Source organism: Myotis nattereri (assembly GCF_964212035.1).
Source record: "Myotis nattereri genome assembly, chromosome: Y".
Taxonomy (NCBI): Eukaryota; Metazoa; Chordata; class Mammalia; order Chiroptera; family Vespertilionidae; genus Myotis; species Myotis nattereri.
Window position 1 is genome coordinate 22731931 of NC_138094.1, and position 288358 is coordinate 23020288.

The 288358-nt window shown below is 43.4% G+C and overlaps 1 protein-coding gene across 1 annotated transcript; it reads right to left on the bottom strand.

Annotated features, from left to right (window-relative positions):
* Positions 1-55338: 55338 nt before the first annotated feature.
* On the bottom strand, positions 55339-178408 carry LOC308512380 (cyclin-Q-like; the record flags this gene model as incomplete). Its single annotated transcript, XM_081082148.1, has 2 exons — positions 55339-55546; positions 177651-178408. The coding sequence occupies 2 exons, from the start codon at positions 178406-178408 to the stop codon at positions 55339-55341; spliced, it is 966 nt and encodes a 321-aa protein (XP_080938274.1).
* Positions 178409-288358: the final 109950 nt, after the last annotated feature.

The window sequence follows — 288358 nt, forward strand, 5'->3', positions numbered from 1 at the left end:
TGTGTGTGTGTGTGTGTGTGTGTGTGTGTGTGTGTGTGCGCACACACACTCCTGCACAGCTGAGAGAGGCTGAGTCTACCCTGTCCTGTGAGGGGATGAAATAGCGATGAGGTGAAAGGGGTACATACTTTTGTCTACAATCACCTACAGTAAGCCTAAGGGGGAAAGAAGCTGCATTCTCAAACTAAGCATGCTTGACATGGATAAAACATACAGCCCTTACTGACTTAGGAATACTTAGCCTTTTGAGGTTTTAGCCAGACTCATGCCATGACATTTTGAACTTTAATGCTGTCAGTTGTTTTCAGGTGAAGACACTAAGACGAGGAAGATTAAACAGGGGTCCATAGCAGGGAGTATAAATCAAGAAGGAATTTGGGGCTGATTTGTGCTTCCATGACACCCACTGTACAATAGGCTCCTGATTTAATTACAGGCACCTGCAATGGCCTCTGGATGCCCAGTTCACAGCAGGATTAGCCAATGTGAAAGATCTTGGAGAGAATTCAGGGTGGCCAGAGTGCATTCTCCACAGTGTGTGTCCCAATTTGTGTGAACCACATCTTTTGGTAATTCTTTTGGTGTAGCTCTCGAGGAGCCCAGTGGGAAAGGTAGGAACCTTCATCCCTGGTTGGCATCCCTTCTCCTAGATTCGGGCTCCCCAGACACTGGACTTGAAGAGGGTACAGCCCTCGCCATGTGAGTAACTGCTGGGGGAGAGGTTGGGTGTGTGGAGAGGAACACTCAGCTGAAGGCCAGCTGGTCACTGACAGATGGTGCACTCACAGCTCCAGGGCCTTGGCCCAGCCTCAAAGCAAATTCTTGGGAGGGGATGTAGGCTGCCACACCAGTCCTGGTCCAGTTATGCCTGGACAGGATTTCCACTGGTTGCTCCCCTGGTTGCTAAGTCTCAAGCTTGGAACAAAAGACTTAGAATACTGAGAGCTCAGGAACAATTTGCATCGAGATCCCTCCTCACTTGTGAACCTGGTTGGGTATGAGAGAGTCAGTGGTGAGTGTCCTTTCAAGTGTCAGAGTATCAGGGGGCAGAGCCCTGAGGGGTCTCCCCCATGACTGGGCTCTACTCCACTCTCTCTCCTCAAGACACAGGTGACCTTTCCTAAGGACCACTCGTGTGGGTACCTGCACTGATGCCTCTCCTGCTCCTCCAGGTTCACCTGAGTCATCCCCCTCTGTTTTTCCCCTCTTCTCCAGGTCCTGTGCTCAGGAAGCCTGGACCCAGCCTCTGCCCTGTCCAGCTGTGGTTCAGGAGGTGTCCTGGGTGAGCTGAACTGCAGCCGCTGGAATTTATAAACGTGCCTCCTGGGACCAACAATGTCTGGGAACCGCTCCCACACTCCTGATTGATGGTGTCACGGGGGAGGAGGGAAATCTAGCTAATAGACATCTGCTGAAGCCCTCTTGTTTACCATGTTTCACTCCAATCAGGAAAGGCAACAATCTTCTGAAGAAGGTCTTTCTCTCTGAATCTTTTGGGCAAGAGCGGGTAGGGGTTGCCCAAAGTTTCTCTCTGACTCTTTGGCTTCTAAATAAACAGCTGAAAATCAATTTCCCAAAAGGCAGCTTTAGGGTGGAAGAATCTTGGTTTCCTTTGGTTTCCTTTATTTCTTAATTATTGGCTAAGAGGGTTCAGACTGGTGTCAGTCAGATATATATATATATCATATATATATATATATATATATATATATATATATATATAGATAGATAGATATAGATATAGATATAGATATATAGATACATATATATATATAGATATAGATATAGATATAGATATAGATATATAGATATATAGATATATATAGATATATATAGATATATATAGATATATATAGATATATATAGATATATATATATCGTATATATATCTATCTATATATATATATATATATATATATATCTATATAGATATATATATATCAAACAATCAAACCAACAAACAAAAAACAAACAAAGAAACTTTTAGAGGACTTTAATGGAGAGCCTGAAAACAGGACAGTCATAGCAGCAGACTTTTATCACTCCTCTGACTTCACTGGATAGGTCTTCCATGTGACAAAATAATGATTCAGAGACTCTAAAGGACACACTGCATCAGATGGATTTAATTGACATTTTACAACGTTTCACCCCAACAGAGCAGAATATGCATTCTTCTCAAGTGCACATGGACCATTCAGAAGGTAGACCACATGGTAGGACACATAACAAGTCCCTACAAGTTCAAAAAGATTTAAATCATATCAAGCATCTTCTTGGATCACAATGGAATGAAATGAGAAATCAACGAGTAAAACCACCCAAAAACATTTAAACACTTAGAGGCTAAATGGCATGCCATTAAACAATGAATTTGTTACAATGAGATCAAGAAAATATCAAAGATTTTTTGGAAAAAAAAGGAAAATGAACAAATAACAACACAATATCTCTGGGAAACAGCAAAAGCAGTCCTGAGAGGGAAGTTCATAGCACTATAGACCTATCTCAGAAAATAACAAAAAATCAGCAATAAACTATTTATCCCTACAACTTAAGAATTAGAAAGATACCAACAAGAAGAGCCCAGAGTAAGTAGAAGGAAGGAAAAAATAAAGATTACAGCAGAAAAAATAACAGAGACAAAAAATTCAATGAAACCAAAAGCTGGTTCCATGAAAGAATAAACAAAATTGATAAGCCATTAGCAAGACTCATTAAGAAACAAACACACATGATTCCAATAAGTTAAATCAGAAACAAGAGTGGAGGAGTAAGCACTGGCACCACAGATATTTAAAGTATTGTAAGAAAATACTATGAAAAACTATATTCCAAAATGCTGGACAATGTAGATGAAATAGATGAAGTCAGTAAAAAATGCAAACTACCAAAATTGATTCAGAAAGAATTAAGAAACCTGAATAGGCTCATAACAACTGATGAAATAGAAGCAGTAATCAAAACACTTCCAACCAACAAAAGCTCAGGTCTGGACAGCTTCACAGGGGAGTTCTACCAAACAGTCAGAAAACTACAATCTATATTCCTCAAAGTATTTCAGAAAATCAGAGGAAAGAATACTTCCAAACTCTTTGTATGAGGCCAGGATTATCCTAATTCCAACAAGTACAGACACTACAAAGAAAGAGAATTACAGGCCGATATAGCTGATGATGACAGATACTAAAATCCTGAACCAAGTATTAGCAAATCGCATCCAGCATTATATTAAAAGGACCAAATGCCATGATCAAGTGGTTTATATTCCAGGGATGCAAGGCTGGTATGATATTCGCAAATCAATAAACGTGATACAACTCATAAACAAACCTAGACTTAAAAATCACGTGATCATATTGATAGATGCAGGAAAAGAATTGGAAAAAACCCAACACCCAATTGTGATAAAAACTCTCAGCAACGTGGTAATAGAGGGAGCATACCTCAACATGATAAAGGCCATATATGAGAAACTCACAGCCAACATCATACTCAAGGGGGAAAAACTAAAACCATTTCCCGTAAAAGAACAGGAATAAGACAGTGATGCCAATTTTCACCATTCCTGTTCAACATAGTACGGGAAGTGCTACCATAGTGTTCCTGAAGAAATAAAAGTCACTCCAACCGGAAAAGCACATAATAAATGAATCTGGTCATGTATCAGGATACAAAATTAACACCCAAAAATATGTCTTTTGATACACCAAGAATGAACTCACAAAAAGAGAAACTAAGAAAAGATTCCCACTTACCATTGCAGTAAAAGAATTAAGGAAAAAACTCAATGAAGGAAGTAAAAGAACTGCACTTGGAAAACGACAGAACATTGAAACAGAGATAAAGATATCAACCAATGGACTAATATACCGTGTAGATGGGTTGGTAGAATTAACATAATTAACATGTCCATACTACCCAAAGCGATTTATAGATTCAATGTAATCTCCATTAATATACCAACAGAATATTTCACAGACAAAGAACCAACACTCCAAGAATTCCTATGGAGTAAAAATAACCTCAGCAATCCAGGGAACAGGAAAAAAATATGGAAGGCTCACAATACCAGATATTAAGCTATTTAATAAAGCCACAATTCTCAAAACTGCCTGCTATAGGCACTAGAAAAGACATATACACCACTGAAACAGAACAGAGAACCCAGAAGTGGACCCAAGTCATTATGCTCTATTATTAATTTACAAAGGAGGCAAGAGCTTACAATGGAGTCAAGACAGCATCTTCAATAAATGATGAAAATCAGACAGAAACATGCAAGAAAATGAAACTAGACCACCAACTTACACCTTACACAAAAATAAACTCAAAGAGGATAAAGGACTTAAATATTACTTGGGAATCTATATAAAAAAATCTTAGAAGATTGCATAGGCAGCAAAATATCACACCTATGTCTTAGCATACCTTTACTGACACAGCTCTGAAGGCAATGCACACAAAGGGGAAAATAAACAAATGGACTACATTAAAATAAAAATCTTCCACACGGCAAACTAAATCCTGAACAAAACAACAAGAAAGCCCACTGCATAGGAGAACATATTTGCCAATGGTATCTCTGATAAGTGTTGAATTCCAAAGTTTACAGGGAACTCACACAAGTTAACCATAGAAAGCCGAAACCGGTTTGGCTCAGTGGATAGAGCGTCAGCCTGTGGACTGAAAGGTCCCGGGTTCGATTCCGGACATGGGCATGTACCTGGGTTGCGCGCATATCCCCAGTGGGAGATGTGCAGGAGGCAGCTGATCGATGTTTCTCTCTCATGGATGTTTCTGGCTCTCTATCTCTCTCCCTTCCTCTCTGTAAAAAATCAATAAAATATATTAAAAAAAAAAACAATACGAAGATAAACAATCCAGTCAAAACATGGGCAAAGAACTTAATAGAACAATTTTTGAAAGAGTACCTACATAAGGCCAAGAGACATAGGAAAAAATGCTCAAAGGCACTAACAGTCCAAGAGATGTGAATAAAAACGAGGGAAGTACCAATCCACACCTGTCAGAATTGCTGTCAGAAAAAAATAAAAAATAAAAAACCACAAGTGCTGGAGAGGAAGCAGAGACAAAGCAACCCTTGAGCACTGCTGGTGGGAATGCAGACTGCTGCAACCATTGTGGAAAACAGTATAGAGTTTCTCAAAAAATTGAAAATGGTGCTCCCTTTTGATTAAGTACTCTCTCTTCTAGGCATATATATCCCAAGAAATGAGTAACGTTAATCAGGACAGATATATGCAACTGTATGTTCATACCAGCGCAATTTACAATAGCTAAGATTTGGAAACAGCCTAAGTGCCCATTAGCAGATGCATGGATTAAAAAACTGTGGAACATCTATACAATGGAAAACTCAACTACTGTAACAAAGAATGAACTTTATAATTTGCAATAGCATGGATGGACTTGGAGAGCATTATGCTAAGCAAAATAAGCCAGTAACAGAAAGATAAATATCACATTGTCTCACTCATTTGTAGAATATAATGAACAACATTAACTGATGAGCAACAAGACATCCAGATACAAAGAAGCATCGATCAGACTGTCGAACCTCAGAGTAAGTTGCTGGAGACAAAGAACAATAGTAGTTAATATATATACATACACATATACATATACATATACATACACATACACATACACATACACATATACATATACACAGATATATATATATATATATATATATATATATATATATATATATACATCCTTTCTAATAACAGACAAACATGGTAATTAACCATACCTCTGACACGCTTCTCCTTGATAATCAGGGCGATATTCAAATTAACTGCCAACCAAGATGGCGGCCAGCAGCCAGGCAGCTGAAGCGAACAGGAGGCTAGCTTGCTCCAGTGAAGGAGGATGCCAAGGTTCCCCGCCTGCCACTGCTGGGCTGTGAGCTTGCACTCTAAGCAACTATGTTGCAATTATTGATGCTATACAAACCTCATGCTTTCAGCCAGCTGGCAGAGCTGGAGTTGCAACAGAATTTCGATAATAGAACCCAAACAAGCCCAGATACCTCCTTTCAGCAGCCGATGCCTCAGAGCTGGATCCGAGCCTCAGAGCTAAAACAAGCTCTCAGTTCCAGTGACAGCCATAGAAGATAAATAAATCCCAGAATAAAATAAGAAAAAATGAATAAAAGGAGAGGTTGGGAGCTTTAGCCACCCGCCAGCCTGAAAACGGCCCTCAGCCCCTCACCCAGACTGGCCAGGCACCCCAGTAGAGACCCACACCCTGAAGGGGGTGTGACCAGCTGCAAACAGCCATCATCCCTTCGTCCAGGTTGGCCAGGCACCCAAGCGCGAACCCCACCCTGATCCAGGACACCCTTCAAGGTAAAGCTGCTGGCCCCCACCCATGCACCAGGCCTCTATCCTATATAGTAAGAGAGTAATATCCCTCCCAGCACCGGGATCAGGATAGCCGCGAGGCCTCCCGAACCTGTGATAGGCAGAGCCGCGAGGCTTCCTGGCACCAGGATCAGCAGAGCCTCCCAGCACCGAGTTCTGTGGAGCAGCGGAGCCTCACTGGTCCTGTGTCAAGCGGAGCCATGAGGCCTCCCAGCACCGGGACCAACTGAGCAGTGAGGCCTCACTGCCCGGGTGTCAACGGAGCCGCAAGGCCTTCCAACACTGGGATCAGCGGAGATGCAAGGCCTCCTGGCCCATGGAGCAGCGTGACAGCGGGCAGCGACCCCCCACCCCCCGGTTCACCTGCGACTCTGTGTGAGACATCGTGTGGCACACCAACCCCCTCATGGGCCCTGCTCTGTCTGTGATTGGGTGGAGTCACATCCTCCTTATTGGCCCTGAGTGTGACAAGGGGCGGCGCCTCAACTCCCCTATCAGCCCTACTCTATGCCTAACAGGGGGGAGCTCCCCAACACCCTGATCATTCCTGCTCTGTGTGTGACAGGGTACAGAGCCCCAACCCCCCTGATGGGCACTGATCTGTGAATGACAGCAGGTAGCTCCCCAAACTCCCCATTGACCCGGCCTTGAGTGTTACAGGGGGTGGCACCCCAACCCCCCAATCGGCCCTACCCTGAGCCTGACTCGGGTTGGCATCGCAACTTCCCGATCTGCCTGCTCTGTGCATTGCAAGGGGCGGTTCCCCAACTCCCAAATAAGCCCTGCTCTAAGCCTGACCAGGGGTTGCACCTAGGGATTGGGCTTACCCTCTGCCAAACGGGAGCAGTCCTAAACCAGCAGGTCATTAACTCCCGAGGTGTACTAGACTGTGAGAGAGCACAAGTGGGGCTGAGGGACACCGCCCCACCAGTGAACAAATTTTTGTGCACTAGGCCTCTTTATATATATATATATATATATATATATATATATATATATATATGTGTGTGTGTGTGTGTGTGTGTGTGTGTGTGTGTATGTATATATGTGTATGTATATGTATATGTATATATGCATATATATGTATGTATATATGCATATATGTACGTATATGTATATATGTACATATGTATGTATATGTATACATATGTATATACACACATACAGATGTGCATATATGTATATGTATGTATATGTTTATGTATATGTATATGTTTATGTATATGTTTATGTATATGTATATGTTTATGTATATTTTTATGTATCTATATCTCCCATAGAGGGATAATAAACTTTGATATTCAGCAGGGCTGAAAATCAGCATTATATTACCCTGCTGTTGGCAAAATGGCTGAAGGTATTCTTCTAACCTGATAACCCTTTTAATGTTTAGCAAACTTGACTGCTGATATGCCTGTTTGCTTTGCTAAAGAGCATATATAAGAAACCTAAATCCAAGTCAATAAAAGCTGATGGGTGCTGGGTTTCAGAGAACTTCTCCGCTAGAAAGAAAGGTCTCTGCCTGGCTCCCCCATTTCTTCTAAATTTCTATTTGTTGTCTAGTGTATTCATTTTTGTGCACCTCCTTTCCCATATCCTGAATCCTTACTGCAAAAGGTTGCAGCATTCTGGCGCCCAATGTGGGGCATCTGGAGAAGAAATTTCACCAGAGTGAAAAAGGAAGACATTTCACCAGAAAGCTGAGAAGTGCACTGGAAAGGTGGAGAAAATTCTCTGTGCACAAAGCCCATGCCAGCTTTGTAAATTGTGAAACATAAAGTGGGTGGAAAATCTTTTATTTCTGCCAGGCTATAATGAGGAAAAGTTTGAGAATAAAGCAAGAAAAATAAAAAATAAAAAATAAATGAATAATTGTAAACATTTACTTGTATGCTCAAGGATAAAGAAATTAAAATATCAAATGTACTCTCTAAAATCAGGCTCAAGGAAAAAAAGTAACCTTGTCATCTTGAACTACATGGGCTCTTGTTCACACTGCATTATGCCTAATTCATTTGGGGATCAAAAGTCTGTAATACCTAAGCCCTGGATCCTCCACCTCAATTTTGGGAAGGCTCAGCAGCTAGAGAAATGGGGTTAACACTCATTTTACAAAAGGCCTCTTTAATGCTTTGTCTGAAAATTACAATATGACACCTTGGGGCAGGCAGATATTAGCTAAAATAACTTTAGAGGACAGCCAATGCCACGCAGAGCAGAATAGGATAAGATCTATGAAAATCACTCCGATTTATTAAAAGTTGTCTCTTTGTTATGGGCGCATGTCTGTTGATTATTATTAATCTTTCTTTGTTGTTTATTGTTAGTCTATTAAGCATGCCTTTAATTTAATTTAATTTAATTTAATGTTAATGTAATTTAATTTAATTTAATTTAAATTAATTTAATTTAATTTAATTTAATTTGAAAAGGAACAGTAGATGGACAGGCCATTACTAAATAGGTATAACAAAAAAGAAGAAATAAAAAGTTCAGAAAGAAAACAGCCACATAAAAAGAGAAATGGCTGCAAACAAGTAGCTTTCAATAATAACTTTAAATGTAAACGGACTAAATGCTCCAACCAAAAGACATCGAGTGGCTGAATGAATAAAAAAACATGACCCATACATTTGCTGTCTACAAGAGACCCACCTCGTTAGAAGGGACTCATACAGACTGAAAGTGAAGGGATGGAAAAATATCTTTCAGGCAAATGGAAAGGAAAAGAAAGCTGGGGTAGCAATAATTATATTGGACAAAATAGACCACAAAGTGAAGGGATAAGGAAGAGATAAGGAAGAGATAAGGAAGGTCACTTCATAATACCAAAGGGATCTATAAAACAAGAAAATATAACCCAGGTAAACATATATGCACCCAATGCAGAAGCACCCAAATACATAAAAAATCTCCTGGAAGATATGAAAGGAGAGATCAACAACAATACAATCATAGTAGGGGACTTTAATACACCACTGACATCACTGGATAAATCCTCTAGACAAACAATCAGCAGAGAAAAAGCAATCCTAAATGACTCACTAGATCAGACGGACTTTATTGACATCTTCAGAACACTTCACCCCAAAGCCATGGAATATACACTCTACTCAAGGGCTCATGGGACAGATTCAAAAATATACCACATATTGGCTCTCAAAGTCTCCCAAAATTCAAGAAGATTGAAATCATACCAAGCATCTTCTCAGATCACGATGGCATAATATTAGAAATAAACTACAATAAAAACAACCCAAAATACTCAAACACTTGGAAGCTGTATAGCATGTTATTAAATATTGACTGGGTTACCAATGAAATCAAAGAAGAAATGAAAATCATCCCGGAAACGAAAGACAATGAAAACACAACAACCCGACCTATGGGACTCAATCGAAGCATTCCTGAGAGGGAAGTTTATAGCTCTACAGGCCTATCTCAAAAAAAAAAAAAAAAAAAGAAAAAATGGTATTAATCATCTCACTCTACAATCATCTAAGAATTAGAAAGAAAAAGAAAAGCTCAGCGTGAGCAGAAGGAAGGAGGTAATAATCATTAAAGCAGAACTAAATGACATAGAAACCAAAAAAAAAAAAAAAAAAAAAAAACAATAAAGAAAATCAATGAAAATAAGAGCTGTTTCTTTGAAAGGATAAACAAGATTGACAAACCTCAAGATTGACAGGCTCACCAAGAAGCAAAGAGAGAGGATTCAAATAAACAAAATCAGAAATGATAGAGGCGAAATAACAACAGACCCCACAGAAATACAAATGATTGTTAAAAGATACTATGGACAGCTCTATTCCAACAAACTAGACAACCTGGAGGAAATAGACAAATTCCTAGAAAAATACAACATTCCAAATCTCACTCAGGAAGAATCTAAAAATCTCAATAGGCCAATAACTATGGAAGAAATTGAAGCAGTCATCAAAACAGCCTCCATCAAAGAAAAGCCCAGGACCAGATGGCTTCACAGGGGAGTTTTACCAAACATTCAAGGAAGAACTGAAACCTATCCTCCTCAGACTACAACAAAAAATTGAAGAGGAAGGAACACTTCCAAGCTCATTCTATGAAGTCAACATCACCCTAATACCAAAACCAGGTAAAGACAACACAATGAAAGATCATTACAGGCCAATATTCCTCATGAATATAGATGCCAAAATACTCAACAAGATCTTAACAAATCGGATCCAGCAGTATATCAGAGAGATCATACACCATGACCAAGTAGGATTTATCCCAGGGATCCAAGGATGGTACAATAGCTACAAGTCATTAAACGTGATACATCACATAAACAAATTGAAAGAAAAAAACCACATGGTCATATCAGGTGTTGCAGAAAAAGCATTTGAAAAAATCCAACACCCATTTTTGATAAAAGTTCTCAGCAAGGTGGGAGTAGAAGGATCAAACCTCAACATAATAAAAGCCATATATGACAAACCCACAGCCAACATCATACTCAATGGACAAAATCTACACCATTTCCCCTAAGAGAAGGAACAAGACAGGGATGCCCACTCTCACCACTCCTGTTCAACATAGTTCTGGAAGTATTAGCCATTGCAATTAGACAAGAAGAAATAAAAGGCATCCAAATTGGAAAAGAGGAAGTAAAACTGTCCTTATTTGCAGATGACATGATATTATACATACAAAACCCTAGAGACTCCATCAAAAAACTACTAGACTTAATACATGAATTTGGCAATGTAGCAGGATACAAAATTAACCCCAAGAAATCTGAGGCATTTCTATATATCAATAGTGAACTTTCAGAAAGAGAGATTATAAAAACAATCCCATTTACCATCGCACCAAAAAAATTAAGCTACCTAGGAATAAACTTAACTAAAGAGGTAAAAGACCTCTACTCAGAAAACTACAGGACGTTGAAAAAAGAGATAGAGGAAGACATAAACTGATGGAAGAACATACCGTGTTCATGGATTGGTAGAATCAACAGAATTAAAATGCCCATACTACACAAAGCAATATATAAATTCAACACAGTTCCCATTAAAATACCAAGGGCATACTTCACAGATCTAGAACGAACTCTCCAAAAATTCATCTGAAATAAAAAAAGAACCCGAATTGCTGCAAGGATCCTGGGAAAGCACTAAGTAGATGGGATCTCAATACCATATCTCAAGTTGTATTACGAAGCCTCTGTTCTCAAAACTGCCTGGTACTGGCAGAAGAACAGACATATAGATCAATGGAATAGAATAGAGAGCCCAGAAATCGACCAGAACGAATATGCTCAATTAATATTTGACAAAGGAGGCGAGAACATACAATGGAGCAAAGGTAGTCTCTTCAATAAATGGTGTTGGGAAAATTGGACAGATTTATGTGAGAAAATGAAACTAGACCACCAACTTACACCATACACAAGAATAAACTCAAAATGGGTAAAGAACCTAAATGTCCGACGGGAAACCATAAAAATTCTAGAGGAATCCAAAGGCAACAAAATCTCAGACATATGTTGAAGCCATTTCTTCACTGATACAGCTCCTAGAGCACTTGAAACTAAAGAGAAAATGAACAAATGGGACTACATCAAAATAGAAAGCTTCTGCACAGCAAAAAAACCATCAACAAAACAATAAGAAAGCCCACTGAGTGGGAAAACATATTTACCAACGTCATATCTGATAGAGGCCTAATCTCCAAAATTTATAGGGAACTCATACAACTTAACAAAAAGAAGATAAACAACCCAATCAAAAAATGCGCAAAGGATCTAAATAGACACCTTTCACAAGAGGACATTCAGAAAGCCAAGAGACATATGAAAACATTCTCATAGTCACTAATCATCTGAGAGTTGCAAATCAAAATAACAATGAGGTACCATCTCATACCTGTCAGACTGGCTATATTCAAGAAATCAACAAATGACAAGTGCTGGAGAGGATGTGGAAAAAAAGTACTCTCGTGCACTGCTGGTGGGAATGCAGACTGGTGCAGCCACTATGGAAGACAGTATGGAGTTTCCTCAAAAATAAAAATGGAACTCCCATTTAACCCTGTGATTCCTCTTCAAGGAATATATCCCAGGAAAGCAGAAACACCAATCAGAAAGGATATATGCACCCATTTGTTCATAGCAGCACAATTCACCACAGCTAAGATCTGGAAACAGCCTAAGTGTCCATCAGTAGAAGAATGGATAAGAAAACTGTGGTACATCTACATGATGGAATACTATGCTGCTGTAAAAAAGAAGGAACTCTTACCATTTACAACGGCATGGATGGAAGTGGAGAGCATTATGCTAAGTGAAATCAGCCAGTCAATGAAGGAAAAATACCATTCAAGGATAATAAAGACCATTATAAACTCATGAGCAATAATAGATACAGAGGCAGAGCTGCCTCAAACTGATTGTCAAACTGCAGCGGGAAGGCCAGAGAGGGTTGGGGGGCAGGAGGGAGAAGGGTAAGAGATCAACTGAAGGACTTGTATGCATGCATATAAGCATAACCAATGGACATAAGGCATTGGGGGTAGGGGAGGCCAGGGGATTGTCAAAGGCGGGGGGGGGGAGTACATATATGTGATAAACTTTGTAATATTTTAAGCAATATAACAATTTTAAAAAAATGTTAAATAAATAAATAAATAAATAAATAAATAAATAAATAAATATCTAAAACATGTCCAACTCATTATTTTCTAGTCTTTTGGTGATCCTGTAAAATGTATGCCCACTCTCGAGATTGTTATTAAAAGTATTATTTTTGCCATGTTTTTATTTCCCACTCCATCATTTAAAATTTGGATACATGAGTCATTCCTCACAATTTAAGGAATATTATTGTCTAGCTTAAGAGAAGTCGCACCCCACCCAATTTTGGACTGAGCCTCTTGGACTGAGCCCCATCACTTTACAGATGCGATAGAATAAACCCAAGACTGTTTTTCTTTATAAGATGGTGAAAATGACACAAGGGAAATTGACAGGCTGTATTTAGGAAACAAGATCAGTGTCTCCATAATAATAGGCTGTTCTTAAATAATAATGACCATATTCCAAAGTAAATACTAAAGCCAATGAAAGCCAGTAAGTTTTCTCTACTGCAAAATTTGCCAAAGTAAATGACTTAGATGGTGATAATTGGGTTTGAAATCTCAAAATTGTAAAAACTTAAATAAAAAGTTGTAACTAAATTGAAGGCTTTGTGGTGAAGCTTTTCAGTAATAATTATAAATAAATATATTGATGGTGAGGGTGAAGTCACTGAGGAGAGGGCTGACTGCACTCTCTGTTGGAGGAAAGGGCCAGTGGATCTTCTCCCTGTAAAAGCAGAGAACCTGGAAAAGCAATCTTAGATGTTATCTTTTAAGGAAAAATGTGGTGGTTTTAAAATTCAAATGGCTGCAGACCTGTTACCTTCCTCCCCCTACTTCTTAGGCAAACTCATATGTGTAAGCATACCCTTTCAAAAATAACTTAAAGCTTTGGAGTTTGCTAAATTAAGTAACAAAAATTTTTAAATCCCCAAATATTTTGAAATAAAAATATATTGAAATATTAATCTGAGTTTGCCTTATATGAAAACCTAAAAAAGAGATTTGAACCTATTAATTAAACTAGAGGCCCGATGCACATAAATTTCTGCACTTGGGGGGTTCTTCAGCCTGGCCTGTGCCCTCTCGCAGTCTGGGAGCCCTTGGAGGAGGTCCACTTGCCAGCAGGGAGCAGGGCTAAGCTGCAGTCGGACAACCTTAGTGCTGCTGAGGAGGCAGGAGAGTCTCCCACCACCACCGCTGTGTTGGCAGCCATCAGCCTGTCTTGTGGCTGAGCAGAGCTTGCCCTGAGGTAGTGCACTGTCCACCAGGGCAGGACCTGCATTGAGCGTCTGCCCGCTGGTGGTCAGTGTGTGTCATAGTGACCTTTCATTCCCAGTCGTTCTGCAGTTAGGGTCAATATGCATATCACCCTTTTATTATATAGGATAGGTCTTAAATAATTTTATTTGAAATATATCCTTTTAAATGTGAAGGTATTACTATCCTAAGAAATGCTAAGTATTTAACTTGCCACCTAAAATTTAATGCTTCTAAAAGTTAAAAGTTCAAATTAAATTGGGAGAAATTATATGGTTGTAATGATAAAATGCACAAAGTTTAGAAATTCAATTTTAATAAAAATAATTTTTGCATTTCCTCTGGAAAAATTCAGTAGTTCAACATATATCATAGTCCTTATGTGTGCTACACATCATAAAATTTCAAGCTAGGATATAATATATATTGGCCCAATTAAAAAGCAGGATTAACACTATGGTCTGAACCAAATTGTTAATATAAAAAACAGTTTAAATTTAATTGATATATTTTAGAATAATTATATGTATAATAAATGTATAACATAATCTTTCGATTATACATACATATTTTGATAGTCTTTCCATGTTAAAGTTCAAGACTTTAACCAAGAGATAGCTCTGTAACATTTCAAGGGCCCTGGAATAATGCAATAATTTTCTCTCATTTTAAAAGAAATATTTTTAAACCAGATTAGGCTGATCTAATATACTTGAAATCTCCTGAAGCTTCATCAAATAAAAATAACTGTGTTCTATTTACATACACGTATTTTAAATGTTATAAAAGTTTCAACCTCTAAGGAAGGGCAGGACAAAGTTGCTGAATACTTCTTAGGCAACACTGGATTATTCAGCAGCAGAATTTTAAGATGGGAGCCCTGACAGCCTGATCTTTAGATAGGCCCAGGGGTAGTGCAACATCTGGACTTCATAGGTCAAATGTATAAGTTTACTTACTTTGCTTTATCAATAAAGATGCATACTTTATTCACGTAATAAATTATCTTTTTACAATATAATCAAGGTCTCATATAAACTCAGTTATTTTATGTCCAGATTCAGGATCCCCATGGGACCACATCAGGGAGCCTGCCCTGTCAGATGCAAAAGCATATGAGTCTTTATTCAAACCGGGCTTGGCTCCCATACCCTCCTTACTGACGCAGAAGCAAGTGGCAGAAAGAGCTAGCCTCAATCCTCCCTTCTCAATCAGACCAATAAGCAATGGCATTTAGTTACCACAATTACATAATTTTTCCCAATTTAATCTGAACCTTAAACTTTTAGCTGGCAATTCAAATATTCAGCATTTATCAATCAGTAACATCTTTAAGAATAAGCTTTAAAAATGAAAGACATACTTAACCAACAGATTTCTTCCCTGTAGATTTCTCATGAGGCAAATTAGAGTAAACTTTACTTTTTACTTTCAAGAAGCTCTGGAAAAACACATTTGAGCCTTGCAAAACATGTTCTAGTCTACCTGGTCTTTTCAGATGTAAATTAACCACATTCTTTTAAGATTTTGCTACAGGTGGGAAGTGACAAAACCCTTCCTTCATTAGATATTGCTGTGGGAATCCAGCCTTAACACCCTTCGTTAGCATTTAAAAACTGTTCTTAATTATGGAAATGCCAATCTTTCTGCTTGAATCTAGCTAGCATATTTTTTTTTTCCTTTGGGTAAATAATCTTTCTTGGGCTCCATCCTGCACATTTGCAAAGAGACTCCAGCTCAAAACTCTATCCAAACTCGGATTATGCACGCATTAGTTTTAAGCCAGATTTTCTCCTTACACATGCACAGAAATCCCAGACACGTTTACTTGCGGAGGGGGTCACCTGTTTTCCCAGATCCTCACTCAGATGCCCACCTGACAGAAGTCAAGGAGCCACACAAAGGAGAGGAGAAGGCAGGCCCCCTCCCTCTACACTCACACACATTCACCAGACATTCATTCAGAGCTTATATGATTCATCCAATTCCTAACAATTTCCAATTGCTGAGGGAGCTCTAAAGCCTCCCCAATCTCCGTGAAATGATCAATCACAATACTCAAAGGTGCAGTCTGAGTCCATCCCATAATGTCTGTCCAGCAAGTCCACAAAATAAGACGGAAAAAAAATAAAAAACACAGACAACTAAGGGCCCAATAGTACGGTCTTCCAACTCTGTGGAAGCACAACCAGAAAGTAGATGATGGCCATGCACCAAACGGCGGGAGAGACCCGCCACATGTCAGATTGAAGGGGTTTCCCCATCCCTACAGTTCGAGGATCAGAGCGTCCTCCGACTCCTCCCGCCAGAGGTCCTCCAGTGCGTCCACCTAAACCGTATTGGACTCTACATATTTCAGAAACGAGCTCATACAGAACAGAACAGAGCACACAACGACACAGACACCTATCTCAATCAATCAGACTCTCCTGATCGGGGGTCCCTCAATGGTCTTGGGGATCCCAGACGAGCCCCCAAATGTTATGGGGTTCAGGATCCCCATGAGACCACACCAGGGAGCCAACCGTGTCCGATGCAAAAGCATAAGAGTTTTTATTCGACCCAGGCTTGACTTCCCTACCCTCCTTACTGACGCAGCAGCAAGTGGCAGAGAGAGGTAGTCCTGTGGGAAGAGGGGTTTTATAGGGGGTTGGAGTAAGGGGAGGGGAAAGGACTGTGGGCCCTGCCGATTGGCCAGGCGCAAGTCGGTGTCTTGTTACACAGGATGTGGTCATATCTATGGTGCGCACTTCTATTGATTGTCATTGGTTAGTATAAAGAATTCCTGGGTGTGGCTAGCAGAGGCTTGGGCTTTTGGGAAGAAGCCCTGCTGAGTACATGGCTGCCCCAAAATGGAGGATCCAGGGTAAGATGGGGGGTGTAGCCCTTACACTGGGGCAAGATGGAGGGCATAGTACTCGCCCTTTCAAGTTATGTGAGAAGCAGATATTCTATTATCAATTGGTTCTAACACAGTCCAGAGTAATATTTCTAAACCTATGCAAATGAGTGCCACACAAAAGAATGCTGTTTAAAAGTAAATTTTAAGTCAAGTAAAAAGGAGAAATTTGTAAATCACTTCTACTACTATTTACAACGAAAAAAAAACTTATTTGCCCTAACCGGTTATGCTCAGTGGATAGAGCGTCAGCCTGTGGACTCAAAGATCCCATGTTCCATTCTGGTCAAGGGCATGTACCTTGGTTGTGGGCACATAACCTGCGGGCAGTGTGCAGGAGGCAGCTGATCAATGTTTCTCTCTCATCGATGTTTCTAACTCTCTATCCCTCTCCCTTCCTCTCTGTAAAAAGTCAATAAAAATATATTTAAAAAACACAAAATTACTCATTAAGCATTAAATATCACCATTAATAAGACACCATAAGTAGAAAAGATAGTTAGTTTTACTTAATCTGTATGCATTAGAATATTGGCCACAATACTACTCTCATTGGTATTTCTAAAAAGCAACCAACTTTGTAGCTCTATTTAAAACAAAGAAAAAGACTTTAAAATAAACTCCATAACTGTGGCCTAGAAATAATCTGGAAGAAAAAACAGAAGGAGATTTCCGTAAAATATGTATAAAACTGCAATTACAAACAAATGTATTAGGCCTCAAAAAGAAAACAATTTGCATTTTGTCTCCCTAAAAAAAAAACTTATGTCAATATACTCAAAGACTGATAGCAGAAATCCAATTAGTGTCATTTACTGTCCCATCTCAATGACAAAGGAAGTTAGGAAATAAGCCTTATTTTAGACTGATTTAAATTAGCAAATGAAAATAAAAGAATATTCAGGGGAACTTAGTTGTAATAAGCAGAAACCTATTCCTGGAGCAGTCACTCTTTTTACTGATTGTTCATCTCATGGTAAATCTGCTTATACTGCAATGAATTCAGACCAAGTCATTCAGACCAATCATACTTCTGTGCAAAGAATCGATTTAGAAACTATCAAGGTTGACTTGCAGGATTTCCAAAAGCCTCTTCATATTATCTCTGATCTGCCTATGCTGCCGGCCTGGTAAACCCAACTGCAACTACTCAATTAAAATGGCTCAGTGACCGAAGCCTTTCTATACTATTAAACAAGTCCTGGTCCTTTAACAAAAGGAAAGGCATAGGCCTATCAGTTAGTTATTTTATTAATCAGGTCACAGAATTTCACAAGCTTTTACATCAGCCTCTCAAAATATTGTACAGCAGGCAAAACAGATTATCAATGCCCTCCTTGCATGTTACATCTGCTACAACGGCCTCTAAAATCCCAACTGGAAAAACAAAAGTGGGGGAATAGTGAAGAAATCTCCTGTAAGTAGACCACACCAAGCCTTAATTACTTTAAATTTTTCCCTTGTAATGCTGATGGCAAGGCACCCATGGAATTACACTGGTGTCAGAATAAGTCAAAGCAAAATGGTCTGGTTAATGGAAGGGTCCCTTTATTAACCTTCGGTCGAGGATATGACTGTGTATTTCCAGAAAACTCCTCAAAGCCTGTGTGGATGCTTGCAACATGAATCTGAGAGAGGAACTGAACAGACTACTCCAACCACAGATAACATTGGCCCCAAGCAACATATTGAGGAGTTAGAGGAGAAACAGTCCAGAGATGGGTGATGGTGAAGACGCCTTGCCATGCTAACAGTCATCTGCTGTGCTCTGGTGCCATGGCTCTTGACAAAGCCAAAAGAGGTCAGACCTGCATTGTCATTTCTCACCTTTTGTCCACCATCCAGAACTCGAACATCATTGCTGTCATGTCACAAGGGAACAGTGACTGGAAAGGGACCTATAATGAACTTACAGCCCAAAAAGAAGCCTACTATGTGCTAATTTCTTAAATACCTGAAAACAATATTAAAAAGGACATGAAGGAACTAAATCCTTTTCATTGAATCTCCTTACATTTGCTTTTTATAATAACCAATATTGTCTTTCTTTCTTGTTCTTCTCTGTTTACTTCTAATCTGAAGATATAAAATGAATAGTCTTAAAAGAATATAAGCCCAGCAAATGGCATACAGCTTTCTAAATTAATTAAGAAAACAGAAAGGGGGAAATGTTGGGAAAAGACCAACAGTATCCCACAGAAGGCAAATGGACTTTGATATTCAGCATGGCTGAAAATCAACATTTTGTTACCCTGCTGTGGGAAAAATGGCTGAAGGCAACCTCCTAACATCACAATACTTTTATTGTTTACCAAACTTTACCTTTGATATGCCTCTTTACTTTGCTACAGGGCAAATGTGTATTCAAGTAAATAAAAGCTTTTTGTCCTGGGATTCTGAGAGCCACTCCACTAGAGAGAAAAGCAGTACACAAAAACGAAGAGATAATAAAGATCAGAACAGAAAGAAATGACGTAGGGATGAAAAATATAATTCATAAGTCAATGAAACCAAGAGCTGGTTCTTTGAAAGAATAAACAACATTGATGAACCTCTAGTAAGGCTCAGCAAGAAACTAAGAGAGAGGACCCAAATAAACAAAAACAGAAATGACAGAAGTGAAGTAACAAATGATCCCACAGATATACAAAGGATTGTAAAAAAATTACAATGAACAACTCTACTACAACATACTGGATATGCTCCACAAAATGGACAAATTCCTACAAAAAGACAAGTTTTCAAAACTCAATCAGGAAGAAGCAAAAATCCTGAAAAGACCAATAAATACTGATACAATTGAAACAGTAATCAAAAAGCTTCCAAAAAACAAAAGCTCTGGACCAGATGGCTTCTCAGGGGAATTTACCAAACATTCAAAGAACGAGTAAAACCAACATTTCTCACACTATTTCAAATAATTCAAGAGGATGGCATACTTCCAAGCTCTTTTTATGAAGCCAGCATTACCATAATCCCAAAACCAGAAAAAGACACCACAAAGAAAGTGACTTACAGGCCAGTATTCCAGATAAATATTGATGCTGCAATCCTCAACTAAATTCTAGCACACCAGATTCAGCATTACATTAGAAAGATCATACACCATGACCAAGTGGGATTTATTCAGTGGATGCAAGGATGGTACAATATCCGCAGATCAATGAACGTGAAACATCACATAAACTATTTGAGGGAGAAAAACCACGCAATCATACCAATTGGTGCAGAAAACCCATTTGACCAAGTACAACAGCCTTTTCTGATAAAAACACTCAGCAAAGTAGGAGTAGAAGAATTATCTTCCCACATAAAAAAAGCTTTATATGACAAACCTATAGCCAACATCATACTCAATGGGCAAAAACTAAATCCATTTCCCTCTAGAACAGGAACAAGGCAGGGATGCCCACTTTCACCACTCCTTTTCAACACAGTACTGGAAGTCCTAGTCACAGTGATCTCACAAGAAAAAGAAATAAATGGTTCCCAAATTGGAAAAGAAGAAGTAAAGTGTCACTACTTGCAGATGACATGATACTGTACATAGAAAACAGCAGACACTCCTTCAAAAATTTAGTAAACTTATTAAATGAATTCGGTAATGCAGCAGACTACAAAATTAATGCCAAGAAATATATGGCATTTTTATACAACAATAGTGAACTTACAGAAAGAGAGATTGAAAAAAGAATCACATTTATCATCCCACCAAGAAAATTAAGATACCTATGGATAAACTTAGCTAAGGAGGTAAAAGACCTCCGCTCAGAAAATTAGAAGATGTTGAAAAAAGAGATAGAGGAAGACATAAACAGATGGAAGAACATACCTTGTTCATGGATTGGTAAAAACAACATCATTAAAATGGCAATACTACCCAAAGCAATTTATAGATTCAATGCACTCCGCATTAAAACACCAACAGCATATTTCACAGACCTAGAAGCAACTCTCCAAAAATCCATATGGAATAAAAAAAGACCACGAATAGCGGCAGCAATCCTGAGAAAAAAGAACAAAGTAGGGGGGATCTCAATACCAGATATAAAACTGTATTACAAAGCTACTGTGCTCAAAACTGCTGGACACTCGCACAAGAAGAGACATATAGACCAATGGAATAGAATAGAGAACCCAGAAAACAATCCAAACCAATAAGCTCAAATAATATTTGACAAAGGAGGCAAACTCATACAATGGATATAAGACAGTGTCTTCAATAAATGGTGCTGGGAAATTTGGTCAGACACATGAAAAAAATGAAACTAGGCCACCAACTTACAACATGCACAAAATTAAGCTCAAAATGGATAAATGATTTAACACATAAAGCTGTAAACTATAAAAATATTAGAGGAAGCCACTGGCAGTAGAGTCTCAGATATATGCTGAAGCAATATCTTCACTGACCCAGCTCCTGGGACAATGGAAAATAAAATAAACAAATGGGATGACAACAAAATAAAAAGCTTCTTCATAGCAAAAGAAACCATCAACAAGACAACAACAAAGCCCACTGCACGGGAGAACATATTTGCCAATGTTCTCTCTGATAAGGGTTTCATCTCCAACATTTAAAGGGAACTCATACAACTTAACAAAAGGAAGATAAACAACCCAATCACAAAAATGGGCAACAGACCTAAATAGGTACTTTTCCAGAGAGGACTAAAGAAGGCAAGAGACACATGAAAACAGCCTCAGAGTCACTAGTCATCAGAGAAATGCAAATCAAAACAAGAATGAGGTACCACCTCACATCTGTCAGAATGGCTATTGTCAACAAATCAACAAAGGGAAAGTGCTGGTGAAGATTGGGGGAAAGAGGAACCCTCCTTCACTGATGGTGGAATGCAGACTGGTGCAACCACTATGGAGAAGAGTATGGAGTTTCCTCAAAAAACTAAAAACGGAACTCCCATTTGACCCAGTGATCCCACTTCTGGGAATATATCCCAGGAACCTAGAATTACCAATCAGAAATGATACATGCACCTCTATGTTCACTGCAGCACAATTTCCAATAGCTAAGATTTGGAAACAGCCTAAGTGCTGGTCAGCAGATGAGTGGGTTAAACAACCATGGTACATCTACACAGTGGAATAGTATGCTGTCGCAAAAAGGAAGGAGCACTGACAATTTTGCCAACAGAAGGGTTACATAATGCTGATTTTCAGCCCTGCAGAATATCAAAGTCCATTAGCCTTCTATTGGACTTCTCGCATTGACATGTTCACTACTGTTCGTCTTTACCCCAGCATTCCCCCCCTCTTTGTTTTATTAATTAGTTTAGAAAGGTCTATGCCATTTGCAGGGCTCAGATCCTTTTAAGACTTTTCAATCTGCATCTTCAGACAAGAAGTAAACATAGAAGAACAAGAAAGAGAGGCAATAGTGGTTATTCTGAAAAGGAACTGTAGGAAGATTCAATGAAAATGATCGAGGTCTTTCATGTCCTTTTAAGTATCATTGTCAGGTATTTAAGGAATTAGTTCTTTGTAGACTTCTTTCTGGGATGTCAGTTCTTTATGGGTCCCATTCCCAGTCACTGTCCCCTTGTGACATGCAGCAGTGATGTTCAAGTTCTGGATGGTGGACAACAGTGAGAAATGACATTGACTTTTTTGGCATTGCCCAGGGAAACCTGTACTGATGCACAGATGCTGAGTGCTACCTTGGCAGGGTGTCTTTACCATCCCGCATCTCTGGATGTTTCTCATGTCAGTATAGTGCTAGGGCCACTGCTATCTGTGCTAGGAGTAGTTTGTTCAGTTCCTCTCTCAGATTCATGTTGCAAGAATCCACACAGGCTTGGAGGAGTTTTCTGGAAATACACAAGCATGTCCTCGACCAAAGGTTAATAAAGGGACCCTTCCATAAGCCAGACTCGGTATCTTTCCATTTAACCAGACCATTTTGCTTTGGCTTATTCTTTCACCAGTGTCTTCCCATGGGTGTCTTGCCATCAGCATTGCAAGGGGGAAAAATATTGAAGTAATTAAGGCTTGGTGTAGTCTACTTACAGGAGATTTCTTCACTATTCCCCCACTTTTGTTTTTAAAGTTGGGATTTAGAGGCCGTTGTAACAGATGTAACATGCAAGGGGGACTTTTCTTGATAATCTGTTTTGCCTGCTGTACATTATTTTGGCAGGCTGATATAAATAAAAGCTGATGAGATTCTGTGGCCTGTTTTAATAAAATAAGTAATTCATAGGCATATGCATTTCCCTTTGTTCAAGGACCAGGACTTGTTCAAATAGAACAGCTAGGCTTTGGTCACCTAGCCATTTTAATTGAGTAGCTGAAGTTTTGTTTACCAGGCCGGCAGCATAGGCAGATCAGAGATAATATGAAGAGGCTTTTGGAAATCCTGCAAGTCAGCCTTGTTAGTTTCTAATTCAATTCTTTGCACAGAAGTATGACTGGTCTGAATGACTTGGTCTGAATTCATTGCAGTATAAGCAGATTTACCATGAGATGCACTATCAGTAAAAACAGAGACTGCTCCAGGAATAGGTTTCTGCCTATTACAACTAAGTTCCCCTGAATATTCTTTTATTTTTGTTTGCTAATTTAAATCAGTCTAAAATAAGGCTTATTTCCTAACTTCCTTTGTCCTTGGATGTGGACACTAAATGACACTAATTGGATTTCTGCTATCAGTCTTTGAGTATATTGAAATAAACTTTGTTTAGGGAGGCAAAATGCAAATTGTTTACTTTTTGATGCTTAATATATTTATTTTTAATTACAGTTTTCTAGATATTTGAAGGGAATCTCCTTCTGCTTTTTTCCCCAGAGTTTTTCTAGGCCATATTTGTGGAGTTTCTTTTAAAAGCCTTTTTTTTTTCTTTTAAAGAGAGATACAAACTTAGTTGCTTTTTAGAAATACAAATAGGAGAGATATTCAAACAAGATGCAAGCATTTACCATGTACATAGGTGGGAAGAATTAACATGATTAAAATGTCCGTGTAACCCAAAGAAATCTGTAGATCTCAGGCAATCTCTATTAAAATAACAACGGCATAAATCATAGATCCAAAACAAGTACTGGAAAATGTATAAGCAACCAAAGAAGACTCTGAGTAGGTGGAGAAATCTTGAGAGAAAAAAAAAAAACAATATTGGAGGGCTCACAATACTGGAAATCAAGTTGTACTACAACGCCATTGCTAACTAAAGAGTCTCCTACTGGCACAAAAACTGACATATTGACCAATGGGACAGAATAGGGACCTCAGAAATCACTCAGAGCCATTAAGCTCAATTAATAGTTGACACAGGGTGAATGGGAATATAATGGAATAAAAACAGTGTGTTCAATAAATGGTGTTGCTAAAATTGGACAGGTAAATGCAGAAAAATTAAGCTATATCTCTTACTTACACCTATACTATAGTATAAACCCATAAGGGGGAATAAAGTACTTAAATATGAGTTGTGATACCATAAAAATCCTAAGGTAAGACTTACGCAGCAAAATCTCACTCTTATAGCAGAGTTTTCACAGACACTTTGCCTAGGGCTAGAGAAAGAAATGAAAAACAAAAGAGATGGACTGCATCAAAATAGAAAGCTTCTGCACAGAAAAAGACACAAGCATCAAGTTGAAAAGAGAAACTACTCTATGGGAAAACGTATTTGCCCATAATGAATCTGATAAGGCACATTTTTCCAAAATACATAAAGACCTTACACAAATTCATAAAATGAACACAAACATTTCATGCAAAAATGGGCATAGGACCTGAATAGTCACTTCTTGCACGAGGATGTAAAAAGGGCCAAGGCACATATGAAAAAACGCTCAACATCACTAACCACCTGAGACTTGGAAATGAAAATGACAATGATGCACCACCTGGTCAATGCCAGAACAGTCATCATGAATAAATCAATAAACAGCAAGTTTGGAGGGGACGCAGACTTTTGTAACCACTATAGAACACAGGGTGGAGATTCTTACACGTGTTAAAAATAGAAGCACTGTTTTATCCAGGAACAGAGGTCTAGGAATGATACCCTAAAAATCCCCAAATACCATTCAGAAAGAATATATGCACCCCTATGTTTATGGCAGCATTCTTTACAAAAACTAGGAAGGGGAAACAGCCCTAGTACCCATCAATAGAGGAGTGAATAAAAAAGCTGTGCTATGTTTCCAGGATTGGAACACTATGTAGGTATAAAAAAGAAGGATATCTTTTCCTTTGAGACTGCAGGAATCCTGGGATCGTTATGTAGGTGACCTAAACCAGTCAGAGAAGGACAGATGTCTCATTATTGCATGCACTTATATGTGAAATTCAATGACAAAATCAACTGATGGATAAAATAGAACCAGAGGCATGGAAACGTGGAAAAGACTCATGAACCTCAAAAAGAAGTGGGGTAGCTGTGTTGTGAAGAGATTAACCAAAGGACCTTTATTCATACATATGTCGCCCTTAGACACATGTAACAGGGTGTTGAAAGGCCAGGGTAAGGCTGGCACCTGGCACAGTGGACACTGGGGGCAAAATCGGGCAGGGGATCAGTAATATTTTCAACAATAATAAGGATACAAAATAAAAATACACATTGTTAAAAATAAGCTTGTGTATGTTGCTTCACTTGAATATTTGAAAGGCTGTGCAATAAAAATTATGTTCTTTGGCTTATAACTAATTTTTTGCTATGTGCGTATTTTTTACCATTTATAGAACAATGGTGGAGGTAGAGAGACCTAGGAAGTTGTTTGTATGAAGCCTGGGTATACAGAGCAATGAAAAAACACTTGAAAGAGAGTTTGGAAAATTTGGTCCTTTAAGAGAAGTTATATCTTTGAATGCCTACCTGCTCAGACTAAACATATAGCAAATAGTAACATGGACCACTTAAGTTAAGAGTACTTTGTGTTCTTCAAAGTATTATTATAACTATATTTTTCTCTATTCTGTTGTGAAAGCACTTCTAGAAATGAGTTAATGTGTTTGTTATAGGGCACCCCAAAGCCAGAGATGATGTAATTGGACAGCCCCTTGAATGGAAGGGAGAGCACTTCCTACCCCTCCCCCCTCAGGTCTTTGCATGTACATGAGAAGAAATTTAGCAGAGCGATAGTCAGCAGCATTTTAGTAACACCAAGGACTATGTAAAAGAGCAAAGCTAGCAAATTTATTTTAAAAAGCAATGGAATAACTATGGAAATTCACCTTTGGTAAAGCACAGGTGTGCTCTTAACTACTCTGGCTTCCCCAGTGGGATTCAAGGGAATTTATAAATCTCTCATTCTATAGGATTCAAGGTTCCTCTGCCCAGTATCTTGAGCACAGACTGCATTTCAAGGTCTCCTTTTACTGGTCATAGCTGTCTCAGAGTTGATGAGGATGTCTGACAATTTTTATCTTGGCAAGTCCCAAGGCTGTTGATTCTTTGCTTAGTGAGTGAGATAAAGTCCCCTTTCCCCCCTTTACCCAAGGCAGCAAGCTGGTTTGTTTAGTGGGCAAGACAAAACTGCCCCTTCTGGATAACCTCCTCTCTCACTCCCACCTTAGAAGTTCCAGGGTGATTTTGCTATATAGTCTGTAATGTGGGAAGAGAGGTATTAACCACTTGGGCTCAGGTGTCCCTGGCTGGGGAGGATTAAGGACTTTCCACAAGCTGTACAAACTGGCCAGGCTTGATTTTCTTGTCTCAGTTTCTCTATTCCACTTGCCCAAGAATTAATCTACCTACTTGCAAACATGTTACATATTAATTTGAATGTTACATGTTAATTTGAATGTTTCTCTTTTATTATATAGGATTGGGTGTTGTATTTTGTCAATTGCTTTTTCTGCATCACTTGATATGAATATGTCTCAATTTGATTAAAATAGAGGCCTAATGTTTGAAACTCGTGCACTTGGGGGCAGGAGGTGGGTGTCCCTCAGCCAGGGCTGTGCTCTCTGACAGTTCTGGAGCCCTTGGGGAATGTCTGGCTATGGAAGGGGGCCTAAGGCATCAGTCGGATATCATTAGCACTGCCATGGAAGCCAGAGAGGCTCTTGCCATCACTGCTATGCTTGCGGGTTTTGAGCTGGGCTTTTCCATGAGTGTTGTTCCCTTTTGGGATCTAAGGGATTACCAGGGGGCTGCTCCTGCATTGAGTGTCTGCCCTCTTGTGGTCTGTGTGTGTCATAGCGACTGGTCATTCCACTGTTCTATCAATTTGCATATTAGCCTTTTATTATATAGGATTAAGGGGCTCTGTGAGAATTTCTCAAAACCTTAGAGATATTGAAAAATTTCTAAGAGGATAAATTTTATGTGGCATGTGTCATTTAAATTCTAAATTCCAGAGGGTTTGATAAAGGAGGGAGCAAGAAACAAGTCCAGAAGCTTTGTTTTTATTACCTTTGAGAATCCTGAAGATGCGACAGATGCCGCCAAAGAAATGAACGGAAAAGTAAGTCTTTTAATAAAATTCTAGCACTGTGGTTCAAGTAACAGTATTTCTAGGTTTCATTCTTATTTTCAACGTTCCATAATACAATATGAGCCATGATTATTTAGCCATCACTTTTCTTTTTGTCACAAAAGTACTGGACTTTGGGGTTGGAAGGATGTTGAAATGTCCTTTCTGCATAGCAATATACTACATTAAACTTAGTTACTTCTGTATATGAATACACATGGAATCAGGCTTTAAGCCTTCAGAGACCTTTCTAATTTAGAACAGCCTGAACCCCCACCCCCTAGAAAGATAATGACAGCAGAAATAAGGTCACTGTTGGTAAAAAGTTAATGCAAATGATGCAAACATTTCCATAGCATATAAACATCCACAAAGACAAGTTGGAAAATGTGACTTTCCTGTACTTTTCACAAAACGGTCTTGAAAAGTTGGTATGTGTAGTTCCTTTACCCTCAAGTTGGTATGCATTTTTTTAAACGTATTTGTAGTGATTTCAGAGAGCAAGGGAGAGGGAGAGAGAAATAGAAACATGAATGATGAGAGAGAATCATTGATTGGCTGTAATCTCCTTATTCCCCACTGGTGATTGAGCCAGTGACTTGGGCTTGTCCCCTGACCAGGAATGGAATGGGGACAATCCAAGCTCACAATTGGATGTTCAACCCTCACAGAGTCACAGCAGGTGGGCTAGGTATTTCGTTCTTGAAGGCAGGAAATGATGTGAGTTAGGAGATTGGGTGTGCCATAACTAATTGACTTTCCCGCCCCTAACTTTTCTCTGGTTAATTATTTTTAAAGTGTGCAACAAGACTGATTTTTGTAAAATGTAAATATCCTGATTTATTTTAAAGTAGTTCCTTTTATTGGGTCTTTAATGTGCCAGTGATGGAAATAGTCTTATTTCTCTTTAATCTTAAAGTCTAGCCAATGTAAGTGTATCCTATATCCTTCAAAGTTGCCTGAGGTTGTTGCTCAAGTATTCCTTAATATTATCCTCAAAGTCACTCCATTAGGGCCTCTTTTTGGGAACATATTTTCTTTGGTTCTGTTATATTTCCAGATACAGTGGGGCCTTGACTTATGAGTGTCCCATCTAACTAGTTTTTTGAGATCCCAGCCGTCTCTTGGCCTACTGTTTGCTTTGAGTTGCAAGCTAAAATTTGGGTTACAAGCCAGCTTCAGATGTCCCACCGCTAGTTGGCGCAGGGAACCTCACAGTGAACACCCAACATCAACCCAGCATCATGTGTCTCACTCGTTTGTCTCACTCGTTCACTGTTGATTTGACATACAGGTATGCTTTTGCTACACTTTTGATCTTGTATTTATGTTAATTTGTGTGTATACTCATTGTGCCATATATTAAGTTGTTGATCTTCAATGACTTTTAGTACATAAATCAATTATGTCCCTATCCTTTATTTGGAGAGATTGTTTTATGATATATTGAAGGAGGTCAGTACATATTGATCCCTTTACTTTACTTTACCTTTTAGGGTTTGGTGCCAGCCAAGAGTTGGATTTGTCCCATGATTTTTCTTGAGTTCAGAAGTCCATTCATTTGATTTATGAAGAATAGTTGATGTTGTTTTCCTAGTTTCTAAGCAGAGGAAAATGTAGTTTGTGTAGATATTATTCCTAAGTGCCTTCTTCCATGTGATATTTAATAGCCGACACACTGTGCTGCATAATGATTATGAATAAGACTAACTCCCCATTTATTGGACACTTATTTTCTACCAAAGTCCTGGTGCATGGATTCATGCACAGATGAGGTCTAGTTGCCCCAGCCCCAATGAATCGGATCAGAGCCAGGCCTGTCAGGAGAAGGAGACTGTAGGAGATTGGCCAGCAATCCCCGCCCCACTATTGGTGGTGTCGCTGGCTGTGGTGAAGTGCCAAGTTGATCTGGGTGGTGGGGGTTGACCATGGATGGGGCCGGCCCTCAGAGGGGCACTCTCTGTTCCCAAATAAGATGGGGGGGGGGAGTGGCAATCTGGTCTAGTGGCCTGGTGGAGAGGCCATAGGTGGTTGGCCAGGCAGTCTTGCTCCTGACCTCAGTGGGAGACCAATGGGAAAGGGCTGGCTGGAGGGAGGGGTGGTGGACTAATTTATGTGGTGGGTGTCTATTTGGGGCAGTGCCAGCCAGGGGGAGTGGCCACAGTCAGTTGGCTGGCCTGCCCTGCCCCTGATTAGGGTCAGGCGACAAATTTGGGGTGAGGCTGGGCAGACAGAGGGTCTGCAGAAGGGGTGGCCTAGGCCGGCCTCTCCCTATTGGGGTGGACTGAGATTAGGGTCCGGGATGGTAGTGGAGGAGGGGAGAGTTGGCTGGCCTAGGCCTCCCCCAGTGCAGGCTGGATCCTTGACCATAGTGGGCCTCATAGGACCTGTTGTTCTTGTTGTTAGGGCATTCCAGTCACTGGCTTTTTAAATTTAGATAGATAGATAGATAGATAGAAAAAATAACAAATACGCAATAAAAGTAAGAAAGTATAATCATGGACAAAAAAGACAAGAGGAAAAGTATGGGAGGTAATTGTATTTAGAGGTAGTATGGGCAAGGCATAGTGTTTCTATTCATAAAATTAAGGGGATCAAGGGATGTTTGCTGAATATCAAACATTGGGAAGGAAGCAGTGGTGCACAACTCTGTGTAAAATATTTTGCACCCAGAAAGCTCAAGTGATTATTTTAGGTGGCTGTTTCTAGAACTGTGTCTAGTGGCTGTTTAGTTTGTGTCCCTGCCCATCATTGCGAGACATCTTGGTGGAATATGTGACTTCAGATTTGTTTCCAAAAATTTGTTTCCAGACATCCAAAGAGTTTTATGTGGAGCAATTACAATGACCTGATCTATGTTTACTCAAGTTACATTGATTTAGCTAAAAGATCAACCATCATGATGTTATTGGGAGACTGAGGAATTTTTGTATGTTAGCCAAGTACTATATTTAAAGGTATATTTCTAGGAACTCATCTTTTCATATTCTTTATTCTATCAAGTATTACATATAGTATTATATATGTCTCCTTCTCCCCACATTGTGCCCTCCCTGGCCACTCCCACCCTCATCACATGCCCTCACCTCCCTAGTGTCTGTGTCCCTTGGTAATGCTTATTTGCCTGCATACAAGTCCTTTGGTTGATTTCTTACCTCCCCTAGCCTCCTGCCTTCCCTCTGAATTTTGACAGTCAGTCCCATACTTCTGTGTCTCTGGATTTATTTTTGTTGATCAGTTTCTGTTGTTCATTATATTCCACAAATGATTGAGGTAATGCGGTATTTTTTTCTTTCTCTGCCTAGATTATTCCACTTACCATAATGCTGTCCATGTTCTTCCAGGCTTTTTGGAAAGGGAAAAGTTCGTTCCTTTTTACAGCAGTGTAGTATTCTGTTGTGTAGATGTACCCCACCATTTTTAATCCATTTATCTGCTGATGGGCACTTTGTTTCCAAATCTTAGTTATTGTAAATTGTGCTGCAATGAACACATGGGTGCATATATGCTTTCTGTTTGGTGTTTCTAATTTCTTGGGAAAGACCCATAGTAGTGGGAGTACTGGATCAAATGGCAGTTTCTTTTTAACTTTTTGAGGAAACTCCGTACTGTTCTCCACAGTGGTTTTTCCAGACTGCATTCCCACGAGAAGTGCAAGAGGGTTCCTTTTACTCTACATCCTCCTCAGTCCTTGTGGTTTGTTGATTTGTTGATGATAGCCATTCTTACCAGTGTGAGATGGTATCTCCTTGTCATTTTGATTTGCACCTCTTGGAAGATTAAGGATTTTTAGCATGTTTTCATATGTCTCTTGGCCTTCTGTATGTGCACTTTTTTAAAGTATCTATTTAAGTCCATTTTTTGATTGCATTGTTTACCTTCCTTTTTTTTAGATGGCTGAGTTCCCTATATATTTTGGAGGTTAGGCCCTTATTGAACTTAACATTGGCAAATATGTTCTCCCAACCCATGGGCTTTCTTGTTTTGGTTTGTTTGTTTGTTTGTTTTCTGTGTATGTTGCTGATGGTTTCTTTTTCTCTGCAGAAGATTTTTATTTTGATGTCCCATTTGTTTATTTTCTCCATATTTTCCATTACCCTAGGAGTTATATTGGTAAAGAGCTTCTTGAAATATATCTCATATTTTTCTGCCAATGGATTCTTCCAAGATTTTTATGTTTTCCCTCTTACAATTAAGGACTTTATCCATTTTGTGTTTATTTTCCTCTATGGTGTGAGGTGGTGGTCTAGTTTCATTATTTTGCATGTATCTATCCAATTTCTCCAACATCCTGTAATGAAAAGACTGTCTTGATTCCATTGTATGCTCTTGCCTCCTTTGTCAAATATTAATTGGGCATAAAGGCTCAGTTCTATTTCTATGTTCTCAGGTGTATTCCATTGGTCTACTATACACGTCTGTTCTTGTGCCAGTACCAGCGAGCTTGAGAACAGTGGATTTGAAATATAACTTGACATCCCCAATTGTGAACGGCCAACATTGTTCTTCTTTCTCAAGATTACTGGGACTATTGCGGGTCTTTTTATTTTTTATTGTATGAATTGTATGAATTTCTGGAGACTTTGTTCTAGGTCTGTGAAATATGTCATTGATATTTTAATGGGGATTACAGTAAATCTGTAGAATGCTTTGGGTAGCGTGGCCATTTTAATGAGATTTATTCTACTAATACATGAACATGGTATATTCTGCATTTGTGTATTTCTTCCTCTACCTCTTTTTCAATGTCCTGTAGTTTTCAGAGTAAAGAGCTTTTACTTTTTAGTTAAGGTTACTCCTAGGTATCTTCATTTTTTTGTTGCAATTGTAAATAGGATTGTTGTTTTTGTTTGTTTGTTTCTTTTTCTGTGAATTCTTTATTGGTGTATCAAAGAGCCATAGATTTCTGGGTGTTAATTTTGTATTCTGCTACATTACCAAATTCATTTATCAAATGAAGAACTTGTTTTATGGTACACTGAAGGAGGTCAATACATATAGATCCTTTTACTTTACATTTATCTTTTAGGATTTGTGGAGTTGGAGTTATCTCATGATTTTTCTTGAGTTCAGAAGTCCACTTATTTGATTTATGAAGAATAGTTGATGTTGTTTCTCTAGAGCTAAGCAGTAGAAAATGTAGTTTGTGTAGATATTATTCCTAAGTGTCTTCTTTCAAGTGATATTTAGTAGCCTACACAGTATGCTGCATAATGAGTATGAATAAGACAAAATCCCCATTTACTGGGCAGTTGTTTTCTACCAGAGGCCTAGTGCTTGAATTTGCGCATTGGTGCAGTCTGGCCGGCCCTGCCCCAAACCAGTCCTTTGGTCATCCCTCAATTTGGTCATGCCACAGGCAGCCCGATTGATATGGTAGCACTTCCAGTACTCACTCAAACAGGAGTGGTGACAGCGGGCATCCCCATCTTGTTCCTGTTCTTGGGTGACTTGTTTTCTGTTTTGGCCTTTTGAGTATAGTGTTTGCTGTACATTTGTCATATAAGGCTTTGATTATGTTGAGGTATGATCCCTCTATTCCCAGTTTTCTGAGAGTTTTTACCAAAAAGTGTGTTGGGTTTTGTCAAATTCTTTTTCTTCATCAATTTATATGATTATGTGATTTTTATCTCTCAATTTGTTTATTTTTCTCTCTCAATTTGATGTATCATGTGTATTGATTTGGGGATGTTGCACTGTCATTTGATGCCCAGAATAAATCCATGTGCTCATGGTGTATGATCTTTCTGATGTAATGCTGGTTCTGATTTGCTAGGATTTTGTTGAGGATTTTAGAATCTATGTGCATCAGAGACACATTGGCTTATAATTCTCTTTCTTTGCAGTATCTACATCTGCTTTGGGATTAGGGTCATGCTGGCTTCTAGAAATTGCTTGGAATTGTTCCTTCCTCTTGAAGTTTTTAAAAAAGTGTGAGGAGGATAGGTTTTAGTTTGAATGTTTTGTAAAACCTCCTGTGAAGCTGTATTGCCCAGGGCTTTGGTTGCTGCAAGTTTTTCAATGACTGCTTCAATTACCTTCTGGTTATCGGTCTATTCAGATTTTTTTATTCTTCTTGATTGAGTTTGAGAAGGTTGTACTTTTTGAGGAATACATCCACTTATTCTAGGTTGACCATTTTGTTGGAATAGAGTTGTTCATAGTATTTTTACAACCCTTTTTATTTCTTTGGGGTCAGTTGTTATTTTGCCTCTTTTATTTCTGATTGTTGATTTGGGTCCTCTGTGCTTTCTGGTGAGCCTGGAAGAATTTCATCAATCTTATTTATCCTTTCAAAGAACCAGCTCTTGGTTTTATTGATATTTTGTAGTGATTTTTTTTGTTTGTTTGTTTTCGTGTCCATTTTATTTAATCCTGCTTTGATTTTTACTATTTCCTTCCTTTTGTTCAGTCTGTGCTTTTCTTGTTGCTCTCTTTCTAATTAAGTTGTAGAGTTAGATCATTTATTATGTTATTCCTTGTTTTTTGTGGGTTTTTTTTGTGGCTGTAATGCTATGAACTTCCCACTCAGAAGTGCTTTTAGTGTATACCATTGAATTTGAATTGTTGTGTTTTCATTTTCATTTCTTTCCAGGATATTTTTAATTTCTTTTTTGATGATTTTGATAACACAAACATTGTTTAATAACATACCATTTAGCCTGCCAGTATTTGAATTTTTGTTAATTTTTATTGTAGGTTATATCTAATATTAGAGTCCCGGTGCACAAAATTCTTCCATGAGGGGTGGTGATGTCCCTTCAGACAAGCCTATATCCTCTCCAGTCTGGGACTGCTGGCTCCTAATTGCTGACCTGCCTGTCTGCCTGCCTGGTCACCCCTAACTGCCCCGCCACCCCCACCTATAGCCTGATCGAACCTCAGTGCCTCTACTTGCTGGCCTAATCACTCCTAACTGCCCCACCAGCTGGCCTGGTCTCCCCTAACTTCCTTGTGGTCGGCCAATCACCTCCAACTGCCCCCCAACTGCTAGCCTGGTCATTGTCAACTGCCCCTCCACCAGCCTAGTCACCTTTCACTGCCACCCCCTCACTGCTGGCCTAATCTCCCCCAACTAAGCACCTGCCAGACTGGTCATCCCTAACTCTCCCCCTGCCAGTTTGGTCAACTCTTACTGCCCCATCACCCGCTGGCCTTGGCACCTTCAACTTCTCCCCTACTAGGCTGGTTTCATTCTTCCATCCCCCTTGTCTGCCTGGTTGCCCGTCATAGCACGCTCACAGGCCTGGTTGCCCCACACAACTTGCTGTTCAGTTGTTTGGTTATCCCTCACTAAGCCCCACAGCCTGCTTGGTCAGACATTTGGTCGTCCCTCACTAGAAAACCCCCAGCCAGCAAGGTAATAGGCAGCCATCTTGTCAGGGTGTGAGGAATAATTTGCATATTACCTCTTTATTATACAGTAGTATGCCTTCGTAATCAGAGAAGATGCTTGATATGACTTCCATCTTCTTGAATTTGAAGAGAATTTGTTGTGTCTCAAGTGGTCTATCTTTGAAAATCTCCCATGTACACTTTAGTAGAATGTATATTCTGTATCTTTGGGGTGAACTGTTCTGAAGATGTCGATTAAGTCTGTCTGATCTAGTGAGTTGTCCAGGATTGTTGTCCAGTGTGATGGCCTTCATTTTAAAGTATATTTTGTCAGATATGTTTATTTCTAGTCTAGCTTTTCTTTTCTTTTCCATTTGCATGCAAAATTGTTTCCATCCCTTCAATCTCATTCTGTGTGAGTCTTTTGTTTTGAGGTGGGTCTCTTGTTGACAGCATATAGTTCAGTCATATTTTTGAATCCATTCTGCAACCCTATGCCTTTTGATTGGAGCATTTAGGCCATTTACATTAAGAGTTATTATTAATAGATACTGTTTTTTTGCCATTTAAATTCTGTATGCCTAAGTTTCCCTCTCATTTCTTCTTCTCATTACAGCAGTCCCTTCAGGATTTCTTGTAATTCTGTCCTTGTGGTGTTGTATTCTTTAGCCATTCCTTGTCTGGGAAGCTCTTTTTTTAACCATCTGTTTTGAATGACAGCCTTACTGAATATAGTAATCTTGGTCTCAGATCCTTGCTTTCCATTACCTTAAATACTTCATGTCATTCCCTTCTGGCCTAGAGAGTTTCTGATGAGAAACCAGGTGTCAGCCCTCATTGGAACTTTATTGTAGGAAACACATTTCTTCTCTTGCTGCCTTGACAATTATCTCTTTTTCTTTAATTTTTGACGCTTTAATTATTATGTGTCTGGGAATGGGCCTGTTTGAGTTCTTCTTGTTTGTGTTTCTCTGTGGTTCCTGCACTTGTGTGACATTTTCCTTTAAGAAGTTAGGGAAGTGTTCTGCCATTGTTTCTTCAAACACCTTCTCTATGCCTTTCTCCCTTTACCCCTCTTTGGGCACACCAACTACTCTAATATTGTTACATTTCCGGTAGTCTCACAGTTCCTTTAACCTGTCCTCCTGTTTATTAATTGTTTTTTTTTTTCTTCTGGTTTTTCTAATTGAGTGATATTTTCTCTCTGACTAATAATTCACTGATTTGATCCTTAGCTTCCCTAATATGCTGTATATTTCTTCCAATATGTTCTTTACTAGTGCTATGTCATATTTTTAATCTAGAACTTTTCTTTTTTCATAGCTACTATATTTTTTTTATGCTATTGGGCATTTTTACCATGATTGCTCTGAACTCTGATTGAGATAAATTTCTTATCTCTACTTCATTTTTCTCTTCTGAGAATTCTCTAGTTCTTTCATTTTGGGGTTGTTTCTTCATTTCCTACTTTTGGCTTTATGTTTGAGTTTGTGATGATGAGTTATTATATCCTCTATCAGTGGTTCTTAATCTTCTAGCCCTTTACATACACTTCCTCATGTTGTGACCCATCCACAAAATTATTTTCGATGCTACTTCAGAACTGTAATGTTGCTACTGGTATGAATCGTAATGTAAATATCTGATGTGCAGATTGGTCTTAGGCAACCCCTGTGAAAGGGTCGTTCGACCACCAGAGGGGGTGCGACCCAGAGGTTGAGAACCGCTGCTCTACACCTCTCAGTCTGTCGTGCGGGACATTGTTAAAAGCTGTTTCTGGCTAATTAGGTCAGGCAAAGACTCAGAGCCTCAGGAGACCACCTCTGGCTACACACTTGTAGGCTTCTTACTTGAATAGCCCCTGTAGGCAGTCATCCTCAGGCAATAGATTTTTTTTCAACATGGTGGGGCAGTAGCTTCTACTGGAGACCAATTGTCATTCTTAATCTCTTAAGTGGCCTCCAAGCAAAGTTTTTTACAATTGAGTGTGTCAACTGTCCTATTCTCAGACAGGAAAATGTCTGTGTGGGAAAGATGTCCTTCTCTGAATGAGGGAATGACTCCTCCCATGAGTCTTGGGTGTCTATCTTCTGAGATGTATCCCCTGTGTCCCTAGACCTGGCTTCTTCCCTCACAGCTCCAGTGCACTTCACCCTCCCTTTGCCAGAGCACAGGGAAATTTGTGTGTTGTCCCTTTAGGAGGATCCCAGAGTATCCATTAGTCTCTCCCTGTTCAATAGCTGGAGGCAAGAAGGGCAGCATGGTTGGAAGGTGGGAGGACAGTTGGGGGTGAGCAGACCTGTAGGCAGAGTGATTAGGGGAGATCAGGCAGGCAGGCAGGCAGGCGAGCAGTTAGGAGGCAATGGTGCTGGATTTCAAGAGGGATATGTGACTTCTGGATTAGGCTCAATTCATAAACTGGCAATCGGACATCCCCCAAGGGGTCCCAGATTAGAGACAGTGCAGGCCAGGTTGAGGGATACACCCTCATGTGAACGAATTTCATGCACCGGGCCACTGGTATATCCATAAAGATATATTTTGTGATTCCAACAATCATATGCTTGTTGAGGAAATATGGCAACCAAATTAACGCATCTTAATAAATACAATATAAGTATTTTGTCAACAGGCTGAAAAGTGATATGTGTGGGTTCATAAGGTCTGTTTTTAATAAAAATGAGGGTGGAAAGATACACTTGAAAGAGTCAGGCATTGCAAGTTGCCAAATCATAGAGTGCACATCGTTGTGAAAAAATAAGGCAAACGTGACTCATTCATATCAGTACAGAGATGTCTTAAAGTCTAACATAGAGACTCTCAGTACTAATTATGTTGGAAAGTTGAAACCATTGAGGGAATCAGTGTAGTTAAGAACAATATGCCTCTGCAGTTCAATATACACAAACAGTCTTCCCATTTGAATTTTGGATGTGCTAGTGAGCACCTAAATTAAAGGCTCATTTGTGGACATTTGGGATAAGGATTAGCACTGAAACATAGTAATATTTACGGGAAATGTAATATTTCTAATATTTTGAAGGAGATCTGGGGCTCTTCACATGAGCTGTTAAATGCTCGTAGTACAGCTAAAGGCAGTAAAATTTATATTGCCATCATAACCAAAACTAAAGTTATACATTTAAACTAGTCAGCATTAGGAGAGAGCCATGCTAAATTGGTGATAAATTAAAAAATTATATGTGTAATGAATTTGGCATGTACTGTCCCAATAAAATATTACTATGCACAGGTGATATCTTGTCAGTATTAGAATAGATGCAAGTGCACAACTAGCACATGTGGCTTTTCCTCAGCCCAAAATGTAGTTGAAAGTGTAGTATAAAAGTTCTAAGGTAAGTGAGGCAGTCAATTTTGAAATTAAATGGACATAACTTGCCTCTATATTGTGGGCACCCAGGAGTATTGAAAGTGTTTTAACTGAAATGCTAATAATTCAATACTTACGTACCGAAATAATAATTAGTTCTTAGGGGAATGTGCATGGATAAGTGAGTGTAACGGGAAGGTTAAGAAGTTTTTAGTAATGTTGACAAGAGATTGTGAGCATGAGAGAGCAAAGTAGAGAAGGAGAAAAGTTGATAGACGCTTGTCAAGCTATAGGTAGGCATTGATAAATATGTATGTGGACATCATGGAAATTGATTGCATTTTGCACAGAAGTGGACAGGTTTTTCCCACTGATGGTCATTTAAGAAATTAAGGAAGATACACAGCAGGGATAAGATGTCAGAAGATAATACATTCCAGAGTAACATATCACAGCACCCACAAGCTTGAGCCTAAATAGAGTCTAAGAATAAATTTAAAAATTGTTGTGGAAAGAGGAAATAAAGTTTTGTTTTGAATTATTGTTTTCCCATAAAACATTGCTCTCCAATGTGATATCCTCACATAAGTATTCGTCATTTACAGGAACGCTGTCACGTGGGAGAGAGAGTTATGTAGGCATTCCTTGCAAAGAGACAATCCCTTCCAGGAGAAATTATCATATATCTCCAAGAGATGATGATTGGACTACTAGTTATAGATAATGGGCAATAAGGCATAAGACACCTAAGCTATACTATACATTGTCTGTTGTTGAGGTGAAATTCATCTGTCATAACACTAAATATTTACCATTGACTAACTAAGTAGCATGTAGTATATTCAAAGTCTTATACCACCACCATATCTGAGTAGGTCCAAAACATCTTTGTCACCCATAAAAGCTCTTTAGGTAAAGCTCTTTATCATATATAAAAGCTCTGAAGGTAAAGCAGTCGCTACCATTCTCTTCCTCAGTCCAGCTTCTATGAAAAACCAACCAGCGTTCTGTCTGCATTGATGGACCTGTTTTCCACAGATCGTAGTATCAGAATGATACAGGATAGGACCTTTTGTGCCTGACTTGTTTCCGTTACCATAAATGTGTCCAAGGGTCATCCATGTGGCAGTAATCAGTTCACTGCCACTTTAATGACTGGTTAAATATTCCCTTGCAGCTCTAGTGCACACTGCTAGTTTACCACTTCAACCATTGGGGTTGTTTCCACCAGAGGACTGATGTGAGCATTTTGGACTAGTATTTCATAGAAGTCTCCAGTTATTGTGGGTGCAAAATTTACAGTGGAATTTTGGAGTCATACTGCAATTCAGTGTTAAATGTTTGTTGTAGGAGTTTCCATTATTTTCCACAGCAGCCACGCCTTGTCACCTTTCTGTTCCTTGTGCACAGGATTCCAGTGGCTCTAAATTCCCAACAAGCCCTGGTATTTTCCTCTTCAAACATTGGGACCTACTTAGGAATAAAGTGGTATCTCACTTAGGTTTTGGTTGGCGTTTCCCTAACTACCCATTATTTTGATCCTCTTTCCATGAGCTTGTTAGCTGTTGGTGTATCTTCTTGGAGAAATGACGCTTGAAGCTTTCTGTACATTTGCAGTTTCCTATTTTTACAGAGGTTCATATGAGAGCTGTGGTAAGTGTCCAGATATACTGCATGTAAGTGACAGGATTGGAATTAACAGGCCATCTTGTGTTTAACTCAAATTTTATATTATTTGCCACAGGAGTACTATATACAGTATGAGTTTTGTATTATCTTGGAAGTCTTATATTCTTTTCTTAGTAGCTAATTTGGAACAGTCCATATCTTTCAGGAGTGAAGGATCATACTCATTTATTTTCCTTATTAAAAAAAATGAAGTGCAACATTTTCTTTTTTGTTGTTTCTCACCTGAGGATATATCTCTACTGATCTTGGGAGCGGGGACGGAGGCAGTTGGCTGACAGAGAGCTACATCAATGTGAGACAGATACTTAGATTTCCCCATGCATAATCCCCAACCAGGGCAAGGGATGAACCCTGCAAACCAGGCTCATGCCCTTAACCTGGAATCAAATCCGGGATCCTTCAGTGCCAAGACCAGTGCTCAACCAATTTAGGCACACCTGCCAGGGGGCGTTTTAAAATTTTTTAATCAGAAAGAGCATTTGACAGCGTGAAGCATAAGAATAATACAAAGGTCAGAATTCCAGCCCATTTTCAGAAAAATGAGCCTTCATATGTATTCACAGTCAATTATTTCGGTCAAAACATTATTCTTCAGCTGTATTTTAAATAATTGTAAGCTCCCTTGTCTACCTCAGCTGTACTGATATATGTTTAGCACAAGTGTATATAAGCATAGGTTTGCCAACTATTTAAGACTTTACTAGGGTCATGTCATACTGACATAAAGTTATTCATTAAGATGTTAAAGTATTTTTATTTGGTCACTTTACAGGATGCACAGTTGGTGCACCACCAACCCAAGGGCCCCCTCTGACTTATGGTGGAAGGAGTCGCTGGAATGATTATTACAGCCTCACATGAGATGGGTATGATGGGGGGTGATAACAATTACTGCAACAGCTGATGGGACACCTGGGTAAGGGGCCGTGAGTGTGATGATGGTGGGGATCATAGGATTCACCATCTATGCAAGAGAGAGTGAATCATGCAGTGCAGTAGCTCAACTTATTGGGATTCTCAAGGGTTGCCAGGAGGGAAGTCCCTGTGACAGATGTAGTAGAAACTGAACTTAAAAATAATGATAAGTTATTGACGACATTTTATTTGAAAAGAAATTGTCTTCTGTTATTTAAGAATGAATAGATGCAAATGGTGGTTTTGGGGAAGAAGCAAGAATTTTAGATCCCCTTATGAAATTTCTTCATAGAATGCAAAGTTTGAATTCTTCAAGGTTATTTTATATGTGTTGATTTTAATAACAATATACTTTAATGTTTAAATTGAATATAAATGGGATTTCTTGTCTGATTTTACTACAAATACATAAAAGCAATGTGTTTGGATGGTGAGGTGAATTCTTAGCCCTAAGTTTCCCAAGGTGTCTTTGACCACATGCGCATAAAGTCTTTGAAGTGAACTGCATACAAAATGATGCTTGTGTTACTTCTTCATGGCATGCTGCCCTGTTTCCAGTTGTGGAGGGGGGGTGGGTAATCAAATAGCATATTCTTGAAAACCTAAATGGAAAAAAGGATTGAGGCACCTCCAACAAGGCTGTAAAACAATTGTTCACCTCCTTCCTGTGGCATTTTTTATGGCCTCAATCTTTAAAGGAATAGTATAAGTAGGAAGAAAAATTATATGGAATTATATAAATGTTTGAACAAATCTAAATGTAAGCATCCTTTTGCTTATTGAAATGACATCAGCACCTATCTAAAGTGGGAATAACAAGATTGAAACAGAATTTTCCACTTAACAAGCTTTCCTGACTATACCTCTGAATTAAATAAACAAAAGTGCCCTTTGATTGATATATGTATTTTTCTATAGAACTGCTCATGCACTTCCTCTTCAACTTTTTGATATTTAATATATGCTCTCCAAACATCCAGTTATCTTGAAGCCTCAGTATTTTTATGAGTGAATGTCAACAAACGTCCCAAATGGGAAAATTTTTAAAAACTCACCTGTTGGACTGTTGAGTGTATAGTTATCAACAAGCCTTCCAACTTCAATTTTAAAAATCTCCCCCAAAACGTTTGGTTTCTTAAAGTTATTTTTACTGGAATACTGTATGGGAAATTAATTGAAAATTTTGGAAGCTGGAACCTCAACTGTTTAAGGACTTTAAAGTCTAGCCTGTTAGACTTGGGGATGGTAGGGGGACAAACCCTGGTCTGTTTGGCTCAGTGAGCCCCTTTTTTATTGCCAGCTGGAATGCTCTTGGATTGGTGCAATACCTAATAAAGCCATTTCGACGCCAAATTTACTCAGCTTAATTTTACCACAGTAGGTTTGTATTGATAATGTCTTATGGTGTAGAGAAATACAACAAGACAAACAATACAAAACTTCACATCATGAAATAGATCACTTTATATACAATCCCATGGGGAAGTGGACTAGAATGGAAGATTAAAGGGGAAGAAGGAACAGCATAAAAATCCTGACTATGACAAAAGGCTCCTTCTTGTATTTTTAAACGGATATTCTGGGTATCAAAACCCTAAGCTATGCACATACTATTAGAAATATTTATTTTCATTGATTTCACAGAGGAATGGAAAGGGAGAAAGAGTTAGAACGGGCAGATGGAGTAAGCAGCTGAAATTAATAACACCCACCCTGAATTGGTGAAATTACTCAGCTGGTGAGACAGTTTGCAGCTGGGAAGGGCAGAGCTCACCTGGAAAGGTAAAAGAACCAGGGATCTGGGCAGGAAAGTTTGCCAGACCTCTGAGCCCAGAGGGTCAGAGGGAGACAGCATGTCAGAGAGCCATGTCTCCTGGGACAGGCACAGCCCCTGACTGGGCAAAGGAGATCTGAGGGATTCCTGGCACCTGGGGATTTGAGATCTGGGTTCAGTGATTACAGAGGACTGAGCCTAGAGGGGGCAGCCTTAAGAGCTGACCAGACCATGCAGTGCTGGTAAGAGAGGAGCTTACAGAAATTAAGCCTTCCCCATTTCCGCGGCCTGCGTTTGTTTTTGCTGAACCCTGATCATAGGACATTTCAGATACAGACACTCACCTGTGCTGAAGAGAGGGAGAAGGTGCAGATGAGTGGAATCTGGGGAGAGGCTGAGGAGAGAGGGGGGGGGGGCGGGAGAGGTGCCAGCGAATTGAGTGCTGAGACACCCCTGGGCCAGGACTGGGGCACCCATTCTCTCCAGTGGGTGGGACCCCTCCACCTAACCCCCAGGCAAGGTGCACAGCCACACCCAGATTCCACCCTGAACAAGATGAAGGATTAAAATAACCTGGTGAGTCCCTTGGAGTTAACAGGGTCTGGCCTATAGAGGGACTTTCAGTCCAAGCAATAACACAGAGCATGTTAATGTTTACAGAACCAGCTCTGGGCAGTTGACCTCCCCAAACCAGTTTTAAGTGCAATAGAGAAAATAAACCCTTACTACTGGTTAGAGAAGGTTTATAGCCTCAGAGGCCAACCCAAAAACACTGCCACCCAGAGGCTGAGCCACAAACTGACTCTTAGCTAAACACAAATTAAGGCAGTCTGGGACACAAATATGGCCTGCTTTAAAATCAGGACTGTTTAAAATATTTAGGGAAAAACCAAGATGGCGGCATAGGTTAACGCCGGAGTTTGCTGCCTCAAACAACCACTTCAAAACTACAATTAAAGACGGAATGGACATCATCCAGAACCACAGGAAGGCTGGCTGAGTGGAAGTTCTACAACTAGGAGGAAAGAGAATAGCATACTGAGACTCAGAGGAGGTGCAGTGCTGAAGTCAAATACTAAGGTGTGGAGTGTATGAGGAGAGGGCTGGCGCCTGAGGGCTCGTTTGTCTGTTTCAATTGGGAGGGAGTTTCAGACTCTGAGCTCCAGATCTGGCGAGTCTCTAGGGACTCAGACACATACGGGACTGTCTGACTTCGGTCGGAAGTCGAAGGCAGCTTTCTCTCCGAGGTTTTCAGTGGTTGCTAGGACTCTGAGAGGCAGAGCCCCTGGGGATGGGACTGAGAGCAGCCATAACTGCTCACTCTGCCTACCCTGTAGATCCCCAGGGAGCCTCCCTGCCCAAGCCCTGCACAAAGGCATATGCTGAATAACCTTAGGCAAAGGCTAGATTAGCACCATCCTAGAGATCCAGCACAGAAGTTCTCCCACTACAGACACAGCTGATTCTCATAGCCATTTGGTCTGGAGGCCAAATCACCCCCAGAATTACCAACAAAAATCAAGGCTTAACTACAACAAGACTGCGCACAAAGACCACAAGGGGGTGCACCAAGAAAGCATAAAAAATTCAGAGACAAAGAAACATGACAGAAATGGAGGATATAGAGCTCAAAACCGCACTTTTTAGGTCTTTCAATAATTTTCTAGAAACTGCTGATAAACGTAATGAGATCTACAAGAAATCTAATGAGACCCTCGATGTTGTGATAAAGAACCAACTAGAAATTAAGCATACACTGACTGAAATAAAGAATATTATACAGACACCCAACAGCAGACCAGAGGAGCGCAAGAATCAAATCAAAGATTTGAAATGCGAAGAAGCAAAAAACACCCAAGTGGAAAAGCAAAATGAAAAAAGAATCCGAAAATACGAAGATAGTGTAAGGAGCCTCTGGGACAGCTTCAAGCATACCAACATCAGAATTAAAGGGGTGCCAGAAAATGAGAGAGAGCAAGATATTGAAAACCTATTTGAAGAAATAATGACAGAAAACTTCCCCTACCTGGTGAAAGAAATAGACTTACAAGTCCAGGAAGCACAGAGAACCCCAAACAAAAGGAATCCAGAGGACCACACCAAGATACATCATAATTAAAATGCCAAGAGCAAAAGACAAAGGGAGAATCTTTAATGCAGCAAGAGAAAGAAACTCAGTTACCTACCCATACGACTGTCAGCTGATTTCTCAACAGAAACGTTGCAGGCCAGAAGGGAGTGGCAAGAAATACTCAAAGTGATGAATACCAAGAACCTACAACCAAGATTACTTTATCCAGCAAAGCTATTATTTAGAATTGAAGGTCAGATAAAGAGCTTCACAGATAAGGAAAAGCTAAAGGATTTCAGCACCACCAAACCAGTATTATATGAAATGCTGAAAGGTACCCTTGAAGAAGAGGAAGAAGAAGAAAAAGGTAAAGATAAAAATTATGAACAACAAATATGCATCTATCAACAAGTGAATCTAAGAATCAAGTGAATAAATAATCTGATGAACAGAATGAACTGGTGATTATAATAGAATCAGGGACATAGAAAGGGAATGGACTGACTATTCTTGGGGGGAAAGGGGTGTGGGAGTTGCGGGAAGAGACTGGACAAAAATCATGCACCTATGGATGAGGACAGTGGGTGAGGAGTGAGGTCGGAGGGTGGGGTGGGACTGGGAGGAGGGGAGTTATGGGGGAAAAAAGAGGAACAAATGTAATAATCTGAAAAATATATATTTAATTTAAAAAATTAAAAAAAAAATCAGGACTGTCATTTACAACAAGGAGGAACAGTGTATAGCATGGAAACTCAACACTCTCCTGAGTACCTGGCAAGACCAAGGCGAGCCAGACTGAAGAGTAGAAGAACTGAATGACCTTCACTACTGCAAATATTTTTCTCTCTTTTTTCACCTTTTAACTAGGAAACCAATTATTTTTCTTCTTTTTCCATCACCTGATTTTAACCTTTTAATTACTACATTTTTATTTTTATCCAGTATTATTAGTGCTACCATTTTACCATTTTTTAATGTGCCATTTTATTTTCTCTATATTTTATTTTGGGATTAGTGTTCTCCATTCTATTTTAATCGTTCCTTTAGCATCGATTTTCCCTTCCGCCATTTTACCTCTATGCTAAAACCCTCTTCCTCACTTTTCCCCTTTTGTTGTCCTGTTTCTCTTACCCTATTCATGCTTTAGATTTTCCCTTTTCCTTCTTTTTTTTCCCCTTGTCAAAATTTCACCCATTTTATATATCCTATTTCCACGCCACTGCTCTAAATCCTTATACACCTGCCCCTTATTTTTCTTCACTATCCAAAATTTTTCTCTCTCTTCTTTTAACTTTCTATTGTTTTGTTGCTGTTTGCTTGATTGTTGAGTATATTGTGTGTGTGTGTGTGTGTGTGTGTGTGTTTTAGCACTGGTTGTGAGGTTGTTTTGCTTATTCTTTTCATTTTTTTTTTCTGCTGGTTTTTCCCTCCGTACACCCCCCCCCTCCACCCTGGTTATTTCTGTGCTTCTGTTTTACCTTGCCTCTCTTGATATTATTGGTTATTTGTAGTTTGCATTCAATGCCAGGGATCTATTGCTGCAATTTGATGGGATTAGTGATGGTTCTATTGGAGTTTTCTCCTCATATAAATAGTCTCTTCCCCTCTTCTACTTCATTCTCTCTTTTTGCCCTTATTTTTTTCCATTTCCCCCCCTCCTTTTTTCCAATTTCATTTTTGCACTCCCGTTTATTTTTTTCTTTTCTTTTTTCTATTCTTTCTTCCTTATCCTGCAAACATCTTAATTAAGGTGGTCACCTTTATTTGGGGTTATTAATATCGTGAATATATTTGTGTTCAGTGCCAGGTACATTGTGCCTTGTTGTGTTGTATTATGTGCCCATAAATTAACGCATCAGATCCAAACAACAGCAGCCTCCTGATCACCACACCCTCAGAGAACAGCAGCTGTATCTGAAACATCCCCCCACCAGCCAGAAAAGCCACCAAAGCTGTGAACAACACCCACCACAAGAGCTGCTGCAATATGAGGAGCAGCTGCTACCGCGACCACAGCCTAAGGAGCCACTGATACCCAGGGAGCAGCCACTGAACGCCTCAACATCTAGATATGTCAGTGAGATCAAACATGGGTAGACAATGAAACCCCCAAAGGAAAGAAAAGGAGAACTCGCCTGAAAAGCAGCTAAGTGATGCAGAGACGTGCAACATGAATAAAAAGAATTCAGAATAAGGGTCGTAGAGTGCATAAACCGAATGGAGGAAAAATTCAACAACGTATACAAGAAGCAAGACGAAACAGATGAAAAAATCAACTACTTATGCAAGAAGCAAGAAGAAACAGTTGAAAAACTCAGCAACTTAAGTAAGACCCAATGAGAAATGAAGAGCGCTATAGCTGCAATAAAAAACACAATTGAAAGTATCAACGGTAGACTAGGAGAAGCGGAGGACCGAATTAGTGAATTAGAAGACAAGGAAGCAAAACACACCCAAACTGAACTGCAATTGGAGAAAAAAATTAAAAGACAGGAGGAGAGCCTAAGGGAGCTTTGGGACAACATGAAACGAAACAACATATGAATAATAGGGGTGCCAGAACAACAGAAAATGGAACAAGGATTAGAAAACCTATTTGAAGAAATAATATCAGAAAACTTCCCTGAGGTGGGGAAGAAAAAAGTGACACAACCCCAGAGAGTCCCAAACAAGGTGAACCCGAAAAGACCCACACCAAGACCCATCATAATTACCATGGACAATGTTCAGGACAAAGAGAGAATCTTACAGGCTGCAAGAGAGAGACGAAAAGTTACATACAAGGGATCTCCCATTAGATTATCAAATGATTTCTCAACAGAAACAGATCAGGCCAGAAAAGAATGGACAGAAATTTACAAAGTGATGCAAAGCGAAGGACTGAACCCACGAATACTCTATCCAGCAAGGCTATCATTCAAAATTGAAGGGGAAATAAGAAGCTTCACAGAAAAAAAAAGGTTAAGGGAGTGTATCACCACCAAGACAGAAATGCAAGAAATGCTAAAGGGACTGGTGTAAAAAGAAGAAATAAAGAGCTCAGAAAGAAAACAGCCATACAAAAAAAGAAATGGCTACAAACAAATACTTTTCAATAATAACTTTAAATGTAAATGGATTAAATGCTCCAACCAAAAGACATCGAGTGACTGAATGGATAAAAATACATGACCAATACATCTGCTGTCTAAAAGAGACCTACCTCATTAGAAGGGACTCACACTGACTGAAAGTGAAGGGATGGAAAAATATCTTTCAGGCAAATGGAAAGGAAAAGAAAGCTGGGGTAGCAATACTTATATCGGACAAAATAGACCTCAAAGTGAAGGCCATAATAAGAGATGAGGAAGGCCACTTCATAATACTAAAGGGATCAATACAACAAGAAGATATAACCCTAGTAAACATATATGCACCCAATGAAGGAGCACCCAAATACATAAAAAAAAAAAAAAAAAAACTCCTGGAAGATATCAAAGGAAAGATCAACAACAATACAATCATAGAGGGGGACTTTAATACACCACTGACATCACTGGATAAATCCTCTAGACAAATAATCAGCAGAGAACCAGCAATCCTAAATGACTCACTAGATATGATGGACTTACTTGACATCTTCAGAACACTTCACGCCACAGCCACGGAATATATATTCTACTCAAGTGCTCATGGGACAGATTCAAAATTAGAACACATATTGGGTCCCAAATAAAGTCTCCCCAAATTCAAGAAGATTGAAATTATACCAAATATCTTCTCAGACCACGATGGAATAATATTAGAAATAAACTACAATAAAAACAACTCAAAATACTCAAGCACTGGAAGCTGAATAGCATGTTATTAAATATTGATTGGTTTACCAATGAGATCAAAGAAGAAATGGAAAACATCCTGGAAACTAATGACAATGAAAACACAACAATCCAGAACCTATGGGAAGCAATGAATTCAGTCCAGAGAGGGAAATTTATAGCTCTACAGGCCTATCTCAAAAAAACAAGAAAAAATGGTAGTAAATCATCTAACTCTACAACTCAAAGAATTAGAAAGAGAGCAACAAGAAAAACCCAGAGTGAGCAGAAGGAAGGAAATAATAAAGATTAGATCAAAAATAATTGACATAAAGGCCAAAAAAACAATATTTAAAATCAATGAAACCAAGTGCTGGTTCTTCGAAAGGATAAACAAGATTGACAAATATCTAGCCAGTCTCACCAAGAGGCAAAGAGAGAGGACCCAATAAACAAAATCAGAAATGATAGAGGCGAAATAACAACAGACCCCACAGTAATACAAATGATTGTTAAAAATACTATGGACAGCTGTACTTCAACAAACTAGACAACCTGGAGGAAATGGAGAAATACCTGGAAAAATACAACATTCCAAAACTCAATCAGGAAGAATCTAAAAATCTCAATAGGCCAAGAACTATGGAAGAAATTGAAGCAGTCATCAAAAATTTCCAGCAAACAAAAGCCTAGGATCAGACGGCTTCACAAGGGAGTTTTACCAAACATTCAAGGAAAAACTAAAACCTATCCTCCTCAGACTACTACAAAAAATCCAAGAGGAAGGAACACTTCCAAGCTCATTTTACAAAGCCAACATCACCCTAATACCAAAACCAGGTAAAGACAACACAATGAAAGAGAATTACAGGCCAATATCCCTCATGAACATAGATGCCAAAATCCTCAACAAAATCTTAGTAAATCGGATTCAGCAGTACATCAGAAAGATGATACACCCTGACCAAGTAGGATTTATCCCATGGATGCAAGGATGACACAATATCCGCAAGCCAAAAATCATGATACATCACATAAACAAATTAAAAGGAAAAAAAACACATGATCATATAAATTGATGCAGAAAAAGCATTTGACAAAATCCAACACTGATTTTTGATAAAAACTCTCAGCATGGTGGGAGTAGAAGGACATACCTCAACATAATAAAAGCCATTTATGAAAGGCACACAGTCAACATCATACTCAATGGACAAAATCTAACACCATTTCCCCTAAGAACAGGAACAAGACAGGGATGCCCACTCTCACCAATGCTGTTCAACATAGTACTGGAAGTATTAGCCATTGCAATTAGACAAGAACAAGAAATAAAAGGCATCCAAATTGGAAAAGAGGAAGTAAAACTGTTCTTATTTTCAGAGGACATGATATAGTACCTACAAAACCCTAGAGAATCCATAAAAAACTACTAGACTTAATACATGAATTTGGCAATGTAGCAGGATACAATATTAACCCCAAGAAACCTGAGGCATTTCTATATACCATTAGTGAACTTTCAGAAAGAGAGATTATAAAAAACAATCCCATTTACCATCGCACCAAAAAAATTAAGCTACCTAGAATAAACTTAACTAAAGAGGTAAAAGACCTCTACTAAGAAAACTACAGGACGTTGAAAAAATAGGTAGAGGAAGACATAAACAGATGGAAGAACATACCGTGTTCATGGATTGGTAAAATCAAAATCATTAAAATGTCCATACTACCCAAAGCAATCTATAAATTCAACGCACTTCCAACTAAATACCAATGGCATACTTCACAGATCTAGAACGAACTCTCCAAAAATTCATCTGGAATAAAAAAAGACTCCGAATAGCTGCAGCAATGCTGAGAAAGAACGAAGTAGGTGGGATCTCAATACCAGATATCAAGCTGTATTACAAAGCCTCTGTTCTCAAAACTGCCTGGTACTGGCACAAGAATAGGCATATAGATCAATGGAATAGAATAGAGAGCCCAGAAATCGACCGGAACAAATATGCTCAATTAATATTTGACAAAGGAGGCAAGAACATACAATGGAGTCAATATAGTCTCTTCAATAAATGGTGTTGAGAAAATTGGACAGATATATGCAAGAAAATGAAACTAGACCACCAACTTACACCATACACAAGAATAAATTCAAAATGGATAAAGGACTTAAATGTCCGACGGAAAACCATAAAAATTCTAGAAGAATCCAAAGGCAACAAAATCTCAGACATATGTCGAAGCCATTTCTTCACTGATACAGCTCCTAGGGCACTTGAAACTAAAGAGAAAATGAACAAATGGGACTACATCAAAATAGAAAGCTTCTGCACAGCAAAAGAAACCATCAGCAAAACAACAAGAAAACCCACCACGTGGGAAAACATATTTGCCAATGTCATATCTGATAAGGGCCTAATCTCCAAAATTTATAGGGAACTCATACAACTTAACAAAGGGAAGATAAACAATCCAATCAAAAAATGGGCAAATGATCTAAATAGACACCTTTCACAAGAGGACATCCAGAAAAACAAGAGACATATGAAAACATGCTGAAAGTCACTAATCATCTGAGAAATGCAAATAAAAACAACAATGAGGTATGATCTCACAACTGTCAGAATGGCTATCATCAACCAATCAACAAACGACAAGTGCTGGAGAGATTGTGGAGAAAAAGGAACTCTCCTGCACTGCTGGTGGGAATGCAGACTGGTGCAGCCACTTTGGAAGACAGTATGGAGTTTCCTCAAAAAACTAAAAATGGAACTCCCATTTGAGCCTGTGATCCCTCTTCTAGGAATATATCCCAAGAAACAAGAAACACCAGTCAGAAAGGATATATGCACCCATATGTTCATAGCAGCACAATTCACCATAGCTAAGATCTGGAAACAGCCTAAGTGCCCATCAGTAGATGAATGGATTTAAACACTGTGGTACATCTACACGATGGAATACTATGCTGCTTTAAAAAAGAAGGAACACTTACCATTTGCAACGTCATGGATGGAACTGGGGAGCATTATGCTAAGTGAAATAAGCCAGTCAATGAAGGAAAAATACCACATGATCTCACTCATTCATGGATAATAAAGACCATTATAAATTTATGAACAATAATAGATAGAGAGGCAGAGCTGCCTCAAACAGATTATCAAACTGCAGCGGGAAGGCTGAGGAGGGTTGGGGGGCAGGAAGGAGGGGGGTAAAAGATCAACCGAAGGACTTGTATGCATGCATGTAAGCATAACCAATGGAGATAAGATACTGGGAGATAGGGGATGCCAGGAGATTGTCAAGGGCGGGGGGGTGGGGGAAGGACACATATATAATACCCTTTGTAATACTTTAAGCAATAAAATTTAAAAAAAAGAAAAAAAAGAGTTAGAACAATCAATGGTGAGAGAGAATCCTTGATTGGCTGCTTCCTACCAGACACCTACTGGGCTAACAGCCTACATCGGGGACATGTCCCAGCCTGGGATTTGAACCGACCTGCTGGTTCACCAGTCGAAACTCATTCACTGAGATAAGCAGGCCAGGCTTTGGCTCTTCTTTATTCAGAGTCTTCCCTTTGACATTCGTGTGCTCCAGCTGCCCTTTATCCAGCCTGACTTCCTGCTGTGCAGATTGGTGGACTCTGGGGTACATTCTAGTAGTAAGGAACCTACTATGTGTGCCTTACTCTCCCTGCTTGCTTTCTGATGGCCTAGAGACCCTGCCCATAGTGCTTTCATGTCCAAGATGACTGTGCACCAGCAGTCACCTCCTATCCAGGCCCCTTCTGTGCCCATCTTCACAGATGTGGTCACTGTCTAAGCTTTCTAACCTTCATTGCCTTGATACTATGCTTTTCTGAATATTTTGATGGAAATTTCCAGATTCCAATATTTTGCTAGATTTCTCAGTTGTGGTCTACAGAACAAATAAAGCATCAAGTGCAGGACACTCTGTTTTAGAGGCAACATGCAGCAATGAGTTTCCTTTGTTTTGTCTTAATATGGTGGGTTTTTAAAATTGATTCTTTAGAGAGAGGTAAATAGAGTGAGACAGACACAGAAGCATGCATTCCTGTGAGAGAGAAACAATGTTGGATGCCTGGGGATTGAACCTGCAACCTGAACATGTGCCCTGGCCAGAAATCAAATCGGTGAACTTTCTGGTGCACAGGACAATGCCCAGACACACTGGCCAGGGTGCACTGACTTTTATTTTCTTCCTTATCTAGCATCTGGTGGTTAATAAATACTATCAATGCTAATAACATTGGGAAATTCCAGAGGACATGCTGACAAGAGCTTTACATAAGTTGGCCCCACAGGTGAATCTCCCCACAAGGTAATTGGCACAATCTCTATGTGTGGAGGAATTAACACCCAGACCACAGGATGTTTTGCCTTTGCCCTTCCTCCCTCAGAACCTGCCCATTTGTGTACTTTTCCTCAAATTCCAGAGGTTCTGATTCCCATTATGGACACTATTTCCTGTGAAGGTGGGGATGGGAAGACAAGGTGCATGTCAGACAAAGAGACAGGGAGAGGGAGATGGAATAGGAGAGAGAGAGGAAGAGACAGAGTGCATTTGCTATAAGAGATTTGTATTTTCTGACCCCTTTTCTCTTATTCTCTTTTTTGGTGGGGTTGGGGAGCTCACTGGCTGTTACAGCGACTTCAGCATTTTCTCTTCCCACTAGAAGAAGCAGAGTGTGCCGGGCCAGTGTGGCTCATTAGGCCTATGAAGCAAGAGGACATAGTTCAATTCTCAGTTGGAGCAGGGACCGGAGTTTATGTTTGGATCCCCAGGCGGATGTGCAGGAGAAAGCCAACCAATGATTTTGTCTCATTATTGATGTTTTATCCATCTCTCCCTCTCCCTTCCTCTCTGAAATCAATAAGAAATGTTCTAAGAAACAGAAAAATGAGCTTGTAGGCTGATGGGCCCAAGCCAGAAGAGTGGAAGGTAGAAGAAAAAGAAAGGAATGACAATAAAAAGAGAATGAAGGGCCAGGTGCTGTATGTGACAAGCTAGGAAGTTGCTGACACCCAGCAGAAAGCAGCAAGCACATGAGTGGCTGGCACTGAATGAGAGGCAGAAGGAGAAAAATCACGACTAACTTCCTCACATTTAGGAAGACATACTTGCAAATGGAGCCCTGCCCCTGGGCCTGGATGTGTGGTCTTCTCACTAGGTGCTCCACTGGCAGGCCACTCAGTGAGCAAACTGAGACAGCCTAGGTCCAGAATGCAATGGCAGGTGGGCAGGGAGTCTGTTCCTTGCTGGCCAGCTAACTGTCCATTGAATGTGGGATCCAACAGCACACTAGGGCATCTCCCTTTCACTTGGTTGTATTTCCCCTAAAGGTGGCCCTCCATACCCCCATCTCGCTGGTGTGACCTTCACCTGTGTCCATTTAAGTGCTCTCCGGGAACTGGCTTGGGGCTGTCCACTCTTCAGACCAGGGGCCTGTCACTGGCTCAGAGTTGCTTTACCACCTCCTTGATTGATGGGAAGGAGGATCGTGAGGGGAAAGTCTTCGAACATTAGACCATCCTCTACAAAAGGATGTCCTATTCTTAGGATGGGACACAGAACAAAGCAGAGGTTTATGCCAGCTTAGTACTTTTCTGAAAAGAATGTAAATGTGTTTACAGGCCACAGGAACTTGAATTCAAGAAGGGGCTTGATCCAGTGGAATGACAGGCATGGACTTGTGAGGCCAGGGCTCTGGGTTCCTGGCAGGCTGATGTCCCTTTCAGTATTGGGGGCCTGACTTGTGCACAGGGAAGCCCTACCATGAAGCGGACACAGGGCAGTGAGGGAGGCTCCCAGTGGGGAGGAGTTTTAGTCCAGGGAATGGACTAGTTACCTGTGACTGCCCCAGAGAAGTTGTACCTCAGTGGTGCTTACAGGAAGCCACTTGTTCCAGTCCCTGTGGATGTACCTTGTGTGCGCTGACCCACTGAACAGTCAGAGGTAAGTGAGTAGGTACCAGTGCACCAGAAAGAACCACTAAACCAGAAAGGATAAATGGTGATGTGATCTCCTGTAACCAACCTCAACCAGCCTAGTGTTTGAGCATCACGATGCTCATGCCTTCTTACTTGGCCAGTAACTGCAGGTGGGAGAGTCAGGCTAACATGTCATAGAGGATATCAGACAGTTAACATCCAGTTCTTTTAATTACTGACATTTATTCACAACCATTCAAGCAAAGGTAATCCCCGGATCTACCACCCAAGCCTCAATCCCTCCCCCTGAGAGATTCAGGTGCATATTTCTAACTCCTTAGGACAAATCTCCCCAAAGAAACCATCGAGTCCCCTGTGAGCATTTCCCCCCACCCTGAGTAGTTGTCTGAAACTGGCTGCTGTGTTCCTGTATGGTACACTTATGTCTGGGCTTCAGTGTCCAAGTGCCCAGAGTAAAGCCTATGAGATGTGCACCCAGCTGGACACTCAAGCAACAGGATCACAGAATGGGAGTTGGGTCATGGAAGGTTCTACAGCCACAGTGAGGACAGGGCTAAACCACAGAGCCAGACCATGCTGGGCCGCCCCAACTCCTGCAGCATATGCTTCAGCACGGCATGCATCTGGGCAAGTCAGCCCAGGTTGATGGTGCCACTCGTTTCCTCATAACTCTCCGGGGGGGGGGGGGCGCATAAATCACGCAATTCAGCTTGCTCAGCCCGACAATGTGGCGAAGCAGGTCCTCCGGAAGGTCATGGAGATGGGGTTTTCACAGAAACTTAGGGTTGTGAGCTGGGAGCAGTGGCTCAGGGCTGGCAGGATATCCAGCAATAGGGCTCCATGATCCCACACTAATCCAAGTCCAGGTCCTGAAGAGTAGAGGAGGCTATCTCTAAAAGAAATTGGAGTGACCCAGAACTGATAATGGTCAGGTTGAGCCCACTGAAACTCAGGACTTTCAGCTGGCTGATGTTCAGGTGCTGGGAGAGATGTCGCAAGTCTCTTTCGAAAAGCAGGCAGTTAGTGATGGACAGGGTCTCCAAGGGGGTCCTCAGGCACCTGGGGAGACATAGAGCAGTTACATGTGGGGGATGGACCTCGTGGGCAGAGGCAGGTGAGGATGATGCAAGCCTTCAGGATAAAGAGGCCCATGTCACCAAAGCCTACAGTGTTCCGGATGATGATCAAACACAGGATGTTGCACAGTGAAAAGTGACATTCAAGTACTAGCAAATTTGAGTGGAATCTTTCTCCATCTGTTATCTGCTCCGTGATGGATTCAACTGGATGAAACCTCACACACTCCATTTACTCATCCATCAAGTGGAGCACATCATACACCCCTGGCCGAAACACACAGGTGTTGTGATCATAAAGGTGGGAGGTAAAGATGGGAGGAGCTCAGGAAGGAGCCTGACCCAGGGTCTGAAGCAGGAGGCACCCAGTGCAATTTAGTATTGGAGACATGTCCTGAAATGCCTGCAACTCGGGCTTCCTTCCAGCCACAGCCTCGACCCCTGTCACCATCATCTCTTAGCCCAATGAGGCCTCTGGCAGATGTGCAGAAAGGGCCAACCTCGGCACAGTCAGGCAACATCCAGCGAGGGCTGCCACCCTCCAGGAACTTAGATCACTCTTGTCTCCAAACCACCTATCCCATTTTGTAATGACTCCCTCCGGAATCCTGCATTTACCATGCATTCCGTTTGTGAGAGCCTATGGCAACCCTTGGCAGACAGGTGACCTGAGGCAGGTTTGGAGTGAAAGCCTGCCATGGCCAAATCTCTAAGTGCAGAACTTAACCCCTGAAACCTTACCTCTGATTGGCTTTCCCCTTGTCATTGCAATCCTCACTTGATTCTATTGCATCATCTTCCCTTCGACACCACTTACAAGGATGCCCAAAGCTACCATCCCCTGGCCCGAAGCCTCCATTATGCCAATTCCTAGCAAGGAGTCCGTTTAGTAGCCTCTGTCCTAGTGCATGCGTCCTACCTTTGTCTGGGGGTTTATGTCACAACATGCAAGGTGACAGAGAGGTGAACAAGACACTGACTGTGTGGCCCCTCTAGTGGCTCAGGCACTCTAGCACTGCTGAGGGATGGCACACAGGACAGCCCGTCTCTGTGCACTGAAATGGAAAAGGGCTCGCTCTGGTCTGCAGGGAAAGTTCGCCACCCCTCACCTGAGGATCTCCTCCAGGCGGCCTCTGAGGATGGAGACATCATCCAAATTGAGCTCCTGGAGGTGGGGCAGGCTGAGGACTGAGAGGTGACCAGGCTAACACACTGCTCCTCCTGCTCCAAGGTGGTGTGAGAAGACGTGAAGACATGGGAGAGACGGAACCGGCACAGATTGCCCATCTGGCCCAGGTAAGGAGCGAACTTCCTCAGAGTGGACAGCTTCCAGGTACAGTTTACCTCCAAATCCTGGACAGAGTCCAGCTGCACCATATCCAGGATGTTAGTGTTTTGCTTCGACATCACAAAAACCTGGAGCTTCTTACAGCAAAGGTGGAGCAAACCTCTCCCCTCACTGACTTTCTTAATCAGGTAGATGAGGGACTCATCAAGGACACCTTTCTTGAGGCAAAGGTCTGCTAACACCTCCACGGGGGACAAGGGTGGGTTTGGCCTGGCCGTTAAGCTGTGCACTTTCCCCCTATTCCTCATGGGCTGCAGGGCCTCAGGCTCCAGGAGTGAGCACACATGGGCTCTGTTGCCGGCCCACACAATCCAGAACTCCTGATGAACTCTCTTCTGTAAATTAAGCACCTGCAGTTTCCATCTCCTGTGGAGAAAATAGGAGGTATTCTGGGGTGCATTATGATAACAAGAAATAAGACCATGAGTCTAGGAATGTGGGCAGCAGGGCCAGACACCTGACTCGACTTTTGACTCAATGTCCCAGAATCACCTGCTCCTGGTGTGACTGGGATCCTTCATGGTCCCCATTCCTGGTACCTTTAGGTGGCACCAGGAAGGTGTGGGCTCGTGTCCCTTCGGTCAACCTCGGCATTTTCATCAGCCCTATATATCCAAACCCTGTTCCCAGAATGACCCCAGCGGTGGCTCCAAGGCCTGCCTCAGCTCTCCCTTTGGCCCTTCACACTCCCAGATCCCAGCTGTAACTGCTCAGATCCCCAGGGTGCTACCAGGCTATTGAATCCCCCGTACCTGGGTCGAGTGTCCTGGGCAAGCAGGGCATCGAGTCCCTCGAGCACAGCCTGCAAGATATCCTGGTAAGGCTGCCGATGGTTCATCAGGGCCCCAGGGGGAACGCAGGAGAAGGGCCAAGCCTGCACCATTGCCTTGAGGACTCAGCTGTGCTTCCCACCAAAGACTGCCATGAAAAGAGGTGGGAAGAGCTCCATAGGAAGCCACTCCAGAGCAGCGATGGCCGAGGCTTCATCCCTCAGCAGGCTCTGACATGCCAGTTCCAGGAGCCTGCATGGAGCTGGGAGGCTCATCCCCATGAAGCTGCTATGAAAGAGATCATGGGAGACAGTCAGGAGCAAGGCATCTTGTCAGGCTGAGCATGAGCAAACCCGGCCCTTCTCCCTTCAGAGGGACCAGCTGAGGGCCAAAGGCACTGCTCCAGCAATAACTCGAGCGCGACCAATTTACCCCAACCCCGTTTTCTACTTAGGGTCGCAAAGTCACTCAGCCCTGCCTCTCCTCTGCCACTGGCAGGACATGAACCAGGCACCAAGGAGGGGTGAGATGACCACTGGACACCTCCCGCATCTACCCACTGGCTAGCTGGAATTCTGCTGTGCAGTGAGTACTGGGAAACCAGAGAGATGATCCCACCCGTTCCAGGGAAAACGTTTCTGAGGATCACTGAAGGACTGAAAACAACTGGAGTAGGGAGCAGCCTGTGGCCCAGGACTGCCTCTTGCTAAGTTCCAGGAAATAAAATAGATGGGGAATATTAAGGAACACCCACACAATGGGTACCATTGAGGCCTTAGACACATTTTCAATGAGGAATATAAAAGCAACACAAACGTTTTTTGAAGCATGGGGGAGTTGGAGGTGAGAAAAATAACCATTAATTCCAACATGTACATTTTACTGTGTGTTCCTTCTATGAATATTAGAATGACCACTTTATCCATGACAACAGAGGGCTCACATGTCACAACTAAGGCTCCTCTCAATAAAAGACTGCAAGTCTGGTCAGTGTTGCTAAGTGCCTTGAGCATCCACCCATGCCCCCCAAAGATCACTTGAGGGCTCCATTCTTAACCCCTGTTAGGGGATGGGCAGGAGCCAGCTGATGGATGTTTCTCACATCAATGTTTCTGTCTCTCTCTCCACCCACTCCCTTCCTCTCTTTCTAAACATCAATTGGCTGTTATGAAAGACTTTCATTAAGACCTGTTTTCACACACACAGCCCGTCCGCTAAAAACTACAAAAAGGGTTTTGCTACTTTGGCCTACAATAGGCTCCTTAGCAATACTCGACTTTCAGACACAGGGAAAACTTGCCCTGTGAACCTCTATGAATGGCAAACATCAAAACAGAAATCAAAATGTTTTGGATTAAGGCAGACCTGCATCCAGAGGCAAAGGCAAAGTCTGCTCATTTGTAAGGAAGAAAGGACAAATCTCTGGGTTCTTGCCCTGCAGGTCCTTGGGGGCCACCTTAGGCTCCTGACACACCAGAGCAGCGTGGTGCAGGGAGCCCTGTGCTCAGACCTGGGCATTGACTCTCACGCTCTAGATTCTGTTCCCTCCTTGGCCTCTTCAGAAGCCATTATGCCCTGTGTGACCACACCTTCCTCTTGAGGTCCTAGCTGAAATGGCTACCTCCACCTGAGAGCAAAACCTTAGCCCTGGATCTCCAGGCATTTAACCCTGATGGGGTTTTGCACTCTCCACACCTCCAACTAAACCCTAGCTCTATTCATGAAAGGAAAAGAAAGGAAACCAGCCTGGAAGTAGACTTGATGGGGGTGTTGATGCCACATAAAAATCCCCTAATGTTCCTGTTAACACACCTTTAGGGAGGCAGTGTATCATCTCAAGAGAGAAAGAATTTCAATGAAACAGTATTGAGTAACAAACAGCCCCTGAGACTTGATGTTACCTACAATTGCAAATCCCGTGCCCATTCAAAGAGGAACAGAGGGACAGTTGGTCTTCCAGGTTTTGAGGAGCAAGTCTTCCCCAGAGGAGGTCAGGCCAAAATCACATCTAGGGATTGATCAGGAGAAGGGAGAGGATGCATATTTGGAATGTGACCAAGTGAATTACTCAGGACAAGGTGAACATTGGGGAAACTCAAAGACACTGACTGCATCAACTTGAGAACTTAAAAGGCTAGCGGTGTAGAAGGAAACTGGGTGGATCCCTTAAACCTAAGATGATGGGGAGTATAGGCAGGAGATTCTGTCACCCTCCCTCTGGGGAGGTAAAGGGCATTCCCTCCCATTGAAACAGATCAGCTCAGCACACTGGCTTGAGAATAGTAAATGTGAAAATGTGGGTTGTGGAGAGACCAGAGGAGGGGTGTGGCAGCTGAACCTGGGATGTGACTTATCCAATTCTGAAAGCCACTGAGGGCTGAGAGTCGTGGGCTCTTTGGAATCTTGGAGGCACAGAGAAAAATAAATGTGGGCCAAAAGACCTGTGTATCCTTACCAAGGAGATGCTACAGAGGGCATTCTCTTTAGCTCAGGCATCTTCTTCCACATCCCAACCGTTCACAGGCAGCAGGTTAGTCCCAGCCAAGTTCCAGGGGCCACGGCCCTAAACATGACTGCCAAAGTCTGTATAAATGACTAATATTTGCTCAACCCCAGGTAACAATCCATGCAAATTTGGCTTCAAAAAGCTCCTTCTGGGCCCAGGCCTAAAACTCTCACTCAGATTGTGAGGGAAGATGTCCTCTCTCAGGATTAAGCAGAGTGCACAGATATACCTTCCCCTTCAGAAGATTTGAAGCTGTGCTTGGCATGTAAGGATATGCCATAGTTTGGGATATCCCCATGCTGTACTGAGTCACACACTGGATCTTTTGAAATCAAGGGGACACAGACAGAGATAGAGCCAGAGAGTGGGGTTGGGGAGCAAAGAGAGAGAGAGAGAAAGAGACAGAGTGGAGCAACTTTTCTACTCTAGTCTACCCCCTGCATTGTGATGCCCAAATAACTCTCATATTGCAGGCAGAGGGACCAAGTGACAGATTACCACAGTGGTATTGACCAGAAAATTACAGGCTGGCTGGTGAGGTTTCTAGAAGAGGTTCAAACAGTAATTAGGTCAGCAGTTGAGTCTAGACTTGGTATTATGGGCTTAAAGCCTGAGTGGTGCCACCTGGGGGCTGAGATTTTCTCATTAACATAGATATTACATGCACCAGGCAGAAACTGGAAAATATTAGGAGCCCAAGCTCAGGCAGCCTCTCTGAGATTCCAGTGTCCAGGAGATACAAGGAGGCAGGAGGGACCACATAGAATGACTGAGGAACAAAGTCTGAGCCCAACATGCCTTCTTCATGAGAAAGGAACACTCCTCTATCCACCCCCCCATGCGGAGCCTGCTTTCCCAGGGCATGTGCTGTGGCACTGGGGGAAGAGAACTTCCTGCCCAGTATTGGACAGGCCGGGCCAACTCCCAGCACCCACACATGAATTTGGGGGATGTTTTCACCACAACCTGGTCACCTGCCACCTGCTCTCATCATGGCCCTCACTTATGTACAGGACACAGTAGCCTCTATGCTCATGAGTAGGGCCGTCCTGTGCAACCTCCTTCTCCAGTCACAAAATTCCTAGTGCGATCCCAGGTTATCTGCCCTTGTGACCTTTTCTTGAAGGAAGGGGGTCCTTAGAATGTGCTCCAAGTCTGGGACCCTCTTTATGTATCCCTGGAATGTCAGTCAGCCCATCAGGAATCTCATGCTGGGGACACCCACTGATAACAGAAATCAGGAGTTCTCCCCAATTCTTCTGAGCTGTTTTGGAGAACGTGACAAGCTACAGTGTATAGAAGGAAAATCAACATCCCAGCTGCCTTTCTGGATCCAAAGAGGCACCAGAGAGGCAGTAGGATGCACTTCCTGGGTTCCACAGCAAGCCCTGCCTCTGTGGGCCTTCAGAGGCCCTGGGGAACAGTCCCCATGCATGTGCTTTCCCATCGTCCGCTCTCTTAACCCAGCCTTCGAGCAGACAGCCTTCCACCTGGCTTCTTTCCCTCTGCAGTCAGACCTCTTCCTACCATATTTTGTCCTCTGTGCCTTTTTCAAACTCACAAGTCTCTGCTGGCACTACCTGCCCTGCCTGTGCCCTACAAGACCTGGTTTCACGTCAGACCCAATGACATCTAGACCTAAACAAGGGATTGCCCCTCTTTCTTGCTCCCCAAGGAGAACATGCCTCACATCCAGGACATGCCTGGGTCTAGCCATTGAATGCCAAGGGTGCTGCAGGAGGGCTGGCAGAAGGCAATGGCAGAGTGGACATGTTCTCAGGGATGTCCCCACGTCGGATGATCCTCGCCTGCCAAAGACAGACTCCTCTCCTCTCTCTCTTCAATCCTTGATTTACTCAAGAACAGTCACTGAGTGCCTAAGGTGCATCCACTGCCATCCCGGGTGATCTGCAGGGACACTTCATGAGAATGTCATCGTCTTCCTCAGAGTATCTCTGAGGCAAAAACCCTCACTTGTCTGAGTAGAGAAATGAAAAAACAAAACAACTGTGCTGGAAAATGAGTAAATCACATGCTGGTCTTGCTTTGCACTGTAGAGCACGCCTCACAGAGTGGTACCTCCAGGAATACACTGCCCATCAATCCTAATAACCATAGGAAAAGTTGTTATTTTTCAATAGCCATTACAAATTTTTATCACAATATTAAAAACTCTGTTATAGCCGAACCGGTTTGGCTCAGTGGATAGAGTGTCGGCCTGCGGACTCAAGGGTCCCAGGTTTGATTCCGGTCAAGTGCATGTACCTTGGTTGCGGGAACATCCCCACTGGGGGGTGTGCAGGAGGCAGCTGATCGATCTCTCTCATTGATGTTTCTAACTTTCTATCCCTCTCCCTTCTTCTCTGTAAAAAATCAATAAAATATATTTAAAAAAAGAAAAAACAAAAAAACTCTGTTATAAACATACCATACATGTAAATAAATAAAGTAGTAAAATCACTACTTAGCACCCTGTGATTTTAAATGTTTGAGAATTAAAAACTGACATGCGCCTTTGCAAACTATTTCAAGAGTAGTTGAAACATGGCTTGCGGGTCTTCTGCTCATACAACTTTCCACACAGAGTGAGAGTCTTTTCCATGCCCTGGTCAACTGTCACATTGCTTTCTAGGTTTAGATAAGCTTCCAAGGTCCCATCCTTCCTGCTGCCTACGTGGGCACCCGTCTCTGGAAGAGTTCCTTTAGTGTGAAGCTCTTTGGCCTCATGGCTTGCCCAGGGACCTCTCCATCCTTTTTTTGGTCACAACCATGTTGCTCATTTACACTTGTCTGATAGCTGGCCATTGTGAACCTGAAGCTGGGTTCTGAGTCACAATGATGAGTAGAAGTAATTCCTCAGGTTTGGCAGAATTTAAGAAATTACAGAAGCATTTCACTTTCCAAGTTTCATTACTTCTCTCTCCAGACAAGAGACCTTGGCAAGGGCCATCTATTGACTTCCTTCTCCACGTGCAGTAACTGAGGCCTGAATCAGTCGCCTGCACTTATATCTCTGAGTGAGTCATGGGACAGTGACACAAGAACAAGGCCCTGGTTCCTGATGGAAGGCTACCATGGCCATCACCTGGGCCAGCCTGATGCGAATGTGCATAAGAAGTCACCGGAGAATGGGAGCATGCCACTCTATGTGTGGCAGCGGTGGACACGATCAGGGTCATGGGCAGACAGCAGGAGTGTCCATTTAGGTGACAATCACCCGCCATAATCCAGGTGCTCAGCAGGTCCGTGCTCAGCCATGGTGTAGGGACCCGGTCAGGTCTTCAGGAGGATGGGGAGGTGATGGTGTGATAGTCCCAGGGAGAACTAGGAATGATCTGCAAGTATGTCAATTTACTGATGAGGTGTCACCCACGAGTTCTGGGTAGCAGTTATGAATGGAGGCCCCTCCCACAGCTGAGGTAGAGGAAAAGAAGGGTGGAGAACCCAGCTCAGCGATGGGGCCACAGGAGGCATAGCTCCAGGGTGTCTCCCTCTTGGCCTGAGCTCCGCTATGCCCCACAGCCTCATCCTCTGCACAGGTGGATCATACTAAGGAGGGCACCTTCTGGCAGCCCAGGGCTGACAATTCTCTCTGCCTCAAATTACCCTGCAGTCATGGCCTTGATCTCTCCTCTCAGGGTCCTGGGACCAGTATGTCCATAAATAGCCACTCTCAATGTGGCTGAGACACTAGTAACACGAGGGGTTACCACCCAGGTGATCTTAGTACCAGCAGCATCTGTGTGAGGCCTGACACTCCCAATGCATGAGGTCGAGGTCTCTCCATCCCCATTCTCTATCTCCCAGGCCTCCCTGACCACCTTGGGCTGTAGCCAGGGGACAGGTTGTGCACTAGTTACTTTGTTTCAAGAACCATCCCTTACCCTGAGTGTTGCAAGCTCAGGGGAAGAGACCAAAACTTACCTGACACCAAACACCAGTTAAGTCAGTCTGTGGGCTCTCATGCCAGCCTTGCTGCAAGCAGAGTTGCTGAACATGGGGTCCCTAACACACTACAGCTTCTTATCTCGAGCTTGCGCTCGCTCTCTTTTACCCCATGAAAAGTCAGGAGAACAAATGATTTTGGGGGGACATGACCTGAGAATACAATGGCTGCTCCTGTTTCTGCTCCCCCAGGAGGGGCCTGAGGATGCAGATCCCACCGATTTTCCTGATGATGAGAATGGAAGAGGTGCAGGGCTTCTCTACACACCCTAGGCAGCTCCCTTAACCAGCTCACCTGAAGATGACTTCCATCCATGCTGGTTCAGCTCATAATGGCCTCACACCCTCCAATACTTGGTTGCCCTGGTGGCCCATGGTCCCAGTCACCTGTGTCAACCTAGGTCAGAGTAAGAACCAAATGGTCCCCAAACAAGGAAAGAGCAGTTAATGCACGTACGTTGGAAGCCATGGGCTCCTGTGAAAATCTTTGAGAACACCGTGGAGGAATCTGAAAACTGGAGATGTGCCCTGGCTGGTTGGGCACACTATCCAACCAAGGGCTGAACGACCCAGCAGAGGATAGTCAGACTTCCTTGTTTTCATCTGTAGAGCTCTGGTCACTGCATTGTACCAATCCAGCACTCAAGTCCTCTGAGCCTGCTGCAAGGCTCAACATGCTGGCATCCAGTCCCCACAGTAGCGTCACTCTAGCACAAGGACCTCCTGAGCCCACTGCCCCAGTATATGATACTTGGGCACCTTTGTAAGCAGGCATTGGGCATCCAATTCCAACTATGGTTGCTCATCCCCCAAAGCAGAAAATGGGACTTCTCCCTACACGGGCCAGAGGCACAGCACAATCACTCTGATCCAGTGTGTGGGTCCCACAAGCACACACCCTTTGCAGACAGCTCCTGGGCCCTTCTGTGTGCTATCACTCGGCATGTGCCTTTCCAACCAAGGGTGCATGGCTCCCTCAGTAGGATCCATGGCACTGCCCCACATCCGCCCCGGGTTTCCTACCTCAGGACACTCTGCTGCTGGATCCTAAACTCCTTCATGATTCAGAGAGGGAAATCACTTTGACCAGAATCCCACTGCCTCAACCACAAACTACTAAATACCCTCCTCGCCACACTCATGGGCACTGGGCCCACATAGTGAGTTTCAGAGTAATGCTAATCCAGCGACCATCACACCACACTGGTTAAAGTCACATTTTCTGAGAAGCAGGCCCCATGACTCCTTAAATCCAGGCAATGGTCTTTGGGAACAGTGAGCAAATACAAATGAGACTTCAGACAACCTTTTCCACAAGAGCCGGAACAATAATCACATACAAAACACCTTGCAAAACAATGCTGCGGGTCAGTCACATTGCTAATCCTTGATAACACTTTATCCACAAATAAGAAACTAACAGTCCAGAACCAAGTACCTCCAGAGAATCGAAATAGCTCAAGAAGGGAGCTCCACTAGATTACCTATCCCAGAAGACCTGAGAAATCACACCAGTAAAACACCCCCAAAAGAACCTGGGTAGCAAAGCAGTTGAACCTAGCAAACAGATACAATTCAAATGTTACAACAAAACATAGGGAGACAAAGAGGCATTCCCCAAAGGAATGAATAAAGTGTAATCAACAGAAAAGGAGTTAAATGAAATGGAGGCAACTAACATGTCAGATGAAGAAAGTTTAAAATACAAGAGGAGAGCCTATGCGAGCTTTGGGACAACACCCAAGAAAACAACATCCGCATCATAGGGATTCCAGAAGGAGAAGAAGTGAAGCACAGAATAGAAAACATGTTGGAAGAGATAATGACAGAAAACTTCCCTGATATTGGCCAGAAAATATCTATGCAAGTGCAAGAACCACATAGAGTCCCAAACAAGATGAACCTAAAAAGACCAACACCAAACCCATAATAATTAAACATCAATACCAAAGTAAGTATCATAAAGACTGTCAGAGAGAGACAGAAAGTTACCTACAAGGGACCTCCCATTAGAATATCAACTGATTTCTCAACAGAAACACACCAGGCCAGAAGGGGATGGAATAAAATACACAAAGTAATGTGAAACAAGGGACTGAATACATACCCAGCAAGTCTACCATTCCAAATTGCAGATGGAATCTGGACATTCACAGACAAAAAAGGGCTAAGAGAGTTTATTAACACCAAGCCAGCAATGCAAGAAATGCTAAAAGGACTGCTGTAAAAAGAAGAAACAGAAAGGCAAGATGAAACAAAAATATAAGAATAAAAATGATGACAAACAAGTACATATCAATAACAACATTAAATGTAAATGGATTAAATGCTCTAATCAAAAGGTAGGTGAATGGATAAGAAAACATGACCCATATATTTGCAGTCTGTAAGAGACCCACCTCAGAGCTAAGGATTCACACAGACTGATAGGGAAGGGATGGAAAATAAAAGTGTTTCAGGTAAATGGAAATGAGAAAAAAGCTGGTGTGGCAATACTTATATCTGACAAAATAGAACTTAAAGTGAAGGCCATAACAAGAGATAAGGAAGGCCACTGTATAATACTAACGGGGGCAATTCAACAAGAAGATATAACTCTGGTAAACACATATGAACCCAATACAGGAGCATCCAAATACATAAAATACATACTTCTGGGAGGTATTAAGGGACAGATAGCAATAAATTCATAGTCGGTTACTTTAATCCCCCATTTACACCACTGGATAAATCCTCTAAACAAAAAACCTCCAAAGAAACAGCAATCCTAAATGACTCTCAGTTCAGATAGACTTGACATCTTCAGAACATTTCATCCCAAAGCTACTGGATATACATTCTTCTCCAGTGCTCAGGGGACATTTTCAAACACAGACTATAGATTAGGACATGGGCAACGTCTCTTCAAATTCAAGAGCATAGAAATCATAATAAGCATCTTCTCAGGTCACAATGGCATAAAACTGCAAAACCACTGCAACAAGAACAATGAAAAAAATCAAACACTTGGAGGCTAAATAGCATGCTGTTAAACAATGGTTGGGTTACCAAAGAGATCAAAGAAGAAATGGAAAGCATCCTGGAAACAAATGACAATGAAAACTCACAATCCAAAATCTATGGGACACATGAAAGCAGTCCTGAGAGGGAAGTTCATAGCTCTAAAGGCCTACCTCCAAAAACGAGAAAAAAATGGTAATGAAGTGTCTAACCTAGCAACTTAATCAATTAGAAAGAGAGCAACAAGAAATGCCCAAAGTCCTCAGAAAGAAGTAGATAATAAAGATCAGAGCAGAAAGGAACAACAAAGAGACCAAAAAAATACAAAAGATCAATGAAACCAAGAGCTGGTTCTTTGAAAGGATACACAACAATCATGAACCGCTAGCCAGGCTCACCAAGAAACAAAGAGAGATGACCCAAATAAACAAAATTATAAATGAAAGAGGTGAAATAACAAATGACCCAACAGATATACAAAGGATTGTAAAAAATTACAACAAACAACTCTACTCCAACAAACTGGACAACCTGTGTAGCTTGACATTTGTAAACAAGGATCTGAAGTCCTGCCAAGTGAATGTTCTATTAGGAGCACAGTGAGAATTGCAAGCGAGCCACGCTGGTCAACATTGCACACAATCTTGAGTTCCAAGAACATTTACCTCCCTGAGAACGGCTAAGATTAAATAGTTGTAGGTGTAGAACAGAAAGGGAGGGCACAGCTGCAAGTTGTCTTCAATATGCTATTGTAATAATATAGAACAAAACAAGATTTAATTTATTTTATTTTATTTTTTATTGATTTCTTACAGAGAAGAAGGGAGAGGGATAGAGAGTTAGAAAGATCAATGAGAGAGAAACATCGATTAGCTACCTCCTGCACATTCCCTATTGGGGATGTGCCCGCAACCAAGGCACATGCCCTTGATGGAAATCGAACCTGGGACCCTTGGGTCCACAGGCTGAAGCTCTATCCACTGAGATAAACTGGTCAGGACACAAAACATGATTTAATTGATTAACTGCTGACACACTGACCTTGTACCAAAACCCAATAAAACGATGGTGAGAGTGCAAGGTTTGCTGCATGCCTGAGAGAGCTGTAGCCCTCTGTCCGGCATCAATCATCCTGAGTGCTCCTCTTACCTCTGCGTCTTTGGTTCCTTAAACATCCCTCAACACTTGGCGCCAAAATAGGGACCGTAAGGTAAGTATGGGGAACGCACAGGACTGAAAGGGAAAAAGTCTGCAATGGTGTATGCAAAACTTTCGGTAAGCCAGGCAGCACAATGGGGAACTTACCAATGGCAGAGAGTCAATATATGACTCTGCTCTGTTCAGTGCTTTAAAGCACTGGGGTAAGTGTGTCTCAAGACACTTTTAGAAAATTAGCTAGAGAAATAAAAAGGCATTGTTATTGGTTTGAGCCGACAGGCAGAAATCAGTTAAATCTAAAGGTTTGGAAACAGATTGTTCATGGGCTACAACACGCTCATCACAATGGAGATCCTATAGGACAGGAAGTTTGGTCCTTGTGTACTTTGATTACTATGGCTCTTAAATCTTTGCAGTCAAAATCAGATTATAAGGCTACTCCAGTTAAAGTTACTAGCTCTCGTTCTCACTCTGCTTGTGAAACTGATAAAGACATGCCTAATAGACCACTACCATCTCTGCCTTATGAAAATAATTTAGACCAAAAAAGGAAAGATTTTGAACAGAAGTTGAAGGGATAGGAAGATATAGAAGAGACTGATAAAGAGGGCATCGGGATTTGTCAGAAAGTGAAACTAGTAGCACTGATTCAAGTGGTAGTGAACGGACAAGATTAAAAAAGAAAATCAAAACAAGGGATGACAAAAAAGAGTTATTAAAAGATTTGCTGATTCATATAAAGGCTTTAATATGTGGTATCCCACTGCCTCATGTTAAACCCACAAATAAGTTACAGGAGTTATTCAAAAATGCTTTTCCAGTTCAACAGCCACTGTCAGAGTAGCCTGGAGTAACTCCCTCGGCTCTTCCTCCAGACACACCACATTATTCCACAGGGGCACATAGGCAATTCCAGCTGCCCTTGCCTACTGAAATAAACAAAGTATTATTCGATTCAGAACATGGAGATGAGATTGTTCTTCCCACATGGAGAAGAGATAATAATTTCCTTGCATTTCTGATACAGCAGCAGCAAATGCCACTGGATCTGCAACAATAGCCCAATATCCAAATGGTTATGTTAATGTGGCTCATCATCCTCATGAGTTTAAACTGCTCAAAAGTTTAAAAGAGGCAATTAATTCTTATGTCATGCATTCCCTGTTTGTGATGGGATTACTTACTAGTTATTCCTCAGAATTTTTGCTAATTCCCCTGGATTGGGAAGCTTTGACCAAAACTGTACTGGATCCAGGAATATATTTACAATTTAAAACATGGTGGAGAGAGGAAGCTGACGTTATGGCTAGAGAAAATGCAGCAAAAGAGCCTCCAGGACCAACATTTCAGGAATTAACTGGGTCTGGACATGATGGGCAATTGCAAGCACAGGCAGCTTTTTCAGATTTGCATATCACTCAGATAAAATTATGTTGTTTAAGAGCTTGGAAGAGACTGGATACACCTGGAAAGGCATCTCCTGCTTTTACTAAAATTACTCCACAAACGGGAGAGCCTTATACTGACTTTCTGTCAACATTAACAACACCAATTAAAAAGGCTCTCTCTCAGGAAGAGGCACGAAGATTATTTCTTCACTATTTCTTTACAACCTCAAGACTATGAGAAATTTGCATTTACTGTCCCGGCTTTAAATCAGGCGCAACCCACTCAACGGTATCAATAGAAAGTCTTACCACAAGAAATGTTCAACAGTCCCAGTATATGTAAGGCATATGTGCATCAACCTTTAGAAATAGTTAAATAAATTTCCTAATACTCTAATTTATCATTATATAGATGATATTTTAATAGCTTCTAAAATTCAATCACAATTACAGGAGATTTACCAATACCTCCTTGAAAAATTCTAAGACTAAAAATTAGAAGTAGCCACAGAAAAGAAACACTGGCAGGAGCCATGGAAATATCTTGGGCAAAAATTACCAGATGTCTCCATTATTCCACAGAAGGTTCAAATTAGAAGAGACAGTTTAGAGACTCTAAACGATTTTCAAAAGTTATTAGGAGACATTAATTGGTTGAGACCCAGCCTTGATATACCTACTTATCAATTGACTAATTTATTTCAAATCCTAAAGGGACCATCTGAATTAAATAGCCCACGTGTTTTAATCCCTGCTGCAGAAAAAGAATTAACTTGGATAGAACAGCATATACAACAAACACAATTAAATAGAATTCTCTCCATAGACAATTTTAAATTATTAGTTATCCAAACTGAGCATTCTCCTACAGGGTTACTTGTTCAAGATAGTAATGTTATTGAATAGATTTTCTTGCCTCATAAATCACAGAAATAAATACAGACTTATAATCAAACAATTTGCCAAGTTATTTACAAGGGAAGACTAAGATTAAAACCATTATGTGGTTTATATCCAGAAGAAATTATAGTACCTTTTACTGTCAAAAATATTCAAAAATTGTTTCAAATATGCGATAATTAGCAAACTGCTTGTGCTCATTTTTTAGAGAAAATGCATAATCATTATCCTACAAATAAAAGGTTACAATTTCTTAAGAAAACTCAATGAATATTGCCTCATATTGTAGCTAATGAACCAATTCAAGGCCCTACTATTTATACTAATGATAACAAGCTAGAAATAGCTGGTTTTCATTCTGAACAGCTAACAAAGGTAATTCAATCTCCATACCCTTCAGTACAATGGGCAGAACTATTTGCCATTGTTTTATTACTACAACATTTTCCTCAAGCTGTAAATATTGTCACTGATTCTCAATATGCAGTAATTACTCACTTACTAAAAGCTTTTGCAGTAATGGAAATACCTCAAAATATTAAGACTGATAATGGTTCTGCATATCTATCTACAAAATGTCAAACATTTTTTCAATATCACTCACATCACTGGCATCCCTTGTAACAATACAGGACCAGCTATTATTGAAAGACAAAATCACACCTTAAAGGAAATGCTCAAAAAACAAAAAGGGAGAGAATCCCCTAAATGAAGACTATTAACTGCTCTATTTACTTTAAATTTTTTAAATCAAGATGAGATGACAGCACTGCTGCTCAGCGACATTGGGTAAAGGAGGTTTCACAAGAATTGAATCAACCTGTGTTTTATCATAATGAGTCCTCTCAGTCATGGGATCCTGCATGGGTCCTACGATGGGGGCGAGGTTATGCTTATATTTCCACAAGTAAAGAAAAGTTCTGGGTTCCTGAGAGGCGTCTTAAGCGGAGACATGGGAATCAAAAGGAAGTTCTACTTAAGTGCCCTGACCAAGGATTTCTCAGAGATGACATTGATGGGGCCTCCTATCCGCAAAGCTCTACAGTAAACACAACATTCATCTGTACCAACCTGGGGTCAGGTGAAGAATCTTACGAAAGAGGGAGAACAACTGGTTTGGCATCATGGCAAAGAAGTGATGCCATCAACTTTGTTACTTGCTATGCTTGCACTAATAACCACTCAGGTAAATGCTGAGAATCATACATATTGGGCTTACATTTCTAATCCCCCACTGAATAGAGGTGTTTCTTGGTTGGATTCAAAGGTTCGAATTTATATTAATGACTCAAATTGGTTACCCGGACCTTATGATTATCGAGGTCCATTAAAACCAGAAGAGGAAGGTAGAGTCATAGAAAATTATACCACTGGAACACAGGAAGTGCCAATATGCTTAGGTCAAGGAGACCATTGTTTAACAATACAGGCACAAGCCCTGTTGAACATTTTGAAAACACTACTACTGAAACAAACAAACAAAAAAAAACAACAAAAAAAAAACAGGCGTTTGTTTCTTCTGAGTGCCCATGGTTTTAAAAATGTTAGTTGGGATAACAATAGTACACCTCCATTACTTCAACCATGTCATGTTCCTACGTTTACACACTTGTTCAGTTGGGTCCACTGGGAATCCTGCCGAGGAGAGACAGTTTGGGTTTTATCTAATACTTCCTATGGAAGCGTCATTGATTGGAGCCCTTCAGGTTCTGCCCGTTCCAAAGCCAATGGAGCGGATCTACGATGGCGTGGAGGAGAGAACAAGTCCATATCCATGCAAGCAAATGAAAGCATTGTATGGCATGATGGAGGATTTGCCCCCCCCCCAACACCTCATCAAGAAGGACATCCTGTTCAATCTGACTTATGGAAATTGGGGTCTGCCTTACACTCTTTGAAAGCATAGATTTGCATAAAATAAGCAAATCTATAAAAATAACTCTTGGAATTACACCTTACAATGTAATGCTAACAAAACTGCCTTTGTACAAGCCTGTGTTCGATTACCATTTTTGTTAATGATAGAAGATCAAATTGTAAGTCTGCAAAGACAAATGCATATGAAATACAACTAGAATTATTCATCATTTTGCATTACTCCTGTACCTTATAATGAAAGTTTGTTTCCATGGAAAAAGGTTACAAAACATTTGTTCCATCATAAAAATCTAAAAAAATAAATTCTACATTTACAAACTCATATATAAAAAAAATATTTCAAAAGAAATTGGATAAATTAACTGGGCAAAATGTGTTAAAAATATTGTTAAGGGATTGCAACAATTAAATCCTATACCCCATTTACAAGCCACTTTAGGAGCTTCTGCTGGAATACTATTATTAATACTCCATCTTTGTATCATTTTATATTTAGTCTTCCAAGGACTCAGGAAAACCAAACAACTAATTAAGAGAAAAACAGCTGTGTTATCTCTGATGCTCCATCAAATGAAGCAAGAAGAAAAGGGGGATTTGTAGCTGGACATTTGTAAATGAGGATCTGAAATCCTGCCAAGAAGAAGTGAATGTTCTATCAGGAGCACAGCATGACTTGCAAGCGAGTCGCACTGGGTCAACATTGCACAAAATCTTGAGTTCCAGGAACATTTGCCTCCATGAGAAAGGCTAGGATTAAATAGTCATGGTTGCAGAACAGAGAGGGAGGGCACAGCTGCAAGTTGTCCTCAATAGCTATTGTAATAATATAGAACAAAACAAGATTTAATTGATTAACTGCTGATGCACTGACCTTGTACCAAACCCCAATAAAAACAATGGTGAGAGATAATAGTTTGCTACATGCCTGAGCGAGCTATCACCCTCTGTCCGGCATCAATCATCCTGTGTGCTCGCCTTACCTCTGCGTCTTTGGTTCATTAAACATCTCTCATCAATCTGGACAAAAGAGACATATTCCTAGAAAAATACAAGCTCCCAATAAAAAATCATGAAAAAGCAAAAAACCTGAACAAGCTGAAAACTAGTGATAAAATTGAAACAGTAATCAAAAAGCTTTCAGAAAACAAAAGCCCTGGAGCAGATGGTTTCAGAGGGGAGTTTTACCAAACATTCAAAGAAGAAGTAAAACCAATACTTCTCACACTCTTTCGAAAAATTCAAGAGGAAGGCATGCTTCCAAGCTCTTTTTATGAAGTCAGCATTACCCTAATATGAAAACCAGAAAAAGACACCACAAAGAAAGAGACTTACAAGCCAATATTCCAGTTGAACAGTGATGTTGCAATCCTCAAATAAATTCTAGCAAACTGGATCCAGCATTACATGAGAAAGATCATACACCATGACCAAGTGGGATTTATCCCAGGGATGCAAGGCTGGTACAATATCCTCAAATCAATAAGCATGATACATCACATAAACAAATTGAGAGAGAAAAACCACATAATCATATCAATTGGTGCAGAAAAGGCATTTGACCAAGTGCAACAGACTTTCCTGATAACAATCTTAAAAGTGGGAATAGAAGATTCATCCCTCCCCATATAAAAGCCTTATATGAAAAACCTACAGCCAACATCATACTCAATGGGCAAAAACTAAAGCCATTTCCCTCAAGAAGAGGAACAAGACAAGGATGCTTGCTTTCAACACTTCTGTTCAAAATGGTACTGGAACTGCTAGCCACGGTGATCACACAAGTAAAAGAAATAAATGCCTCCCAAATTGGAAAGTAAGAAGTAAATTGTCATGATTTGCAGATGGCATGATACTGTACATAGAAAACCCCAGACTCTTTCAAAAAATTAGTAAACTTAGTAAGTGAATTCCGCAATGTAGCAGACTACAAAATTAATGCCAAGAATTCTATGGCATTTTATACACCCATAGTGAACTTACAGAAAGAGAGTTTGAAAAAAAAAATCCTATTTATCATCCCACCAAAAAAATTATGATACATAGGAATAAACTTAGCTACGAAGGTAAAAGACCTCTACTCAGAAAACTGCAAGACTTTGAAGAAGAAATAGAGGAAGACAAAACTGATGAAAGAACATACCATCTTAGTGGCTTGGTAGTATCAACATCATGAAAATGGCTATACTACCCAAAGCGAACTATTGATTCAATACCAAGAGCATATTTCACAGACCTAGAATGAACTCTCCAAAAATCCATCTGTAATTAAAAAAAAAAAGACCCTGAGCCCGAACAGGTTTGGCTCAGTAGATAGAGCGTTGGCCTCCGGACTGAAAGGTGACAGGTTCGATTCCGATCAAGGGCATGTACCTTGGTTGGGGGCACATCCACAGTAGGGGGTGTGTAGGAAGCTGGTGATCCATGTTTCTGTCTCATCAATGTTTCTAACTCTCTATCCCTCTCCTTCACTCTCTGTAAAAAAAATCAATAAAATATATTAAAAAAACTAACAAACCCCAAATAGCTGCAACAATCCTGAGAAAGAAGACAAAGTAGGAGGTATCTCAGTACCAGATATCAAGCTGTTTTACAAAACCGCTGTTCTCAAAACTGCCTGACACTGACTCAAGAATAGACCTATAGGCCAATGGAATTGAATAGAGAACCCAGAAACCAATCCAAACCACTAAGCTCAATTAGTATTGACAAAGGAGGCAAAGACACACAATGGAGACAAAAGGGTCTCTTCAATAAATGGTGCTGGGAAATTTGGTCAGATACATATAGGAAATGAAACTAGGCCACCAGCTTACACCATACACAAAAAATAAACTCAAAATGGATAAAGGACTTAAACATAAGACGGGAAACTAAAAATATTAGAGGAAGCCACAGGCAGCAGAGTGTCAGATACATGCTGAAGGAATGTCTTCACCGACCCAGCTCCTGGGGCAATGGAAAATAAAGTTAAAATAAACAAATGGGACGACATCAAAATAAAATGCTTCTTCATAGGAAAAAAAAAAGAAACCATCAACAAAACAACAACAAAGCCCACTGCATGGGAGAACATATTTACCAATATTCTCTCGGATAAGGGTTTCATCTCCAACATTTACAGGGTACTCATACAACTTAAAATAAGGAAGATAAACAACCCAATCACAAAAATGGGCAGTGGACCTAAATAGATACTTTTACAGGGAGGACAAAAGGAAGGCCAATAGATACATGAAAACATGCTCAGAGTCACTAATCTAACTCAAATTAGTAACACAATTTGCGAGAGACGCAAATCAAAAGGACAATGAGGTACTACCTCACAGCTGTCAGAATGGTTATCATCAACAAATCAACAAAGGGCGAGTGCTGGTGAGGATGGGGAGAAAAAGGAACCCTCCTTCACTGCTGGTGTGAATGCAGACTGGTGCAGCCACTATGGAGAAGAGTATGGAGTTTCCTCAAAAAACTAAAAACGGAACTCCCATTTGACCCAGTGATCCCACTTCTAGGAATATATCCCAGGAACCTAGAATTACCAATCTGAAAGGATGCATGCACCTCTATGTTCACTGCAGCACAATTTCCAATAGCTAAGATTTGGAAACAGCCTAAGTGCTGGTCAGCAGATGAGTGGGTTAAAAAGCCGTGGTACATCTACACACTGGCATAGTATGCTGCTGCAAAAAAGGAAGGGGCACTGACCATTTGCAACAGCATGGATGGAGCTGGACAGCATTATGCTAAGCAAAGCTAGTCAGTCAGTCAGTCCGAGAAAGAGAAATATCACATGACCTCACTCATCTGTGGATTATAATGAACAACATAACCAATGAACAAAAACAGATCCAGAGACAGAGAAGCATGGATCAGACCATCACCCTCAGAGGGAAGGTAGGGGAGGGTGGGGCTAAGGGGGAGAGATCAACCAAAGGACTTGTATGCATGCCTATAAGCCTAGCCAATGGACGCAGACACCAGGGGGTGAGCGTGAGGGCATGCTTGCGGGGTGGGGGTGGGGGTGTGGGGGTAGTGGGGGATAAGAACACACATGTAATAACTTAATCAGTAATAGGAATGAAAAGGAACCCAGGAACATATCATCAGGTGAGAATTCACACACTCACACTCACGCACACTCAGGCACCCGCACACTCACACCAGGAGAGGGCTCTGCCGCTCTCAGTGGAAGTCACCTCTTATCTCCCAGCCTGACCACCGCTTTCTCACCAGCTGAACCAGAGGACAATGATGAGTGACGGGCCTGGTGCTCTGCGGAAAGCGACCTCTCCCTCCCGGACACTTCCCACCGTCCAGCAGCCTCTTTTCGGCCCCCTCTCTGTCCCCCACGCCCTGAGCAGGGCTCGGCTGGCCTGAGAGCCCACAGACTTGAGGATCCAGATCCCGGGGGAGTTGGCGCCGGGGCCTGTGGGGGCCCCCTTGGTCAACTGCAAACTCGGCCAGCTGAGGTCACACAATAAAGGCCGATGCCAGAGTTCCATGAATTGTTGCGTGTAAGTCCCCTCAGCGACTCTGGCGCAGCAAGCTGAAGGCCTCACGCCAGCGAGCCAGGTTTGGACCTCAGGCCTTCACTCCAACCAGGTGGGAACTCATTTTCAGATGGAAAACGCCTGCGGGGGAGGGGCTGCGGGGTGCCAGTGACTAGAGCAAGTTCCCCACTGGAGACAGCAAGAACCCAGAGTGTGAGCTTACCTTTTCCCCAGGCCATGCTCCTCACCACATGGTCTCCTGCTCAGCAGGGATGCTGTTGGGAAGGAAACAGTGGGGGGCGCCGCCTGGCAAGCTTCCTGGGGCTGAGCCCTTTTTCCTTTGGGGGCGAAATCTCGCGAGATCAGGAGATCAGGAGCATCCCAAGATCAGGGGACTGCGTGTTTTAGCAGGCCCAGAGAAGGTGGGGACAGGGGCGCCTGTGCCACACCCACTAGGCTGCAAGGGGTGGCAGAGGGTGGGTGGCTGTCAGGGGGATCCTGTTTTTCCAGGCATGAGTGTTGGGGCGGTCACGGATGTGGAGGGAGAAACAGGAGGCCTCGACCCCCAGCTAATCTCCCACTCGCCACCCCTGGTCTGTGTTTCTGGGGACCCCTTTCCCTCTGTGGTAGTGGCTGCCACTTACCTACCTAGTTCCCTGGGCCAGGCTGGGTGACCCACTCCCACCCCACCGCAGCCCTCTGTCTAGAAAAGAGCTCCCTGCCCTGGGCTAGTCCACTGTCCCTACTGTCTGGATGGGGACATTTTAGTAACCCCGGGCAGAGGAGAGCTGGCCAGATGCAATTACTTTTTCTCTCTCCACAGGTGCTCTCCTCAGTCTTCCCCTAGGGTTTGGGTCACCAGAGCTCTTTGACAAGCCGGAATCCAGCCTTTTTCTGCTCACCTCCCCTAAGCCTTCAGGTGATGGCAGCCTCCCTGCCGGGGTCCAACCCCAGCAGGTACAGGGTTTCCCAAAGGCGTAGATGGAGTTGGCGAAGAAGGAAGGACACGGAGACAGTGTTCAGTTGATCAGCAGCCTAGCCAGGATCTCCAGCCAATTTCTGGTCTCCATCTCCAGAGAGGTTCTGCTGTTTATTTTCTTGTTACATCCGTATTTATACCAGTTGATTTTAATCCTGTCAATTTCTATTACAAAGGTTAGGGCTTTTCTTATTTCCATTCCAGGGAGTAAAGATTATGTAGCTTAAGCATGATTGTTTGTAGTTAAAGTGTTTAACTACCCACCTGGCATTTAGTTAAGGAGTTTCATCCCCTCCTTAACTTCACAGAAAAATCCCTACCTGGGGAAACAACCTTTCTCGGAGAGGTGACCTTGGTTAAAACACTCAGCGCTAAGGGGAGCAAACATATTAAGAACAGTATGCTATATATGCCAGGTCCCTTGAAACATATGCTGTGCAGATGTTTCTATCCTGCAGCGACTGTGTCAAGCAGCAAGGATGGACCGGCTTCCGGCAAATTCCCCCTTTTTTTATTTTTTAAATGATAGTGCATGCAAATCAGTGGCCACCTCTCAGATTGGGCCGTTTAAGACTCCGAAGAAGACTGGCAAGCAATGACAATGAGCATAACTATAAACATAGTGGATGGAGGGCACAAGGAGCCCCATTCCTGTAGAAGGTTGCTGGCCTCTTCAGTCAAGGGATTTCAGCTGTCCTCAAGTTGATTGTTTGATTGTCTTTGTTGGTCTGGCTAGCGGGCGGCATCACTGGTGTCGGGCTTCCCGAAGCGTCAGCAAGTTGAAGGGCTGCATCAAAGGGTCCATCAGGGCCGTGGTTGATGGTGGTGTTGGTGTCTGAGGAGGAGTAAGCAGTGCCCTCTGGATCCAGCTGATATGGAAAATGGAGTGTAGTAGAAAAAGAAGAGAAAGCAAAAGAACTACAAGGCATGGAAGTGTTTAGAAAAAAGAGGGAGAAGAAAGGGAAGAAGGCAGCATCCTGACACAGACCTTTCCTTCAGCTGACCCTTTCCCTGTGGTCCCAGGTAGAAATGGGAAACAAGTCTTGTTGCAGTGAGAGGGCAGCTGCTGTCAGCCAGTCTCTGTCTTTACCTGGGTCCCGATCTGAGCTGGGCATGGGAAGCAGGAAGCAGCCATGGGGACAGGAGACCTTCCTCAGAAGGGGCGAGTGTTCAAGCCCCTGCACCATTGGGGAGGGGGGTCTGTGCCCCACCTTTGTTGCACCCCAAGTTTTCTCCTACTGGCCCCCGACTGTGCCTGTCTTAGGTTGCCCCACCCTGTGGAGTCTTACCCGTCGTTGACTACCAGCCATCTCTGGTCCAAGGAGGGTGATGTGAGGTTCAGTTTTGTCTCCTTGATAGCCTATGTCCCTCTGGCCTCCATGCCCAGCAACTGCCTTTGGATTCCCTCGCCTGCTGGCGGGGCTCTGGCATTGATCATAGGGAACTCAGGTTTCTTCTCTAGAGAGGGCCCAGCTTACGCCATTGGGCCAGAGACATATCCATGGTACCAGCCACCATGAGGCTTCAACCTCAGCATGAACAGAGAGCTCAGGCAACAGCTATGGGCAATTGGATTGTAAGAAGAGGGTCCCTCTTGGCACAAGGGTAAGAGGCGCCAATACAGGACAAAGGAGAGTCCTGGAACAGGTCTTTCTCAGTCCAGGCTCTTGGCACAAGACCACTCCGTGTATGGGACATAAACCAAGCATCCCTAGTCACGGCATAAAAGGGAGGTGCCCTTCCTGGAACAGTAGGGTAGGGAGATTCTAGAAGAGGCTGTGTTCAGGAAAGAAGGAGAAAGGCCAAAGAACCAGCAAACAAGTAGTTAGATTTTAAAAAAAAGGAAAAAGGAAAGGAGATGTGGGGCAAAGCCGGGACATGTGGAAAGACAAATAGGAGGCACATGTGATCCTCCCAATGGAGAGATTGTTCCAGCTCAGGGCTGCACATCTGCTGCAGACGGGCACTGGTCAGGTGTGCTATGATGAGGCAGAGATGGAGGGCGGTGAGACATAAGGTCGGACTAGACGGTCTGGAATCCACACAGGTGAGTCTGCATCCTGGGGAAATATACAAGCATATCCTCTCCCCTGGGTTAAAAGTACACCAGGTCCCTTCCAGGCTCCTGTAAGCAAGTCTCTCCATTTGACGAGGGCTTTAGGTTTAGTTAGATCAGGGTTCCAATGCCTGTACATCGGGGAATTTCCCTCAGAATCTACATTTAGTATATTAATTACAAATTGAGCATGTTGTAGAACATGATGAGAAGAGGAATATTTAAACCCATTTTCTTGTAATTTTTTAATTTGTGTTTTTAAAGTTTGGTGAACCCTTTCTACTATTGCTTGGCCTTGAGGATTGTAGGGTATTCCTGTAGTATGTGCGATGCCGAATGTAGAGCATAAGTTTTTAAAAGCTCTAGAGGTATAGGCAGGCCCATTGTCAGTTTTAAGTGCCCTTGGTATTCCTAGGTAGGAAAAGCATTGGAATAGATGTTGACTTACATCTTTAAAGGCTTCTCCTGTACGTGCAGAAGCAAGGATAACATGAGAAAAGGTATCAGTACAAACATGCACATAGCAAAGTTTGCCAAAATATGGGACATGAGTAATATCCATCTGCCATAAGTCACAGGGTCTAAGTCCTCTTGGATTAAATCCAGTAGCAGGGCTAGGAAAATGAGTAGGACAATGGCTGCAGTCACGCACAATACTTCGAGCAGCTTCTCTAGATATGCGATAATATAGACAGAGAGCAGAAGCATTTCGATGGTGAATGGCATGAGACTGCTGGGCTTCTTCTAGAGCTGTACAAACTACTGGGCGAGTTAGTAAATCCGCCTGATAATATCCTTCGCTTAAGGGTCCTGGTAGGCAGGAATGAGCTCTAATATGTCCAATATAGAAAGCCTTTTCTCGTTTGTGAATGCAAGTTTGTAGCTGAGTTAACAAAGAGAAAATGACTGTTCTTCCTTGTGGGAGAGAGGCGGTCTCAATATGAGGAAATAACTTAACTATATATTGAGAGTCAGTGTACAAGTTAAAGGGAACCTGTTGCAATTGTTCAAAAGCATAAATGACTGCCAAAAGCTCTGTTCTCTGAGCTGAAGTCTCTAGAGTTTGTTGAACATGGGTTATTGAGTCAATGATTGTTACTGCCCTACCATTAGAGGAGCCATCTGTGAATACTAAGGAGGCAGGAGGTGATAATGGCTCTTTTGAACATTTAATAGGAAATATAAACGGATGTAGGGAGAGAAATTGCAATATAGGTGATCTTGGCAAATGATGTAAAATTTGTCCTGGGAAGTTACCTATAGCTATTTGCCACTCTTCTTCAAATTGTAATAGTGTGTCTAATTGTTCTCTTTTATAAGGTATTATTATCTCAGTAACTTCTCTTCCAAAGAGTTCGATACTGCGTCGTCTACCTTTGATAATGAGAGTGGCCACTAGGGAGGGATAGGGTGGTACAATCTTCCTAGGTGTAACAGGTAAATGTATCCATTCCAATGGTCCTTCCTGCCACAAGCATCCTGCAGGAGTATATTTAGTGGCTAGAATAATTAAGGCCCAAGATTTGGAATAATCTAGACACTGTTGTTGCTGTTTATTGATGGTCTGTTCTATTTTTGCTATAGCCTTTTCTCCTTATACAGTTAATTGTCGGGGAGACTTAGGGTTAGAATCTCCCTTTAAAATGTCAAATAGAGGTTTTAAGTCGAGTGGTTATTTTTAGATATGGCCTGACCCAGTTGATATCACCTAATAGTTTCTGATAATCATTCAATGTGTTTAAATGATCTTTTCTTAATTGTAGAGGCTGATGGGTGATAGTAGAGGTATGTAATATTCTGCCTAAGTATGAAAAAGAAGGTTCAGTCTGAATCTTTTCTGGGGCTATTTTTAGACCATGTTCTTCTAAAGCAAGGATGGTCTGAGTAAGAATTTCCTGTAAAGTAGTCCGATCTTTATGAGCTAGTAAAATATCATCCATATAATGAATAAGATATAGATCTGAAAATTTCTTTCTAATAACTTGCAATGCCTGATCTACAAACTTTTGACATAATGTAGGACTATTTTTCATCCCTTGTGGGAGAACCTTCCATTGGTATCTCTGATAAGGCTGTTTAAAGTTTTCTGATGGTATGCTGAATGCGAATCTTTGACAATCAGCTGGGTGAAGAGGTATAGTGAAAAAACAATCCTGTAAGTCAATAACAACAACACAATACTCCTGTGGAGTTGCCACAGGGGAGGGCAATCCAGGTTGTAAGGAGCCCATATCTTCCATGGTGGCATGTATGGCTCTTAGATCTTGCAAAAGTCTCCACTTGCCTGATTTCTTTCTTATTACAAATATGGGTGTGTTCCAGGGACTATTAGATGGCTCTATATGTCCCTCTGCTAATTGCTGATCAATTAATTGTCGGGCTGCTGATATTTTCTCAGATGTTAAGGGCCATTGCTCAACCCATACTGGTTGTAACGATTTCCAGACTATGGGATCAGCAGTCCTAAGGGCAATGACCCCAATTACAGATCCTGTGGAGGAGTGTGAGGTATTACTTTACTTTCCTAATCCCTTTCCTGGATTAAATCTCGTGTCTAGCATGTGTGATGTTACTCTATCACTGGGGGTATATAATACAACTCCCATTTGAGACAAAATATCTCTTCCCCATAATGTAAAGGGGATAGTCGTAATTACATAGGGACAGAATGTTCCTGAATGTTGATCTTCATCAGTCCAAGTTAGAATCTGAGAACTCTTTTTTACATTAGATGCCTTGCCTAGTCCTACTAGGGAAGTGGAGGTGGTGTGCGTGGGCCAGAAGAGGGCCAATCCTTCTCTGCTATGCAGGAAACATCTGCTCCTGTATCCAATAGACCTTCAATTGGTTTTCCCTGAATTTGTAAAATTTTTGTAGGTCTAGTAGCATGGATTTCTTGTATCCAAAATGCTGCATCACTAGATCCAAAGCCTCCGGCCCCTCTAGCTTCCTGGGTAACAGCTGTCCCTATTTTATGTATTGGTAACAGGATTTTGGGCAGTTCTCTTGTTGGGCTGAATCTGTATAGTTGTGGTGGGTGGGGAAAGTAAAATCTGTATTTCTCCTGTGTAGTCTGCATCAACAACTCCTGGGATGACTAAGATCCCCTGTAACGAGGTGGAGCTCCGTCCTAATATTAAACCTACAGTTCCCTCAGGCAGCGGCCCAGACACTCCTGTAGGAATGGCTGCTACTGGCGAGTCTGGGGTTAGTACTGCATGGGTGGTTGAGTGGAGGTCCAATCCTGCACTGCGTGGGGTTGCCCTGAAGAGGTCACTGACTGATCGAAATTTGCAGAGGGGTTGAAGGTTGATGCCCCTATTATTGCAGGGGCCTGGGGCTGCCCCTTCTCAAGTTTCCCAGTTGAGGTGATGGGATATAAACTCCTTGGGAGCTATTTGTAGAGTTTAAAGGCTGACCATTTTTATGGTATTTTGATCTACATTCCTTTGCCCAATGGAATCCTTTCTGACATCGGGGACAAACGGTTTTTGGAGGATTAATATTATTCCCTAATGTATTTCCAGGCTGTCGAGGAGCTTGCCACCTGGCCTGAGTATTATTATTATTTTTATTTGGGCATTCTCTGCTAAAGTGCCCAGATAAGCCACAAGAGTAGCAGTTCATATTTTTTTTATTACCTGTATTATTGCTGGCTTGTCCTATACCCTGTATATATTGAGGGTATGTCTCCCCTTTGAGAGCTGCAGCTATAGCTACACCCTGTATAAATGCTGGACTTACATCAGCACACTGTTTTATAAAATCATTTATAGTTCCTGTTCTGCGAATCGGCCTTAATAAAGTCTGACAGGTATTATTAGCATTTTCAAAAGCCAGTTGTTTGATTAGGATATCGGCCGCCTCTTTGTTATTGATTACTCTCTTGACTGCCTGCATGAGGCGAGAAAGGAAATCCTGATATGGTTCTTTGACCTTCTGTTTAACCTCTGTAAGGGTGGTTATTTTTCCTGCTGTATAAGGTAGGGATTTCCAGGCACTTACTGCACAACTGGTTACTTTGGTAAGTGCCTCTGTTGGCATATTCATTTGCTCCTCAGCCGTGTTAAAATCACCTTCTCCTAATATCATGTCTAGGGTTATTCCTTTTTTGGTTTTTTCGCTAGTGACTACAGCTTTCTTAGCAAGATCATCATATTCAGTTTTCCATAATAAGTAATCGCCTCCTGAGAGACAGGCTTTACAAACCTGTGACCAATCATAAGGAGTCATCCATTTACTGGCTAGGGTTTCTACCAAGGTTTGTGTGTAAGGAGCTAGAGGTCCATATTCAGAGCAGGCCAATTTTAATTCTTTAAGTACTTTGTAAGGTATAGGCTCCAAGGTGTGGTTTCTATTCCCACCAGACTCATTCTCATATGTAACTGGGAAGCAGAGTGAGAATTCAAGATCTCCATTAGCTTCAGCTTCTCTTATCGCCCTTTGAAATTTAGACATGGAGCTCATAGGAGCCACAGGACCTGGTTTAGGCTTCCTTTCTAATTTGGGGAGCCTGTTTTGAATGGGAGGGCCACTCTCTACTGACTGGAAAGGACCAATGGTCATGTTTATGATATTTATTCTCCTCCTGATCAGTAGGCATAGCTAAATTGCTTTTAGATTGAGCTGAAGACAATGATGATGTGTCCTCTCTGGGTGGAGCTGAGGGACTATTTAAATTTTGAGAAAGTCCAACCGTTTTTGCCTCTGGGGCCAAGGTGTCACAGATTGAATCCCAGAGGGAAAAGAAACATGGCAGGACGTTCTCAGATCCATGGTGTTTCTTTAATTGCTTTCCTACTTCAACCCAAGTTTTTAAATTAACAGTTCCATCCTCTGGAAGCCATTGACATACTTCTTCTATAAAACTTTCTGTCTGACTGGGAGTAACCTTAACTCCAATTCTGCTAGTAAGCATATGCGTTAAAGTAAGCATAGTAAGCATAAAAGATTAATACAGAGTCTTTTTTCTTATGCTCAGTATGACCCATCTTGTCAATCTAAGTTCTGTACTAACTACTCGCTTACCCTACTTATCCTCTATAGTGGGGGGGGGGGGGGTCTGAAGCACCCTACGGTGCAGTGGTATCCGTCCCAAGTACGGGGGGACTTACCTAAGGGAACCCTGTTCGGGCGCCAGATGCCAGGGTCCAACCCCAGCAGGTCCAGGGGTTCCCAAAGGCGTAGACAGAGTCGGTGAAGAAGGAATGACACGGAGACAGCGTTCAGTTGATCAGCAGCCTAGCCAGGATCTCCAGCCAAGTTCTGGTCTCCATCTCCAGAGAGGTTCTGCTGTTTATTGTCTTGTTACATCCGTATTTATACCAGTTGATTTTAATCCTGTCAATTTCTATTACAAAGGTTAGGGCTTTTCTTATCTCCATTCCAGTGAGTAAAGATTATGTAGCTTAAGCATGATTGTTTGTAGTTAAAGTGTTTAACTACCCACCTGGCATTTAGTTAAGGAGTTCACCCCCTCCTTAACCTCAGGGAAAAAGCCCTACCTGGGGAAACAACCTTTCTCGGAGAGGTGACCTTGGTTAAAACACACAGCGCTAAGGGTAGCAGACATATTAAGAACAGTATGCTGTATATGCCAGGTCCCTTGAAACATATGCTGTGCAGATGTTTCTATCCTGCAGCGACTGTGTCAAGCAGCAAGGATGGACCGGCTTCCGATACGTCCGTGCCTTCCTCCCCCCTCGTGAAGGGGTTCTCCTCTCACCAACAAATCCCTTTGGCAAAGTCACACCTGGGCCTGAAAGAAGAACGAGTGGGCAGGAGGCTCCTGAGGAGCAGCAGGCCAACAAAGCTGAGGAGAGGTGGGGAGGCACCAGCCACAGCCTGGTGCTCAGGCACTGGCAGAGCTGCCCCTTAGCTGAACCTTAACCCAGGGCTCTCCTCTCTGGTGGCGCCTCCAGGGGACACAGGGGGCCTGGCATGCTCATTCTGACAGGTTTTGCTGCCTGCTTTTCCATAGTCTCTTTAGGAGACAAAAGCCAGGCTTGTGAGGAGAGAGGGAGAGGGGAAGAGCAAAGCTGAGGCCCAGCCCTGTCATCCAAGCTGGCCTGAGGCATCTCCTGGGCGTCCTTGGAAATCAGCTTCTCATAGTGAGGAAGGGCTTGTAATAAGAATAGAGCCGCAGTTGTTTAATCACTACTTACAAACTATAAATACGAGGCCCTGGGACACTGGAGGATGAAACAGGCTCTACTGAAAACATAGGCTGCCTCCATGGCCCATTACTCAGAAAAGAATTGCATTTTGGGAAGAGACCATGCACAGGACATGCTTTGATTTGGCAGCTGTGCACACACACTGATCCCCTCCTGTGGTCTCTCTCAGGAAGGCTGACCATTCCAATCAAATCCCAGGAAGGGGCTGAGCTCTTCCTAAAGTCTTGGAAGATTAGCCCCCTAATGGTCAGCCTTTGAGCTCCTGAAGGCCAGACAGCAGGCCCTCCCCTCCCCTTTGCATGTGACACTTGCAGCTGGCAGCCACAGGTAGCTATCTTCTCCCCCAAGAGGCTGAGAGCTGAATTTCCCCATACTGACCACATCCTTGTATAAACACTCATTGTGTGGTTAAACCCTGTCTCTGCTTAACTTGGCTCATGTAGTGACAGGCAGCCTCAGACACATTGTGCTGCCTTTCTCTTCCTCACGCAGACTTGAGGAATATTCAGACTCTGCAAATTGTGAAAACTTTTCTGAGAGGGAGAGTGGGCAGAGGACACTGTGTCCCTGTCCTGCAGGTGACCCTGCATCTCTTCACCATAGGCTGTGGGGAGGTCGTGGGGGCAGAGTGTAACAGCAGGGTGGTGAGGCTGGCTTCTTGTGTGTCCCTAAGCTGCCATTCCTCCAGACTTTCCCAATGCTTATGAACTAGGAGATTTTAAGGTTTCCAACTTCATAGATGGAGAAATGAGGAAAAATGAGGCCACTGCTCTCAGCCCCAGTGGATCTGGGATTGTCACCTAGAGCAGAGCAGATAAAAAACAGAAACAGAAACAACTCACCTGGGAACTAGAGATTCAGCATAGCCCTCCCCCCTCTCTCCTAGATGCAATTGGCAACTATTTTTCCTGGAGTGGCTGCTAATGCCACGCTCAGAGCTACACACAGTCTCTCCTCACAGAGTTTACGATGAAAATAGAAAACACAAACACACACACACACACACACACACACACACACACACACACCCCAAAACCCAACAAGACCATTATCTACAAATGGCTGTTTGTAACTAATTCTGCCATGAAAACAAAGGTGCTGGTATGGAAAGTTACAGAGGCAGGAGACTCCTGCCTGAGGGTTGTACAAGGAGGGGCCATCAGGGGCTTGGAAGGATCCTGTTGAGGGCATGAGGACAGACTGCACAATTTCTGAGAGAGTAAAGTGCTTGGCCAATTTGAGAATGCAAGAGACACTGGGGCACAGGGGAGGTTGATAGAGTGACACAGAGGGCAATGGATGCATCCTGGAAGGTGAAATTCAAAAGGAATCTATTTGAAGTTTGTCCACCCTTATGTTCATGATGATCCGGTTGCTTGTCAGCATTGCAGAGCTTGATGCACTAAAAAGACGTGGTCTGTTATATTAAAAGCAAAATGTAGGCCACCAGACTGATTACATAATGCAACCCAATTCTTGTAAAATTAAATGTGAATATAACATTCATTTATTCCATTGCTTCACCAATTGCCTCATAACGTTCGCCATGTTTCTAGGCGACAGAAAGCCTGCATAAGGAAGAGGGACTAAAGTTCCCGGACACCACTCTCCTGGGAAATCAGCAATTCATATTTATGAACCTCTTAAAGCAGTCCACATGTACACTAAAAATGATAATGCTCATTACTGTAAAATATCTTCCTGTATTTTTTACAAGGTTCTCTATCACAATTGCCTCTCCTGGACAAGCGATGAAGAGCTATTTTAATTTTAGAAACATTAAATGTGTCAGTCAACCAGCACTACATTATAATGATCACCCTTGTGACTTAAAAACCCTTCAGTGATGGAAGACAGGGAAGCTGGATGCTTTTGAAGGAGCTGCTGTGTGTTTGTGTGTGTGTGTGTGTGTGTGTGTGTGTGTGAGTGTGTGTGCGCACACACACTCCTGCACAGCTGAGAGAGGCTGAGTCTTGCAAGCGGTGGGCAAACTGCGGCCCGCGGGCTGGATCCGGCCAGTTCAGGTGTTCTATCTGGCCCACGGAGCCAAAAGAGCGGAGGGTTCTCTTGCTCTCCCCTCTGCTCCTTCACCAGCAGCAGTGTTAACATGTATTAGTTCACACAAACACTCCATCCATGTGTTTTCCCAGCCCTCCGGTCCAGTTTAAGAACCCACTGTGGCCCTCGAGTCAAAAAGTTTGCCCACTCCTGCTAGCCTGTCCTGTGAGGGGATAAAATAGAGATGAGGTGAAAGGTATACATACTTTTTTCTACAATCACGTACAGTAAGCCAAAGGGGGAAAGAAGCTGCAATCTCAAACTAAGCATGCTTGACATGGATAAAACATACAGCCCTTACTGACTAAGGAAAACTTATCTTTTTGATGTTGTAGCCAGACTCATGTCAGGACATTTTGAACTTTAATGCTGTCAGTTGTTTTCAGGTGAAGACACTAAGACAAGGAAGATTAAACAGGGGTCCAAAGCAGGGAGGGCAAATCAAGAAGGCATTTGGAGCTGACTTTTGCTTCCATGAGACCCACTGTTCAACAGGCTACTGATTTCCTTACAGGCACCTGCAATGGCCTCTGGACGCCCAGTTCACTACAGGAATAGCCGATGTGAAAGGTCTGGGAGAGAATTCAGTGTGGCCAGAGTGCATTCGCCACAGTGTGTGGCCCGATTTCTGTGAACCACACCTTTTGAAAATTCTTTTGGCGTAGCTATCCAGGACCCCAGAGGGAAAGGCAGGAACCTTCACCCCTGGGCAGCATCCCTTCTCCCAGATTCAGGCCTCCCAGAGACTGGACTTGAAGAGGATACAGCCCTCCCCATGTGAGTAACTGTTGGGGGAGAGGTTGGGTGTGTGGAGAGGAACACTCAGCTGAAGGCCAGCTGCTCACTGACAGATGGGGCTCTCACAGCTCCAGGGCCTTGGCCCAGCCTCAAAGCAGCTTCTTGGGAAGGAGATGTATGCTGTCCCACCAGTCCTGGTCCAGTCCTACTTGGACAGGTTGTCCACTGGTGGCTCCCCTAGTTGCTAAGTCTCAAGCTTGGAACAAAAGGACTTAGAATTCTCAGAGCTCTGGAACAATTTGCATGCAGATCCCTCCTCACCCGTGAACCTGGTTGGGGAGGGGATGAGAGTGTCAGTGGTGAGTGTCCTTACAAGTGTCAGAGTGTCAGTGGGCAGAGCCCTGAGAGGTCTCCCCCTTGGCTGGTCTCTACTTCCCTCTCTCTCCTCAGGACACAGGTGACCTTTCCAAGGACAGTTCATGTGGGTACCTGGACTGACACCTCTGCCTCCCTTCCAAGTTCACCTGAGTCATCCCCCTCTGCATTTCCCCCTCTTCTCCCGGATCCTGGGCCCAGCCAGCCTGGACCCAGCCTCTGCCCTGTCCAGCTCTGGGCTCAGAAGGTGTGCTGGGTGAGCGGAACTGCCACCAATTCCAGCACTGGACACAGCAGCCACTGGAATTTATAACCCTGCCTCTTGGGACCAAGAATGTCTGGGAACCTCTCCCACACTCCTGATTGATGGTGTCACAGGGGAGGAGGGGAATCTAGCTAATAGACATCTGCTGAAGCCCTCTTGTTTACCAGGTTTCATTCCAATCAGGCAAAGGCAACAACCTTCTGAAGAAGGTCTCATGGTTTCTTAACTTTCCTGACAGGTGTGTTCTGTTGTTCCTCAACTACCTGCAAATCACCCGTTCTCACTACTGAAAAATAATCTCCACCCTTTCTCCTTTGTTCAAAATACGTAGTATATAGTCCAGTCCGCCTGGCTCAGTGGTTGAGCATGGACGTATGAGCCAGGCGTCAGCATTCATTTTCCTGTCAGGGCACATGGTAGGAAAATGAATTCAGGCTGCATCCGCTGGGTGGTGCCCGTGGGGGGCAGAGGATCAATGATTCTCTCTCATTGTTGATGTTGCTACCTCTCTTTCCCACTCCTTCCTCTCTGAATCAATAAAAAACTTGTTGTAAAAACTTTAAAAATGTCATATACCCAATGTTGCCTCAGTGTGTTTGTAATTTTATGGCTACATCAATTCTATGAGAAACCTTCTTGCACATGTACTAACCCCTGATGTTCTCCTGTTAATTTCTGTCTGTTAATTTGGCTATTTGCCCAGCCTAGAAGAAGCAAGCAGCCACAAAAATATTAATTAGATATTTTACCTTCATGTTTTGCACAAAGTCTTCTTAGTTTGATGTCTCTCACAGGCCATCTCACTAAGGATTGAGTGCTAAATTGTATCTTTTTAAATCAGGAATGCTGAGTCTGTATTTACATTTCCTAACATTTGATAAAATAGATTCATTCACACACCCAAGGTGTTCTAAACAATAACCAAAGTATATGTTACCTTGATAGCTAGATTAAAATAAAAACTCAGATCCTCAAGTGCACTGGATATATTTCAAGGGCTTAATCATCACATGAGGCTGGTGGCTACCATACTGGACAGTGAGGCCCTGACCATCTGCTATGTGCAGCACAGCAGGTACTATAAGGCTGGGTATCTTGTTTCCAGGGGTGGGGAGGGACTGCTGTTGGTGAAACTGGTCCCAGGGGAGATGTTGAAAGCACTGGTGAAGGGGAGACACTGCAAAGGGTAGATGCTGCAGCTCTGTTTGCCTGTGTGGCAGCTGCAGCCCCAATTAGGGACACAGTAGGGAACCTTTGTTTGGGCCCCAGTGTCCCCAACCTCAGTCCAGGACTCACTAAGGTTTGTGCTGAGCAGAGGTCTCTGGGCTCTGCAAATCTCCAAGTGGGGTGTGGGTGTGGGGTGTGGGGTGTGGGGTGAGACTCTGGGCGTCCTTAACTGCTCCTAATTGAGATTCCAATTGCACCTATAGATGAGAGAGTGACTTATGCATACGTATTGTGAATGTTTGTTTAGACTAGGAGTGGGCAAACTTTTTGACTTGAGGGCCACAACGGGTTCTTAAACTGGACCGGAGGGCCTGAACAAAAGCATGGGTGGAGTGTTTGTGTGAATTAATATAAATTCAAAGTAAACATCATTACATAAAAGGGTACTCTTTTTTTTTTTTTTTAGTTTTATTCATTTCAAACAGGCCAGATCTGGCCCGCGGGCCGTAGCTTGCCCACGGCTGGTTTAGATGGTTGTGGAACTTTGGAACAAACCTTGGTTCACACTTATGAGGTCCTGCCGTCTCATCTCTTGTCCCTTGAGTAACTCTGCTCAGGGGCCCTGTCTCCATGGGGAGTCCTCTCGGATTTATACTTAAACATACCAGGCACACCCTCTTGGCCAGGACCCAAGGAGGCAGGACACTCTTTGTGGTCCCACCTTAAGGGGTCTGAAGTGAGGGGCAACAGTGAAGACAGTCCAGGCTCAGAGACAGCCTCTGAATGACTAGCATGAAAAACTTCCCACCTCCACCCCCAAAACAGGACAGCCTGCTGAGACCAATAACCCCAGAGGTAGGCTGCCCTGTCCAGCTCTGGGCTCAGGAGGCACTCTGAGAGCCTCTAGCATGGCTGGGACCCTGTGCTCCTCACCACCCTTGATCATTGCACAGGCATAGTTTGTTTCTTGGGTGACCAGTTGTTTTATTGAGGCTCAACTGGAGCCATGGTCCATGACTTGCAATCTGTCTGTGCCTTTGTCTTCATTTTCAAGTTCATGAACTCTCTCTTCATGACTCACCCTCCCTCAACATTCAGGTCGCTGAAGCAGAAGCTCTAGAAGAGCCAGTGACACTGGGTGGGGAGGAGTGCGGGTTATAATGAGGTGGCCTAGTCCCAATAAGGCAAGGGCACTACCTCTCAACTCCTGAAGGATCCTGTCAGTTTGTAGCCTTCAGGGATCTCAGACCATTCCTCTAGCTACCGGTTTGGCACTCCAGCCTCTGTGATCATCTCTAGGCTCCACCCTGGAAGGGAGCTGATGTCATTGTTTTATATCCCATCTGTGGCACTTACCACAGTGCCTCAAGCAACTGGGGAAAATGAGAGCAAACCTGCCTGAGCTCCCAAGATCCCTGCTCACTAAATTCCTGCTTCCCTGTGTGCAGGGACATTTATGTATCCATGGCTGGAGTTCTCTCTGAACTTCTCTCACCTCTCATCATGCACACTGGGAACCTACTCCAGTTTGGTGACCCCTTGAAAAAGAAGCGTACCACAAGAGACACCACAGATGAGAACTTCCTTTAGGTTCTCTGTCTTCTTTGACACAGCAATTATTCAATATTTCATGAGGACTGAGCTGGGGGACAGTTGGAGGGACAAATCCTGTGCTCTGTACAGAATTGACCTCCCCAAGGCTCTAGGCACTGCCCTCGTACCAAGCTTGGCATAGTATCCTTTACATCTTGATGAAATATTTCCCAATTGGCTCCTTTGCCCCACCCATCAAAAGATAGTGTGGGGCTTTCTCTGGTGAGCAACTTCTTCCTAATGGCATTCACCTAACATGCCTAGACGAAAGCATGAAGAAATTCATCCACCCATAGGTGTCATGAATGTGGAGTCTAGTGCAGAACTTCTGAACAAACCTGGGCTTGTGCTTCCAGAGCCTTGTGTACCGAGCTCTTCTCTCTTCTGTATTTTCCCAAACTCAGAGTGTAGCCATCAGTCCACCTTTGAGGAATCTCCTTGCCCCTCCTGGAGCAGAGCCTCACAGGGACCAGGGGGAGCCTCTCCTCTCTCAGGTGGAGTCACACAATGATCACCTGTCCTTCAATTCTGTAATGCCAGGTAGGGGCTGGGCCCGGTGCCTCCTTAGACATCAAGGAAGGAAAGGGCAGAAAGTTGATAGTTGCCAACGGATGTCACCCTGGCTCCAGACGTAAACCTTCTTCCTGCCCGTGATGGAGGGAAGGAATTCCTTAAACAGAACCACGTGGGAACCAGTGTGGGAATTCATAAGTGACGTCCTAAAATGTCTTTGATTGTACAAGGCATATTTCAATGGGACACACTAGTGAGGGCTGCAGAAGCTAGACTGTCAGCAAGGTTATACTGATGGGTATTTCTAGATCTTTCCCTTACTTTGTGTGCAGTCCTAAGCATTGGGAACAGACTCTCAGGTTTCCATTAATATTAAAAGTATTTCAAGAAAAGGACAGCCAGGGGGAGCCTCTCCTCTCTCAGGTGGAGTCACACCCTGATCACCTGTCCTTCAATTCTGTAATGCCAGTTAGGTGCAGGGCCCAGTGCCTCCTTAGACATCAAGGAAGGAAAGGGCAGAAATTTGAGAGGTGCCAATGGATGTCACCCAGGCTCCACACGGAAAGCATCTTCCTGCCTGTGATGGGAGGGAAGGAATTCCTTAAACAAAGAACCACATGGGAACCAGTGTGGGAATTCATAAGCGACGTCCTAAAATGTCTTTGATTGTAGGAGGAAAATGTCCTCTTTGGTTTATGGTAAGGCATATTTCAATGGGAAGCACTAGTGAAGGCTACAGAAGCTAGACTGTGAGAAAGGTTATACTGATGGATATTTCTAGGTCCTTCCCTTACTTTGTGTGCAGTCCTAAGCAGTGGGAACAGACTCTCAGGTTTCCATTAATATTAAAAGTATTTCAAGAAAAGGACAGCCAGGTCAATTTAAAGGCTGTTTGCCAGGGCCAGCCTGACAGGGTTGAGCCGGGCTGAGGCAGAGAGGTGGGAATTGAGAAAAGAAAGAAAGACAGGAAAGCGGGGTCGGGAGGTCCCCAGTTCTCTTGATGAACTGAAGTGAGTTTATTAGCTATACAATCCTATTTATACACAACACACTGAATCGGAGGTCTATCAAGAGGAATGTATTTTTTGTTCCTCTTAATCTCTAAGGGAGAGATACAGCAGAAGGACAAGTTCTCAGTACAGCATATCTCAGTAAATAGTTATAGACTTCTTTGCAAGCTATGAAAGGCTGTTCTCATTCTACAAATGTTACTCCCATTCTACTGATAATCACCATCCAAACAAGTCTGGGAAAACTGTGTGGGTAAGGGTCCCAGCCTTGCTAGCCCCTTCAGGTGCAAGGACCTTGCCAGCTTACATCTGGCCCCCAACAGCTGTTTAAAAGTTGGTTTCGGGTAGCTCCAGTGTCTGCAACACCTCCATGTGCTACAGTGCAAAACATCCTGAGAACAGCCTCTCAGATGGTTTGTGTGTGTGTGTGTGTGTGTGTGTGTGTGTGTGTGTGTGTGTGTGTGTCACTGTGCAGGACTGGAAGGCTGGTTCCAGAGCCTGAGTAATGAGGCCACAGAGATATCCTGGTGTTAAACCCTGGGATCTGGGAATGTTACCTAATAAGGCAAAAGGGAGTTTGCAGATGGGATGAAGGCTTTGAGATGGGGACTGGGATTGTTAATTGTATGCCTTGGTTTCCCGGCCCACAGGACAGCACAGAGCCCAAATAAAAATGAGTTCTGGGTGTGTCTCTGAGCTAGTTTCAAGAGAAGATTAGTATTTGAAGTGGTGGACCCCAAAAGGATATCACCCTCCCTGTGTGCACAACATCAATGCACTGAGAACCAGACTAGAACAAAAGGATGAACTCACCCCTATACTCATGGATCACTGTAGGGCTGGGGCATCACATCTCATCTCACAGGCCTCTGTCCTCACACTGAATCTTAAACCATCAGCTCCTCTGGTTCTCAGGTCCTCAGTCTCAGGCCAAATTAGACCAACAGCTTTCCTGGGCCCCCCAGCTTGCAGATCTTGGGGTTTCTCAGTTTTTGTAATCACACCAGCCAAGTCCTCATATCCTCCTGCTGCTCTGAAGAACCCTGACAAATACAGTGGATTACCAAAGTGTGCAGGCAGAGTCGGGGACAGAAGATGAGCAGGAGATGGGACCACAGAGCAGAGATTGGAGTCACGTAGCTACAGTCAAGGAATGCTGGTGACCTAGCAACTGTAGGAGCCAGGAAACAGACTCTCCCTGGAATCTCCACAAGGAACCAGTACATTTCTCACTTTGACTTCTGCTATTCTAAGCTCCTGGTACTTCTCAATCCCACAGAACCTTTGCTTCTTTGTGCAATATCTTTTCTCCTCACAATTTGACAAATCTGTCTGTCTCACCTGGCACCATGATTCTCATCCAAACTTCATATTCAGTGGTTTTAGGTAATGTGTCCTCAGCCTTGAGCCTAGAGCTGCCTCACAAGCAGCACCCTTGTACCCAGTCCATGGTAGAACATGCTAATAAGCCCTGAGAATAGCATCTGGTCCACCTGGTGTGGGAGGCGACACCTTCCAGTCCAGGGAAGTTGACTGGCAAACGGCAATGGGCTCAGGGGACTTGGTATTGAGCTCGAAGGGACAAAAGATGGGAAGGAAGTAATCTGGAATCAACCCTTTCACCTCAGCTGCCTTCCCTGAGGAATTCACACTCTTGGGCCTCCAGGGGGATGTATAGTCTTAGGACCTTAGGGGCACAAGAGCCTGGATGTGGGGAAGGTACTTGCTGGGCTTTATGCTGTCCTGGGATGAAGTTTGAAGTGCTGCTTCCCTGCGAGCCAATGAGGTCCCCAAACTGTTGTGTCTGATACATCATCTCTTAAAAGAGCTAATACATGCAAGGGCTCAGCTTCTGAATAAAACCACTGCAAAGACAGAGGATGGAACCATGCAGAGGAGCCACCCTCACTAAGGGGAATAAGGGGTGAAGGGCAATATGCAGTCCCCAGCTCTGCCATTGACACCCAGGAAATGCAGTGCCTGAACCTTCCTCAGTCAAGCTGTCTTTACCTTTGCCCACACCACACAAAGGGGAAGTCCTGGGATAGCTCATCCAGGAGACACCAGGAGTCCCCCAAGAGAAAAGGTAGGTATCCCCTGACTGGCTCTATTTCTGTGTGCTTTCCTGGGCTCAGTCTGACCTTACTTAGAGTATATTAAAGAGTTTGACTGTTTTAAAAGCATTTACTGATTGAATTTAGGGAGAGAGAAGAGGAGAGAGAGAAACATGGAATTTTTGTTCTGATTACATAAGCACTCATTGGTGAATTCCTGTATGTGCACTGGACGGGAATAAACAGTCAACCTTGCCATAACAGGATGATACTGTGACCCACTAAGCCACCCAGCCAAGGCAAGAGCTTCATTCTTGGTAAAGCTCTTCTTTCCAGGGTTGCAGGTGTATGTAGACTCCAGGTCAGTGTGGAGTGGAATGTGGTGAGGCAGGTTAAGGAAGCAGATTTGCATGGAGGTCCCTCCCTCCTCTGAGGCAGGGGAGAGGATAAGAGAAGTGTGGGGAGCCAGGCTCAGGCTTGGGGTGTCAGAAGGCAGCATTGTTGGTGTAGCTCCACCATGACCTGGCCCCTGCTTCTGCTTACTCTCCTCACTCAGGGCCCAGGTGAGGCGTCCGTGGAAGGGACCGTGGGTTCACCTTGGCCTGATTCATTGCCTCGTTTTCAGGCTCACCAGGTTCCCAGCACTGCAACCACCAGTGAGTTCTTTAGCTGTTTTCAGGGTCCTGGGCCCAGTCTGCCCTGACTCAGCCTCACTCAGTGTCCAAAGCTCTGGGACAGTCAGTCTCTTCCACCTGTCCCAGACACAGCGATGATTTTAGTGGTTATGATCATGTCTCCTGGTACAAAGAATGACCAGGCATGGCCCTATACTGCTGGTTTATAAAATCCAAAAATGGCCATCAGTGATACCTTATTTATTCTCTTGCTAAAAATGTGGAAAAACAGCTACACTGCCCAGGCCTGGGCTGCCATTGCAGGATGGGGCTGATTAGTACTGTTGTTCATCACATGAGTGGAGGCACTATCCACAGTGGTGCAAGTTTGTGGGAAAGTGAGACCAACACCTGCCCTGGGTTCACAGGCTCCCTCCTTCCTCTGAAGAAGCTTCCCCACCCCGAGCAGGGGCTCATTCAACATGGCCCTGAGGAAAATTCATCCTCTCTCTGTCCTCCCTCCTCTCCCAAAGCATTGAGAGTGCAGCTTGTTTTCTTCAGATAGTGTCCTCTCTCACACACAATCCCAAAGGAAACTCTCTGTTACTGGTTTGTTGTCTTTACTTGTGTTTTGTGCATCCAGAGGACCACTCCTTCAAACCTTTCATTGTAACAGCCACAAGGAGGCCCCTCATGTGCTTATTGTGTCGATTTCCCACAATCCTCTGGGAAATCCTCACTTTAAATCCCTTAGCCTCTCATACCTGTGCAGACCACCTGGATTCAGTTCTCCACAAATGAAGTGGGAATGAGAATAAAGGAAAAATTTTATTTCCTTCTCTTCCTTTCTCCACTCCTTCCTATTTGATTTTCTGTCTTTTTATGCTCCCAATAGTTCCCAGAACCAAGGAAGGTTTGAGGCTGGGGTTTCAGTGAAAGGTTCTGTGAACTCTCAGAATCACCTCTGTGCTCAGGTACCTACAGGATGCTTCTAGAAGCAGCCCATGGCTGTTTGGTTCTTGCAGAATCTGTGGGAGCTTGCCCCATTCCTCAGGAGACCCCAAAGATTTCCGTGATGCTGCCACACTTTTTCAGTGATATCCCAGTTAAAGTGCATCAAACAGTACAAGTACACGTAACTATCAGGCCAAGAAGTTCAGGACTGTTAAAGGAAGCTGGGCCGATGTGCCACAAGCCCTGGTGTGTGACCTCATGATCCAAAGGCTGTAAGTCCTCTCTGACTTCCAGCCCTGCAGATGTCAGCTCTTAGAAATGACATGGATGATCACCCTACCTGGAAGTTAAGTCTTTGCTATAATTTTCTCCATTTAAGTCACTTGGCGACATTTTTCCAAGTACTGCTTTCATTACCATCATGCTTTAATCGTCCAAGCTGCAACAGTGACCCACGTGGACCCTCTCGAGTCCTGTCACAGCACAGTTGGAAAGGGTCCCTGCTAATGAAGACGCGGAGAAGATCCTGAGTCCCAGCCTCACTCTGTGTAAAGCTGGTCAGAGCGGTGAGCCTGCCTGAAGGGTGTGTGTGTGGGGGGGGGCAGGGGGCAAGCAATGTTGCTATGCTGGACACCAGTACGAACCAGAGAGTAATGGCTCTGCTGACCCTCCACCGTGGCATCTGAGATTGGTTGTGGCTCCTGACTGTAACAGCAAGGCCCATAGGTTGCATGTTATTTCGATGTGCATAGGACTGTGGGAGCCCCCATTGGCCCTTCTAGTGTTTCTCCTCAAAGGTGGACCACCTTTTCCTTTTGAGAAGGTAGTCACTATTTCATAAGAGGGACTATTACCAGGAGAACCAGAACAAGCTGTTGGGTGATCAGGGTGTCTCTGATGAGACCTTGCTGGAGTAAGAAGCACACTGTTCCCTGGGTATTTGGAGTCTCAGATGGTAGACATGGTCCCTGCATTTCTCAAGTAACACCATTGGACACCTGTTTAATTTTTATCGGATGTGGAAGAAGGGTCATTTTTGATGGAAGGGATTAGAAGTGTTTTAGGTGTCACTATGGCCAATGTACCCAGCACTGTTCTCCCATAAGATTCAGTCAGAGACTCAGCACCACAGGGCATGACCTTTCATGTGTCACAGAACCTCCGTGTCAGGTGCCTCTCTCTTTATCATGTACCATTTCCAGATGTTTAATCTTTCTTCCTAATTGGCCTTCTGAAAGAAAATTATTGTATTTCTTTGACCTGAAACTATGGGTTTAGGAATAAATATTAGTGTGTTTTAATGTATTTGTTTAGCTGTATTGGTTATTAACTATTGTTGCAAGTGGTCCTTTTGCCTGCTCTGGCAGCCATCATGCTTAGCATGTCTACGTCACGTGTTATCATGTGGGCACACGGGTAGAGGATGGTGTTAAATGAGTGTGGTTACTCCTGCAGCACTGGCCCTGTGTCCCTGTGGTCCTGACAGAACAAGGCGCAATGAACGAGGACAAGGTGCAACTCCATGAAGGTCAGAGGTCTGCTTCCTGCAGGAAGGATGAGGATAACTGGAATGTGCCCAGGGCTTCCCACACTTTTCCCAGGAGATGAGGATTCAGTCTACTTTGTCCACAGGTCCAGCTGATGCATTTAAGAACAGGTCTGGGATTAGTACCATTTCAGTGTTATCTCACACCAAAGACATTACTGTGGAAACTGACTTAATGGAGCACATACATGTTTAGGCACTGACACTGAAGCCATGGTATCACATAGAATATTGTCACTGCCTAACATATCCAATTTATACCGCTCTACCCAATCACAGATGTCTGACCTCCCTTAGCCAAGGTGTCACCACCCTTTGCTCTACAGAATGTCTGTGCTGTGGTATGAACAATAATACAAACTTTGTGCCCTAGCTTTGTGGGAGCATCTTGATCCATAGAACTTCCAGTCATTACCTGAGTACAGTGCCATGTCAATCTGGCAAGGACCACTCGGTTCTGACTTGTCTGTTCTCCAATTCCAACTCTTTCCAGAAGAATACTCCACGCCAACCATCTCTCTGTGCATGAGTCAGATTTTGCCTCCAGAAGTCACATGGCTCAGAGGTAAGGATTCTCAGTGGTTCATGTAAGGGGCACTGCAAAAAACATGGTGTGCCCCATTTGAGATCCTGCCGCACTCTTAGGAGAAGACCTGGGATAGGACTCCTTGCCAAGTCACCTCCCAGAATGTCAAACTCAGGATCCCACTTCCTGTTTTCCTCTCAGTGGCAATCAATCCTACTGAGCTTTCTCTTCATCATGGATATTGTGACCTTGAACATTGTGGGAAGTCACTCTGTCATCCTTTGATCCCATTTTTTTTCATCCATTTCTCCTCCTGCAATTGATTTTACTCAACGTCTAATGTCTCCTCAAGCAAGGCAAAGAACTACCTCAGGAGCACTAACCCTCTGCCAAAACTACTTCGAAACAAGCAAAATGGTCCTAAGGGGAGGGCTTGATCCACCTCCTGTGGCAGGTGTCCTGGAGGTGACAGCCCATGAGAAAGGAAGTGGGATACAAAGATAACTGGGCTCAGATGCATGTAGGAGTTATCGAGGGCCAGGTACTGAGCTGGATTGGACTTGAAAGAGTAAGAGAAGCAGACAGAGCAGAGTCTGCCACCTCCCCCTGAGCTGCCTTTTCTGGTGCTCCAGTAGAATCACCTGAGGCCTCCAGAGTGCGCTGCTGTCCTAATTTGTATAGGAAACTTGCTCTGGTTTACCCCTGACCTGTATGAAGTCCTCATTTGTGTTTACAAGGAGATTCCCTTAAGTCTGTGTCTGACACAAAGGGGTATGCTCTATGTCTGATGCATCCCAACATTTCAACTTCCCAATATTTCTACTTCTGGAAGTGGCAATAAAGGGCCCTAAGCCTCAGACACTATGCAGATTGGGACAAAGGGGACATGAGGACTCATTGCAACTGAGAGTGTCAAGGAAAATGCTGAGAAAGAACGAAAGAGTTTAGATTTGCCCTTGGTTCTTGGGTAACTCAATGATGGGATGTTTTTCTAGACAACCTCAGTCACTGACCTCACCTTCCTCCTAATATCACATGAGGGAAGTCCTCAGTTCCTCAGACAAGAACCACGTTGATTCCCACAGGAGGTAGGACAGGGACATCCAATGTTGGCTCCAGGGGCCAGGTCTCAGTGTGTCATGAGTGAGAAGAGACATGTCAAACTATTCCCATTCTCTCAGGTTGGCTCGCCAGATTGTGTTCTTGGTCTTTTCAGGGTCCTGTGTCCTGTCTGCCCTCAGTGTCTGGCACACCTAGAAAGTAGGTCACCATCTGCTTGCTGGAAGCAGTGATGGCGCGGGGTATTACATTTATGTCTCTGGTACCGTTTATGTAGTTGACATGGACCCTAACTTCCTGATTTACGGGGTCAGCATTGGGCCCTCAGGAATCCCTGAGCACTTCTCTGGCCCCAAGTCTGGCAACACGGCCATGCTGACCATGCCTGGGCTGCAGTCAGAGGGTGAGGCTGACCACTACTGTTGCTCACATATAAGGAGTGATACTCTTTACACCATGGTGCCAGCTCATGGGACAGTGGGAACTAAACTGGCCCTGTGCTCACAGGCTCCCTTCCTACTCTAAAGATGCTTCCACAGCTTTCATTCTCAATGGGCTGAAGAAACATTGCAGGAGCCTAACTCACCATGGCATGCAAACCGTCTCTCTAGCTTATTCTTTTGGGACAATGACAGTTTCCTCTTTACCTGTGTGTCAGAGTCCCAGAATATGCAACCCTTTCCAACTCTTCAACTGCAGTCATGGGGAGAAGAGGGAGTGCATGCATGGGACCATTTTACCGTTCTCAGGAGAATCTCCACTTTAAGTGCTTTCATCTCTACCGCAGAGCAGAGTGCCAGAGATGGATTTTCTACTACTGTTGCCCTCTTCAGTTCTGTGTGCCCAGGCTCTCTTGGCAGGATTGCCCTCCTCAGTGGGTGGTCCCTCTCTGGGCCCATTGCTGAAAGAAGAGCAACTGAGAAATGGGGACTGTGTTGCTGAGGGACTGAGGAGAGTTAGGTGCTCTCAGTCTTTTGGGATACCTCATTGTGACACCATATCCAAGGAAGCTGACCAGTAAAGGTCTGGAGTTGCAACTGTTTTATGGAGCATGTCCTCTCCCTTAGAGCAATGGACTCCAAATCTGGAGGCAGTTCTCACAATGCCTGTCTCCCCATCACCTGGTCCAGAGGTCCTCAAACTATGGCCTGGGGGCCACATACGGCCCGCGGAAAACATTTATCTGGCCCTCTGGATGTTTTTGCTGCTGCTGTGTGCATAGGAATTTGTTTGTAGTTTTTTTAAAAACTATAGTCCGGCCCTCCAATGGTCTGAGGGACAGTGGACTGCCCCCCTTTTAAGAAGTTTGAGGACCCCTGGTCCTAGCCTTTCCAAAATGGCTCCCTTTTCTGCACAAGGAAAGAGATACTGGGTGGGTGTGTCCTCCTTTTTTCAAGGACCCTCAAGGAGTTTGTGATATGTTGATGAGCCAATCCAGTTTCTACCTGGCACATATGTATTTCTGCTGTGCATATACAATGACAAGAACTGTTTGGACATCTCAATCAGTAGGCGTAAGCACCAGAAAAACTGCACTGTGACCAACTCTTCTTATTTTTCCAGAATTTTCCCGGTTTTAGCCCTAAAAGTGCCATATTGTAGCAAGGTCCTCATTCTCTGAAGATTAATATTATGGATATCTTGAGTGGGCTACCGAGTTCCCAGATTACACATTATTTCCGGATGTATCTGTGAGGGTGTTCCTGGATGTGACTGGCATTTCATTGGCTGACTCAGTAGAGAAGACACATTGCCCTTCCCGTGAGATTAAGCTCAAACAACCCGCTTGAGGGTCTGAGCAGAACAAAAGGCCAGGGAAGAGGAACTCACATCCACTTTGTCTCAAGGATTGAAGGGGGGCAGCTCATCTCACCTTCTCCTGCCCTCAGACTTGCATTCACATCATCCTCACCCCTCATTCTCAGGCCTTTGTACTGAAATTGAATGGCAACACTAGCTTTACTGTCTCTCTAGCTTATAGGGCAGCTCATGGGACTTTCCTAACTCTGCAATCAATAACCATGTGAGAGTCAATTCCTCACAATGGCTGGGCATATACCTAGGGTGGGGCAAACGTAGATTTACAGTTGTTCATATGGAAAAGAATACCATGATTAATAAATAATGATACAGGCATAAATTCTGTGTTTCCCATACTCACAGCTGTAAACCTGCCTGTGCCCCATCCGTGTGTTTCTGACTCAGGACAGACTGAGCCCAATGACAGAGCTGAGGGAATCAAGCCTGCCTTGGGGTGTCCTTACTTTCCTACTGCAGGAGTTACAGTGCTAAAGGCAGAGGAATCCTAGGACATCCCCCCATTGCTGTGTGCGACAAAGGTAACAAGAACATCACAGGATGGCTGGGGTTAGGGCGATCCAATTCCTGTCCTTCTCAGAGAACACAGGCAGAGCTGGAGATTGGTAATTCTCCCTCAACCCCTTCTTGATCCCCCTCTGTTGGGAGATGCTTACTGGCACTTTCAGAAAAGGAATTATCCTGACACAATAAACAATGACATAAACAGTATACATTCTTTGTGTCCCACTTACAAATGGCTCAGCATGCAGCTAATGAGACTCTAAAGAGCAAAGGATGACAAGGAAAGTACCTTTCCCAACTACATGCTCTTGCTGACCCCTTGTGGCCTTAGATAGTGAATACCCAGCACCATGCTCTGCTCCCACTGCTGTTTTCCCTCCCCAGCTCATGACCAGCACCCGGGCCCCTCTGATCCAATTCATGATCCTTTAACTTCCTCCAGAAAGGCTTATGTTAGGCAAAGATGTGTGGCCCATGGTAAAGCCTTTCTTCTTTGAAAGAAAGGATACACCTTCGGACAGACCCCAGTCCATTTTTGAGAGGTGTTGACAGCACACTCTCCTTAATGGTTTCCCCACCTTGGTAGGAACGCCTTGGGACTTAGAGGGGATGAAAGCCACCTTTGATGCCCAGAGAATACCTCTGACAGAGCATGGAACTATCGACTCCCCACAGGTCTCTGGGTAACGAGAATCCCATGGAGCTTGGCCTAGAGGTTAGCTAATGTCAGCTATCCACAAGCCAGTGAACCATGAAGATCAGGGCTGCTAACTTCTGGGTCCAATTCCATGGCTTCTGGTTTAGCAGTGATGGCAACTTGAGAACGTCACCTGTCTTCTGTGCTGACAAGGGTAGGTGTCTTAGAAAATTGCAATGTCAGTGACTATCCAAGTCAAAGGTACTGAGAACCTATGGAACGAGAGCTAACAACAGGCCCCGTCCTCCTGAAGTATACACAGCCCCTGTCCCGAGAAAACGTATAACATGTCCTTTTTCTTTCCATTTTTTTCATGGCAGTTATTTTGGATGGAACTGGAGAGCATTATGTTAAGTGAAATAAGCCAGTCAATGAAGGAAAAATACCACATGATCTCACTCATTCATGGATGATAGAGACCATTATAAACTTTTGAACAATAATAGATACAGAGGCAGAGCTGCCTCAAACAGATTGTCAAACTGCAGTGGGAAGGCCGGGGAGGGTTGGGGGGCAGGAGGTAGGGGGGTAAGAGATCAACTAAAGGACTTGTATACATGCATATAAGCATAACCAATCGACATAAGACACTGGGGGATAGGGGAGGCTAGGGGACTGTCTAGGGCGGGGGGGAAAATGGACACATATGTAATACCCTTTGTAATACTTTAAGCAATAAATAAATAAAAAATCTTCATTGTTGAAAGTATTACACATGTCTGTGTCCTTCCCCCTAGCGACCCTTCCAGGCCACTCCAGATCCCTTCCCCAGGCCCTGACCGCCCCCATTGTCTGCTTCTGTGGGTTGTGCATACATTCACACAGGTCCTTGGTTGGTTATCTCTCAGTCATCACCCACTCACCCTCTCCTGCCTTCCCTGTGAGTTTCCACAGTCTGCCCATGCTTCCATGTCTCTGACTCCATTTTTTTAAATCCATTTATTTTGTTCATGAGATTCCAAATAAGAGTGAGATCAGGTGATACTTATCTAGCTCTGGCTGGCTTATTCCCTTAGCATAATGCTCTATAGGTCCAACCATGCTTAGCAAATGAAAGAGTTCTTCCTTTTTTTCTGCTGAGTAGTATTCCATTGTGTAAATGTACAGCAGTTTGTTTGTCTTATCCATTCACCTGATGATAGGCACTTAGGTGCTTTCCAAATCTTAGCAATTGTAAATTGTGCTGCTATGAATATAGGGGAACATATATTCTTTCTGATGTGTGTTTTGGGTTTCCTAAAATATATTCCTAGAAGGGAGATGGCAGGGTCATATGGGAGTTCTGTTTTCAGTTTTTTATGGACATGACATTTTGTTTTTCATTATGGCTGCACCAGTCTGCTTTCCCATCATCAGTGTGCTAGGGTTCCCTTTTCTCCCCAACCTTGCCAGCACTTGTCATTTGTCGATGGTACCCATTCCGACAGGAGTGAGGTGATTCCTCATTGTCCTTTTAATTTGCTCAATGTCCTTTTGGTTTCTGGTATGTTGAAGGCACTCTTTACATATTGAACTTTATACTCTGCCTTCATATATAGGGTTTTGTAGTAGATAATAATTAGATTTGCCTCATAATTTTTTTTGAGTTCAAGGACCCATTTATTTGACTTATGAAGAATAATTGATGGTCATTCCCTTTTTGCTACTTTCTTAGCACAACAAAATGTAGTTTGTGTAGACATTATTCCTCAATTTCTTCTTTCAACAGATATTTACAGGTGTGCCTTCTGAGTGCTAATGGTTCTGAATAAGACAAACCCCCTATTTTATTGAGCAATGAGTTTTGTGCTAAAGATAACAGATATTCAAGGAAAAGAAAGTAAGTACTATTATGCACAAGAATGTTGAGAAGGAAAATATAGGTAGTAATTTAGGTGGAATCAGTCGGGGCACTAGAAAACGATTTTATTCATAAAACATCCAGGGAACCTAGAGTTATTAGATAAATCTTGAATGTTGGGAATGTGGAAGAGGTGCATAGATATTGAGGAAATATTTTAGACCCAGAATATGTGAATGGCTCTTATGGTTGTCACTTTGTATCAGAGACCCTGTGTGGCAGAAATCTTATTGGGATTTGTTTACAAAAGTAATACCAAATTTTCTTACTAAAGTTGTTGTTGTGGATCAGTTACTATCCCATCAGTTATGTTTACACAGTCAACTTGACTTTGGGACATAAGGGAATTTAAGCACTTATGATAATGAAAATACTACATTTTAAAATGTTATATTAATGGACCCATTTAAGTAAAAATAGCTGAGTGATGTAATAATAATATAGATTATGTAAGAATTCTATTTCAAAATAGAAAAGGTGAAATCATTTAAAACTTTAAGCAAAGACATGCAATTCAAACAGAGAATTTTTACTTCTAGCATTTTAACCGGAGAAATAATAAAAATAATACAGACTATAAGTAAAATAACCAATTACTCTGAACGAATGATTCAATACTTTATTTACAAAAGAGTGCACACTTGTAGACCACCTGTGCACACTTTAAAATAAATAAAAGCCGATAACACAAAAATCAAGTAAGAAAAAGCAATGCATGTATTCTCTCATCATATGGGAGACATGTAAAAGTTTGCTTATTTCTAGAGGGCATTTGAATAACTTTTAATAATCAACATATATGGACCACACTTTTTCCTCCACCTTAGTGGTTTCCTGAGACCCCAACCCATCAAATTGGCAGCTCCAAACAAGCTGTCTGTAGCAGCTTTTCCATATGCATGGCCTGGCCTGGCTCAGGCTTCAGACTTCTCTAACACCTATCAAACAAGTAGCATCTGGCATCAGAAAAAAATGTTAAAAACAAGCCAAGATCCAGCACTAGCACAAATCTGCAGTGCTTCATGCTGGGTCTCTCATTGGCATTTCAAAGCCCAATTCAAATAGCAGGCATCTCCAGACATCCACCTAGCTCCTGCAGGGTGTCCCTAGGCAGTGGCTGACTTTGCCCCTCCTGGGAGGCCCCAGGGACAGTGCACCTGCTGCCCAGCTTCCAAACCTACCAGGTTACAGCTCTACACACCCACAAGCAACACACTCTAGGGGCAGACTCAGTGAGCATGAAAGCCCCACTGAAGCAAGCCCTGCTCTATAGGAGGGTCTCATGCACAGCACCTCTCCCACTGTGGTTCAGCTGATCCTCACAGCAATTTGGCTTGCAGGTCAGTTCCACCCAGGGATGCCAACAGCAATCAAGGCTCACCTACAACAAGACTGAACACACAGCCCACACAGGTACATCTGGAGATGCCACCTCAGGTAACTGGGCAGGCTGAGCCACTAGGCCCTATAGAACAGCAATGACACAAGGACACTCTACCTAGTCAGGAGACACAGAAAATCTACCTAGTACATAGAAACAAACCAGGGAAGCACCCAAGATGCAGAGACAAAGGAATGAAATGTGAGCAAGCCAACTACTGCATACAGAGTGCAAGACAATGGTTATAAGTTTTCTCAAAGATGCTAATGAGAGCTTCAAGGACATATTGAAACAACAATCTTAGTGAGAACACCAAGGACATTAAGGAACCATAAAGAAGCTGGAAAGATGTTGCTATCTTTGTGTTGTTGGTAGCAGGGGACTGTAATAGGATTGGGCAAAGAGATCACAAGAGGCTGTGGAAGCAGCATCTCCTGCATTTCAGCCTGCCTGGAAAGAGGCAGGGCTACAGAAGAGGAGACACCAGGCCTTAGAAGGCCTTTGGATGTTGTTCCATTCTTTCAGGGTGTGTTTTGGGAGGAGGAGGGAAGAATGACAAACTTCTGATGAGAAGTCTTGTAATTTGGCCAGACACTAGGGAACTTGTATACTCCAGGAGTGCAGGGGCCTGACATGAGCTCCTGACCCCTTAGGCTCTCAACTCCCTTGGCTTGGGCATTCACTCACATAGACATGCTGTGGTCAGACAGAAGACAGCTGGCCTTTTCAAGATGGAGGCACTGCTCAACAGAAGCCATGGGGCCTGTCCTGAGAATGTGAATGTTTACATATGTGTGTCTGTGTGGGGGGCGGGGCGCGGGAAGGGGTTCCCTCAGACCAGCCTACATCCTCTCCAATCTGGGACCACTGGCTCCTAATTGCTCACCTGCCTGCCTATCTGGTCACCCCTAACTGCCCCCCAAACCCTGTTACCCTGTTGGACACTCACTGCCTCTGCATGCCAGACTAATCACTCCTAACTGCCCCTCCTGCTGTCCTGGTCACCACCCACTGCCCCTACACTAACCTAATCTCCCTTCACTGCACCTGCTGGTCTAATCACTCCCAAATACCCCCTGCCAGCCTGGTTGCCCCAACTGCACCCCACCTTTCCACACTGGTCACTTCTAACTATCCCGCTGCTGGGCTGGTCGCCTCTTACTCCCACATCCCCCGCTGACCTGACTGCCCCCAACTGCTCCCCTGCTGGGCTGGTTGGCCCATAGTGTCCCCCTTGTCTGCCTGGATGCCCCAACCCCCCGCCCCCTTCTCACCAGCCTATTCTCCCACACAACTTGCTGTTCAGTTGTTTGGTTGTCCCTCACTAAGCCACAGCTGGCCTGCTCTTCGCACATAGCCTGCTGTCCAGTCTTTTGGTCATTGCTCACTAACCCCCGTGCCAGTCTGGTCTCCCCATGCAGCCTGTGTGTTCAGTCATTTGGTTGTCCCTCGCTAACACCATGCCAGTCTGGTCATAGGCAGCCATCTTGTGATGATGTGACAATTAATTTGCATATTACCTCTTTATTATATAGGAGAGTGGCATTGTGATCTGAGAAGGTACTTGATATGACTTCCATCTCGTTGAATTTGAAGAGAGCTTGCTTGTGTCTCAACTGGTCTATCTTTGAAAAGGTCCTATGTACACTTAAGTAGAATGTATATTCTGTAGCTTTGGGGTGAAATGTTCTGAAGATGTCAATTAAGTCTGTCTGATCTAGTGAGTTGCTTAGGATTGTTGTTTCTTTCCTGATTTGTTTTTTTTTGCCTAGAGGATATATCCAGTGGTGTGAATGAGGTATTTTTTTAATTAAATCTTTATTGTTCAGATTATTACATTAGTTACTCTTTTTTCCCACCATAACTCCCCTCCACCCAGTTCCGACCCCACCCTCCGCCCTCACTCCCCACCCACTGTCCTCATCCATAGGTGCACGATTATTGTCCAATCTCTTCCCTCACCCCACACCCCTTTCCCGCCCCCCACAAGAATAGTCCATTCCCTTTCTATGTCCCTGACTCTATTACAATTGCCAGTTCATACTGTTCATCATATTATTTATTCCCTTGATTTTTAGATTCACTTGTTACTAGATGTGTACTTGTTGTTCATAATTTGTATCTTTACCTTTTTCTTCTTCTTCCTCTTCTTAAAAGATACCTTTCAGCATTTCATATAATACTGGTTTGGTGGTGATGAACTCCTTTAGCTTTTTCTTACCTGTGAAGCTCTTTATCTGGCCTTCACTTCAGAATGATAGCTTTGCTGGATCAAGTAGTCTTGGTTGTAGGTTCTTGGTATTCATCACTTTGAATATTTCTTACCACTCCCTTCTGGCCTGCATAAATTCTGTTGAGAAATCAGCAGACAGTCGTATAGGTATTCCCTTGTAGGTAACTGAGTTTCTTTCTCTTGCTGCTTTTAGGATTCTCTCTTTGTCTTTTGCTCTTTTGCATTTTAATTTTGATGTGTCTTGGTGTGGTCCTCTTTGGATTCCTTTTGTTTGGGGTTCTCTGTGCTTCCTGGACTTGTAAGTCTATTTCTTTCACCAGGTAGGGGAAGTTTTCTGTCATTATTTCTTCAAATAGGTTTTCAATATCTTGCTCTCTCTCTTCTTCTGGCACCCCTATAATTCGGATGTTGGTATGCTTGAAGCTGTCCCAGAGGCTCCTTACACTATCTTCGTATTTTTGGATTCTTTTTTTCATTTTGCTTTTCCAGTTGGGTGTTTTTTGTTTCTTCGTATTTCAAATTTTGACTTGATTCTTGCGATCCTCTGGTCTGTTGTTGGGAGTCTGTATAATGTTCTTTATTTCAGTCAGTGTATGCTTAATTTCTAGTTGGTCCTTTATCACAACATCAAGGGTCTCATTAGATTTCTTGAGGATCTCACTACATTTATCGGCAGTCTCACCAGTCTTTTCGAGGGCCCTATTAAGTTTATTGGCAGCTCTAGACAGTCTTTAAAGACCTTAAAAGTGTGGTTTTGAACTCTATATCTAGCAGTTTGCTTTCCTCCAATTCTGTCGTTTGTATCCTGTTTCTTTGTCTCAGCATTTTTTTATGCTTCGCTGTGTCGATAGAGTTCCTTTCTGTGCTAAGTGCCCCAATTACCTGAGGTAGACACTCTTGGTGCACCCCCTTGTGGGCTTTGTGCACAATCTTGTTGTAATTAAGCCTTGATTGTTGTAGTTATCATGTGAGGAATTGACCTCCAGGCCCATTGGCTGTGAGAATCAGCTGTGTCTGCAGTGGGAGAACTTCTGTGCTGGAGACACCCCTCTGGAGCTAGACTTGCTTCAATGGGGCTTTGGTGCTCACTGAGTCTTCCCCCTGAGTGTGTCTTTTACAGTTCCACAGAGCTGCAAACTCTGACCTCTGGGCTTCCTGGCTCCTGGATCTCTAGGGAGGTGCTAATCTAGCCTTTGCCTGAGGCTATCCTGCAAAAGTCTCCCCGCAGGTCTTGGGCGGGGCAGGTCCCAGGGGATCAACAGGGCGGGGTTAGCAATTATGGCTGCTCTCAGTCCTGCCCTCAGAGGCTCTGCTTCTCAGTGTCCCAGTAATTACTGCAAGCCCCATGGAGAGAAAGCTGCCCTAGGGTTCTGAGCGATGCCAGACAGTCCCGTTTCTCCTGTATGAGTCTGGGTCCCTAGAGACTCACCCGGAGCTGGAGCTCAGAGTCTGAGACTCCCTCCCAATTGAAAACAACAACCAGACCCTCAGCCGCCAGCCCGCTCCACATGCACTCCGCACCTTAGTATTTTACTTCAACACTGCGCCTCCTCTGACTCTCGGTATGTTTTACTCTTTCCTCCGAGTTGTAGAACTTTCACTCAGCCTACCTTCCTGTGGTTCTGGATGATGTCCGTTCCGTCTTTTAGTTGTATTTTTGAAGTGGTTGTTCGAGGCAGCAAACTCCGGTGTTTACCTATGCCACCATCTTGGTTTCTCTCCACTCTGAAAGAGATCTTATGTTAGTGTGTGTGAATGAGGTATTAAAGCCCCCTACTATGATTTTATTGCTGTTGATCTCTCCCTTGATATATTCCAGTTTTTTGGTTTTTTTATGTATTTGGTGCTTCTGCAATGGATGAATGTATGATTACCAGAGTTACACTGTCTTGTAATCTTGACCCCTTTAGTTATAAGATGTGGCCTTCCTTTTCTCTTTTGATGGCCTCCACTTTGTGGTTTATTTTGTCAGGTCTAAGTTTTGTTTCCCCAGCTTTCTTTTCATTTCCCTGTTCCTAAAAACTATTTTTCCATCTGTCCACTTTCAGTCTGCATGGGTCCCGTCTACTGAGGTGGGTCTGTTGTAGACAGCATATATATGGGTCATGTTTCCTTCTCATTTCAGCCACTCTATGTCTTTTGAATGGAGCATTTAGTCCATTTATGTTTAAGATAATTATTGATAGGTACTTGTTTTAGCCATTTTTGTTCTTTCTCCTTATGATCTCTCTTACCCTTCTATTTCTTCTTTTTATGACAGACCCTTTAGCATTTCTTCTTATAATAAACTCCCTTAGCCTTTTTGTTTGTTGGTTTGCTTTGTCTGTGAAGCTCCTGAAATCCCCTTCAAATTTAAATGATAGCCTGGCTGGATAGAGTAATCTTGGATTCAGTTCCTTCCTTTGCACCAATTTTTATACTTCCCCCCATTCACTCCTAGCCTGATGTGTTTCTGTTGAGAAATCATTTGATAATCTAATAGGAGATCCTTTGCAGGTAACTCTCTGACTGTGTCTTGCAGTCTTAAGATTCTGTTTGTGCTGTTACCATTGTAATAAAAATGTGTACTCATCTTGTTTGAGACTCTCTGTGCTTATGTGAGTTTTTTCTGCCCCATATCAGGGAAGTTTTCTGTCATTGAATCTTCTAATAGGATTCCTAATCCTTGTCGCGCTTCTTGTTCTTCTGACACACCTATTATATAGAAATTAGTTTAATTCATGATGTAGCAAAGCTCCCTTACGCTCTCCTCTTGGTCTCTAACTTTTCTCCAATTGCTATTCAGATTGTATTGTTCCCTGTTTGTCTCTGCCCTGTCTTCTAAAGCAGAAATTTGGGAGACAGAGGGGCTCCTGGGGGCAGCACGCATCCTCTCAGCTCCACTAGGGAGTCTAAAACTGCAGGGCCCCTGAGGATTCAAAGTGCACTCCAGGGCCTTTGTACCAGGAAGACAGGGAAAGCAGCATGGCCCAGGAGGCTTTTAGCTTCACCTTGGTGCAGGAAAGTGGTGATACCCAGGACATAAGCGCACAGGAGGTTCAGAGGACAGCTTTGGGGCTGGAGAGTGAGGACTTCATGCAGGTTGGAGAGGCTGACACCCTGGAGCTGAGGTTGGACGTAGGCCAGCAGGCTTGGATTTTTGAGTGCAGGAAGAGGAGGACTGGGTGGTTGCAGAGCAGTGTGTGCAGGGAGAGGAGAGTGAGGAGCAGCAGAGAACCCAGAGTGAAGAGCAAGGGGAAGACAAGGAGGACCTGGGGGAGGAGTTGCAGGGACAGGCTCAGTTTGTCCTGTGGACAGAGGGCCTTCTGTGGGTGGTGCTATGGCAGGGCACGTGGGCAGGGGAGGAGGTTTTCCTAGATCTGCAGGTGGGGAGGCAGGAGGAGGTGGTGAGTGAAGAGCTGAGGTTCGAAGCACAGGCTCCTGGTGACAAGCAAGGGAGTGTCCACCAGGAGGTGGGGTGGATGGAGGAGCAATTAATTGCAGGGGGACAGTTTGTCCTGCAGGGGGAGGGGAGGACAGCATGAAGGCAGTGAAACAGGTGGAGCCACAGTCCTAGGCCAAAGCAAAGCCAGAAGAGCAGCCAGTGCAGCAAGAGCAGGCCCAGTCAGGGCCTGGTGCCAAGTTAACCTGGTCCCCTCTGGAGGTGCTCCAGGCCCTCCAATTGGAGATGGAGCCCGTGAACTAGCAAGCCAGCAGGGCCTTCTCTCGGCTCAGGTGCAGGACTCGGCAGAGGCTCAAGCCCTATTTTGGAACGGAGAAGCCTCAATATCCGGCGCATCCCTGGGTTCTGGCTCACAGCTGTATCCTTGAGGGTAGAGGAGCAGGATCACAAGGAGCATGAGACAGTGCAGGAGAATAGTGTAAGCGGGGATGGTTACCATAGAAAAGAACATTGAGGACAAGCTAGGGGCAGTGCGCCCCAGTCTGGCCCAGGATCATGGAGACACCCTCTGTCTTGTACAGGCACCATAGAAGCGGTACCTGGGAGTCCAAAGGAAGAGCTCCAAGGCAGAGGCACTCATATGCCAGGGGCTGATGCCCAAGACAGGGCTGTGTTGCACGGGCTCTTCTGGGACTAACTAACGCTGCCTACAGGCCATCTGTATGTCCAATTCCTTAGTTAGAAGCAGAAATGTGTGATGTGTAACCTGTCAAGCCCTCAGCACAAAACAATCTGGTGGGCATCAGGGTCTGTCAGGAAACAGAGTGGTGCTGTGCCCCTTTCTGCCGTTGATGGAGAAGGAGTGGCCTTAAGGGAAGGAGAGGCCAGACCAGGCTGCTCTTTCTAGCTGGTCCATGCCCAGATCCCAGGCTGCAGGCTCTTTGACCCAAAGCAGTTTGTCAACCACCCAGAGTTGTGGGCCATGTCCAGCGTCCAAGATGACAACATGCACGGGCACATGATTTATTCGAAGGTCAGGCCTCCTGTTCCAAGGAGCGGTGGAAGGCAGGTGGGGAAATGGACTGTCCCTGAAAACAGCTACTGGCAGGAGCCCTGGGCTGCGACTTCAATCCCTGGATCCACTTTCCTTCTGCAGGTGAGGGAAATCAGGCATCTCTGGGGTTGCTGCAACACTAGCCTGTGCTTCCACAGCAACCCCTACTTCTGCAACCATGTGATTGTGAAGGAGTATCTCATCACCCTCAGAGGTAAGAGGAGGCTCCCTGCATGGGCTGAAGATGGTGGTGGGCAGGGTTGTAAGGCCATGTGTCCATCTTCACATACCCCTCTCCTGCAGGATACAGGGTGTTCTCTGCCACTCCCATTCAGTGGTCCCAGCATTGTGAATGAGAAGCTTCCAGCCACAGGCACCAGAACAGCAGCCCCAGCTTCTTCTACTAGTTCTCTGACCACAGTGTGGCAGGATCAGACAGGATTGCTGAGGTGGGATGTCACTGGCCATGCCAGCATTCAGCTTCCTGTGTCTGCCTGCTGCTTGGGTTTCTATTTGGGTCCCTGTACTCCCCTGACCCAGGTCTCTTTGCCCTACCAGATCATCAACAAGGTCCTCTAGCTCAATCCCCTGAAGTACTATGAGAGGATGATGGCCCCCAGTGAGCGGACAGGACGGGTGAGGAGGGGCTGCCTGTGCTCTCCCCTGGTGTGCTGCCAGGTTCCTGCGCCATTACTTTTCTCTCACGGGGACACCTGGATGCTGGGAGGGATACAGCCTGTGACACCAGGTCCTCTGGATATGGGCCTGAGACAGGAACTACATGCACAACAAGGGCAGTGCAATTCCAGCTCAGACAGGGGGACTTAGGCAGTAGGAGGGAGTGTGCATGTCCACTGTCACTCAGAGTCAAAGCAGATTACCTCAGCCACTCCTCTGAATTCTCTCTCTAGGCCACCCACAGCACCTCCAGGCCTTTCCACCTGCCCCTCAACAGGGGCTGGCATTCCATATTCTTCCTATACTCCTTTCGACAGGTGTCTGTGAATCTTCCTCATGCCAAGGCATAGGCTGCTGTGCTGCCACACCATATTGCTCTATGGCTGCTCACCACCATCTCCTATTTCCCCAAGGTCTCCTCTTCCTCCTGGGTCCAGTGGGATAGGCCTGCTCCTTATCAGTATCTTAGGGTGCAAAGTGTGGGCCACAGAGCTGGAGGAATCCTTGTTTTGCAGCCTTGTCAGAGGTTCTTCAATCCTTTTATCCATTTAGGTTTTCCAAGGAGAATACCTCCTTTGTTTACCCTCCCTAACTGGAAAACAGGGCAGCATGCCATGACGAAATAACACACTGCTTCATTTTGTATGCAGTTCACTTCAAAGACTTTGACTTTATGCACTTATGGTCATAGACACCCTGGGAAATTTAGGGCCATGAATATAACTCACCATCCAAACAAATTGTTTTTATGTGTTTGTAGTAAAATCAGACAAGAAATCCCATGTTGCAGAACACTTTCTTCAGAAAATTTTTTGTAATGTTAGTGTTTACGGTTTTACAAAAAGTAATATATATGTCTCTTTCTTTTTTTCTACTGACCTCGCCCCAGCCTCCCCTATCCCTAGTCACTTGTTCTCATCATGCACCCCCAGTATCTTGCCTCTGTTGGTCTGTTGGTTGTGCTTATATTCTGAATATTTTAACAATACAATACGTAAAATTTAAACATTTAAGTATATTGTAATTTAAATCAGCACTTAGGAAACCACCTTCAATAATTCAAACCTTGCCTCCAATCCTGAAACTTCATTATGGTACCTACAATTCTTGATGCTTCCCCCAAACCTATCACTTGCTTTTAGTCATTCTTAAATAACAGAAGCCAAATTCTTTACCATAAAATGTTGTCTGTACCTTATCATTTTTAATTTCAGTGTCTAATTCTTCTGTCACAGGGGCTTCCCCCCTGACTCCCCGAGTGCCCAATCAGGTGAGCTACTGTACTGCAAGATTCACTCTCTCTTGAGTACATGGTTTATCCTGTGATCGCCGCCAGCACCACACTCAGGACCTCTTACAGGGTTGTCCCATCAGCTGTTGCAGTGATTGCCACGCTCCCATCATACCCATCTCCTGTGTGACTGTAATAATCATCACAGGGACTGGACCACCATAAGTCAGAGGGGGTCTTCGTGCTGGTGGTGCTCCAAATGAGCCTCCTATAAAGTCAGTGACCAAATAACAATACTTGAACTTCTTTACAAATAATTTTATGTCAGTATGACACGACACTAGTAAAGTCTTAACTATTTAGAACACCTATGCTTTTATCTGCCTGAGCTAAAAAGGTGTCAATGAGGCTGAGGTAGACAATGGAGCTTACATTCATTTAAAATGCAGCTGAAGAATAATGTTTTAACTTAAATAATTGATTATGAATGAATATGAAGGCACATTCTCTGGAAATGGGTTGAAATTCTGACCTTCATATTATTTCTATGGTTTATGCTGTCCAATACTCCTTCTGATTTAAAATGTTAAATTACCCCCTTGGCTGCTGTGCCTAAGTCGGTTGAGCACCAGCCTTGGCACTGCAGGATCCTGGATTTCATTCCAGGTCAAGGCATGTTCCTGCCTTGTAGTTAAACAATGGATGTTTCCTTCTCTCCCTCTCCCTCTCTCTCTACCTCTCCCTCTCCCTCCCCCTCTTTCTCCCTCTCCCTCTTCCTTCCACATTGCCTTCCATGGTTTCTGTTGAAAAAGGTCAACAATGGAAAAGATCCTCTAGTGTGGATTAGCAACAACAAAACACACAGATACATCATGCCACTTAAATATAATAAAACCAAAATTGAAAAAATTATCCAGGCGCCTAAAAGTGACTGAAAATCCCAATGCACCAATGTCTAAGGGGAAAAGAGATTGAGAGGCTGCAGGGCCACAGCACAGGTGTAGAGTTGCTAGGGGCCTTGAAAGAGGCTGGTTACCCACCTTCCTGCGTGAGGAGGTCCTTATGGTACAGAGCCCCAGTTTTAGTTTTCAGAGTGGTGGTGTTGACTTTAATAAAGGGAGATCTGCTCACTGCTTCTGCAATAACACAGAGGCCCCCAGCTTTCCGCTACCTGTCTCCTGTTCCTCTGCTCCTTGCTCATCCCTCCCGCAGGCATGATGGTCATCTTTCATATTCACCATGCCAGGCCCTTCCCTGCCCCAGACTGAGGGTCAAAGTATGTAGCAACAGGAACTGACATTGACCACTAGCAGCACCACCCTGCCGAGAGAGCTTCAGAGTAACAGCCCCCCTGAGACTGGGAAAACACCATGCCCTGTAATGTCTTGGAGGCTTGGGCCCAGTGGCCTCCTCTCACCACCATGTGCAGGTGGCTGTGATATTCCTCCTGTGGGCCATCTGCCTGTGCTTAAGCTCCGCAAGTATTGGGAAGCGGATGTTCTCTGTGCCAGACAGGGATTCTGCCAGGATGTGGCGGTTGGTGGGGGATCCTCTGCTGAAAGGCACACCCTCATCTTGTCCATGAGTGCTGTTCCTGTGTGAGGTGGGACGTCCGGGGGTAAAAGATATATCAAGAGAGATTTTATTCCAGACACCTGGGTGCCGGTGGGTTGAGACAGAGAACGTTATCAGTCATGAGAGCAGAGAGAGAGTTTTTCTTTATTTTGCTGGCTGCAAGCCGCTCTGCTGACAAGTGGGTCTGGTCCGTCCTTGGTTCCTCCCATGCCAGGTGTCCTCTGGTTATCTGGGCTATGCTGTGCTCAAGGCTGAAAGCTTGCTGCAAGATATCTGCTAAGCAAAATAAGGTATTCTCTGCCCTGTTTTATTCTCTTTAACCCTTTCAACAGCCTCTGGCAGGGAAGAAGTAGACAGTATAAAATGGAGGACTGGGATGCCTGGGTGAAAAGGGAATTCACAGCACCCACAAAGTGGCTCAGGATTACTAATCTTAACAACTGACGAGGGAGAGGTAGAGGAGGCATGACAGAGGATGGCAGGTGGGTGATGCATAGTGGTTGGCATCCAGGACAGATAATGGGTAAAGAGATGATGCATGCAAGACAGAGAATGGATGGGTGCTAAGAGATTATATGCACACATGCATAGCAGACAGATGCCCTGAGAGAGAAAGACAACAAATGCTGGTCTCCATGCCTTGCAACCTTCCCCAGGAGGTCCTCTTTCACTCCTGTATTTAGCAGCGGACCCTCCTCCCAGCTGCCTGTGCAGCCACTCAGGCATAATGATAACATCCAGGATTCTCAGCTTCCCTGCTTTTGGAACCAGGCCATGCCAGCCACTAGAGGGCCGCGCCTCTCCGAGTAGCTTTGAGCAATGGCTTCCCACTGCATGAGGACAAAAAGGTGAGGGCCTCAGAATGTTGGGGACAATATAGGAAGTCAAGCCTGAGTAGGAGAATGCAGAGCTGTGATGTGGCCTGCGGCTGGCGAGATGGGTAATGGGTAATGGACACTCATTCCCTGTCAGGTTGCTTCCTGTCCAAAGGCCCAGGAAGTTCCCCTGTAAAAATGGATGGGCATGTAGAGGACTCCTGGGGGAGTGTGTGGAGGCTTCTTTCAAGAAATCGCCCTCTTGTTTCTTCCTAGGTGTGTCTTCTGGAGGCAGGGAAGGAGAGTGGGTGAAAGTCCCAGGCTTTGCCCTTTCATGAGGGGCTGGCAGGGAGGGGACAGACTGCAAGGAGACTTCAAGGTCTCCTTTTACTGGTCATAGGTGTCTCAGAGTTGATGCGAATGTCTGACATTTTTGTCTTGGCAAGTCCCAAGGTTGTTGATTCTTTGCTTACTGAGTGAAATAAAGTCCCCTTTCATTCCTTCCCCAAGACAGCAGTGTGGTTTGTTTTGTGGGCAAGACAAAACTGCCCCTCCATCCATCCTCCTCTCTCACTCATGCCTTGGAAGTTCCAGGGTGATTTTGCTGAATAGTCTCTCATGTGGGAAGAGAGATATTAACCCAGTCATGGGCAAACTACGGCCCGCGTGCCGGATACGGCCCGTTTGGCTGTTCTATCCGGCCAGCAGAGCTGAAAGAGCGGAGGGTTCTCTTGCTCTCCCCTCCGCTCCTTCACCAGCAGCAGTGTTAACATGTATTAGTTAGCACAAACACTCCATCCATGCTTTTGTTCTGGCCCTCCTGTCCAGTTTAAGAACCCATTGTGGCCCTCCAGTAAAAATGTTTGCCCACCCCTGTATTAACCACTTGTTCTCAAGTGTCCTTGGTTGGGGAGGATTAAGGAATTTCTACAGGCTGTACAAACTGACCAGGCTTGATTTTCTTGTCTCAGTTTCTCTATTCCACTTGCCCAGGAATTAATCTACCTCCTGTCAATCATGTTACAGTCCCAGGTAATAAGGAGGAAAAGTAAGACATTGTGAGTTTATTATGGGGTTGGTTCATGGAGTGCCATAAGACAGATTAACTGTGCTGTTTATTCCCTACAGATTTTTGGGAAGGTAATGAGGATGCAAAATGCTTTGGCTTTCTTTTTTTTTTTTTTACGAACTTTCAGAAGATTGGTACTATACTGTGTCCCTTATATTAATCTAAAGACCTAGTGCATGCAACTCAGTGGGTGGTCCCTCAGCCTGGCCTGAGCCCTCTGGCAGTTTGGGAGCCCCTGGGGGATGTCTGACAGTGGAAGTGGGCCTAAGGCGTCAGTCCGATATTAGCACTCCCATGGAGGCGTGAGAGGCTCCAGCCACCACTGCTGTGCTCGCTAGTTGTGAGCTTGGTTTTTCACTGAATGGTGCTCCCGCTATGGGAGCACACTGACTACCAGGGGGAAGCTCCTGCATTGAGTGTCTGCCCTCTTGTGGTCAGTGTGTGTCATAGTGACTGGTCTTTCCACTGTTCTGTCAATTTGCATATTAGCCTTTTATTATATAGGATTAAGAGTCTCTGTGAGAATTTCTCAAAAACTTAGAGAAATTGAAATATCTCTAAGAGATTAAATATTGAGTGGCATGTGGCATTTAAAATTCTAAATTCCAGTAGATTTGATAAAGGAGGTAGCAAGAAACAAGTCCAGAGGCTTCACTTTTATTACATTTGATAATTCTGAATATGTGACAGATGCTGCCAAAGAAATGAATGCAAAAGTAAGTCTTTTGCCCTAACTCGTTTGGCTCAGTGGGTAGAGCATCAGCCTGCAGACTGAAAGGTCCCTGGTTCAATTCTGGTCAAGGACTTTTACTTTGGTTGTGGGGACATCCCCAGTTGGTGAGTGTGCAGAAGGCAGCTGATCAATGTTTCCAACTTGCTATCCCTCTCTCATCCTCTCTGTAAAATAAATCAATAAAATATATTTTAAAAAAAGGAAAAAGGAAGTCTTTTAATAAAATTCTAGCACTGTGATTCAAGTAATAGTATTTCCAGGTTTCCTTCTTCTTGTTTTTAAAGTTTGATAATGCCATATGAGCTATGATTTTTTAGCCATCACTATTCTTTTTTTTTTACAAAAGTGCTGGACTGTGGGGTTGGAAGGATGTTGAAATGTCCGTTTTTTGTAGCAAAATAGTACATTAAGCTTAGTTACTTTAGTATATGAATACAAGTGGAATTGTGCTTTAAGCCTTCAAAGCACTTTCTAATTTAGAACAGCCTGCCCACCCCAGACATATAATGTCAGCAGAAATCAGATTACTGTTGGTAAGAAGCTAATACAATTGATGCAAACATATCCATAGCATATAAAAAAGGTCTTGAAACTATGGTATGTGTAGTCCCTTTACCCTCAAGTTGGAATACTTTTTTAAAAAAGTATTTGTATTGATTTCATAGAGCAAGGGAGAGGGAGAGAGAAACATGAATGATGAGAGAGAATCACTGAACGGCTGCCATCTCCTTGTCCCCCACTGGGGATTGAGCAAGGCACTTGGGCGTGTTCTTTGACCAGGAATAGAACAGTACCCTCCAGGCTCACAATTGGATAGTCAACCATCAGAGTCACAGCAAGTGGGCTAGATATTTAGTTCTTCAAGACAGGAACTAATGTGAGTTAGGACATTGGGTGTGCCATAACTAAATGACCTTTCCTTCCCTAACTAACTTTTCTCTGGTTATTTTTGAATCGTGCAACAAGACTGATTTTTGTAAAATGTATATATCCTGATTTATTTTAATGTAGTGGATAAGAGTTCCTTTCATTGAGTCTTTAATGTACTAGTGAAGGAAATAGTCTTATTTCTCTTTAATCTTAAATATAGCCAATGTGTGTCCCATATCCTTCAAAGTTGTCGGTGCTCATTGCACAAGTATTCCTTAATATTACCCTGAAAGTCACACCATTCGGGCATCATTTGGGGTACATATTTTCTTTGGTTCTGTTATATTTTCAGATATTTCCAACATATCATACCATTATTTTAAGCCACGTTCTTTTGGATTTATTAAGAATCACTCTTCCCTGGGACAAGGTAACATATGCAGATTTCTATTGCAATAACCAAGTTTGTGCTTTGGCTACACTTTTGATCTTATATTTAAGTTAATTTGTGTGTATACTCGTTATGCCACATATTAAGATGTTGATCTTCAGTGACTTTTAGTACATAACTCACTTATGTCCCTGTCCTTTATTTGGAGAGCCTGTTTTATAATACGTTGAAGGGGGTCAGTATCTTTTAGGGTTTGTCAACAGCCAAGAGTTGGATTACTCTCATGATTTTTCTTGAGTTCAGAAGTCCATTTATTTGATTTATGGAGAATGGTTGATGTTGTTTCCCTAGTTTCTAAGCAGAAGAAATGAAGTTTGTGTAGATATTATTCCTAAGTGTCTTCTTTCAAGTGATGTTTTGTAGCCTACACAATGATTCTGAATAAGACAAAATCCCTACTTATTGGGCACTTATTTTCTATGGTAAAAATAACAAACATGCAAGGAAATGTAAATAAGTACAATCATGCACAAAAAAGATAAGAGGAAAAATATAGGGGGTAATTATTTTTAGAAGTAGTATTCGTAGGAGATAGTGTTTCTATTCATAAAATTAAGGGGATCGAGGGATGTTTGTTGAATCTCAAATGCCGGGAAGGAGACCATGGTGTATAAGTCTGTGGAAAACATTTTGGACCCAGAAAGCTCAAGTGATTCCTTAAGTTGGGAACTGTGTCCAGTGGCTGTTTATTTTGTGTCGCTGCCCATCAGTGCCAGACATCTTGGTGAAATATGTGACTTCAGATTTGTTTTCAAAAATAGTTCCAGACATCCAAAGAGTTTTATGTGGAGCAATTACAATGACCTGAGTTATGTTTACACATGCCGTGTTGATTTAGCTAAAAGATCAACGATCATGAAGTTATTGGGAGACTGGGGGATTTAGGTATGTATGTTAATCAAATTACTATAAGTAAAAGGTGTAATTCTAGGTACACATTTTTTAAAAATTCTTTATTGTTTAGAGGATTACATATAGTATGACATATGTCTTCTTTTCCCCTTGTGCACCTGTACACCCAGCACATGCCCTTCCCCCCCACCCCTAGTGTCTATGTCCATGGTTATGCTGATATGCATGCATACAAATCCTTTGGTTGATCTCCTACCCCTAGTCCTGCCTTCCCTCTGAGGTTTGACTGTCAGTTCCATGCTTTTCTGTCTCTGAATCTATTTTCGTTGAATAGTTTATGTTGTTCATTGTATTCCACAAATGAGTGAGGTCATGTGGTATTTATCCTTCTCCAACTGGCTTATTTTGCTCAGCATAATGCTCTACATGTCCTTCCATGCTTTTGGGAATGGTAAAAGTTCTTTATTTTTTACAGCAGTGTATATTTTCTATGTGTATATGTGCCACAGATTTTAATCCATTTATCTGCTGATGGGCACTTAGGCTTCTTCCAAATCTTAGCTATTGTGTATTGTGCCACTATAAATATGTGGTTGCACATGCCCTTTCTGATTGGTGTTTGTCATTTCTTGGGATATGTTCCTAGTAGTGAGACTACTGTTCAAATGGGAGCTACATTTTTAAAATTTTTTGAGAAACTCCATACTGTTCTGCATAGTTGCTATACCAGACCTCACTCACACCAGTAATGCAAGAGGATTCCTTTTACACCCCATCCTTGGCAGCACTTGTTGTTTGTTGAATTGTTGAAGCCATTCTGACAATTGTGAGATGGTATCTCATTGTCCTTTTGATTTGTATCTCTTGGATGATTAATGGTTTTGAGCATGTTTTTATTTGTCTCTTGGCATTCTGTACGTCCACTTTCAAAAAGTGTCTTAGTCCTATGCCCATTTTTTTATTGGAATGTTGATCTTCCTTTTGTTTAATTGGATGAGTTCAGTATGAATTTTGGAGAATAGGTCTTTATTGAATATAACATTGGGAAATATCTTCTCCCAGGCAGTGGACTTCCTTGTTTTGTTGTTGTTGTTGTTGTATTTGTTGGCTGCTTCTTCTCTGCAGAAGCGTTTTAATTTGACGTCATCACATTTGTTTCTTTTCTCCTCAGTTTCCATTGCCCTAGGAGCTGTATCAGTAAAGGTATTGCTGAAACAGATGCCTGATATTTTGCTGCCTATGGATTCTTCTAAGGTTTTCATGATTACCCACTAACGTTTAAGTCTTTATTCATTCCCAGTTTATACTTGTGTATGGTTTAAGTTGGTGGTGGCGATTAATTTTTTTGCATGTATGTGTGCTATATGTCCAACACCAATTATTATTATGTTTTTATTTTGGCTTTTTAATATCTTTAATGAAACAAAATAAAATTTCCTATATGTTAATTGAGTCATACTTTCTCTAAATCTTGCCTTTAAAAAAATCCCCTGGGGCACAGTCCCATCCATTCTTTGATTTTCCTTCCACTGATCCCAAACCTGGGCTGTAGTCTGTGTCCTTTCAAAGGACAAAAGCAGACCCGGAGGCCTCAGAGCCGCCAGCAGCACCCCCATCCCCATCTGGACCATGGCTGCCAGGGACACTCAAAGCCTGAGCATCAAAGTGGCAGCATGTCATCGCCTTCACCGGCCTGTCTCCAGCAGCACAAAACCAGTCCTCCCAGCCAGTGCTCTGGGGACCAGCCATCAGGGCGATGTGGTGGCGCTGTCTCCTGGCAGCCGAGCTTCCCAGGCTTCTCTTTGGGCAGGGCTGGGCCAGGGCCTTTGGGGATCTCTGTGTCCATGGTATAAATCCGAGTGAGATCAGACACAATGTTATCAATTATTGGCTTGGTAAGGTCGCCACTAAACACCTGCCACCATGGCTTCTCGGCCTTGGCCTCGGCGGGCACCTGGACCCCATAGACCTGCAGGGCCAGGTGGAGCTCTGCCACTGCTATGTGCTGAGCCTGGAATCGGAAGCACAGCCCCCCGAGTAGCTGTCCCGCAGCAGGGCCCAGGCAGTGAAGGAGATGGGGGTCCGTTGCCAGCTGTAAGGATTCAGCCAGTTCTTGAGAGAAATCAGGTAGTGGAGCAGGTACCTGTGTGGGTGCTGAAAGGAGACTTGGAAGCGCAGTACCCGCAGCACAAGGAGCTCGCACTGCACAATGCTGTCCCGGATCACGCACAATAGGGAGTCCATTTCCAAGGGCTCGCTGCCCGGGTGGAAGTACCTGTTGGACACGTTGATGATGTCACGGTTTCGCAGAGGCTGTTCTTCCACTTTGCCAGCCAAGTAAAGGGCAGACATGGCAATCAAGTAGGGGTCATAGGCGTCCAGGTTGATCTCACAGAAAAACTTATGGTAAATGGCACAGGCGGTGGTGAGGGGAATGGACTGCATCCCTAGCTAGACCTGCCTCCATGATGAACCTTGTCACGTGGAAGTGCACCCTCGCCTGGGGTGAGGGCCACCCTTGGCGCCTGGCGCCGCGTCCTCCTCTCTGTAGCTGTCCTGGCTAAGGTTCTCCATGGTGCCCAACCCTGAGGCCCCAAACCCCTATGAAGGGCAAGTGTTCCCAGCGCGGGGCCAGCGCCAGCGGGTTCCTACCACTGGGCGCTGCCGCCCCAGCCCCATCCAGCCCAGGCCGGACGCCACCCTGGTTCCAACACGAATTATTGAAGAGACTGTATTACTCCATTCTATGCTTTTGCCTCCTTTGTCAAATATTTATTGAGCATAATGGTTAGGGTCGATTTCTATGTTCTCTGTTCTGTCCCATTGGTCTATATGTCTGTTTTAGTGCCAGTAACAGGCAGTTCTGAGAGTGGTGGCTTTGTAATATAGCTTGATGTCTGGTATTGTGATCCCTCCAACTTTGTTCTTCTTTGTCCAGATTACTGTAACTATTTGGGGTCTTTTTTAAATCGATAGGAATTTTTGGAAACTTTCTTCTAGGTCTGTGAGATACGCCATTGATATTTTAATGGGGAATACATTAAAACTGTACATTGCTTTGGGTACTATGAACATTTCAATGATGTTGATTGTACCAATCCATGAATATGGTATATTCTCTATTTACTTTAGTCTTCCTCTATCACTTTTTTCAATTTCCTGTAGTATTCCAAGAACAGGTCTTTTACCGCCTTAGTTAAGTTTATACCTAGGTTTCTTAATTTTTTGTTGCACTGGTAAATGGCATTTTTTTTTTTTTTAAGTTTCTCTTTCTGTGAGTTCATTATTGGTGTATCAAAAAGCCATAGATTCATAGATTTCTGGGTGTTAATTTTGTACCATGCTACAATGCCAAATTCATTTGTTAAATCTCCTAGTTTTTTTGATGGAGTCTTTAGGTATTTCTATGGACAATACCATGCCATCTGCGAATTATGACAGTTTTACTTCTTCTTTTCCACTTAGCATGCCTTGTTTGACTTCTTCTTGTCTGACTGCATTGCCTAGCACTACCAGTACTCTGTCGAACAGAAGTGGTGAGAGTGGGCATCCCTGTCTTGTTCCTCTTCTTAGAGTAATTGTTTTTGCCCATTGAGTATGATGTAGTCTGTAGGTTTGTCACAAAGGCTTTTATTATGTTGAGGTATGATCACTCAATGCACAGTTGGCTTAGAGTTTATAAAAAATTGGTGTTGGATTTTGTCAAATGCTTTTTCTGCATCAATTGATATGACTATGTGGTTTTTTCCTCTCAATTGGTTTATGTTATGTACCACATTTATTGATTTGCATATATTGTACCTACCATCCTTGCATCCTTAGGAAAAATCCTACTTGGGCATGGTGTAGGATATTTCTGATGTACTGCGGGATCCAATTTGCTAAGATTTTCTTGAGCATTTTCGCATCTGTGTTCATGAGGGATATTGGCCTGTAATTCTCTTTCATTGTGTTTTCTTTACCTGGTTTTGCTATTAGGGTGTTGATGGCTTCATAGAATGAGCTTGGATGTGTTCCTCCCTCTTGAATTTTTTGGAATAGTCTGAGCAGGATAGCTTTTAGTTCTTCCTTGAATGTTTGGTAAAACTCCCCTGTGAAGCTGTCTGGTCCAGGGCTTTTGTTTGCTGGAAGCTTTTTGATGACTGCTTCAATTTCTTCCATAGTTCTTGCCCTATTGAGATTATTAGATTCTTCCTGATTGAGATTTGGAATGATGTATTTTTTTGGAATTTGTCCTTTTCCTCCAGGTAGTCTAGTTTGTTGGAGTAGAGCTGTCCACAGTATTGTGTAACAATCATTTGTATTTCTGTGGGGTCTGTTATTATTTCGCCTCTATCGTTTCTGATTTTGTTTATTTGGGTCCTCTCTCTTTGCTTCTGGGTGAGTCTGGCTAGAGGTTCATCAATCTTGTTTATCCTTTCAAAGAACCAGCTCTTGGTTTCATTGATTTTCTGTATTTTTTTTGGTCTCTATGTCATTTATTCCTGCTCTAATCTTTATTATCTCCTTCCTTCTGCTCACTCTGGGGTTTTCTTGTTGCTCTCTTTCTAATTCTTTGAGATGTAGAGTTAGATGATTTAATACCATTTTTTCTTGTTTTTTTGAGGTAGGCCTGTAGAGCTATAAACTTCCCTCACAGGAAAGCTTTCATTGTGTCCCGTAGGTTTTGGATTGTTGTGTTTTCATTGTCATTAGTTTCCAGGATGTTTTTAATTTCTTCTTTGATCTCATTGGTAAACCAATCAATATTTAATTACATGCTATTCAGCTTCCTGTGTTTGAGTATTTTGGATGGTTTTTATAGTAGTTTATTTGTAATATTATGCCATCGTGGTCTGAGAAGATGCTTGGTATAATTTCAATCTTCTTGAATTTGGGGAGACTTTGTTTGTGACCCAATATGTGGTCTATTTTTGAAAATGTACCATGAACACTTAAGAAGAACGCATATCCCATAGCTTTGGTGTTAAATGTTCTGAAGATGTCAATTATATCCATCTGATCTAGTGAGTCATTTAGGATTGCTGTTTATTTGCTGCTTATTTGTCTAGAGGATTTATCCAGTGATGTCAGTGGTGTATGAAGGTCCCCTACTATGATGGTATTGTTGTCGATATCTCCTTTGATATCTTCCAGGAGCTTTTTTATGTATTTGGGCGCTCCTGCATTGGATGGATATATGTTTATCAGGGTTATATACTCTTGTATTGATCCCTTTAGTATTCTGAAGTGGCATTCCACATCTCTTGTTATGGCCTTCAATATGAGGTCTATTTTGTCTGATATAATTATTTCTACCCCAGCTTTTTATTTTTTCATTTGCATTTGTCTGAAAAATATTTTGCCATCCCTTCACTTTCATTCTGTGTGAGTTCCTTCTACTGAGGAGGGTTTCTTGTAGACATCAAATATATGGGTCATGGGTTTTTATCCATTCATCCACTCGATGTCTTTTGATTGGAGCATTTAGTCCATCTACATTTAAAGTTATTATTGAAATGTACTTATTTGTAGCCATTTCTCTTTTTTGTATCTGTTTTCTTTCTTACCTTTTTATTTCTTCTTTTTACACCTGTCCCTTTAGCATTTCTAGCATTGCTGGCTTGGTGGTGATAAACTTCCTTAGACTTTTTTTGTCTGTGAAGCTTCTTATTTCCCCTTCAATTTTGATTGATAGCCTTGCTGGATAGAGTATTCTTGGATTCAGTCCTTTGCTTTGCATCACTTTGTAAATTTCCGTCCATTCTTTTCTGGCCTGATGTGTTTCTGTTGAGAAATCATTTGATAATCTAATGGGAGATCCCTTGTATGTAACTTTAAGTCTCTCTCTTGCAGCCTTTAAGATTCTCTCTTTGTCCTGAACATTTGCCATGCTGATTACGATAAGTCTTGGTGTGGGTCTTTTCGAGTTCACCTTGTTTGGGACTCTGGGCTTGTGTGACTTTTTCTTCCCCACTTCAGGGAAGTTTTCGGATATTTTTTCCTCCAATAGGTTTTCTAATCCTTGTTCCTCTTTCTGTTGTTCTGGAACCCCTATAATTCATATGTTGTTTCGTTTCATGCTTTCTCATAGCTCCCTTAGGCTCTCCTCCTATCTTTGAATTTTTTTCTCCAATTGCAGTTACGTTTGGGAGTGTTTTGCTTCCCTGTCTTCTAATTCGCTACTTTGGTCCTCTGCTTCTCCTTGTCTACTATAGAAACTTTCAGTGGTGTTTTTTTATTGCAGCTATATCATTCTTCATTTCTTCTTGGTTCTTACATAATTTGTTGATTTTTTTCATCCGTTTCTTTTTATTCTTATATAAGTTGTTTATTTTTTCTTCCATTTCTTCTTGATTCTTGCATAAGATGGTGATTTTTCCCTCCATCTGGTTTATGCATTCTAGCACCCTTAATCTGAACTCTCTTTCTGTCAAGCTGCATACCTCTGTTTCACTTAGCTGCTTTTCTGGCGCGTCCTTTTTCTTTCCTTTGGGGGATTCTTTGTCTACCCATGTTTGATCTTCCCAATATATCTAGATGTTGAGTCATTCACGGGCTGCTCCTTGAGTGGAAGTGGCTCCTCAGGCTATCTTTGCTCCTCAAGCAGTTGTGGTAGCTGCTGTTCCTCAGTTGGCAGCCGCTCCTCTGGTGGGTGCTGTTCACAGCTCTGGTGGCTCCTCTGGCTGGTGGGGAGAGGCTTCCCAAACAGCTGCCATTCCTCAGAGCAAGGATGTGCTGATCACGAGGCTGCTGTTCCTTAGATGGGGGTGGGCTACACACACAGCTGCTACTCCTTGTACTGGGGCGGACTGCTCACATGGCTGCTGATCCTTGGATGGGGCTGGCTGCACGCTGCTGTTGTTCCTCTGATGTGGAGGGCTGCTTGTGGGGCTACTGCTCCTAGGACTTGGACAGGTTGATTGCAAGTCTACTGCTCCTCAGACAGGGATGGGCTCCTTGCAAGGCTGCTGATCTTTGCATGGGAGTGAGCTGCACACGAGGCTGCTCCTCCTCGGACAGGGATGTGCTACTCACCCATCTGCTGCTCTTCAGACAGGTGCAGGCTGTTGTGGCTCTGCTCCTTGGACTGGTGCATGCTGTGCAGGGCTACTGCTCCTCAGATGTGGGAGGTCTGCTCGTGTGGCTGCTGCTCGTCGGACCAGGTTGGGCTGCTGCTGCTCCTCGAATGGGGCCGCACCACTCACAGAACTGCTGCTCTTCAGATGGGGTTGGGCTGCTCACACAGTTGCTGTTCCTCGGATTGGGCAGAGTGCTCGTGTGGCTGCTGCTGCTTGGACCAGGCCAAGCTGCTTGTGCAGCTGCTGCTCCTCAGACTAGTGCAGGGTGTGCACAGCTGCTGCTCCTCGGATGGGGGCAGGCTTCCAGGGGTGCCGCTCCTCAGATGTAGGAAGCTTGCTCATGCAGCTGCTCCTCCTCGGACAGGTCAGACTTCTCGCGTGGTCACTGCTCCTCATACAGGGAAGCAGGCCTCTCACACAGCTGCGGATCCTTGGACAGGGGCAGGTCACATGAGGCTGCTGCTCTTAGGCTCGAGACAGGCTGCTCATGGGGCTGATGTTCCCTGAACAAGTGTGTGCCACTCATGTGACTGCTGCTCACGTGGTTGAAGAAATAATGTGAAAAAAGTAGGAAATAAAGGAACAACAACAAAAAAGGAGAACAAAGAAAAATGCAAAAAAAAATGCTAACAAAATAATAAAAAAATTAAAATGAAAAATTTAAATGTCATTCCTTAGGCTCGCTTCAGATCCCAGTTTTCAGGAATATCTGTATTTTTTGCTGTTGTTGTTGTTGTCATTGCTGGGACTGAAAGCCCTGCTATAGGCCAGACTCTGATAACTCCCAGGGACTAATCATATTATTTTAATCCTTCATCTCATTCAGGGTGGAATCTGGATATGGCTATTTTCCTTGCCTGGGGCATGGAGGAAGGAATTATAGCCTCAGGAGAAAATGCCTGCCCAAGTCCTGGGCTCAGGGGTGACTCAGCATTCAATTTACTGCCACTTCGGCTGGACCCCCTTCTCTTCCCAGCCTCTCCCCAGATTCAACTAGTCCACACCTTCACCCGCTCGTCAGCACAGGTGTGTGTCTGTATACAAAATATTCTATGAACAGGGTTCAGTGAAAACAAACAAACAAACTCCAGCCACAGAAACGGGGCAGGTTGAGTTTCTGTAAGCTCCTCTCTTCCGGACACTGCATGGTCTGGTCAGCGCTTCAGGCTGCCCCTTTTAGGCTCAGTCCTCTGTATTTATGAAAACCAGATCTCAAATCCCCCTGTACCAACAGTCCCACGAATCTTCATTCCACAGTCAGGGCCTGTGCCTGTCCCAAGAATCGTGGCTGGGTGCTGCGTGGTCTCCCTCTGACCCTCTGGGCTCAGAGGTGTGGGAAACTTTCCTCCCCAGATCCCTGGTTTTTACTTTACCAGAGGAATTCTGCCCTTCCCGGCTGTAAACTGTCTCACCACCTGAGTGTACTTCGCCAGTTCAGAGTGGGTGTTACTAGTTTCAGCTGCTCACTCCATTTGCTCCAGGTCAAGCCCTGGGACATGTCTGCCTATACCGCTGCCATCTTGGCTTCTCGAGATTTATTTTTTCAAATATAATTATTGCTCCCCTAGTGTTTTCCCCCTCTTTGCCTGAAAAAAATATTTCTCTCCTTCCACTTTCAGTCCATGTGAGTCCCTTATTATGAGGTGGGTTTCTCAGAGACTGCATACATACGGGTCTTGTTTTATTATAATTTTAGCCATTCTATATCCTTTGAATGGAGTGATTAATCCAGTGAGGTTTAAGGTTATTTTGATAGGTACTGATTTGTTGCCACTTTTTTTCTTTATGCCTGGGTTTCTTCTGTCTCTTCTATTCCTTCTTTTTACAACAGTCTCTTTAGCATTTCTTGCATTGATGGTTTAGTAGTGAAACACTCCCTTAGATTTTTTTTTCTGTGAAGACACTGAATTCCTCTACAGTTTGGAATGATTGCCTTGATGGATAAGTATTCTTGGATTTGGTCCCTTGTTTTGCATCACTTTGCATATTTCCTTTCATTCCCTTCCTGCCTGATGTGTTTCTGTTAAAAATCATTTGATCATCTAACAGGAGAGCTTTTGTAGGTAACTCTCTGTCTCTCTCTTGCAGGGTTTGTGTCGTTATTGTTTGCCATTATAATTACAATGTGTCTTGGTATAGGTCTTATTAGGTTCATCTTGTTTGAGACTGTCTGTGCTTGTGTGACTTTTTCTTCCCAAGATCAGGAAGTTTTTGTGATTATTTATTCTAATAGGTTTCCTAATTCTTGTTCCTCACCTTGTCCTTCTGACACCCTTATTATACACATGTTATTTTGTTTCATGTTGTCCCCAATCTCCCTTAGGATATCCAACTGCTTTCTATTTTTTCTCTCTAATTGCTGTTCAGATTGTGTTGTTCAAGGTGTGTTACACTTCCCTGTCTCCTAAATCGCGGATTCAATTCTTTGCTACTTCTAGTCTACTAGTGAAACCTTCCATCATATTTTTTATTGTAGCTATTATCAATTTTTTTTCATTTTTCCTTGATTCTTACATAAGTTGTGGATTTCCCATGCACCTGGGGTATGAACTGTATGACCCTTATTCTGAATTTCTTTTCGAACATATTGTATGCCTCCATTTAGTTGAGTTTCCCTTCTTGGCAATTCCTCCTTTTCTCTCCTTTGGGGGTTGTTTGATTGTCTCCTAATTTTAGCTATCATTGCAGAACCCAGGTGCCAGCGTGCGAGTGGCCAATGGCCACAGAGCGGATTAGAAATTCAATTGTGCACTCCAAGACTCACAGGAGGTAGTGACGGTGGTCTAGGGCTGCAGTCCCAGTGTCTGTGGATCTGCTGCTGCTGTAAAAAGTCTTTGGCCAGAGTGGCTCTAGGATCTCAGGTGATGTCTGAGGCCCATCTGGGTGGAGGTGAGGCTGGGTTCCTAGTCATAGCAGCTCTCCCCTTCAAGATGGCTTGTTTTCTTAGAACCATAATTAACAAAACAGTATATGATATAAAAATACTAAAGATTGTGCAAGAAGCCGATTAAAAATAGAATGAAGGAACAAATAAGAACTATGTAAATACAGAGTTGCAGTCATACTGGACATTTTTTTTCTGTCATTTTAACTACGGAAATAATAAAAGGAAGAAATCTGAGAGGTGGTAGAGGAGGAATAAAGTACCTAATCATTTTGAATGAATGATTTTTGTTTTAAAAAATAGTTTATGTAAGACGTGTGTACTGGAAAAATGAAATAGATGTTGTCAAAACAAAAATGAAGTAACAGACACATTCTAAAAAGTAATCCACATTGCCCAGTCAGTATTTCTCAATGGTTGAACATAGTATTGTGAACCAAGATGTCTCATCATCTATTCCTGGTCAGGACACATGCCTAGGGTGCTGGCTGGTTCAGCAGTATGAGACATTTAAGGAAGCAGCTGATCAAAATATTTATCTTCCATGTATGTTTCCATCTCTCTATCCCTCTCCCTTTCTCTCTCTCCAGAAAACCAAGAATAAGCCTATTAAAAGACAAGACTGGAATGTATGTTTTTTGTTTTGTTTTTTTTTCCTGGAATATGAGACATTTCAGTCCTTATTACTAAAGGTCTTTGGAGGACTTTTATTAACCAACTTATATGGTTCTGTGTTGAATACTTCAATGGAATATTGTTAATAATGAAGTGTTTCATAAACTTACCATGAAAAAGGACTCTATCATTTTTGAAGGAAATGCTTGGTTTGGGAGAAGAATTTGAGGTAGATCTTGATTTTAGTTGCAATAATAAGTAGGTTTCAAACAGTTGTTCATTTGTTCAGGTTAAATTTTATGTAGTGTTCATATTATGTGTACTCATTTTAGTCTGTGGGTGGAAAAACAATTAAAGTAGACTACACCAAGAAACCATCTTTTCAAAGTGGAGGTGGACAGAGGACACCACTTCCATCAAGAAATAGAGGTCATATAAGAAGTCTGATAAGTGGAAGAGGAGGAAGTAAGAGAAGCAAAAGGACATCCCTCAGGTGGAAAACACTTAGGTAATGTTTCAAAATCTAGGGATAGTAGGAGATCTGACTTAGGTAAACACATAATGCAATATGCAAATAAGGTATCATAGACTTCTGTACCTGAAGACTATGTGGTCATATTAACTCCTATAAATTCAATAAAGAGTGAAGAAACTGTCAGTAACTCAAATGTTTTTAAAAAATTAAAAATAAAAGATATGAGCATGAAACCATTATTTATGTGAAAACAGTAACATTGAATGAAGAGATACACCTCAATTTCATTCATATCTCTCAAAGCAAAAGAAATGATACCATTCATTAGATTGAGAATGTATACTGATGATCAATATGATTTGTAATTGCTAAAGAGGTATAGCACTTATAATAATGAATGAAACATGTAATGTGTGAAAAAACTCATAATGACTTACAGGGATAGGATTTAAACCTCAAGCTAAATTCAGTCTATTTTAGCATTACTGTTTGGATCTAGTGACTTCAACAGTTCTCCAAAGAACTCAGTTCTATTGATCTTATGTTAGAATGTTACACTTTGGGAACAGGAAGTCATGTAGGTTTAAAGTGAAGATTCATACTTATTGAACTATTATGCATTTGTTCTGAAAGTACACTTCTTTTGTCTGAAAAAAGGACATCAGTTCACTTTGGAAAATGCCCACTGTAATAAAAGTTAGTTTAACTATATAAACTTCAAGGACACAGACTTCATTATTTAGAACTGGATTCGAAATACTAGTTTTGAGTATAGGAATGTGCAACCCTGTACTGTTTAAAATAATAATCTCTATTATTATTTTGATAAGAGGATCTTGTACCTATGTTTGGTGTAGAGAACTTTCCATTTGGAAACTAGATAAGAGAAATGTCTATAGTATTCAATAGATTCACAAAGGGGTCTCTGACTCACGAAAGGCTAAAAACCAAGGATTCACCAAGTTTATTTATCTTTCTTTCTTGTATATGAGGAATATGAAACACGAAAAAAAATGTTCATGAGCTATTTTCAGGGAAGTTGTCTTGTAATTAATTTATCTATTTACTTATTTTACTGACTATGAAATGAAGGTATATTCATTTCAATATATCTGTAGCAGGAAAAGTTGGTTTCATATTAACCAGTTTTCCCAATTTCAAAGATTTAGTGTCCATTTGTGAAAATTAGGTGTGCGACATTTCACGGGAAATTTCCTAACTTGTTATTGCAGAGTTTGTGCAAGATGAAGGTGTATGTTCCTGTTTTTTCCACCGAGGTGCTACTGAGAAGAGTTTGCCTGTTCATATTTGGCCACATATGAGGATGCTCATAGTTCTTCTTCTTTCAAAATACAAATTACGGAATTGGAAGATAAGCCTATTTTCTATTTAAAAATGAAAACAAATGCTTTCACACAGTGAAGTATTATACAGCTATAAAAACAGATTCCGAAGATGGCGGCGATATAGGCAGACCCATCCCAGGTCATGTCCCAGAGCAAATGGAGTAAGTAGCTGAAACTAATAACACCCACCCCAAATTGGCAAAATTACTCAGCTGGTGAGATGGTTTGCAGCCGGGAACGGCAGAACTCCCCTAGAAAGGTAAAAAACAAAACAAAACAGGGATCAGGGCAGGAAAGTTTGCCACACCTCTGAGCCCAGAGGGTTAAAGGGAGACCACATGGCAGACTTCCGAGTCCCTTGGGACAGGCACAGCCCCTGACTGGGGAAAGGAGATCCGAGGGATTCCTGGCACAGGGGGATTTGAGATCTGTGTTCTGTGATCATGGAGGACTGAGTCTAAAGGGGGAAGCCTGAAGAGCTGACTAGAGCATGCAGTGCCGGTAAGAGAAGAGCTTACAGAAACTCAGCCCTCCCCGTTTCCGCGGTCTGCAATTGTTTGGTTTTTTTTTTTCACCGAATCCTGTTCATAAGACATTTCGGATACAGACACTCACCTGTGCTGAAGAGAGGAAGAAGGTGCCGACAAGTGGAATCTGGGTAGAGGCTGGGGAGAAAGGGGGCGCCAGGAGAGGTGGAGGTGAATTGTGTGCAAAACACCCCTGGGCCCAGGATGGGGGCAGTCATTCTTTCCATAGGGTGGAACTCCTCTACCTAGCCCCCAGATAAGGAGCATAGCCACACCCAGATTCCACTCTGAATGAGATCAAGGATTAAAATAATCTGATCAGTTCCTGGGAGTTAACAGGGTCCGGCCTATAGAGGGATTTTCAATCCCAGCAATAACACAGAGCAGGGTAATGATTAAAGAACCAGCTCTGGACAGTTGACCTCCCCAAACCAGTGTTAAGTGCAATAGAGAAAATAAACCCTTGCTACTGGAAAGAAAAGCCATATAGCCTCAGAGGCCAACCCAAAAACACTGCCACCCAGAGGCTGAGCCACAAACTGACTCTTAGCTAAACACAAATTAAGGCAGTCTGGGACACAAATGCGGCCTGCTTTAAAATCAGGATTGTGGTGTACCACATGGAGGAACAGTGTATCGCAGGGTAATTCAACACTCTCCTGAATACCTGGCAGGACCAAGGCGAGCCAGACTGATGAGTAGAATAACCGAAGGACCTTCACTACAGCAATTTTTTTTTTCACCTTTTAACTAAGAAAGCAATTTGTTTTTTTATTTTTCCATCACCTGATTTTACCCGTTTGATTACTACATTTTTATTTTTAACCAGTATTACTACTGCTACCATTTTACCATTTTTTAAAGTGCCATTTTATTTTCTATTTATTTTATTTTGGGATTAGTGTTCTCCATTCTATTTTCATCGTTCCTTTAGCATCAATTTTCCCTACCTCAATTTTACCTTTATGCTAAATCCCTCTCCCTCACTTTTCCCCTTTTGTTGTCCTGTTTCTCTTACCCTATTCCTGCTTTAGATTTTCCCTATTCCTGCTGTTTACCTCCTGTATAAATTTCAACCTACTTATATATCCTATTTCCAATCCACTGCTCTAAATGCTTATACACATATCCCTTATCTTTCTTCACCATCCATTTTTTTTTTCTTCTTTTATCTTTCTATTGTTTTGTTGCTGTTTGCTTGATTGTTGAGTATATTGGGTTTTTTTGGTTGTTTGTTTGTTTTTTTGTGTGTCTGTGTGTATGTGTGTGATTTTTAGGACTGGTTGTGAGGCTTTTTTGCTTTTTATTTTTATTTTTTTCTGCTGGTTTTCCCTCTCCATCCAACCCCCCCCCCCCAACCCGATTATTTTTCTGCTTCTGTTTTCCCTTCACTCTCTTGATATTATTGGTTGTTTCTAGTTTGCATTCATCTCTAGGGAGCTGTTGCTGGAATTTGTTGGGATTATTGGCGGTTCTATAGGAGTTTTCTCCTCATATAAATAGTCTCATCCCCTCTTCTACTTCATTCTTTCATTTTGTGCTTTTTTTTTTCTCTTTTTAACCCCCTCCTTTTTCCCAATTTCATTTTTGCACTCCTTTTTTTCCTACTTTTCTTTTCTTTTCTTTTTTCTCCTTTATCTTTTTCTTTTTTTCTTATCCCCTAACTCTCTTAATTTGTGTGATCACCTTTAATTGGAGTTATTAATATCGTGAATATATTTTTGTTCACTGCCTGGTACGTGGTGCCTTGTTGTTTTATATTTTGTGCCTTTAAATCAATGCAGCAGATCCAGGCAACAGCAGCCTCCTGAGCACCACACCCGCTGTCTGAGGAACAGCAGCTATACGTGAAGCCTCACACCACCAGCTAGAAGAACCACCACAGCTGTGAACAGCACCCACCAGAGGAGCTGCTGCCAACTGAGAAGCAGCTGCTACTGCAACCACCGGAAGAGCAACCACAGCCCAAGGAGCCACTGCCACACAGGGAGCAGCCACTGAACAACTCAACATCTAGATATGTCAGTGAGATCAAACATGGGTAGACAATGAAACCCCCAAAGGAAAGAAAAGGAGGACTCGCCAGGAAAGCAGCTAAGTGATACAGAGGCATGCAACATGAGAGAAAAAGAATTCAGAATAAGGGGCCTAGAGTGCATAAACCAGATGGAGGAAAAAAATCAACAACTTATGCAAGAAGAAACAGATGAAAAATTTAATAACGTATGCAAAACGCTAGAAGAAATAGATGAAAAAATCAATAAATTATGTAAGAACCAAGATGAAATGAAAAGTGATATAGCTGCAATGAAAATCTGCCACTGAAAGCATCAACAGTAGATTAGGTGAAGTGGAGGACCGAATTAGTGAATTATAAGATAAGGAAGCAAAACACACCCAAACTGGACTGCAACTGAAGAAAAAAATTCATACAGGAGGAGAGCCTAAGAGAGCTTTGGGACAACATGAAATGAAACAACATGCGAATAATAGGGGTTCCAGAACAACAGAAAGAGGAACAAGGATTAGAAAACCTATTCGAAGAAATAATATAAGAAAACTTCCTTGAGGTGGGGAAGAAATAATCACACAAGCACAGAGAGTCCCAAACAAGGTGAACCCGAAAAGACCCTCACAAAGTCACATCATAATTATCATGGCAAATGTTCAGGACAAAGAGAGATTCTTAAAGGCTTCAAGAGAGAGATGGAAAGTTACATACAAGGGATCTCCCATTAGATTATCAAATGATTTCTCAACAGAAACTCATCAGGCCAGAAGAGAATGGATGGAAATTTACAAAGTGATGCAAAGCAATGGACTGAATCCAGTAATACTCTATCCAGCAAGGCTATCATTCAAAATTGATGGGGAAATAAGAAGTTTCAGAGAAAAAAAATTTAAAAAAAAAGGCAAAGGGAGTTTATCACCACCAAGCTAGCAATGCAAGAAATGCTAAAGGGACTCGTGTAAGAAGAAGAAATAAAAAGCTCAGAAAGAAAACAGCCACAAAACAAAGAGATGTCTACAAACAAGCACCTTTCAATAATAACTTTAAAGGTAAACAGACTAAATGCTCGAACCAAAAGACATTGAGTGGCTGAATTGATAAAAAAAAAAAAAAAAAAAAAAAAAACATAACCCATACATCTGCTCTCTGCAAGAGACCCACCTCAGAAGAAGGGACTCACACAGACTGAAAGAAAATGGAAGGAAAGATATTTTCAGGCAAATGGAAAGGAAAAGAAAGCTGGGGTAGCAATACTTATATCGGACAAAATAGACCTCAAAGTGAAGGCCATAACAAGAGATAAGGAAGGTCACTTCATACTACTAAAGGAATCAATACAACTAGAAGATATAACCCTGGTAAACATATATGCACCCAATGTAGGAGCACACAAATAAATAAAAAAAAACTCCTGGAAGATATCAAAGGTGAGGTCGACAATAATATAATCATAGTAGGGGACTTTAATACACCACTGACATCACTGGATAAATCCTCTAGACAAACAATCAGCAGAGAAATAGCAATCCTAAATGACTCACTAGATCAGATGGACTTAATTGACATGTTCAGAACACTTCACACCAAAGCCGTGGAATATACATTCTACTCAAGTGCTTTTGGGACAGATTCAAAAATAGACCAGATATTGGGTCACAAGCAAAGTCTCCCCAAATTCAAGAATATTGAAATCATAAAAAGCATCTTTTCAGACCACGATGGCATAATATTAGAAATAAACTACAATAAAAACAACCCAAAATACTCAAACACTGGAAGCTGAGTAGCATTTTATTAAATATTGATTTGGTTGACAATGAGATCAACGAAGAAATTAAATACATTCTGGAAACTAATGATAATGAAAAAACAACAATCCAAAACCTATGGGACACAATGAAAGCAGTCCTGAGAGGGAAGTTTATAGCTCTACAGGCCCACCTCAAAAAAACAAGAAAAAATGGTAGTAAATCATCTAACTCTACAACTCAAAGAATTAGAAAGAGAGCAACAAGCAAACCCCAGAGTGAGCAGAAAGAAGGAGATAATAAAGATTAGAGCAGGAATAAATGACATAGAGACAAAAAAAAAAAAAAAAAACAATACAGAAAATCAATGAAACCAAGAATTGGTTCTTTGAAAGGGTAAACAAGATTGATGAACCTCTAGCCAGACTCACCAAGAAGCAAAGAGAGAGGACCCAATAAACAAAATCAGAACGATAGAGGCGAAGTAACAACACACCCCACAGAAATACAAATAATTGTTAAACAATACTGTGGACAGCTCTATTCCAACAAACTAGTTTACCTGGAAGAACTGGACAAATTCCTTAAAATACATCATTCCAGAAGTCAATCAGGAAGAATCTAAAAATCTCAATAGGCAAATAACTATGGAAGAAATTGAAGCAGTCATCAAAAAGCTTCCAGCAAACAAAAGCCCAGGACCAGAGGGCTTCAAAGGGTAGTTTTAGCAAACAATCAAGGAAAAACTAAAACCTATCTTCCTCAGACTACTACAAAAAATTGAAGAGGAAGGAACACTTCCAAGCTCATTCTATGAAGCCAGCATCACCCTAATACCAAAACCAAGTACAGACAACAAAATGAAAGAGAATTACAGGCCAATATTCCTCATGAACATAAATGACAAAATCCTCAACAAAGCCTTAGGAAATCGGATACAGCAGTTCATCAGAAAAGATCCTACACCATGACCAAGTAGGATTTATTCCAGGGATGCAAGGATGGTACAATGTCCGCAAATCAATAAACGTGATATATCACATAAACAAATTGAAAGAAAAAAAAACACATGGTGATATCAATTGATGTAAAAAAAGCATTTGCAAAATCCAACACCCATTCATGATAAAAACTCTCAGCCAGGTGGGAGTAGAAGGATAATACCTCCACATAAAAAAAGCAATTTATGACAGGCCCACAGCCAACATCATACTCAATGGACAAAAACTAACACTATTTCCCCTAAGAACAGGAACAAGACAGGGATTCCCACTGTCACCACTCCTGTTCAACATAGTACTGGAAGTATTAGCCATTGCAATTAGACAACAAGAAGAAATCAAAGGCATCAAATTTGGAAAAGAGGAAGTAAAACTGTCCTTATTTGCAGAAGACATGATATTAGACACACAAAACCCTAGAGACTCCATCAAAAAAACTACTAGACTTAATACATGTATTTGGAAATGTAGCAGGATACAATATTAACCCCAAGAAACCTGAGGCATTTCTATATATCAATAGTGAACTTTTAGAAAGAGTGATTATAAAAAATATCCTATTTACCGTCGCACCAAAAAAATTAAGCTACCTAGGAATAAACTTAACTAAATAGGTAAAAGACTTCTATTCAGAAAACTACAGGACGTTGTAAAAAGAGCTAGAGGAAGACATAAACAGATGTTAGAACATACCGTGTTCATGGATTGGTAGAATCAACATCATTAAAATGTCCATACTACCCAAAGCAATCTATAAATTCAACATAATTCCCATTAAAATACCAATGGCATAATTCACTGATCTAGAACGAACTCTCCAAAATTCATCTGCAATAAAAAAAGACTCCAAATAGCTGCAGCAATCCTGAGAAAGAACAAAGTAGGTGGGATCTCAATACCAGATATCAAGCTGTATTACAAAACCACTGTTCTCAAAACTGCCTGTTTCTGGCACAAGAACAGATATATAGATCAATGGAATAGAATAGAGAGCCCAGCAATCGACCCGAACAAATATGCTCAATTAATATTTGACAAAGGAGGCAAGAACATACAATGGAGCCAAGATAGTCTCTTCAATAAATGGTGTTGGGAATATTGGACAGATATATGCAAGAAAATGAAACTAGACCACCAACTTACACCATACACAAAAATAAACTCAAAATGGATAAAGGACTTAAATATATGACAGGAAACCAGAAAAATTCTAGAGGAATCCAAAGGCAACAAAATCTCAGACATATGTTGAAGCAATTTCTTCAATGATACATCTCCTATGGCACTTGAAACTAAAGAGAAAATGAACAAATGGGACTACATCAAAATAGAAAGCTTCTGCACAGCAAAAGAAACCATTAACAAAACAATGAGAAAACCCACTGCATGGGAAAACATATTTGCCAATGTCATATCTGATAAGGGCCTAATCTCCAAAATTTATAGATAACTCATAAAACTTAACAAAAGGAAGATAAACAATCCAATCAAAAAATGGGCAAAGTACCTAAATAGACACCTTTCACAAGAGGATATTCAGAAAGCCAAGAGACATATGAAAACATGCTGAAAGTCACTAATCATCGGAGAGATACAAATCAAAACAACAATGAGGTACCATCTCACACCTGTCAGATGGCTATCATCAAAAAATCCACAAACGACAAGTGCTGGGGAGGATGTGGAGAAAAAGGAACACTCGTGCACTGCTTGTGGGAATGGAGACTGGTGCAGCCACTATGTAAGACAGTATGGAGTTTCCTCAAAAAACTAAAAATGAAACTCCCATTTGAGCCTGTGATCCCTCTTCAAGGAATATATCCCAAGAATGCAGAAACACCAATCAGAAAGGATATATGCACCCATATAATCATAGGCGACAATTCACCATAGCTAAGATCTGGAAACAACCTAAGTGCCCATCATTAGATGAATGGATTAGAAAACTGTGGTACATCTACACAATGGAATACTATGCTGCTGTAAGAAAGAAGGAACTCTTACCATTTGCAATGGCATGGATTGAACTGGCGAGCATTATGCTGCCGGGGTCCAACCCCAGCAGGTCCAGGGGTTCCCAAAGGCGTAGACAGAGTAGGCAAAGAAGGAAGGACATGGAGACAGTGTTCAGTTGATCAGCAGCCTAGCCAGGATCTCCAGCCAGGATCTCCAGCCAAGTTCTGGTCTGGATCTCCAGAGTGGTTCTGCTGTTTATTGTCTTGTTACATCCATATTTATACCAGTTGATTTTAATCCTGTCAATTTCTATTACAAAGGTTAGGGCATTTCTTATCTCCATTCCAGGGAGTAAAGATTATGTAGCTTAAGCATGATTGTTTGTAGTTAAAGTGATTAACTACCCCCCTGGAACGTAGTTAAGGAGTTTCATCCCCTCCCTAACTTCACAGAAAAATCCCTACCTGGGGAAACAACCTTTCTCAGAGAGGTGACCTTGGTTAAAACACACAGCGCTAAGGGGAGCAAACATATTAAGAACAGTATGCTGTATATACCAGGTCCTTTGAAACATATGCTGTGCAGATGTTACTATCCTGCAGCGACTGTGTCAAGCAGCAAGGATGAACCGACTTCCGGCATTATGCTAAGTGAAATAAGCCAGTCAATGAAGGAAAAATACCACATGATCTCACTCATTCATGGATAAGAGAGACCATTATAAACTTTTAAACAATAATAGAGAGGCAGAGCTGCCTCAAACAGATTGGCAAACTGCAGCGGGAAGATCAGGGAGGGTTGGTGGGCAGAAGGGAGGGGGGTAAGAGATCATCCGAAGGACTTGTATGCATGCGTATAAGCATAACCAATGGACATAAGACACCGGGGGGAAGGGGAGGCCAGGGGATTTTCAAGGATGGGGGGGGGAAAAGGACACATAGGTAATACCCTTTGTAATACTTTATGCAATAAAATAAATAAATAAATAAATAAATAAATAAATAAATAAATAAAAAATGAAAACAGTGATTTTTAATTATGTATTATTCAACGTTTTCTTTAAATACTATTAAAATAGAGTATAGTATTCTGATCAAAGAATTATTTTATCAATGAACTGTAGGCATTATATGATAACATTCGTTAAATATCACTTTTTTGAGATGCATCATGTTTTGACTGTATATTTTAATTTTTATCTATGACGTTACACGTTTTAAAAGCTTTTATTGAGATGAAACTAATTTGAAGAGTAGTTGAGACTGTTTTCTTGTATCTTTAAAATAACTTCTTTCACTTAGTATATCTGGATTCCCTGCATTCAAATTCAGATATGTGTCTGTGTGTGTTTATGTGTGTGTTTTGTTTTGTTTTTTTGCCAAGTATATATAATGCTGCTTCAGTTTTTTCTCGGTTATCCAAACTGATTTTCAATAACTCTGAGCACAGTACTGAAGACATGTAAAGATAGAATTTTATCATTTTGGGCTAACCAGCATGGTTATGACCCTGATCCTGTTTAGGAAAGATTTATACACAATAACCAGACTTGACCATTTAACAAATGTTGACCCTACTCAAGTAGAATGATGTTATTTATAACACAGAGGATGGCAGACATACAATTAATCTTCACAGCAGTGGCTCCATGGGTGGGTTTCCTTCCACTTAAAAGGGCTCCATCTTCAAGAAGTTGGGATACTCCACCTGCCCATTCTGTTCCAAGGCAAAGCACTACTGAGTTGGGAAGTCAAGGTAAATGGTACAGTCTCTCATGGATTAGAGTAATGAGCTGTTTTAAATGGAATGCTGCCCTTTAATTTCAGGAAGCCATGTGGAAAGTGAGCAGTGGATGGGCATCTGTACTGAACACTATCTTATTTTTTCATTGTTAGGAAATAATTCTTCAGCTTCTAATTAGTGAGGTAAGAAGTAGATAACACCAGAGTGAGGAAAGCATTCCTTTTAATCCATATTGATACAGTGTCCCTCTTTTTTATATTTATTTTTTTAATATTTTAAGAAAAATGATTTTAGTATCATAATGGTACATTCAATAAATATTAATATTTCCAGAAAAAACTATTTTAAATGTAATAATTTTACATTCAATAAGCATTAATATTCCAAGAAAAACAATTTTAAATATAATAATACTGGGGACCCAGTGTACAAATTCATGCATGTGTGGTGTCCGGCCTGCACAGCCCAATCGCTGGGTTGGCCAGGGGGAGGGGAAGCAGGTGTTTGGCTGGCTGGCCCCACCCCGATTGAGTGGTGAATCAGATGGGGGAAGATGAAGGTCAGTGGAAGGGGCTGTGGGAAGCTTACTGGCCGGCGGGTCCTCGATCATTGAAGGGGGGTGGGGTGTTGGACAGAACAGTGTGGGACTGGCTAAAGGGTGCAGATGGGGACAAATAGCTACACCGTCCCACCCCATGGTTGATCTCCTGGTCAAACTCCTGTTTGAAGGGACAATTTGCATATTAGCCTTTTATAATATAGTGTTACATGCAATAAAAATTGATATGTTAAGAAAAAAAATTAAATATAATATTATCAAAACAGTACAAACCTATTTTATCACAAAAGTTGCAGGAATTATTAAATATCTGAAAATAATAGGATTCCTTCTATTGTATTCTAACACATATTTTTTTTTACTCTGGCTCTATTTCATTCATCTGTTTCTTTTTTATTTTATGAAATATTTTTTTATTGATTTCAGTGAGAAAGGGAGAGGGAGAGAGAGATAGCAACATCAATGATGCGTGAGAATCATTGATCCTCTGCCACCTGCACGCCTCACTCTGGGGACCAACCCCACAACCCAGGCATGTGTCTTTGGCCGGGAAAAAAACAAAACAAAACAAAAAAAAAAACCTGGGACCCTTCAGTCTGGAGACCAATAATCTATCCACAGTGCCTAATACCTAGGGCTATTTTTACTTTATTGATTAAGGTATTACATATGTGTCCTTATCCCCCATTTGTACCCCCTACCTCCTACTCATGTCCTCACCCCCACTGGTGTCTGTGTGCATTAGTCAGGCCTATATGCATTCCTACAAGTCCTTTGGTTGATCTTTACCCCTTAGCCCCAATTTCCCCTACCTTCCCTGCAGCAACATTTTGCAGCAAAGATTCAGGATCTGGAAAAGTGGATGAACTCAAATGAATACACTAGACAACAATTACAAATTTAGAGTCATGGGGAGCCAGGTGAAGATATTTCTCTCTAGTAAAGAGGCACTCTGAAACCCAGGACCCATCAGCTTTTATTTACTTTAATACACATTTTCCCTTTAGCAAAACAAACAGGCATATCGATGGTAATGTTTGGTAAACAATAAAAGTATTATCATGGTAGGAGGTTGCTTTCAGCCATTCTGCGAACAGCAGGGTAACAAAATGCTGATTTTCAGCCATGCTGAATATCAAAGTCCATTCGCCTTCTGTGGGACTTCTCGCATTGATATGTTCACTACTGTTGGTCTTTGCTCCAACATGTCACCGTTTTTGCTTTCTTAATTAATTTAGAAAGGTGTATGCCATTAGCTGGGCTCAGATCCTTTTAGGACTTCATTCTGCATCTTCAGACTGGAAGCAAACATTGAAGAACAAGAAAGAAAGACACCAGTGGTTATTCTAAAATGGAAATATAGGGAGGTTCAACGACAAGGATTGAGTTATTTCATGTCCTTCTAAATATTATTGTCAGGTATTTAAGGAATTCATTCATAGTAGGCTTTGTTTGGGGCCATTAGTTTTTTATGGATCCCTTTCCCAGTCACTGTTAGCTTGTGACATGACAGCAATGATGTTTGAGTTCTGGATGGTGGACAAATGGTGAGAAATGACAATACAGGTCTGACCTTTTTTGGCTTTGTCATGGGCAGCCTGCACCAATGTACAGCTGATGAGTACCAGCATGGAAAGCCGTCTTCACCATCCGCCATCTCTGTATGTTTCTCCTCTGACTCCTCAGCGTTTTTCTTGGGGCCACTGCTATCTGTGGTTGCAGTAGTCTGGTCAGTTCCTCTCTCAGATTCATGTTGCAGGAACCACACAGGCTTGGAGGAGTTTTATGTAAACATACAAGTATATCCTCAACCAAAGGTTAATAAAGGGACCCTTCTATAAACCAGACTTGGTATCTTTCCATTTAACCAGACCATTTTCCTTTAGCTTACTCTTTCACTAGTGTCTTTCCATGGATGTCTTGCCATCAGCATTACAAGGGAAAAATTTAAAGTAATTAAGGCTTTGTGTAGTCTACTTATAGGAGATTTCACTATTCCCCCAATTTCGTTTTTCAAGTTGGGATATAGAGGCCCTTGTAGCAGATATAACATGCAAGGGGGACATTTCTTGATAATCTGTTTTGTCTGCTGTACAATATTTTGGCAGACTAATGTAAAAGTTGATGAGATTCCCCTGACCTGTTTATTTAAAATAATTCATTGACAGGCATATTCATTTTCTATTGTTAAACAACCAGGACTTGTTCAAATAGTATAGATTGGCGTAGGTCACAGCCATTTAAATTGAGTAGTTGCAGATCTGTTTACCAGGCTGGCAGCATAGGCAGATCAGAGATAATATGAAGAGGCTTTTGGAAATCCTGCAAGTCAGCCTTGATCGTTTCTAATTCGATTCTTTGCACAGAACTATGACTGGTCTGAATGACTTGGTCTGAATTCTTTGCATTATAAGCAGCTTTACCATGAGATGAACTATCCGTAAAAACAGTGACTGATCCAGGAATAGGTTTCTGCCTATTACAATTAAGTTCCCCTGAATATTCTTTTATTTTCATTTGCTAATTTAAATCAGTCTAAAATAAGGCTTATTTCCTAACTTCCTGTGTCATTGGGTGGGGACAGTAAATGACACTAATAGGATTTCTGCTATCAGTCTTTGAGTTTATTGACATAAGCGTTGTTTAAGGAGGCAAAATGCAAATTGTTTACTTTTCGTTTTCAGGCCTAATACATTTATTTTTAATTACAGTTTTCTAGATATTTGAAGGGAATCTCCTTCTGGTTTTTCTTCCAGAGTGATTTCTAGGCCACAATTAGAAAGTTTCTTTTAAAAGCCTTTTTCTTTCTTTTAAACAAAGCTACAAACTTGGTTCCTTTTCAGAAATACTTATAAGAGAGAGGTATGCTGGCCAATAGTGCAATGCATACAGATTAAGTAAAAGTAACTCTTTTTTTACGGTTTCTTATTAATGGCGAGATTTAATGTTTGAATAATAACTTTTTGCTTACCTTGTAAATAGTAGCAGGAGAGATTTTAAAATTTCTCCTTTTTATTAAGCTTAAAATTTACTTTTATACAGCATTCTTTTGGCTAGTGCTCATTTGCATAGGTACAGAAATTTTACTCAGGACTGTGTTAGAACCAATTGCTAATAAAATATCTGCTTTTCATATAACTGAGTTTATATGAGACCTTGATTATATTGTAAAAAGCTAATTTGTTAAGTGACTAAAGTATGCATCTTTATTGAGAAAGCAAAGTAAGTAAACTTATACATTTGACCTATGAAGTCCACATGTTGCACTACCCCCTGGCCTATCCAAAGATCAGGCTGTCAGGGCTCCCATCTTAAAATTCTGCTGCTGAATAGTCCGATGTTCCTTAAGAAGTATTCAGCAACTTTGTCCTGCCCTCCCTTAGAGGTTGATATTTTATAACATTTAAACTATGTGTATGTAAAGAGAACACGGTTATTAATTTTTATTTGATGAAGCTTCAAGTGATTTGAAGAATATAAGATCGGTGTAAATTGGTTTAAAAATATTTCTTTTCCTAAAATATTTCTTTTAAGAAGAGTAATCCCTTGAATTATTCCCGGGCACTTGAAAAGTTTCAAAGCTATCTCTTGGTTAAAGTCTTGAAATTTAACATGGAAAGACAATCACAAATATGTGTAACCCAAACATTACGTTATACGTTTGTTGTAATTATTCTAAAATAGATCAATTAAATTTAAACTGGTTTTTATATTAAAAATTTGGTTCAGACCAGAGAATTATTCCTCTTTTTTAACCAATCCAATTAAATATTATATCCTAGGATGAAATTTTACCACACATAGTACACATAAGTATTACAATATATTTTGTACTACTAAATTTTTCCAGAGAAATCACAAGAATTATTTTTCTTGATAATGAATTTCTAAACTTTATGTGTTGTATCATTACAAACATATAATTTCTCCCAATTGAATTTGAACTTTTAACTCTTGGAAGCCTTAAATTTTAGGTGGCAAGTTAAATACTTAGCTTTCTTAGATTAGTAATACCTTCACATTTTTAAGGATATATTGCCAATAAAATTAACAAAGACTGATTTAATTAATAGATTCAAATCTGTCCTTATTTATTTTTTCATTCTAGGAAAACTCGAATTAATATTTCAGTATTTTGTTATTTCAAAAAATTTAGAGATTTAATAAGTTTTATTCCTTAATGTAACCAACTCCAAATTTTTAAGTTACCAAAACTTTAGAAATATATGTTTAGACATATGAGGTTGCCAAAGAAGTAGGGGGAGAAGGGAAGAAGGCCTGTAGGCATTTGAATTTTAAAATCACCACATTTTTCCTTCAGAGATAAGATATAAGTTTGCTCTGCCAGGTTCTCTGCTTTTACAGGGAAATGATCCACTGGCCCTTTCCTCCAACAGAGAGTGCAGTCAGCCTCTCCTAAGTGACTGCACCCTCACCATCAATATATTTATTTATAATTATTACTGAAAAGCTTTGCCACAAAGCCTTCATTTTAGTTATATCTATCTATTTAACTTTTAACAATTTTGAGATTCCAAAGCCAGTTATCACCATCTGAGGCGTTTTAATTTGGCAAATTTTACAGCAGAGAAAACTTACTGGCTTTCATTGGCTTTAATGTGAACCTTGGAATACGGTCCATTATTATTTAAGAACTGCCCCTTATTGTGGAAACACTAATCTTATTGCCTAAAAACAGCCTGTATATTTTCCTTGTGTCATGTTCACCATCTTATAAAGAAAAACAGTCTTGGGTTTGTACTATAGCATCTGTGAAGAGATGGGGGTCAGTCCAGTAGGCCACCCAAAATTGTGTGGGGTGCAACTTTTCTTAAGCTAGTATTTTCCTCTTCACGGGTACAGAAATCCCAGAGATATCTCTTAAATTGTGAGGAATGTCTCATCTATCCAAATTTCAAATGACGGTCTGGGAAATAAAATGAGACTTTTAATAACACTCTCGAGAGTGGGCATACATTTTACAGGATCACCAAAAGACTAGTAATTAATGGGTTGGGAGGTGTTTTAGATATTAATAATGGCCTGTCCATCCACTGTTTCTTTTCTTATTAAATTAAATTGAAGGCATGCTTAGTAGACTAACAATAAACAACCAAGACAGATTGATAATAATCAACCGACAAGCAGTCAAGTTTGATAAACATTAAAAGGGTTCTCAGGTTAGGAGATTACCTTCAGCCATTTTGCCAACAGCAGGGTAATATAATGCTGATTTTCAGCCCTGCTGAATATCAATGTTCATTAGCTCTCTATGGGAGAAATATATACATATACATAAACATATGCATATGCATATGCATATATGTATGTAGGTATATGTGTGTGTGTGTGTGTGTGTGTGTGTGTGTGTGTGTGTATACTAGAGGCCCAGTGTACAAAAATTTGTTCACTGGTGGGGGGGCGTCCCTCAGCCCCACTTGTGCCCTCTCACAATCTGGGACCCCTCAGGAGATAACGACCTGCAGGCTTAGGCCTGCTCCCGTGTGACAGAGGGCAGGCCCAATCTCTAGGTGCAACCCCTGGTCGGACTTAGAGCAGGGCCGATTGTGGAGTTGGGGCATCGCCCACTGTCATGCACACAGCAGGGCGGATCGGGAGGTTGCGATGCCACCCTCAGTCATGCTCAGGGTAAGGCGGATCAGGGGGTTGGGTTGCCGCCCCCTGTCACACTCAGGACAGGACCCATAGGGGGGGTTGGGGCACCTCTACCTGTCACACACAGAGCCACAGAACAATCAGGGGGTTTGCACACTGCCCACTGTCATTCTGCTCCAGGGGCCAGGAGGCCTTGTGGCTATGCTGATCAGAGTGCCGGGAGGCCTCGCAACTCCGCTTGACACTGGGGCAGTTAGGCCTCACTGCTCCACTGATCCTGGTACTGGCAGGCTCCACTTTTCCCAGTGCCAGGAGGCCTCCAGGCTCCATTGAGCCGAGTTCGGGAGGCCTCGCAGCTCTGCTCATCCCGATGCTGGGAGGCATATTACCCTCTTACTATGTAGGATAGAGGCCTGGGGCACAGGTGGGGGCCGGCTAGATTGCTCTGAAGGGTGTCCTGGATCAGAGTGGGGTTCCCGCTTGGATGCCTGGCCAGCCTGGATGAGGGGATGATCGCTCTTTGCAGCTGGTCACACCCCCTTCAGGGTTGGGGTCCCCACTATGGTGTCTGGCCAGTCTGGGTGAGGGGTTGAAGGCCGTTTTCAGGCTGGGGGTGACTGAAGCTCCCAAACTCTCCTTTTTTTCATTTTTTATTCTGGGATTTGTTTACCTTCTATGGCTGTCACTGGAACTGAGAGCCAACTTTAGCTCTGAGGGTTGGTTCCAGCACTGAGGCCTCGGCTGCTGAAAGCAGGTATCTGGGTTTGTTTGTGTTCTGTTATCAAAACTCTGTTGCAACTCCAGCTCTACCGGCTGGCTGAAAGTATGGGGTTTGTTTAGTGTCTATAATTGCAACATAGTTGCTTAGAGTACAAGCACAAAGCCCAGCAGTGGCAGGCAGGGAACATTGGCTTCTTCCTTCACTGGAACAGAATAGCCTCCTGTTCGCTTCAGCTGCCTGTCTGCCAGCCACCATCTTGGTGGGCAGTTAATTTGAATATTGCCCTGATGAGCAAATGGGAAGTGTGTCAGACGTACGGTTAATTACCATGATTGTCTGTTATTGGAAAGAATATATATATATATATTCTTTATATATATATATATGTGTATATATATATATGTGTGTATATATATATATATATATATATATATATATATATATATATATATATTAACTACTGTTGGTCTTTGTCTCCAGCACCTTACTCTGAGGTTTGACAGTTTGATCGATGCTTCTTTGTGTCTGGATGTCTTGATACTCATCAGTTAATGTTGTTCATTAAATTCCACAAATGAGTGAGACAATGTGATATTTATCTTTCTGTGAGTGGCTTATTTTGCTTAGCATAATGTTCTCCAAGTCCATCCGTGCTGTTGCAAATTATAAGAGTTCATTCTTTGTTACAGCAGTAGTTTTTTCCATTGTATAGGTGTTCCACAGTTTTTTAATCCGTGCATCTGCTAATGGGCATTAAAACTGTTTCCAAATCTTAGCTATTGTAAATTGGGCTGGTATGAACATACAGTTGCATATATCTGTCCTGATTAATGTTACTCATTTCTTAGGATACATATACCTAGAAGAGAGGGTACTTAATCAAATGGGAGCTCCATTTTCAATTTTTTGAGAAAAATCTATACTGTTTTCCACAATGGTTGCAGCAGTCGGCATTCCTACCAGCAGAGCACAAGGTTTGCTTTTTCTCTGCATCCTCTTCAGCACTTGTGGTTTTTTTATTTTTTATTTTTTTCTGACAGCTATTCTGACAGGTGTGGATTGGTACTTCTCTCATTTTGATTTGCATCTCTTGGACTGTAAGTGCATTTGAGCATTTTTTCCTATGTCTCTTTGCCTTATGTAGGTCCCCTTTCAAAAAGTGTTCTTTTAAGTCCTTTGCCCATGTTTTGATTGGATTGTTTATCTTCCTATTGTTAATTTGTTTGAGTTCCCTGTAAACTTTGGAATTCAGCACTTATCCGAGATACCATTGGCAAATATGTTATCCTATGCAGTGGGCTTTCTTGTTGTTTTGTTCAGGATTTAGTTTGCTGTGCAGAAGATTTTTATTTTGATGTAGTCCATTTGATTATTTTCCCCTTTGTGTGCATTGCCATTGAAACTGTGTCAGTAAAGATATGCTAAGACATATGTCTTTTATTTTGCTGCCTATGCAATATGCTAAGTTTTTTTATATAGATTCCCAACTAACGTTCAAGTCCTTTATCCACTTTGAGTTTATTTTTGTGTATGGTGTAAGTTGGTGGTCTAGTTTCATTTTCTTGCATGTTTCTGTCTGATTTTCATCATTTATTGAAGAGACTGTCTTGACTCCATTGTATGCTCTTGCCTCCTTTGTAAATTAATAATAGAGCATAATGACTTGGGTCCACTTCTGGGTTCTCTGTTCTGTTTCAATGGTGTATATGACTTTTCCAGTGCCTGTAGCAGGCAGTTTTGAGAATTGTGGCTTTATAATATAGCTTAATATCTGGTATTGTGAGCCTTCCATATTTTTTTCTTGTTCTCTGGATTGCTGAGGCTATTTATACCCCATAGGAATTCTTGGAGAGTTTGTTCTTTGTCTGTGAAATATTCTGTTGGTATATTAATGGAGATTACATTGAATCTATAAATTGCTTTGGGTAGTATGGACATGTTAATGATGTTAGTTCTACCAACCCATTCAACACAGTATATTAGTCCATTGGTTGATATCTTTATCTCCGTTTCAATGTTCTGTCGTTTTCCAAGTGAACTTCTTTTACTTCCTTCACTGAGTTTTTTCCTTAATTCTTTTACTGCAATGGTAAGTGGAATTCTTTTCTTAGTTTCTCTTTTTGTGAGTTCATTCTTGGTGTATAAAAAGACATATATTTCTGGGTGTTAATTTTGTATCCGGATACATGGCCAAATTCATTTATTATGTGCTTTTCCAGTTGGGATAACTTTTATTTCTTCATGAACACTATGGTAGCACTTCCTGTCCTATGTCGAACAGGAATGGTGAAAATTGGCATCACTGTATTGTTCCTATTCTTTTAGGAGAAATGGTTTTAGTTATGGCCCATTGAGTATGAGGTTGGCTGTGGGTTTCTCATATATGGCCTTTATCATGTTGAGGTATGCTCCCTCTATTACCACGTTGCTGAGAGTTGTTATCACAATTGGCTGTTGGGTTTTTTCCAATTCTTTTTCTGTGTCTGTCGATATGATCACGCGATCTTTGTCTCTCAGTTTGTTTATGAGTTGTTTCATGTTGATTGATTTGCAAATATCATACCAGCCTTGCATCCCTAGAATATATCCAACTTGATCATGGCATTTGGTCCTTTTAATATAATGCTGGATGCGATTTGCTAATACTTGGTTGAGGATTTTAGTTATCTGTCATCATCAGCTATGTAGGCCTCTAATTATCTTTCTTTGTAGTGTATTTACCTTGTTTTGAAATTAGAATAGTGCTGGCCTCATACAAAGAGTTTGGAAGTATTCTTTCCTCTTTGATTTTCTGAAATAATTTGAGGAGTATAGATTGTAGTTTTCTGAATGTTTGGTAGAACTCCCCTGTGAAGCTGTCCGGACCTGAGCTTTTGTTGGTTGGAAGTGTTTTGATTACTGCTTCTATTTCCTTAGTTGTTATGAGCCTATTCAGGTTTCTTAATTCTTTCTGAATCACTTTTGGTAGATTGCATTTTTTACTGACTTCATCTATTTCATCCACATTGTCCAGCATTTTGGCATATAGCTGTTTATAGTATTTTCTTACAATCCTTTGAATTTCTGTGGTGCCAGTGCTTACTCCTCCACTCTTGTTTCTGATTTTACTTTTTGGAATCGTGTCTGTTTGTTTCTTAATGAGCTTGGCTAATGGTTTATCAATTTTGTTTATCTGTTCATGGAACCAGCTTTTGGTTTCATTGAATTTTTTGTCTCTGTTATTTTTTCTGCTGTAATCTTTATTTTTCCCTTCCTTCTACTTACTCTGGGCTCTTCTTGTTGGTCTCTTTCTAATTCTTCAGTTGTAGGGATAAATAGTTTATTGCTGATTTTTGTTATTTTCTGAGATATGTCTATAGTGCTATGAACTTCCTTCTCACGACTGCTTTTGCTATTTCCCATAGATATTGTGTTGTTATTTGTTCATTTTCCTTTTTTTCCAAAAAGTCTTTGATATTTTCTTGATCTCATTGTAACAAATTCATTGTTTAATGGCATGCCATTTAGCCTCTAAGTGTTTAAATGTTTTTGGGTGTTTTTACTCTAGTTGATTTCTCATTTCATTCCACTGTGATCCAAGAACATGCTTGATATGATTTAAATCTTCTTGAACGTGTAGGGACTTGTTATGTGTCCTACCATGTGGTCTATCTTTGGGAATGACCCCTGTGCATTTGAGAAGAATGTATATTCTGCTCTGTTGGGGTGAAACGTTCTAAAATGTCAATTAAATCCATCTGATGCAGTGTGTCCATTAGAGTCTCTGTATCATTATTTTGTCACATGGAAGACCTATCCAGTGAAGTCAGAGGAGTGATAAAATTCTGCTACTATGACTGTCCTGTTTTCAGGCTCTCCATTAAAGTCTTCAAAAAGTTTCATTGTTTGTTTTTTGTTTGCTCGTTCAGACTGGTGTCAGTCATATATATATATGACACCAGTCTGAACCCTCTTAGCCAATAGTTAAGAAATAAAGGCAACCAAGATTCTTCCACCCTAAGCTGCCTTTTGGGATATTGATTTTCAGCTGTTTATTTGGAAGCCAAGAATCAGAGAGAACCTTTGGGCAACCCCTACCTGCTCCTGCCCAAAAGATTCAGAGAGAGAGACCCTCTTCAGAAGGTTGTTGCCTTTGCCTGATTGGATTTAATCATGGTAAACAGGAGGGCTTCAACAGATGTCTATTAGCTAGGTACCCCTCCTCCCCTGTGACAGCATCAATCAGGATTGTGGGAGGTATTCACAGACATTGTTGTTCCCAAGAGGCAGGGTTATAAATTCCAGTGGCTGCTGTGTCCAGTGCTAGAATTGGTGGCAGTTCAGCTCACCCAACACACCTCCTGTGCCCACAGCTGGACAGGGCAGAGGCTGGTTCCAGGTTGGCTGGGCCCAGGAACTGCAGAAGAGGGGGAAAACAGAGGGGGATGACTCAGGTGAACCTGGAGGGGAGGGAGAGGCGTCAGTGCAGGTACGCACATGAACTGTCCTTGGGAAAGGTCACGTGTGTCGTGAGGAGAGAGACGGGAGTAGAGCCCAACCATGAGGAGACCCCTCAGGGCTCTGCCCTCTGACACTCTGACACTTCAAAGGACACTCACCACTGACACTCTCATCCCCGCCCCAACCAGGTTCGCAGGTGAGGAGGGATCTCCATCCAAATTGTTTCTGAGCTCTGAGGATTCTAAGTATTTTGTTCCAAGCCTGAGGCTTAGCAACCACGGGAGCAACCAGTGGACACCCTGTCCAGGCAGGACTAGACCAGGACTGGTAGGGCAGCCTACATCGCATTCCCAAGAAGTTGCTTTGAGGCTGGGCCAAGGCCCTGGAGCTGTGAGAGCCACCGCCTGTCAGTGAGCAGCTGGCCTTCAGCTGAGTGTTCCTCCCTACACACCCAACCTCTCCCCCAACAGTTACTCACATGGGGAGGGCTCTATCCTCTTCAAGTCCAGTCTCTGGGAAGCAGGAATCTAGGAGAAGGGATGCCACCCAGGGATGAAGATTCCTTCCTTTCCCACTGGGCTCCTGGATAGCTAAGGCAAAAGAATTTTCAAAAGGTGTGGTTCACACAAATGGGGCCACACACTGTGGCGAATGCACTCTGGCCACCCTGAATTCTCTCCAAGACCTTTCACATCAGCTATTCCTGCAGAAAACTGGGCATCCAGATGCCATTGCAGGTGCCTGTAAGGACATCAGGAGCCTGTTGTACAATGGGTGTCATGGAAGCACAAATCAGCCCCAAATTCCTTCTTGATTTGCCCTCCCTGCTTTGGAACCCTGTTTATTCTTCCTCATCTTAGTGTCTTCACCTGAAAACAACAACTGACAGCATTAAAGTTCAAAATGTCCTGGCAGGAGTCTGGCTACAACATCAAAAGGCTAAGTATCCCTTAGTCAGTAAGGGCTGTATGTTTTATCCACGTCAAGCATGCTTAGTTTGAGAATGCAGCTTCTTTCCACCTTAGGCTTACTGTAGGTGATTGTAGACAAAAGTATGTACCCCTTTCACCTCATATCTATTTCGTCCCCTCACAGGACAGGCTAGACTCAGCCTCTCTCAGCTGTGCTGGAGTGTGTGTGCGCACACACACTCACACGCACGCACACACACACACAGACAGCAGCTCCTTCAAAACCTCCAGCTTCCCTCTCTTCCATCACTGAGGGGTTTTTTTTTGTTTATTTTTTTTGTTTTGTTTTTTAAATATATTTTATTGATTTTTTACAGAGAGGAAGGGAGAGAGATAGAGAGTTAGAAACATCGATGAGAGAGAAACATCAATCAGCTGCCTCCTGCACATCTCCTACTTGGGGTATGCCCGCAACCCAGGTATATGCCCTTGAGCGGAATCAAACCTGGGACCTTTCAGTCCGCAGGCCGATGCTCTATTCACTGAGCCAAACCGGTTTCAGCTACTGAAGGGTTTTTAAGTCACAATGGTGATCATTATAATGCAGTTTTGGTTGACTGACACTTTTAATGTTTCTAAAATGAAAATAGCTCTACATCACTAGTCCAGGAGAGGCAATTGTGATAGAGAGCCTTTTAAAAAATACTGGAAGATATTTTACAATAACCAGCATTATCATTTTTTGGACATGTGGACTGCTTTATGAGGTTCATAAATATTAAATGCTGATTTCCAAGGAGAGTGGGGCCCGGGAACTTTAAGTCCCTCTGCCTTATGCAGGCTTACTGTCACCTAGGAACATGGTGAACATTGTGAGGCAATGGGTGAAGCAATGGAATAAATGAATGTTACATTCACATTTAATTTTACAAGAATAGGGTTGCATTATGTAATCATTCCGGTGGCCTGCATTTTGCTTTTCATATAACAGACCTCGTCTTTTTAGTGCTTCAACCTCTGCAATGCTGACAAGCAACCGGATCATCATGAACATAAGGGTGGACAAACTTCAAACAGATTCCCTTTGAATTTCACCTTCCAGGATGCATCCATTGCCCTCTGTGTCACTCTATCACCCTCCCCTGTGCCCAGTGTCTCTTGCATTCTCAAATTGGCCAAAAACTTTACTAACTCAGAAATTGTGTAGTCTGTCCTCATGCCCTGAACAGGATCCTTCCAAGGCCCTGGTGGCCCCTCCTTGTACAACCCTCAGGCAGAAGTCTACCTGCCTCTGTAACTTTCCATACCAGCACCTTTGTTTTCAAGAAAGAATTAGTTTCAAAGAGCCATTTGTAGACAATGGTATTGTTGTTGTTGTTTTTTATTTGTGTGTGTGTGTGTGTGTGTGTGTGTGTGTGTGTGTGTTTCTATTTTCATCCTAAACTCTGTGAGGAGAGACTGCGTGTAGCTCTGAGCATGGCATTAGCAGCCACCCCAGGACTAATAGTTGCCAAATGCATCTAGGAGAGAGGGGGGAGGGCTAGGCTGTATCTCTACTTCCCAGGTGAAATAGTGGAGTTGTTTCTGTTTCTGCTTTTTATCTATTCTGCTCTAGGTGACAACCCCAGATCCACTGGGGCTGAGTGCAGGAGTCTCATTTGTCCTCATTCCTCCATCTATGTAGCTGGAAACCTTAAACTCTGCTAGTTCATAGGCATGGGAAACCTCTGGAGGAATGGCAGGGTAGGTACACACAAGAAGCCAACCTCACCACCCTGCTGTTACGCTCCGCCCCCATGACCTCCCCATAGCCTATGGTGAAGAGATGCACGGTCACCTGCATGACAGGGACACGGTGTCCTCTGTCCATGCTCGCTCTGAGAAAAGGTCTCACAGTTTGCAGAGTCTGAATATTCCCCAAGTCTGAGTGATTAAGAGCAAGGCAGCACAATGGGTCTGAGGCTGCCTGTCACTACTAGAGCCAAGTTAAGCAGAGACAGGGTTGAACCACACAATGAGTGTTTATCCAAGGATGCGGTCAGTATGGGGAGAGCAGTCGCTCACCCTGGAAATTCGGCTCTCATCCTCTTATGGGAGAAGATAGCTACCTGTACCTGCAAACTGCAAGTGTAACATGGAAAGGGGATGGGAGGGCCTGCTGTCTGGCCCTTCAGGAACTCAAAGTCTGACCACAATATGGCTAATCTTCTAGGACTTTAGGAATAGCTCAGTCCCTTCCTGGGATGAGATTGGAATGGTCAACCTTCCTGACAAAGAACCCAGGAGGGGGTCAGGGTGCAGGCACAGCTGCCAAATCAAAGCCGGTCCTGTGCCTGGTCTCTTTGCAAAATGCAATTCCTCTCTGAGTAATGGGCCATGGAGGCAGCCTATGTTTTCAGTAGAGCCTGTTTCATCCTCCAGTGTCCCAGGGCCTCGTATTTATAGTTTGTAAGTAATGATTAAACAACTGCGGCTCTATTCTTATTACAAGCCCTTCCCCACTATGAGAAGCTGATTTCCAAGGACGCCCAGGAGATGCCTCAGGCCAGCTTGGATGACAGGGCTGGGCCTCAGCTTTGCTCTTCCCCTCTCCCTCTCTCCTCACAAGCCTGACTTTTGTCTCCTAAAGAGACTATGGAAAAGCAGGCAGCAAAACCTCTCAGAGTGAGCATGCCAGGCCCCCTGTGTGCCCTGGAGGCGCCACCTGAGAGGAGAGCCCTGGGTTAAGGTTCAGCTAAGGGGCAGCTCTGCCAGTGCCTGAGCACCAGGCTGTGGCTGGTGCCTCCCCAACTCTCCTCACCTTTGTTGGCCTGCTCCTCCTCAGGAGCCTCCTGCCCACTCATTCTGCTTTCAGGCCCAGGTGTGACTTTGCCAAAGGGATTTGTTGGTGAGAGGAGAACCCCTTCCTGAGGGGGGAGGAAGGCAGGGAGGGTGCCATCACCTGAAGGCTTAGGGGAGGTGAGCAGAGCAAAGGCTGGATTCGGGGCTTGTCAAAGAGCTCTGATGACCCAAACCCCAGGGGTAGACTGAGGAGGGCACCTGTGGAGAGAGACAATGTAATTGCATCTGGCCAGCTCTCCTCTGCCCCGGGGGTTACTAAAATGTCCCCATCCAGACAGTAGGGACAGTGGGCTAGCCCAGGGCAGGGCGCTCTTTTCTAGACAGAGGGCTGCGGTGGGGTGGGAGTGGGGCGCCAAGCCTGGCCCAGGGAACAAGGTAGGTAAGTGGCAGCCACAACCACAGTGGGAAAGGGGTCCCCAGAAACACAGACCAGGGGTGGCGAGTGGGAGGTAAGCTGGGGGTCGCTGCCACCTGTTTCTCCCTCCACTTCCGCGACCGCCCCCACCCTCATGCCTGGAAGCACAGGGTCCCCCTGACAGTCCCAAACCCTCTGCCACCCCTTGCAGCCTGGTGGGTGTGGCACAGGCGCCCCTGTCCCCACCTTCTCTGGGCCTGTTGAAACACGCCACCCCTCCTGCCCCCTGATCTTGGTTTGTTCCTGATCTCGTGATCCCGCGAGATTTCGCCCTGGCAGGAACCAGGGCGCAGTCCCAGGAAGCTTGCCAGGCGCAGCCCCCCACCTCTTCCTTCCCGCCAGCCTCCCTGCTGTACAGGAGTCCATGTGGTGAGGAGCACGGCCTGTGGAAAAGGTAAGCGCACACTCTGGGTTCTTGCTGTCTCCAGGGATGAACATGCTGTCTCCAGGGGTGAACTTGCTCTAGTCACTGGCAACCCGCAGCCCCTCCCCAGTCGGCTTTTTCCATCTGGAAATGAGTTCCCACCTGGTTGGAGTGAATGCCTGAGGTCCAAACCTGGCTCGCTGGCGTGAGGCCTTCCGCTTGCTGCCCCAGAGTGGGAGCTCGCTGAGGGGACTTACACGCAAGAATTCATGTAACTCTGGCGTCGGCCTTTATTGTGTGACCTCAGCTGGCCGAGTTTGCAGTTGACCAAGGGGGCCCCCACAGGCCCCGGCGCCAACTCCCCCGGGATCTGGGTCCTCAAGTCTGTGGGCTCTCAGGCCAGCCCAGCCCTGCTCAGGGCGTGGGGGACAGAGAGGGGGCACAAAAGTGGCTGCTGGACGGTCGGAAGTGTCCGGGAGGGAGAGGTCGCTTTCCGCAGACCACCAGGGCCGTCACTCATCATTGTCCTCTGGTTCAGCTGGTGAGAAAGCGGTGGTCAGGCTTGGAGATAAGAGGTGACTTCCACTGAGAGCGGCAGAGCCCTCTCCTGGTGTGAGTGTGCGGGTGCCTGAGTGTGCGTGAGTGTGAGTGTGTGAATTCTCACCTGATGATATGTTCCTGGGTTCCTTTTCATTCCTATTACTGATTAAGGTATTACATGTGTGTTCTTATCCCCCACTACCCCCACACCCCCACCCCACCCCGCAAGCATGCCCTCACGCTCACCCCCTGGTGTCTGCGTCCATTGGCTAGGATTATAGGCATGCATACAAGTCCTTTGGTTGATCTCTCCCCCTTAGCCCCACCCTCCCCTACCTTCCCTCTGAGGGTGATGGTCTGATCCATGCTTCTCTGTCTCTGGATCTGTTTTTGTTCATTGGTTTATGTTGTTCATTATAATCCACAGATGAGTGAGGTCATGTGATATTTCTCTTTCTCGGACTGACTGACTGACTAGCTTTGCTTAGCATAATGCTGTCCAGCTCCATCCATGCTGTTGCAGATGGTCACTGCCCCTTCCTTTTTTGTGGCAGCATACTATGCCAGTGTGTAGATGTACCACGGCTTTTTAACCCACTCATCTGCTGACCAGCACTTAGGCTGTTTCCAAACCTTAGCTATTGGAAATTGTGCTGCAGTGAACATAGAGGAGCATGCATCCTTTCAGATTGGTAATTCTAGGTTCCTGGGATATATTCCTAGAAGTGGGATCACTGGGTCAAATGGGAGTTCCGTTTTTAGTTTTTTGAGGAAACTCCATACTCTTCTCCATAGTGGCTGCACCAGTCTGCATTCCCACCAGCAGTGAAGGAGGGTTCCTTTTTCTCCCCATCCTCACCAGCACTCGCCCTTTGTTGATTTGTTGGTGATAGCCATTCTGACAGCTGTGAAGTAGTACCTCCTTGTCCTTTTGATTTGCATCTCTTGGGTGATTAGTGACTCTGAGCATGTTTTAATGTGTCCCTTGGCCTTCCTTTTGTCCTCCCTGGAAAAGTATCTATTTTGGTCCGTTGCCCATTTTTGTGATTGGGTTGTTTATCTTCCTTTTGTTAAGTTGTATGAGTTCCCTGTAAATGTTGGAGATGAAACCCTTATCAGAGAGAACATTGGCAAATATGTTCTCCCATGCAGTGGGCTTTGTTGTTGTCTTGTTGATGGTTTCTTTTGCTATGAAGAAGCCTTTTATTTTGATGTCGTCCCATTTGTTTACTTTAACTTTATTTTCCATTGCCCCAGGAGCTGCGTTGGTGAAGAGATTGCTTCAGCATATATCTGAGACTCTGCTGCCTATGGATTCCTCTATATATTTTTCTGGTTTCCAGCTTTCTGTTTAAGTCATTATCCATTTTGACCTTATTATTGTGCATGGTGAAAGTTGGTGGCCTAGTTTCATTTTCTGCATGTGTCTGACCAAATTTCCCAGCACCATTTATTGAAGAGACTGTCTTAACTCCATTGTATGTTTTGGCCTCCTTTGTCAAATATTAATTGAGCTTATTGGTTTGAATTGGTTTCTGGGTTCTCTGTTTTATTGCATTGGCCTATATGTCTATGCTTGTGCCAGTGTCAGGCAGTTTTGAGAACAGTGGCTTTGTAAAACAGCTTGATATCTGGTACTGAGATACCTCCTACTTTGTTCTTCTTTCTCAGGATCGCTGCAGCTCTTTGGGGTTTGTTTGTTTTTTAAATATATTTTATTGATTTTTTACAGAGAGTAAAGGAGATGGATAGAGAGTTAGAAACATCAATGAGAGAGAAACATAGATCAGCCTCCTCCTGCACACCCCCTACTTGATATGTGCCCCCAACCAAGGTACATGCCCTTGATCGGAATCGAACCAGGCACCTTTCAGTCCAGAGGCCGACGCTCTATCCACTGAGCCAAACCTGTTTGGGCTCAGGGTCTTTTTTTTCATTACAGATGGATTTTTGGAGAGTTCATTCTAGGTCTGTGAAATATGCTGTTGGTGTTTTAATGCGGAGTGCATTGAACGTATAGATTGCTTTGGGTAGTATATCCATTTTAATGAGGTAGTTTCTACCAATCCATGAACAAGGTATGTCCTTCCATCTGTTTATGTCTTCCTCTATCTCTTTTTTCAACATCTTCTAGTTTTCTGAGTGTAGGTCTTTTACCTCCTTAGCTAAATTTATTCCTAGGTGTCTTAATTTTTTTGGTGGGATGATACATAGGATCCTTTTTTCAATCTCCTTTTCTGTAAGTTCACTATTGGTGTGTAAAAATGCTTTATATTTCTTGGCGTTAATTTTGTAGTCTGCTACATTGCCAAATTCATTTACTAAGTTTATTAAATTTTTGAAGGAGTGTTTGTGGTTTTCTATGTACAGTATCATGTCATCTGAAAATAATGACAATTTACTTCTTCTTTTCCAATTTGGGAACCATTTATTTCTTTTTCTTGTGTGCTCCCACTGACTAGGACTTCCAGTACTGTGTTGAACAGGCATGATGAAAATGGGCGTCCCTGTCTTGTTCCTGTCCTAGAGGGAAATGGTTTTTGTTTTGCACTTTGAGTATGTTGTTGGCTGTATGTTTGTCATATAAGGCTATTATTATGTGGAAGGATGATTCTGCTATTCCTACTTTGCTGAGTGTTTTTATCAGAAAAGGCTGTTGCACTTGGTCACATGCCTTTTCTGCACCAATTGATATGATTGTGTGGTTTTTCTCCCTCAAATAGTTTATGTGATGTTTCACGTTCATTGATTTGCTGATTTTGTACCATCCTTGCATCCCTGAAATAAATCCCACTTGGTCATGGTGTATGATCTTTCTAATGCAATGCTGAATCCAGTTTGCTGAATTTAGTTGAGGATTGCAGCATTAATGTTCATCTGGAATATTGGCCTGTAAGTCACTTTCTTTGTAGTGTCTTTTTCTGGCTATGCGATTATGGTAATGCTGGCTTCTTAAAAAGAGCTTGGAAGTATGCCATCCTCTTGAAATATTTGAAATAGTGTGAGAAAGTTTGGTTTTCCTTCTTCTTTGAATGTTTGGTAAAACTCCCCTGTGAAGCCATCTGGTCCAGAGCTTTTGTTTTTTGGAAGCTTTTTGATTACTGTGTCAATTTTATCAGTATTTATCGGTCTGTTCAGGATTTTTGCTTCTTCCTGATTGAGTTTTGAAAGCTTGTCTTTTTGTAGGAATGTGTCCATTTTATTGAGCTTGTCCAGTTTGTTGTAGTAGAGTTGTTCATTGTAATTTTTTACAATCCTTTGTATATCTGTGGGGTCGTTTGTTACATCACATCTCTCATTTCTGTTTTTGTTTATTTGGGTGCTCTCTCTTAGTTTCTTGCTGAGCCTGACTAGAAGTTCATCAATGTTGTTTATTCTTTCCAAGAACCAGCTCTTGGTTTCATTGATCTTTTGTATTATTTTTTTTTCATCCCTACGTCATTTATTTCTGTTCTGACCTTACCTTTATTATCTCTTTCTTTTTGTGTACTGTGGGCTTTTTTCTCTAATGGAGAGGCACTCTGAAGCCCAGGACAAAACAGCTTTTATTTACTTGAATACACATTTGTCCTTTAGCAAAGCAAACAGGCATATCAATGGTAAAGTTTGGTAAACAATAGAAGAATTTTCATGTTAGGAGGTTGCCTTCAGCCATTTTTCCCACAACAGGGTAACAAAATGCTGATTTTCTGCCATGCTGAACATCAAAGTCCATTCGCCTTCTGTGGGACTTCTCCCATTGATATGTTAACTACTTTTGGTCTTTACCCCATCATTTCCCCCTTTTTGTTTTCTTAAGTAATTTAGAAAGGTGAATGCCATCTTCTGGACTCAGATTCTTTTAAGACTTGTGATTCTGCTTCTTCAGACTGGAAGAATACATAGAAGAACAAGAAAGAGAGACAATATTGGTTATTCTAAAAAGCAAATGTAAGGAGATTCAATGAAAAGGATTGAGTTCTTTCATGTCCTTTTAAATATCGTTTTCAGGTATTTAAGGAATTTGTCCATAGTAGGCTTCTTTTTGGGCTATCAGTTCTTTATAGGTCCCTTTCCAGTCACTGTTCCCTTGTGACATGACAGCAATGATGTTCGAGTTCTGGATGGTGGGCAAACGGTGAGAAATGACAATGCAGGTCTGACCTCTTTGGGCTTTGTCAAGAGCCACCGGCACCTAGGCACAGCTGATGACTGCTAGCGTGGCAAGGCGTGGTCACCATCCCCCATCTCTAGATGTTTCTCCTCTGTCTCCTCAGCATGTTGTTTGGGGCACTGCTATCTGTAGTTGGAGTACTCTGGTCAGTTCCTCTCTCAGATTCATTGTTGCAGGAATCCACACAGGCTTGGAGGAGTTTTCTGGAAATACACAAGCATATCCTTGACCAAAGATTAATAAAGGGACCCTTCCTTAAACCAGACTCGGTACCTTTCCATTTAACCAGACCATTTTGCTTTGGCTTATTCTGACACCAGTGTAATTCTATGGGTGTCTTGCCATCAGCATTACAAGGGTAAAATTTAAAGTAATTAAGGCTTGGTGTGGTCTACTTACAAGAGATGTCTTCACTATTCCACCACTTTTGTTTTCCAAGTTGGGATTTTAGAGCCCTTGTAGTAGATGTAACATGCAAGGAGGGCATTTCTTCATAATCTGTTTTGCCGGCTGTACAATATTTTGGCAGGCTGATGTAAAAGCTTGTGAAATTCTGTGACTTGTTTAATAAAATAACTAACTGACAGGCATATTCATTTCCTTTTGTTAAAGGACCAGGACTTGTTCAAATAGTATAGAAAGGCTTCGGTCACTGAGCCATTGAAATTGAGTAGTTGCAGTTCTGTTTACCAAGCCAGCAGCATAAGCAGATAAAGAGAGAATATGAAGAGGCTTTTGGAAATCCTGCAAGTCAGCCTTGGTCGTTTCTAATTCGATTCTTTGCACAGAAGTATGACTGGTCTGCATGACTTGGTCTGAATTCATTGCAGTATAAGCAGCTTTACCATGAGATGAACTATCAGTAAAAACAGTGACTTCTCCAGGAATAGGTTTCTGCCTATTCCAACTATGTTCCCCTGAATATTCTTTTATTTCCATTTGCTAATTTAAATCAGTCTAAAACAAGGCTTATTTCCTATCTTCCTTTCTCATTGGGTGGGGACAGTGAATGACACTAATTGGATTTCTGCTATCAGTCTTTGAGTATATTGACATATTTTTTTTTTTTTTTTTTAGGAAAGCATAATGCAAGTTGTTTTCTTTTTGAGGCCTGATACATTTATTTTTATATGCAGTTTTCTAGATATTTGAAGGGAATCTCCTTCCGTTTCTTCTTCCAGAGAAATTTCTAGGCCACAGTTATGGAGTTTCTTTTAAAAGCCTTTTTCTTTCTTTTAAATAGTGCTACAAACTTGGTTTCTTTTCGGAAATACCAATTGGAGAGAGATATGCTGGCCAATGCTGTAATGCATACAGATTAAGTAAAACTATCTTTTTACTTATCGTGTCTTATTAATGGTGAGATTTAATGCTTGAATGAGTTTTTTTGTGGTTTTTTTTTAAGATATTTTTATTGATTTTTAACAGAGAGGAAGGGAGAGCGATAGAGAGTTAGAAACATCAATGACAGAGAAACATCAATCAGCTGCCTCCTGCACAGTCCCCACTGGGTATGTCCCCGCAACCAAGGTACATGCCCTTGACAGTCTTCTTTTTTTGCTCTGGTGAGACTTCTTCTCCAGATGTCCCACATTGGGCGCCAGAATGTTGCAACCTTTTGCTGCAATGATTCAGGATCTGGGAAAGGAGCTGCACAAAATGAATACACTAGACAACAACTATAAATTTAGAAGGCATTGGGGAGCCAGGCGGAGACCTTTTTCTCTTGGGGAGAGGCTCTCTGAAATGCAGCACCCATCAGCTTTCATTTACTTGGCTGTAGGTTTCTCATATATGCCCTTTAGCAAAGAAGACAGGCATATCAGTAGTAAAGTTTAATCATCAGGTTAGCAAGATTGCCTTCAGCCATTTTGCCAACAGCCGTGTAATATAATGCTGATTTTCAGCCCTGCTGAATATCAAAGTTCATGTCAAAGTTCATTAGCCCTCCATACATAAATAAACACACACACACACACACACACACACACACACACACACACACACATATACATACACACACACACATACTACTGTTGGTCTTTGCCTCAAGCACTTTACTCTGAGGTTTGACAGTGTGATCAATGCTTCTTTGTGTCTGGATGTCTTGTTGTTCATCAGCTAATGTTGTTCATTATATTCCACAAATGAGTGAGATAATGTGATATTTATCGTCCTCTGACTGGCTTAATTTGCTTAGTGTAATGCTCTCCAAGTCCATCCATGCTGTTTCAAATTATAAGAGTTCATTCTTTGTTACAGCAGTAGAGTATTCCATTGTATAGATGTTCCACAGTTTATTCATCTGTGCATCTGCTAATGGGCATTTAGACTGTTTCCAATTCTTAGCTATTGTAAATTGGGCTGGTATGAACATACAGTGGCATATATCTTTCCTGATTGGCCTTTCTCATTTCTTGGGATATATACCTAGAAGAGAGAACACTGGGTCAAAGGGGAGCTCCATTTTTAATTTTTTAAGAAATCTCTATATGGTTTTCCACAGTGGTTGCAGCAGTCTGCATTTCCACCAGCAGTGCACAAGGGTTGCTTTTTCTCTGCATCCTCACCAGCACTTGTGGTTTGTTGATTTTTTTCTGACAGCTATTCTGACAGGTGTGGATGGTACCTCATTGACATTTTGATTTGCATCTCTTCGACTGTTCGTGCCTTTGAGCATTTTTCGTATGTCTCTTGGCCTTTTATAGGTCTCCTTTTAAAAAGTGTTAATTTAGGTCCTTTGCCCATGTTTTGATTGGATTGTTTATCTTCCTATTGTTAATTTTTTGAGTTCCCTGAAAACTTTGGAGATTCAACACTTATCCGAGATACCATTGGCAAATATGTTCTCCCTATGCATTGGGCTTTCTGGTTGTTTTCTTCAGGATTTTGTTTGCTGTGCAGGTTTTTATTTTGACGTAGTCCACTTGTTTATTTTCCCCTCTGTGTGCATTGCCTTTGGAGCTGTATCAATAAAGATACTGCGAAGACATATCTGATATATTGCTACATAGGCAATCTTATAAGTTTTTTTTTTATAGATTCTCATCTGATGTTTAAGTAGATCCATTCTGAGTGTATTTTTGTGAATGGTGTAAGTTGGAGGTCTAGTTTCATTATTTTGCATGTATCTTTCTAATTTTCCTAACATTTATTGAAGGGACTGTCTTGACTCCATTGTATGCTCTTGCCTCCTTTGTAAATTAATAATAGAGCCTAATGACTTGGGTCCACTTCTGGGTTCTCTGTTCTGTTTCAGTGGAGTATATGTCTTTTCTAGTGCCAGTAGCAGGCAGTTTTGAGAATGGTGGCTTTATAATATAGCTTAATATCTGGTATTGTGAGCCCGCCAACTTTTTTCTTCTTCCTCAGGATTGCTCAGACTATTTTTACTCCATTTGAATTTTTTCGAGGATTTTTTTGTGTCTGTGAAATATTCTGTTGGTATATTAATGGAGATTACAATAAATCTATAGATTGCTTTGGGTAGTATGGACATGTTAATGAAGTTAAGGCTACCAACCCATCAACATGGTATATGAATCCATTGGTTGATATCTTTATCTCCATTTCAATGTCCTGTAGTTTTCCAATTGCAGTTCTTTTACTTTCTTTATGAATCAATAAAAATGTACAGTTTTTAATTATAAACCTTGTTTTCTATCAAAATTACTTCTTGCGTGAATTGTGGGACACCCTTTACTTAGGCGACTCCGGTGAAAGGGCCATTTGACCCACAAAGGGGTCGCAACCCACAGGTTGAGAACCGCTATTCTAAAATGTCAATTAAATCTAATGGATCCAGTGTGTCCTTTAGAGGCTCTGCATCCTAGTTATTTTTTCATATGGAAGATCTATCCAGTGATGTCAGAGGGGTGATAAAAGTCCCTTACTGTGACTATCCTTTTGTCACACTCTCTGTTAAAGTCTTTTAGAATTTTTGTTTGTTTTGATTTTTTGTTTATTTGTTTGTTTGAGATATATATATTGAGGTGCTCCTATGTTGGCTGAATATATGATTACTAGGGTTATATCGTCTTGTTGGTTGGTCCCTTTAGTATCAGGTAGTGACCTTTATGTTTCTTGTGATGGCCTTTATTTTAAAGTCTATTTTTTCTGTTATGCGTATTGTTACTTCGGCCTTTTTTTTCTTTTCCATTTGCATGGAAATTTTTCCCATTCCTTCACTCTCATCCTGTGTGTGTCTTTTGTTTTGAGATGGTGCTCCTGTAGACAGCATATACTTGCATCATGTTTCTGTATCCATTTGGCTCCACTACACCTTTAGATTGGAGCATTGACCTATTTACATTTAGGGTTATTATTCATAGGTATTTATTTATTTCTTTCCATTTCGTTTCTGTGTGGCTAAGTTTCTGTCTCTGTTTCTCCTTCTCATTACAGCAATCTCTGTAGCATTTCTTGTAAAGCTGGCTTGGAGATGATGTACTCCTTCAGCCTTTTTCTGTCTAGGAAGCTCTGTATTTGACCGTCTATTTTGAATGAAAGAATTGCCAGATATAGTAATCTTGGTCTCAGATCCTTGCTTTCCATTAACTTGAGTACTTCATGCCATCTTCTTCTGGCCTGTAGAGTTTCTGATGAGAGATCAGGAGTCAGCCTAATGGGAACTCCTTCATAGCTAACAGTTTTCTTTTATCTTACTGCCTTGAAGATTCTCTCTTTCTCTTTAATTTTTGGCATTTTAATTATGATGTGTCTGATCACGGGTTTGTTAGGGTACTTCTTCTTTGGGGTTCTCTTTGGCTCTTGATCTTGTGTGGGATTTTCCTTTACCAGGTTAGGTAAGTGTTCTGCCATTGTTTCTTCAAAGACCTTCTCTATGCCTTTCTCCCCTCCTGCCTCTTTTGGCACACTGGCTATTCTAATACTGTTATGTAAGTGGCCCTCCTGTTTGTTTGTTTGTTTGTTTTAAATTTTAATTTTTCTGTCTTTTTTTTATTGGGTGATATTTTTAACTCTGCTCTAAATCAGTGATTGGATCCTCAGCGTTCCCTAATATCTGCCTATTCCTTCTAATGTGTTCTTTATTTGTATTATGTCATTTTATATCTTCTTTCGTAGTCACTATATCTTTTTATATGCTGTTGAGCTCTTTTACCTTCATAACTCTGAAGTCAGATTCAGATAAATGTCTTCTCTGTGCTTCATCTCTCTCAATATCTGGAGAATTCTCCAGTTCTCTCATTTGAGGATTGTTTATTTATTTCCTCTTTCTGGCTTTCTGTGTGGGTTTGTGGTGACAAGTTAGGTAGACCTGTCTGCCTATCAGTCTCTAGTGCAGAATATTTTTAAAGGATGTTTCTGACTAAGTAGGTCAGGCAAAGACTCAAAGCCTCCAGAGACCTCCTCTGTCTATAGACTGATAGGATTCCAACTTAACTTGCCTCCAAGGCAATGGTCCTCAGGTTATAGCAAGTGTTTGTTTCAACAGGGTGGGGCAGTTGCCTCTGTGTGTAGGTTTATTGTTATTTATAATCTCTTAAGTGTCCTCAGGGCAAGGTGTTTCCCAGTAGTGTGTGTTAATTGCCTCTTTTCCAGGAAAGGCAAATGTCTGCATGGGAAAGATTTTCTCTGCTGCATGAGGAAATGACTCCTCCCAGGAAACTTGAAGTGTCTGTCTTCTGTGCTGGAACCCTTGACTCCCCAGTTCTGGCTTTTTCCTTCACAGCTCCAGTCCACTTCACCCTCCCTTTGCCAGGGCACAAGCTAGTGGCTCCACAGGGAAATTTGTGCGCTGGCTCTTTAAGAGGATACCTGAATTTCTAGCTGTCTCTCCCTGGCAGACAGTGCCCTGCTGCTATTCACATCCACAGGTTATATGGGTACCCTCCTCAGTTCTGGTGCTCTCTGCTAGGAGGCCCAGCTTGGGGATTAGACCCAGAGTTCTCAGTGGCAGTCCTCCACAGCTGAGATATCTCTCCGAGACTTCAGTTGCTGTCTGTGGGTGTCAGGCCCGCCCCTTCAAGCCTCCTCTCCTCCTACCATTGTCTAAGTGGCCTCCACCTTCGGTCCTGGGTGTCAGGGTTCTCTCCTGTGAGTTTTCCATTGATTATTCAGGAAGTTGTTCTGTATTTTAGTTGGAATATCAGTTTGTTCCTGGGAGCATGTCCCTGTAGCATCCACTTATTCTGCCACCATTCTTTTAAATATATTTTTATTTATCTCAGAGAGAAACAGAGAGCAAGTGAGAGTTAGAAACATCAGTCATGAGAGCGATTCATTGAGCAGCTCCCTCCTGCAAGCCCCAGACTGGAGATTGAGCCCACACTCAGGCAAGTGCCCTTGACCTGAATCGAAACTGGGGCCCTTCAGTATGAAGGTCGGTGATCTGTCCACTGTTCCAAACTGGCTAGGGTTCTGCCACCTTTTTCAATCTTCTTCAGAATCCCTCTGCATTGTAAAGTCCCTGCTAACATTCTTGTCCAATACGCTCCTTTTCATGTGGTTTCAGGATGGAGTTGTGCATGAAGGCCCTAATGTCCTGTGAGTGCACATTCTGATCAATAGCACCGTCAGGAAATGTGCACTGAGGCATGCTCAGTAGGCATATAGTAACAGAAACCTGCCATGTATCTTACTGTTTCTGTTTCTGTTTGGATCATGATGGAGCTCAACTAAGGCTCTTGTTTCAAGTAGGGGTAGGCAGGATATACTCTTCATTTCAACCCATGTTCTTCTGAGAAACTTTGGTAGTCATGCCCTACTCTAATATGTATTAGGCCATTCAATTATAAGGCCAGATCTTTTTGTAAGGACAAGGCATTTATTTTTATTGAGTGAAAATTCTAATTAACACATTAATATATAAAGATATAATTTGTACTTCCAACAATCATATACGTATTGAAGAAATATGGAGACCAAATAACTACATCTTAATCAATAGGATACAAGTAAAGTAGTTCCTCGCGTTACATTGTTGACGCGTTCCTGCAGTGGGATGTAATGCAATATTCGCGGAAGTCAGAACCCACCTACATAAGCACATATGTCACTCACATGGAGCACACATACACAGCAGTAATTGTGTGCAACAGTAAAAAAAAAATTAGAAGAAAGATAACAATTGCTGACCTTTCTTGTGGTAAATGAATAATAAGAAAATATAAAGCACATATGTACATAAGTAGAAATATCAAACTTTTTTTTTTAATAAATAAATGGGGAATGGCAACGTAACCACAAAACTTATGTACTTCGAGACCAACGTAACCCAAGGAATGTCTGAATTATCACAACAGGCTGAAAAGTGATCAGTGTGGTTTCAGATGGCCTGTTTTTAATGAAAAGTAGGGTGTAAAGGGACACTTGAAAGAGTCAGGCATCGAAAGTTGCTAAATCAGAGCGTGCACATAGTTGTGAAGAAATAAGTTAAAAGTGACTTATTCATATTAGTAAAGAGATGTTTTAAAGTCTAACATAGAGACCCTCACTATAAATTATGTTGGAAAATTGAAAGTATTGATAGCATCAGTGTAGTTAAGAAGAATATGCCTCTGCACTTGAATATAGACAAGCAGCCTTCCCATTTCAATTTTGGATGAGCTAGTGAGCAAAGAAAATTAGTGAAAGGCTCCCTTGGGGGCATTAGTGGAAAGAATTAGCACTGAAACATAGTACTGTTTGTGGGACATGTAATATTTCTCATATTTTGAGGGAGATTAGTGCCCTTCATATAAGCCATTAAATAATACCGCTAAAGAGCAGTAAAATCTCAATGGCCATCATTACCAAAATTCAGGTTATACCTTTAAATTATTCAGCATTAGAAGAGAACCATGCTAAATTGGTGATAAATAATAAAATGACTAGAAGCCCAGTGAACGAAATTCAAGCACCGGTGGCGTCCCACAGCCTGGTCTGCACCCTCACCCAATCTGGGACCCCTTGGGAGATGTGGGACTGCCAGGTTAGGTCTGACACCTCCTGAGGGATGTAGCAGTGCACGAAACGGCAGACAGCCGGGCAGGAGCCCAAGCTGGAGCCAGGTGCTCTGTTCCCGCTCATCCAAGCCCCACTCCACCTGCCACCACTGCTTCTTAGCCTTGTCACATAGGCACATAGGCAGCAGAGGCTCTTGCTGTCACAGCTGCACTTTCCAGCCATTAGCCCGCCTTCTGGCTGAGTGATGCTCTCGCTGTGGGAGAGCCTTGACCACCTGGGGGAAGCTCCTGTGTTGAGCGTCTGCATCCAGGTGGTCGGTGTGCATAGTACCAACCACTCAATGTCGCTTACGATTTTATATATATAGATATGTGTGACCAATTTGGCATGTCCTGGCCCAATAGAATATTAGTAGTCACGGATGATATCTTGCCACTATTAGAATACCAGTGGCCAGGTGCATGGATTTGTGCCCATTGAAAGGAGATTAATTAGAAGAAATATTTTAGTACTGCTATTTGCCCTTTCTCTATAATAGCAGTGTCAACCAAATTCTGATTGACAATGAAGATTTGAAACACATGCATGCAATTGGCGCCAGCAAGAGCTTCAAACGTATGGCACATGCACGAGTCACCTTAGCAATATAAGTGTGTGTGTGTGTGTGTGTGTGTGTGTGTGTGTGTGTCTTTAGATAGATAGAGAATAAACTTCCTTAATTAGACCTGCTTTCTGATTTAGCTCAACTTTTTCCAACCCATTGAATCCCCTTAACTTCTCTTCCAGGTAATTGTCAGCAACACAGCAGTAAATGTCAACACAAAGCACATTATTATTGTAGTTCATGCGGGGAGAACAACGGGTAAAATATTTCACTGCAGCAGTTTTTGACTTCATTCAGCACAGTGAGAAAACCTGAAGTCATTTTCAAGTTCCACCATTTCTTCCTTCTTTTCAGTCAGGTCAAGATTCTAAGCTTTCAAAATCTCCGTTTTCTGGCTAATGAAGAGATAAGAGGATACCTCCGAGTTACCATGTACCTACACCAGAGCTTTGAGTGAGGGGCGGGGTTGCGCAGGGTGACACCCACTGCCCCATCCATGATTGGAGGAGGCTTTTGAGGAGCCCAACCAGAAACAGCAGGCTGGGCCTGGATAGGTGCCTTCTGTACCACATGTTCACATGGCCAGCGCCTGTGCATGAGCCCAGTGTGCACCCAGTCAGCACACTAGGGCCTGGTTGCATGCACCAGTGAGCAAGCACCTTGCCTGGACTCAGCAGGCTCTGCACCACCTGCTCCTTCACAGCACCAGTCTCAGAGCCAGGGGGCATCCAGAGTCAGGCTGTGTTGGGAGACTGAGGGGCTCCTGGGGGCAGCGCGCTTCCTCTCAGTTCCACTAGGGGGCCTTCAGCTGCAGGGCGCCTGAGGATTCACAGGGCTCCCCAGGGCCATTGCACTAGGAAGGACAGGGCAAGCAGGATCATCCAGGAGGCTTTCAGCTTCACCTCGGTGCAGGAAAGTGGTGATACCCAGGACACAAGGGCACAGGAGGTTCAGAGGGCAGCTTTGGGGCTGGAGTGGGAGGACTTCATGCAGGTGGGGGAGGCTGAGACCCTGGAGCTGAGGTTGGACACAGGCCAGGATGTTGGGATTGATCTTGAGTGCAGGAGAGGGGAGGACTGGGTGGCTGCAGAGCAGTGTGTGCAGGGAGAGGAGAGTGAGGTGCAGCAGGGAACCCAGAGTGAGGAGCAAGGGGAAGACAAGGAGGGCCTGGGGGAGGTGTTCCAGGCACAGGCTCAGTTTATCCTGTGGACAGAGGGCCTTCTGCAGGTGGTGCCATGGCAGGCCAAGTGGGCAGGTGAGGAGGTTTTCCCAGATCTGCAGGTGGGGAGGCAGGAGGAGGTGGTGAGTGAAGAGCTGAGGCTGGAGGCACAGGATCCAGGTGACCCGCAAGGGAGTGACCACCAGGAGGAGGGGTGGATGGAGGAGCAATTAATTGCAGGGGAGCAGTTTGTCCTGCAGGGGGAGGGGAAGTGCACCATGGAGGCAGTGGAACAGGTGGGAGAGGTGGAGCCTCAGTCCAAGGCCAAAGCAAAGCCAGAAGAAGAGGAGCCAGTGCAGCAGGAGCAGGCCCAGTCAGGGCCCGGGGCCAAGTTAACCTGGTCCCCTCTGGAGGTGCTCCAGGCCCTTCAATTGGAGATGGAGCCCATGAACGAGCAAGCCAGCAGGGCCTTCTCTCGGCTCAGGTGCAGGACTCCGCAGAGGCTCAAGCCCTATTTCAAACCGAGAAGCCTCAATATCCGGCGCATCCCTGGGTTCTGGCTCACAGCTGTATCCTTGAGGGTAGAGGAGCAGGATCACAAGGAGCATGGGACAGTGCAGGAGAACCGTGTAAGCGGGGATGGTTCCCATAGAAAAGAACATTGAGGACAAGCTAGGGGCAGTGCGCCCCGGTCTGGCCCAGGATCCTGGAGACACCCTCTGTCTTGTACAGGCACCATAGAAGCATTACCAGGGGGTCCAGGGGCAGAGCTCCAAGGCAGAGGCACGCATACACCAGGGGCTGATGCCCACAGACAGGGCTGTGTTGCACGGGCTCTTCTGGGACTAACTAATGCTGCCTTACAGGCCGTCTCTATGTCCAGTTCCTCAGTCAGAAGCAAGAATGTGTGATGTGTAACCTGTCAAGCCCTCAGCACAAAGCAGTCCGGTGGGCATCAGGGTCTGTCAGGAAACAGAGTGGTGCTGTGCCCCTTTCTGCCGTTTATGTGGAAAGAGTGGCCTTAAGGGAAGGAGAGGCCAGGCCAGGCTGCTCTTTCTAGCTGGTCCATTCCCAGCTCCCAGGTTGCAGGCTCCTTGACCCAAAGCAGTTTGTCAACCACCCAGAGTTGTTGGCCATGATCAGCGTCCAAGATGAAAATATGCTCGGCCATATGATCGATTTGAAGGTAAGTACACCGGCTCCACGGAATGGTGGAGAGCAGGTGGGGAAATAGCCTGTCCCTGAAAACAGCTACATGCGGGAGCACAGCGCTGCGATTTCACTCCCTGGATCCACTTTCCTTCTGCAGGTGAGGGAAGTCAGGCATCCCTGGGGTTGCTGCACCATTAGCCTGTACTTCCGCAGCAACCCCTACTTCTGCAACCATGTGATTGTGAAGGAGTATCTCATCACCCTCACAGGTAAGAGGAGGCTCCCTGCATGGGCTGCAGCTGTTGGTGGGCAGGGATGGAAGGTGATGTACCCAGCTTCACATACCCCTCTCCTGCAGGATACAGGTTGTCCCGTGCCACTCCCATTCAGTGGTACCAGCATTGTGAACGAGAAGTCTACAGCCACAGGCTCCAGGACAGCAGCGCCAGCTTCTTCTACTGGTTCTCTGACCATAGTGTGACAGCATCTGGCAGGATTGCTGAGGTGGGATGTCACTGGCCATGCCAGCATGCAGCTTCCTGTGTCCGCCTGCTGCTTGGGTTTCTATTTGGGTCCCTGTGTTCTCCTGACCAAGCTCTGTTTGCCCTACCAGATCATCACCAAGGACCTGTGGCTCAATCCCCTGAAGTACTATGAGAGGACGATGGCCCAGAGTGAGCGGACAGGACGGGTGAGGAGGGGATGCCTGGGCTCTCCCCTGGTGTGCTGCCAGGTTCCTGGGCCATTATTTTTCTCTCACAGGGACACCTGGATGCTGGGAGGGAAACAGCCTGTAACACCAGGGCCGCAGGGTGTGTGCCTGAGACAGGAACTACCAGTACAACAAGGGCAGTGCAATTTCAGCTCAGGCAGGGGGGCTTAGGCAGGAGGAGGGAGTGTGCATGTCCACTGTCACTCAGAGTCAAAGCAGATTACCTCAGCCCCTCCTCTGAACTCTCCCTCTAGGCCACCCACTGCACCCTCAGGCCTTTCCACCTGCCCCTCAACAGGGGCTGGCATGACATGTTCTTCCTATACTCCTTTCCACAGGTGTCTGCGGATCTTCCTCATGCCGAGGCCTAGGCTGCTGTGCTGCCACGCCACATTGCCCTGTTGCTGCTCACCACCATCTCCCATTTCCCCAAGGTCTCCTCTTCCTCCTGGGGCCAGTGGGATCGGCCTGCTCATTATCAGTATCTTAGGGGGCAAAGTGTGGGCCACAGAGCTGGAGGAATCCTTGTTTTGCAGCTTTGTCAGAGGTTCTTCAATCCTTTTATCCATTTAGGTTTTCCAAGGAGAATACCTCATTTGTTTACCCTTCCTACCTGGAAAAAAGGGCCGCATGCCATGACGAAATAACACACTGCTTCATTTTGTATGCAGTTCACTTCAAAGACTTCATGCACATATGGTCATAGACACCCTGGGAAATTTAGGGCCATGAATATAACTCACCATCCAAACAGACTGCTTTTCTGTGTTTGTAGTAAAATCAGACAAGAAATCCCATGTTGGAGAACACGTTCTTCTGAAAATTTTTTGTAATGTTAGTGTTTAAGGTTTTACCAAAAGTAATATATATGTCTCTTTCTTTTTTTCTACTGACCTTCCCTCCGGCTTCCTCTATCTCTTGTCTCTTGTTCTTGTCACCCACTCCCAGTGTCTTGCCTCTGTTGGTCTGTTGGTTGTGCTTATATTCTGAATATGTTAACAATACAATATGTAAAATTTAAACATTTAAGTATATTGTAATTTAAATCAGCACTTAGGAAGCAACCTTGTACAATTCAAACCTTGCCTCCAATCCTGAAACTTCATAATGGTACCTACAATTCTTGATGCTTCCCCCAAACCTACCATTTGCTTTTTGTCATTCTTAAATAACAGAAGCCAAATTGCATACAATAAAATATTGTCTGTACCTTATCATTTTTATTTTCAGTGTCTAATTCTTCTGTCACAGGGGCTTCCCCTCTGACTCCCCGAGTGCCCAATCAGGTGAGCTACTGTACTGCATGATTCACTCTCTCTTGCATACATGGTGTATCCTGTGATCGCCGCCAGCACCACACTCAGGACCTCTTACAGGGGTGTCCCATCGGCTGTTGCAGTAATTGCCGTGCCCCCATCATACCCATCTCCTGTGTGGCTGTAATAATCATCACAGGAACTGGGCCACCATAAGTCAGAAGGGGCCTTCGTGGTGGTGGTGCCCAGTTTTTTATTGGAATGTTGATCTTCCTTTTGTTTAGTGGATGAGTTCAGTATGAATTTTGGAGAATAGGTCCTTATCTGATATAACATTGGCAAATATCTTCTCCCAGGCAGTGGACTTCCTTGTTTTGTTGTTGTTGTTGTATTTGTTGGCCGCTTCTTCTCTGCAGAAGTGTTTTAATTTGACGTCGTCCCATTTGTTTCTTTTCTCCTCAGTTTCCATTGCCCTAGGAGCTGTATCAGTAAAGGTATTGCTGAGACAGATGCCTGATATTTTGCTTCTTCTAAGATTTTCATGGTTACCCACTTACTTTTAAGTCCTTTATTCATTCCCAATTTATACTTGTGTATGGTGTAAGTTGGTGGTCTAGACTAATTTTTTTTGCATGTATCTGTGCTATAAGTCCAACACCAATTATTATTATGTTTTTATTTTGGCTTTGTAATATCTTCAATGAAACAAAATAAAATTTCCTCTATGATAATTGAGTCATACTTTCTCTAAATCTGGCCTTTAAAAAAATCCCCTGGGGCACAGTCCCATCCGTTCTTTGATTTTCCTTCCACTGATCGCAAACCTCAGCTGTAGTCTGCGTCCTTTCAAAGGATAAAAGCAGACCCGGAGGCCTCAGAGCTGCCCGCAGCACCCTCCTGCCCGCGGCACCCTCCTGCCCGCGGGAGGTGCAGCGCCCATCCCCATCTGGACCTTGGCTGCCAGGGAGAGTCAAAGCCTGAGAATCAAAGTGGTAGCATGTCATCGCCTTCACCGGCCTGTCTCCAGCAGCACAAAACCAGTCCCCCCTGCCAGTGCTCTGGGGTCCGGCCCTCAGGGCGATGTGGTGGCGCTGTCCCCCGGCAGCCGAGTGTCCCAGGCTTGTCTTTGGGGATCTCTGTGTCCATGGTATAAATGCGAGTGAGATCAGACACAATGTTATCAATGATTGGCTTGGTAAGGTCTCCACTAAACACCTGCCACCATGGCTTCTCGGCCATGGCCTCAGCGGGCACCTGGACCCCATAGACCTGCAGGGCCAGGTGGAGCACCGCCACCGCTATGTGCTGAGCCTGGAACCGGAAGCACAGCCCCCCGCGGTAGCTGTCCCGCAGCAGGGCCCAGGCAGTGACGGAGATGGGGGTCCGTTGCCAGCTGTAAGGATTCAGCCAGTTCTTGAGAGAAATCAGGTAGTGGAGCAGGTACCTGTGTGGGTGCTGAAAGGAGACTTGGAATCGCAGTACCCGTAGCACAAGGAGCTCGCACTGCACAATGCTGTCGTGGATCACCCAGACTAGGGAGTCCATCTCCAAGGGCTCGCTGCCTGGGTGGAAGTACCTGTTGGACACGTTGATGATGTCACGGGTTCGCAGGGGCTGTTCTTCCACTTTGCCAGCCAAGTAAAGGGCAGACATGGCGACCAAGTAGGGGTCATAGGCGTCCAGGTTGATCTCACAGAAGAACTTATGGTAAATGGCACAGGCGGTGGCGAGGGGAATGGACTGCATCCCTAGCTTGACACCTGCCTCCATGATGAACCTTGTCACGCGGAAGTGCACCCTCGCCTGGGGTTCGGGCCACCCCTTGGCGCCTGGCGCCGCGTCCTCCTCTCTGCAGCTGTCCAGGCTAAGGTCCTCCATGGGGCCCTGCTGGGAGGCCCCAGACCCCGCGGGAAGGGCAAGAGTCTCCAGTGCAGAGTCCTAGCCCAGTGCACAGCCGCCCTGACGCGCCCCGCCCCACCGCGCCCTGCCCCGCCCCGCGCCGCCCCACCTACCCAGCCCTGCCTAGGCCTGACTGCCATCCAGGTTCCACCACCAATTATTGAAGAGACTGTATGACTCCATTCTATGCTTTTGCCTCCCTTTGTCAAATATTAATTGAGCATAATGGTTCGGGTCGACTTCTATGTTCTCTGTTCTGTCCCATTGGTCTTTATGTCTGTTTTAGTTCCAGTAAGAGGCAGTTCTGAGAATGGTGGCTTGTAGTATAGCTTGATATCTGGTATTGTGATCCCTCCAAATTTGTTCTTCTTTGTCCAGATTGCTGTAACTATTTGGGGTCTTTTCTTAAATTCATAGGAATTTTTGGAAACTTTCTTCTAGGTCTGTGAGATACGCCATTGACATTTTAATGGTTAATACATTAAAACTGTACATTGCTTTGGGTACTATGAACATTTTAATGATGTTGATTGTACCAAACCATGAATATGGTATGTTCTTCTATTTGCTTTAGTCTTCCTCTATCACTTTTTTTCAATTTCCTGTAGTTTTCCAAGAACAGGTTTTTACCTCCTTAGTTAAGTTTATTCCTAGGTTTCTTAAATTTTTGTTGCACTGCTAAATGGCATTTTTGTTTGTTTGTTTCTATTTCTGAGTTCATTATCCGTGTATCAAAAAGCCATAGAATTCTGGGTGTTAATTTTGTACCCTGCTACATTGCCAAATTCATTTATTAAATCTCCTAGTTTTTTTGGTGGAGTCTTTAGGTATTTCTATGGACAATACCATGCCATCTGTGAGAATTATGACAGTTTTACTTCCTCTTTTCCACTTAGCATGCCTTTTTTGACTTCTTCTTGTCTGACTGCATTGCCTAGCACTACCAGTACTCTGTCGAACAGAAGTGGTGAGAGTGGGCATCCCTGTCTTGTTCCTCTTCTTAGAGTAATTGTTTTTGCCCATTGAGTATGATGTTGTCTGTAGTTTTGTCACATAAGGCTTTTTTAATGTTGAGGTATGATCCCTCTATGCCCAGTTTGCTTAGAGTTTTTATCAAAATTGGGTGTTGGATTTTGTCAAATGCTTTTCCTGCACCAATGGATATGAATCTCTCTCAATTTGTTTATGTGATGCATCACACTTATTGATTTCTGGATGTTGACTCATCCTACTTCCCCAGAATATATCCGCTTTGGCATGGTGTATGCTCATTTCAATGTAATGTTGCATCGCATTTGTTAGAGTTCTGTTGAGGATTGTAACATCTATGGTCATCAGAGATATATTGGCCTGCATTTTTCTTTCTTTGTGTTTTCTCTATCTGGCTTTGGGATTAGAGTAATGCTGGCTTCATAGGAAGTGTTGGGAAATGGCACTTCCTTTGAATTTTATGGAATAGTCTGAGGAAGAAGGTTTTAGTTTTTCTTTGAACACTTGGTAAAAGTCCCTGTGAAGCTGTCTCGCCCAGGCTTTTGTTTGCTGCAAGTTATTTTTGTGACTGCTTGAATTTCCTGAGTAGTTATTGGCGTGGTCCTATGTTTTATTCTTCCTAACTGAGTTTAGGAAGATTGTATTTTTCTAGGAATATGTCCATTTCTTCAGGGTTGATCAGTTTGTTGGAGTAGAGTTGTCCATAGTATTTATTTACAATCCTTTTTATATCTGTGGGGTCTTTTGCTATTTTGCCTCTTTCATTTCTGATTTTGTTTACTGGGGTCCTGTTGGTGAGCCTAGCTAGAGCTTAGTCAATCTGGTTTATCCTTTCAAAGAAATAGCTCATGTCTTTATTAATCTTTTGTGCGGTTTTTGGTCTCTATGTCATTTATTTCTGCTGTGATCTTCATTATTCCTTCCTGCTGCTCAGTTTGGGCTTTGCTTGTTGCTCTGTCTAACTTTTTAAGTTGTGCGGGTTTGATAATTTGTTAACTGTTTTTCTTGTTCTTTGAGTTAGGCCTGTAATGCTATGAAGTTCCCTCTAAGGACTACTTTCAGTGTGTCCCATAGATTTTGGACTTTTATTTTTAATTTTCATTTACTTCCAGGATGATTTTAATTTCTTCTTTAATCTCTTCGGTAACCCAGTTATCTATCTTTGTACATAAAAGCCCTGTGACCGGAATGGCAGAATGACCAGAATAGCTGGTGGCTATGACTTGCATTGCGGCAGCCAAGCAGTCTTATCTGGGCCCCAATCGGCCATATCCCTGACCAACCTTGCTTCCCATCTGCCCCAATCCCCCATTCGGGGCAGGACTGATAAGAAAACCACTCACAGCCTTTCCCCTGGTCAGCCACACCCCCTATATGCGCTAACGCCCAGATTGGAGGCATGGCCTTCTGGTTAACCGCCAATGGCCACTAACCGCTGCAGGCCTGGCCCCATGTGCCCCCATCTGGGGAGGCCAACCAGACTGCTTCCATACAGGAATTCATACCCTGGGCCTCCATTTATTTAATAAAAGACTATTTAGCCTCCAAGTATTTGAATTTTGTTATATCTTATTGTAGTTTATTAGCAATATAAGAGGCCCAGTGAACGAACTTTGTACACTTGGCGGAGTCCCTCACGCTCTGGCAGCCTGGGAGACCTCAGGGGATGTCCGAATGATGTCTTAGGCTTAGTCCCAGTTGCCAAACATGCTTAGCGCCTCTGTGGAGGTGGGAGAGATTCCTGCCACTGCTGCTCCACTGGCCAGTCGTCAGCACAGGATCCAGCTGAATGGCGCTGCCCTGTGGGAGCTCACTGATCCCCAAGGGCAGCTCTTGCATTGAGAGTCTACTCCCTGGGTGTCAGAGCACATCATAGCAATCGGTCTTATCTCTTTTTTATGACCTTTACTTTGAGATTTCTTTTTTCTCTCTTTTCTAAATTGTTTTATTGCTTAAAGTATTACAAAGGGTATTACATATGTCTCCTCTTTCTTACCTGCCCTGACTATCCCCTGGCCTCCCCTAACTCCCAGTGTCTTATGTCCATTGGTTATGCTTATATGCATGCATACAAGTCTTTCGGGTGATCTCTTACTCTCCCCGCCTGCCCCCCAACCCTCCCCGGCCTTCCCGCTGTAGTTTGACAGTCTGTTCGAAGCTGCTCTGCCTCTGTATCTATTTTTGTTCATAAGTTTATAATGGTCTTTATTATCCATAAATGAGTGAGATCATGTGGTATTTTTCCTTCATTGACTGGCTTATTTCACTTAGCATAATGCTCTCCAGTTCCATCCATGCTGCTGCAAATGGCAAGAATTCCTTCTTTTTTACAACAGCATAGTATTCCATCATGTAGATATACCACCGTTTTCTAATCCATTCATCTGCTAATGGGCACTTAGACTGTTTCCAGGTCTTAGCTATGGTGAACTGTGCTGCTATGAACATAGGGGTGCTTATACGCTTTCTGGGCTCAGAGGTGTGGCAAACTTTCCTGCCCAGATCCCTGGTTTTTACCTTACCAGAGGAACTCTGCCCTTCCTGGCTGTAAACTGTCTGACCACCTGAGTGTACTTTGCCAATTCCGGGTGGGTGTTATTAGTTTCAGCTGCTCACTCCATTTGCTCCAGGATGTGCCCTGGGACGTGTATGCCTATTCCATCGCCATCTTGGCTTCTTGAGATTTATTTCTTCAAATATAATTATTGATCCCCTAGTTTTTTCCCCTTCTTTGCCTGAAAAGTATTTCTCTCCTTCCACTTTCAGTCCATGTGAGTCCTTATTCTGAGGTGGGTCTCTCATAGACAGCATATATATGGGTCTTGTTTTATTATAATTTTGGCCATTATATATCTTTTGAATGGAGTGTTTAGTCCATTTAGGTTTAAGGTTATTTTGATAGGTACTGATATGTTGCCACTTTTTTCTTTATGCCTGTGTTTCTTCTGTCTCTTCTATTCCTTCTTTTTACAACAGTCCCTTCAGCATTTCTTGCATTGATGGCTTAGTAGTGAAACACTCCCTTAGATTTTTTTTTTTCTGTAAAGACACTGAATTCCCCTATAGTCTTGAATGATTGCCTTGCTGGATAAGTATTCCTGGATTTGGTCCCTTGTTTTGCATCACTTTGTATATTTCCTTTCATTCCCTTCTGGCCTGATGTGTTTCTGTTAAAAATCATTTGATAATCTAACAGGAGAGCCTTTGTAGGTGACTCTATGTCTCTCTCTTGCAGCCTTTAAGGTTCTGTTTGTGTCATTATTGTTTGCCATTATAATTACAATGTGTCTTGGTATAGGTCTTATTGGTTTCATCTTTTTTGGGACTGTCTGTGCTTGTGTGACTTTTTCTTCCCAAGATCAGGAAGGTTTTGTGATTATTTCTTCTAATAGGTTTCCTAATCCTTGTTCCTCATCTTGTCCTTCTGACACCCTTATTATACACATGTTATTTGTTTCATGTTATCCCCAATCTCCCTTAGGATATCCACATGCTTTCTATTTTTTCTCTCAAGTTGCTGTTCAGATTGTGTTGTTCCAGGTGTGTTACTCTGCCCTGTCTCCTAAATCGCTGATTCAATCCTTTGCTACTTCTAGTCTACTATTGAAACCTTCCATCGTATTTTTTATTGTAGCTATTATCAATTTTTTTCATTTGTCCTTGATTCTTATGTAAGTTGTGGATTTCCCATGCATCTGGTGTATGAACTTTATGACCCTTATTCTGAATTCCTTTCGAACATATTGTATGTCTCCATTTAATTGAGTTCCTCTTCTGGCAATTCCTCCTTTTCTGTCCTTTGGGTGTTGTTTGTTTGTCTCCCCATTTTAGCTATCATGTCAGAACCCAGGTGCCAGGGTGTGATGGGCCAATGGCCACAGAGTGGATCCGCAATTCAATTGTAAACTCCAAGACTCACAGGAGGCAATGGCACTGGTGGGGGGCTGGAGTCCCGGTGTCCGTGGGTCTGCAGCTGCCGTAAAAAGGTCTTTGGCCAGAGTGGCTCTCAGGTGATGTGTGAGGCCCATCTGGGTAGAGGTGAGGCTGGGTTCTTAGTCATAGAAGCTCTCCCCTTCAAGATGGTTTGTTTTCTTAGAACCATATTTAACATCAAACTGTGCAGTAACATAAAAATACTAAAGATTGTGCAAAGAGCCGATTAAAAATAGAATGGAGAAACAAATCAGAACTATGTATACAGAGTTGCATTCATACTGGACATTGTTTTCTGTCATTTTTACTGAAGAAATAGTAAAACTAAGAAACCTGAGAAGCGGTAGAGGAGGAATAAAGTACCTAATCATTTTGAATGAATGATTGTTTGTTTTAAAAAATAAATAGTTTATGTAAGCCGGGTGCACTGGAAAACATGAAATAGATGTGTCAAAACATAAATGAAGTAACAGACACATTCTAAAAAGTAATCCACATTGCCCAGTCAGTATTGCTCAATGGTTGAGGATAGAATTGTGAACCAAGATGTCTCATCACCTATATCGGGTGAGGACACATGCCCAGGGTGCTGGCTGGTTTGCCAGTAGGAGCCATTTAAGGAAGCCGCTGATCAAAATATTTCTCTTTCATCTATGTTTCCATCTCTCTATCCCTCTCTCCAGATAACCAAGAATAAGCCTACTAAAAAACAAGAATGGAATTTATGTGCTTTCCCCTGGAATGTGAGACATTTTCGTCCTTATGACTAGGGGTCTTTGGAGGACTTTTATTAACCAACATACATTTTAGTCCTTATTACTAGGGGTCTTTGGAGGAATTTTATTAACCAAAATATATGTTTCTGTGTTGAATACTTCAATAGAATATTGTTAATAATGAAGTGTTTCATAAACTTACCATGAAAAAGGACTCTGTCATTTTTGAAGGAAACACTTGGTTTGGGAGAAGAATTTGAGGTAGATCTTGATTTTAGTTGCAATAATAAGTAGGTTTCAAACAGTTGCTCATTTGTTCAGGTTAAATGTTATGTAGTGTTGATATTATGTGTACTCATTTTAGTCTGTGGGTGGAAAAACAACTAAAGTAGACTACACCAAGAAACCATCTTTTCAAAGTGGGGGTGGGCAGAGGGCACCACTTCCATCAAGAAATAGAGGTGATGTGAGAAGTCTGAGAAGTGAAAGAGAGGAAGTAAGAGAAGCAAAAGGACATCCCTCAGGTGTAAAACACTTAGGTAATGTTTCAAAATCTAGGGATGGTAGGAGATCTGACTTAGGTAAACACATAATACAATATGCAAATGAGGTGTCATAGACTTGTGTACCTAAAGCCTATGTGATCATATTAACTTCCATAAATTCAATAGAGTGCCTATGTGATCATATTAACTTCCATAAATTCAATAACTTTAAATTCATAAAGTTACTGTCAGTAACTCAAATGTTTTTAAAAAATTAAAAAAAGATATGAGCATGAAACCATTATTTATGTGAAAACAGTAACATTGAATGAAGAGGTACACCTCAATTTCATTCATATCATTCAAAGCAAAAGAAATGATACCGTTCATTAGATTGAGAATGTATACTGATGATCAAGATGATTTGTAATTGCTAAAGAGGTATAGCACTTCTAATAATGAATGCAATATGTAATGTGTAAAACACTCTTAATGACCTTACAGGGATACGATTTAAACCTCAAGCTAAATTCAGTCTATTTTAGCATTACTGTTTGTCTCTAGTCACTTCAACTGTTCTCTGAAGAACTCAATTCTATTGATCTTATGTTAGAATGTTACACTTTGAGAACAGGAAGTCATGTAGGTTTAAAGTGAAGATTCATACTTATTGAACTACTAAGAATTTGTTCTGAAATTACCCTTCTTTCATCTCAAAAAAGGACATCAGTTCACCTTGGAAAATTCCCACTGAAATAAAAGTTGGTCTAACTATATAAACGTCAAGGACACACACTTCATTATTTAGAATTGGATTTGAAATACTAGTTTTGAGTATAGGAACGTGCAACCCTGTACTGTGTAAAATAATAATCTCTATTATTAATTTGATAAGATGATCTTGTACTTAGGTTTGATGTAGAAAACTTTCCATTTGGAAACTACATAAGAGAAATGTCTATGGTATTAAATAGATTCACAAAGGGGTCTCTGACTCAGGAAAAGGCTAAAAACCAATGATTCACCAAGTTTATTGGTCTTTCTTTCCTTCTTTCTTTCTTGTATATGAGGAATATGAAACATGAATAAACATGTTGACGAGCTATTTTCAGGGAGTTGTCTTTTAATTAATTTATCTATTTACTTATTTGACTGACTATGAAAGGAAAGTATATTCATTTCAATATATCTGTAGGAGGAAAAGTTGGTTTCATATTAACCAGTTTTCCTAATTTCAAAGATTTAGTGTCCATTTGTGATAATTAGGTGTGTGACATTTCAGGGAAAATTTCCTAAAATGTTATTGCAGGGTTTGTGCAAGATGAAGGTGAATGTTCCTGTTTTTACCATCTGGGTGATACTGAGAAGAGTTTGCCAGTTCATATTTGGCCACATATGAGGATGCTCATAGTTCTTCTTTCCCATGACGAATTACAGAATTGGAAGATAAGCCTCTTTCCTATTTGAAAATGAAAACAGTGATTGTTAATTATGTATTATTCAACATGTTTTCTTTAAATACTATTAAAATAGAGTGTAGTATTCTGATCAAAGAGTTATTTTATAAATGAACTGTAGGAATTATATGATAACATTTGTGAAATAACACTTTTTTGTAATGCATCATGTTTTGACTTTTTATATTTTAATTTTTAATTATGACATTGCATGTTTTAAAAGCTTTTATTGAGATGAAATTAGTTTGATGACTAGTTGAGACTGTTTTCTTGTATCTTTTAAATAACTTCTTTCACTTAGTATATCTGGATTCTCTGCATTCAAATTCTGGTGTGTGTGTGTGTGTGTGTGTGTGTGTGTGTGTGTGTGTGTGTTTAGTTTTGTTTTATTGGCACGTATATATAATTCTGCTTCAGTTCTTTCTCAGTTATCCAAACTGATTTTCAATAACTCTGAGCACTGTACTGAAGACATGTGAAAATAGAATTTTATCATTTTGTGCTAACCAGCATGCTTATGACCATGATCCTGTTTAGTAAATATTTATACACAATAACCAGACTTGACCATTTAACAAATGTTGACCCTACTCAAGTAGAATGATGTTATTTATGACACAGAGGATGGCAGACATACAATTAATCTTCACAGAAGTGGCTGCAGGGTGGATTCCCTTCCGCTGAAAAGAACTCCATCTTCAAGAAGTTGGGATCCTCCACCTACAAGACCTGCCCATTCTGATCCAAGGCAAAGCATTACTGGGATGGGAAGTCAAGGTAAATGGTACAGTCTCTCATGGATTAGAGTAATGAGCTGTTTTAAAAGGAATGCTACACTTTAATTTCTGGAAGCCTTGTGGAAAGTGAGTAGTGGATGGGCATCTGTACTCAACACTATCTTATTGTTTCATTGTTAGGAATAATTCTTCATCTTCTGATTAGTGAGGTAATAAGTAGATAACACCAGAGTGAAGAACGCAATCCTTTAATCCATGTTGATACAGTGTCCCTCTTTTTTATATTTACTTTTTTAATATTTTAAGAAAAATTGTTTTAGTGTCATAATGTTACATTCAATAAATGTTAATATTTCTAGAAAAACTATTTTAAATGTAATAATTTTACATGCAATAAGCATTAATATTCCAAGAAAAACAATTTTAAATATAATAATACTGGAGACCCAGTGTACAATTCATGCATGGGTGGTTTCCGGCCTGCACACCCCAATCGCCAGGTTGGCCAAGGGGAGGGGATACAGGTGTTTGGCCGGCTGGCTCCACCCAGATCGAGTGGGGGATCAGATGGGGGAAGATGAAGGCCAGGGGAAGGGGCTGTGGGCAGATTACTGGCTGGCGGGTCCTCAATCATTGAGGGGGTGGAGGGGGGCCGTGGACAGAACAGTGTGGGGCTGCCTGCAGGGTGCAGCCTGGGATGCTAGCCAGACTGTCCCACCCCATGGTGGATCTCCTGGTCAAACTCCTGTTTGAAGGGACAATTTGCATATTAGTCTGTTATAATATAGTGTTACATGCAATAAACATTAATATGTTAAGGAAAAAATATTAAATATAATATTACCAAAACAGTGCAAACCTATTTTATCACAAAGGTTGTAGGAATTATTAAATATATGAAAATAATAGGATTCCTTTTATTATATTATAAAACATATATTTTTTACTCTGGCTCTATTTTATTCATCTGTTTATTCTTTGATTGTTTGAAATATTTTTTATTGATTTCAGTGAGAAAGGGAGAGGGAGAGAGATTGCAACTTCAATGATGCGTGAGAATCATTGATTCTCTGCCACCTGCATGCCTCACACTGGGGACAAAGCCCACAACCCAGGCATGTGTCTTTGGCCAGAATCAAACCTGGGACCCTTCAGTCTGGAGGCCAATAGTCTATCCACAGTGCCTAACCAGCTAGGGCTATTTTTTCTTTATTGATTAAGTTATTACATATGTGTCCTTATCCCCCATTTGTCCCTCCTACCTCCTCCTCATGTCATCACCCCCGCTGGTGTCAGTGTCCATTAGTCAGGTTCATATGCATGCCTCAAGTCCTTTAGTTGATCTCTCTAACCCCACCTTCCACTACCTTCCCTGCAGCAACCTTTTGCAGCAAAGATTCAGGAACTGCAAAAGTGTATGAACTGAAATGAATACACTAGACAACAATTACATATTTAGAAGGCGTGGGGGAGCCAGGTGAAGGCATTTCTCTCTAGTAACGAGGCTCTCTGAAACCCAGGACCCATCAGTTTTTATTTACTTTAATGCACATTTGCCCTTTAGCAAAGCATACAGGCATATCGATGGTAAAGTTTGGTAAACAATAAAAGTATTATCATGGTAGGAGGTTGCTTACAGCCATTTTGCCAACAGCAGGGTAGCAAAATGCTGATTTTCTGCCATGCTGAATATGAAAGTCCATTCGCCTGCTGTAGGATTCTCGCTTTGATATGTTCAATACTGTTGGTCTTTGCTGGGCCGACATTTCCCCCTTTTTGCTTTCTTAATTAGTTTAGAAAGGTGTCTGCCATTAGCTGGGCTCAGATCCTTTTAAGACTTTTCATTCTGCATCTTAACCCTGGAAGCAAACATAGAAGAACAAGAAAGAAAGACAATAGCGGTTACTCTAAAAAGGAAACGTAGGGAGATTCGACGACAAGGATTGAGTTCTTTCATGTCCTTCTAAATATTATTGTCAGGTATTTAAGGAATTCATTCATAGCAGGCTTCTTTTGGGGCCATTAGTTTTTTATGGATCCCTTTCCCAGTCACAGTTAGCTTGTGACATGACAGCAATGATGTTCGAGTTCTGGATGGTGGACAAATGGTGAGAAATGACAATGTAGGTCTGAATTTTTTTGGCTTTGTCATGGGCAACCTGCACCAATGCACCGATGATGAGTGCTAGCATGGCAAGGCGTCTTCACCATCCCCTATCTCTGGATGTTTCTCCTCTGACTCCTCAGCGTTTTGCTTGGGGCCTCTGCTATCTGTGGTTGCAGTAGTCTGGTCAGTTCCTCCCTCAGATTCATGTTGCAGGAACCATCCAGGCTTAGAGGAGTTTTATGGAAACACACAAGTATATCCTCGACCAGAGGTTAATAAAGGGACCCTTCTATAAACCAGACTCGGTATCTTTCCATTTAACCAGACCATTTTGGTTTGGCTTATTCTGACACCAGTGTAATTCTATGGGTGTCTTGCCATCAGCATTACAAGGAAAAATTTTAAAGTAATTAAGGCTTGGTGTAGTCTACTTACAGGAGATTTCTTCACTATTCCCCCACATTTGTTTTTCAAGTTGGGATTTAGAGGCCCTTGTAGCAGATATAACATGCAAGGGGGATATTTCTTGATAATCTGTTTTGCCTGCTGTACAATATTTTGGCAGGCTGATGTAAAAGTTGATGAGATTCTGTGGCCTGTTTAATAAAATAACTAATTGATAGGCCTATGCATTTCCTTTTGTTAAAGGACCAGGACTTGTTCAAATAGTATAGATAGGCATCGGTCACAGACATTTAAATTGAGTAGTTGCAGATCTGTTTACCAAGCCAGCAGCATAGGCAGATCAGAGGTAATATGAATAGGCTTTTGGAAATCCTGCAAGTCAGCCTTGATCGTTTCTAATTCGATTCTTTGCACAGAAGTATGACTGGTCTGAATGACTTGGTCTGAATTCTTTGCATTATAAGCAGCTTTACCATGAGATGAACTATCAGTAAAAACAGTGACTGCTCCAGGAATAGGTTTCTGCCTATTCCAACTAAGTTCCCCTGAATATTCTTTTATTTTCATTTGCTAATTTAAATCAGTCAAAAATAAGGCTTATTTCCTAACTTTGTCATTGGGTGGGGACAGTAAATGACACTAATAGGGTTTTTGCTATCAGTCTTTGAGTATATTGACATAAGCGTTGTTTACGGAGGCAAAATGCAAATGGTTTACTTTTCTTTATGAGGCCTAATACATTTATTTTTAATTACAGTTTTCTAGATCTTTGAAGGGAATCTGCTCCTGTTTTTTCTCCCAGAGTAATTTCTAGGCCACATTTAGGGAGTTTCTTTTAAAAACATTTTTTTTTCTTTTAAATAGAGCTACAAACTTGGTTCCTTTTAAGAAATACCAATAAGAGGTATGTTGGCCAATTGTGCAATGCATACAGATTAAGTCAAAGTAACTCCTTTTTTTCTATGGTGTCTTATTAATGGTGAGATTTAATGCTCCAATAATAACTTTTTGTTTTCCTTGTAAATAGTAGCAGAAGAGATTTAAAAATTTCTCCTTTTTTTGAGCTTAAAATTTACTTTTGAACAGCATTCTTTTGGTTATTGCATAGGTACAGAAATTTTACTCTGGACTGTGTTAGAACCAATTTCTAATAAAATATCTGCTTCTCGTATAACTGAGTTTATATGAGACCATGATTATATTGTAAAAAGCTAATTTATTTAGTGACTAAAGTACGCATCTTTATTGAGAAAGCAAAGTAAGTAAACTTATACATTTGACCTATGAAGTCCAGATGTTGCACTACCCCCGGGCCTAGCTAAAGATCTGGCTGTCAGGTCTCCCATCTTAAAATTCTGCTGCTGAATAATCTGATTTTGCTTAAGAAGTATTCAGCAACTTTGTCATGCCCTCCCTTAGAGGGTGAAACTTTTTTAACATTTAAAATACATGCATGTAAAGAGAACACAGCTATTAATTTTTATTTGATGAAGCTTCAAGTGATTTCAAGTATATTAGATCGGGGTAATTTGGTTTGAAAATATTTCCTTTCCTAAAATATTTCTTTTAAGAAGAGAGTAAACCCTTGAATTATTCCAGGGCACTTGAAAAGTTTCAAAGCTATCTCTTGGTTAAAGTCTTGAAATTTAACATGGAAAGACTATCACAAATATGTGTAACCCAAACATTACATTATACGTTTGTTGTAATTATGCTAAAATAGATCAATAAAATTTAAACTGGTTTTTTTATTAAAAATTTGGTTCAGACCATAGAATTAATCCTCTTTTTTAATCAGTCCAATAAAATATTATATCCTAGGTTGACATTTTACCACACATAGTACACATAAGGACTACAATATACTTTGTACTACTAAGTTTTTCCAGAGAAATCACATGAAATATTTTTCTTGATAATGAATTTCTAAACTTTATGCATTGTATCATTACGAGCACATAATTTCTCCCAATTTAATTTGAACTTTTAACTCTTGGAAGCCTTAAATTTTAGGTGGCAAGTTAAATACTTAGCATTTCTTAGTTTAGTAATACCTTCACATTTTTAGGGCTATATTTCCAATAAAATTAACAAAGACTTATTTAATTAATAGATTCAAATCTGTCCTTTGTTTTTTCATTCGAGTCAAACTCAAATAAATATTGCAAAATTTTGTTATTTCAAAACCTTTAGAGTTTTAATAAGTTTTTTTACTTAATGTAAGCAACTCCAATTTTTTAAGTTACCAAAGACTTTGGAAAAGTATGTTTAGACATATGAGGTTGCCAAAGAAGTAGGGGGAGAAAGGAAGAAGGCCTGTAGCCATTGGAATTTTAAAACCACCACATTTTTCCTTCAGAGATAACATCTAAGAGTGCTTTTCCAGGTTCTCTGCTTTTACAGGGAGAAGATCCACTGGCCCTTTCCTCCAACAGAGAGTGCAGTCCGCCCTCTCCTCAGGGACTGCACCCTCACCATCAATATATTTATTTATAACTATGGGCCCGGTGCATGAAATTCATGCACTGGGGCGAGGGGGGATAGTGTCTCTCAGCCCAGCCAGCCCCCTCTCACTTACTGGGAGCCCTCAGACATTGACCCCCATCACCCAACAATCACAGGATCGGCCCCTTGCCCAGGCCTGACACCTCCGCCAGAGGTGTCAGGCTTGGACAAGGGACCCACATCTCCCCCCGATCACTGGCTCTGGCCCCCGCCCAGGCCTGAGGCCTCTGGCCAGGAATTATGCCTGGGCAGGGGACCCCCATCTCCCTCTGATCGCTTGCTCCACCCCCCGCCCAAGCCTGACGCCTCTGACCCAGGCTTCAGGCCTAGGCAAGGGAACCCTCATATCCCCCCAATCACTGGATCCACCCCCCATCCAGGCCTGATGCCTCTGGCCCAGGCAACAGGCCTCGGCAGAGGGCCCCCAGCCCCCTCCAATTGCTGGCTCCATCCCCTGCCCAGGCCTGATGCCTCGGCCAGAGGAGTTGACCCTCATCACCCTCTGATCACCAATCACCAGATCGGCCCCTTGCCCAGGCCTGAGGCCTCTGGCAGAGGTGTCAGGTTTGGGCAGGGGACCCCCAGCTCCCCTCAGTTGCAGGTGGCTCTGCCCCTGCCCAGGCCTAACGCCTCTGGCCAAGGCAGTAGGCCTGGGCAGGGTACCCGAGCTCCCCACGATCTCCCGCTCTGTCCCTGCCCAGGCCTAACGCCTCTGGCTGAGGCATTAGGTCTGGGCAGGTGATCCCCAGCTCCCCACGATTGCAGGCTCTGCCCCTGCCCAGGATAACGCCTCTGGCCAAGGCATCCGGCCTGGGCAGCGGGTACCCGCAGCGGCAGCGGCAGCGGCCCCGTGATCGCGGGCTCTGCTTTAGGCCCAGGCAAGGGACCCCTAGCTGCTGGGACTACCGGCTTTGCCCGTGCCCAACTCCCATCACTGGCTCCAACCCTACTTCCCGCTATCACTGGCCAGGGTGGCAAAGGTGCTCAATTCTCCGACCATGGATGGGGTGCAGGGCTCTTAGCTCCCCCCTGGGTTTCCGATCCCTGTCAGCGACAGGGGGCTTCTTCATGCTTTCCCTTTCGCCTCCCTGCATTGTGCCTACATATGCAAATTAACCGCCATCTTTGGTGCTGGTTCACTGCCATCTTAGTTGGCAGTTAATTTGCATATCGCCCTGATTAGACAATGAAACGGTAGCGGTTATCACCATCTAAGGGCGTTTCACTTTGGCAAATTTTGCAGCAGAGAAAACTTACTGGCTTTCATTGGCTTTAATATTAACCTTGGAATATGGACCATTATTATTTAAGAACTGCCCCTTCTTATGGAAACACTAATCTTATTGCTTAAACACAGCCTGTATATTTTCCTTGTGTCATTTTCACCATCTTATAAAGAAAAACAGTCTTGGGTTTGTACTATAGCATCTATGAAGAGATGGGGGTCAGTCCAAGAGGCACCCAAAATCGGGTGGGGTGCGACTTCTCTTAACCTAGTGTTTTTCTCTTCATGGGTACAGAAATCCCAGAGATATCCCTTAAATTGTGAGGAATGTCTCATCTATCCAAATTTCAAATGACAGTCTGGGAAATAAAATGAGACTTTTAATAACACTCTCGAGACTGGGCATACATTTTACAGGATCACCAAAAGACTAGTAATTAATGGGTTGGGAGGTGTTTTAGATATTTAGTAATGGCCTGTCCATCTACTGTTTCTTTTCTTATTAAATTAAATTGAAGGCATGCTTAATAGACTAACAATAAACAACCAAAACAGATTAATAATAATCAACTGACATGCGCTCATAACATAGAGACAAGGCTTAATGAATCAGAGTAGTTTTCATCGATCTTATTCTGCTCTTCATGGCATTGGCTGTCCTCTCAAGTTATTTTACCTAAAATCTGCCTGTCCCAAGGTGTCATATGGTAATTTTCAGACAAAGCATTAAAGGGTCCTTTTGTAAAATGACTGTTAACCCCGTTTTCTCTAGCTGCTGTGCCTTTCCACACTAGAGGTGGAGGACCCAGGGCTTAGGTATTACAGACTTTTGATCCCCAATACGAATTAGGCATAATGCAGTGCGAACAAGAGCACACATAGTTCAAGATGGCAATGTTACATTTTTCCTTGAGCCTGATCTCAGAGAGTACCTTTTGATATTTTAATTTCTTTATCCTTGAGCATACAAGTAAACGTTTACAATTATTTATTTATTTATTTATTTATTTATTTATTTATTTATTTTGCTTTATAATCAAACTTTCGCTCATTATAGCCTGGCAGAAAAGAAAGATTTTCCGCCCACTTTATGTTTCACAATTTCCAAAGCTGGCATGGGCTTTGTGCACAGAGAATTTTCCCCACCTTTTCAGTGCACTTCTCAGCTTTCTGGTGAAATGTCTTCATTTTTCACTCTGGTGAAATTTCCTCTCCAGATGCCCCACATTGGGCGCCAGAATGCTGCAACCTTTTGCAGCAAGGATTCAGGATCTGGAAAAGGAGCTGAACACAAATGAATACACTAGACAACAAATAGAAATTTAGAAGACATGGGGGAGCCAGGCTGAGACCTTTCTTTCTAGCGGAGAAGCTCTCTCAAACCCTGCACCCACCAGCTTTCATTGACTTGGCTTTAGGTTTCTCATATATGCCCTTTAGCAAAGCAAACAGGCATGTCAGCAGTCAAGTATGCTAAACATTAAAAGGGTTATCAGGTTAGGAGATTTCCTTCAGCCATTTTGCCAACTGAAGGGTAATATAATGCTGATTTTCAGCCTTGCTGAATATCAAAGTTCATTAGCCCTCTATGAGATATATATATATATATATATATATATATATATATATATATATACATATATACATATCTATATATATATATATATACACACACCCACATGTACATATACATATATATACGTATGTATGTATATGTGTGTGTGCATATCCTACCTAATAAAAGAGAAACATGGTAATTGGCGTACGACTGCTACCCTTCCCATTAGCTAATCAGGGTGATATGCAAATTAACTTGCAGCCAAGATGGCTGCCGGCAGCCAGGCAGATTAAACTGAACATGAGGCTTGCTTGCTTCCATGCCAGAGGACTACAACATTCCCCGCCTGCCTTGCAGCCTCTGAGCTTGCAGTTTAAGAAACATTGTAACATATAGAAGCTAAACAAAACCCCAGAAACCAGCTTTCAGCCGGCTGGGATCTCAGAGCTGGAGTTGATGCAGAGTTTCGATTATAGAACCCAAACAAACCAGACACCTGCTTTCTAGAGTGGAGGCCTAAGAGCTGGAGCCTCAGAGCTAAAAGTGGCTCTGAATAAAAAAAAAAAAAAAGAAGAAGGAGCAGTTGGGAGCTTCAGTCCCAGCCTGAAAACAGCCCTCAGCCCTTAACTCAGACTGGCCAGGCACCCCAGTGGGGACCACCACCCTGAAGGGTGTGTGACCAGCTGCAAACAGCCATCATCCCCTCATCCAGACTGGCCTGGCACCCCAGTGGGGACCGCCACCCTGATCCAAGACACCCTTCAGGGCAAACCAGCCAGCCCCCACCAGTGCACCAGGCTTCTATTCTATATAGTAAAATGGTAATATGCCTCCCAGCACTGGGATCAGCAGAGCCTCGAGGCCTCCCGGCACCGGGATCAGTGTGACAGGGGGCAGCGCCCAAACCCCCTGATCGCCCTGAGGCTCTGTGTGGACAGGGGGCGGGGCCTCAACCTTCCTATCGGCCCTACTCTGTGAGTGACAGGGGGGAGCCCCAACCCACCTGATGGACCCTGCTCTGTGCTTGACAAGGGGCAGCACCCCAATCCCCTGTTGGCCCTGCTCTGTGCATGACAAGGGGTGGAGCCGCAACCTCCCCATCGACCATGCCTTGAGTGTGCCTGAGGGTGGCATTGCAACTTCCTGATCCACCCTGCTCTGTGCATGACAGCGGGCGGCGCCCCAACTCCCTAATCGGCCCTGCTCTGAACCCGACCAAGGGCTGCACCTAGGGATTAGGCCTGCCATCTGCCACCCAGGAGCAGGCCTAAGCCAGCAGGTCATTATGTCCTGAGAGGTCGCAGACTGCGAGAGGGCACAGGCTGGCATGAGAGAACCCCTCTCCCCACTGAGTGCACAAATTTTTGTGCACCGGGCCTCTAGTATATGTGTGTGTGTGTGTGTGTGTGTGTGTGTGTGTGTGTGTGTGTGTCTGCCTATGTGTGTGTGTGTGTGTGTGTCTGTGTGTATATATGAGGCACAGTGCACAAAAATTTGTGCACTGGTTGGGGGGTTGTCCCTCAGCCCCACTTGTCCCCTCTCACAGTCTGGGATCCCTCAGGAGATAATGACATGCCCTCTTTGGCTTGCTCCTGCCTGGCAGAGGGCAGGCCCAATTCCTATGTGCAGCCCGTGGTTGTGATTAGAGCAGGGCTGATTGGGTGTTGGGTGCTGCCCCTGTCATGCACAGAGCAGGGCGGATTGGGAGGTTGGGATGCCATCCCCAGTCAGGCTCAGGGTAGGGCTGATTGGAAGGTTGGGGCACCACCCCCTGTCACACTCAAGGCAGGGTTGATGGGGAGGTTGCAGCAATACCTGCTGTCACGCACAGAGCAGGGCCCATCAGGGGGTTTGGGGCTCCGTACCCTGTCACACACAGAGCACGGCCAATCAGGGTGTTGGGGTGCTCCCCACTGTCATGCATAGAGTAGGGCAGATAGGGGAGTTGGGGCACTGTCCCTGTCACACACAGAGCAGGGCGAATCGGGGAGTTGGGGCGCCGTCCCCTGTCACACTCAGGGCAGGGCCAAGGAGGAGGTTGTGGCTCCACCCCGACACAAACAGAGCAGGGCCCATGGGGTGGTTGGGGCGCAGCACCCTGTCCTACACAGAGCCGCAGGGTGATCAGTGGGTTTGGGCGCTGCCCCCTGTCATGCTGCTCCAGGGGCCAGGAGGCCTGGAGGTTCCACTGATCCTAGTGCTGGGAGCCCTTGAAGCTCCGCTTGACACAGGGGTAGTGAGGTCTCGCTGCTCCACTGATCCTGGTGCTGGGAGGCCTCGCAGCTGTGCTTGACACAGGGGCAGTGAGCATTTGCTGCTCTGCTGATCCTGGTGCTAGCAGGCTCTGCTGATCCCGGGTTCCGGAGGCCTCATGGCTCTGCTGATCCTGGTGCTGGGAGGCATATTACCCTCTTACTATATAGGATATAGGCCTGGTGCACAGGTGGGGGCCGGCTGGATTGCCCTGAAGGGTGTCCTGGATCAGGGTGGGGGTCCCGCTTGGGTGCCTGGCCAGCCTGGATGAGGAGATGATAGCTGTTTGCAGCTGGTCACACAGCCTTTATTGTCAGGGTCCCCACTGGGGTGCCTGGCCAGTCTGGGTGAGGGGCTGAGGGCTCTTTTCAGCAGGTGGGTGACTGAAGCTCCCAACCTCTCCATTTTTTAATTTTTTTTTTATTCTGGGATTTATTTATCTTCTATGGCTGTCACTGGAACTGAGGGCTGGCTTTAGCTCTGAGGGTCAGCCCCAGCTCTGAGGCCTCGGCTGCTGAAAGCAGGTATCTGTGTTTGTTTGGGTTCTGTTATCGAAACTCTGTTGCAACTCCAGATCTGCTGGCTGGCTGAAAGCATGGGGTTTGTTTAGTGTCTATAATTGCAACATAGTTGCTTAGAGTACAAGCTCACTTTCCAGCAGTGGCAGGCAGGGAACCATGGCTTCCTCCTTCACTGGAGCAAGATAGCCTCCTGTTCGCTGCAGCTGCCTGGCTGCTTTTTCTCTGCATCCTCTCCAGCACTTGCGGTTTTTTATTTTTTATTTTTTTCTGACAGCTATTCTGACTGGTGGATTGGTACTTCTCTCATTTTGATTCACATCTCTTGGACTGTTATTGCCTTTGAGCATTTTTCTCTATGTCTCTTGGCCTTATGTAGGCTCCCTTTCAAAAAATGTCCATTTAAGTCCTTTGCCCATGTTTTGATTGGATTGTTTATCTTCCTATTGTTAATTTGTGTGAGTTCCCTGTCAACTTTGGAATTCAACACTTATCAGAGATAACATTGGCAAGTATGTTCTCCTATGCAGTGGGCTTTCTTGTTGTTTTGTTCAGGATTTAGTTTGCCGTGCAGAAGATTTTTATTTTGATGTGGACCATTTGTTTAATTTCTCCTTTGTGTGCATTGCCCTCAGAGCTGTGTCAGTAAAGAGATGCCAAGACATATGTCTGATAATTTGCTGCCTGTGCAGTCTTCTGAGATTTCTTCATATAGATTCCCAACTAACGTTCAAGTCCTTTATCCACTTTGAGTTTATTTTTGTGTATGGTGAAAGGTGGTGGTCTAGTTTCATTTTCTTGCATGTTTCTGTCTGATTTTCATCATTTATTGAAGAGACTGTCTTTTTTTAATTTTATTGCGTAAAGTATTACAAAGAGTATTACATATGTGTCCTTTTTGTTTCTCCGTCCTTGACAATCCCCTGGCCTCCACTTCCCCCTCCCCTGTGTCTTATGTCTGTTGGTTATGTTTGTATGCATGCATACCAGTCCTTTAGTTGATCTCTTACCCCTCTCCCTTCTGCCCCCCAACCCTTCCCTGCCTTCCCGCTGCAGTTTGACAATCAGTTTGAGGCAGCTCTGCCTCGTATCTATTATTGTTCATAAGTTTATAATGGTCTTTATTTTCCATGAATCAGTGAGATCATGTGGTATTTTTCTTTCATTGACTGGCTTATTTCACTTGGCATAATGCTTTCCACTTCCATCCATTCTGTTGCAAATGGTGAGTTCCTTCTTTTCTACAGCAGCATAGTATTCCATCGTGTAGATGTATCACAGTTTTCTAATCTATTCATCTACTGATGGGCACTTAGGCTGTATCCAGATCTTAGCTATGGTGAATTGTGCTTCTATGAACATATGGGTGCATATATCCTTTCTGATTGGTGTTTCTGGTTTCTTGGGATATATTCCTAGAAGTGGGATCACAGGGTCAAATGGCAGTTCCATTTGTAGTTTTCTAAGGAAGCTCCATACTGCCTTCCATAGTGGTTGCACCAGTCTGCAACCCACCAGCAGTGCACGACTGTTCATTTTTCTCCACCTCCTCTCCAGCACTTGTCATTTGTTGATTTGTTGGTGATAGCCAATCTGACAGGTGTGAGATGGTACCTCATTGTTGTTTTGATTTGCATTTATCAGATGATTAGTGACTTTGAGCGTGTTTTCATATGTCTCTTGGCTTTCTGAATGTCCTCTTTTGAAAGGTGTCTATTTAGAACCTTTGTGCATTTTTTGATTGGATTGTTTATCTTCCTTTTGTTAAGTTGTATGAGTTCCCTATAAAGTTTGGAGATTAGGCCCTTATCTGATATGACATTGGCAAATATGTTTTCCCACGCAGTGGGTTTTCTTGTTGTTTCATTGATGGTTTCTTTTGCTGTGCAGAAGCTTTTTATTTTGATGTAGTCCCATTTGTTCATTTTCCCTTTAGTTTCAAGTGCCCTAGGTGCTGTATGAGTGAAGAAATTGCTTCGGCATATGTCTGAGATTTTGTTGCCTTTGGATTCTTCTGGTATTTTTATGGTTTCCCGTCGTACATTTAAGTCCTTTATCCATTTTGAGTTTATTTTTGTGTATGGTGTAAGTTGGTGGTCTAGTTTCATTTTCCTGAATATAACAGTCCAATTTTCCCAGCACCATTTATTGAAGAGACTATCTTGACTCCATTGTATGTTCTTGCCTCCTTTCTCAAATATTAATTGAGCATATTTGTTCAGGTCGAATTCTGGGCTCTCTATTCTATTCCATTGATCTATATGTCTGTTCTTGTGCCAGTACCAGGCAGTTTTGAGAACAGCGGCTTGGTAATACAGCTTGATATGTGGTATTGATACCCATCTACTTTGTTCTTTCTCAGGATTGCTGCAGTTATTTGGGGTCTTTTTTTTTATTATGGATGAATTTTTGGAGAGTTCATTCTAGATCTGTGAAGTATGCTGTTGGTATTTTAATGGGAAGTGCATTGAATTTATAGATTGCTTTGGGATGTGTGGACATTTTAATGATGTTGCTTCTACCAGTCCATGAACAAGGTATGTTCTTCCATCAGTTTATGTCTTCCTCTATCTCTTTTTTCAATGTCCTGTAGTTTTGTGAGTAGAGGCCTTTTACCTCTTTACTTAAGTTTATTCCTAGGTAGCTTAATTTTTTTGGTGCGATGGTAAATGGGATTGGTTTTGTAATCTCTCTTTCTGAAAGTTGACTATTGATATATCGAAATGCCTCAGATTTCTTGGGGTTAATTTTGTATCCTGCTACATTGCCAAATTCATGTATTAAGTCTAGAAATTTTTGATGGAGTCTCTAGGGTTTTGTATGTATAATATCATGTCGCCTGCAAATAAGGACAGATTTACTTCCTCTTTTCCAATTTGGTTGCCTTTTATTTCTTCTTCTTGTCTAATTGCAATGGCTAATACTTCCAGTACTTTGTTGAACAGAAGTGGTGAGAGCGGGCATCCCTGTCTTGTTCCTGTTCTTAGGGGAAATGGTGTTAGTTTTTGACCATTGAGTATGATGTTGGCTGTGGGCCTGTCATATATGGCTTTTATTATGTTGAGGTATGATCCTTCTACTCCCACCTTGCTGAGAGTTTTTATCAAAAATGGGTGTTGGGTTTTGTCAAATGCTTTTTCTGCATCAATTGATTGGACCATGTGTTTTTCTTCTTTCAATTTGTTTATGTGATGTATCACGTTTATTGACTTGAGGATACTCTACCATCCTTGCATCCCTGGGATAAATCCTACTTGGTCATGGTGTATGATCTTTCTGATGTACTGCTGGATCCGATTGCTAAGATTGTGTTGAGGATTTTCGCGTCTATGTTCATGAGGGTATTGGCCTTTAATTCTCTTTCATTGTGTTGTCTTTACCTGGTTTTGGTATTAGGGTGATGCTGGCTTCATAGAATGAGCTTGGAAGTGTTCCTTCCTCCTGATTTTTTTGTAGTAGTCTGAGGAGGATAGGTTTTAGTACTTCCTTGAATGTTTGGTAAAATTCCCCTGTGAGGCCATCTGGTCCTGGGCTTTTGTTTGCTGGAAGCTTTTTGATAACTGCTTCAATTTCTTCCATAGTTATTGGCCTGTTGAGATTTTTAGATTCTTCCTGATTGAGTTTTGGAATGTTGTATTTTTCTAGGAATTTATCTATTTCCTCCAGGTTGTCTAGTTTTTTGGAGTAGAGCTGTCCACAGTATTTTTTAACAATCATTTGTATTTCTGTGGGGTCTGTGGTTATTTTACCCCTATCGTTTCTGATTTTGTTTATTTGGGTCCTATCTCTCTGCTTCTTGGTGAGTCTGGCTAGAGGTTTGTCAATCTTGTTTATCCTTTCGAAGAACCAGCTCTTGGTTTCATTGATTTTCTGTATTATTTTTTTGGTCTCTATGTCATTTATTTCTGTGCGAATCTTTATTATCTCCTTCCTTCTGCTCACTCTGGGTTTTTTTGTTGTTGTTGTTGTTGCTCTCTTTCTAATTCTTTGAGATGTAAGTTAGATGATTTACTACCATTTTTTCTTGTTTTTTGAGATAGGCATGTAGAGCTATAAACTTCCCTCTCAGGATTGCTTTCTATGTGTCCCATAGGTTTTGGATTGTAGTGTTTTCATTGTCATTAGTTTCCAGGATGTTTTTAATTTCTTCTTTGATCTCATTGGTAACCCAATCAATATTTAATAACATGCTCTTCAGCTTCCAAGTGTTTGAGTATTTGGGGTTGTTTTTATTGTAGTTTATTTCTAATATTATGCCATCGTGGTCTGAGAAGATGCTTGGTATGATTTCAATCTTCTTGAATTTGGGGAGACTTTGTTTGTGACCCTATATGTGGTCTATTTTTGAATGTGTCTTAAGAGCACTTGAGTAGAATGTATATTCCTTGGCTGTGGGGTGAAGCGTTCTGAAGATGTCAATTAAGTCCATCTGATTTAGTGAGTCATTTAGGATGGCTGTTTCTCTGCTGATTTTTTGCCTAGAGGATTTATCCAGTGATGTCAGTGGTGTATTAAAGTCCCCCTCTATGATTGCATTGTTGTCGATCTCTCCTTTGATATCTTCCAGGAGTTATTTTTATGTATTTGTGTGCTCCTGCATTGGGTGCATATATGTTTACCAGGGTTATATCTTCTTGATGTATTGATCCGTTTAGTATTATGAAGTGGCCTTCCTTATCTCTTGTTATGGCCTTCACTTTGAGGTCTATTTTGTCCGATATAAGTATTGCTACCCCAGCTTTCTTTTCCTTTCCATTTGCCTGAAAGATATTTTTCCATCCCTTCACTTTCAGTCTGTGTGAGTCCCTTCTTCTGAGGAGGGTCTCTTGTAGACAACAAATGTATGGGTCATGTTTTTTTTATCCATTCAGCCACTCGATGTCTTTTGGTTGGAGCATTTAGTCCATTTAAGTTTAAAGTTATTATTGAAAGGTACTTGTTTGTAGCCATTTCTTTTTTGTGTGTGTGGCTGTTTTCTTTCTGAGCTTTTTGTTCCTTTTTTTACACCAGTCCCTTTAGAATTTCTTGCATTGCCGGCTTGGTGGTGGTAAACTCTCGTAGCCTTTTTTTGTCTGTGAAGCTTCCTATTTCCCCTTCAATTTTGCATGATAGCCTTTGATAGAGTATTTTTGGATTCAGTCCTTTGCTTTGCATCACTTTGTAAATTTCTGTCCATTCTTTTCTGGCCTGATGTGTTTCTGTTGAGAAATCATTGGATAATCTAATGGGAGATCCCTTGTATGTAACTTTCCGTCTCTCTCTTGCAGCCTGTAAGATTCTCTCTTTGTCCTGAACAGTTGCCATGATAATTATGATGTGTCTTGTGTCAGTCTTTTTGGGTTCACCTTGTTTGGGACTCTCTGGGCTTGTGTGACTTTTTTCTTCCCCAACACAGGGCAGTTTTCTGATATTATTTCTTCCAATAGGTTTTCTAATCCTTGTTCCTCTTTCTGTTGTTCTGGCACCCCTATTATCCATATGTTGTTTCGTTTCATGTTGTCCCAATGTCACTTACGCTCTCCTCCTGTCTTTTAATTTTTTTATCCAATTGCAGTACAGTTTGGGTGTGTTTGCTTCCTTGTCTTCTAATTCACTAATTTGGTCCTCCGCTTCTCCTAGTCTACTGTTGATACTTTCAATGGAGTTTTTCATTGCAGCTATATCACTCTTCATTTCTTCTTGGGTCTTACTTAAGTTGTTGATTTTTTATCTCTTACTTCTTGATTCTTGCTTAAGTGGTTGATTTATTCATCTGTTTTTTCTTGGTTCTTCTATATGTTTTTGATTTTTTCCTCCATTCTGTTTATGGACTCTAGGACCCTTATTCTGAATTCTTTTCCTCTCATGTTGCATGCCTCTGTATCACTTAGCTGGTTTTCTGGCGAATCCTCCTTCTCTTTCCTTTCGGGATTTCTTTGTCTACCCATGTTTGATCTGACTGACATATCTAGACGTTGAGTCATTCATGAGCTGCTCCCTGGGTGGCAGTGGCTCCTTGGGCTGTGGTTGCTCCTTGGGCGGTTGCGATAGCAGCTTTTCCTCAGTTGGCAGCTCCTCTTATGTGTGCTGTTCACAGCTTTGGTGGCTCTTCTTGCTGGTGGGGGGAGGCTTCACATACAGCTGCTGATCCTCAGAGGGTATGGTGATCAGGAGGCTGCTGCGGCTTGGATCTGCTGCGCTGATTTAAGGGCACATAATGCAACAAATCAAGCCACAACGTACCAGGCACTAAAGACAAATATATTCACAATATTAATAACTCCAAATAAAGGTGACTGCCCAAATTAAGAGGATTAGGGGATAAGGAAGAAAGAAGAGAAAAATATAAAAGAGAGATAAGAAAAGAAAAGTAAGAAAAAAAAGGAGTTCAAAAATGAAATTGGGAAAAATGACGCGGAAAAAAGAAAAAAAAAGAGTGAAAAGAGAGAACGAAGTAGAAGAGGGGAAGAGACTATTTATATGAGGAGAAAACTCTAAAAGAACCGCCACTAATCCCAACAGATTCCAGGAACAGATCACTGGAGATGAATGCAAACTACAAATAATCAATAATATCAAGAGAGCCAAGGGAAAACAGAAGCACAAAAATAACTGGAGGGGAGTGGGGGTGTAGAGAGGGGAAAAGCCAGCAAAAGAAAAAAAATTAAAAAGCAAACAACCTCACAACCAGTCCTAAACCACACACACACACACACACACACACACACACACACACACACACAAAAAAAAAAAAACACCAAAAAAAACAAAATACTCAACAATCAAGCAAACAGCAACAAAACATAGAAAGATAAAAGAAGGGAAAAAATTTTGGATAGTGAAGAAAGATAAGGGATAGGTGTATAAGGATTTAGAGCAGTGGAGTGGAAATAGGATATATAATTAGGGTGAAATTTTGACAGGGGGAAAAAGAAGGAATCAGGAAAATCTAAAGCAGGAATAGGGTAAGGGAAACAGGACAACAAAAAGGGAAAAGTGGGGAAGAGGGTTATAGCATAGAGGTAAAATTGAGGTAGGGAAAATTGATGCTATAGGAACGATGAAAATAGAATGGAGAAAACTAATCCCAAAATAAAATAGAGAGACAATAAAATGTCACTTCAAAAAAAATGGTAAAGTGGTAGCAGCAATAATACTGGTTAAACATAAAAATGTGGTAATTAAAAGGATAAAATCAGCTGATGGAAAAAGAAGAAAAAAATTGCTTTCTTAGTTAAAAGGTGAAAAAAGAAAAAAAAAATTGCAGTAGTGAAGGTAATTCAGTTCTTCTACTCTTCAGTCTGGCTCGCCTTGGTCTTGCCAGTTATTCAGGGGAGTGTTGAATTTCCCTGCAATACACTGTTCCTCCGTGTTGTAAACCCTAGTCCTGATTTTAAAGCAGGCCATATTTGTGTCCCAGACTGCCTTAATTTGTGTTTAGCTGAGATTAAGGTTGTGGCTCAGCCTCTGGGTGGCAGTATTTTTGGGTTGGCCTCTGAGGCTATACAGCTTCTCTATCCAGTAGCAAGGGTTTATTTTCTCTATTGCACTTAAAACTGGTTTGGGGAGGTCAACTCCCCAGAACTGGTTCTTTAATCGTGGCCCTGGTCTATGTTATTGCTGGGACTGAAAGTCCCTCTATAGGCCAGACCCTGTTAACGCCCAGGGACTGATCAGATTATTTTAATCCTTCATCTCGTTCAGGGTCTAATCTGGGTGTGGCTGTGCTCCTTGCCTGGGGGCTAGGTGGAGGAGTCCCACACTCCGGAAAGAATGGCTGCCCGCGTCCTAGTACCAGCGGTGTCTCAGCACTAAATTCGCTGGCACCTCTCCCGGCGCCCCCTTTCTCCCCAGCCTCTCCCCAGATTCCACTCATCTGCACCTTCTCCCTCTCTTCAGCACAGGTGAGTGTCTGTATCTGAAATGTCCTATGAACAGGGTTCAGTGAAAATAAACAAACAAATGCTGGCCGCAGAAACGGGGAAGTCTGAATTTCTGTAAGCTCCTCTCTTACCAGCACTGCATGGTCTGTTCAGCTGTTGAGGCAGCCCCCTCTAGGCTCAGTCCTCCGCAATCACAGAACCCAGATCTCAAATCCCCCTGTGCCAGGAATCCCGCGGATCTCTTTTCCCCAGTCAGGGGCTGTGCCTGTCCCAGTGCCATGCGGTCTCCCTCTGACCCTCTGGGCTCAGAGGTTTGGCAAACTTTCCTGCCCAGATCCCTGGTTCTTTTACCTTTTCAGGGGAGCTCTGCCCTTCCCTACTGCAAACCGTCTCACCAGCTGAGTAATTTCCCCAATTCGCGGTGGGTGTTATTAGTTTCAGCTGCTTACTCCATCTGCTCTGGCACAAGACCTGGGACGCGTCTGCCTATATCGCCGCCATCTTGTAGAAATCAAAGAGACTGTCTTGACTCCATTGAATGCTCTCTTCTCCTTTGTAAATTAATAATACAGTGTAATGACTTGGGTCCACTTCTGGGTTCTCTGTTCTGTTTCAGTGGTATATATGTCTTTTCTAGTGCCAGTAGCAGGCAGTTTTGAGAATGGTGGCTTTATAATATAGCTTAATATCTGGTATTGTGAGCCTTCCATATTTTTTTGTAGTTCCCTGGATTGCTGAGGCTATTTTTACTCCATATGAATTTTTGGAGGGTTTGTTCTTTGTCTGTGAAATATTCTGTTGGTATATTAATGGAGATTACATTGAATCTATAAATTGCTTTGGGTAGTATGGACATCTTAATAATGTTAATTCTGCCAACCCATCAACACGGTATGTTAGTCCACTGGTTGATATCTTTATCTCCTTTTCAATATTCTGTCATTTTCCAAGTGCAGTTCTTTTACTTCCTTAATTGAGTTTTTTCTTTAATTCCTTTATTGCAATGGTAAGTGGGATTCTTTTCTTAGTTTATCTTTTTGGGAGTTCATTCTTGGTAAATAAAAATATATATATTTATGGGTGTTAATTTTGTATCCTGATTCATGACCAAATTCATTTATTATGTGCTTTTCCGGTTGGGATGACTTTTATTTCTTCATGTCCGAGCACTATGGTAGCACTTCCTGTACTATGTTGAACAGGAATGGTGAAAATTGGCATCACTGTCATGTTCCTGTTCTTTCATGGGAAATGGTTTTAGTTTTTGCCTATTGAGTATGATGTTGGCTGTGGGTTTCTCATATATGGCCTTTATCATGTTGAGTATGCTCCCTCTATTACCACATTGCTGAGACTTTTTATCAAAATTGGGGGTTGGGTTTTTTCCAATTCTTTTTCTGTGTCTATCAATATGATCACGTGATTTTTAACTTCAGTTTGTTTATGAGTTGTATCACATTTATTGATTTGTGAATATCATACCAGCCTTGCATCCCTGGAATATATCCCACTTGATCATGTCATTTGGTCCTTTAATATAATGCTGGATGTGATTTGCTAATACTTGGTTGAGGATTTTAGTATCTGTCATCATCAGCTATAGTGGCCTGTAATTCTCTTTCTTTGTAGTGTCTTTACCTTCTTTTGGAATTAGAATAATGCTGACCTCATACAAAGAGTTTGGAAGTATTCTTTCCTCTTTGATTTTCTGAAACAGTTTGAGGAGTATAGATTGTAGTTTTCTGACTGTTTGGTAGAACTCCCCTGTGAAGCTGTCCAGACCTGAGCTTTTGTTGGTTGGAAGTGTTTTGATTACTGCTTCTATTTCATCAGTTGTTATGAGCCTATTGAGGTTTCTTAATTCTTTCTGAATCAGTTTTGGTAGTTTGCATTTTTTACTGACTTCATCTATTTCATCCACATTGTCCAGCATTTTGGCATATAGTTGTTCATAGTATTTTCTTACAATCCTTTGAATTTCTGTGGTGCCAGTGCTTACTCCTCCACTCTTGTTTCTGATTTTACTTATTGGAATCATGTGTGTTTGTTTCTTCATGAGTCTTGCTAATGGTTTATCAATTTTGTTTATCCTTTCATGGAACCAGCTTTTGGTTTCATTGAATTTTTTTTCTCTGTTATTTTTTCTACTGTAATCTTTATTTTTTCCTTCCGCTACTTACTCTGGGCTCTTCTTGTTGGTTTCTTTCTAATTCTTCAGTTGTAGGGATAAATAGTTTATTGCTGATTTTTGTTATTTTCTGAGATAGGTCTATAGTGCTATGAAGTTCCCTCTCAGGACTGCTTTTGCTGTTTCCCAGAGATATTGTGTTGTTATTTGTTCATTTTCCTTTTTTTCCAAAAAGTCTTTGATATTTTCTTGATCTCATTGTAACAAATTCATTGTTTAATAGCATGCTATTTAGCCTGTAAGTGTTTAAAAGTTTTTGGGTGTTTTTACGCTAGTTGATTTCTCATTTCATTCCACTGTGATCCAAGAAGATGCTTGATATGATTTAAATCTTCTTGAACTTGTAGGGACTTGTTATGTGTCCTACCATGTGGTCTATCTTTGGGAATGACCCCTGTGCACTTGAGAAGAAAGTATATTCTGCTCTGTTGGGGTGAACGTTCTAAAATGTCAATTAAATCCATCTGATGCAGTGTGTCCTTTAGAGTCTCTGAATCATTGTCTTGTCACATGGAAGATCTATCCAGTGAAGTGATAGGAGTGATAAAAGTCTGCTACTATGACTGTCCTGTTTTCAGGCTCTCCATTAAAGTCCCCTGGAAGTCTCTTTGTTTGATTTTTGTTTGTTTGTTTCAGATGTATAAGTAATTCTTTCTGAATCAATTTTGGTAGTTCGCATTTTTTACTGACTTCATCTATTTCATCCACATTGTCCAGCATTTTGGCATATAGCTTTGAATTGGCATGTATATACTAGAGGACCGGTGCACAAAAATTTGTGCACTTGGTGGGGAAAGGGGGGTCCATCAGCTGGGTCTGTGCCCCCTCGCAGTCTGGGACCCCTCAGGAGAAAATGACCTGCTGGCTTAGGCCTACTCCTGGGTGGCAGAGGGCAGGCCCAATCCCTAGGTTCAGCCCCTTGTCGGGCTCAGAGCAGGGCTGATTGGGGAGTTGGGGCGCCTTCTCCTGTCATGCACAAAGCAGGGCAGATTGGGAGGTTGCGATGCCACCCTCACTCATGCTCAGGGTAGGGCAGATTGGGGGGTTGGGCCACCGCCCCCAGTCACACTCAGGGCAGGGCTGATGGGGAGGTTATGGCTCTACCCCGTCACACACAGAGCAGGGCCCGAGGGGGAGGAGAGGGTTGGGGCCCAGCACCCTGTCAAACACAGAGCAGGGCTGATCAGGGGTTTGAGGCGCTGCATCCTGTCACACACAGAGCCGCAGGGCGATCAGGGGGTTGGGGAGCTCCTCCCATCAGGCACCGAGCAGGGCTGACCAGGAGGTTGTGGCGCCTTCCCCTGTCATGAGCAGAGCACAGCGGATAGGGAGGTTGAGGTCCCATCCTCTGTTACACATGGAGCCTCAGGGCGATCAGGGGTTTTGGGTGCTGCCCCCTGTCACGCTGATCCCCCTGCGTGCCGGGAGCCCTCTCAGCTCTGCTGATCCCGGTGCTGGGAGGCATATTACCCTTTTACTGTATAGGATAGAGGCCTGATGCATGGGTGGGGCTGGCTGGTTTGCCCTGAAGGGAGTCCTGGATCAGGGTGTTGGTCCCCACTGGGGTGCGTGGCCAGCCTGTGTGAGGGGCTGAGGGCTGTTTTCTGGCTGACTGAAGCTCCCAAATGCTTTTTTTTTTCTTTTGTTTTTATTCTGGGCCAGCTTTAGCTCTGGCTCCAGCTCTGAGGCCTCTGCTGCTGAAAGAAGGTATCTGGTTTGTTTGGGTTCTATAATCGAAACAATATAGAACTCCAGCTCTGAGATCCCGGGCTCACTGAAAGCATGTTTCTGGGGCTTTGTTTAGCTTCTATATTTGTTTCAATGTTTCTTAAACTGCAAGCTCAGAGGCCGGCAAGGCAGGCTGGGAACGTTGGTGTCCTCTGTCACTGAAGCAAGCAAGCCTCATGTTAGTTTCAAGCTGCCTGGCTGCCGGCCGCCATCTTGGCAGGCAGCTAATTTGCATATCTCACTGAGAGCCAAAGGGAAGAGTACTGGTCGTATGCTAATTACCATGTTTCTCTTTTATTAGATAGGAGATATACATATATTCCTATGTTGGATGAATATTTGTTTCCTAGGGTAATATTTTCTGCTGGTTGATCCCTTTGGTATCATGCAGTGACCTTTCTGTCTCTTGTGATGGCCTTTATTAAAATGTCTATTTTGTCTGATATGAATATTGGTACTCCAGCCTTTTTTTCTTTCCATTTGCATGGAAATTTTCCCATTCCTTCACTCCAATCCTTTGTGTGTCTTTTGTTTTCAGATGGCACTCCTGTATACAGCATATACTTGCATCATATTTTTGTATCCATTTTGATACCCTATGCCTTTTGATTGGAGCATTTACCTATTTATATTTAGAGTTATTATTGATAGGTATTTATTTTTTTCCATTATCTTTCTGTATGGCTAAGTTTCTGTCTCTGTTTCTCATTCTCATTACAGCAATCCCTTTGCATTTCTTATAATGCTGGCTTGGTGACAATTTACACTTTTAGCCTTTTTCTGTCTATGAAGCTCTGTATTTGACTGTCTATTTTGAAGGAAAGAATTGCCGTATATAGTAATCTTGGTCTCAGATCCTCTCTTTCCATTAACTAGAGTACTTCTTGCCAATCCCTCTGGCCTGTAGAGTTTCAGATGAGATATCAGGACTCATCCTTATGGGGACGACTTCGTAGCTAACAGTTTTCTTTTTAATTGCTGCCTTGAAGATTCTCTCCTTGTCTTTAATTTTTGGCATTTTAATTATGATGTGTCTGGGCACGTGTTTGGGTACTTTTTCTATTGGGTTCTCTTTGGCTTTTGACCTTGTGTGGGATTTTTCTTTACCACGTTAGGAAAGTCTTCTGCCATTGTTTCTTCAAAGACCGTCTCTACGCTTTTCTCCCCTCCTGCCTCTTTTGGCACACTGGCTATTCTAATACTGTTATGTAAGTGGTCCTCCTGTTTGAATTATGTCATTTTATATCTAGGACTGTTCTTCTTTTCATAGTCACTATATCTTTTTTCATGCTGTTGAGCTCTTTTACCTTCATAACCCTGAAGTCAGATTCAGATAAATGTCTTCTCTGTGCTTCATCTCTCTCAATATCTGGAGAATTCTCTAGTTCTCTCATTTGGGGGTTGTTTATTTATTTCCTCTTTCTGGCTTTCTGTGTGGGTTTGTGGTGACAAGTTAGGTAGATCCTCTGTGCCTCTCAGTCTCTAGTGCAGACCATTGTTAAAGGATGTTTCTGACTAATTAGATCAGGCAAAGACTCAAAGCCTCCAGAGACCTACTCTGTCTATAGACTGATAGGATTCCAACTTAACTTGCTTCCAAGGCAATGGTCCTCAGGTTATAGCAAGAGTTTGTTTCAACAGGGTGGGGCAGTTGCTTCTGTGTGGAGGTTTATTGTTATTTATAATCTCTTAAGTGTCCTCCGGGCAAGGTGTTTCCCAGTAGTGTGTGTTAATTGTCACTCCTCCAGGAAAGGCAAATGTCTGCGTGGGAAAGATTTTCTCTGCTGCCTGAGGAAATGACTCCTCCCAGGAAACTTGAAGTGTCTGTCTTCTGTGCTGGAACCCTTGACTCCCCAGTTCTGGCTTTTTCCTTCACAGCTCCAGTCCACTTCACCCTCCCTTTACCAGGGCACAAGGTGTGTGGCTCCACAGGGAAATTTGTGTGCTGGCCCTTTAAGAGTATACCTGAATTTCTAGCTGTCTCTCCCTGGCAGACAGTGCCCTGCTGCTATTCACATCCACAGGTTATATGGGTACCCTCCTCAGTTCTGGTGCTCTCTGCTAGGAGGCCCAGCTTGGGGATTAGACCCAGAGTTCTCAGTGGCAGTCCTCCATAGCTGAGATATCTCTCTGAGACTTCAGTTGCTGTCTGTGGGTGTCAGGCCCGCCCCTTCAAGCCTCCTCTCCTCCTACCAGTGTCTAAGTGGCCTCCACCTTCGGTCTTCTGGTTTCAGGGTTCTCTCCTGTGAGTTTTCCATTGATTATTCAGGAAGTTGTTCTGTATTTTAGTTGGAATATCAGTTTGTTCCTGGGAGCATGTCCCTGCATCATCCATGATTCTGCCACCATTCTTTTAAATATATTTGTACTTATCTCAGAGAGGAAAGGAGAGCTTGTGAGAGTTAGAAACTTCAGTGATGAGAGCGATTCTTTGATCAGTTCCTCCTGCAAGCCCAAGACTGGAGATTGAGCCCACACCCAGGCAAGTGCCCTTGACCTGAATCAAATCTGAGCCCTTCAGTCTGAAGGCCAGTGATCTGTCCACTGTTCCAAACTGGCTATGGTTCTGCCACCTTTTTCAATGTTCTTCAGAATCCCTCTGCATTGTAAAGTCCCTGCTAACATTCTTGTCCAATAGGCTTCTCTTTCATGTGGATTCATGACGGAGTTGTGCATGAAGGCCCTAATGTCCTGTGAGTGCACATTCTGATCAATAGCACCATCAGGAAATGTGCATTGAGGGATGCTCAGTAGGAATATAGTAACAGAAACCTGCCATGTCTCTTGCTGTTTCTGTCTCTGTTTGGATCATGATGGAGCCCAACTAAGGCTCTTGTTTCCAATAGGGTGTTAAAGGATACACCCTGGATTTCAAGCCATGTTCTTCTGAGAATACTTTGGAAAGGTGCCCTACTCTAAAATGTATTAGGCCATTTAATTATAAGGCCAGATCTTTTTATAAGGATAAGGCTTTCATTTTTTAATTTTTTTTTTATTCCTTAAAGTATTTCAAAGCGTATTAGAGATGTGTCCATTTTTTTTTGTTTTCTCCCCTTGACCTTCCCAGCTTCCCCCCCCACCCCAGTTTTTATTTCTTATTGAATTAATAGTCTAAGAATCACATAGATATATAAAGATATACTTTGTGCTTCCAACAATCATGTACTTAATGAGGAAATATGAAGACCAAATAACGACATCTTCATCAGGAGAATATAAGTACAATAGATCCTCATGTTACAATTAAGATCTATTCCTGCAGCACGTCATAATGGTTTTTGCCATAAGTCAGAACCCACCTAGATAAGCATCTACATCACTCACATGGAGCACACATACACAGCCGTAATGAGGTGAAACAATAAAAAAAAATATATAAAATTAAAAAATTAAAAGTAAAATAATGATTCCTGACCTTTACTTGTGCTAAATCCTATCTAATAATAGACAAACAGGGTAACTGACAGTATCTTCCCTTAACCTCCCATTGGCTAATCAGCATGATATGCAAATTAACCACCAACAAAGATGGCGGTTAATTGGCATAAATAGGTGCCCAATGGCTATAGGCTATTGGAGCCTGCAATCAGAGCTGAGAGGTCCCCTGCCAAGGCCTGATGCCTTGGTCAGAAGTGTTAGGCCTGGGCAAGGGCGGAGCTGGGATTGTGGGTAGCAGGGGGTAAGCCAGCGATGGTGGGGAGCAGGAGAGGGGTTGGCGATGGTGGGAGCTGGGGGTCCTCTGCCCAGGCCTAATGCCTTTGCCAGAGGCATTAGGTCTGGGCAGGTCTGGAGCCGGTAATTGCAGGGGTATTATTGGTCCCTTCCCAAGTCTAATGCCTTTGCTAGAGGCGTTAGTTTTGAGCAGGGGAGGAGCCTGTGATTGAGGGGAGCATGGGGTCTCCTGCCCATGGCATTAGGCCTTGGCAGGGGTGGAGCTGACAATCCTGGGGAGTTGGGGGTCCCCTGCCCAGGCCTAATGCCCCGGCCAGAGGCATTCGCCCTGTGCAGGTGCAGAGCCAGCAATTTCGGGGAGCAGGGAGGCAGCTGGCCATGGCCGGGAGCAGGGGCAGAGCCAGTGATCATGGGGAGCAGGGTCTGAGCAGGCGATTGAGGGAGTTGGTGGTCCCCTGCCCAGAGCTAATGACTGGACCACAGGCATTAGGCCTGGGCAGGGACCAAGCCGGCAATTGGTGTGAACTCCAGAGGAAACACCTTTTCTGACTGCTCATTGGTTAAGCTCCCTCTATGCCACTGGTAATATTCTTAGTAAATTGGGTAATAAGAATCAAAATAGGTGATGTAGGGATTTTTACCCCACTCCTGGAGAAAAAAGGAAAGTCCACTGCTGGAGGGGTAGGAAATGTCATATCCTATCCTTGCTGGTTTTGCGGAGTGGATAATGCCTTGGCCTGCCCACTGCTGAGTCTTGGTTCAATTCTGGCTAAGGGCATGTACATAGGTTGCAGGCTCCTCCCTGGCCTGGGCCCAGGTCAGGGCTCATGCAGGCGGCAACCAATCAAAGTGTTCCTCTCACTTTGATGTTTCTCTCTGTCTTTCCCTTTCTCTTCCACATTCTTGAAAAATCAATGGAAACATATTCTCAGGTGAGAAGGAAGGAAGGAAGGAAGGAAGGAAGGAAGGAAGGAAGGGAGAAAGAAAAGGAAGAAAGAAAGAAATGTCATATCCTATGAAAGACACATCTTGAGAATGCCTAATAAAAGTTGTCATTTTTTTCATAGTAAAGGGACTGGAGTCCGTGTTGATGAAAACACCTTGGTGGCTGAGGTTGACTGGCAGTGGCTGCAACAGCGGGGTGATTGAGCTGATATCTTTGCCTGATAAGCCCGGTCGGCGCCCACAAAGGGAGGCCAGGCTGTGGCTTAGGCCCACTCCCCAAAGGGAGCATGGAGCAGGGAGTAGGACATCCCCTGAGGGCTCCCAGTATGTGATAGGGGCCAAGCTGGGCTCAGGGGCCCCACTCCAGTGCACAAATTTTTGTGCACCTTGCCTCTAGTAAATAATAAAAAACATAAAGCACATACGTAAATACATATAAATGATGGAAGTTTTTTTAAAATAAATACTCAGAGGATGGCACTGTAACCACAAAATGATGTACTTCGAGTCCAATGTAACCCGAGGATGGTCTGCATTTTCTTAACAGACTGAAAAGTGATTAATGTGGGTTCTGATGGTGTTTTAATGAAAACAAGGGTGGGAAGGCACACTTAAAAGAGTCAGGCATTGCAAGTTCCAAATCATTGCATGCACACAGTTGTGAAGAAATCAGGTAAAAGTGACTTATTCATATTAGTAAAGAGATGTTTTAAAATCTAACATAGAGACCCTCACTATAAATTATGTTGGAAAATTGAAAGTATTGAGAGCATCAGTGTAGTTAAGAAGAATATGCCTCTGCACTTGAATATAGACAAGCAGCCTCCCATTTCAATTTTGGATGAGCTAGTGAGCAAAGAAAATTAGTGAAAGGCTCACTTAGTGGCATTAGTGGAAAGAATTAGCACTGGAACATAGTAATATTTATGGGAATGTAATATTTCTCATATTTGAAGGAGATTAGTGCCCTTCATATAAGCCATTAAATAATACCGCTAAAGAGCAGTTAAATCTCAATGGCCATCATTACCAAAATTCAGTTTCTACCTTTAAATTATTCAGCATTAGAAGAGAACCATGCTAAATGGGTGATAAATTATGAAATGATTAGAGGCCCGGTGAATGAAATTCAAGCACCGGTGTCATCCCACAGCTTGGCCTGCGGCCTCACACAATCTGGGACCCCTTGGGATATGTGGGACTGCCAGGTTAGGTCTGACATCTCCTGAGGGATGTAGCAGTGCACAAAATGGCGGGCAGGTGGGCAGGAGCCCAAGCTGGAGCCAGGTGCTGTGTTCCTGCTCATCCAAGCCCCACTCCACCTGCCACCACCAATTGGTAGCACTGTGGCATAGGCAGCGAAGGCACCTCCTGCCACAGCTGCACTCTCCAGGTGTGAGCCTGGCTTCTGCCTGAGCAAGGGTCCCACTCTGGGAGCTCCCTGACCACCAGGGGGAAGCTCCTGTGTTGAGCATCTGCCACCTGCTGGTCAGTGTGCATCATAGCAACGACTCATAATGGTCCCTTAGGCTTTTGGCCCAATAAAACCTTACTATTCACAGATGACATCTTGCCACTATTAGAATACTTGTGGCCCTAATTAATTAATTAATACTAAGGAAATACTAATTAATACTAAGGAATTAATTAGAAGAAATATTGTAATGCCGCTATTTGCCCTTTCTCTATAATAGAAGTGTCAACCAAATTCAGGATTGACAATGACAAATTGAAACACATGCATACCATTGGCGCCAGCAAGAGCTGCATATGTTTCGCACGTGGGCAGGTCAACCTAGAGTGACAGAGAGAGAGCGAGAGGGTGTAAACTTGCTTAATTAGACCTGCTGTCTAAGGTAGCTAAATTTTTTCCAACCCAGTGAAGCAGCGCAACTTCTCTTTCAGGTAATTGTGAGCAACACAGCAGTAAATTTCAACACAAGCAGGTTATTATTGTAGCTCACCCAGGGAGAACAAAGAGTAAACCATTTAACTGCAGCAGTGTTTGACTATATTCTTCACAGTGAGAAAACCTGAAGTCATTTACAAGTTCCATCATTTCTTCCTTATTTTCAGTCAGGTCAAGTTTCTCAGCTTTCTAAATCTCTGTTTTCTGGCTAATGAAGAGAAAATAGGATACCACCGAGTCTACCATCTACCTATTCCACGACTTCTGTGAGGATCAAAAGACACACGGGAAAATGCTTCACAGACATTTGGTTAGTGTAAAATATTCCCACCTGGCTCTAAACCAAGTCATGTTCCAGGACTGAAGAAACTGCAAGGAGGTGAGTTGCTGGGGAGAGGAAGCCTGGCATTGCTACATGATGTCATTACCCAGATGGACACTTAGCATATTTGCCTTTTAAAAATGTAGATTGCCAGTGCACATCATGTATACTGGCTGTGGGTCTGATGGTCACAAAGACATACAGTCAGTCACTCAGTCTTTTATATGTAGAGAGAGACCCGGTGTACAAAAATTTGTGCACTAGGGGGAGGGTGGGTCCCCTCAGCCCGGCCTGTGCCCTCTCGCAGTCTGGGACCCCTCAGGAGATAACGACCTGCTGGCTAAGGCCTGCTCCCGGGTGGCAGAGGGCAGGCCCAATCCCTAGGTGCAGCCCCTGGTCGGGCTCAGAGCAGGGCTGATTGGGCTGTTGGGGCACCTTCCCCTGTCACGAAGAGAGAGGGCGGATAGGGAGGTTATGGCCCCGACCCCTGTCACACACAGAGCCTCAGGGCGATCAGGGGGTTTGGGCGCTTCCCCCTGTCACGCTGATCCCGGTGCCAGGAGGCCTCGAGGCTCAGCTGATCCCGGTGCTGAGAGGCATGGTACCCTTTTACTATATAGGATAGAAGTCTGGTGCATGGGTGGGGGCCGGCTGGTTTGCCCTGAAGGGTGTCCTGGATCAGGGTTGGGGTCCCCACTGGGCTGCCTGGCCTGCCTGGATGAGGGGATGATTGCTGTTTGCAGCAGGTCACACACCCGTCAGGGTGGGGGTGCCCACTGGAGTGCCTGGCCATCCTGGATGAGGAGCTGATGGCTCTTTCAGGCTGGTCAAGCCCCACCCCAGTGATACCCTAACCCCATGAAGGTTTGGCCAGCCTGGGTGAGGGGCTGAGGGCTGCTTTTAGGTTGGCCAAGACCCTGGCGATGGAAGCTCCCAGCCTCTCCTCTTTTTTGTTTTTGTCTTTGTTTTTTTATATTCTGGGATTTATTTACCTAGTATAATTGAAAATTTGTAGCCTTGAGTATAGCTCAGAGCCAGCCAGGGCGGGCGGGAGGCTTGGCTTCCTCCATACCAGGGGCAGCCCAAGCCTCCTGCTCGCTCCAGCTCCGAGGCCACGGCCAGCTTAAAGCAGGAATCTAGGATTAATTTATCTTCTATAATTGAAAATTTGTTGCCTTGAGTGGAGCTCAGATCCAGTCATGGCAAGCAGGAAGCTTGGCTTCCTCCATCACTGGGGCAACCAAGCCTCCTGCTCGCTCCAGCTCCATGGCTGCCAGCTGCCTTATTGGTTGGTTTAATTTGCATATAGTCACTCTGATTGGCGTGTGGGCATGGCTTAGGTGTAGTGAAGGTACGGTCAATTTGCAAGTTTGTCCTTTACTAGTGTAGACTAGAGGCCTGGTGCACAAAAATTTGTTCACTCGGGGAGGCCCGTCAGCCCAGCTTGTACCCTCTTGCAGTCTGGGACTCCCTCGGGGGTTGTCCACCTGCTGGCTTAGCATGTCCACCTCAGCTGGAAGTCAGACATCCTTCTGGCCACCCGAGAGCCCTCAGGAATGTCCACTTGCCAGCAGGGAGAAGGCGTAAGCTGCAGTAGGACGACCTTAGCACTGCTGAGAAGGCTGGAGAGGCTCCCAACACCACCACTGCGCTGGCCCCCATCAGCCTGGCTTGTGATTGAGTAGAGCTCCCCCTGTGGGAGTGCACTGACAACCAGGGGGGCAGCTCCTGCATTGAACATCTTCTCCCTGGTGGTCAGCGTGTGTAATAGTGATCAGTCATTTCCAGTTGTTCTGCTGATAGAGTTAATTTTCCTATTACCCTTTTGTTATATAGGACAGAGGCCTGGTGCACCAGTAGGGGCTGGCTAGTTTGCCCTGAAGGGTGTCCCGGATCAGGGTGAGTATCCTGCTGGTATGCCTGGCCAGCCGGGGTGAGGGGCTGAGGGCTGTTTTTAACCCCCTGGTGACCCAAGCTCCCAGACTCTCCTTTTTTTAGTTTTTGGGGGATTTATTGTTTTTTTGGGGGTAGTTTATAATTGAAACTTTGTAGCCTTTATTGGAGCCCAGGGCCAGTCAGGGCTGGTGGGAAGCTTTGCTTTCCTCATCGCCAGGGGATACCCAAGCCTCCTATTTGCTCCAGCTCTGTGGCCACCGCCGTCTTACTTGGATTCATTTGTATAGTTCCTCCCGATTGGCTGGTGGGCGTGTCTTGTGGGTGTAGCAGAGTGATGGAATGATGGTTGATTTGCATCTTTCTGTTTTCTTAGTGTAGACTAGAGGCCTGGTGCACAATATTTTTGCACTCTGAGGGGGTTGCTCAGCCTGGCCTGTGCTCTCTTGTGGTCTGGGACACCTCGAGGAATGTCCACCTGCTGGCTTAGGCTCACTCCCCAGGAGATTGGGCCTAAGCTAGCAGTCAGACATCCTTCTGGCAGCCCGGGATGTCCACTTGCCAGTGTGGAGTAGGCCTAAGCCGCAGTCGGACATCCTTAGTGCTGCTGAGGAGGCAGGAGAGGCTCCAACCACCATCGCTGTGCTGGCAGCCATCAGCCAGGCTTGTGGCTGAGCAGCACGCCCCCTGTTGGAGCACAGTGACCACTTGGGGCAGCTCCTTCATTGAGCGTCTGCCCTCTGGTGGTCAGTATGTGTCGTAGGGACCAGTCATTCCCAGTTGTTCTGCTGTTAGGGTCAATTTGCATATTACCCTTTTAGTATATAGGATAGAGGCCTGGTGCATGGGTGGGTGCTGTCTGGTATGCCCTGAAGGTTGTCCCGGATCAACCTTGGGGTCCCGCTGGCATGCCTGGCCAGCCTGGGTGAGGGGCTGAAAGCCATGTTCAGGCTGGCCACGCCCCCCGGCTTCCCAAGCTCCCAGACTCTTCTTGAGTGGAAACCAGCGCTGGCTGGAAGCAGATATTGGGGATTTATTTATCTTCTATTAGTGAAACTTTGTAGCCTTGAGCAGAGCCCACGGCCAGCCAGGGCAGATGGGAAGCTTGGCTTGCTCCATCGCCTGGGGAAACCCAAGCCTCCTCCTTGCTCCAGCTCTGTGGCTGCTGTCATCTTTGTGACAGAGTGATGGTTAATTTGCATATTGTTTTTTTATTAGATAGGATATATAGATATACCCAAGTGCACAACAAGAGCACAAGGCTTATCCTCTGTCCAAAATGTTTTTGAAAGTACACCACGAAATGTTCTTAGATAAGTGAGGAAGTTGATTTTGAAATTGCATGTGCATTACTTGGCATATTATGGACTTCCGGGAGCAATGGAAAGTGTTTTCACCGAGAAACTAATAATTCAATACTTGCATAATGAAGGAATTATTAGTTCATAAGTGAAAGTGCATGGTGAGTGAGTGTAGCAGGACGATTAAGAATCTTTTAGTAATGTCAACAAGAGATTGTGAGAAAGACAGTGCAAAGTAGAGAAGGAGAAAAATTGACAAATGCGTGTCAAGATATAGGAAGGCACTGATAAATATGTATGTGGACATCATGGAAATTGCTTGCACTTTGTTCAGGAGTGGACAGGTTTTTCCCACCGATGGTAATTTAAGAAATTAAGGAAGATATAGAGGGAGGACAAGATGTCAAAAGATAATACATTCCAGAATAACATTCTACAGTGCATTTAACCATGAGCTTATTGGAGTCTTAGAGGAAATGTAAACATTTTCATTGAAAGAGGAAATAAAGTGGCGCTTTGAATAGTTGCTTTTTCCTTAAAACATTGATGTCCATTGTGATACCCTCAGGTAAGTATTTGTCATTTACAGCACCGCTGTCATGTGTGAGAGAGAATTATGCAGGCGTTCCTTGCAAAGAGAAAACCCCTTCCAGGAGAAATTACCATTTGTCTCCAAGAAATGATGATGGCACTACTAGTTATAGGTAACCGGCAACAAAACATAAGGACACGTAATGTATGCTAGGTACTGTTGTTGGTGAGGTGAAATTCATCTATCATAACACTAAATATTTATCATTGACCGACTAAGTAGCATGTAGTATATTCAGAGTCCTAATTTCCATTATTTCCAACAGCAGCCAGACCTTGTCACCTTCCTGTTCCTTGTGCACAGGATTCCAGTTGTTCTAAATCCCCAACATTTCCTGATGTTTTCCTCTTCAAACATTGGAACCTACTTAGGAATAAAGTATCTCATTTTAGTTGATTGGCACTTCCCTAATGACCCATCCTTTCATGAGCTTGTTAGCTGTTTGTCTATCTTCTTTGGAGAAATGTCTCTTGAAGCCTTCTGCCCATTGGCATTTTCCTATCTGTGTAGTCAGAGTGTGTCCCTGTTCTGTATCTTAGAAGGTGATTTCAAAATACTTCTGTTTATTTCCTTCAGTTATTCCGGCAGAGCTGATCCAGGTTCCCGAGTCAGGAAGCATTATGGCCCACCATCTAGGGAGGATGCACACTGTGACCATGGCCTTTCAGGTTCTGGAGATGAGCACTCCTGTAGGAGACACAGGTGTTTAAAAGCCTTCTCTCTTTTTATCTAGTAGCACACTGCAGTTGTTAACTTGGACAAAATTAATACCGTGGTTTTTTAACGTAGTGATTGTGATGGCTGTGGCAGCAGTCCTGGTAGATATTATTCTGAATATCGAACTGGAGGCTCTTACAGAGGTTCCTATGAGAGCTATGGTAAGTGTCCAGACAGACTGTGTGTAAGTGACAGGATTGGATTTAACAGGCCGCCTTGTGATTTACTCTAATTTTACTTCCATTTGCCACAGGGAGGACTATATGCAGTATGGGTTTTGTATTATCTGGGAGGTCTTGTTTTCTTTTGTTAGCAGCTCAATTGGAACAGTGCAATTCTTTCAGGGGTGAAGGATCACACTCATTTATTGTCTTTATTAATGAAACAAAGTACAACTTTTTCTTTTTCTTTTTATTTTTTTCTCACCTGAGGATATATATCATTGACCTCGGGAGAGTGGTACGGAGGGAGTGGGGCTGAGAGAACTCTACATCAATGTGAGAGAGATACTTTGTTTCGTTTCTTCATGTACAATCCCCATCCAGCGACAGGAATGGACCCTGAAAATCAGGGTCATGCCCTTGACCTGGAGTCAAACCCGGTATCCTGCAGTGCAAAGGCTGGTGCTCGACACACTTAGGCACAACATCCAGGGGGTTCTTTTCACTTTTTTCTTTTTCAGAAGGAGAATTTGACAGTGTGAAGCATAGAGATAATACGAAGGTCAGGATTTCAGCCTGTTTCCAGAAAATGTGCCTTCACATATATTCATAATCAATTATTTCAGTTAAAACATTATTCTTCAGCTGTATTTTAGATAAATGTAAGCTCCCTTGCCTGCCTCAGCAATACTGACATATTTTTAGCACAGGTGTATGTATAAAAGCATAGGTTTTCCAACTATTTAAGGCTTTACTAGGGTCATGTCATACTGACTTAAACTTATTCGTTAAGATGTGAAAGTGTTGTTATCTGGTCACTGACTTTCCAGGAAGCTCAGGTGGAGCACCACCAACATGAGGGCCCCTCTGACTTACGGTGGAAGGAGTCGCTGGGATGATTATTACAGCCGCAGACGAGATGGATATGATGGAGGGGGAATAACAATTACTGCAACAGCCGATGGGACACCCCTGTAAGAGGTCCTGAGCGTGGTGCTGGCAGGGATCATAGGATTCACCATCTACGCAGGAGAGAGTGAATCATACAGTGCAGTAGCTAAACTATTGGGCTCCTCTGGAGGAGTCATAGGGGAAGCCCCTGTGACAAAGGAAGTAGACACTGAAATAAAAAATAATGCTAAGGTTTGGTTGACATTTAATTTGTAAAGATATTGCCTTCTTTTATTTAAGAATGACTAAAAGCAAACTGTGGGATGGGGAAGAAGCAAGAATTATTGACCCTTTATGAAATTTCTGCAGAGAATGCAAAATTTGAATTATTCAAGGTTTTTTCATAAGTGTTTATTTAATTACAATATACTTAAATGTTTAATTTGAATACTTGTTGTGTTAAAATTTTCAGAATAAAGTTTCCCACAAAATTGAATTTGTCTGACTTTACTACAAACATACAAAGCAATGTGCTTGGATGGTGAGTTATATTCATGGCCCAGATTTCCCAGGGTGTCTATGACCATACGTACATAAAGTCTTTGAAGTGAACTGCATACAAAATGAAGCACTGTGTTTCTGCTTCAGGGCATGCTGCCCTGTTTTCCAGTTAGGGAGGGTACACAAATGAGGTATTCTCCTTGGAAAACCTAAATGGATAAACGGATTGAAGAACCTCTGACAAGGCTGCAAAACAAGGATTCCTCCAGCTCTGTGGCCCACACTTTTCCCCCTAAGATACTGATAATGAGCAGGCCGATCCCAGTGGCCCCAGGAGGAAGAGGAGAACATGGGGAAATAGGAGATGGTGGTGAGCAGCAATAGGGCAATGTGGCGTGGCAGCGCATCAGCCTAGGCCACGGCATGAGGAGGATTTGCAGACACCTGTGGAAAGGAGTATAGGAAGAACATGTCATGGCAGCCACTGTTGAGGGGCAGGTGGCAAGGCCTGAAGGTGCTGTGGGCGGCCTAGAGGGAGAGTTCAGAGGAGTGGCTCAAGGAATCTGCTTTGACTCTGAGTGACAGTGGACATGCACACTCCCTCCTCCTGCCTAAGCCCCCCTGCCTGAGCTGGAATTGCACTGCCCTTGTTGTACTGGTAGTTCCTGTCAAAGGCACACACCCTGCGGCCCTGGTGTCACAGGCTGTATCCCTCCCAGCATCCAGGTGTCCCTGTGAGAGAAAAGCAATGGCCCAGGAACCTGGCAGCACACCAGGGGAGACCCAGGCGGCCCCTCCTCACCCGTCCTATCCGCTCACTGGGGGCCATCGCCCAGTCATAGTTCTTCAGGGCATTGAGCCACAGGTCCTTGTTGATGATCTGGTAGGGCAAACAGACCTGGGTTAGGAGAGCACTGGGACCCGAATAGAATCCCAAGCAGCAGGCGGACACAGGAAGCTGTATGCTGGCATGGCCAGCAACATCCCACCTCAGCAATCCTGCCAGATGCTGCCACACTGTGGTCAGAGAACCAGTAGAAGAAGCTGGGGCTCCTGTCCTGGTGCCTGTGCATGGAGGCTTCTCATTCACAATGCTGGTACCACTGAATGGGAGAGGCACGGGACACCCTGTATCCTGCAAGAGAGGGGTCTGTGAAGCTGGGCACAGCACCTTCCAACCGTGCCCACCACCAGCTGCTATTTTTATTGGGCTTGGAAATGCCCTGGAGAGACCCAGCATGAAGCAATGCAGATTTCTGCTAGTGCTGGATCTTGGGTTGTTTTTAACATTTTTTTCTGATGCCAGCTGCTGCTTGTTTGAGAGGTGTTAGAAAGTCTGAAGCCTGAGCCAGGCCAGGCCATGCATATGGAAAAGCTGCTACAAACAGCTTGGCTGGAGCTGCTAATTAGATGGGGTGCGGACTCAGGAAACCACTAAGGTGGAGGAAAAAGTGTGGGCCATATATATTGATTATTAAAAGTTATGCAAATGCCCCCTAGAAATAAGCAAAGTTTTACCTGTCTCCCATATGATGAGAGATTACATGCATTGCCCTCTCTTCATTTTTGCATTGTCAGCTTTTATTCATTTTAAAGTGTGCCCAGGTGGTCTACAAGTGTGTACTAGCTTGGAAATAAACTATTGAATCATTCGTTCAGAGTGCTTTGTTATTTTACTTGTAGTCTGTATTATTTTTATTACTTCTCCGGTTAAAATGCCAGAAGTAAAAATTCTCCATTTGAATTGCATTCTTTGCTTACAGCTTAAAATGATTTCATCTCTTCTATTATGAAATAGAATCATTACATAATCTATCGTATGTTTACATCACTCAGCTATTTTTACTTAAATGGGTCTATGAATATAACATTTTAAAATGTAGCATTTTCATTTTCATAAATGCTTAAATTCGCTGATGTCCCAAAGTCAAATTGGCTGTGTAAACATAACTGATGGGATAGTAACTGATGCACATAAACAACTTCAGAAGGAAAATTTGGTATTACTTTTGTAAACAAATCCCAATAAAATTTCTGCCACACAGGGGCCCTGATACAAAGTGACAGCCATAAGAGCCATTCACATATTCTGGGTCTAAAATATTCCCTCGAGATCTACGCACCTCTGCCACATCCCCAACATTCAAGATTTAGCTAATACCCTTGGTTCCCTTGATTTTTTATGAATAAAAGCGTTTTCAAGTGCCCCCACTGATTCCGCCTAAATTACCACCCTTATTTTCCTTCTCAACATTCTTGTGCATAATAGTACTTACTTTCTTTTCCTTGAATATCTGTTGTCTTTACCACAAAACTCATTGCTGAATAAAATATGGTGTTTCTCGTACTTAGCACTCAGAAGGCACACATGTAAATATCTGTTGAAAGAAGAAATTGAGGAATAACGTCTACACAAACTACATTTTGTTGTGCTTAGAAAGTAGCAAAAAGGGAATGACCATCAATTATTCTTCATAAGTCAAATAAATGGATCTTTGAACTCAACAAAAATTATGAGGCAAATCTAATTATTAGCTACTACAAAACCCTAAATATGAATGTAGGGTATAAAGGTCAATATGTAAAGAGCACCTTCAACACACAAGAAATCAAAAGGACATTGAGCAAATTAAAAGGACAATGAGGAATCACCTCACTCCTTTCAGAATGGGTACCATCGACAAATGACAAGTGCTGGCAAGGTTGTGGAGGAAAGGGAACCCTAGCACACTGATGATGGGAAAGCAGACTGGTGCAGCCATAATGACAAACAAAATGGCATGTCCATAAAAAAATTGAAAACGGAACTCCCATATGACCCTGCCATCTCACTTCTAGGAATATATTTTAGGAAACCCAAAACACACATCATTAAGGATACATGTTCCCCTATATTCATAGCAGCATAATTTACAATTGCTAAGATTTGGAAAGCACCTAAGTGCCTATCAACAGGTGAGTGGATAAGACAAACAAACTGCTGTACATTGACACAATGGAATACTACTCAGCAGAAAAAAAGGAAGAACTCTTTCATTTGCTAAGCATGGGTGGACCTATAGAGCATTATGCTCAGGGAATAAGCAAGCCAGAACTACACAAGTATCGTGTGATCTCACTCTTATTTGGAATCTCATGAACAAAATACATTGATTTAAAAATCATGGAGGCGGAGACATGGAAGCATGGACAGGCTGTGGAAACTCACAGGGAAGGCAGGGGAGGGTGAGTGGGTGATGGCTGAGACATAACCAACCAAGGACCTTGTGTGAATGTATGCACAACCCACAGAAGCAGACAATGGGGGTGGTCAGGGCCTGGGGAAGGGAGCTGGAGTGGCCTGGAAGGGTCGCTGGTGGGAAGGAAACAGACATATGTAATACTTTCAACAATAAAGATTTTTAAAAAATAACTGCCATGAAAAAAATAATGGAAAGAAAAAGGACATGTTATACGTTTTCAGGGGACAGGGGCTGTGTACACTTCAGGAGGACAGGGGCCTGATGTTAGCTCCCAGTCCATAGCTTCTCAATACCTTTGACTTGGGTAGTCACTGACATTGCAATTTTTTCAGACAACTACCCTTGTCAGCACAGAAGACAGGTGACGTTTTCTAGTTGCCATCACTGCTAAACCAGAAGCCGTGGAACTAGACCCAGAAGGTAGCAACCCTGATCGTCATGGTTCACTGGTTTGTGGATAGCTGACATGAGCTAACCTCTAGGCCAAGCTCCATGGGATTCTCATTACCCAGAGACCTGTGGGGAGTCGATAGTTCCATGCTCTGTCAGAGGTCTTCTCTGGGCATCAGAGGTGGCTTCCATCCCCTCTAAGTTCCAAGGTGTTCCTACCAAGGTGGGGAAACCATTAAGGAGAGGGTGCTGTTAACACATCTCAAAATGGACTGGGGTCTGTGCGAAGGTATATCCTTGCTTTCAAAGAAGAAAGGCTTTACCATGGGCGACACATCTTTGCCCAACATAAGCCTTTCTGGCGGACTTTTAAGGATCATGAATTGGATCAGAGGGGCCCGAGCCCTGGTCATGAGCTGGGGAGGGAGGACAGGAGTAGGAGCAGAGCATGGTGCTCGGTATTCTCTATCTAAGGCCGCAAGGGGTCAGCAAGGGCCTGTAGTTGGGAAAGGTACTTTCGTTGTTATCCTTTGCTGTGTAGAGTCTCATTAGCTGAATGCTGAGCCATTCCTAAGTGGGACACAAAGAATGTTTACTGTTTATATCAATGTTGATTGTGTCAGGATAATTCCTTTTCTGGAAGTGCCAGTAAGCATCTCCCAACAGAGCGGGATCAAGAAGGGGTTGAGGGAGAATTACCAATCTCCAGCTCTGCCCGTGGTCCCCGAGAAGGGCAGGATTTGGATCGCCCTAACCCCAGCCATCCTGTGATGTTCTTGTTACCTTTGTCCCACACAGCAATGGGGGATGTCCTAGGATTCCTCTTCCTTCAGCACTGTAACTCCTGCAGTAGGAAAGTAAGGACACCCTAAGGCGGGCTTGATTCCCTCGGCTCTGTCATTGGGCTCCGTCTGTCCTGACTCAGAAACACACGGATGGGGCACAGGCAGGTTTACAGCTGTGAGTATGGGAAACACAGAGTTTATGCCTGTATTATTATTTATTAATCATGGTATTCTTTTCCACATGAACAACTGTTAAGCTACTTTTGCTCCACCCTGGATATATAAAATAGGCTCTCACATGGTTATTGATTACTGAGGCAGGAAAGTCCCAGGAGCTGCCCACTAAGCTACAGAGACAGGAAAGCTGGTGTTGCCACTCAATTTCACTACAAAGGCCTGAGAACCAGGGGAGAAGATTATGTAAATTTCAGTCTGAGGGCAGGAGAAGGTGAGATGAGATGTCCCCATTCAATCCATGAAACACAGGGGGGGTCAGATCCTTCTTACCTGGCCTTTTGTTCTTCTCAGATCCTCAGCGGGTTGTTTGAGCTCAATCTCACGGGAGGGCAATGTGTCTGCTAAACTGAGTCAGCCAGTGACATGTCGGTCACAGCCAGGAACACCCTCACAGATACACCCAGAAATAATGTGTAATCCCAGAACCCCGTAGCCCTCTTGAGATCACCATGAAATTAATCTTCACCATGAACACCTATCCTAATTGCCCTGAGAATGAGGACCTTGCTAAGATATACGCTTTCAGTGCTAAAACCGGGGAAATCCTGGAAAAATGGCAAGAATCGGTCACAGTGCAGTTTTTTCAGTGCTTCTGCCAGGCTGATTGAGACATGCAAACAGTTCTTGGCATTGTATATACACAGCAGAAATACATATGTGCCAGGTAGAAACTCATCGACGTATCGCAGACCCCTTGAGGGTCCTTGCAAAGAGGGCACACACACACCCTGTATCTCTTCCCTTGTGGGGAAAAAGGAGCCATTTTGGAAAGAGGCCAGGTGATAGGGAGACAGGCATTGTGAGAACCGCCTCCAGATTAGGAGTCCATTGCTCTAAGGGAGAGGAAATTCTCCGTAAAACAGAGTTGCATCTCCAGACCTTTACTGCTCAGCCTCCTTGGATATGGTGTCACAATGAGATATCCCAAAAGACTGAGGGCACCTGACTCTCCTCAGTCCCTCAGCAACACAGTCCCCTTTTCTCAGTTGCTCTTCTTTCAGCAACAGGCCCAGAGAGGGACCACCCACTGAGGAGGGCCATCCTGCCAAGAGAGCCTGGGCACTCAGAATTGAAGTGGGCAACAGTAGAAGAAATTCCATCTCTGGCACTCTGCTCTGCGGTAGAGATGAAAGCACTTAAAGTGGAGATTCTCCTGAGAGCTGTAAAATGGCCCCATGCATGCTCGCCCTCTTCTCCCCATGACTGCAGTTGAAGAGGTGGAAAGAGTTGCATGTTCTGGGACTCTGACACACAGGTAAAGAGGAAACCGTCACTGTCCCAAAAGAATAAGCTAGAGAGACGGTTTGCGTGCCAATGTGAGAGAGGCTCCTGCAATGTTTCTCCAGCCCATTGTGAATGAAGGCTGTGGAAGCATCTTCAGGGCACGAAAGGAGCCTGTGAGCACAGGGCCAGTTGAGTTCCCACTGTCCCATGAGCTGGCTCCACTGTGTAAAGAGTGTCACTCCTTGTGTGTGAGCAACAGTAATGATCAGCCTCATCCTCCAACTGCAGCCCAGGCATGGTCAGCATGGCTGTGTTGCCAGACTTGGGGCCAGAGAAGTGCTCAGGGATTCCTGAGGGCCAGTGTGACCCCATAAATCAGGAGGTTAGGGGCCATGTCAGAGACATAAACTGTACCAGGTCACATAACCCAGTGCCATCACTTCTTCCAGCAAGCAGATGGTGACCTACTTTCCAGGTGTGCTGGACAAGGCACAGGACCCTGAGGGCAGACAAGGACACAGGACCCTGAAAAGACCACGAACACAATCTGGCGAGCCAACCTGAGAGAATGGGAATAGTTTGAGTGTTTCTTCTTACTCAGGACACACTGAGACCTGGTGACTGGATCCAACCTCGGATGTCCTTGTCTTTTCTCCTGTGGGCATCAACATGGTACTTGACTGAGGAATTGAGGACTTCCCTCATGTGACATTGGGAGGAAAGAGCGGACAGTGACTGAGGTTTTCTCGGAAAACATCCAATCGCTTGGTTACTCCAGAACCATGGACAAATCTGGACTCTTTTATTCTTTCTCAGCCATTTCCTTGACACTCTCAGTTGCAATGAGTCCTCATGCCCCACTTGTCCCAATCAGCACAGTGTCTGATGCTCGGGGCCCGTTATTGCCACTTCCAGAAGTAGAAATATTGGGAAGTTGAAATGTTGGGACACAGCAGAGACAGGGCATACCCCTCTGTGGCAGACACAGACTCAAGAGAATCTCCTGTTAAACACCAGTGAGGACTTCATACAGGTCAGGGGTAAACCACAGCAAACTTCCTCCCCATATGAGGACAGCGGTGCCCCCTGATGGCCTAAGATGATTCACCCTGAGAGTCAGAGAAGGCAGCTGAGAGGGAGGTGGCAGACTCTGCTCTGTCTGCTTCTCTTACTCTTTCAAGTCCAATCCAGCTCAGTACCTGGCCCCTCGATAACTCCTACATGCATCTGAGCCCAGTTACCTTTGTATCCCACTTCCTTTCGCATGGGCTGTCACCGGCCACAGGAGGTGGACCAGACCCTCCCCTTAGGACCATTTTGCTTGTTTCTAGGTAGTTTTGGCAGAGGGTTAGTGCTCCTGAGGTAGCTCTTTGCCTTGCCTGAGGAGACATTAGACGTTGAGTAAAATCAATTGCAGGAGGGCAAGTGGGTGAAAAGAAAATGGGATCAAGGGAAGACAGAATGACTTCCCACAACGTTGAAGGTCACAATACCCATGATGGAGAGAGCTCAGTAGGATTGATTGCAGTGAGAGGAAAACACGAAGTGGGATCCTGAGTTTGAGATTCAGGGAGGTGACTTGGCAAGAAACCTAACCCTAGGTCTTCTCCCAAGAGTGTGGCAGGATCTCAAATGGGGCACACCATGTTCTTCACTGTACCCCCTACATGATCCACTGGGAATCCTCACCTCTGAGCCATGTGACTTCTGGTGGCAAAATCTGCCTCATGCACAGAGAGATGGTTGGCGGGGTGTATTCTTCTGGAAAGAGTTGGATTTGGAGAACAGACAAGTCAGCACCGAGTGGTCCTTGCCAGATTGACATGGCACTGTACTCAGGTAATGACTGGAAGTCCTATGGATCAAGATGCTCCCACAAAGCTAGGGCACAAAGTTTGTATTATTGTTCATACCACAGCACAGACATTCTGAAGAGCAAAGGGTGGTGACAACTTGGCTAAGGGAGGTCAGACATCTGTGATGGAGCAGAGCCGTGTAAATTGGATATGTTAGGCAGTGACAATATTCTATGTGATACCATGGCTTCAGTGTCAGTGCCTAAACCTGTATGTGCTCCATTAAGTCAGTTTCCACAGTAATGTCTTTGGTGTGAGATAACAGTGAAATGGTACTAATCCCTGACCTGTTCTTAAATCCATCAGCTGGACCTGTGGACCAAGTAGACTGAATCCTCATCTCCTGGGAAAAGTGTGGGAAGCCCTAGGCACATTCCAGTTATCCTCATCCTTCCTGCAGGAATCAGACCTCTGACCTTCATGGAGTTACACCTTGTCCTCGTTCATTGCGCCTTGTTCTGTCAGGACTACAGGGACCCAGGGCCAGTGCTTCAGGAGTAACCACTCTCATTTAACACCATCCTCTACCCGTGTGCCCACATGATAACACGTGACGTAGACATGCTAAGCATGATGGCTGCCAGAGCAGGCAAAAGGACCACTTGCAAAAATAGTTAATAACCAATAGAGCTAAACAAATACATTTAAACACACTAATATTTATTCCCAAACCCATACTTTCAGGTCAAAGAGATATAATAATTTCCTTTCAGAATGCCAACTAGGGAGAAAGATGAAACATCCGGAAATAGTACATGATAAAGAGAGAGGCACCTGACACGGAGGTTCTGTGACACATGAAAGGTCATGCTCTGTGGTGCTGAGTCTCTGACTGAATCTTATGGGAGAAGAGTGATGGGTACATTGGCCATAGTGACACCTAAAGCACTTCTAATCCCTTCCATCAAAAATGACCCTTCTTCCACATCCAATAAAAATTAAACAGGTGTCCAATGGTGTTACTTGAGAAATGCAGGGACCATGTCTACCATCTGAGACCCCAAATACCCAGGGAACAGTGTGCTTCTTACTCCAGCAAGGTCTCATCAGAGAGACCCTGAGCACCCAACAGCTTGTCCTGGTTCTCCTGGTAATAGTCCCTCTTATGAAATAGTGACTACCTTCTTAAAAGGAAATGGTGGTCCAACTTTGAGGAGAAACACTAGAAGGGCCAGTGGGGGCTCCCACAGTCGTATGAACATCGAAATAACATGCAAACTATGGACCCTGCTGTTACAGTCAGGAGCCACAACCAATCTCAAATGCCACGGTGGAGGGTCAGCAGAGCCATTACTCTCTGGTTCGTACTGGTGTACAGCATAGCTACATTGCTCGCCCCCCGCCCCCTCACACACACACACACACGCACACACACACACACACACACACACACAAACACACACACCCTATAGGCAGGCTCACCCCTCTGACCAGCTTTACACAGATGTGGGGCTGGGACTCAGGATCTTCTCCGCGTCTTCATTAGCAGGGACCCTTTCCCACTGCGCTGTGACACAACTGGAGAGGGTCTACATGGGTCACTGTTGCAGCTTGGACGATTAAAGCATGATGGTAAACAAAGCAGTACTTGGGAAAATGTCACCAAGTGACTTAAATGGAGAAAATTATAGCAAAGACTTAACTTCCAGGTAGGGTGATCATCCATGTCATTTCTAAGAGCTGACATCTGCAGGGCTGGAAGTCAGAGATGGCTTACAGCCTTTGGATCATGAGGTCACACACCAGGGCTTGTGGCACCTTGGCCCAGCTTCCTTCAACAGTCCTGAACTTCTTGGCCTGATAGTTATGTGTACTTGTACTGTTTGATGCACTTTAACTGGGATTATCACTGGAAATGTGTTGCAGCATCACGGAAATCTTTGGGGACCCCTGAGGAATGGGGCCACCTCCCACAGATTCTGCAAGATCCAAGCAGCCATGGGCTGCTTTTAGAAGCATCCTTTAGATACCTGAGTGCAGAGGTGATTCTGAGAGGACACAGAACCTTTCACTCAAAACCCAGCCTCAAAACTTCCTAGGTTCTGGGAAGTATTGGGAGCATAAAAAGACAGAAAATCAAATTGGAAGGAGGGGAGAAAGGAAGAGAAGTAAATAAATTTTTTTCCTTTATTCTCATTCCCACTTCATTTGTGGAGAACTGAATCCAGGTGGTCTGCACAGGTATGAGAGTGTTATGCCCAGAGCTCGGGGTCCCCAATAATCCACCACCAGGAAGCCTCCTCTGATGCAAAAGCAACGAGTCTTTATTGATCAATTCTAGAATTGGCTCCCAGCCTCTATCCGGCACAGCGGTGAGGCGAGAGAGAGTGTCCCAGGAGAACAAAGGTTATATAGGGCTAGCTATTTGGGGTGGGCTTTAGGGGTGGCGTGAGTTACAGAGATTGGTCAGGGTTTTACAGCATAAGGGTCAGGAAGTGACCATCATATTCTGAAGGTTGGAGCCGTCCTCCACTGTAGCCTTATTAGGACCGTCGCTACATTTCTGGAGCTTCATTGGTCCACTCAGGTGGGTGGTTGGGAGAGTTAGGACAATACCAGCATTCTTGTGGTCACTCTCGGGGGGGAGGGGGGGTGGAGCGGCTTGGGCTGAGGGCCCAGCCTTGCAAGACAAGATAGAGGAGAGGGAGAAGAGTATGTCCCTGCTTCGTCCTTGAAGAGGGAGGAGGGTGCATTTCTGCTTAGTTCTGCTTAGTTCTTTCAAGTTCCGTTCTGTCCCTTCATTCCCCCCTTGTCTTGGAACTCACGGCTCAGTCATGAAACGGACTGCATTTCTACCTCTCCCTCTGTCGCTAGAGGCCGGTATTGAGCTTGTAAGACCATTAATTGAACTACCCCTATGCGTTCCTTGACAAATTGAACTATCTTGTTAATAATGCAGGGGCCAAAAGTTAGCAACATTAGGAGGATTACAAGGGGCCCGGCGAGGGCAGAAATGAGAGTGGTTAACCATGGGGACCAATTAAACAGGGATTTATACCAAGACTGAGACCGCTCTTTTTCCAACTTCCGCTTCTGCAATCCTTCCCTTTTGAGGGCCATAGACTCTTTAACAACACCTGAGTGGTCAACATAAAAACAACATTCCTCTCCCAAAGCTGCACATAAGCCCCCCTGCTGCAGGAATAGCAAGTCTAGTCCTCTTCTGTTTTGAAGCACTACCTCGGATAAGGAGGTGAGAGAATCCTGTAAATGGGTAATAGATTTTTCAATTCTTTCTATGTCTAGGTCAATGGCTGCTCTTAGGGCTCCATAATTCTTGTCTTGTATGACAAGTGAGGATATTCCAGTCCCTGCTCCCGCTAGTCCCAATCCCAAGAGGGCGGCCATAGTTAAGGCTGTGATGGGCTCTCTTTTATTTCGGGGATTGGCAGCGCTGAATTTGTTAAGGAACCTCTTAACAAATTCATATACCTCTTTCTCTGAATGGTATATTAACTTGGGAATTAACTGCACGAGCACGCAAAAGCCCTCCTTCTGGGAATTAAGGGCCAGGGAGTGGACACAAGGAGCGAGGCCACTGGAGCAGGCCCACCATGCATTCTTGGGAGGCAAAAGGTATACTGCCTCTTCAGGGATAGTCAGAGTTTCGTTGCAGAGATGCAACTGCTCAGGGGGTACGTTGCCTACGCAGGCCCCCTGCCCCATTACTGCCTGGAGGGTTAGCCTTGCAACAGTTTGCTGCCACCTGCAGGAGCTGACAATCGTGGCGGTTGTATAGTTACCCTTAACCGCGATACCCTCATAATACGGTGGCTCAACGTCTAGACAGAGCCAGCAAGATTTGGTCAGGTCAGGCCTGGAGGCGTTTAAAACATAATAAGCTCCTATAACCATGCTTATAAGTGGGTCTACTTCAGGCGGGGGGGTATGACTCAGAGTCAGGTTCTTTGTGGTAGGTGCGAGTAGGGTGTTAGGCAGTGATGCCTGGGCCCATGCTCCTTCAGTTGTAGATACCCGGGGAGTGGTCAGCTGAGGTTGAGGAGCTAGTACTTTGTTGGGCCCCATTCCCACAGGGGAATGATAGTGAAGGGGGGTATTTTGAACCCGGAGGGTGAACAACATCCCAGGGTCCGCCCTACGCAAAGCCCCCCTGCAAGAATAGATTCGGAATCCCCAAGTCTTTCCGGTGTCCCATCCTGTAGCCTTTCTACCCTCTTTTGTGAAGGAAATGCTCACGGGGTTGCAGTAGACACGGCCACTCTGGGGACACGGTGGAGCAGCCGGTCGCCCAACGGTGATTAGGTCACCCTTCTTGGGGGCCTTCCACCAGATGTGTCCGGTTGACACACATGACCAGGAAGCACAGAAGTAGTCTCCAGCACTTCCACAAGGGTCATTTCCCCGGGACTGAGCTTGTGAGTGTCCGGGGAAGACATAAAAATAGAGGGTTCTCCTTGGTTTTGAGTCCTCAAAAGCCTGGCGTATTGCCGCACCCAGGCAGTAATCGCTGGTGTCGAGTGGGTTGGGAAGGAGAGTTAGGAGGTCTACTCGCAGTTCAGGGAACCAGGTGTCTTTGGGATGGATTTGAGAAGTCTGATTAAGGATCACCCCTGAGTTAGTGTCTATGATCTGCCAGGTGATATTATAAGGAGTGTGCGGGCTCCCGGTGGCAGGAGTGTTCACGAGTAAAGTAACCAACATCAGGTAGGTCGAGTGCACCGCAGCTTGAGCTTGAGCGGGTTGCGCTGGTCTTGGTCGATGCTCCATTGTGTGATGAAGTCTTCCTGGATTGCAGAGGGGTCAGCTGGGCGAACGTGGGAGTGATGGACCCAAGTCGCGATGCCGTCTACCTTGAGAGCGGTGGGTGTAGTCAGCACGACGATGTAGGGGCCTTTCCAGCGTGGTTTGAGGATCTCCCGGCAGTGTCTTCTGATGAACACCCAGTCACCTGGCTTGTACTGATGAGGCGTCGGGGTGAGGCCAGCCTCGTAGATGGCGCGGAGGCGCGGCCAAATGTCCTCATGCACCCTCTGCAATTCTCTTAGGAAAGAAGATATCTCCTGATTTTCAAACTCAATAAGAAGTTCAGCTTTTAGATTAGGGATGATAGGAGGGGGCCTACCAAACATGATCTCGTAAGGGGTGAGTCCCAGGGTGTAAGGAGAGTTCCTCACCTGGTAAAGGGCATATGGAAGGAGAGCCACCCAATCCCCGCCAGTCTCCATGGTTAATTTGGTAAGGGTCTCTTTTAGAGTTCTATTTATTCTTTCTACCTGCCCTGAACTCTGGGGCCTGTAAGCACAATGCAATTTCCAATCCTCCCCTATGACTTTGGCTACTGCCTGTGTTACCTGCGAAATAAAGGCTGGCCCGTTGTCGGAGCCTATCATAGCAGGAAAACCATACCTGGGTAAGATGTCTTCCAGCAGCTTCTTGGCCACCGTCTGGGCCGTCTCATGCTTAGTTGGGTATGCCTCTACCCAGCCAGAAAAGGTATCTATGAATACTAAAAGATATTTATAACTATACTTCCCTGGTTTGACTTCAGTGAAATCAACCTCCCAGTTTGCTCCTGGTTTGGTGCCTCTGAGCCTGGTTCCTTGTCCACCTGACCCAGCTCTTGCATTTGTGAGTTGGCAGGTCTTACAGGAGGTTATAATTTGATTGATTTTGGAGTCTTGTTGGTGGATCTTGATTTTGGCATGCTGAATTAAGTCCTTTAACTTCCAGGCTCCCAAGTGGGTGGACCGATGCATGCGTTCTAATACTGTGACCCCAAGCCAGTCCGGTAGTATGAGTTTCCCATCTGAGGTGTACCACCATCCTTTCACTTCCTTAGCGAGGGGGAGTTTTCTGATCTGCTGCAGCTCTTCCTGAGAGTATTTAGGCTGATCTGGTAGAACTGGGTCCCCGGGGTCTGGTAGTTGTATGGCCATTGCAGGGCCCGGGGTGAAGGCCGCTGCCTTGGCTGCCTGATCAGCTTTTTGGTTACCTTTTGCTACTGGGTCATCTGCCTTCTGGTGCCCTTGACAGTGGATAATGGCTAGCTTCGTGGGAAGCCATAGGGCCCCAAGCAGGTCGAGAATCTCCTGTTTGTTTTTCACTGTTCGTCCTTCTGCTGTCAACAGCCCTCTTTCCTGGTAAATCGCCCCGTGAACATGAGCCGCAGCAAATGCATAATGGCTGTCTGTGTAAATGTTGAGCCGCTTCCCCGCCCCCAGTGTCAGTGCCTTGGTGAGAGCAATGAGTTCTGCTCGCTGGGCTGATGTCCCAGGGGGCAGTGCTTCTGCCCACACAGTGTCTGTGTCGGTGACCACCGCTGCACCCACGTACCTGCATCCGTCCCGCACGAAGCTGCTTCCATCCGTGAACCAGGTGGCCTCTGCATCAGGGAGGGGCCGGTCGGTCAAGTCCTTCCGAAGTCCATGTACCTGCTCCAGGATCCCCGCACAGTCGTGCAGCGGGGCATCTAGGTCGGGGTCAGGCAGCAGGGTAGTGGGGTTGAGAGCCTCGCTGGGATGGAACCGCACTCTAGGAGGGTTGAGCAATAAGCTCTGATAGTGGGTCATGCGTGCATTGCTCATCCATCGGTCAGGAGGCTGTTTTAGGACTCCCTCAATGGCATGGGGGGTTGTTATCCAGATTTCCTGTCCCAGGGTCAATTTGTCGGCATCCTTGACTAAGAGCGCGGTTGCTGCAATGATTCTTAGGCACGGTGGCCAGCCGGCGGCTACGGGGTCCAGCTTTTTGGACAAATACACTACTGGGCGGCTCCAGGGGCCTAAAGCCTGAGTTAAAACCCCTTTTGCTCTTCCCTTGCGCTCATCTACAAAGAGGCGGAAGGGTTTTGTAATGTCTGGCAGGCCCAGGGCTGGAGCAGCCAAAAGAGCTCTCTTTATCTGATTAAAGGCAATTTCCTCTGTCTCAGTCCATTCAAAGGCCTTTCCCTCTTTGGTAGCTTCATATAGGGGCCTGGCGATCTCTGCAAAACTTGGGATCCAGAGGCGGCAATAGCCAGCTGATCCTAGGAATTCCCTTACTTCCCTCCGGGTGGTGGGAATAGGGATTTTCAGGACTGTCTCCTTCCTAGCGTCCGACAACCGCCGCTGTCCGCCCTCCAGTATGTACCCCAGGTAACTCACCCTTTCTTGGCATATCTGAGCTTTCTTCGCAGAGGCCCGGTACCCTAAGGTCCCTAGGGTGGTCAACAAGTCTTTGGTCCCCTGCTCACAGTCCTCGGCAGTGTCTGCAGCAACCAGGATGTCATCTACATACTGCAGGAGGGTGAGACTAGGGTGTTCTCTCCTGTACTCACCGAGATCCTCGTGCAGTGCCTCGTCAAAGATGGTGGGCGAATTCTTGAACCCTTGGGGTAACCGCGTCCAGGTTAATTGTCCACTGTAGCCGCCCTCTGGATCGTGCCATTCGAAGGCGAACAGGGGTTGGCTTTGAGGCGCGAGCGGCAGGCTGAAAAAAGCATCCTTCAAATCCAATACAGTGTACCACACTCTAGTGGGTTTTAAAGAGCTTAGGAGAGTGTACGGGTTAGGAACGGTTGGGTGTATATCCATAACTCTTTTATTTACTTCTCGGAGGTCCTGGACTGGTCGGTAGTCATTCGTGTGGGGCTTTCTGACTGGCAGGAGGGGGGTGTTCCAGGCAGATTGGCATGGAACCAGTATCCCTAGGCTTCGCAGTCTTCGGATATGAGGCTGAATCCCCTTCCGGGCCTCCTGGGGCATTGGATACTGTTTGACTCTTATCGGACTTTCCCCTGATTTTAACTCTACCAGGGTTGGGGCTCTGTGAGCGGCCAGTCCTACTCCCCCCGTCTCTGCCCAGGCGGTGGGGAATTCTTGTAGCCATCTGTCCATATTGTTCTCTCCTGGGGGCGCCCCCTGGTGGAGGCGATATTCATCCTCCAGTCTCAGAGTCAGAACCTGGATGGGATGGCCTTTGCCATCAGTGACCTGGGGCCCCCCTTGTCTGAAAGTTATTTGGGCTCCGATCTTGGTCAGCAAGTCCCATCCTAATAGGGGGTAGGGGCACTCCGGTATTACCATGAAGGAATGGGATACCCGGCCCGTTCCTAGATCTACTGTTCTTCGGGTAGTCCATGAATACTGGCTTATGCCAGTTGCCCCTTGCACCCAGAACTTCTTGCTGGCTAGCTTCCCTTGAGGTGTGCGTAGGACCGAATGTTGTGCCCCAGTGTCGACAAGGAAGTTAATAGGCGTCCCCTCCAGTCTAAGAGTTACCCTGGGCTCGGGGAGGGGGTCCGAACCCCGACTCCCCTAATCACTCAGTCCTCCCAGCTCCAAGACCTCCACCTGATCTGTCTTGTTTCCTTTTTTACCGGCCTTCTTTGTTCATTCCCGGGCCCAGTGTGCTATCTCTTTGCAGTAAGCACACTGGTTTTGTTGCAGCTTCTTCTTCCCGCCCCGGGCGGTCCCTTTACCTCCCTCTTGGTCAGTGGCAAGCTGGCGAAGGTGGCGGGTCCGCTCCTCAGGGTTCTCCGTGGTGGTGGCCAGCAGAATCTTGGCTAGGTTTCGGGTCTGCTTGTCACTGGCAGCCACCATGGCATGGGCTTGCCTATCCTCAGGAGATTCTCGGTTGTTATACACCTTTTCAGCCACCACCAACAAGTCCTGAAAACTCTTTTCCCCTAATCTATCTATCCTCTGCAGTTTCCTTCTAATGCCTGTGGCTGACTGGTTTATAAAGCCCATAACCACAGCCGCCTTATTTTCAGGAGCTTCTGGATCCATGGTGGTATAGGTGCAATATGCCTCCATGATCCGTTCTAGAAAGGCAGCTGGAGATTCATCCCTTTCCTGTTGTACGTTCCCTACCCTGGCCAAATTGGTAGACTTCCTAGCAGCCATACGAAGACTCCCCCATCAAAGTCTGACGGTAGATTTTGAGCCTCTCCTTACCTTCAGCCGTGTTGAAGTCCCATTCAGGCCTGGTTAAAGGGAAAGAGACATCTATCTGGGCCTGGTTGGTAGTTGGATTCCCATCTACGCCGGGAACCACCTTCTTCTTTTCTGCATCCTGCAAGGCAAGTATGGGTGCCGGCTCCGGAGGGCGTGGAGCCAGGAAGGGCTTGAGCCAGGAGGAAGGGTCCTCCACGAGGTCCTGCCAAGTAATAATGTAAGGGAGTTGATTGGGATGACCCCCCTTCTGCCGCGCTACGACTTCCCTGACCCGGCGAATGGTGGGGAGGTCGAACGTAGCCTCCGGCGGCCACCCGGCATTGAGAGCCGGCCACTCACTGGAACAGAAAGTCCGCCATTGACCCTTCTTCACTTCTGCACTGAGGTTGTTAGCCCTTCCCTTAACCTCTTTAAAATGATCAACAATAATGCTTAAAGGAGTAGTTTGAGTCTGTCCCATAGCGTCCGTCCAGTGAGTCCACAAAATCAAACAAAAGAACACAGACACCAAACAAACAAAGACACCTAAGAACAGCCTTCCGACCCCGCAGAAGAAAAACTGAAAAAAAAAAAACACAAAAAAACAAAAAAAAAAACAGATGGGGGCTTTTACACCCCGCCAGATGGAGGTGCAAGGGATCCGTTGCCTCCCCCTTCCCGAGACCCGCCAGTGAGTCCACTTAGATCTTTATCAGGCCAGATTGCAGAAGTGAGCTCGCATAAGACAGAACCTATAACACATAGACACTTACCCCGGACAGCAGACTCTGGGAGTTGGGTCCCTCATGGATTTTTCTTGGGGATCCCGGACGCGCCCCCAAAATGTTATGCCCAGAGCTCGGGGTCCCCAATAATCCACCACCAGGGAGCCTCCTCCGATGCAAAAGCAACGAGTCTTTATTGATCAATTCTAGAATTGGCTCCCAGCCTCTATCCGGCACAGCGGTGAGGCGAGAGAGAGTGTCCCAGGAGAACAAAGGTTATATAGGGCTAGCTATTTGGGGTGGGCTTTAGGGGTGGCGTGAGTTACAGAGATTGGTCAGGGTTTTACAGCATAAGGGTCAGGAAGTGACCATCATATTCTGAAGGTTGGTGCCGTCCTCCACTGAAGGCTTATTAGGACCGTCGCTACATTTATGGAGCTTCATTGGTCCACTCAGGTGGGTGGTTGGGAGAGTTAGGACAATACCAGCATTCTTGTGGTCACTCTCGCGGGGGGGGGGGAAGGGGGTGGAGCGGCTTGGGCTGAGGGCCCAGCCTTGCAAGACAAGATAGAGGAGAGGGAGAAGAGTATGTCCCGGCTTCGTCCTTGAAGAGGGAGTAGGGTGCATTGCTGCTTAGTTCTGCTTAGTTCTTTCAAGTTCTGTTCTGTCCCTTCAAGAGGCTAAGGGATTTAAAGTGGGGATTTCCCAGAGGATTGTGGGAAACCTACCCAATAAGCACACGAGGGGCCTCCTTGTGGCTGTTACAATGAAAGGTTGAATGAGTGGTCATATGGAAGCACAAAACACAAGTAAAGACAACCAGCCAGTAACGGAGAGTTTGCTTTGGGATTGTGTGAGAGAGAACACTATCTGAAGAAAACAACTGTGCTCTCAATGCTTTGTGAGAGGAGGAAGGACAGAGAGAGGATGAATTTTCCTCAGAGCCATGTTGCATGAGCAACTGCTCGGGGTTGTGAAGCATCTTCAGAGCAAGGAGGGCGCCTGTGAGCCCAGGGCAGGTGTTGGTCTCATGTTCCCACAAACAAGCACCACTGTGGATTGTCGAGTGAGACTCCCTCCACGTTCTGCGTGGAGTAGGGTTCGGTATCTGAAAGAGGAGCCGCACAGCAAATGAGAGAAAAAAGATGTGAGATAATTTTGCAATATTGGGGGACCAGGCGGCAAGTCCCGAAGGACTTCCTCCTTGGTCAGGCCGCTCCAATCTTTTATTGATCTGGAGTAGCCCTTAGGGTAAGGAGGTTTCAAAGACACACAGATCAGCAGAAAATTTCCAGGAATAGACAAAGTATCTTATTAGCCCATCAATAGATTTCTGGGAGTATCTGATTAACAATAATCAAGAAGGATCTACATAAGTATCTAAGGAATTAAGGGAACTAAGGTGGGGATGCTTCAACTATTATTACCTAAATTAACTGAGTGGTTCCTAGATTAACTGGGTGGTGCACAGCCCTGACCTTTGCTAGGACTTTCAAGCCCTGACCTTTACTAGGACTTTCAAGTGCTACTAGATTTTGGGGGGTCTCTGTCTAAACTCAGCTAGTGAAGACAATGAATGGACTCCGGCAGTGGGTAGTGCCATGGCTCATGTGAAGAACAACAGTACTAATCATCCCCATGATGTAATGGCAGCCCAGGCCTGGGCAGTGTAGCTCTTTTTCCACATTTTCATCAAGAGAATAAATAAGGGATCAGTGATGGCCATTTTTGGATTTTATAAACCAGCAGTTTAGGTCCATGCCTGGTCATTCTTTTTACTAGGAGACATGTTCATAACAACTAAAATCATCGCTGTGTCTGGCACAGGTGGAGGAGACTGCCTGTCCCAGAGCCCTGGACACTGAGTGAGGCTGAGTCAGGGCAGACTGGGCCAAGGGCCCTGAAAACAGCAAAAGCACTCACTGGTGGGTGCAGTGCTGGGGACCTGGTGAGCCTGAAGAGGAGGCAAAGAATCAGGCCAAGGTGAACCCACGGTCCCTTCCACAGAGGCCTCACCTGGGCCCTGAGTGAGGCCGGTGAGCAGGAGCAGAGGCCAGGTCACGGTGGAGCTACACCAACAATGCTGCCTTCTGACACCCCAAGCCTGAGCCTGGCTCCACACACTTCTCTTATCCACTCCCCTGCCTCAGAGGAGGGAGGGGCCTCCATGCAAATCTGCTTCCTTCTCCTGCCTCAACACATTCCACTCCATACTGACCTGGAGTCTACATACACCTGCAACCCTGGAAAGAAGAGCTTTCCCAAGAATGAAGCTCTTGCCCTGGCTGGGTGCCTTAGTGGGTCACAGCATCATCCTGGTATGGCAAGGTTGGGTGTTTGATGCCTGGGCAGTGCACATACAGGAATTCATAATGAGTGCTTAGGAAATCAGAACAAAACCTCCACGTCGTTCTCTCTCCTCCCCTCTCTCCCTAAATTCAATCAGTAAATGCTTTCAAAACAGTCAAACTCTTTCATATACTCTAAGTAAGGTCAGACAGAGCCCAGGACAGCATGCAGTAATGGAGCCAGTCAAGGGATACCTACCTTTTCTCTTCGGGGAGTCCTGGTGTCTCCTGGATGAGCTATCCCAGGACTTCCCTTTGTGTGGTGTGGGCAAAGGTAAAGACAGCTTGACTGAGGCAGGTTCGGGCACTCCATTTCCTGGGTGTCAATGGCAGAGCTGGGGTCTCCATATTGCCCTCCACTCCTTCTTATTCCCCTTAGTGAGGATGGCTCCTCTGCATGGCTCCATCCTCTGTCTTTGCAGTGGTTTTATTCTGAAGCAGAGCCCTTGAATGTATTAGCTCTTTTAAGAGATGATGTATCGGGCACAACAGTTTGGGGACCTCATGGGCTTGCAGGGAAGCAGCACTTCAAACTTCATCCCAGGACAGCATAAAGCCCAGCAAGTACCTTCCCCACATCCAGGCTCTTGTGCCTCTAGGGTCCTAAGACTATACATCCTCCTGGGGTCCCAAGACTGCATTCCTCAGGGAAGGCAGCTGAGTGGGAAGGGCAATTCCCAGATTACTTCCTTCCCATCTTCTGTCCCTTCCAGCTCAGTACCAGGTTCCTTGACCCCTTCTATTTCCCGGTGAGCCCATTGCCCATTGTCCATCAACTTCTTCTAGACTGGAAGGTGTTGCCTGCCACACCAGATGCTATTATCAGGGCTTATTAGTATGCCCCACCATAGACTAGGCACCATGGTGCTGCTTGTGAGGCAGCTCTTGGCTCACGGCTGAGGACACATTACCTAAAAACACCGAATAGCAAGGTTGGATGAGAAACATGGTGCCAGGTTAAGACACACTGACTTCTCAAATTGTGAGGAGAAAAATATTGTACAAAGAAGCAAAGGCTCTGTGAGATTGAGAAGACCCAGAGGCTTAGAATAGCAGAAGTCAAGGTGAGAGATGCACTCAAAGAAGCAAAGGCTCTGTGGGATTGAGAAGACCCAGGGGCTTAGAATAGCAGAAGTCAAGGTGAGAGATGCGCTGGTTCCTTGTGGAGATTCCAGGGAGAGTCTGTTTCCTGGCTCCTCCAGTTGCTAGGTCGCCAGCATTCCATGGCTGTAGCAACATGACTCCAATCTCTGCTCTGTGGTCCCATCTCCTGCTCATCTTCTGTCCCCAACTCTGCTTGCACACATTGGTAATCCACTGTATTAGTCAGGGTTCTTCAGAGCAGCAGGAGGATATGAGGACTTGGCTGGTGTGATTACAAAGACTGAGAAACCCCAAGATCTGCAAGCTGGGGGGCCCAGGAAAACTGTTGGTCTTATTTGGCCTGAGACTAAGGACCTGAGAACCGGAGGAGCTGATGGTTTAAGATCCAGTGTGAGGACAGAGGCCTGTGAGATGGGATGTGATGTCCCAACCCTACAGTGATTCATGAATATAGGGGTGAGTTCCTCCTTATGTTCTAGTCAGGTTCTCAGTGCATTGATGCTGTGCACATAGGGAGGGTGATATCCTTTTAGGGTCCACCACTTCAAATGCTAAACTTCTCTTGAAACTAGCTCAGAGACACACCCAGAAATCATGTTTAGGTTGGGCTGCTGTCCTGTCCTGTGGGCTGTGAAACCAAGGCATACAATTAACAATCCCAGTCCCCATCTCAAAGCCTTCATCCCATCTGCAAACTCCCTTTGGCCTTATTAGGTAACATTCCCAGATCCCAGGGATTAACACCAGGATATCTTTGTGGCCTCATTACCTAGGCTCTGGAACCAGCCTTCCAGTCCTGCACAGTGACACACACACACACACACACACACACACACACACACACACACGGCTCTGAGAGGCTGTTCTCAGGATGTTTTGCACAGTAGCACATGGAGGTGTTCCAGACACAGGAGCTACCCCAAACCAACTTTTAAACAGCGTTTAAATTGACCTGGCTGTCCTTTTCTTGAAATACTTTTAATATTAATGGAAACCTGAGAGTCTGTTCCCACTGCTTAGGACTGCACACAAAGTAAGGGAAGGACCTAGAAATATCCATCAGTATAACCTTGCTCACAGTCTAGCTTCTGTAGCCTTCACTAGTGCTTCCCATTGAATTATGCCTTACCATAAACCAAAGAGGACATTTTCCTCCTACAATCAAAGACATTTTAGGATGTCGCTTATGAATTCCCACACTGGTTCCCATGTGGTTCTTTGTTTAAGGAATTCCTTCCCTCCCATCACGGGCAGGAAGATGCTTTCCGTGTGGAGCCTGGGTGACATCCATTGGCACCTCTCAACTTTCTGCCCTTTCCTTCCTTGATGTCTAAGGAGGCACTGGGCCCAGCACCTACCTGGCATTACAGAATTGAAGGACAGGTGATCAGGGTGTGACTCCACCTGAGAGAGGAGAGGCTCCCCCTGGTCCCTGTGAGGCTCTGTTCCAGGAGGGGCAAGGAGATTCCTCAAGCTGGGACTGATGGCTATACTCTGAGTTTGGGAAAATATGGAAGAGAGAAGAACCGGGTACACAAGGCTCCAGAAGCACAAGCCCAAGTTTGTTCAGAAGTTCTTCATAGACTCCACATTCATGACACCTGTGGGTGGATGAATTTCTTCATGCTTTCATCTAGGCAAATTAGGTAAATGCAGTTAGGAGGAAGTTGCTCAACAGACAAAGCCCCATGCTATCTTTTGATAGATGGGGCAAAGGAGCCAATTGGGAAATATTTCATCAAGATGGAAAGGACACTGTGTCAAGCTTGGTATGAGGGCAGCGGGTAGGGCCTTGGGGGGGTCAGTTCTGTACAGTGCACAGGATTTGTCCCTCCAACTCTCCCCCAGCTCAGTCCTCATGAAATATTGACTGATTGTTTTGTCAAAGGAGACAGAGAGCCTAAAGGAAGTTCTCATCTGTGGTGTCTCTTGTGGTACGCTTCTTTTTCAAGGGGCCACCAAACTGGAGTAGGTTCCTCGTGTCCATGAGGAGAGGTGAGAGGACTTCAGAGAGAACTCCAGCCATGGAGACATAAATGTCCCTGGACACAGGGAAACAGGAATTCAGTGAGCAGGGATCCTGGGAGCTCAGGCAGGTTTGCTCTCATTTCCCCCAGTTGCTTGAGGCATTGTGGTAAGTGCCACAGATGGGATATGAAACAATGACATCAGCCCCCTTCGACGCTGGTGCCTAGAGATGATCACAGAGGCTGGAGTGCCCAACCGGTAGCCAGAGGAATGGTCTGAGATCCCTGAAGGCTACAAACTGACAGGATCCATCAGAAGTTGAGAGGCAGTGGCCCTGCCTTATTGGGGCTAGGCCACCTCATTATAACCCGCACTCCTCCCCACCCAGTGTCACTGGCTCTTCTGGAGCTTCTGCTTCAGAGACCTGAATGCTGAGGGAGGTTGAGTCATGAAGAGAGAGTTCATGAACTTGAAAATGAAGACAAAGGCACAGGCAGATTGCAAGTCCAGGACCATGGCTCCAGTTGAGCCTCAATGAAATAACTGGTCACCCAAGAAACAAACTATGCCTGTGCAGTGATCAAGGGTGGTGAGGAGCACAGGAACCCAGACATGCTAGAGGCTCTCAGAGTGCCTCCTGAGCCCAGAGCTGGACAGGGCAGCCTACCCCTGGGGTTATTGGTCTCAGCAGGCTGTCCTGTGTTGGCGGTGGAGGTGGGAAGGTGTTCATGCCTATTCATTCAGAGGCCTTCTCTGAGCCTGGACTGTCTTCACTGTCCCCCCTCACTTCAGACCCCTAAAGGTGGGACCTCAAAGAGTGTCCTGCCTCCTTGGGACCTGGCCAAGAGGGTGTGTCTGGTATATATGTTTAAAAATAAATCTGGGAGGGGCTCCCCATGGAGACAAGGCCCCTGAGCAGAGTTATTCAGGGCGAAGAGCTGAGACCACAGGACCCAATAAGTGTGAGCCAAGGTTTGTTCCAAAGTTCCACAACTGTCTAAACCAGTGTTCTCAACATTCCTAATGCTGCGACCATTTAATAAATTTCCTCATGTTGTGGTGACCCCCAACCATAAGATTATTTTCGTTGCTACTTCATAACTAAGTTTGCTACTGTTATGAATAGTAATGTACATATCTGATATGCAGGATGTAGTTCCATTGTTCCTGACCCAGAGGTTGACAACAGCTAGTAAACAAACATTCATGATACCTGCGCATGATTCACTTTCTCATCTATGGGTGCAAATCAAATATAAGGAGCAGTTTAGGGAGCCCGGAGCCTCACCCCACACCCCCCACACACACCCCACTTGGAGGTTTGCAGAGCCCAGAGAACTCTGCTCAGCACAAAACTTAGTGAGGCCTGGACTGAGATTGGGGACACTGGGGCCCAAACAAAGGTTCCCTGCTGTGTCCCTAATTGTGGCTGCAGCTGCCACACAGCCAAACAGAGCTGCAGCATCTACCCTTGCAGTGTCTTCCCTTGACCAGTGCTTGCAGCATCTCCCCTGGGACCAGTTTCACCAACAGCAGCCCTCCCCACCCCTGGAAACAAGGTACTCAGCCTTGTAGTACCTGCTGTGCTGCACATAGCAGATGGTCAGGGCCTCCCTGTCCAGTACGGTAGCCACCAACCCCATGTGATGATTAAGCCCTTGAAATATATGCAGTGCACTTGAGGAGCTGAGTTTTTATTTTAATCTATCAAGGTAACATATACTTTGGTTATTGTTTAGAACACCTTGAGTGTGTCAATGAATCTATTTTATCAAATGTTAGGGAATGCAAATACAGACTCAGCATTCCTGATTTAAAAAGATACAATTTATCACTCAATCCTTAGTGAGATGGCCTGTGAGAGACATCAAACTAAGAAGACTTTGTGCAAAACTTGAAGGTAAAATACCTCATTAATATTTGTTTCCTTTTTTTTGTTGCTTAAAGTATTACAAAGAGTATTACATGTGTCTAATTTTTCCCCCCACCCTTGACAATCCCCTGGCCTCCCCTACCCCCCAGTGTCTTATGTCCATTGGTTTTGCTTGTATGCATGCATACAAGTCCTTTATTTGTGGCTGCTTGGCTCTTCTAGGCCAGGCGAATAGACAAATTAACACACAGAGATAAACAGGAGAACATCAGGGGTTAGTACATGTGCAAGAAGGTTTCACATAGAATTGACGTAGCCATAAAATTACAAACTCATTGAAGCAACATTGGGTATATGACATTTTTAAAGTTTTTAAAGCAAGTTTTTTATTGATATCAGAGAGGAAGGAGTGGGAAAGAGAGGTAGGAACATTAACGATGAGAGAGAATCATTGACCCTCAGCCTTCAGTGGGCACCACCCTGGGGATCCAGCCTGAAAACTGTCATGTGCCCTGATAGGAAAATGAATGCTGATGCCTGGCTCATAGGTCCATGCTCAACTACTGAGCCAGGCCGATTGGACTATGTAGTATATATTTTGAACAAAGGAGAACGGGGGGACGTTATTTTTCAGAAGTGAGAATGGGCAATTTGCAGGTAGTTGAGGAAGAACAGAACACACGTGTCAGGAAAATTAAGAAACCATGAGACACGGGTTATCTAGCCAACTGACACCAGTCTGAACCCTCTTAGCCAACGGTTAAGAAATAAAGGAAACCAAGTTTCTGCCACCCTGAAGCTTCTTTTGGGGATATTGATTTTCAGCTGTTTATTAAGTAGCCAAAGTGTCAGAGAGCACCTTTGGGCACCCCAGCACCCTCCTGGCCAAAAGAGAGAGAGGGAGAGACCTTCTTCAGAAGGTTGTTGCCTTTGCCTGATTGGAGTGAAACATGGTAAACAACAGGGCTTCAGCAGATGTCTATTAGCTAGATACCCCTCCTCCCCTGTCACCATCAATCAGGAGTGTGGGAGCGGTTCCCAGACATTGTTGGTCCCAGGAGGCAGGGTTATAAATTCCAGTGTCTGCTGTGTCCAGTGCTGGAATTGGTGGCATTTCAGCTCACCCAGCACACCTCGTAGGCCCACAGCTGGACAGGGCAGAGGCTGGGTCCAGGATGGCTGGGCCCAGGGCCTGGATAAGAGGGGGAAATGCAGAGGAGAAGAGGGGGATGACTCAGGTGAACCTGGAGGGGAGGGAGAGGCGTCAGTGCAGGCACCCACATGAACTTGCCTTGGGAATGGTCACGTGTGTCCTGAGGAGAAAGAAGGGAGTAGAGCCCAGGCCATGGGGGAGACCCCGCCAGGACAAATAATTGCCAAATGCATCTAGGAAAGAGGTGGGAGGGCTAGGCTGAATATCTAGTTCCAATCTACACTAATAAAAGAGAAACATGGTAATTGGCTTACTACCGCTACCCTTCCCATTTGCTAATCAGCGAGATATGCAAATTAACTGGCAGCCAACATGGCCGCCGGCAGCCAGGCAGTTGATGGGAACAGGGAGGCTTGCTTGCCCCAGCATGAGGATGCGAAGGTTCCCCATCTGCAGCTGGGGGGCTCTGAGCTCCTGAAGCAACAACTCCAAAAGATACAATGTTTTAATTATAGAGGCTAAAGGATGGCGGTTAGTTTGCATACTCAGGCTGCAAGCTGAGCGAAGCCATATAGCCCTGAAGCGGCAGGGCAGAGAGGCCACAGGGCCCCGGGAACTGTGGAGCAGACAGGCCTCCTGGCCGGGGATAAGTGGAGCCAAGAGGCGTTAGGACCCCGGGATCAGCGGAGCTGAGAGGCCTCAGGACCCCGGGATGAGCGGAGCCCCGAGGCCTCAGGACCCGGGGATCAGCGGAGCCGAGAGGCCTCCCGGCACCAGGATCAGCGGAGCCGATAGGCCTCCCAGCCCAGGGATCAGCAGAGCCGAGAGGTCTCAGGACCCCGGGATCAGCAGTGTAAGAGGCTTCAGGACCCGGGGATCAGTGGAGCCGAGAGGCCTCCCTGTACAGGTTATCAGTGGAGGTGAGAGGCCTCCCTGCGCCTGGGATTAGCAGAGCCAATAGGCCTCCCTGTCCAGGTTATCAGCTGAGCTGATAGACCTACCGGCCACTGGGATTAGCTGAGCTGAGAGGCCTCCCTGTCCAGGTTATCAGCTGAGCTGATAGACCTACCGGCCCCTGGGATTAGCTGAGCCGAGAGGCCTCCCTGTCCAGGTTATCAGCGGAGCCAAGAGGCCTCCCTGTCCAGGTTATCAGCAGAGCTAAGAGGCCTCCCAGCCCCTGGGATCAGCGGAGCCATGAGGCCTCAGGACCCTGGGATCAGCGGAGCGAGAGGGGTCCTGGCCCCAGGGTCAGCGGAGCAAGGAGACCTCCCAGCACCGGGATCAGCGTGACAAGGGGAGCGACCAAACCCCTGATCACCCTGCAGCTCTGTGCATGACAGGGGGCGGCGCCCCAACTCCCCAATAGGCCCTGCTCTGTGCATGAAAGGAGGCAGCACCCCAACTCCCCAGTCGGCCCTGCTCTGAGCCTGACCAGGGTCTGCACCTAGGGATTGGGCCTGCCCTCTGCCACCCGGGAGCAGGCCTAAGCCAGCAGGTCATTATCTCCCGAGGGGTCCCAGACTGCAAGAGGGCACAGGCCGGACTGAGGGATCCCCCTCACCCCTAAGTGCACAAATTTTTGTGCACCGGGCCTCTAGTATAAAATAATAGAGTTGGTTCTTGTTTGTTTGTTTGTTTGTTTCTGCTTTTTATCTGCTCTGCTCTAGGTGACAATCCCAGATCCACTGGGGCTGAGAGCAGTCGCCTCATTTGTCCACATTCCTCCATCTATGTAGCTGGAAACCTTAAACTCTGCTCGTTCATAGGCATGGGGAACGTCTGGAGGAATGGCAGGGTAGGGACACACAAGAAGCCAGCCTCACCACCCTGCTGTTATGCTCCGCCCACACGACCTCCCCACAGCCTATGGTGAAGAGATGCAGGGTCACCTGCATGACAGGGACACAGTGTCCTCTGCCCACTCTCCCTCTCAGATAAGGTCTCACAGTTTGCAGAGTCTGAATATTCCCCAAGGCTGAGTGGGGAAGAGAAAGGCAGTACAATGTGTCTGAGGCTGCCTGTCACTCCTTGAGCCAAGTTAAGCAGAGAGAGGGTTGAACCACACAATGAGTATTTATCCAAGGATGCGGTCAGTATGGGGAGAGCAGTCGCTCACCCTGGAAATTCGGCTCTCAGCCTCTTGGGGAGAAGATAGCTACCTGTAGCTGCCAGCTGCAAGTGTCACATGCAAAGGGGAGGGGAGGGCCTACTATCTGACCTTCAGGAGCTCAAAGGCTGACCACAAGGTGGCTAATCTTCCAAGACTTTAGGAACAGCTCAGCCCTTTCCTGGGATGAGATTGGAATGGTCAGCCCTCCTGAGGAAGACCCCAGGACGGGGTCAGGGTGCAGCACAGCTGCCAAATCAAAGCCGATCCTGTGCCTGGTCTCTTCCCAAAATGCAGTTCTTTTCTGAGTAATGGGCCATGGAGGCAGCCTATGTTTTCAGTAGAGCCTGTTTCATCCTCCAGTGTCCCAGGGCCTCGTATTTATAGTTTGTAAGTAATGATTAAACAACTGCGGCTCTATTCTTATTACAAGCCCTTCCTCACTAAGAGAAGCTGATTTCCAAGGACGCCCAGGAGATGCCTCAGGCCAGCTTGGATGACAGGGCTGGGCCTCAGCTTTGCTCTTCCCCTCTCCCTCTCTCCTCACAAGCCTGACTTTTGTCTCCTAAAGAGACTATGGAAAAGCAGGCAGCAAACCCTGTCAGATTGAGCATGCCAGGCCCCCTGTGTGCCCTGGAGGCGCCACCTGAGAGGAGAACCCTGGGTTAAGGTTCAGCTAAGGGGCAGCTCTGCCAGCGCCTGAGCACCAGGCTGTGGCTGGTGCCTCCCCACCTCTCCTCAGCTTTGTTGGCCTGCTCCTCCTCAGGAGCCCCCTGCCCACTCGTTCTGCTTTCAGGCCCAGGTGTGACTTTGCCAAAGGGATTTGTTGGTGAGAGGAGAACCCCTTCCTGAGGCGGGAGGAAGGCAGGGAGAGTGCCATCACCTGAAGGCTTAGGGGAGGTGAGCAGAGCAAAGGCTGGATTCCAGGCTTGTCAAAGAGCTCTGGTGACCCATACCCCAGGGGTAGACTGAGGAGGGCACCTGTGGAGAGAGACAATGTAATTGCATCTGGCCAGCTCTCCTCTGCCCCGGGGGTTACTAAAATGTCCCCATCCAGACAGTAGGGACAGTGGGCTAGCCCAGGGCAGGGCGCTCTTTTCTAGACAGAGGGCTGCGGTGGGGTGGGAGTGGGGCGCCAAGCCTGGCCCAGGGAACAAGGTAGGTAAGTGGCAGCCACAACCACAGAGGGAAAGGGGTCCCCAGAAACACAGACCAGGGGTGGCGAGTGGGAGGTTAGCTGGGGGTCGCGGCCTCCTGTTTCTCCCTCCACTTCCGCGACCGCCCCCACCCTCATGCCTGGAAGCACAGGGTCCCCCTGGCAGTCCCCCACCCTCTGCCACCCCTTGCAGCCTGGTGGGAGTGGCACAGGCGCCCCTGTCCCCACCTTCTCTGGGCCTGTTAAAACACGCCCCCCCTCCTGCCCCCTGATCTTGGTTTGTTCCTGATCTCTTGATCCCGCGAGATTTCGCCCTGGCAGGAACCAGGGTGCAGTCCCATGAAGCTTGCCAGGCGCAGCCCCCCACCTCTTCCTTTCCACCAGCCTCCCTGCCTTGCAGGAGTCCACGTGGTGAGGAGCACGGCCTGTGGAAAAGGTAAGCGCACACTCTGGGTTCTTGCTGTCTCAGGGGGTGAACTTGCTGTCTCCAGGGGTGAACTTGCTCTAGTCACTGGCAACGCGCAGCCCCTCCCCACTCGGCTTTTTCCATCTGAAAATGAGTTCCCACCTGGTTGGAGTGAACGCCTGAGGTCCAAACCTGGCTCACTGGCGTGAGGCCTTCCGCTTGCTGCCCCAGAGTGGGAGCTCGCTGAGGGGACTTACACGCAACAATTCATGGAACTCTGGCGTCGGCCTTTATTGTGTGACCTCAGCTGGCCGAGTTTCCAGTTGACCAAGGGGACCCCCACAGGCCCCGGCGCCAACTCCCCCGGGATCTGGGTCCTCAAGTCTGTGGGCTCTCAGGACAGCCCAGCCCTGCTCAGGGCGTGGGGACCGAGAGGGGGCCGAAAAGAGGCTGCTGGATGGTGGGAACTGTCCGGGAGGGAGAGGTCGCTTTCCGCAGAGCACCAGGCCCGTCACTCATCATTGTCCTCTGGTTCAGCTGGTGAGAAAGCGGTGGTCAGGCTGGGAGATAAGAGGTGACTTCCACTGAGAGCTGCAGAGCCCTCTCCTGGTGTGAGTGTGCGGGTGCCTGTGTGTGCGTGAGTGTGAGTGTGTGAATTCTCACCTGATGATATGTTCCTGGGTTCCTTTTCATTCCTATTACTGATTACGGTATTACATATGTGTTCTTATCCCCCACTACCCCCACACCTCCACCCCCACCCCGCAAGCATGCCCTCACGCTCACCCCCTGGTGTCTGCGTCCATTGGCTAGGCTTATAGGCATGCATGCAAGCCCTTTGGTTGATCTCTCCCCCTTAACCCCACCCTCCCCTACCTTCCCTCTGAGGGTGATGGTCTGATCCATGCTTCACTGTCTCTGGATCTGTTTTTGTTCATTGGTTTATGTTGTTCATTATAATCCACAGATGAGTGAGGTCATGTGATATTTCTCTTTCTCGGACTCACTGACTGACTGGCTTTGCTTAGCATAATGCTGTCCAGCTCCATCCATGCTGTTGCACATGGTCAGTGCCCCTTCCTTTTTTGTGGCAGCGTACTATGCCAGTGTGTAGATGTACCACGGCTTTTTAACCCACTCATCTGCTGACCAGCACTTAGGCTGTTTCCAAACCTTAGCTATTGTAAATTGTGCTGCAGTGAACATAGAGGTGCATGCATCCTTTCAGATTGGTAATTCTAGGTTCCTGGGATATATTCCTAGAAGTGGGATCAGTGCGTCAAATGGGAGTTCCGTTTTTAGTTTTTTGAGGAAACTCCATACTCTTCTCCATAGTGGCTGCACCAGTCTGCATTCACACCAGCAGTGAAGGAGGGTTCCTTTTTCTCCCCATCCTCACCAGCACTCGCCCTTTGTTGATTTGTTGGTGATAGCCATTCTGACAGCTGTGAGGTAGTACCTCCTTGTCCTTTTGATTTGCATCTCTTGGGTGATCAGTGACTCTGAGCATGTTTTAATGTGTCTCTTGGCCTTCCTTTTGTCCTCTCTGGAAAAGTATCTATTTAGGTCCGTTGCCCATTTTTGTGGTTGGGTTGTTTATCTTCCTTTTGTTAAGTTGTATGAGTTCCCTGTAAATGTTGGAGATGAAACCCTTATCAGAGAGAACATTGGCAAATATGTTCTCCCATGCAGTGGGCTTTGTTGTTGTCTTGTTGATGGTTTCTTTTGATATGAAGAAGCTTTTTATTTTGATGTCGTCCCATTTGTTTACTTTAACTTTATTTTCCATTGCCCCAGGAGCTGCATTGGTGAAGAGATTGCTTCAGCATATATCTGAGACTCTGCTGCCTATGGATTCCTCTATATATTTTTCTGGTTTCCAGCTTTCTGTTTAAGTCATTATCCATTTTGACCTTATTATTGTGCATGGTGTAAGTTGGTGGCCTAGTTTCATTTTCTGCATGTGTCTGACCAAATTTCCCAGCACCATTTATTGAAGAGACTGTCTTAACTCCATTGTATGTTTTGGCCTCCTTTGTCAAATATTAATTGAGCTTATTGGTTTGGATTGGTTTCTGGGTTCTCTGTTCTATTGCATTGGCCTATATGTCTATTCTTGTGCCAGTGTCAGGCAGTTTTGAGAACAGTGGCTTTGTAAAACAGCTTGATATCTGGTACTGAGATACCTCCTACTTTGTTCTTCTTTCTCAGGATCGCTGCAGCTCTTTGGGATTTGTTTGTTTTTTTAAATATATTTTATTGATTTTTTACAGAGAGTAAAGGAGAGGGATAGAGAGTTAGAAACATCGATGAGAGAGAAACATAGATCAGCCTCCTCCTGCACACCTCCTACTTGATATGTGCCCTCAATCAAGGTACATGCCCTTGATCTGAATTGAACCAGGCACCTTTCAGTCCGGAGGCCGACGCTCTATCCACTGAGCCAAACCTGTTTGGGCTCAGGGTCTTTTTTTTTAATTACAGATGGATTTTTGGAGAGTTCATTCTAGGTCTGTGAAATATGCTGTTGGTGTTTTAATGCGGAGTGCATTGAACGTATAGATTGCTTTGGGTAGTATAGCCATTTTAATGAGGTTGTTTCTACCAATCCATGAACAAGGTTTGTCCTTCCATCTGTTTATGTCTTCCTCTATCTCTTTTTTCAACATCTTCTAGTTTTCTGAGTGTAGGTCTTTTACCTCCTTAGCTAAATTTATTCCTAGGTGTCTTAATTTTTTTGGTGGGATGATACATAGGATTCTTTTTTCAATCTCCATTTCTGTAAGTTCACTATTGGTGTATAATAATGCCATAAACGTCATTTATTTCTGTTCTGACCTTTATTATCTCTTTCTTTTTGTGTACTGTGGGCATTTTTCTCTAATGGAGAGGCACTCTGAAGCCCAGGACAAAACAGCTTTTATTTACTTGAATACACATTTGTCCTTTAGCAAATTTCTTGGCATTAATTATGTAGTCTGCTACATTGACAAATTCATTTAGTAAGTTTATTAAATTTTTGAAGGAGTGTTTGTGGTTTTCTATGTACAGTATCACGTCATCTGCAAATAATGACAATTTACTTCTTCTTTTCCAATTTGGGAACCATTTATTTCTTTTTCTTGTGTGATCACACTGACTAGGACTTCCAGTACTGTGTTGAACAGGTGTGATGAAAGTGGGCGTCCCTGTCTTGTTCCTGTCCTAGAGGGAAATGGTTTTTGTTTTGCACTTTGAGTATGTTGTTGGCTGTAGGTTTGTCATATAAGGCTTTTATTATGTGGAAGGATGATTCTGCTATTCCTACTTCGCTGAGTGTTTTTATCAGAAAAGGCTGTTGCACTTGGTCACATGCCTTTTCTGCACCAATTGATATGATTGTGTGGTTTTTCTCCCTCAAATAGTTTATGTGATGTTTCACGTTCATTGATTTGCTGATTTTGTACCATCCTTGCATCCCTGGAATAAATCCCACTTGGTCATGGTGTATGATCTTTCTAATGCAATGCTGAATCCAGTTTGCTGAATTTAGTTGAGGATTGCAGCATTAATGTTCATCTGGAATATTGGCCTGTAAGTCACTTTCTTTGTAGTGTCTTTTTCTGGCTTTGCGATTATGGTAATGCTGGCTTCTTAAAAATAGATTGGAAGTATGCCGTCCTCTTGAATTATTTGAAATAGTGTGAGAAAGTTTGGTTTTCCTTCTTCTTTGAATGTTTGGTAAAACTCCCCTGTGAAGCCATCTGGTCCAGAGCTTTTGTTTTTTGGAAGCTTTTTGATTACTGTTTCAATTTTATCAGTATTTATCGGTCTGTTCAGGATTTTTGCTTCTTCCTGATTGAGTTTTGAAAGCTTGTCTTTTTGTAGGAATGTGTCCATTTTATTGAGCTTGTCCAGTTTGTTGTAGTAGAGTTGTTCATTGTAATTTTTTATAATCCTTTGTATATCTGTGGTGTCGTTTGTTACTTCACCTCTCTCATTTCTGTTTTTGTTTATTTGGGTGCTCTCTCTTAGTTTCTTGCTGAGATTGACTAGAGGTTCATCAGTGTTGTTTATTCTTTCCAAGAACCAGCTTTGGTTTCATTGATTTTTTGTATTATTTTTTTTTTTTTCGTCCCTACGTCATTTATTTCTGTTCTGACCTTTTTTATCTCTTTCTTTTTGTGTACTGTGGGCTTTTTTCTCTAATGGAGAGGCACTCTGAAGCCCAGGACAAAACAGCTTTTATTTACTTGAATACACATTTGTCCTTTAGCAAAGCAAACAGACATATCAATGGTAAAGTTTAGTAAACAATAGAAGAATTTTCATGTTAGGAGGTTGCCTTCAGCCATTTTCCCCACAACAGGATAACAAAATGCTGATTTTCTGCCATGCTGAATATCAAAATCCATTCGCCTTCTGTGGGACTTCTCGCATTGATATGTTAACTACTTTTGGTCTTTGCCCCATCATTTCCCCCTTTTTGTTTTCTTAAGTAATTTAGAAAGGTGAATGCCATCTTCTGGGCTCAGATTCTTTTAAGACTTGTGATTCTTCTTCAGACTGGAAGAAAACATAGAAGAACAAGAAAGAGAGACAATATTGGTTATTCTAAAAAGCAACTGTAAGGAGATTCAATGAAAAGGATTGAGTTCTTTCATGTCCTTTTAAATATCGTTTTCAGGTATTTAAGGAATTTGTCCGTAGTAGGCTTCTTTTTGGGCTATCAGTTCTTTATGGGTCCCTTTCCAGTCACTGTTCCCTTGTGACATGACAGCAATGATGTTCGAGTTCTGGATGGTGGGCAAACGGTGAGAAATGACAATGCAGGTCTGACCTCTTTGGGCTTTGTCAAGAGCCACCGGCACATAGGCACAGCTGATGACTGCTAGCGTGGCAAGGCATGGTCACCATCCCCCATCTCTAGATGTTTCTCCTCTGTCTTCTCAGCATGTTGTTTGGGGCACTGCTATCTGTAGTGGGAGTAGTTTGGTCAGTTCCTCTCTCAGATTCATGTTGCAGGAATCCACTCAGGCTTGGAGGAGTTTTCTGGAAATACACAAGCATATCCTTGACCAAAGATTAATAAAGGGACCCTTCCTTGAACCATACTCGGTATCTTTCCATTTAACCAGACCATTTTGCTTTGGCTTATTCTGACACCAGTGTAATTCTATGGGTGTCTTACCATCAGCATTACAAGGGTAAAATTTAAAGTAATTAAGGCTTGGTGTGGTCTACTTACAAGAGATGTCTTCACTATTCCACCACTTTTGTTTTCCAAGTTGGGATTTTAGAGCCCTTGTAGTAGATGTAACATGCAAGGAGGGCATTTCTTCATAATCTGTTTTGCCGGCTGTACAATATTTTGGCAGGCTGATGTAAAAGCTTGTGAAATTCTGTGACTTGTTTAAAAAAATAACTAACTGACAGGCATATTCATTTCCTTTTGTTAAAGGACCAGGACTTGTTCAAATAGTATAGAAAGGCTTCGGTCACCGAGTCATTGAAATTGAGTAGTTGCAGTTCTGTTTACAAAGCCAGCAGCATAAGCAGATAAAGAGAGAATATGAAGAGGCTTTTGGAAATCCTGCAAGTCAGCCTTGATTGTTTCTAATTTGATTATTTGCACAGAAGTATGACTGGTCTGCATGACTTGGTCTGAAATCATTGCAGTATAAGCAGCTTTACCATGGGATGAACTATCAGTAAAAACAGTGACTTCTCCAGGAATAGGTTTCTGCCTATTCCAACTATGTTCCCCTGAATATTCTTTTATTTCCATTTGCTAATTTAAATCAGTCTAAAACAAGGCTTATATCCTATCTTCCTTTCTCATTGGGTGGGGACAGTGAATGACACTAATTGGATTTCTGCTATCAGTCTTTGAGTATATTGACATAATTTTTTTTTTAGGAAAGCATAATGCAAATTGTTTTCTTTTTGAGGCCTGATACATTTATTTTTATATGCAGTTTTCTAGATATTTGAAGGGAATCTCCTTCCGTTTCTTCTTCCAGAGAAATTTCTAGGCCACAGTTATGGAGTTTCTTTTAAAAACATTTTTCTTTCTTTTAAATAGTGCTACAAACTTGGTTTCTTTTCGGAAATACCAATAGGAGAGAGATATGCTGGCAAATGCTGTAATGCATACAGTTTAAGTAAAACTATCTTTTTACTTATTGTGTCTTATTAATGGTGAGATTTAATGCTTGAATGAGTTTTTTTGTGTTTTTTTTTTTTAAGATATTTTTATTGATTTTTAACAGAGAGGAAGGTACAGCGATAGAGAGTTAGAAACATCAATGAGAGAGAAACATCAATCAGCTGCCTCCTGCACAGTCCCCACTTGGTATGTCCCAGCAACCAAGGTACATGCCCTTGACAGTCTTTTTTTTTTGCTCTGGTGAGACTTCTTCTCCAGATGTCCCACATTGGGCGCCAGAATGTTGTACAATTTTGCTGCAATGATTCAGGATCTGGGAAAGGAGCTGCACACAAATGAATACACTAGACAACAAATATAAATTTAGAAGGCATTGGGGAGCCAGGCGGAGACCTTTTTCTCTAGCTGAGAGGCTCTCTGAAACCCAGCACCCATCAGCTTTCATTTACTTGGCTGTAGGTTTCTCATATATGCCCTTTAGCAAAGCAGACAGGCATATCAGTAGTAAAGTTTAATTATCAGGTTAGCAAGATTGCCTTCAGCATTTTCCCAACAGCCGTTTAATATAATGCTGATTTTCAGCCCTGCTGAATATCAAAGTTCATGTCAAAGTTCATTAGCCCTCCATACATGCACACACACACACACACACACACACACACACACGTATACATACACACACACACATATACACACACCCATACTACTGTTGGTCTTTGCCTCCAGCACTTTAAGGTTTGACAGTGTGATCAATGCTTCTTTGTGTCTGGATGTCTTGTTGTTCATCAGCTAATGTTGTTCATTATATTCCACAAATGAGTGAGATAATGTGATATTTATCGTCCTCTGACTGGCTTAATTTGCTTAGTGTAATGCTCTCCAAGTCCATCCATGCTGTTTCAAATTATAAGAGTTCATTCTTTGTTACAGCAGTAGAGTATTCCATTGTATAGATGTTCCACAGTTTATTCATCCGTGCATCTGCTAATGGGCATTTAGACTGTTTCCAAATCTTAGCTATTGTAAATTGGGCTGGTATGAACATACAGTTGCATATATCTTTCCTGATTGGCCTTTCTCATTTCTTGGGATATATACCTAGAAGAGAGAACACTGGGTCAAAAGGGAGCTCCATTTTTAATTTTTTAAGCAAACTCTATATGGTTTTCCACAGTGGTTGCAGCAGTCTGCATTCCCACCAGCAGTGCACAAGGGTTGCTTTTTCTCTGCATCCTCACCAGCACTTGTGGTTTGTTGATTTTTTTCTGACAGCTATTCTGACAGGTGTGGATGGTACCTCATTGTCGTTTTGATTTGCATCTCTTGGACTGTTCGTGCCTTTGAGCATTTTTCGTATGTCTCTTGGCCTTTTATAGGTCTCCTTTTAAAAAGTGTTAATTTAGGTCCTTTGCCCATGTTTTGATTGGATTGTTTATCTTCCTATTGTTAATTTGTGTGAGTTCCCTGAAAACTTTGGAGATTCAACACTTATCCGAGATACCATTGGCAAATATGTTCTCCCTATGCAGTGGGCTTTCTGGTTGTTTTGTTCAGGATTTTGTTTGCTGTGCAGAAGGTTTTTATTTTGACGGAGTCCACTTGTTTATTTTACCCTCTGTGTGCATTGCCTTTGGAGCTGTATCAATAAAGATACTGCGAAGACATATCTGATATATTGCTACATAGGCAATCTTATAAGTTTGTTTTATAGGTTCTCATCTGATGTTTAAGTCCTTCATCCATTTTGGGTTTATTTTTGTGAATGGTGTAAGTTGGTGGTCTAGTTTCATTATTTTGCATGTATCTTTCTAATTTTCCTAACATTTATTGAAGAGACTGTCTTGACTCCATTGTATGCTCTTGCCTCCTTTGTAAATTAATAATAGAGCCTAATGACTTGGGTCCACTTCTGGGTTCTCTGTTCTGTTTCAGTGGAGTATATGTCTTTTCTAGTGCCAGTAGCAGGCAGTTTTGAGAATGGTGGCTTTATAATATAGCTTAATATCTGGTATTGTGAGCCCGCCAACTTTTTTCTTCTTCCTCAGACTATTTTTACACCATTTGAATTTTTTCAAGGATTTTTTTGTGTCTGTGCAATATTCTGTTGGTATATTAATGGAGATAACAATGAATCTATAGATTGCTTTGGGTGGTATGGACATGTTAATGAAGTTAAGTCTACCAACCCATCAACATGGTATATGAATCCATTGGTTGATATCTTTATCTCCATTTCAATGTCCTGTAGTTTTCCAAGTGCAGTTCTTTTACTTTCTTTATGAATCAATAAAAATGTACAGTTTTTAATTGTAAACCTTGTTTTCTATCAAAATTACTTCTTGCGTGAATTGTGGGACACCCTTTACTTAGGCGACTCCTGTGAAAGGGCCATTTGACCCACAAAGGGGTCGCAACCCACAGGTTGAGAACCGCTATTCTAAAATGTCACGTAAATCTAATGGATCCAGTGTGTCCTTTAGAGGCTCTGCATCCTTGTTATTTTTTCATATGGAAGATCTATCCAGAGAAGTCAGAGGGGTGATAAAAGTCCCTTACTGTGACTGTCCTTTTGTCACACTCTCTGTTAAAGTCTTCTAGAATTTTTGTTTGTTTTGATTTTTTGTTTATTTGTTTGTTTGACATATATATATTGAGGTGCTCCTATGTTGGCTGAATATATGATTACTAGGGTTATATCGTCTTGTTGGTTGGTCCCTTTAGTATCATGCAGTGACCTTTATCTCTTGGGATGGCCTTTATTTTAAAGTCTTTTTTTTCTGATATGCGTATTGTTACTTCGGCCTTTTTTTTCCTTTTCCATTTGCATGGAAATTTTTCCCATTCCTTCACTCTCATCCTGTGTGTGTCTTTTGTTTTGAGATGGTGCTCCTGTAGACAGAATATACTTGCATCATGTTTCTGTATCCATTTGGCTCCACTACACCTTTAGATTGGAGCATTGACCTATTTACATTTAGGGTTATTATTCATAGGTATTTATTTCTTTCCATTTTGTTTCTGTGTGGCTAAGTTTCTGTCTCTGTTTCTCCTTCTCATTACAGCAATCTCTGTAGCATTTCTTGTAAAGCTGGCTTGGAGATGATGTACTCCTTCAGCCTTTTTCTGTCTAGGAAGCTCTGTATTTGACCGTCTATTTTGAATGAAAGAATTGCCAGATATAGTAATCTTGGTCTCAGATCCTTGCTTTCCATTAACTTGAGTACTTCATGCCATCTTCTTCTGGCCTGTAGAGTTTCTGATGAGAGATCAGGAGTCAGCCTTATGGGAACTCCTTCATAGCTAACAGTTTTCTTTTGTCTTGCTGCCTTGAAGATTCTCTCTTTGTCTTTAATTTTTGGCATTTTAATTATGATGTGTCTGGTCACGTGTTTGTTTGGGTACTTCTTCTTTGGGGTTCTCTTTGGCTCTTGATCTTGTGTGGGATTTTCCTTTACCAGGTTAGGTAAGTGTTCTGCCATTGTTTCTTCAAAGACCTTCTCTATGCCTTTCTCCCCTCCTGCCTCTTTTGGCACACTGGCTATTCTAATACTGTGATGTAAGTGGTCCTGATGTTTGTTTGTTTGTTTGTTTGTTTTAAATCTTAATTTTTCTGCCTTTTTTTATTGGGTGATATTTTTAACTCTGTTCTATATCAGTGATTGGATCCTCAGCTTTCTCTAATATCTGCCTATTCCTTCTATGTGTTCTTTATTTGTATTATGTCATTTTATATCTAGGACTGTTCTTCTTTTCGTAGTCACTATATCTTTTTTCATGCTGTTGAGCTCTTTTACCTTCATAACTCTGAAGTCAGATTCAGATAAATGTCTTCTGTGTGCTTCATCTCTCTCTATATCTGGAGAATTCTCTAGTTCTCTCATTTGGAGGTTGTTTCTTTATTTCCTCTTTCTGGCTTTCTGTGTGGGTTTGTGGTGACGAGTTAGGTAGATCCTCTGTACCTCTCAGTCTCTAGTGCAGAATATTGTTAAAGGATGTTTCTGACTAAGTAGGTCAGGCAAAGAATCAAAGCCTCTAGAGACCTCCTCTGTCTATAGACTGATAGGATTCCAACTTAACTTGCTTCCAAGGCAATGGTCCTCAGGTTATAGCAAGAGTTTGTTTCAACAGGGTTGGACAGTTGCCTCTGCGTGGAGGTTAATTGTTATTTATAATCTCTTAAGTGTCCTCAGGGCAAGGTGTTTCCCAGTAGCATGTGTTAATTGTCTCCCCTCCAGGAAAGGTAAATGTCTGCATTGGAAAGATTTTCTCTGCTGCATGAGGAAATGACTCCTCCAAGGAAACTTGAAGTGTCTGTCTTCTGTGCTGGAACCCTTGACTCCCCAGTTCTGGCTTTTACCCTCACAGTTCCAGTCCACTTCACCCTCCCTTTGCCAGGGCACAAGCTGTGTGGCTCCACAGGGAAATTTGTGCACTGGCTCTTTAAGAGGATACCTGAATTTCTAGCTGTCTCTCCCTGGCAGACAGTGTCCTGCTGCTATTCACATCCACAGGTTATATGGGTACCCTCCTCAGTTCTGTGCTCTCTGCTAGGAGGCGTAGCTTGGGGATTAGACCCAGAGTTCTCAGTGGCAGTCCTCCATAGTTGAGATATCTCTCCGAGACTTCAGTTGCTGTCTGTGGGTGTCAGGCCCGCCCCTTCAAGCCTCCTCTCCTCGTACCAGTGTCTACGGGGCCTCCACCTTCGGTCCTAGGTGTCAGGGTTCTCTCCTGTGAGTTTTCCATTGATTATTCCGGAAGTTGTTCTGTATTTTAGTTGGAATATCAGTTTGTTCCTGGGAGCATGTCCCTGTAGCATCCACTTATTCTGCCACCATGCTTTTACATATATTTTTATTTATCTCAGAGAGAAACAGAGAGCATGTGAGAGTTAGAAACATCAGTGATGAGAGCGATTCTTTGATCAGCTCCCTCCTGCAAGCCTCAGACTCGAGGTTGATCCCACACTCAGGCAAGTGCCCTTGACCTGAATCGAAACTGGGGCCTTTCAGTATGAAGGTAGTTGATCTTCCACTGTTCCCAACTGGCTAGGGTTCTGCCACCTTTTACAATCTTCTTCAGAATCCCTCTGCATTGTAAAGTCCCTGCTAACATTCTTGTCCAATACGCTCCTTTTCATGTGGTTTCAGGATGGAGTTGTGCATGAAGGCCCTAATGTCCTGTGAGTGCACATTCTGATCAGTAGCACCGTCAGGAAATATGCACTGAGGCATGCTCAGTAGGCATATAGTAACAGAAACCTGCCATGTCTCTTACTGTTTGTTTCTGTTTGGATCATGATGGAGCTCAACTAAGGCTCTTGTTTCAAGTAGGGGTAGGCAGGATATACTCTTCATTTCAACCCATGTTCTTCTGAGAAACTTTGGTAGTCATGCCCTACTCTAACATGTATTAGGCCATTCAATTATAAGGCCAGATCTTTTTGTAAGGACAAGGCATTTATTTTTATTGAGTGAAAAGTCTAATTAACACATTAATATATAAAGATATAATTTGTACTTCCAACAATCATATACGTATTGAAGAAATATGGAGACCAAATAACTACATCTTAATCAACAGGATACAAGTCCAGTAGTTCCTCACGTTACATTGTTGACACGTTCCTGCAGTGGGATGTAATGCAATATTCGCGTAAGTCAGAACCCACCTACATAAGCACGTATGTCACTCACATGGAGACACATACACAGCAGTAATGGCGTGCAACAGTTAAAAAATAATTAAAAGAAAGATAACAATTGCTGACCTTTCTTGTGGTAAATGAATAATAAGAAAACGTAAAGCACATATGTACATACGTAGAAATGCTCAAACTTTTTTTTTTAATAAATAAATGGGGAATGGCAACGTAACCACAAAACTTATGTACCTCGAGTCCAACGTAACCCAAGGAATGTCTGAATTATCACAACAGGCTGAAAAGTGATCAGTGTGGATTCAGATGGCCTGTTTTTAATGAAAAGAAGGGTGTAAAGGGACACTTGAAAGAGTCAGACACTGAAAGTTGCTACATCAGAGCGTGCACATAGTTGTGAAGAAATAAGGTAAAAGTGACTTATTCATATTAGTAAAGAGATGTTTTAAAGTCTAACATAGAGACCCTCACTATAAATTATGTTGGAAAATTGAAAGTATTGATAGCATCAGTGTCGTTAAGAAGAATATGCCTCTGCACTTGAATATAGACAAGCAGTCTGCCCATTTCAATTTTGGATGAGCTAGTGAGCAAAGAAAATTAGTGAAAGGCTCACTTAGGGGCATTAGTGGAAAGAATTAGCACTGAAGCATAGTACTGTTTGTGGGACATGTAATAGTTCTCATATTTTGAGGGTGATTAGTGCCCTTCATATAAGCCATTAAATAATACCGCTAAAGAGCAGTAAAATCTGAATGGCCATCATTACCAAAATTCAGGTTATACCTTTAAATTATTCAGCATTAGAAGAGAACCATGCTAAATTGGTGATAAATAATAAAATGACTAGAAGCCCGGTGAATGAAATTCAAGCACCAGTGGCGTCCCACAGCCTGGTCTGCACCCTCACACAATCTGGGACCCCTTGGGAGATGTGGGACTGCCAGGTTAGGTCTGACACCTCCTGACGGATGTAGCAGTGCACGAAACGGCAGGCAGGTGGGCAGGAGCCCAAGCTGGAGTCAGGTGCTCTGTTCCCGCTCATCCAAGCCCCACTCCACCTGCCACCACTGCTTCGTAGCCTTGTCACATAGGCAGCAGAGGCTCTTGCTGTCACAGCTGCACTTTCCAGCCTTTAGCCCGCCTTCTGGCTGAGTGATGCTCTCGCTGTGGGAGAGCCTTGACCACCTGGGGGAAGCTCCTGTGTTGAGCGTCTGCGTCCTGGTGGTCGGTGTGCATCGTACCAACCACTCATAATGTCACTTACGCTATTATATATATAGATATGTGTGACCAATTTGGCATGTCCTGGCCCAATAGAATATTAGTATTTACGGATGATATCTTGCCACTATTAGAATACCAGTGGCCAGGTGCGTGGATTTGTGCACATTGAAAGGAGATTAATTAGAAGAAATATTTTAGTACTGCTATTTGCCCTTTCTCTATAATATCAGTGTCAACCAAATTCAGATTGACAATGCCGATTTGAAACACATGCATGCAATTGGCGCCAGCAAGAGGTTCAAACTTATGGCACATGCACGAGTCACCTTAGCCATATAAATGTGTGTGTGTGTGTGTGTGTGTGTGTGTGTGTGTGTCTTTAGATAGATAGAGAATAAACTTGCTTAATTAGACCTGCTTTCTGATTTAGCTCAACTTTTTCCAACCCATTGAATCCCCTTAACTTCTCTTCCAGGTAATTGTCAGCAACACAGCAGTAAATGTCAACACAAAGCACATTATTATTGTAGTTCATGCGGGGAGAACAACGGGTAAAATATTTCACTGCAGCAGTGTTTGTCTTCATTCAGCACAGTGAGAAAACCTGAAGTCATTTTCAAGTTCCACCATTTCTTCCTTCTTTTCAGTCAGGTCAAGATTCTAAGCTTTCAAAATCTCCATTTTCTGGCTAATGAAGAGATAAGAGGATGCCTCCGAGTTACCATCTACCTACACCAGAACTTTGAGTGTGGGGCGGGGTTGCGCAGGGTGACACCCACTGCCCTGTCCGTGATTGGAGGAGGCTTTTGAGGAGCCCAACCAGAAACAGCAGGCTGGGCCTGGCCAGGTGCCTTCTGTACCACATGTTCACATGGCCAGCGCCTGTGCATGAGCCCAGTGTGCACCCAGTCAGCACACCAGGGCCTGGTTGCATACAACAGTGAGCAAGCACCTTGCCTGGACTCAGCAGGCTCTGCACCACCTGCTCCTTCACAGCACCAGTCTCAGAGCCAGGGAGCATCCAGAGTCAGGCTGTGTTGGGAGACTGAGGGGCTCCTGGGGGCAGCGTGCTTCCTCTCAGTTCCACTGGGGGGCCTTCAGCTGCAGGGCGCCTGAGGATTCACAGGGCTCCCCAGGGCCATTGCACCAGGAAGGACAGGGCAAGCAGGATGATCCAGGAGGCTTTTAGCTTCACCTCGGTGCAGGGAAGTGGTGATACCCAGGACACAAGGGCACAGGAAGTTCAGAGGGCAGCTTTGGGGCTGGAGTGGGAGGACTTCATGCAGGTGGGGGAGGCTAAGACCCTGGAGCTGAGGTTGGACACAGGCCAGGATGTTGGGATTGATCTTGAGTGCGGGAGAGGGGAGGACTGGGTGGCTGCAGAGCAGTGTGTGCAGGGAGAGGAGAGTGAGGTGCAGCAGGGAACCCAGAGTGAGGAGCAAGAGGAAGACAAGGAGGGCCTGGGGGAGGAGTTCCAGGCACAGGCTCAGTTTATCCTGTGGACCGAGGGCCTTCTGCAGGTGGTGCCATGGCAGGCCAAGTGGGCAGGGGAGGAGGTTTTCCCAGATCTGCAGGTGGGGAGGCAGGAGGAGGTGGTGAGTGAAGAGCTGAGACTGGAGGGACAGGCTCCAGGTGACCTGCAAGGGAGTAACCACCAGGAGGAGGGGTGGATGGAGGAGCAATTAACTGCAGGGGAGCAGTTTGTCCTGCAGGGGGAGGGGAAGTGCACCATGGAGGCAGTGGAACAGGTGGGAGAGGTGGAGCCTCAGTCCAAGGCCAAAGCAAAGCCAGAAGAAGAGGAGCCAGTGCAGCAGGAGCAGGCCCAGTCAGGGCCCTGGGCCAAGTTAACCTGGTCCCCTCTGGAGGTGCTCCAGGCCCTTCAATTGGAGATGGAGCCCATGAATGAGCAAGCCAGCAGGGCCTTCTCTCGGCTCAGGTGCAGGACTCAGCAGAGGCTCAAGCCCTATTTCAAACGGAGAAGTCTCAATATCCGGCGCATCCCTGGGTTCTGGCTCACAGCTGTATCCTTGAGGGTAGAGGAGCAGGATCACAAGGAGCATGGGACAGTGCAGGAGAACGGTGTAAGCGGGGATGGTTCCCATAGAAAAGAACATTGAGGACAAGCTAGGGGCAGTGCATCCCGGTCTGGCCCAGGATCCTGGAGACACCCTCTGTCTTGTACAGGAACCATAGAAGCATTACCAGGGTGTCCAGGGGCAGAGCTCCAAGGCAGAGGCACGCATACACCAGGGGCTGATGCCCACAGACAAGGCTGTGTTGCACGGGCTGTTCTGGGACTAACTAATGCTGCCTTACAGGCCGTCTCTATGTCCAATTCCTCAGTCAGAAGCAGGAATATGTGATGTGTAGCCTGTCAAGCCCTCAGCACAAAGCAGTCCGGTGGGCATCAGGGTCTGTCAGGAAACAGAGTGGTGCTGTGCCCCTTTCTGCCCTTGATGGAGAAGGAGTGGCCTTAAGGGAAGGAGAGGCCAGGCCAGGCTGCTCTTTCTGGCTGGTCCATGCCCAGCTCCCAGGTTGCAGGCTCCTTGACCCAAAGCAGTTTGTCAACCACCCAGAGTTGTCGGCCATGATCAGCGTCCAAGATGAAAATATGCTCGGCCATGTGATTGATTTGAAGGTAAGTGCACCTGCTCCAAGGAGTAGTGGAGGGCAGGTGGGGAAATGGCCTGTCCCTGAAAACAGCTACAGGCGGCAGCACTGGGCTGCGATTTCACTCCCTGGATCCACTTTCCTTCTGCAGGTGAGGGAAGTCAGGCATCCCTGTGGTTGCTGCACCATTAGCCTGTACTTCCGCAGCAACCCCTACTTCCACAACCATGTGATTGTGAAGGAGTATCTCATCACCCTCACAGGTAAGAGGAGGCTCCCTGCATGGGCTGCAGCTGGTGGTGGGCAGGGATGGAAGGCGATGTACCCAGCTTCACATACCCCTCTCCTGCAGGATACAGGTTGTCCCGTGCCACTCCCATTCAGTGGTACCAGCATTGTGAACGAGAAGTCTACAGCCACAGGCTCCAGGACAGCAGCGCCAGCATCTTCTACTGGTTCTCTGACCACAGTGTGACAACATCTGACAGGATTGCTGAGGTGGGATGTCACTGGCCATGCCAGATTCCTGTGTCCGCCTGCTGCTTGGGTTTCTATTTGGGTCCCTGTGTTCTCCTGACCAAGCTCTGTTTGCCCTACCAGATCATCACCAAGGACCTGTGGCTCAATCCCCTGAAGTACTATGAGAGGACGATGGCCCAGAGTGAGCGGACAGGACGGGTGAGGAGGGGATGCCTGGGCTCTCCCCTGATGTGCTGCCAGGTTCCTGGGCCATTATTTTTCTCTCACAGGGACACCTGGATGCTGGGAGGGAAACAGCCTGTAACACCAGGGCCGCAGGGTGTGTGCCTTTGACAGGAACTACCAGTACAACAAGGGCAGTGCAATTCCAGCTCAGGCAGGGGGGCTTAGGCAGGAGGAGGGAGTGTGCATGTGCACTGTCACTCAGAGTCAAAGCAGATTACCTCAGCCCCTCCTCTGAACTCTCCCTCTAGGCCACCCACAGCACCTTCAGGCCTTTCCACCTGTCCCTCAACAGGGGCTGCCATGACATGTTCTTCCTATACTCCTTTCCACAGGTGTCTGTGAATCTTCCTCATGCTGAGGCCTAGGCTGCTGTGCTGCCACGCCACATTGCCCTATTGCTGCTCACCACCATCTCCTATTTCCCCAGGGTCTCCACTTCCTCCTGGGGCCACTGGGATCGGCCTGCTCCTGATCAGTATCTTAGGGGGCAAAGTCTGGGCCACAGAGCTGGAGGAATCCTTGTTTTGCAGCCTTGTCAGAGGTTCTTCAATCCTTTTATCCATTTAGGTTTTCCAAGGAGAATACCTCATTTGTTTACCCTCCCTAACTGGAAAACAGGGCAGCATGCCATGACGAAATAACACAGTGCTTCATTTTGTATGCAGTTCACTTCAAAGACTTTATGCACATATGGTCATAGACACCCTGGGAAATTTAGGGCCATGAATATAACTCACCATCCAAACAGACTGCTTTTCTGTGTTTGTAGTAAAATCAGACAAGAAATCCCATGTTGCAGAACACTTTCTTCTGAAAATTTTTTGCAATGTTAGTGTTTAAGGTTTTACAAAAAGTAATATATATGTCTCTTTCTTTTTTTCTACTTACCTTCCCTCCGGCTTCCTCTATCTCTAGTCTCTTGTTCTTGTCACCCACTCCCAGTGTCTTGCCTCTGTTGGTCTGTTGGTTGTGCTTATATTCTGAATATGTTAACAATACAATATGTAAAATTTAAACATTTAAGTATATTGTAATTTAAATCAGCACTTAGGAAGCAACCTTGTACAATTCAAACCTTGCCTCCAATCCTGAAACTTCATAATTGTACCTACAATTCTTGATGCTTCCCCCAAACCTACCATTTGCTTTTTGTCATTCTTAAATAACAGAAGCCAAATTGCTTACAATAAAATATTGTCTGTACCTTATCATTTTTATTTTCAGTGTCTAATTCTTCTGTCACAATTCTTCTGTCACAGGGGCTTCCCCTCTGACTCCCCGAGTGCCCAATCAGGTGAGCTACTGTACTGCATGATTCACTCTCTCTTGTGTACATGGTGTATCCTGTGATCGCTGCCAGCACCACACTCAGGACCTCTTACAGGGGTGTCCCATCGGCTGTTGCAGTAATTGCCATGCCCCCATCATACCCATCTCCTGTGTGGCTGTAATAATCATCACAGGAACTGGGCCACCATAAGTCAGAAGGGGCCTTTGTGGTGGTGGTGCCCAGTTTTTTTATTGGAATGTTGATCTTCCTTTTGTTTAGTGGATGAGTTCAGTATGAATTTTGGAGAATAGGTCCTTATCTGATATAACATTGGCAAATATCTTCTCCTAGGCAGTGGACTTCCTTGTTTTGTTGTTGTTGTTGTTGTTGTATTTGTTGGCCGCTTCTTCTCTGCAGAAGTGTTTTAATTTGACGTCGTCCCATTTGTTTCTTTTCTCCTCAGTTTCCATTGCCCTAGGAGCTGTATCAGTAAAGGTATTGCTGAGACAGATGCCTGATATTTTGCTTCTTCTAAGATTTTCATGGTTACCCACTTACGTTTAAGTCCTTTATTCATTCCCAATTTATACTTATGTATGGTGTAAGTTGGTGGTCTAGACTAATTTTTTTGCATGTATCTGTGCTATAAGTCCAACACCAATTATTATTATGTTTTTATTTTGGCTTTGTAATATCTTCAATGAAACAAAATAAAATTTCCTCTATGTTAATTGAGTCATACTTTCTTTAAATCTGGCCTTTAAAAAAATCCCCTGGGGCACAGTCCCATCTGTTCTTTAATTTTCCTTCCACTGATCCCAAACCTCGGCTGTAGTCTGCGTTCTTTCAAAGGACAAAAGCAGACCCGGAGGCCTCAGAGCTGCCCGCAGCACCCTCCTGCCCACGGCACCCTCCTGCCCACGGGAGGTGCAGTGTCCATCCCCATCTGGACCTTGGCTGCCAGGGAGAGTCAAAGCCTGAGAATCAAAGTGGCAGCATGTCATCGCCTTCACCTGCCGGAAGGCGGTCCATCCTTGCTGCTTGACACAGTCGCTGCAGGAAAGAAATATCTGCACAGCATATGTTTCAAGGGACCTGGCGTATATAGCATACTGTTCTTAATATGTTTGCTCCCCTTAGCGCTGTGTGTTTTAACCAAGGTCACCTCTCCTAGAAAGGTTGTTTCCCCAGGTAGGAACTTTTCCCTGAAGTCAGGGAGGGGATGCCTCTCCTAGAAAGGTTGCTTCCCCAGGTAGGAATTTTTCCCTGAAGTTAGGGAGGGGATGAAACTCCTTAACTAAGTGCCAGGCGGGTAGTTAATAACTACAAACAATCATGCTTAAGCTACATAATCTTTACTCCCTGGAATGGAGATAAGAAACACCCTAACCTTTGTAATAGAAATTGATACGATTAAAATCAACTGGGATAAATACTGATGTAACAAGACAATAAACAGCAGAACCTCTCTGGAGATCGAGGCCAGAACTTGCCTGAAGATCCTGGCTAGGCTGCTGATCAACTGAACACTGTCTCCGTGTCATTCCTTCTTCGCCGACTCCGTCTAACGCCTTTGGGAACCCCTGGACCTGCTGGGTTGGACCCCGGCATTCACTGGCCTGTCTCCAGCAGCACAAAACCAGTCCTCCCTGCCAGTGCTCTGGGGACCGGCCCTCAGGGCAATGTGGTGGCTCTGTCCCCTGGCAGCCGAGTGTCCCAGGCTTGTCTTTGGGGATCTCTGTGTCCATGGTATAAATGCAAGTGAGATCAGACACAATGTTATCAATGATTGGCTTGGTAAGGTCGCCACTAAACACTTGCCACCATGGCTTCTCGGCCATGGCCTCGGCGGGCACCTGGACACCACAGACCTGCAGGGCCAGGTGGAGCACCGGCAGCACTATGTGCTGAGCCTGGAACCAGAAGCACAGCCCCCCGCAGTAGCTGTCCCGCAGCAGGGCCCAGGCAGTGACGGAGATGGGGGTCCTTTGCCAGTTGTAAGGATTCAGCCAGTTCTTGAGAGAAATCAGGTAGTGGAGCAGGTACCTGTGTGGGTGCTGAAAGGAGACTTGGAAGCGCAGTACCCGCAGCACAAGGAGCTCGCACTGCACAATGCTGTCCCGGATCACCCAGACTAGGGAGTCCATCTCCAATGGCTCGCTGCCTGGGTGGAAGTACCTGTTGGACACGTTGATGATGTCACGGGTTCGCAGGGGCTGTTCTTCCACTTTGCCAGCCAAGTAAAGGGCAGACATGGCGACCAAGTAGGGGTCATAGGCGTCCAGGTTGATCTCGCAGAAGAACTTATGGTAAATGGCACAGGCGGTGGCGAGGGGAATGGACTGCATCCCTAGCTTGACACCTGCCTCCATGATGAACCTTGTCACGCGGAATTGCACCCGGGCCGGGGGTTCGGGCCACCCCTTGGCGCCTGGCGCCGCGTCCTCCTCTCTGCAGCTGTCCAGGCTAAGGTCCTCCATGGGGCCCTGCTGGGAGGCCCCAGACCCCGCGGGAAGGGCAAGAGTCTCCAGTGCAGTGCCTGTGCCAGCAGAGTCCTAGCCCAGTGTGCAGCCGCCCCGCCATGTCCCGCCCCGCCCCGCGCCGCCCCACCTACCCAACCCTGCCTAGGCCTCACTGCCATCCAGGTTCCAACACCAATTATTGAAGAGACTGTATGACTCCATTCTATGCTTTTGCCTCCTTTGTCAAATATTAATTGAGCATAATGGTTCGGGTCGACTTCTATGTTCTCTGTTCTGTCCCATTGGTCTTTATGTCTGTTTTAGTTCCAGTAAGAGGCAGTTCTGAGAATGGTGGCTTGTAGTATACCTTGATATCTGGTATTGTGATCCCTCCAAATTTGTTCTTCTTTGTCCAGATTGCTGTAACTATTTGGGGTCTTTTCTTAAATTCATAGGAATTTTTGGAAACTTTCTTCTAGGTCTGTGAGATACGCCATTGACATTTTAATGGTTAATACATTAAAACTGTACATTGCTTTGGGTACTATGAACATTTTAATGATGTTGATTGTACCAAACCATGAATATGGTATGTTCTTCTATTTGCTTTAGTCTTCCTCTATCACTTTTTTTTCAATTTCCTGTAGTTTTCCAAGAACAGGTTTTTACCTCCTTAGTTAAGTTTATTCCTAGGTTTCTTAAATTTTTGTTGCACTGCTAAATGGCATTTTTGTTTGTTTGTTTCTATTTCTGAGTTCATTATCCGTGTATCAAAAAGCCATAGAATTCTGGGTGTTAATTTTGTACCCTGCTACATTGCCAAATTCATTTATTAAATCTCCTAGTTTTTTTAGTGGAGTCTTTAGGTATTTCTATGGACAATACCATGCCATCTGCGAATTATGACAGTTTTACTTCCTCTTTTCCACTTAGCATGCCTTGTTTGACTTCTTCTTGTCTGACTGCATTGCCTAGCACTACCAGTACTCTGTCGAACAGAAGTGGTGAGAGTGGGCATCCCTGTCTTGTTCCTCTTCTTAGAGTAATTGTTTTTGCCCATTGAGTATGATGTTGTCTGTAGTTTTGTCACATAAGGCTTTTTTAATGTTGAGGTATGATCCCTCTATGCCCAGTTTGCTTAGAGTTTTTATCAAAATTGGGTGTTGGATTTTGTCAAATGCTTTTCCTGCACCAATGGATATGAATCTCTCTCAATTTGTTTATGTGATACATCACACTTATTGATTTCTGGATGTTGACTCATCCTACTTCCCCAGAATATATCCGCTTTGGCATGGTGTATGCTCTTTTCAATGTAATGTTGCATCGCATTTGTTAGAGTTCTATTGAGGATTGTAACATCTATGGTCATCAGAGATATATTGGCCTGCATTTTTCTTTCTTTGTGTTTTCTCTATCTGGCTTTGGGATTAGAGTAATGCTGGCTTCATAGGAAGTGTTGGGAAATGGTACTTCCTTTGAATTTTATGGAATAGTCTGAGGAAGAAGGTTTTAGTTTTTCTTTGAACACTTGGTAAAAGTCCCTGTGAAGCCGTCTCGCCCAGGCTTTTGTTTGCTGCAAGTAATTTTTGTGACTGCTTGAATTTCCTGAGTAGTTATTGGCGTGGTCCTATGTTTTATTCTTCCTAACTGAGTTTAGGAAGATTGTATTTTTCTAGGAATATGTCCATTTCTTCAGGGTTGATCAGTTTGTTGGAGTAGAGTTGTCCATAGTATTTATTTACAATCCTTTTTATATCTGTGGGGTCTTTTGCTATTTTGCCTCTTTCATTTCTGATTTTGTTTACTGGGGTCCTGTTGGTGAGCCTAGCTAGAGCTTAGTCAATCTGGTTTATCCTTTCAAAGAAATAGCTCATGTCTTTATTAATCTTTTGTGCGGTTTTTGGTCTCTATGTCATTTATTTCTGCTGTGATCTTCATTATTTCCTTCCTGCTGCTGAGTTTGGGCTTTGCTTGTTGCTCTCTCTAACTTTTTAAGTTGTGCGGGTTTGATAATTTGTTAACTGTTTTTCTTGTTCTTTGAGTTAGGCCTGTAATGCTATGAAGTTCCCTCTAAGGACTACTTTCAGTGTGTCCCATAGATTTTGGACTTTTATTTTTAATTTTCATTTACTTCCAGGATGATTTTAATTTCTTCTTTAATCTCTTCGGTAACCCAGTTATCTATCTTTGTACATAAAAGCCCTGTGACCGGATGGCAGAATGACCAGAATAGCTGGTGGCTATGACTTGCATTGCGGCAGCCAAGCAGTCTTATCTGGGCCCCAATCGGCCATATCCCTGACCAGCCTTGCTTCCTATCTGCCCCCAATCCTCCATTTGGGGCAGGACTGATAAGAAAACCACTCACAGCCTTTCCCCTGGTCAGCCACACCCCCTATATGCGCTAACGCCCAGATTGGAGGCATGGCCTTCTGGTTAACCGCCAATGGCCACTAACTGGTGCAGGCCTGGCCCCATGTGCCCCCATCTGGGGAGGCCAACCAGACTGCTTCCATACAGGAATTCATACCCTGGGCCTCCATTTATTTAATAAAAGACTATTTAGCCTCCAAGTATTTGAATTTTGTTATATCTTATTGTAGTTTATTAGCAATATAAGAGGCCCAGTGAACGAACTTTGTACACTTGGCGGAGTCCCTCACCCTCTGGCAGCCTGGGAGACCTCAGGGGATGTCTGAATGATGGCTTAGGCTTAATCCCAGTTGCCAAACATGCTTAGCGCCTCTGTGGAGGTGGGAGAGATTCCTGCCACTGCTGCTCCACTGGCCAGTCGTCAGCACAGGATCCAGCTGAATGGCGCTGCCCTGTGGGAGCTCACTGATCCCCAAGGGCAGCTCTTGCATTGAGAGTCTACTCCCTGGGTGGTAGAACACATCATAGCAATCAGTCTTATCTCGTTTTTATGACCTTTACTTTGAGATTTCTTTTTTCTCTCTTTTCTAAATTGTTTTATTGCTTAAAGTATTACAAAGGGTATTACATATGTCTCCTCTTTCTACCCCGCCCAGACATTCCCCTGGCCTCCCCTAACTCCCAGTGTCTTATGTCCATTGGTTATGCTTATATGCATGCATACAAGTCTTTCGGGTGATCACTTACTCTCCCCGCCTACCCCCCAACCCTCCCCTGCCTTCCCGCTGTAGTTTGACAGTCTGTTCGAAGCTGCTCTGCCTCTGTATCTATTTTTGTTCATAAGTTTATAATGGTCTTTATTATCCATAAATGAGTGAGATCATGTGGTATTTTTCCTTCATTGACTGGCTTATTTCACTTAGCATAATGCTCTTCAGTTCCATCCATGCTGCTGCAAATGGCAAGAATTCCTTCTTTTTTAAAACAGCATAGTATTCCATCGTGTAGATGTACCACTGTTTTCTAATCCATTCATCTGCTGATGGGCACTTAGACTGTTTCCAGATCTTAGCTCTGGTGAATTGTGCTGCTATGAACATAGGGATGCTTATATCCTCTCTGGGCTCAGAGGTGTGGCAAACTTTCCTGCCCAGATCCCTGGTTTTTACCTTACCAGAGGAACCCTGCCCTTCCTGGCTGCAAACTGTCTCACCACCTGAGTGTACTTTGCCAATTCCGGGTGGGTGTTATTAGTTTCAGCTGCTCACTCCATTTGCTCCAGGACGTGCCCTGGGACATGTATGCCTATTCCATCACCGTCTTGGCTTCTTGAGATTTATTTCTTCAAATATAATTATTGATCCCCTAGTTTTTTCCCCTTCTTTGCCTGAAAAGTATTTCTCTCCTTCCACTTTCAGTCCATGTGAGTCCTTATTCTGAGGTGGGTCTCTCATAGACAGCATATATATGGGTCTTGTTTTATTATAATTTTGGCCATTATATATCTTTTGAATGGAGTGTTTAGTCCATTTAGGTTTAAGGTTATTTTGATAGGTACTGATATGTTGCCACTTTTTTCTTTATGCCTGAGTTTCTTCTGTCTCTTCTATTCCTTCTTTTTACAACAGTCCCTTCAGCATTTCTTGCATTGATGGTTTAGTAGTGAAACACTCCCTTAGATTTTTTTTTTTTCTGTAAAGACACTGAATTCCCCTATAGTCTTGAATGATTGCCTTGCTGGGTAAGTATTCCTGGATTTGGTCCCTTGTTTTGCATCACTTTGTATATTTCCTTTCATTCCCTTCTGGCCTGATGTGTTTCTGTTAAAAATCATTTGATAATCTAACAGGAGAGCCTTTGTAGGTGACTCTCTGTCTCCCTCTTGCAGCCTTTAAGGTTCTGTTTGTGTCATTATTGTTTGCCATTATAATTACCATGTGTCTTGGTATAGGTCTTATTGGTTTCATCTTGTTTGGGACTGTCTGTGCTTGTGTGACTTTTTCTTCCCAAGATCAGGAAGGTTTTGTGATTATTTCTTCTAATAGGTTTCCTAATCCTTGTTCCTCATCTTGTACTTCTGACACCCTTATTATACACATGTTATTTGATTCATGTTATCCCCAATCTCCCTTAGGATATCCACCTGCTTTCTATTTTTTCTCTCAAGTTGCTGTTCAGATTGTGTTGTTCAGGGTGTGTTACTCTGCCCTGTCTCCTAAATCGCTGATTCAATTCTTTGCTACTTCTAGTCTACTATAGAAACCTTCCATCGTATTTTTTATTGTAGCTATTATCAATGTTTTTCATTTTTCCTTGATTCTTATGTAAGTTGTGGATTTCCCATGCATCTGGTGTATCAACTTTATGACCCTTATTCTGAATTCCTTTTCGAACATATTGTATGTCTCTATTTAATTGAGTTCCTCTTCTGGCAATTCCTCCTTTTCTGTCCTTTGGGTGTTGTTTGTTTGTCTCCCCATTTTAGCTATCATGTCAGAACCCAGGTGCCAGGGTGTGATGGGCCAATGGCCACAGAGTGGATCCGCAATTCAATTGTACACTCCAAGACTCACAGGAGGCAATGGCACTGGTGGGGGGCTGGAGTCCCGGTGTCCGTGGGTCTGCTGCTGCCGTAAAAAGGTCTTTGGCCAGAGTGGCTCTCAGGTGATGTGTGAGGCCCATCTGGGTAGAAGTGAGGCTGGGTTCCTAGTCATAGCAGCTCTCCTCTTCAAGATGGTTTGTTTTCTTAGAACCATATTTAACATCAAACAGTGCAGTAACATAAAAATACTAAAGATTGTGCAAAGAGCCGATTAAAAATAGAATGGAGAAACAAATCAGAACTATGTATACAGAGTTGCATTCATACTGGACATTGTTTTCTGTCATTTTTACTGAAGAAATAGTAAAACTAAGAAACCTGAGAAGTGGTAGAGGAGGAATAAAGTACCTAATCATTTTGAATGAATGATTGTTTGTTTTAAAAAATAAATAGTTTATGTAAGCCGGGTGCACTGGAAAACATGAAATAGATGTGTCAAAACATAAATGAAGTAACAGACACATTCTAAAAAGTAATCCACATTGCCTAGTCAGTATTGCTCAATGGTTGAGGATAGAATTGTGAACCAAGATGTCTCATCATCTATATCGGGTGAGTACACATGCCCAGGGTGCTGGCTGGTTTGCCAGTAGGAGCCATTTAAGGAAGCCGCTGATCAAAATATTTCTCTTTCATCTATGTTTCCATCTCTCTATCCCTCTCTCCAGATAACCAAGAATAAGCCTACTAAAAAACAAGAATGGAATTTATGTGCTTTCCCCTGGAATGTGAGACATTTTCGTCCTTATTACTAGGGGTCTTTGGAGGACTTTTATTAACCAACATACATTTTAGTCCTTATTACTAGGGGTCTTTGGAGGAATTTTATTAACCAACATATATGGTTCTGTGTTGAATACTTCAATGGAATATTGTTAATAATGAAGTGTTTCATAAACTTACCATGAAAAAGGACTCTGTCATTTTTGAAGGAAACACTTGGTTTGGGAGAAGAATTTGAGGTAGATCTTGATTTTAGTTGCAATAATAAGTAGGTTTCAAACAGTTGCTCATTTGTTCAGGTTAAATGTTATGTAGTGTTGATATTATGTGTACTCATTTTAGTCTGTGGGTGGAAAAACAACTAAAGTAGACTACACCAAGAAACCATCTTTTCAAAGTGGGGGTGGCTAGGGGGCACCACTTCCATCAAGAAATAGAGGTGATGTGAGAAGTCTGAGAAGTGGAAGAGGAGGAAGTAAGAGAAGCAAAAGGACCCTCAGGTGGAAAACACTTAGGTAATGTTTCAAAATCTAGGGATGGTAGGAGATCTGAGGTAGGTAAACACATAATACAATATGCAAATGAGGTATCATAGACTTGTGTACCTGAAGCCTATGAGATCATATTAACTTCCATAAATTCAGTAACTTTAAATTCATAAAGTTACTGTCAGTAACTCAAATGTTTTTAAAAAATTAAAAAAAGATATGAGCATGAAACCATTATTTATGTGAAAACAGTAACATTGAATGAAGAGATACACCTCAATTTCATTCATATCATTCAGAGCAAAAGAAATGATACCTTTCATTAGATTGAGAATGTATACTGATGATCAAGATGATTTGTAATTGCTAAAGAGGTATCGCACTTCTAATAGTGAATGCAATATGTAATGTGTGAAACACTCCTAATGACCTTACACGGATAGGATTTAAACCTCAAGCTAAATTCAGTCTATTTTAGCATTACTGTTTGCCTCTAGTCACTTCAACAGTTCTCTGAAGAACTTAATTCTATTGATCATATTTTAGAATGTTACACTTTGGGAACAGGAAGTCATGTAGGTTTAAAGTGAAGATTCATACTTATTGAACTACTAAGAATTTGTTCTGAAAGTACCCTTCTTTCGTCTCAAAAAAGGACATCAGTTCACCTTGGAAAATTCCCACTGAAATAAAAGTTGGTCTAACTATATAAACGTCAAGGACACACACTTCATTATTTAGAATTGGATTTGAAATACTAGTTTTGAGTATAGGAATGTGCAACCCTGTACTGTGTAAAATAATAATCTCTATTATTAATTTGATAAGATGATCTTGTACTTACGTTTGATGTAGAAAACTTTCCATTTGGAAACTACATAAGAGAAATGTCTATGGTATTAAATAGTTTCACAAAGGGGTCTCTGACTCAGGAAAAGGCTAAAAACCAATGATTCACCAAGTTTATTGGTCTTTCTTTCCTTCTTTCTTTCTTGTATATGAGGAATATGAAACATGAATAAAAATGTTGACGAGCTATTTTCAGGGAGTTGTCTTTTAATTAATTTATCTATTTACTTATTTGACTGACAATGAAAGGAAAGTATATTCATTTCAACATATCTGTAGCAGGAAAAGTTGGTTTCATATTAACCAGTTTTCCAAATTTCAAAGATTTAGTGTCCATTTGTGATAATTAGGTGTGTGACATTTCACGGGAAATTTCCTAGTGTTATTGCAGGGTTTGTGCAAGATGAAGGTGAATGTGCCTGTTTTTACAATCTGGGTGATACTGAGAAGAGTTTGCCAGTTCATATTTGGCCACATATGAGGATGCTCATAGTTCTTCTTTCCCATGACGAATTACAGAATTGGAAGATAAGCCTCTTTTCTATTTGAAAATGAAAACAGTGATTGTTAATTATGTATGATTCAACATGTTTTCTTTAAATGCTATTAAAATAGAGTGTAGTATTCTGATCAAAGAGTTATTTTATAAATGAACTGTAGGAATTATGTGATAACATTCGTGAAATAACACTTTTGTAATGCATCATGTTTTGACTTTTTATATTTTAATTTTTAACTATGACATTACATGTTTTAAAAGCTTTTATTGAGATGAAATTAGTTTGAAGACTAGTTGAGACTGTTTTCTTGTATTTTTAAATAACTTCTTTCACTTAGTATATCTGGATTCTCTGCATTCAAATTCTGGTGTGTGTGTGTGTGTGTGTGTGTGTGTGTTTTGTTTTGTTTTATTGGCACGTATATATAATTCTGCTTCAGTTCTTTCTCAGTTATCCAAACTGATTTTCAATAACTCTGAGCACTGTACTGAAGACATGTGAAAATAGAATTTTATCATTTTGTGCTAACCAGCATGCTTATGACCATGATCCTGTTTAGTAAATATTTATACACAATAACCAGACTTGACCATTTAACAAATGTTGACCCTACTCAAGTAGAATGATGTTATTTATGACACAGAGGATGGCGGACATACAATTAATCTTCACAGAAGTGGCTGCAGGGTGGATTCCCTTCCACTGAAAAGAACTCCACTTCAAGAAGTTGGGATCCTCCACCTACAAGACCTGCCCATTCTGATCCAAGGCAAAGCATTACTGGGATGGGATTTCAAGGTAAATGGTACAGTCTCTCATGGATTAGAGTAATGAGCTGTTTTAAAAGGAATGCTACACTTTAATTTCTGGAAGCCATGTGGAAAGTGAGTAGTGGATGGGCATCTGTACTCAACACTATCTTATTGTTTCATTGTTAGGAATAATTCTTCATCTTCTGATTAGTGAGGTAATAAGTAGATAACACCAGAGTGAAGAATGCATTCCTTTTAATCCATGTTGATACAGTGTCCCTCTTTTTTATATTTACTTTTTTAATATTTTAAGAAAAATGGTTTTAGTGTCGTAATGTTACATTGAAGAAATGTTAATATTTCCAGGAAAACTATTTTAAATGTAATAATTTTACATGCAATAAGCATTAATATTCCAAGAAAAACAATTTTAAATATAATAATACTGGAGACCCAGTGTACAATTCATGCATGGGTGGTGTCCGGCCTGCACACCCCAATCGCCAGGTTGGCCAGGGGGAGGGGATACAGGTGTTTGGCCGGCTGGCTCCACCCAGATCGAGTGGGGGATCAGATGGGGGAAGATGAAGGCCAGGGGAAGGGGCTGTGGGCAGATTACTGGCTGGCGCGTCCTCGATCATTGCGGGGGTGGAAGGGGGCCGTGGACAGAACAGTGTGGGGCTGCCTGCAGGGTGCAGCCCTGGATGCTAGCCAGTCTGTCCCACCCCATGGTGGATCTCCTGGTCAAACTCCTGTTTGAAGGGACAATTTGCATATTAGTCTGTTATAATATAGTGTTACATGCAATAAACATTAATATGTTAAGGAAAAAAATATTAAATATAATATTACCAAAACAGTGCAAACCTATTTTATCACAAAAGTTGTAGGAATTATTAAATATATGAAAATAATAGGATTCCTTTTATTATATTCTAAAACATATATTTTTTACTCTGGCTCTATTTTATTCATCTGTTTATTCTTTTATGTTTTGAAATATTTTTTATTGATTTCACTGAGAAAGGGAAAGGGAGAGAGATAGCAACATCAATGATGCGTGAGAATCATTGATTCTCTGCCACCTGCATGCCTCACACTGGGGACCAAGCCCACAACCCAGGCATGTGTCTTTGGCCGGAATCGAACCTGGCACCCTTCAGTCTGGAGGCCAATCATCTATCCACAGTGCCTAACCAGCTAGGGCTATTTTTTTTCTTTATTGATTAAGGTATTACATATGTGTCCTTATCCCCCATTTGTCCCTCCTACCTCCTCCTCATGTCATCACCCCCACTGGTGTCAGTGTCCATTAGTCAGGCTTATATGCATGCCTCAAGTCCTTTAGTTGATCTCTCTAACCCCACCTTCCCCTACCTTCCCTGCAGCAACCTTTTGCAGCAAAGATTCAGGAACTGCAAAAGTGTATGAACTGAAATGAATACACTATACGACAATTACATATTTAGAAGGCGTGGGCGAGCCAGGTGAAGGCATTTCTCTCTAGTAAAGAGGCTCTCTGAAACCCAGGACCCATCAGTTTTTATTTACTTTAATACACATTTGCCCTTTAGCAAAGCATACAGGCATATCGATGGTAAAGTTTGGTAAACAATAAAAGTATTATCATGGTAGGAGGTTGCTTACAGCCATTTTGCCAACAGCAGGGTAGCAAAATGCTGATTTTCTGCCATGCTGAATATCAAAGTCCATTCGCCTGCTGTAGGATTCTCGCATTGATATGTTCACTACTGTTGGTCTTTGCTGGCCTGACATTTCCCCCTTTTTGCTTTCTTAATTAGTTTAGAAAGGTGTCTGCCATTAGCTGGGCTCAGATCCTTTTAAAACTTTTCATTCTGCATCTTCAGACTGGAAGCAAACATAGAAGAACAAGAAAGAAAGACAATAGCGGTTACTCTAAAAAGGAAACGTAGGGAGATTCGACGACAAGGATTGAGTTCTTTCATGTCCTTCTAAATATTATTGTCAGGTATTTAAGGAATTCATTCATAGCAGGCTTCTTTTGGGGCCATTTGTTTTTTATGGATCCCTTTCCCAGTCACTGTTAGCTTGTGACATGACAGCAATGATGTTCGAGTTCTGGATGGTGGACAAATGGTGAGAAATGACAATGTAGGTCTGAATTTTTTTGGCTTTGTCATGGGCAACCTGCACCAATGCACCGATGATGAGTGCTAGCATGGCAAGGCGTCTTCACCATCCCCTATCTCTGGATGTTTCTCCTCTGACTCCTCAGCGTTTTGCTTGGGGCCTCTGCTATCTGTGGTTGCAGTAGTCTGTTCAGTTCCTCCCTCAGGTTCATGTTGCAGGAACCATCCAGGCTTGGAGGAGTTTTATGGAAACACACAAGTATATCCTCGACCAAAGGTTAATAAAGGGACCCTTCTATAAACCAGACTCGGTATCTTTCCATTTAACCAGACTATTTCGGTTTTGCTTATTCTGACACCAGTGTAATTCTATGGGTGTCTTGCCATCAGCATTACAAGGGAAAATTTTAAAGTAATTAAGGCTTGGTGTAGTCTACTTACAGGAGATTTCTTCACTATTCCCCCACTTTTGTTTTTCAAGTTGGGATTTAGAGGCCCTTGTAGCAGATATAACATGCAAGGGGGACATTTCTTGATAATCTGTTATGTCTGCTGTACAATATTTTGGCAGGCTGATGTAAAAGTTGATGAGATTCTGTGGCCTGTTTAATAAAATAACTAATTGATAGGCCTATGCATTTCCTTTTGTTAAAGGACCAGGACTTGTTCAAATAGTATAGATAGGCATCGGTCACAGACATTTAAATTGAGTAGTTGCAGTTCTGTTTACCAGGCCAGCAGCATAGGCAGATCAGAGATAATATGAAGAGGCTTTTGGAAATCCTGCAAGTCAGCCTTGATCGTTTCTAATTCGATTCTTTGCACAGAAGTATGACTGGTTTGAATTACTTGGTCTGAATTCTTTGCATTATAAGCAGCTTTACCATGAGATGAACTATCAGTAAAAACAGTGACTGCTCCAGGAATAGGTTTCTGCCTATTCAACTAAGTTCCCCTGAATATTCTTTTTTTTTTCATTTGCTAATTTAAATCAGTCAAAAATAAGGCTTATTTCCTAACTTTGTCATTGGGTGGGGACAGTAAATGACACTAATAGGGTTTTTGCTATCAGTCTTTGAGTATATTGACATAAGCGTTGTTTACAGAGGCAAAATGCAAATGGTTTACTTTTCTTTATGAGGCCTAATACATTTATTTTTAATTACAGTTTTCTAGATCTTTGAAGGTAATCTGCTCCTGTTTTTTCTCCCAGAGTAATTTCTAGGCCACATTTAGAGAGTTTCTTTTAAAAACATTTTTTTTTTCTTTTAAATATAACTTGGTTCCTTTTTAGAAATACCAATAAGTGGTATGCTGGCCAATTGTGCAATGCATAAAGATTAAGTATAAGTAATTCCCTTTTTTCTATGGTGTCTTATTAATGGTGAGATTTAATGCTCCAATAATAACTTTTTGTTTTCCTTGTAAATAGTAGCAGAAGAGATTTAAAAATTTCTCCTTTTTATTGAGCTTAAAATTTACTTTTAAACAGCATTCTTTTGGCTAGTGCTCATTTGTAAAGGTACAGAAATTTTACTCTGGACTGTGTTAGAACCAGTTGCTAATAAAATATCTGCTTCTCGTATAACTGAGTTTATATGAGACCATGATTATATTGTAAAAAGCTAATTTATTTAGTGAGTAAAGTACGCATCTTTATTGAGAAAGCAAAGTAAGTAAACTTATACATTTGACCTATGAAGTCCAGATGTTGCAATACCCCCTGGCCTGTCTAAAGATCTGGCTGTCAGGGCTCCCATCTTAAAATTCTGCTGCTGAATAATCTGATGTTGCTTAAGAAGTATTCAGCAACTTTGTCCTGCCCTCCCTTAGAGGGTGAAACTTTTATCACATTTAAAATACGTGCATGTAAAGAGAACACAGTTATTAATTTTTATTTGATGAAGCTTCAAGTGATTTCAAGTATATTAGATTGGGGTAATTTGGTTTGAAAATATTTCTTTTCCTAAAATATTTCTTTTAAGAAGAGTAAACCCTTGAATTATTCCAGGGCACTTGACAAGTGTCAAAGCTACCTCTTCGTTAAAGTCTTGAAATTTAACATGGAAAGACTATCACAAATATGTGTAACCCAAACATTACATTATAAATTTGTTGTAATTACTCTAAAATAGATCAATAAAATTTAAACTGGTTTTTATATTAAAAATTTGGTTCAGACCATAGAATTAATCCTCTTTTTTAATCAGTCCAATAAAATAGTATATCCTAGGTTGAAATTTTACCACACATAGTACACATAAGGACTACAATATATTTTGTGCTACTAAGTTTTTCCAGAGAAATCACAAGAATTATTTTTCTTGATAATGAATTTCTAAACTTTATGCATTGTATCATTACGAGCATATAGTTTCTCCCAATTTAATTTGAACTTTTAACTATTGGAAGCCTTAAATTTTAGGTGGTAAGTTAAATCCTTAGCATTTCTTAGTTTAGTAATACCTTCACATTTTTATGGATATATTTCCAATAAAATTAACAAAGACTTATTTAATTAATAGATTCAAATCTGTCCTTTGTTTTTTCATTCGAGTCAAACTCAAATAAATATTTCAAAATTTTGTTATTTCAAAACATTTAGAGTTTTAATAAGTTTTATTACTTAATGTAAGCAACTCCAATTTTTTAAGTTACCAAAGACTTTAGAAAAGTATGTTTAGACGTATGAGGTTGCCAAAGAAGTAGGGGGAGAAAGGAAGAAGGCCTGTAGCCATTGGAATTTTAAAACCACCACATTTTTCCTTCAGAGATAACATCTAAGAGTGCTTTTCCAGGTTCTCTGCTTTTACAGGGAGAAGATCCACTGGCCCTTTCCTCCAACAGAGAGTGCAGTCCGCCCTCTCCTCAGGGACTGCACCCTCACCATCAATATATTTATTTATAACTATGGGCCCGGTGCACGAAATTCATGCACTGGGGGGAGGGGGGGGGGAGAGTGTCTCTCAGCCCAGCCTGCCCCCTCTCACATACTGGGAGCCCTCAGACGTTGACCCCCATTACCCTCCAATCGCAGGATCGGCCCCTTGCCCAGGCCTGACACCTACGCCAGAGGTGTCAGCGGAGGTGTCAGGCTTGGACAGGAGACCCACATCTCCCCCCATCACTGGCTCTGACCCCCGCCCATGCCTGATGCCTCTGGCCCAGGAATCATGCCTGGGCAGGGGACCCTCATCTCCCTCTGATCGCTTGCTCCACCCCGCGCCCAAGCCTGATGCCTCTGACCCAGGCTTCAGGCCTAGGCAAGGGGAACCTCATATCCCCCCCATCACCGGCTCCACCTCCCTCCCAGGCCTGATGCATCAGGCCTGGGCAGAGGACCCCCAGCCCCCTACAATTGCTGGCTCCCTCCCCCTGCCCAGGCCTGATGCCTCGGACAGAGGAGTTGACCCTCATCACCCTCTGATCACCAATCACCAGATCGGCCCCTTGCCCAGGCCTGAGGCCTTTGGCCGAGGTGTCAGGCCTGGGCAGGGGACACCCAGCTCCCCACAGTTGCAGGTGGCTCTGCCCCTGCTCAGACCTAACACCTTTAGCCAAAGGCAGTAGGCCTGGGCAGGGGACCCCCAGCTCCCTACGATCTCCCGCTCTGCCCCTGCCCAGGCCTAATACCTCTGGCCGGGGCATTAGGCCTGGGCAGGGGACCCCGAGCTCCCCACGATCTCCCGCTCTGCCCCTACCCAGGCCTAACGCCTCTGGCTGAGGCATTAGGCCTGGGCAGGGCATCCCCAGCTACCCACCATTACAGGCTCTGCCCCTGCCCAGGCCTAACGCCTCTGGCCGAGGCGTCTGGCCTGGGCAGCGGTGACCAGCAGCGGCAGTGGCCCCGTGATCGCAGGCACTGCTTTAGGCCCAGGCAAGGGACCCCTAGCTCCTGGGACTGCCAACTTCGCCCGTGCCCAGCTCCCCTCACCGGCTCCAACCCTACTTCCCGCTATCACTGGCCAGGGTGGCAAAGGTGCCCAATTCTCCGACCATGGCTTGCGGGCAGGGCTCTTAGCTCCCCCCTGGGTTTCTGATCACTGTCAGTGACAGGGGGCTTCTTCCTGCTTTCCCTTTTGCCTCCCTCCATTGTGCCTACATATGCAAATTAATCGCCATCTTTGATGGCGGTTCACTGTCATCTTAGATGGCAGTTAATTTCTATATTGCCCTGATTAGACAATGAAACGGTAGCGGTCGGACGCCAATTACCATTTTTAACTTTTGTTAGATTAGATTATTACTGAAAAGATTTGTCACAAAGCCTTCATTTTAGTTATATCTATCTATTTAACTTTTAACAATTTTGAAATTCCAAAAGCCAGTTATCACCATCTAAGGGGGTTTCACTTTGGCAAATTTTGCAGCAGAGAAAACTTACTGGGTTTTCATTGGCTTTAATGTTATCCTTGGAATATGGTCCATTATTATTTAAGAACTGCCCCTTCTTATGGAAACACTAATCTTATTGCTTAAACACAGCCTGTATATTTTCCTTGTGTCATTTTCACCATCTTATAAAGAAAAACAGTCTTGGGTTTGTACTATAGCATCTGTGAAGAGATGGGGGTCAGTCCAAGAGGCCACCCAAAATTGGGTGGTGTGTGACTTCTCTTAAGCTAGTGTTTTTCTCTTCATGGGTACAGAAATCCCAGAGATATCCCTTAAATTGTGAGGAATGTCTCATCTATCCAAATTTCAAATGACGGTCTGGGAAATAAAATGAGACTTTTAATAACACTCTCGAGAGTGGGCATACATTTTACAGGATCACCAAAAGACTAGTAATTAATGGGTTGGGAGGTGTTTTAGATATTTAGTAATGGCCTGTCCATCTACTGTTTCTTTTCTTATTAAATTAAATTGAAGGCATGCTGAAAAGACTAACAATAAATAACCAAAACAGATTAATAATAATCAACTGACATGCGCCCATAACATAGAGACAAGGCTTTATGAATCAGAGTAGTTTTCATGTATCTTATCCTATTGTGCTCTTCATGACATTGGCTGTCCTCTAAAGTTATTTTACCTAAAATCTGCCTGTCCCAAGGTGTCATATGGTAATATTCAGACAAAGCATTAAAGAGTCCTTTTGTAAAATGACTGTTAACCCCGTTTTCTCTAGATGCTGTGCCTTTCCACACTAGAGGTGGAGGACCCAGGGCTTAGGTATTACAGACTTTTGATCCCCAATATGAATTAGGCATAATGCAGTGTGAACAAGAGTCCACATAGTTCAAGATGGCAATGTTACTTTTTTTCCTTGAGCCTGATTTCAGAGAGTACCTTTTGGTATTTTAATTTCTTTATCCTTGATCATACAAGTAAATGTTTACAATTATTTATTTAATTTTTTGCTTTATAATCAAACTTTCCCTCATTATAGCCTGGCAGAAATGAAAGATTTTCCGCCCACTTTATGTTTCACAATTTCCAAAGCTGGCATGGGCTTTGTGCACAGAGAATTTTCCCCACCTTTTCAGTGCACTTCTCAGCTTTCTGGTGAAATGTCTTCATTTTTCACTCTGGTGAAATTTCCTCTCCAGATGCCCCACATTGGGCGCCAGAATGCTGCAACCTTTTGCAGCAAGGATTCAGGATCTGGAAAAGGAGCTGAACACAAATGAATACACTAGACAACAAATAGAAATTTAGAAGACATGGGGGAGCCAGGCAGAGACCTTTCTTTCTAGCAGAGAAGCTCTCTGAAACCCAGCACCCATCAGCTTTTATTGACTTGGCTTTAGGTTTCTCATATATGCCCTTTAGCAAAGCAAACAGGCATGTCAGCAGTCAAGTATGCTAAACATTAAAAGGGTTATCAGGTTAGGAGATTTCCTTCAGCCATTTTGCCAACTGCAGGGTAATATAATGCTGATTTCCATCCTTGCTGAATATCAAAGTTCATTAGCCCTCTCTGAGAGATACATATAGATATGTATATCTATATCTATATATCTATATCTATATCTATATCTATATCTATATCTATATCTATATCTATATCTATATCTATATCTATATCTATATATACACACATATACATATACATATATATATGTATGTATGTATATGTGTGTGTGCATATCCTATCTAATAAAAGAGAAACATGGTAATTGGCGTACGACTGCTACCCTTCCCATTAGCTAATCAGGGTGATATGCAAATTAACTGCCAGCCAAGAATGCGGCCGGCAGCCAGGCAGCTTAAACTGAACATGAGGCTTGCTTGCTTCCGTGCCAGAGGACTGCAACATTCCCCGCCTGCCTTGCCGGCCTCTGAGCTTGCAGTTTAAGAAACATTGTAACATATAGAAGCTAAACAAAACCCCAGAAACCAGCTTTCAGCCAGCTGGGATCTCAGAACTGGAGTTGATGCAGAGTTTCGATTATAGAACCCAAACAAACCAGACACCTGCTTTCA